This window comes from Ambystoma mexicanum, chromosome 2q (assembly GCF_040938575.1).
Source record: "Ambystoma mexicanum isolate Mex_15411 chromosome 2q, UKY_AmexF1_1, whole genome shotgun sequence".
Lineage (NCBI taxonomy): Eukaryota > Metazoa > Chordata > Amphibia > Caudata > Ambystomatidae > Ambystoma > Ambystoma mexicanum.
The window spans coordinates 1079057315-1079345672 of NC_090924.1; positions in this window are offsets into that span (position 1 = coordinate 1079057315).

Here is a 288358-nt window from a genome sequence, read left to right on the forward strand (position 1 = left end):
ATATACAGTCTAGTGTAGAAGAAGTGATATTCATCACATGTATATAGTGGCCAGGTATGTCTCCTTTGCAACATATATTATAGTTAGTCAGTATATCACACCAGGCCAAGCCTGTGTTGTCACTTCTATGTTCTTTGTAGAACAAATCATCCAATACCAAATGGTATACTCCATATTCTATCTAGGACCACAATTTAACATTGGTTAATAGGCATCTCAAGCAGTTTAGCATTAAGTCACCCATGACCATCACTGTTTATATTGCTACATATGTCAAGTTCCAATATTTATTGTTCTAATCCACAATGATTTTTGCATTTCAGGTGGATCATAGAGATTGAAATCAACACTAGAGCATGAGACAGGAGTATAGAGACTCCTTTGATTGTACCAGCCAATGCATACTCAGGACTCCTAGTGATGTCCATCTTTTGAATGCTATAGTAGCTTTGACACTGATTATCGATTCATGTTTTGGTCTCCCTTTGTTGCTAGTTGCTGTATGATAGTTCTACCATCAAAATCAATTTGCTCAGTTAACCAAGTTGCCTCCGTCATTCATATAATGATAATGTCCATGAGTGTTCCATAAGAACAAACTCATTGCATGACATAGGCTACGGTGTTGTTATTTGTTTGGGACGAAGTGCAGTTGGAAGACTGTTCCAGACACAATTTTCCAGAGTCTTATTGTGTCTATGCCATGCCGTTTTTCATATTGTGCCATCTACAAAAACAGAATTTAGCGAATGTGAAAAGGCATTATTGACCACTGTGTGGGCATTACAACATTTCCTCCCCATTATTCAGTGGGGTGGGTAATTTTTTAAACAAATCATCAGCCTCTGCAATTTTTGCAGAATAAAAAAATCAGATCAGGGAATCACATCATGGATATTGGCATTGCAGGGATTCCCAGTAGAAGTGAGATATGGACAGAATAAAAAGATCCCAGTTGCTCAATGGCATGCAGACTTACATGATTGTGCAGCTGTATGTGCCACTAATGACAGAGTTAGAAACAAATCTGACCGAATTTGAACAGTACCCACACAAGGCATTCAATGAAGATCACCAACCATGTATGTAGAATGGATGTACATACCACGTGGGGGGTAATTCTGAAAATAAATTGATGGCAGCAATAGGGTATGTGTGGATTAGAGGTAATCCCAAGAGTGAGCATGAGATTAGGTTCCAAAAGCAGTCAAATTGCAGAATTGGTTGTTCTATACACGGCAATATGCCCATCAATAAATTCAAATAAATTGTTTTAGTTATGGATTCTGATTATGCCCAAAATAGATTTATGGAATATTTACCTGGGTGGAAGTTGAGAGGAATGGTTGCATATTAGAAGGAACCACTCACACATGGTTAACTGAGTTAAGCCATAGATAAGCTTGTGTCAGAGAATGACATGATCATTCACTGGTGAAAAATACAAGGCCATCTGAAAACACCAGGGGAAGAAAAAGGGGGAGTGACAAGATAGATCAGTTAGCCAACACTGGTGAAGTGATGGGGGAATTATTTCCTATTGAACACCTAACTGGGGAAATCCAGGTGGATGCAATAACACACTCCAAATCTCAGGGAACCGTGACCAGCCTCTGGCACAATTGTGTTTTGATGCCCCTGATCAGGACTTGGTCAAGGCACAAAATAGGCTTTAGGTTTGTTCTACAACCATTTACTAGATGCAGAGCAAAATCCTCTGACAGAGGAGGACTGTAGAGGGAGAGAAGAACTGAGGGTGTTGAAGAACAGAAAGAGAATTAGATTACAAGATGTACAGATGGTTTAGGAGTCTGTGTCAGGCCAAATCTAGTGGGTGGTATCTTTATCATTCTGGGGGTTGATGCTACATCATGCCCATGATGTCATAACATGTCCCAAGATGTAGAGTTGTATACTCAGGGAAGTTTGGTGTGTGCACAATTTCTACCTACCTCTCCAACACATAGGGCACCATTAATGAAACAAAGTCTGACACTACACTGGTCAGACGTACAAAAACATTTAATTGGCCTGGTCCAACGATCAGCACAGGGATATTTTCTAGGTTTGATTTGCCTAAAAGAATAGAATCAGACAATGGAATTAATTTTACTAGTGCAGTGATGACTAAGATTTGGCGAATTTGTGAGTGATAAGTAAAATGGATATTTCCTATCAGCCATCTTCTTCTGGTGGTGCGTAACATTGCAATAGATCAATTATTGACATTTTGAAAAAGTTTTTAGATGAAGCAGTATCCAACTGGGATTTGCAACTCCCTTTGTTGGTGCTAATGGCTATTAGGTCAACAACATCGAATTCCACAAGTCACATCCCACACAAAATTATGACATACAGGAAAATGGTTTTGCCACAACATTTATTATACAGGACTAATGAGCAAGCACTAGTAAATGCATCTACGATTCAGGTGTATGTGGAGAATATGAAATAGCACTTGCAGCATGCATTTGCATTTGCACAGCGGAATCTGGAAAGAGCAGCTGACAGTGCCAAATCATACTATGATAAGAAAACATCTGTGAGGGAATATGAAAATAGGTGATCAAGTTTTTAAATTTAGTTTCACAAAATAGTAAACACAAGAATGTCAAGTTTCAAAAATTGTGGACACAGTTTCACCTGTGGTCTACAGGATTATGGTAAAGGAAGGAGATCTGGTTGTGGAACAATTTTTCCACGTGAACCAAATCAAGCCATTTCATCCGAAGCATGCGGTTAAAAGGCAGGAACAAGCTGGAGAAACAAATGGGGAATGAAAAGTATAGTGTTTCCACTATAATCAGTGACATAAAAGAAATGTAACATTTTGCTTTGAAAGTATTCACCGTAGAATATAAGTAGGTGTGCATGGGAGTATTAATATACATAGTAAAAAGGGGGGATAAAACAGGTGAGTAGGTGTGCATGAGAGTATGGATGTGAGGTTGGCAAAAAAAATCAATAAATAAGAGTGTAGACTTGGAATATTGTATTTGTAGGGTAATGATAGGTAGTATGCATTTTGGTTTCCAAATAGGTGGAACAAATGGGGTATGTCTTTCAATTGTGTGTTTTCATTATGTTTAATCCATACATTTGTTTTCAGAGGGTTACAAAGGGAGCTGTGGTTGGAATTTCTATATTTATATACTGCTAACACATATTGTGATGCCAGGTGGGGGCAAAGTAAAAGAGGGAGATGTTAAATGTTGTATTTGTATGTTGTATAATGCAATGTTGTATGTATTTTGCTTGATACTTAACCCTTGTGTTTCTCTTCCGATTGTGATTGCTAACTCTCTTCCTTTACCAGCGCACTTAGAGCTGGGTGTCCTCAGACAGGGCCCTTGGAGGAGTCTGCCGGATTGGAGGCCCTTGAACCAGAATTCCTGGGACTAAAAGGAAAAACTTGAGGGAGAGAAAGAGGAATCTAGATAATGGCACAGCATCCAATCCAGTGTGGGGGAAGACTTTGGGCCTCATCACGACCCTGGCGGTAAGTTACCGCCAGGGCCGTGACTTTACCGCCATGGCGCAAACTACGTTTACGCCATGGCGGTAAGGGGATTTACCGCCCCATTCCGACCTTGGCCGGGCGGTAAATCCCCAATCCCCATTTACCCTTCCCCATTCCCATTTTTGCCCCATAGGGCATAATGGGAGTGGGGAAGGCGTTAATTACGCCACCGTAAATTACGGTGGCGTAATTAACACCAAGTTCCCTTACCGCCATGGTTTTTTACACCCGCTAAAAGCAGGTGTAAAAACCGCCATGGCGGAAAGGGAACTCGTAATTGGCGGAAAGGGGTTGGCGCAGCTAACGCTGCCGCAAACCCCTTTCCGCCAGGGTCGTAATGAGGCCCTTTGTGTCATTTTCTTTACATTTTTCTTAACTATAGTGTTGATATTAACCTCGATATGTGAGGAACCAGTGATCAGTCAGGCTCTGGTAGAACCAGGGCCTGCTTCTGGGGATGCGGTTGAAGAATCCCAAGGGTTAACTCTCTTGAATAGAAGATTGTTATGTCAGGATGTGTACACCAGCGTGAATCCATAGTTGATCTTAAAGAAATGTCTTAATGCACCTGAGGTTAAATCTTCCCAGGTGAGAGAATGTGTGCAGATCCAGAAGGAAGGGACTCAAAGAGCAGTAACAGAAATCCTATTGCAGTTAGAGAAGACTTTTATGAACTCATTGCATTATAAGAAAAGGTGTCTACAGCAAATGCAATTTCTGTTAGTACTTTGGGTGGCAAGGCCAAAGAACTAGAGCAGGATTTGAAAGTTATTAATCAAAGGCTGGACAATCTCAAGTTCAAACAGAAAGAGGTGATTCAGTATATAAATCAAACTATTCTAGCTCTAAATGAGCATCCGAGGGTAATCGAACATAGCATAAATATTGTAATAAAACATGACAAACTGATAGAGGATATTTTGAATGTGGTGAATACTCTGGAGAGCGTATTGACACAATTTCTAAGAGAGGTTCAAAATGGAGTGTCTCAACTGATATGGCATGGATCAGACAGAGATAGGGGGAAACAATCTAAGAGAAAAGTGCATTTGAAATGGAGAGTGCAATTCCCTTATATATAATGGAATTAATGTGCGCTGAAATTGTCAGAGCAAGCGTGCGAATCGCAGTGCCAGTGCGAAAATCGCAGAGAAACCCGCCCACAGCGATTCATGGAAGTCTGTGCGCAAGGAAATTCCAGGATGTGCGCCAAAATTCTGTGTGGCGCACGCTGGCGCACACGTCTCCAAACAGCGTGCGCTAAGCGCACAGCGAAATCGCACATAGCGTGGCACACACAACAAAAGTAGGAGGAACAGGGGTGTGACACGCGGAATGGGGAACAACTCGTGAAAATGTGGGCGTCACGGGGGAAGTACAGGAGGCAAGTGCACGGAACGCCCACACGCACGTTCAAAACAAGTATTCATGGAATTGAACGGGGCTAACGCGTGCGCCAAAAAAGAGGCGATAATCCGGAAACAGGTACACCAGCAGGAATCAGGCGTACGTGGACCCGCGCAGCATAAATGTGAGCGCAAACAACAAACAAGCACAGACGCCAGGATGAATATACCGTTCCTAGCAGCAGTGGACGTGGGATACTGCAGGAGGAGGAGGAGGATAGTCAGGCCCAGAATTTTTACACCCAGAACCAGCCTTTTTGGGATGCCTGATGTCAAGATGTATGGGAGGTACAGGTTTCCACCTCACATAATACTTGAACTGGTCAGTGAGTGGGAGGATGACCTCACATCACCCACCCTGTGCTCCCAAGCACTCAGCCCCCTGCATAAGGTCCTCAATGTACTGCACTTCTTGGCCACTGGATCATTTCAACGGACAACTGCTATAGTGGGGGGGGTGTCACAGGCCACGCAGTCACGCTGCCTACACCAGGTCTTGGCCATCATGACTGCACGCCAATCAGTCCGCAGGCACATATACCTGCCCAGAACACCTGCAGAAAGGCAGGCTGTCGTCTAGGATTTTTACGGGGTGGCACACTTCCACAAAATGCTACGTGCCATTGACTGCACCCATGTGGCTCTACGTCCCCCCAGGGCATCAGAGCACATGTACAGAAACCGCAAGCACTGGCATTCCATCAACGTGCAGGTAGTATGTGATGCCAAGGGAATCATCACCTCAGTATATGCCAACTATCCAGGGTCCACCCACGACAGTTTTATTTACAGAATGTCAACCCTAAACCGGGACCTAGAAGCTGGGCGGCATGGCGATACATGGCTGCTCGGTGAGTATAAACGCCACAGCACATGCATGCATGTCAGATACTGAGTAATGTCACAACCCCACTAATGATACCCATCACCACCTCCCCAGGGGACAGTGCCTACCCTCTGAGAAACCACATGATGATGCCAATTCGGAACCCCACCACGCCACCCGAGGTAAGATACAACACAGCCCACATTGCAACCCGGGGCATAGTGGAGCGCACATTCAGAGTGCTCAAGTCACTCTTTCGCTCCCTTGACCGTTCTGGCGGGCAGCTGTTATACACTCCCCCAGTAGTGTGGAGGATCATAGTGGCAGCATGTGTCCTGCATAATGTTGCAACACGCCGGGGCCTGCCAGTGGACATGGTGGTGCCCCCACATCCCCAACCACATGCACGCCCGCTGCGCGTGGGAGGGGAAAGGGCACGGGGTGAGGCAGCTTGTACGCAGCTGGTGGCTAATTACTTCACCTAAAATCACACCCCTGTGGAGTGCACACAGCCCTGGCACATACCAGCTGACAATCAATGATGATGACATAAGGGACAGTCAACTGTCACAACCATACCAGCCTGAGATTGGTCACCTGGAAGTGTTACATTGTGTGCATCCGTACCTACACAAACACCACCAATGCTGTGTCATCAAAAGACACACTTCTATGCAGCAAAAATCACTACCCCCTTGCAAAATACAACATGACAACAGTGGCATGTCACCCAACCCCTCCCCAGCACCGCCACCCAACACACCATGGCATGTCATGCTATGTGAGAGCAAACAAAGCAATCCCCAAAACATCACACAAGTGTCAAAGTACAGTGTCCTCAATGGAAACTGGCCACACACAATATGCTCCCAGCAATATAGAACTAACAACACACATGACCAAATTCTTACCAACAATACAATGCAGCTACACAACCTCAAACATAGCATAAACATGACAGTACTAACCACATGCTCGCCCGCTGCGCATGGGAGGGGAAAGGGCACGGGGTGAGGCAGCCCGTACGCAGCTGGTGGCTAATTACTTCACCTAAAATCACACCCCTGTGGAGTGCACACAGCCCTGGCACATACCAGCTGACAATCAATGATGATGACATAAGGGACAGTCAACTGTCACAACCATACCAGCCTGATATTGGTCACCTGGAAGTGTTACATTGTGTGCATCCCTACCTACACAAACACCACCAATGCTGTGTCAACAAAAAACACACTTCTATACAGCAAAACTCATTACCCCCTTGCAAAATACATCATGACAACAGTGCCATGTCACCCAATCCCTCCCCAGCACCGCCACCCAACACACCATGGCATGTCATGCTATGTGAAAGCAAACAAAGCAATCCCCAAAACATCACACAAGTGTCAAAGTACAGTGTCCTCAGTGGAAACTGGCCACACACAAATACTTACCAACAATACAATGCAGCTACACAACCTCAAACATAGCATAAACATGACAGTACTAAGTTAAAGTAGTGGTAGTCTTACAACCTGATCATGCCAGCACAACGGCCACTTCCAACTGTACAGTGCTGCTGCCACGCAAATGTCCAAGTGCACTGCTTACAACATGAACTCCATCTCCAAAGTAGACGGCCTTGTGAAGACATGAGGAATTAACCTGCAAATTAGGCGAAAGACATGGATGCACAAGCACATAGCAATACACCATGCAGTGTACAATTCAACAACAATATCCACTAGGAATGTATACACAGTATTGACTACAGACTGCCCAACCAGCTCATGGGAGTCCTACGTCACCGTGTAAGTCAAGGTCACTTGGGCACACCCTTTGCAAGCCCATGGAAACGGGAAGCAGGAGGGGTGTGTGTCTCATGAACCCAAGCATCTAACCCTAACTCAGGACAAGCCTGCATGTGCCCAGCAGGAATACAGTGGATGCCCACGGGAGCCACACAAGGCAACACACTGCAAAAAAAAAAAAGAAGAAATCAAAAATCAAAAATGGCCATGTGGGGCTCAGGGGGGGGGGGCCACCCAGGAGGTCCGAGGACAGGGTGCGCACCAACACCCACCTGTGTGGATGTTGGGGAAAAAACACATCCATGGGCTCATGGCGTGCACGGCTATGCCAATGTGAGAGAACTGCTGCTGTCGCTATCATCACCCTCTGCTGCTGCCAGAGGAGGTGGTGCTGCCACAGGAGGTGGTGGTGCAATGGGTGGCAGCCCACGCAAAGCCCTGGTATGGTCCTCCATGGCAGCAAGCATGCAGGTGTGGAAGGTCTCGTTTTGGAGGATTATAGTGCGGAGATCCCCATGCAGCACCTGACGTGATGCACGGATCTCCTCCCGAGTTGCATGCATCTCAGCTGAGAGCGAATGTGTGAGCCGCTCCAGCTGCTGTTCTGTCCTCAACTTAGTGGAAGCCTCAAGGTCAACAAGAGTCTCCCTGAGGTGATGGAGTTCTACCCTCAGGGCTTCCCTGTGGCCCTGGGGCTCTATTGATATCGATTGGCATAGAGTCTCCAGTGCCACCCCTCTGTCCCTGTTGGGCGCCAACATGTCCTCCCTGTGTGATTGGCAAATGGAGTCTGTTGCCTGCTGTAGTAGCTCCATCTGCCTTTCAGGGGGGACAATGGAAGTGGCCACCCTCTCCATTGCTTGAGCCATCATCTCAACTGATACTGCCTGTTGGGTTGCCATACCGTAAATGGATTGTTCCCATGCGGTATTGCCTGGTGGCGTACGGCCACCGTGTCGGCGGGCACCACACTTGTTTGGGGCAAGGCGATCTGCGCCTTGCTGTGCCAGCACTGCCTGAGGCTGCAGGACTGCATTCCCCTTCTGATCTGCTGGCCCTGGAACAGGATCAGATGTTGTGGAGTGTGACCCTGCATCTGTAACCGCCAAAGGCAGACTTACCAATACTGACATCCCCATAGAGGGTTCTACCCCTGGTACAGGTGGGTTGGACAGAACAGAATCCCTGCCAAAAACACTTACCTGCGACGCCACATAGGTCTCATCATCCGAATCAGCACCTGAATAGAGGTCTGGGGAGGTGCACCCAGAGGCACCCCTAGACAGAATGTTCTGCAGCAAGATTGGGTTCTCACCCACCACTACACCACGTCCCCCACTGGTGCCCGGTCGTGGCTGAGATTCCACCTGGGTCTGCACCATCTGCTCAACCTCAACAGTATCAAGTGCGTCATCCCCTGCAAAAACATGAAAGACAAAAAATGTAAACAGGCATTAGCACCATAGCACACAAATAGGCCTGACAAGCTACATAACCAGTACATGATTTACACATGTCCCACATGACTATAACCCTCCCATGCATGCACTGTCACTGAGTTTGAAGGGGACGCAAAAGGCAGACACTGATGACACCTACATGGAAGAGCAACACATTTGCTGCATGCTGGGTAGCACTGCCATCACACATTGGGCTGTGAGTGGCATGTCCAATACACATACATGACACATGCCATCACACAGATGGCATGTAGCATAGCCATGGTACTTTCCACAAGTACATCCATATGTCAGTAAATGAATACTGTCAGCCATCCATGTGAGATGGACATGATGAGATGAAAAATGCTACATAGTGTTTCAAAATAGGCATGTGCCACACTCTGCAACACATCCAGTGTACAAAAATACAGTGATTGCAGGCCGATGTACACATCAATGGTTTGTCACTTCAACATGACAGGAAACAACTATCATGTTCCAGATTCAAACAGGCCCCAAAAATTCCTGTGATCAGGCCAATACTCAATTAGCCTGAATGGTCAAATCATTCATCTAACAAGGTAACACATGTGGTCCAATGTGGGGTTCATCAATGACAGAAGCATGTCACAAATGTGACAATAGGGCTGAGGAATGCGTAGCCAAACTGGGAGAATTGCAACAATCAGCCTGAACGAACACTGAAAAATACAAACAATGTTGTTGCAAGATGCCACTTCAAGGGCAACTGCCGTAATGTTGAGCCAAATTACTAATGTAATTACCCAAATCCAAGGCTGCTGAATGTTTTGGATGAAGCACATGGGTGACCCATACCACTCAGGCACACACACCCTCACCTGGCACTCAATCAGAACCCGTCACCCAAACAACATACACATGCATTACACACACATGGATGGGCACTCACCGGACAATGCTTCATAATCAGGTAGTCCTCCCACACCTTTGATATGTTCCTCTGTGACGAAGGCCCCAGCAACAGACTCATGTTCAGTGAGTTCGTTGTCCTCTTGTGGAGACCCACCGCCAGTCACCAGAGTAGCGGCATGATTTGAGGCCAGCTTGTTCTTTGCTCTGCGTTTCAGGTCATTCCACCGCTTGTAGCAATCATCAGCTGAGCGCCTCACAAATCCAAGGGCACTTATGCGGTCGGCGATGGTCTGCCAGTGTGCCTTACGTTGACCAGATGTGGTCTTGCACCCTGCAGTCACCAGCATTTCGTGGCTATGTGCCGACACATAGCCCACAAGTGCATCAAGTTCCGTATCATTGAAGCAAGGCTTCCTTGAGGTACCGGAGTGTGTAGCCATGTCTGGGGTCTCAGCCTGTCATGCCAGAGAACCCTTCTTCCTCTTCTTTAAAGGTGGAGCAGAGCCAGAGTGGCTTACGCTGCTCTGGTCAGTAGGGGCAGAATCACCGGTGGATTGGGTAGTAGGAGTGTGGGAATGCACAATGACCATAGGTCTTGATGCAGGCATTGGTTGCAGGGTAATGTTGGCAGGGGGAACGTCAGTTTGATGGACTGGGACTGACACTGTCCTGGCTGGGAGAGTCAGAGCTGGGGTGGATGGAGCTGCAGCTGCCCCTGCAGCCTCCCCACCCTGCATACTTGGGGCAGCAGATGACATAGCTGCCCCAGATCCACGTGGATTGGTGACAACTTGCACCGCCACACTTGGCCTAGACTTGCTGACCTGGAAGTCAGCCAGGAAGTCATCCTGTGCCGGTACAGTTGACAAAATGGGCCGGTCCAACAAGGGCTGAGCTGGGATGGTGTCAGCTACATTTCCCACAACCATTGGGGGGACATAGGTGGCCCTGATTGGTCCTCCACACACAGGGCTCTAAGGGCACCCTGCAAATCCTGGCCACTACCCTACAGCGCCCACCACGCCCAACTTTTGAGGGTCGGCCACCTTTGCCCCCCTTACCGCTTGGTCGGTAAGGGGGGCAAAGGTGGCCCCTTTGCCCCCCTTACCGAGCCATGGCACTGATGTTGTTGTGCCTATGGGAGTTGCAGTAAACTATTGTCCTGGGCAATTGGGGTTCAAAGGGGTAGGATACCAGATGGAATTCGTACCCTAGTGCTCTAACAAGGCTTCCTGGGACCCCTGGGGGAAGATGATGGGTCACGCAACGCACAGGCAGTCCAAAATCAAAAATAAATGTGCACGCAACCCCTCGTAGACCACGTGCGTGAAAAAATGAACCCGCACTATGCTGTGGCACCCAGAAACACAAAAATAAGCGTACGCGTAATACACGCAGCCTACAATGACCTCTGAAGGGGAACGCGACACACAGGGCAAGCACAGCTGCTAAGTACGTGCGGAACTCACCGTCTGCCTGGAAAAAGATTGTGAAAAATACGCACGTCTGCGCATTGGCAACACCCCCGCAAAAGAAGAATTGTATGCTGTCTGAGGAGACAGGACAAAAGGAGAAGTGAACTCTGTTTGAGGAAACAGGCCCAACAAAAAATCAGAAAAGAGCTGTCAGAGGTAACAGGGAGTACGAACTAGAAACGCTGTGAAGTAATCGCGTGTGAACCGACAAGAAGTACAGATTTCACTCACTCGCTCTCCACGAAAAGCACATACAAGTAAATGGCGACCTACAGGCAGCTTTTAAACCGGCCCACATGTACACGTAAGAGACGCGTGTATGCGGACGCTTTCATCCAATTACACGCAATGACACTCGGACATGCAGTTTTTCCACGTGTGCTCTGTCATCACGTGCTATGAAGGAAACGCCCGCGCGCGTAATGTAATTTACGCACCTACACGCTAAGGGCCTTTGGTCCAATGGAATCGTGTGCGTGTGCTGACGCGCTTACGCGCTAAGGCCCCTTCCTCTAATTACATGCTGACATGCAACATTTTCACGTGCCAAATCACTCCGTATCAAGCTGGCCACGCGAAAACACATGGAAGACCACGCTCCTGCCCTGAAGGCCATTTTCCTGCCCCACAGAGCCCCGAGCACGCTCCCACCTGCCATCTGCTGCTGCCTGACTGCCTGCTGCCCACGTGCCCTGCTATTTGGTGCCTGCACATCAGCCATCTGCAGGGGTCCAGTTGCTGTGTCCACCCCTACTGGAACAGAAGACTCCCGACTGGGATACCATCGCTCCACAGCCCAGGACACAGTTGCCCACCCACGCCTGCCTCGGGGGTCGCCATGTCGGGGCAAACACCATCTGAGACCACTGGCGAACCCCAGCCAGAGGGGCAGAGGGCCACCAGCCTCAGTCAGAAGGAAGTTGGTGTCCTGGTGGAGCATGTCCTGGGGCATTATGATGCCCTCTTCGGAACATCACGTGCCAACAAGGCAGGACAGGATAGGATCTGGGACGACTTTGTGGTTGCCATCAATGCGGAGGGGGTGGCAACCCGCAACATCAAGTAAGTCAAGAAGCGCTGGGAGGACTTGAGGTCCAGGACCCTCATAAAGGCCTGGCGCCTCGTGGAGGGGGGCCGGGGCAGCATGAGTACCATCCAGATGAGGGTCCTGGAACGCGTAGGCCCAGCGCTCCACGCCCATATCCTTCGGAGGCAGACCCGTCTGGAGTTGAGCGGTAAGTGGCCAAGCATTGCTGTGTGAGAAAGGGCATGTTGCAGGGTGCTGGTTGTCTGATACTTGCCTGTATGTGTGACATAGGCCATGTACGTATGTGTGTGTGCAGGGACATCATGGTCATGCATGTGAGACCAGTAATGTGTGAACCACATGGTTGGTGCATGTGTTACAATGCAACATGCGGAGCAGCATGCGGAATGCACACATTAATGCATGCCTGTCTCTGTTATTGGACATGGATGGGGTGTGAGAGATGGGTGCTGCTGTCATGGACATGTATGGTGTCCATGTCTGTGTGTCTGACTTGCGTGTCTGTGACTTGTAAATGCCATGGATGCATGACACATGTCTGTAACAATGTTCAGATCCACTGATGCAGACTACTCATCCTTGTATCCACTGTGTCTGGGGTGTACGAGGCCAGATGGATGAAACTACGGTGAAGTGTGTGCATGTGATAGGGTTGACCCATGATGCATGTGAGTTTCAAACCAGCATTGTATGTTTCAAGGGTCCCTTGGACATGTATGCTAATGTTCATAGCATGCGCCATGCCTGTTAATGCATGTGTTTTGCCTGCACTGACCCATGTGTTGTGGAGGAACATGATGGAAGTGATGCTTGACAGTGCCACTCATCTGCTATTGCTTTCTGTCTAGGGGACCATTGTACAGTACCCTAATGCTTGTGTTCTATGTCTCCATCTACACAGCAGCAAGTGATGAAGAGGGCGGAGATGGCGCTGTGGAGCAAAGCGGCGGGGATGCCCCCACCGGCCGGCGACACAAGGCCCAGTCACCCTCCCAGAATTTACCATTGTCCAGGAGTGAGGGGACTGGTGCTGCGTCTGCCACTACGGCTGCAGCGGAAGGGGTGGGTGAGCCCCCACAGGGGCTTGCAACAGCAGAAGACGGTGTGGAGCCATCCAGGTTGGTGGTTTCCACAGAGGAGGAGGAGGCCGCTACTGAGCCGCACATGGGGCCTGGTGGGGGTGGTACCACTGGTGCAAGTGGTGCAGTCCAGGGGCAGAGGCAGGAGGCAGCACAGGTCGCCATGGAGGGGCCTGTGCATGTTACTGTCCCTGACACTGTGACTGCACCACTATGCACCTGCAGGGATGCCCCATCCCAGGCCCGTCCGCAGGTAGGGGGGATGTCCATGTCATCTGACACTCCTCTACCTGTGGACAAGGGGACCCCTGGCCATATGGAGAAGGTCCTGATTGGTGTCGCGTTGCGCATGCGTGACATTCGTTATGACGTGCGTGCTTCCCGGGGGGGAGCATGCACATCATCATGAAGAGCAGCGTGCCAACGTGGCCCAGTTGGGAGTGTCCATGGTCGGGGGTTTTGTACATGTGTCGGCCACTCTGGCGGGCCCTCTCCTACTCTGTGGAGACTATGCACCAGTCGTTCTCCATGCCGTCTTCTGGCCCAGATGCCACCAGGGCCCCCTGTGGACCTGCCCTGACCATCCCTGCCACGCAGCCAGGTTGGTGGGGATGACCATCCCTGCCACAGTCGGGAGTCGGAGGTCCAGCAGGGGTGGACACCACAGCAACTGGACCCCAGCAGATGGAGGATGTGCCGGCATCATCGAGCAGGGCACGTGCACCATGGCGTTGGGTTGGTAGATTCCATCAGCCTTGAATGCCATCGTGCTGGCAGAGGCAGTTGCGTCGGAGGCAGCAGCAGGCTCAACGTGGGAGGCATCATGGCTCGGGGCCATCTACATCAGAGGGGCAGGCATCGGCCAGAGGGCAGGAGGACCCTGGAATGGGAGTGTCTTCCGTGTGGCAGCGGTTGGGCCAGCAGATAGGTGCAGGGCGGCGGCGGGCGGAGGAGGCACGGTTCACAATGGTCAGGGCGGAGAACTCCATGCACAGTGCGCTGAGGCGGGCTGAGTGCCTCGAGGGAATTCGCAGGGAGTTGGAGGTGGACATGGCATTATCCCTGCGGGACCTCGGGGCCAGAGAACAGGCCTGCCTCGAAGACATTGAACAGGAGTTCGATGATGCCCTGGCCCATGACATCAACAAGTGAGCCGTTGGACTTGCCCACCGCCATTGTATATAGTTCATTAGTGTTAAGTTTCATTTCTTTTTTCTTTCATTTGGGGCGCATGGACTATGCCCCACATTTTTGTATATGGTTAGTAATTAGGTAAGTTTCATTGTAGGTTTCATTTATGTCGTTGGGCTCATGGACCCTGGTTTTGCTATTTGTACATAGTTTTACAGTGGATTTTACTCCTTCATCTTTATTTTTCTTCACCATGGAGGAATGGATATTACGCTTTTCTTTCCCTTTGGATTTGCTTTGTTGGACGGTGACTTTGGACACATTTTCATTAGAATTAATTTGGATTCTCATTTTATTTTTTTATCATTTTTTGGGACATACTGCATTTTGATTATTATTGGCATTATTGTGTGTTTTTATTTCATTCCCTTCATTTTGACTTGAATACATTTTTCTTTCTTACTTCTATGTGTGGTCTTCTCTCATTGGTTTCATGCATGTTACAATGTGGGTTTTCTCAGTCATGTGTTGCCATTGTATGGGTCTGACAGACTTGTACTCATGCGCATACTGCTTATTTGTGATCTATCATGTAATGGGGATTTCAATTTGGAGTGGATGTAAAGCTTGGTTGGGTGTTTGGACTGGGGGGGCGTGGGGTGGGATTTGTGTGGCCATAAGAGCCAGGGATCTGGATTGTGATGACATGTTGGCTGGGGGACATGTGTCGGGCCTGCTGACAGGTGCCTGTCAATGATGGGGGGGTGGGAGGGCTGGGGGACATGTGTCGGGGCCTGCTGGCAGGTGCCCTGCACTGCTGGGGGGTGGGGGTGTAGGTGGTCATGAGAGGTGGCCTGCTGGCAGGTGCCCTGCACTGCTGGGGGTGGAAATGCAGGGTTCATGAGTGGGGGCCTGCTGGCAGGTGCCCTGCACTGCTGGGGGGTGGGGTTGCAGGGGGTCATGAGTGGGGGCCTGCTGGCAGGTGCCCTGCACTGTTGGGGGGTGGGGGTGCAGGGGGTCATGAGTGGGGGCCTGCTGGCAGGTGCCCTGCACTGCTGGGGGGGTGGGAGGGCTGGGGGTCATGAGTTAGTGATCATATTGCAACGTGACATGTGGCTTGGCTGGAGATCATGGCCATGGTGGATGGGCTGCCTGCGGGACACGACCAGGGTTGCAGGGTAGTTGCCTGTGGTGTTGTGGGCTGTCTGCAGGGGCTGTGGAGGGGGTAGAGGGGACACCTGGGAGGACCCACACTGCCAAATCACGTGTAGGACTCCCCTGCACCCCGGATGGTAATTCCTGGGAGGGTGGCTGGGCCTTGCGTCGCCGGCCAGTGGAGGCATCCCCGCCGCTTGGCTCCACAGCGCCGTCTCCGCCCTCTTCTTCACTTGACGCTGCATAGAGGGAGACATAGAACACAAGCATCAGGGTACAGTACAAAATACCCTAGACAGGAAGCAATAACACATGAGTGGCACTGTCAAATGTCACTTCCATCCTGTCATTTCACAACCCATGGGTCAATGCACACAGCACACATGCAGAAACAGTCCCGGCGCCTGCAATCAACATCAACATCTATGTAGAAGGGCCCCTGTAAACCAAGATTTTGCTTTCAAAGTCACATGCAGCCATGGCGTTTCAAAGTCACACACACACTTCTCTGGCATACACACACACATGCACCATACAAGTACATGACATCAGTACCCATTCCTCACCCCCCCTTCATGTCCAGGAACAGAGACAGCCATGCTTTCGTGTGTGCATTCCGCATAGAGCTCCCCATGTTGCATTTAAACACATGCACCAACCATGTGGTCCACACATAACTGGTCTCACATGCATGACCATGATGTCCCTGCACACACATATCCATACATGGCCTATGTCACACATACAGGCAAGCATCAGACTAGCAGCACACTGCAACATGCCCTATCTCACACAGCAATGCTTGGCCACTTACCGCTCAACTCCGGACAGGTCTGCCTCCGAAGGATCTGGGCGTGGAGCGCTGGGCATACGCATTCCAGGACCCTCATCTGGATGTTACTCATGCATGCCCGGCCCCCTCCGCGAGGTGCCGGACATTGTGGAGGGTCCTGGACCTGAAGTCGTCCCAGCGCTTCTTGACGTGCTTGATGTTGCGGGTTGCCACCCCCTCCGTGTTGATGGCAAAAACTATGTCGTCCCAGATCCTCTCCCGTCCTTCCTTGTTGGCACGTGATGTTCTGAAGAGGGCATCATAATGCCCCAGGACATGCTCCACCAGGACACCAACTTCGGTGGCAGTGAAGCTGGTGGCCCTCTGCCTCTCTGGCTGGGGGTTGCCAGTGGTGCCAGATGGAGATGTGCCCGACATGGCAACCCCAGAGGCAGGAGTGGGTGGGCAACTGGGTCCTGAGGCTGGGCTGTGGAGCGATGGTATCCCAGTCGGAAGTCTTCTGTTCCAGCAGGAGTGGACAGAGCAACTGGACCCCTGCAGATGAATGATGTGCAGGCACCAAATAGCAGGGCATGTGGGCAGCAGACAGTCAGGCAGAAGCAGATGGCAGGTGGGAGCGTGCTTGGGGCTCTGGGGGGCAGGAAAATGGCCTTCAGGGCAGGAGCATGGTCTTCCGTGTGTGTATGCGTGGCCAGCTTGATATGGAGTGATTTGGCACGTGAAAAATGTGCACATCAGCGTGTAATTCGAGGAAAAGCCCTTAGCGCGTAAGCGGGTCAGCACATGTATGCGATTTCATTGGACCAAAGGCCCGTTGCGCATAAGCGCGTCTGTGACGTGTCGCACACGGGCGTTGCCCTTTTGCGTGTCAAACTTCCCGCGAACCCCAGGAATACACGTACCCCACTCGCACAGGGACCTTTCGCGTGTAAAACTTCCTGTGAACCCCAGTTAAACACGTACCCTGCTGAAATGACATGTGAGACTTCCCGCGAACCCCATAATACACGTACCCCGCTCGCACATGGCCCTTTCGCGTGTCAAACTTCCCGCAAACCCCAATTATACACGTACCCTGCTGAAATCGTGTGTGAGACTTCCCACGAACCCCATAATACACATACCCTGCTGAAATCGTGTGTGAGACTTCCCGCGAACCCCGTAATACACGTACCCCGCTCGCACAGGGCCCTTTCGCATGTGAGACTTCCCGCAAACCCCATAATACACGTACCCCACTCGCACAGGGACCTTTCACGTGTGAGATTTCCCGCGAACCCCATAATACATGTACCCCGCTCGCACAGGGCCCTTTCACGTGTGAAACTTCACGGGCACCCCAGTAATACACGTTCCCCACTTGGCTTTGCTGTTTGGCAGCCCTGTAAACTGGTCCAGGGTTAGCGCAGCCCTTTGCGCTGAATTGAGGATTTTGATGGCTTCTCCTTGCACGAGGGCGTTCTTGGGGGCATAACTGGCGTTGCTGCATGGTCGCTGCGCCACTCTGCGCCACGGCTGGTTTTGGAGCCTAAACTCCATGAATACGCTGTGCGCGGAAATCGATTTTATCACACGTGGCTGGCGCAGACATTCGCACGCGCACACTGTGCGCCAGCCGCGTGCGCCAGTTTTGTGCAAAATTCTATGAATTATCCTGTTTATGTTATGTATCCCATATGTCACTCCAGAGTTGATCTGTCAGACTAAATTGGTGCATAATGTGGGTTTCTGGCAGGGGGACAAATACATCAAATTCCTTAAATGATGGCTTTTCAAGTTTGGGAGCCTGACTTGCATTTAGTGCCAGAATTGGATACACCTGATGCATCAATCACCATTTGTGGGTTGGAGAAGATCATGGTATAGCTGAAGGATGTGAAGTGACTATAAATAACCAACACATAAAAAGTTGGCATATGCCAAATTAATTATACACAGGTGGCTGGAAAGTACCTGAGCATCACATTTTATGGTGACCCACGTCCATCATGGTTCATTTCTTATCATGTATTTTTCTTGCCTGGTTTGTTTTTTGCAGAGTACACAAGCCCATACTTTTATAAACACCCAGGCTTGCCACTCGGGGGGCTGGGTTTTACGGGTATTCAGCAGCCCTTCCCATCTTTTGCCTTTTGCTGTTTCCCATTCAGAACTCGGAGAGCATCCAACAACTACATGGGCTCTCAATACACAATGGGACCCCTGTGATGCTCCACTCTGCCCAGCACTAAGCCTTTTTGTGACCGACAACCGAGTACTTGGGATACAACAGCACCAGCAGGTAAGACACCAGCCTGGTGCTGCGAGTACTAATTCATAATTACAGTGCCTATTAGTTGAAGGCACACAACAACCTCACTCACTGGTACTTTCTGCACTCCCTACAGGGTCGTCCACGTGGAGCCCTGAAGAAGGCGGACGCAGCTTTACTGCAACACCACCGAAACGTGAAGTCAACTGGGAACACGTGATTAATTCTGTTCCTGGCTCTACAGACTCTGTTTAATCAGTCTCTGCCACGTTGGCAAAGATATCTTTCATTCCATGGGCAAATATATCTTTCATTCCATGACCCTAGAACATTCATTGTTGTTCTATACAGAAAATGCACTGTTTAAATCCATTTTCTGGGTACCTGTGAAACTCGGCTAACTTACCAGAGTAGGTGGTAAAGTGTACCATTAACCTGCACCCTAGCGTTTAGAGTTAGGAAACCCTCTAGGGCGAGTTCATAGGCATCTGTTTCCTTTATTCCATGAACACACAGCACTCTCTGTATTTACTAAAGTATTTAAAACTACTTATGTCAATGAATTAATAATTTATGCTTACCTGTGCTTTTGCTGCATACTGTATTAAGTAGTTTCTGTTCTGCACAATTGTTAATTGTCTTTTTGTTATTACTAATTCATACATGTATACTTTAAGTTTCTATTATGTCTCATCTACGCACTACATGTTTCACATGAACAGAAAATAAATTACTGTGTCTTAAGATTTTACCACGTTTATACAGTGAGTGGTTATTACCTGTAGATTCACTCTTTGGATCTCGCACTAAGGAGACCAACTTTATAATAAGAAAAACTTTTTAGGACAGGCTGAATTATTGATCTCTGTCCCCTACAGTCACTAGACTGTATATAATATAATCCTTTATCAGTAAGGGTACAAACTTTTGTTCACTCATTTCTTATCAAGCCATTGCAGCACAAGGTATTTTATATGACTGTCCCTAAAGACACAGTAGTGATGGTGAGGGGTTAACATAGTTTTACATGGATGAGTACCTGTGGGAAGGCAAGATAGAGAATATTGAATTATTCCAGAAAGATACCCATTGATCCTATTTGTAGAGTATTTGTTGATCACATGATTAAAATTAATATGCAAAACAATATTATCATTAATAGTCATATGGGCTTGACAGAGAGTGCTGCTTACATGTGGGGAACATAGACAGAAAAGGGTTTGGTGATTGTAAATGTGTATATGATATCGATCTTGGAACGGCTAATAGTGCTTATGGTCAAGCTATATACATCATAATGTTCACTCTGTTGTCTGTTGAAAAAAGGAAAATTCAGTGAAATGGAGTGCATGTATTTTAAGGTCTATATTAGTTTAAATCTGTTTTACATTTGTCTTCTTATGTTTATGTTTCTGCAGAGGCCATTACAATGCTTAGGACCTTACAGAAACAAAGGGATACATGTAGGAACAGTTAGTGTGCATTTTAGCCAGGCAAGAATTTTAGCGGGACCTCAGACTCCTACATGAAATTGATGCCAGTGTACATATGATGATGGTATTGCAGCCGCTGTGTGTGGCTAAGCACTTATGTGAGACACTGATGAGAATCATACAAACCAAAGAAAAGCGTGAGCATAGTATAGCGTGAATTGATTGAATAGAAAAGCGTGGAATAGAATGACAGTATGATGTATTAAGGCAGGGACTAGCGATTAATGGTATTAACCTACCTAAAGTACTTAACTCACTAACTTTAACCAAACTAATCTAATTAGTGATTAGCATGGGATTAGCCTAGGCCATAGCCCACAGTGCAAATGTGGATGATGGCTTAGAAAATAAAATGTACAAATTGCAAACCAATCAACAGTGTGGACGTGAGGCTCAGAGTGCGATGAAACTGCGGAATTCAGTTTGCAAAGACAACTCATTGTTTGTCCAGGAAGCACAGGAAAGCTGCATATTCATCCGGGCCAGGAGGATCAATTCTGTACAAATGTGAACAGTAAAAAGATAAAAGACTTCTGGAAACGTACTGAAATTCTGGCCATATTAGAGGCACGAGGGTGGTGACATAATATACTTTCTGTATGGAGATATAAAATTGCGATGGCATGGAAAAGGCTTTAAAAGAAGTAGCGAGTAGGACATACAGGCCTTTTGCTGAGAGAGTGAGGGATCAAGAAGTGAGTTTTGGTGGTTGCTGGGGAAGGTGTGTGCAATAAACTGAATGTGAGCCAGGCTGCGGTGTGTGCTGAGAGTCTGCAGGAGAGAAAGGAGGTTGTCCGGTGTCGCTGAAATGCCAAGGTTGACGTGACACAGAACTGTGTGCTTCGGTGAAGGGATTTCGCTGTCAGCAGCACACACAGAGCACTTTTAAAGCTCTTGGTAAGCATAAGTTACAAATTAGAATATAACTAAAAAGAATGACCTCATGTTCTTTCATGCAGTAGAATAAAGACTTTTGTGTGAGTACTCTTTCACAATGTAAAGTGCTGGGTGTTCAGCTCTCCACTAAACCTGTTGGTTGTGCCCAAAGAGAACCCAGATAAAAGGACATAACAGCAAGCTAATTCCCCATGTTTTAGATGCATGCTTCAGCAAACGAAGGATAGGCACATTAAACGCTTTGTAGGTGGTGAAGGTTAACATAGATATAAAAATCCCTCAGTGCCTGCTTTTCAGCTATCATTGCTTTGGACAAATGTGCTCAGGAACATAAGTGTTTAAAGAGTTGGCTTTTATGTGTTATGACATAAATATGTGTGTAATAACCATTGTATGTGCAGTAATGCTTAAGTACCATGACATATGTGTGAATATTAGCACATTGAATGAGAATGTTGTGTCCATTAGTAAATAAACACATAGGAACAGGTGTGTGTGTTTGTGTGTGTGTAAGTATGTTTTCCAAATTTCTTCTTATACAGCAACATAGAGGGAAGAGATTCAACAACTTGAAATGATCATAGTTTATGTAAGAACCTGTGCCAAAGAAGGAAGTAGATTCAAAACCAGTGTTTCATTGTGTCAAATGTAAAAGAATACCATTTAAGTTTTGCTAAACTTGCAATACTTATGCCAGACTGCCCAGTGCCACCAGCTTGTGGTAGTGCATTCCGATATCTTTAATGTTGGTGTCCTAATGCTGCATGTTAGTGGCCAGCAGTAGTGGACTAAATCACATGGTGGAAAAACATGGTGAAAATAAAAGAAGTATGGATTCAAAGCCCTATGTCACTCCTCGACAAAGTGACAGAAGGGTAGCTTTTCTGTAGGTATGTTACTTATGTGAGACAGCACCACTGATTAGCCATGTGTGGTAGTACACTGTTGTAGCCATATGCTAGTTCCAGATTACATAGCATCACCAATTAACCTTGTACATCCAATGTTGGTGCTCACCCACACAAGGCTGAATATTATTGCCTGTGATAGTGCACTCCTGTACACCAGTTGTTGTTGCCTGATGCCACGGTGCTGCCCAATGCCATGGTAGATAGATTCAAATGGCAGCATATCCACTCACATCAGAATGACTCCCTCACCAAATACTGCATTATGGTTCAAATTGCTCCCTTTCAACAAGGATAAGAGTACATATTCATTTAGCACATAGGTGGAAAAAGGATCAATCCGCTGGACAGTATAGACTAAAGGGACTCTTACAGGCAACATTCTACAACGCTCATCCCCAACTTATACTGACTTCTACAATTGACTGATCCTATGCAACTCCAAGCCATTTTGCTCATTTTTCAGTGGGATTGTCTATTTCTTCTCTCTGATGCAAGTCCTCCTCTTTAACGTCATTATTTTTTCAAGCTTAGGGTAAAGGACGGGTAAACGTACAACGTGTTTGTGGCCACAAACAATATGTGTTAGTGTTTAGGCATGCATCACGAAGCAGCCTGCTCCCTTTAAAAAATAATTAGAATACAAATTAATATATATATATATCATTTGTATAGCACTCACAAACCCTCAGACATCAGGGCGCTAGAGAGAATCAGTTATATGATGCCCATAGGCACAGAGTGATATCATAGATAGCATTGTTACATTCAGCGGGTACTGATACATATGCAAACTCCCTTGAGCAGCTTAATTGAATAATCATGTTGTAAGCCCAATATGAGACCTCTATTCTTAAGTTGACTGGGAAGGAGTTCCATTGCTTTGCTGCTATAACTGGGAAGCTCGTTCCGCCCTCTTTAGTACGTTTCAATGCAGATCATTCTTAGCCACGTTTTTCACCTAGCCAAAAGTATCACCGGGGTAGCGTTTATGAAGGTACACTGCTTGTGCAAGACTTCACAGTTACATCTATTATCCATGCATGGTAGTGTTCTGCTGTAGGCATGTGTTAATGCCAGATTACATAATGTCACCCACTAGCAACCTGCCATATTGCAACATTCTACGCTTAATGATTAAAGCCAGTGATAGTACACACCTGTACACATATATTTGTGCCTATCTCGACAGTACTGCAAAATGACATGGTGCACAGATTCAAATGTTTGCATACCCACACACACCAGAATGCATCCTCTCTAAAAATGTGTCAGTGTTTAACCATGCATCATGGAGAATCCTGCGGTGGGAAAGAAAATTGGTGGAAAAGATATTGATGCACTAGGCAGGCTAGACTAAAGGAGCTCTTAAGGGTACTACAACCCCAATTTACAAAGTAATCATGGCTTCTTCAATATAGACTCATAAGCCGTTTGCTAATATTTTAGATAGTTTGCATGCTTCTCTCTGCTGTAGGTCTCTTTTTTAACTATTTTAACTGTTTCAACCTGGAATGGAGTGACACAAAGTGTATTTGTCAGTGTGTAGCCTTACACTACTTTGACCAGACTGCACAGCAACACACATGACCCACCTTTGGTAGGGCACTGTACAAGCAGCATGGAAACAAAACATGCACTTATAATAATCATTCAACAAAGCAGTTTCACTAGTGGCAAAAGTGAAGAAAAAAAAACATTGTACCAGGCAGAATTAAAACAACAGTTAAGCCCCTCAAAGAAACATGTTAGCCCTTACAAAATGATCACTGCTGTAAGAGAGGTTTTAGCAGGATGAATTTTGTAAGCCTGCCCAGGTAGCTGATTGACACCAGAGGCCCTTTCTTCTATGTGTCTTCTTTAGCTCTCCGTGGCAGTGAGCAAAGCTTTCTCCAGATAGATTTAAAAATCAGGCTTGGACTAAAACTCTGCCTGCCCATGCCTCCACCACTGTTGCAAAGCAGGTTGACAGGTACGTGGGTAGTAAACAAAAAAGACAAAGCGCATTATAGTATTACTGTCAAGTGCACATTACAGAATCTCCACACACTGCCAACTCAAGCAAGAAATAAAAGTTCAAAAACAACACACTACAGATTTATATGGACACACATTAATGCAGATACTTTTTAATGTAAGGTGGCCACACACAGCCATAGAGTGGAAGCACACAGATACCGTCAAAAATAAAAAGCTGCACATTTCAGAATCCGGAAAATGGAGAGCTGCACAGCCATTCCTTAATGTGTCATTCACACAAAATCACACTTGGCAAGTGCAGACCTGGATATTTCCAGCTGCACTTCCTCAGACACCACAAACCTGCACCCAGATACCTGAATACGAGAATCCACCAGTATTACCCTACCAGAGACCTCCGTTCAGGAGACACACTCCTGCTATGTGTCCCTTGGACAAAATACACTTCTAAAGGAGACAGGAGGTTCTCCGTATCGGCCCTAAACTGTGGCATCAACTGCCTGTTGGCATTTGTTCTTGTACCACACTGGCAAAGTTCAGAAAATAATTTAAAACATTCCTATTCAAATGAACCTAAGTAACTATGGTGACCTCAAGCCCCCACTACTAAATCTATAATATATAGTGAACATCTGCAATTGCTGCTTGGTGCGCGTTAGAAATGAATCAACATCAAATCAAAATCAAAGACAACCTCTAGACACCACATGGAAAGGAGCATAAGAGTAACATAGTTTAGAATGTAAGAACAGTTTGATCTCTGGCCCAGTGACACTTTACCAATCACCCACATATTTATATTTTATTTTTTGTATTTAAATGATTTAGTTTGATATCAAACTTTACATTGTGCAACTCAATTGAATAATACATGAGCTAAACAATTATACAGTCAGATATTTTGGCTTCCGAACCAAGCTCTTGCTGGCACTACCGTGACTATTAAATCAAGCACATTAAAAAACTGGCCAACAAATCAAAAGTTTAAAGGAGAAGAAACTACTTCATGCCCTTCATCTTCAAAAACGCTGACGGAGCCCGATATTGACGAAGAATTAATGAACTTAAGTGTCTTTTCGGTCTCAGAAGTGCAGGATGACTCCCCCTCATTAAGTACTCCTGAAGGAAATGAATCACAATTTCAGACCCTTGAAAATCGGTGCAAGAAGCTCATAGACAAATCCACCTTGGGCCCAGTGGAAAAGAGGAGCTCCCCGTATGAACACAGATGCTGCAACACTCAAGCTAGCAGAGAAGGTACATCGCGACCAATCGCGACATGCAAAAGAGGAGAGGAAGCAATAATGCGCTCCCCGTCTACTGTGCCTAAACCCAGTAAGACCAACTGGGTACGTGTTACTAGAGACCCTTCGGCACCAGGAACCGATGACGGACTTCAAAGACTCTGCGGATTACCTCTCAAAAAAAGCTACCCCACGGCAAAGACGAAATTCAGAGTCAAGATCTCGGAAATCACCCCTGCGAGCATAGTTGAACCACACATTCAAGATAGAACAACTTCTGGACAATAAAAAATATATCATTCTTAATCGCGGCTTTGTGCTCAACCTCTTCAAATGTATTCCATCTTTGAGCCATCTGAGGTCGGATGACATTACGTTGGTTGAACCAATTCACAAAGGCAAACAAGCTACCGCTTATCTTTATGTCTCTTCCACCTCAGGAGGAAATATGATTGCGGATGCTGCTGTATACCTTTTGGAATTAAGATATGACCTCTTTGAATTTGCTGCAAAAAGGGCTATCTCCACCTAAAACGAAGCACACAGATGTTGTCAGGCCTTCTAACGCCAGCAGAACGGTTCATTACGAGCCCGTCTCCTCAAAAGCATCCTCAAGGACGTTCAAGGAGTGCTTATCCAAGGATAACAACCTGAAAGAAGCAAGAGCTAACTCTTCTAGTGATCCGAGAATTAGCGGCCGCCTCAGTTCAAGTTCTACAAAACCTACTCATCTTGAGGCATTGGAAAAGTTGGCGAGCAACGCAAATTACAAAGATCCCTTGGACATAGGCCGCGTTCCGAAGGGTCCCATTGGCTTGATTCAGCAAATGATTTCACAAGTTCCAACTCCTGATGGAACCGCATCTCAAGAAAAAACAAAGCAGGCTCCTCTTGCGCAACTCTGATCTTGGATTTCCAAAGCCTTAATAACCACTAGGAAGCAATAGCAATGCGTCAGGCTCCCCCTAGACGCTCGAATATCCCGACTGACCACAGTGAAAGAGGAGCTAGTACTGGGGTCCTGGAACACAAGGGGCTTTCTCCACTTGACCCAAGAGGGCGATTTAAACCTAGGATTTTTTGACATCCTCTGTATACAGGAATCCGGGATGATGAAGAAACCAACAATGGATGGGTATGTCTTAGCCTTTGCCCTGTGGGATGGTTTTACCCATGCATCCAATCCCTACAATAAAACTGTGCAGTACTGGCATGGAAAACATCATGATGGCCAGAACTCCCCAGAGAGTGCACAGGGAAAACATGAAGAATAGGCTGCCACCCATTTTTGCCTATGTTATGAGCACAGGAGGGCACTGCCTAAAACCACCAGTGGGCTACACACACAGTAGCCTGAAACCATTGGGAATGGCAATGCTGATTGCCAAAAAAGCAACTCAGAACTGTGGGGAATTCATTTTCTTAATCCCAAAAATGGTTGCATTACCAGTACTCACCACTATCAGAAAGCCGGCGTTTTAAAACCACCAGACTTTTGTGGAAAACTGAACAAATGAAACAAAACCAGACCAAGGAAAGACTTGCTAAGAGGTGGAATGTAAAACCATATTCTGAAATGACTTGAAGGAAGTAATTATTTAATGTATAGGTACAAATTGTCAGTTTGATTTGAATGTAGAAAACTGGGAACAAAAAGTGACATTTAGCTGAAACCTGGCTTAATGAAACTGGATTCTGCCTGACAACTACCCCCGACAGGAGTTGAACCTTGCTCAGCCACTCCCCTTGCCAAAAGGAGTTGTCACCTCTCTGATTAGATTAGGGGTGGAGCAGCTGGGAACTACAGGGAGTTGAACAAAGGCCTGTCCTGGACTCAGGCAAATGTTATATTGGGGGCCGTAAAGTGGCTTCCTCTTAGGGGAAACTGGGAGGGGCAGTGCCTCTGCTAGCAGCTGAGCTTGGGGGAAGTGGATAAACCAGTTATTCCACCCTGTGATGTGGGAAGCCACACCCCTTGTTGACCAGGGCATAATTTTAAAAAGATAGATAACTCATAGTGCGGACTTGTCAGAATTATATAAGTAATACCATTATTTTTGTGATTTTTCTGTGAACATTTTAAGAGGCTTTAGGACCCTGTGGTGTATTCTGGGGGGGTTGCTAGCGGAAAATAGGGTCTCACTCCAAATGTATGCATGTTAAAAATCTGACACTTTATCATCTGTAACCCATATCCCTGGTGCACATTTGTGTAAAATCTGGAAAGGTTTAGAGGTCGTTATCTGGATGAAAAGGGGAGAATTCTGTCATCGGTGGACACGACATCGTACAAAGACAGGGATCGGATGGTTTGGTGCTACAGAAAATATGTTAACTGGACCTATAATATTAGAAAAATGGTGCATAGATAAATATGTATTTGGGTCAGAAATAGATTTGTGTGCAATCTGACAAGGGGAGGTTCCTCTGACCATAAAACCTACAGCATCACTCTGACTCACATTTCCTTCCCCCAATCATGGGAGAGGGGAGAATTGGGCCAATGACAAGTAGAGAGGGGCAGGCTTAGCTAGGCCCAGGCACACACCCATTTTCAAAACACATAAAAAGAGACTGCTGGGACAGGTAGAGACATTCAATTCCATTTGCTGCGGATCATGCTGACCGACGACTTCACATCCAGAGATCCAGACTTCAAATCCATCAATCTCCAAAGACCAGAACTTTACTTCAGAACTTAAAGCAAGGGCCTAAACCCACAAACTGAGAACTCTTCTCAGCAGGCCTCAGCAACCTTAAAATCATTTGCGAACTATTCCACAGCCGGGCGAGCTGTTTGAATTCTTTTGCCAAGAACAATTGCCAGAGACCAGACCAGAGATTCAGAGTGACCCAGACCGCTGTGAGCAGAACCAGAGAGCTGACCCAGATCACTGTGAAGTGCCGAGACCAGAACCGGAGTCCAGTCCAAAACCTGACCAGATCCGTGGCGAGGCCTATTTCAAATTTATATTGTGAGTACCTAGCAGAACTGTGCAGAACCAATCTCTTAGTTAAAATAATCTAATCCAAACTATTTTAACCTAAGTAGAACTGCCTCCTAGAAATCGTATCATCTGTCATTTTTAAAGCTGCACAACTGTCACCTGTCAATTCTGCAGCTGCAAGCTGTCACCTTTCATTTTGAGTTTACTTTAAATCCGAAAAACGACTTTTACAAAATCGTTCATATCTCTGGAACCGTTTGTCCTAGGAACTTGGTTTAACTTTCCTCTAAAAGCTTAGAATCTCAACAAACCGACTTATAGTTTTGCCGTAATCACGATTCACGCACTCGCAAATTTTGCTGCGATTTGGGATTTGGCCTGATTTCTTTACCTGTAAAAAGATAGCAGCTTTTTGCTTTCCTCTGCTAAAAATGTGTTTGCCTCTTAATAACCATCCCTGAATCATTGCTAAAGTGAGCCTGAGCTCATCCCAAGTATCTCTCACTCACCCTGAACCTCCTAAAGGGAATTAAAAGCATTTTCAGCATATTTCTCACTTCATTGCCACCACATTCAAAGCATTTGGGCCTGTGTTTTAAAACTCATACCGGTTTTCTCTAAGCTTGCTGGGGTGGGAATTGAATTTCGTATTGTATTTGATTGCATTCCTGAGAACTGTGTGTGTTACTTCCATCTCCTTCCATTTCTTACATTGCATAGGGGAGGGGGGTGAATTGCCAGAGAAAAAGTGATTACCTTATCTTTTGCTAAAATCATATCAAGTATTTCTGTACTGCATTTTATTCCTCATTGCTTTTCCCTTGAAATCATAAAAGTATTTTTGCTACTTTATCCATCCTATACTAACTCCTCATTGATTATAAAGAAGTGTGCTAGTGCCAGATTACCCATTGTTGATCAACATCATATGTCTAAGTGTACTATCAGATATTAATTTATTATAAAAGTGTGACATATATATATATTGTTTAATTTTTCAAATAAACCTTTTAATTTGCAAAACAAACCTACTTCTTGGCTCAGTGGGGTCAGGGGGATTCTAAGAGGGGGGTGTTATACAAGGGTTGTCATCCAGGGTACTGAACTGATTATAAAAATACATCAATAAGGGTTTTCCTCAGCATCCCAGGCATTGACTTAGCTGTAGTGTTGATTGAATATCGCTTACAAAATTGGGGGCTTGTAGCCGGGGATTCCGGATTAGATCTATCACTTGTGCAGATTAATACAGTGTGCTAACTGACAAGATACATACATCCGGTCGGATCACCACGCTGTGTTACGCTGTAAAGCACTCCTCAAAGGAACGCTCTAAGGAAACGGTCTGTTTTGCAAAAATAAAATACAAACTTCTGTAAGTCAGGAAGGAACTCAAATTCCAGAATGGCGACACTGGTAGACATCAAAATAGCCAGAGAGCACTTCTTACATAAGCTATTTGTGAGAGGTGAGTGGACTCATCAGGACCAAACGGTCTGGTTGCAGGCAATCGCGCAACAGGTCACTGAAACAGGGTCAGATACATGGGGAGATCAGGGTCCCCTACATGTGGCCCTGAGTGAACTATATATGGCCCCTAAAGCCAAAGATGAACATAATAAGATTGCCAGGATAGCGGCATATTTGTATCTATATATGGGAGCCACACAGGACAAATGTGCTGAAGGCCAAGATCTGGCAAATAGGCAACAGATGGCGTTAGAGAAGGCCCAATCTGATCTGGACTCTTCTGAGCAGAGGCTGCTCAGGAGCCAGGAGTCAGAAAAGGACAGCAGACAGTACATCACTAAAATAAAGCAGGATATGGATGTGCTGCAACAGGAAAAGGCGGACCAGGATACCAGATTTCTGGCCTTGCAGAAGGAGTACCAAGAAGGTTTGGACTCCCTACTGCAGAGCCAGAAGAAGCTGGAGCAACAATTATATTTCAATAGGGCATGTGCCGAGCAGGTAGTCACCCTGCAGGTAGTCACCCTGCAAAGCAACCTAGATAGGGAGAAGGCAGAGAGCAATAAACTGATTTTGAAAGACCTGGATACACAGGCAGAGTTTGACCAGGAGCGCCAGAAAGCTGGTGCCTTCCAAAGGCAAAGGGATGACCTGGCGGCACAGATGCAGGCTCTTAGTCAGGAAAGGGATACCTTAGGACAGGAAGTCTGCCACTTAAAAAGGAAAATGGAAGAAAATCACCTGGCCCTCCAGGGACTGGGTGACCTCCAAAAAGAACACCAGAACTTGTTAGAGCACACTAGGAGGGCAAGAAAGGAGCAGGCCAATAGGGACACAGCTCAGGAGGTAACCCTCCTGCAGCAGAGACTGGCCCAGTACTCCAGGACCAATCAGGAGGCACAGAGAGAAAATGAGGCTCTCTGTCAGCACAATGATAGGCTCCAGCAACAGGTAGCGATGCAGGAGAGACTGATAGAGTCTAGTAAGGCCTTAACTGAGGAACTGAAAGCGCAGGCTCTTGCATTGCAACAGGGAGGAGGGGCTGATAGAGACGAGGTGTGCTGGGAAAGGGAAACGCCTGAGCATAACCTCAGGAGCCCTGGTACCAGAGGCCTTCATCTCTCCCAGTCCCTGGACTCTGCCACCCCCATGTCCCCTCACGCACATGAGCCCAGAGCCACGGAGATGGCAGATTACTATCCAGCTAGAAGTATGGGGCTCATAGGCCAGTACCTCCCAGGAATGGATGGGCGGGCATCCGGGTATGGGCACCCACGCACAGTGCAATTTAGTGGGGAACCCCAGGAGAGTAGGCCCATTAAGGGCATCCTGAAAACCTCTGCCCAGTTAGGTCAGTGGGGGGGTACCCATCAAATCCTGGCAGCAAGGAGGGATCTGAAGACTCCTCTGAGCATTACAGGACACAGGAGACCAGGTCCCCACATTCTGCCAGCCATTCCCAGGCTCGCAGAATCCGGGAAAACCTGGAACATCAGACGGGCACCTCTGGGAGCAGTTCTTCTGAGTCGGAGGATGAATGGACCAGGGTTACCCGAACCAAAAAGGCCAATAAGGCAAAAAGGGCCTTGCTTAAGGACCCATTGAAACAAATAAAGGCAATCAGGAGTGTCATCACTCCTTATCATAAGAACGCCAAGTATTCCGTTTGGGAACACTTGGAGCTCTATGAGCAAATGATGGAGACTTTCCATTTGAAGGACAGCAGTAGCTGCATCCAGTACGTCAAATGGACATTCTCCCCAGAATACTCCAGTTTCTTTGCAGGGCTGGAGGACCAAAATCATTTAAGATGGTCCACCTACAGGGCGGCCATCTTGAAACATTTTTCCATGCACCGAAATCCTAAAGAGGCTCGCAAGGCAGCCTACAATTTGCAATGTGGGGAGGATCAGGCCCCACAAGAGTTTGTGCAAGAATTAAAATGTGCTTTTGCGCAGACCACCAGAAGGGTGCGCACGGATAGCAGAGAATTTATCAATACGTTTTTCCATGCCTTACCCAAATACATAATGACCCAGCTCGTGAGAGATTTTCATGAGAAAAGATCTTTAGACTGGGTCATTGAACAGGCTACCCGGATCTATGAGGTGCAGAAGCCTATCGAAAATAAAAATAACGTGCCGAAAAACCCCAAAACCAACAGCACCCCTGCTGCTGCCAAGGTGGCAGAGGTAAAGGTTGCCACCGTTTTAGATTTGGAGATGGGGGGACCTAAAAACCTGCAAGCACCAAATAATTCACAGCCCAGAAGGCCCTCGGGCCAGTCACAGATAGGGAGTCGAGGAGGTAGTCCCACAAATGGGGTCCCCCGCTCCCCTGACTATGTACGTCCCCGCTGCAAGGGAAACCGACACATCCTGGGTTATGTGTGGACTCCTCCAGCCCAAGGGGGGGGATCATGGCAAGCACCAAACCCGGGGAACTTCCCTCCTAACTTCCCCCAGGAGGGCAGAAATTCACCAAATCCTAGCCAGAACTTTTTTCCCAGGTATCCACCCAATTTCCAACCCCAAAACCATCCATCCTTCTTTCCCCAATTCCCTAATCCGGGAGAGGGGAGGCCAAGGGTGGAGGGGTACCCGAATCTTCCCAACCCAGGGTATTACCAAAGAAGGGATAGCTACCCTTCCCGGGATCAGCCCAGGGGACAAAATAAAGCCCCGTATCAGCCTGAGCGGGTTTCACAACTTGAGCGCCAGGTCCAAAATATGGCACGGGATCTGGGTCACATACTGAGGGCTCAACAGAACACTCAGATGAGCATGCCACCGCAGAATGCCCCAAACTCTGGACCTGGTGCTCCAGAATAATGACGGGGGCAGCACCCCGATAACCCACCGGTTCCCAGGGAGGAGGCACAAGGGGAAGGGGGGTGTAAAGCCTTGGAGGAAGCTTCCTTCCCAACTTGTAAACAGCCCCTGGAAAACCAGGAACCGGAAACAAAATCTCCTACCCCTGAAAGTCTGCCACCCAAGGAGCAGAGAGGAGGTAGGAGAAACAAAGGACCCAAACAGACCCACTTTGTGGAGGAGGTACAGGTCTTCCAATTTGAGGGAGAGGGATCCTCAGAAGATCCTGGGAAAAGGATCTTCTCCTTCAGAGATGGGGAACTCCTCCCAAGGAAAAATGGGTCCCAAGGGATGTCAATTCAGACTGGGAGATGTGGAGACTGAGCTACCGCCGCCCATCATCTCACCCCAGAACCGACAATACCGAAATCCCCTGGTTCAAACCCATCCTGGTGACTGCCTCGAAAAAGGGGGGGGGGCGGCCCAGAACTGGAACCAGGGGAACCCACAATGGCTCTGATCTCCAGTTGCCAACTTTTTCTTTTAGATTCCCAAGGCTCTCCACAGAATTCTGCCCAAATCTCTTCGCTAGCAATGTCCAAAACCAGAAGGTTAGCCCACCAGTTGTCCAAAAATGTGCATTATATGTGCCCCCTTGAGGAGAAGGAGGGAAGATACTATGCCCCGGTACAAGTACAGGGGCAGGGTACAATTTTGGCACTGGTGGACACTGGATCCCAAGCTACCCTTCTGTCCAAAAGGGCCTTTGAGGAACTAAATGCAGGAAGGGGGGAGAATTACCGAATTCCTCTCACCTCTCTTCCTGGACAACTGCAGAACTTTGACGGGAAGGAAATTCCCGTTGAGGGGACTGCAGACTTGGACATTAAAATTGGGCGACACAAGGTGAAACACCCGGTCATAGTAGTGACTCCAGAGGGCACCCCTTGTTTATTAGGGAACGACTTCCTGAGAAGGTTGTCACCCCTAATAGATTGTGTAAACAAGCTCCTCTGGACCCAGACTAGCCGACCAATAAAATTAAAACAGAGTGTCAACCATGTTAGTTTAAACGGCACCTGCCACATGGTTGAACAAAAATCTGACCAAGTAGAATTTCACTTCCAGAACAACCAAACTCCAGACGTGACAGTAATAGCAGTAGGACAACAGACTGGTGATGGGGGGTCCTCTCTATTTCTGAAAATCAACCTTCCTTCCAGTTTAAGATGGTATTCCACACTGGAAGGAAACACCCTGAAATTCTTTACTAATCCACAATCAGAAACTCCCACTCCTATAGTCCAGAAAGAGGTGAAATCAGCTCAGAGCCTGGCTGATATTCAGCAAATTGGAGAGCAGTTGTTCATCCCTGTTCAGTTAAATGATGGGAAGGACTCTGTTCTCGCTCGAGTGTGTGTGAACAACAGTAAGAGCTTCATCAGCGAAGCCATGTTCCGCCAACTCCCAAAAGATCCAGCCATTCCCACATTCAAACTGATAGACAAATGGGAAATGGACCTGGAAGCACCTAATTCCAAACATCGCCTGCCAAGCAGGTGTATGCTCAAAATCTCTATTGGCAACAAGAGCATAGTCCATAATTGTTGGGTCGTGCGAGACGTCACTGCCGCCTTTTACTTAGGCAGTGTCATTCTTAATCGCTTTGCCATTAGTTTGGACCTAATAAACTTCAAAGCTTGGTCCCGATTGGCGGATAGTCCCATGGGCTTTGATGATTCAGAAAAAGCATTTAGGTCAGCTCAATTGCTACCTTATGCAGTTGAAATTCAGATTAAAGAGGAAGTCATCATCCCAGAAAGGACCTGACAATTCTCCCTGGAAGTGAAAGTTAAAAGAGGACAAAAAATGAAAAACCCTGATGCTTATATTCATCTAAATGCTTCTCTCCAACAGCAAGGGTTGGGGGTAAACCCAACACCATTAGTCAACATAGAACATGACACCATTCCAATAGAGGTGGATAACAGTGACTTAAAGAGTATTACTCTAGCCGCAGGCCCCATTATTGGAATGGCGGTTGATGACCGACATTTCTCCATTGATTTAGGAAATGAACTGTTAGGACCGATCCCCAAGGACTGTTTTGACAGTGACAGTGAGGACAATACGACACCAGACAGGATTTTCACCCGGCATGGGGGGAACTTCTTGGTGTACACTTCTTGCCCTTATGGTAAGGAAGATGTGACTTGTGACTTCTGGAGGGATGAAGTGATTTTCCAGGTCCATGAGGGCTGCCTTTCCCACCTTAAGCCTCCATTCCAAATCAGCACTCTGACCAGGGACTTCTCCACCCAGCTGGAGGAGGCCGCTGAGATAGCCTAACCAGAAGTCTTTCCAGGCTTCAGGCAGATGGTGGAAGAGAGAGTCAACCTAGCTGATGCCTGTGTGACTCTGGAACAGAAGCAAAAGTTGAAACAAGTTTTCTTGGAATTCCAAGATCTCTTTGCGGTAGACTCATATGACTGTGCTCGCACCGACATCCACACCACAACAATTCCCACGGACCCTGGAATGACTCCAGTGTTTGTGAAGCAATATCGCTTGCCTCTCGCACCCATGGAGTCCCTTACTGAAATAATTAAGAACCTTGAGTCCCGGGGAATAATCCATCCAGTCCACAGCACTTTCAATAATCAGGTGCTGGGAATATTGAAGCCAAACGGCCAGTGGAGACTCTGCGCCGACCTTAGGGAGCTCAACAAACGGGTCCATACTTCCCGATGGCCTCTGCCCTACATTGACCAAGGGCTGGCCCAGATTCAGGGGTCGCAGGTATTCACAGCAATAGACCTGACCAATGGATACTGGACCGTGCCTGTCAGTAGGGAGGACAAATACAAACTGGCTTTTACCTTTGGGGGCCAGCAGTACACATGGACCCGGACTCCCTTTGGATACCTCAACTCCGGCAATGAATTCAACATTTTCCTACATAAGGCCATGCCCGACCTGGGTGCGAGGGGTAACCTGGCTTATGTAGATGATGTCCTCATCAAAAGTTCATCTGTGGAGGAACAAATAGCGGAGATCCGTTATGTTCTGACACAGTTGAGGGCCGCCGGAGCAAAACTTTCCTTTCAGAAAGCACAGTGGTGTAGAACCCCTGTTAATTTCTTGGGGCATGAGATTACTCCTCAGGGTCTCTGTCCCCAGGAAAAGGAAGTGGAAGCACTTCAGAAACTGAAAGACCCCACAACTCTGCGGGAACTAAGGAGCCTCCTTGGACTGACTAATTACAGCAGAAAGTTAATTGAAGGCTACGCAGAGATCACCAGACCCCTGATTCATCTCCTGAAGGGTGGGGGTCAAGTGGGAATGGGGTCCAGAACAATCCGAGGCGGTAAGACAACTCAAAAGAAGCCTCTCACAAGCGCCTTGCCTAGCTTACCCTGTCAGAAACAAGGAGTTCTTCCTGGAGACGGGGTTCTCTAATACGTGCTTGACGGCAGTATTATACCAAAAGCATGACAAGGTCAATAAAGTAATCTCCTATGCAAGCAAAACGTTATCCTCTGTGGAGGAAAAATTCAACGATTGTGAGAAGGCACTCCTGGCAACGGTGTGGGCATTGAAGAATTACCGCCCGTTTATCCAGGGGGGAACACATCATAGTGGAGACTCCACACCAGCCTCTGCAATATCTCCAAAGTGACGGAATCCGGGCCGGAAATGTGAGTAATTCCCGAATTACTTCCTGGATTCTGTCAATGCAAGGCTTTCCTGTGGAGGTCAGATATGGCCAAAACAAGAAGAGTCCCCTCGCGCAAGGTCTGGCTGACTTTCATGATTGTGCCAGAGGACGAAAGTCTAAAAATCAAGGACAACATGGAGGCATACCTTAATTCCCCACACAAAGTCTTTGAAAAAGACAAGTGTGAGGGAATGCCCTTTGTCTATGTGGATGGATGCTCGTACCATGTTGACGAAAACGGGGAGAAAGAACTGGTGGCCGGCGTAGGGAATGCATGGGTGAATGAGTCACCAGAACCCTCCGCTGGATACAAAACTGGTCCCCGAAGTAGTCAGGTGGCAGAATTGATGGCTGTGCATCAGGCCATCCTCACTGCTGTTCAACATCAACTCCAGGAACTGGTCATAATCACAGATTCGGATTATGTACGGAACGGGTTTGTGGAGCTACTGGTTAATTGGAAAACCAGAGGCATGTTATGTGCTAATAACAAACGCTTGAAACATGGGAAGTTATTCCAAAACATTGATGATCTGGTCACATCGAATGGGATGACCATCTACTGGAAAAAGATTAAGGGTCATTCCAAAGTAGAGGGACCAGACAAAACTGGAAATGACTTAGCTGATCAGCTGGCCAAAACCGGGGCCATCCAAGGGGATCTACTAGAAATAGAGTCCCTATTGGGGGAAATCCAGGTCACTGCTATCACTAGGTCCCAGACAAATGCTCACAATGATCTTTCAACTGCACAATGGAATAAGGAGACCCCTGATGCTGATTTAATTACAGCTCAGAAGGGGGATCCAATCATTGGTATGTTTTACCAACACCTTGAGGACCCTGAGAACTTTCCCCTGACAGATACCGATTACATTGGGAAAGAGGACCTAAGAGTGTTGATGAAATGTCCAAAAATGTTCCGAATCCAAGACGGTTTGCTGGTAAGGAAATCCAAAGCTGGCCACGATCAGTGGGTGGTTCCTACCTCATTCCGAAGCCTGATGTTAAGTCACGCCCATGATGCAGCCACCGCCGGTCATAGGGGGTTTCACACAACACTGGAAATCTTAAGAGAGGTTGCATACTGGCCACACATGGGGCAGGACCTCGACCAATGCTTGAAGGGGTGTCTTGTGTGTGCACAATTTCAGCCATCATCCCTCACACACCGTGCGCCTCTCCAAAAGAGGGGGATGACCCTGCCATGGTCAGATTTGCAAAACGACTTTGTAGGCCCTGTAATCCGCTCGTCTAGAGGAAACAAGTACATGTTGACCGTTACATGCTTGTTTACCAAGTGGGTGGAATGTCTCCCAGCCCCAAACTGCAAGGCAGAAACAGCAGCTGCCCTGATGATTAACCACATCTTTTCCTGTTTTGGTCTACCTCAAAGGATTGAGTCAGACAGAGGTAGCCACTTCACCAGTGAAGTAATGACAAAGATGTGGGAGATACTGGCGGTTAAAAGGAAGCTACACATTGCTTACAGGCCAGCTTCTTCTGGAGCAGTAGAGAGATATAACCGAACCATTGTGAGCATATTAAAAACATTTGTGGCAGATTCTGGGCCAAGTTGGGATATCCGATTACCTCTGGTCCTAATGGCCATCAGATCTACCCCTTCATCTGCAACCAAAATGTCACCATTTGAGTTGATGACGGGACGCAAGATGGTGCTCCCCCAGCATTTGCTTTACAGGACCCAAGAGCAGACACTGATAAATGCCTCCACAACTCATGAGTATGTGGAGAATTTAAGGAAACACCTTCAACATGCTTTTGCCTATGCTCAGCGGAATCTAGAAAGATCAGCTGAGAGCATGAAGACCCACTATGATTTAAAAACTACCCGAAAGGAATATAAGGTGGGTGATCGGGTCTATCTATACAATTTCCAAAGGAACCAGGCCAAACAGCGAAAATTCTTGCCTACATGGAAGGGACCGTTTGAAATTATAGACAAGATCTCCCCTGTTGCATACAAGATCCGCATCTCCAAAGGCAATTTGGCGGAAGGGGAAGACAAGTGGGTACATATAAATCAGCTAAAGTGTTGCCATCCCAGGCACACTTTGCAGCAACTGGAGGAGTCCTCTGCAATACCAGAGGGGACCGCTCCAGATTAATTCAGTTCCAACCCTAAAATATCCCACATATAGTCTCTAAAATATGATACTCTTGTAAGCCACTGTCTTTCAATGATAACTTGTATCTCAAAAGTAAAATGTTAGGTATGTTAAAGTATAAAATGTATATGCCTGCCACACCATTAGTAGTGATGGAAAAATGTCTACAAATAGGTATTGCCGCTTTTCCTTTGTCGTCCTAGGAGAAAGAAAACCTGGAGACTGGCCAAGGAGGACGATCCGGAGACCGGGAGCAGAGACCCAAGGGGCCCGGTGTACCGCCCAATCCTCCCATCAGGACCAGCAAGGAGAACTGATTGATCGACTGGAGGGAGGAAAAGATGCTGAACTGTGCCACCTATGGAATTGGAAGAAGAGGAGGCGAACATCCCAGATCTTGCGAGTTCCATCAGTGAAAGGACAGAATGGCCATCGCAAGAGGGGGGGCTTGTGGGATGGTTTTACCCATGCATCCAAGCCCTACAATAAAACTGTGCAGTACTGGCATGGAAACATCATGATGGCCAGAACTCCCCAGAGAGTGCACAGGGAAAACATGAAGAATAGGCTGCCACCCATTTTTGCCTATGTTGTGAGCACAGGAGGGCACTGACTAAAACCACCAGTGGGCTACACACACAGTAGCCTGAAACCATTGGGAATGGCAATGCTGATTGCCAAAAAAGCAACTCAGAACTGTGGGGAATTCATTTTCTTAATCCCAAAAATGGTTGCATTACCAGTACTCACCACTATCAGAAAGCCGGCGTTTTAAAACCACCAGACTTTTGTGGAAAACTGAACAAATGAAACAAAACCAGACCAAGGAAAGACTTGCTAAGAGGTAGAAGAATGTAAAACCATATTCTGAAATGACTTGAAGGAAGTAATTATTTAATGTATAGGTACAAATTGTCAGTTTGATTTGAATGTAGAAAACTGGGAACAAAACGTGACATTTAGCTGAAACCTGGCTTAATGAAACTGGATTCTGCCTGACAACTACCCCAGACAGGAGTTGAAACCTGCTCAGCCACTCCCCTTGCCAAAAGGAGTTGTCACCTCTCTTATTAGATTAGGGGTGGAGCAGCTGGGGACTACAGGGAGTTGAACAAAGACCTGTCCTGGACTCAGGCAAATGTTATATTGGGGGGCCGTAAAGTGGCTTCCTCTTAGGGGAAACTGGGAGGGGCAGTGCCTCTGCTAGCAGCTGAGCTTGGGGAAGTGGATAAACCAGTTATTCCACCGTGTGATGTGGGAAGCCACACCCCTTGTTGACCAGGGCATAATTTTAAAAAGATAGATAACTCATAGTGCGGACTTGTCAGAATTATATAAGTAATATCATTATTTTTGTGATTTTTCTGTGAACATTTTAAGAGGCGTTAGGACCCTGTGGTGTATTCTGGGGGGTTGCTAGCGGAAAATAGGGTCTCACTCCAAATGTATGCATGTTAAAAATCTGACACTTTATCATCTGTAACCCATATCCCTGGTGCACATTTGTGTAAAATCTGGAAAGTTTTAGAGGTCGTTATCTGGATTAAAAGGGGAGAATTCTGTCATTGGTGGACACGACATCGTACAAAGACAGGGATCGGATGGTTTGGTGCCACAGAAAATATGTTAACTGGACCTATAATATTAGAAAAATGGTGCATAGATAAATATGTATTTGGGTCAGAAATAGATTTGTGTGCAATCTGACAAGGGGAGGTTCCTCTGACCATAAAACCTACAGCATCACTCTGACTCACATTTCCTTCCCCCAATCATGGGAGAGGGGAGAATTGGGCCAATGACAAGTAGAAAGAGGCAGGCTTAGCTAGGCCCAGGCACACACCCATTTTCAAAACACATAAAAAGAGACTGCTGGGACAGGTAGAGACATTCAATTCCATTTGCTGCGGAGCATGCTGACCGACGACTTCACATCCAGAGATCCAGACTTCAAATCCATCAATCTCCAAAGACCAGAACTTTACTTCAGAACTTAAAGCAAGGGTCTAAACCCACAAACTGAGAACTCTTCTCAGCAGGCCTCAGCAACCTTAAAATCATTTGCAAACTATTCCACAGCCGGGCGAGCTGTTTGAATTCTTTTGCCAAGAACAATTGCCAGAGACCAGACCAGAGATCCAGAGTGACCCAGACCGCTGTGAGCAGAACCAGAGAGCTGACCCAGATCACTGTGAAGTGCCGAGACCAGAACCGGAGTCCAGTCCAAAACCTGACCAGATCTGTGGCGAGGCCTATTTAAAATTTATATTGTGGGTACCTAGCAGAACTGTGCAGAACCAATCTCTTAGTTAAAATAATCTAATCCAAACTATTTTAACCTAAGTAGAACTGCCTCCTAGAAATTGTATCATCTGTCATTTTTAAAGCTGCACAACTGTCACCTGTCAATTTTGCAGCTGCAAGCTCATTTTGAGCTTACTTTAAATCCGAAAAACGACCTTTTTACAAAATCGTTCATATCTCTGGAACCGTTTGTCCTAGGAACTTGGTTTAACTTTCCTCTGAAAGCTAGCTTAGAATCTCAGCTTTCCAACGAACCTAGAACCGACTTGCTATATACTTTTGCCGTAATCACGATTCACGCACTTGCGAAGTTTGCCGCGATTTGCGATTTGGCCTGATTTCTTTACCTGAAAAAAGATAGCAGCTTTTTGCTTTCCTCTGCTAAAAATGTGTTTGCCTCTTAATAACCATCCCTGAATCATTGCTAAAGTGAGCCTGAGCTCATCCCAAGTATCTCTCACTCACCCTGAACCTCCTAAAGGGAATTAAAAGCATTTTCAGCATATTTCTCACTTCATTGCCACCACATTCAAAGCACTTGGGCCTGTGTTTTAAAACTCATACCGGTTTTCTCTAAGCTTGCTGGGGTGGGAATTGAATTTCGTATTGTATTTGATTGCATTCCTGAGAACTGTGTGTGTTACTTCCATCTCCTTCCATTTCTTACATTGCATAGGTGAGGGGGGTGAATTGCCAGAGAAAAATTGATTATCTTATCTTTTGCTAAAATCATATCAAGTATTTCTGCATGCATTTTATTCCTCATTGCTTTTCCCTTGAAATCATAAAAGTATTTTTTCTACTTTATCCATCCTATACTAACTCCTCATTGATTATAAAGAAGTGTGCTAGTGCCAGATTACCCATTGTTGATCAACATCATATGTCTAAGTGTACTATCATATATTAATTTATTATAAAAGTGTGACATATATATATATATTGTTTAATTTTTCAAATAAACCTTTTAATTTGCAAAACAAACCTACTTCTTGGCTCAGTGGGTTCAGGGGGATTCTAAGAGGGGGGTGTTATACAAGGGTTGTCATCCAGGGTACTGAACTGAATATAAAAATACATCAATAAGGGTTTTCCTCAGCATCCCAGACTAGGCATTGACTTAGCTGTAGTGTTGATTGAATATCGCTTACAGCCCCGGCTAATAAAGGGGCCCTGGAACATCCTTCCTCAGGACTCCTAACTGCGATTTGTTCCGGCAGTGGGTTGCAACTGCAGGAAACGTTGTTGTCATCTAGGTACCTCTTTGCTACCTTATTACAATGGGAGCAACCTACAGACCAACTGACGGCACCTTGGACATCATTGGTGATTGTCATGAACGCGTATTGGAACCCTCTGATTATGGATGACAAATCTTTCCGTTTGATGATTGAACAAGCCATCGACGCAGCTCTTGTGGAGTAACCGGCACCAAGTGTGTTAATATGCGGCGACTTTAACGCTGTCTGCCGTCCACCGGATGACACAGGATTTCATCTAAAGTCTGTATTTTACTGAGAAGTCAGAGGAAACAAGTTGAATGCTCTGTCATCAAGAGGTCTTCTTAATGCAGGCAACCACTTTCCAAGAACAACTCGAGCTCCTACCTGGTCGCGAGGAAACTCCTTTGCGGATCTCGACCATATCTTTGTGAGCAGTTCTTTAGCCGCACTAGCTGCTTCCTTTGAAATCACCATCTCAAATGCCAGCAATCACAACCTACTGGCATTTAAGTGGAAATCATCTAAGGTCAAAAAGCTCTCCATGTTATATCAAGTGGAGTGTAACCAGCAAAGAAACCACCTTAAACTTTCCGCTATATCTGTGATGATGATAACATCTCAATATCTAAAGAGCTTGGCAGTACAACCTGTAAAGGATCCGCCTAGTGCCCCAGACTATCAGCCCCATTTGGTTCCTTTTACATCTTCAGTAAACAAGTTCCGATCCAGGCTTGTACCCCGTATCCACGCATACTGTAAGACCTTAGTGGACAAACGCCAAAAATTAAGGAAACTGAAGTGGATAGCCTGCTCACAGCCCTCACAAGCAAATTCTGACCTGTTCTACAAAGCACAATCTACCTATAAGTTCTGGGAAAAACAACATCGTTTGACACTGTACCAGCAGGATGCGGAACACATGCTAAAGCAAGTGTCCAGTCATAATCCCCGGGAATTCTGGACACTACTGAGATCAGTTGCTGAACCAGTGGAGGAATCCCCATCAAATAACATCGGCGAGGAGACCTGGATACATTTCTTTAGCAAACTTTTTAAACCTCCCTCAACATCTCTTGTCACTAAGGAAAATATCGACTCGGAACCATGGATAGACTTGAGTAACAAAGAGGACATTATTGAGGTCATACGCAGCCTGAAATCTTCCAGAGTCCCCGGCCCAGACGGCATTACAAATATCAACCTCAAAAACATCCGGAGGAATGGGCGCAGCTGATAAGTGCGATCTTCAAGCACTGCAAAGACACTAAGTTAATTCCATCTTCCTGGACCTCTTCCATCATGGTTCCAGTATTTAAGAAGGGCAATAAAGAAGAGCCTGGGAATTATCGCCCCATTGCACTCCTCAATGTAATCAGCAAGGTGTTTGGCACTCTTCTACTAAAATAATTCCAGCGATGGGCCAAAAATGCCGACTGTGCGGATCCCGTTCAAACCAGATTCACTAAAAATATTGGGACCACTGCTAACATCATGTTCATGAGTGCACTGAAAAGTAAAATTTTTGACGGGGCGCCCTGAGTATTCGTGGCCTTCATTGACCTTGCTCAAGCATTTGACCAGGTCAATAGAGTGACCTTATGGAGGAAACTTCAAGAGTGGAATTGCCCAGGCAACATTCTGCAGCCTATCCGCGCCCTTCACAAGAACACCAGGCTGCGAGTTAGGCTAAATCAAGCCGGTCACCTTTCCAAGGAAATCCTGTCAGGTAGAGGAGTCAAGCAGGGATGTCCTCTAGCCCCAGCCCTCTTCATAGCGTACATGGGGACTTTAAGGACACAGAAGTTACCATCCGATCATTTCTGCCCACAATGGGCTTTGAAAAAACTACACGTCTGCTGTATGCGGACGATATGATCTTGATGGACCTCACTCCCATTGGCCTCCAACGCCAACTTGAGGACCTGACAATATTTATACATGGGAACAACCTATAAATTAATGTGGCAAAAACTAAGATCTTAGTACTGGAAAAATCCAAAAGAAGCAAGGAACATCTGAGCTGGTTTCTCGAAGGAGTAGCCCTAGAAAAGGTTCAACAATTCAAATATCTAGGAGTGACATTGGAATGCTCCAGAACTAACGTGGCACTACAAGAATCCCTTTTGGCAAAAGTAAGAAAACCTTCCGCCCAAGCCTGTACGCTAGACAAGAAATATGGCCTCTTTTCCACGGTCCCGACAATAAGATTCTACCAAGCAAAGGTGGTGCCCTCTCTGACATACGCCGCTGAGGCCATGCCACAGACACCGGCAACGCTCTGGACTTGGCTGGAAGGTTACTTTTGGTGATCCGTTCTAGGTCTCCCAAAATGTATATCCATGTTTGTGATCCGAAGAGAACTAGGTCTCCTCTTGCTGGCGGCGAACACCAAAATCAACAGTATGATGCTATACAGGAAAATTCTGCTACCTAATTGCTCAACCATCTTAGACATAATCAGGAAAGAAACACAAGGCACGAGATGCACAATGCTGAAAAAGTGGGAAACAGCATGTAGATCAAAGCTGAATGAAATTTCAGTATCAGAAGTGGAGCTAATCCAGAATCCGATGAAAACAAAAAAGAAAATCGAGGAGCTCGACTGGATAAAGACTCTAGAGCGCGCTGCTGAGTTTAAACAACCAGCCATCTCCCCCTTCAGCTGAATAAACTGAATTCTATTCCAAACTACCTGGCTAAATTCCCAAGCAAGCCAATAAGAAATCGTTTCTTGAGGGCGTGATTAAATCTCCTTGAACCCACGAGATCCTGCCGGTAAGAGGCCAATCCAGCTCCAATAACTGTCCCTTCTGTAACAAAGATGAGGAGATAGAAACAATCCGGCATCTGCTCTTGAACTGCCCGGGAACCCATTCAATTAGCGGAAAATACCTGCTACCACACTTGTCGGCATCTTACATCCAAGAGGAAGAGCTGTAGTGAAGTAGATTAATCAGTGGAGAAAGGACCGCCTGGACCATTGCCACAGCACAGACTTTGAAACAGATGCTAGGGTCCCTCCCCCCGTCATCATCTTGTTCTTAACTTCCGGACTGGTCTGGTTTCCGATTTTCCGAGTCTTCTGATTTTCCTGAGTTTTCTGAGTTTCTTGGATGTTTTTGATTGACTTTTTCGATTGAATTCTTTTGATTGACTTTTTCGATTGAATTTTATGTATCCTTCTTCCTTGTAAAAATCATTAATTTTATTAAAACAAGTAAATAAAAGTAATAAATAAAGAAAATACAGTCAGATAGTTGATTCAGGTTAGGGTTTCCTTTCTTTTTAGGCGACAATTCATTGTTCTTCGCCTCAATAATAGAAATGCAATCAAGCGTCAATATCCGTTAACAGTGCTTCCTTCTGTTGTGAAGTATTTTCGAGTTTCATGATTGCATCCCAAAATTGAATTATTCTGTAGGTCATTATTTTGTCATTTCCTAGGACAATATATGTCCATCGTTCATTAAAGTCCATTGGCCTCGCATGTTGGGATATCATGTTAGCAAACATTTCTTGTTTCTCTTTCACAGTTGGGTATTCCATGATGAGGTGAATAAGAGTTTCTTTCTGATCTCGTTGCTTGCAGAATCTGCAAGAAGCTTGTTCTGTAGTTATTTGCTTGGTACTCATCAAATATTCTCGGGTCGGAAGAACATTTGATCTCTATTTTAGGAAAGTGTCTCAGTTATGCCGGTCTGGGAAAAGGGTTCAATACGAGGGAAGCTAATTCAGTTCTCTTGTTTCCACCTCAGGGTGTATGTCCAACTGATATTTAGCTTTTTCTGTTGATGTGCATATCCAGTTGTTGTGATGGATTTTCAGCTTTGCTGTGTAGGGGTGGTTAATTAGTAGTTCTGGATTTATTAATGCATTCTCCTTTAGTTGTTTGCAGGTTTTTCCCCATCTGGTTGTTGTAGTTTCATTTAAAGTAGATGGCTTTTCATCCAAAATGTCAATTATCGCAATCCTATCCGTAGTGATTGTTTTCCTGTATACGTTTAAGTGCTTCCAGATGACTATTGTTTCTAAAGATTGTAAGGCCAACTCATATCTTATTCGTGACATTGGGTAAGCCGCCAGTAGTGATAAGATTTTCGTCCAGAAGATGGCTTCCAATTGGGTCCAAATTTGGGGAGATATGTTGAGCGCTGTTTCGCTTCCATACGTTAAAATAGGTACAACTTTTTGACAATAGAATTTCAGCACAGGCTTAACTGAGTATTTCCGTTATTTCTTATGATTTGAAAGCACCTGACGTGCTATGGATAGAGCCTTTATTTTTAGGTGTTCTGCCCATCTTGTGTCAATTTCTGATTGATTCACCCATACGTGTAAGTATTTCACTGTGGTTACGGGGGTGATTTTTCCTCCTTTTATGAATATTGTCTAGAGGTTTCTTCCTTGGGTTGGATCGGTATGTTGGCACCATCACTTCTGTTTCTTTATTATTAATTCTCAGGTTGTTTCTTTCTTTGTATTGGACAAATGCTGTTACTCTCTACTGTAGGTCAATTTCCATCTTGTCTAGAAGGACAATATCATCCACAAATAGCATGTAAGGGATTTTGATGTTATTCAGTTTTGGAGGATCTCCAGTTATGGCTATGACACTTGTTCTTAGATATATGTACAGAATAAACAGCGTGGCTGCCAGAGGACACTCCTGTTTTAATCCATTGTTTGTCGTGATTTCTGTTGACATAGCCCCTTGTTGAGATGGGCGCACCTTTATAGTTGTTTGTGAATAGAGTGCAATTATGTGGTCTAGTATGTCTTTTGGGCAATTCCATGATCTCAATTTGTCCCATAGCTTATGCCGATGTACGGAGTCAAAAGGTTTTTGCAGGTCCACAAAGATCGTGTAGGAGTGGGTTTATAGTCTATATGCTTTGTGTTTTAGCATGTTCAATATTATCAAGTTTATATTTGTGCCGACATTCTTTGTAAATCCAGTTTGTCGTTGGTCAAAGAGATTATTCTTAGATGCCTAGCTAGTCAGCTTCTTTAGGATAGCTCCGGCAAATATTTTTCCTAATGGATCTAGCAAGACAATAGGTCAATAGCTTGAAGGTACATTTCTACTGCCTTGCCTGTGGATAGGAATCAATATTGCAATTTTCCATGTCTAGGTACATTCACATAAGTACTTCCAATTTTGTGGAAACAAATGTCTCCCGAATGTTCTGGGTTCTTTTTCATAATTTCATTGCTCAGGCAGTCTGGGGCTGGAGCTCTTGAACCGTTAAGATGTGTAATTTGGTTTAAGATGTCGTTTCGGTCCCAGTTTAGCTCCCATGACGATGAAGATGGTTGTTCATCTTCTTTCCTTGTTTCATTTAGGTTGCAGTACCAGGTTGAAAAATGAACTATCCATGCTTCTTCTGTTACCGCAGAAATCTATTTGGTAGTATGATCTTCACTGTTGTGGATTAGTTTCCAGAGGTTGTTGGTGTTCCATTGATTTAGTGCTTTAAGCATCTTCTCGTTGTCATTTTAAGTTATCTGTGCTTGATTGTTTTTAACCCAGTTTCTGTATTGTTGTTTTAAGTGGTGTATAGTTCTCAAGCGTTGTTCTAAGTTCGTGGTTCTGAGAACTTTGATGTTCATTCGCAGGTCTTTTTTCTTGCGTACAATCTCAGTGTTATATGCATGGGGGTGTTTTGCCTTGTGTGGTTGTGTGTCTCCCTTGTTACACCTAAATGGTATGAGTAACCATGGATAATCCAGTTTTTCTTTGTCAGCAATTTTTATGTCACAGAATGTGGCCTTTAATGATGTTACTTGTGAGTCAGAGATATGCAGTGTGTGGGAACCGTTGGCAGGTACCAAATGCAGCATTTGTATCATTTGGGATCTCTCATGTGTCAACTTCCATTGTATTGACACTTTGTGGTGATCACTTATTTGTGACGGAACCACTCTATCTTTTTTATTTTTGAAGTCATTTTCTCAGGTATGAAGATATAATCGAGGAGGGCAGCTATTCCATTGCCAATCCGTGTCAGTTTAATTTTCGTGTCTTGTATACTCAAACTATTGTCGAGTATCATGTTTCGTTTCTCCATTTCATTTTTCCATATTCGTGCTTTTGATGTTAATTCCCCTTTTGGTATTTTCAGTCCGTCTGCATAAAATAAGTGGATATTTAAATCACCACAATTCAAGATGGTTAGGGGTCATCTGTAGCTCGTCTATCTGTGTTTAAACTGTGTCGATAAAGGACATTTCTTGAAGCTGTACTCCAATATAGGTTTACTAGGGCTATTCCTTAGTCATTTCTTATTTGGTTAGAGCAAACGTTTTGTATGGTTTCTTTCAATGTTGGCTTCAATATGGTAATTTGGGTGAAGTGGTTTGGGTTATATGAGTCAACAATTTTTATGTTTGCTTCAGCTTTGATGAGTGTTAATAAGCCAGCTGAGGGGCGACCCTTTGGCCTTACAATTGTAGGATTAATCAATGTTATATATCCATCGCATGTGGGTTGAAATGTTAACCAAATCTCCTGTAAACATATTATTTCAAAAGTCTGTAAATCACAGTTATTGTTTTCAAAGAGGTGAGTTGAACCCCTCGTATTCCATGAGCAAAGCGATAATGAGCCCACATATTACGCACATATTATGTATCGGTTTCATACAGCATCCCAATGAAACTGGAGTTTTTAAGAACATGAAAAGACCACAGTAACTAAAAAGCCCTATCTGAACGCAGTCACATTGTAAGACTACAACTTAACGGCATGATGTGAAGTGGCAGGGCGAGATAGGAATAATAAATGGCTACAGTGATACTACTATGGTTTTTTCTCACCATAAAGTTCCTTTAGTTAAACAAAATATATTTATTTTTCAAATGTACTATCTGTCAATATATGAAGCAAATGAACAAATAGTAATGCATCATTTGTTCAAATACATTCTGTAGAGAATTACATTAGTCTATCCATTTAAATAACATACACTGTTCTGTTTCAGGGTCCAGTAAACCTAGCTTGGCGTGTTGGATATACATTTCCTTTCCTTCCCTGCACCACTTTGCCAGACAACTTCTTTGAAGCCGGAGTCCAACATCTTTGCACCCATGCCATAGTGTATCACAAAAAGCACAAGCACTTTAAGCGGCACTAAAGGTGAGGATATAATGCGTCAGAAGGTCATGGGAGGGTGGGGATGAGTTATGTTATGTTGATTTATGCCGTGCACCAATACCACCCAAGGGCATTCTCCAGGCACTTGCGTGGCTCCGCAAGAAAGAGGACAGGATTGGTTAGAGGGGGAAGAATGATAGGATAGGTACAGAATCAGGTGAAACTGGCATCTGTGTGTGTTAGCTTGCAGATGGATAGGTTGCGTGAACTGGTTTGTATCCGTACAGGTAAGGTCGAATGCCTGGGATGTTGTCTGTGTGACTGTTTGTTGTGTTGGTTATGTCTGTGTATTTTATGTGTACATTGCTGGTATTAAGGGTTGGGCGCACTTGCTTGTTGTATCCAAACGGGCATGGTCCAATGCCTGGGATGTTTCTATGTGACTCTTAGGTTTGGGTGTGTATGTGTGTTTCATGTATAGACTGGCAGTTGTTTCAAGAAGTGCGCACTGGCTTGTTGTGTCTAAATGGGTAAGGTCCAATATCCGGGTTTGTTTGTTATGTGTTTTGCTTGTGTTGTGTGTGTGTTAGCATAAAGGATGGCTAGCCCATTGGTCGTGTTTAGTGTTTGGGTGGTGTATTTTGGGAAGTAGACGCAGGGTGGTTAGTGTTTTGGCCACTTGCACAATTCTTCGATGTGGCTAATCTATACAGTCCTATATGTTGTGAGGGTTGACTAATCTCCACAATTCTATCTAAGTGTGACGCATGGTTCATCTTATAAGTTCTATTTGAAGGGGATGCATGGCTAATATTCACAATGCTGTCTAGGTCTGGCGCATGGCTATACTTCATAATTCTCTCTAAGTGTGATGTATGGTTAATCTTCATAGCTCTGTCTAGGAGTGATACATGTTTGAACTTACAGATCTCTCTGAGTTTAGCACAGGGTTAAACTTCACAATTCTCTCTGAGTGTGATGCATGGCTAACCTTCTAAATTCTACCTAAGTTTGACACATGGCTAAACTTCACATTTCTCTCTGAGTGTGAGGCACGGCTAATCCTAACAGTTCTATCTAAAGTGATGCATGGTTAACGTCACAATTCTATCTATGTGTGCTGCATAGATAAACTTCATAACTCTATCTTGGTCAAGATAGTGACTAAACTTCATAATTCTCTCTGAGTGTGATGCATGGTCAAAATGCACAGTTCTTTTGAAAGTGATGCGTGGTTAATCTTCACAAATCTATCTAAGTTTGACGCCCGGCTAAGCGCCACAATTCTAAGTGAGATGCGTGCATAATCTTCATGGTTCGCTTTCAATGTGACACATGGCTAATCTTCACAATTCTATCTAAGTCTGACGCATGGCTAAACGTCATCATTCTGTCTAGGTGTGACGCATGGCTGAACTTGACAACTCTATCTGCTGCATGGCTTAATGCCAGATATGGCTAACACAATGGGCCTAAATGGCAGATATGGCTAACTAACACAATAGGCCTAAATGCCAGATATTGTAGGCCTAAATGCCAGATATGGCTAACATAATAGGCCTAAATGACAGACATGTTGGAAAATGACTAGCTCAGGATTTATGAGATGCACTGCTACTATAGGGGCTATCGGGTAATGTAGCTCATAAAGTGTTTTAAAATACAAAACATTTGCTATCCATCTGGAAAGTGACATCGATGGCTTGGTAATGCACCATCGTCATCCTGAATAAATGCGCAATCTGGCGGCATGCGCACCAGACAGCATGCACCATGCCATGAGGTCTTTGTGCTTGCAGTCTGTTCCCTCCATGAGCGAGAGCACTCACTAGGAACCACCAGCATCCTCCTGGATACTGGACCTTCCGAGAGCTGAGGGACGCAAAGGGATCATCCAGAGGGGCTACCTACATTCCAATGCTGGCGTGACAGGCATAACAGGTGACAGGCATGTAGAGCCCCTATCATAGGATGAGCAGACACAGACCATGGACCACTGTGAGGTAGGATCTGGCAACTGGTGACAAAGGTGGAATGGGGGACTCCGGGGAAGAAAGCAGACCCTCCAAACCCTACCCACCTTTGGGACCTTCATATGTACCTATTGTTGTATTGGAGATCCTGGGCACACCATTGGCGATAGTCCCGAAATGTGAGCTTGGAGTTCAAAGGCTGGAGCTATACTTTGACATTATGAGAGGAAAAAGATGTAAAATCCCAACAATCTGTGATGCTGTTTTATGTGGAACTCGGAATACCCAACATTTCCATGATACTGATGCTGAATGACAACTCCTACACAACGGCAAAGATGGCCCTCGCCAGCTACTTTAACCCGCAAGTCAAAAATGGATTTTGAAAGTTGTCAGCTGTGTCAAGCATGGCAAATAACTCATGTAGTCATCGATGTGTTTCATGCAAAGGCTCTAACAGGTCGCTTCCACCTGCATCACAGCCAATGAAATGGATGAAGTACTCACACAACTGATCCAAGGGTGTTACTCAAACAAGTTGTGGAGACAGATACTGAGGGAATCTCTCCTGCTCTTGCAGAGTATCCTGCAGCCAGACGCTTGCATCAACTCACCGAGAGTAGAGCAGAAAAGAGGAAGGGAGCCTTCCAGCATGTGGCCATGACACTAGCCCAGGCAGTCTTGCACAACTACCTGCGCAAATACAAATGGAAGGCGGAAAGAAACCCTCAAAAGAGCCAAATGACACAAGCACTACAGACCTGACTATTGCAGAGGAAAGACGATTCACTCAGACTTGAAACCCCTGGCTTAAACAGGAAATGCTATAACAGCATTGAAGAACTGCCCCCCAAAGAATAAGACTAAATGGATTAAGAGATATAAAATGAGGCCGGTGGTGAGCACACGTTCATGGACCACCTCAATGAATGGGCCCAGAACTAGTGAGGGAAACCCCAACCATGAAGAAGAACAGAGTGAACTCTGATACCCGAAGACAAGAGATGTCAGATTGCGAGGAAAATTCAAAGACTATGGGCCCCTTTATAACCTTGCTGGTCCAGAAACAACGGTGGCGGTAAGCTTGCCGGCACCATTGTTTCCAGACTGGCAAAATACAAGTCTGGCAGGTGGGTGCCCTCCGGCCCGGCAGGTCTGACTTTCGGGGCGGAACAGCACCCGCCCGCAGAGTTTCACGGAAGCACTGGCACTGTCATTAACAGTGGCTGTGCTTCTGTGGTCCCCACTCCCATAGAGTCCTATGCGACTCTATGGGAATGGGGAACAATATTTTTCCAGCGTGTGACTTCACGGCCGCCGGGGTTGTAATCCCCTGGTGTTACCCGTAAGTCAGGCAGCGGTAAATATTTACGGATCCAGCGGCAACCTGCCGGTTTTACCGGCACGGTTACCGTCAGACCCATAATGAGACCCCATGTGATGGGGTAAAACATTTTCTATGTGCACTCTTTGAACTCATAGAAGAGGGGCGTAAGGAGCACTTTGCGCACTTCCCACATGCATTCAAGCACGTAAGCATGCAATAATGCAGTCACGCCCTGAATATATGCGCAAGCTGGCGGCATGAGCACCAGCCTGCATTTGTGTTTGCGGTGTGCACCCGCCATGAGCGAGGGCTCTCGCCAGAGGTCACCAGCCCCCATGCCCCTTGGATATGGACCGTCAGAGAGCTGGGGGACCCCATGGGATCATGCAGAGGTACTACCTACCTTCTGTTCTTGTGTTGCAGGCTTGGGCCTGCATATCGCTTATCATAGCTGCAGGCTGGGCAGATACACACCAGGGACCACCCTGAGGTAGGATCTCAGAGTGTTCATGACCATGAAGCCAGCTGCCTACAACGTCAGAGTGCTGACAACTTACCCCTTTGGGGATTCGCATTTTGTGAAATCAATGTAACATACGGGCGTGCAGGTTATGGGTATACATTACATGAAAGCCTGGAAAAACGAATCTGTGAATTGATCCGCGTTAGTTTTTTCCACTAAGTTGCATTGTTTAATGCATGTTAGACTTGCAGCCTTGTAATGTTATTTCTATGTGTAGATTGCAACGCTGACAATACTGCGTTTTTCTTTTTTCTCCGAGAGATACATGTGTCCGCAGTATGATGGGTCCCTGGTGTCCCATTTATGGGATGCACTATAAAAGGCAAATAATGAGAATGCTTATTTATCAATCTTCCCACGGGGTGCAGGGAGGATTACAAGGATGGCATTTCCCCTAGAACCTAGGTTATTTCAGTTCAGTACAGTATAATTTAAGAAGATGACCTAATTAAGTAAATCACCTCTGTAGACCTCAAGCAGAAAGCTCCTTGTGTTCTCACATATAGGATTGCACCAATGAATCCCAATACCGCCAGTGCCCGCCCCCTCAACCCCCCCCATGGGAAAGTTACCCATCTCAAGGTTGCTCAGTCTGCAGGTATGCACTGTTTTTATATAATTCGAAGCTAGTCAGCAAGCAACGGTAAGTACACACGGGTGTGCAGAGGAGTCATGGGTAGCTGAGGTCGTTTTGGGGGCTGTGAGGAGTGTCAATAATTTACCAGTGAGTGCCAACATTGTCATTCATGCTTTAGCTACCCGTTACATGGTGCCACAAGGAGGGGCTCGGGTTCTCTCTCGATGTGTGCCATGTACGCCTGGCGCAATTAAGACCCCCCAAAAAAGCTATACATTCTCTCACGCTTGAAGGAAACCTTCATTGGTTCCACAGTCTCAGTGGCAGACTCTTTCCCTATGCCAGTGTATGCTATGGATGACTTTCCATCAGGAGAATTAAACAATGGTCACCAGGAAACAAGGACTGGCTATGAAGACTAGGGGCCTGATTCACAGAAGCCTTTTATAATGGTGCAATCCCATTGTAAAACGATATGTGAATCGGCCCTACGTTTGTCCTGTTTGTGTCTGTTACACACTTAGTGGAGCTGAATACCAGGCAGGTTTTACACCTCATTATAGCATTTTAGTCCCCCAGCAAGGGCTTTAGCGGCCATAATTTGCCGGATGTGGCAAGCCCCCCTAATCCCCACTTCTATTCCCTCGCCTCTACTCGACCCTTGATTACCCTTAACTCTGTTTAAAATGATACCCTTACCCCACCCCAGCCCGAAATATGTTGTGAAAAAATTATGTAAAATGGCCATTCACCAAAATAAGTTGGGTAGGTACCTAAATGCCTTCCTCGTGATGTATAACAGCCAGTTTAGCATGATGTGGAGGGACTATACTTCTACTATAGCATTCCCACCGTTATGGATAGACATTTATGTTAAACACTGGAAGAGACAATAAAGGCATCATGGAATGTTGGGACAGAAGGATTATACCAGCAGCATAGCCGATTTGGATGAGTGGAACCAATCAACTAATAGTGCAGTCTGTGCTTACCAACAATGCCGGCACCGCATCTAGAGGATGCCCTCAGCCAGCTGCCTCTCCCCGCATGCACCGGCCGAGGCTTTGCTTTTCCCATGCCCCCTCTCCACCGCACCAACTATCTTCTTCTCAAGCTTCTGCTCGTCCTCTCTTAAGGCAACATAGAAATAGACAAGGAGTTTTTGTATCCCCTTTTTCCATTTTATATGGTGTCACCATGGATTGGATTGCCATAATTTCTAAAAGCACTATCACGTATAAGTTTTTTTAGAAAATAAAAAGTTTTCCATCAGTTACCCACCACGTGCCTCTAATCCTAATTGCAATAATGCATTCTGTGAGGAGCTGTACTGGGTGGGGCAGACTGCCACCGGTAATCAAGACCCTCAATTCAATGTGATCTATTATGTTAGGCAACCTGTAGTTAACTCCTGCTAGAGCTGCCATAGAAGGCTTATTTACCAAAATAATGCCTTTAATGATGGGCCATACATGGTGGTAGCCATCCACCTGAGTTAATGGCCCGAATAAAGACAAATACTCAAAATAGCCCCCCCACCCCTATTAGCCGGTATCACCCACCACTGATAATATTATTCCCTATAAAGCCCTGGGAAAATGACATGGGCACTAAGAGTTTTTTGAGAAAACATAATTTTCTGCTGGGAGTGCATCGCTACAAAAATAAAATTCACAAGATGTTGGCCAAGGAAATAGAAAAGGCAATATCCTTTTCTATTCCCTTTCTCAGCCATTCTATATTTTTTCTTAGAATTCATTTCGAAATAATATACCAGGTCCTCACAATGCATAGACAGAAAAACTCGTGTGGAAACACCCCTACCCTGGGTCACCTCCTTTACCAATACAGGATGCATATGTTCTTCGGAAAGTAAAAGAGATGTGCCTCTACATAAGAAATCCTTCTGTTACATCCTGGTACAGCAGGAGAGTTGTCATTTGGAACCCCCTACATTCGATTTTATTTGGTGAAATTCAAAAATGTAATCCTCACTAATAAACGTGGTCAAATATTGAACATCAAAAGCCAAATGGGACAATGTACAGATGAATAATCGAGCGATGGCCATAATATTTATTAAGAAAACATGTATTTAGAAATACCAAAGGCGATGAAAGCACAGAAATACCAAAGTGTCTACACCAGGTGCTTAGAAGATATATTGCAACGAAAGAACAAGCGGATTGGCAAATTGAGAAAATAACTATTTAATGGTGATTCTATTTGCATGAACACTTTTACTAAATAAAAATGGAAAATAGGATCTTGAAATAAAGCAAATTACGCTGTCATATTTAAGCGACCTGCATTACCAGGGAAAAACCACAGTTCTTAGAGGTGGATAGATAAGGCCGGTTCCCTTGGGTTGCCACCTTGGCCTCTAATGGAACCAGAGGACAGGTGCTGCCCCTGGCGTTTAGACCCAAATATATATGGGAAAAAAACTAAGGGGAAATCCTCTCTTGTACAGTGATGCTGGAGTAGCAAAACAGAAGCATCCAGGCAGAGTCAAAGGTCAGCAATTCACAAGGATAATGGCGGTCACAATTCGAGGGGTGAGTAGGCAAGGCAGGACACAAGGAGCAGCAGACAAGGAGATGACAAGGACTGGAGAATGGAAGTCAGACCAATAATAACAGGAGGGGTGCACGAAGGACCAGAAAGCCTGGAGCACAGAGGAAGAAGGACCTAGAACACAAACAGTATACCACAGTGCATGCATCGAGCAATTCTCTCAGGGTTTTAGAGTTTCCCATAAATTCCTCTCCCCGGTACCTCCCTGTTCCGCAAATATGTCTCTTTAGGTTAAGGTTTGGCATAAGGATCTGCCTTTAGTGTTAGGACCTCCGAGGTCAGGCCTTTTACAGCTGCCACTAATTCCTGTAGTTGGTCTATTCTTTCTTTTTGCAAGTGGTAATGCAATCTATTAGCGACCAACCTTACCTGGGAAGAGTCATTGTTCTTATAGGTGGGGAGATAAGGCTGGTCCTCTTAAGTAGCCACCTCTGCCTCTGATGGAAACAGAGGACAGGTCGAGACCCTGAGTTTCGGACCCAAATATAGAAGAAAAAAACAAAGTGGAAAACATCTCATCGCTGGAGTTGCGAGATGGAAGAATCCAGAGTCAGACGTCAGCAACTCATGAGAATATTGGCAGTCAAAATTCGAGGGTGAGTCAGCAATGCAGGACAGAAGGACCAGCAGACAAAGAGATGACAAGGACTGAAGAATGGAAGGCAGGAGGAATTCAGGACCAATAATAACAGGAGAGATGCAATAAGGACAAGAAAGCAGGGAGCTCGGAGGAAGGAAAAGGACCAATAGCACAATAATGGACAAAGAAATGGAGCACCAGTGCAACAAACCTGCGACACGTAGTCTTACCTGTCAGGTAGGCCTATATCTTTGTGGTCAGAAATTGATACATCATATGCACACCCATAACGTGCGTCCACCATCTTGGTTGTGGCATGCATCATCTCCACCGTTGCCACAAGAACCAGGAAGGAACCGCGCGGACGCGGCGGTGTGTTCTGACATTATATCACAGACATTCTGGATTTTAGACAAGAAAGAAATACTGGTATTACAAACGCACCCCACAACTGAGTGTGCCAACTCTCATATGTTTCATGGGTTGAATCTATATCTTTCTGAAATCTGAGCCTTGTTTTGCTTAACTGACCCAAAGATATTGAAATACAGTGATAAGTCTAGACTGCAAAAAAAAAGGCTTCTGCTGGGTGGGATGGCTTTTCCTTCAAAGATCTCTGATCTATTTTGGTTTACCTGAGCCATTCATTTTTAGCTGTATAAAATTGGTTGATATTAGCTCAAAACCACGAGTTTTGTGCAAATGTCCATGGGCCTCATTACCACTCTGGCGATAGCCGTGCCGTTTCTGCCGGAGTTACATTTTTTCTGGCACCCGCGAATGGGGAAGAGCCAGGTCATGCCATGCTCAGCGGACCCGGTAATAGCCCATTTGCGGGTGCCGGAATCAAGGGCCTCCTGATCGCCATTCTGCCCCATAGGGCTGAATGTGGATGGGGACGTCGGATGTGCCGATGCATCCAATGTGCTCTGCTCGCGGGTGCTGTTACACACACCAGAAAAACCTGGCGGGTGAGACGCACCCGCAAGCAGGGCTGATAGTATGGTGGTCCGGGAACTACGGTACCGGCATGCTTACCGGTACTGTAGTTGCAGGACTGCCATGCTCGTAATGAGGCCCCATATCTCTGAGGATTTCTATAAGAAGTTGGCCCCTTAAAATTAGAGTGTTCTTGATAGGCAAGCCAACTACCATTCACTTCCCTGAACTTGCTTTCTTGGAAGTGTACTCCAAGCTGAAAGCTTACTCACAAAAGGATGTGGGACATGCAAAGAGATTAAAAATATCAACATTTCACAGCATATAAAGGATTAACGAAATCACGGTACAAATAAGTTTAATTTAATGTAAACTCTTTTAATAGCTATTTAAAACACTTTTAGTAAAACCTGGACAAAAAATGAAAACGGATTAATCTTTAACCACTGAAGTAAAATAATCCAAAAACAGTACATTATTAGAGGGCACTGAGCGAGTAAAATCAGGAAGAAAAAGAAAAAATTTCTAAGTGGAACTGCAGAGGTCTTTTCCAATACCTACGTCAAAAAAGTTGGCACTGTACAAGCACTCAGTGTTGGATCAAGAGACTCAGTCAATATTCTACTTTCACACTTAGCAAAAATCATGCACCCCAAAACTCATGAGCAGCATGGACACATGGGCAATTGCCAGAAGAGTCCAAGAGGGTCAGATGGTCTGAGCAGGTTCACCCAGAGAGGTGCAAAACAGAGTTGAAAAGAATGACCAAGCCAGAAAATCTAAAAACAAATGACAAAGTCTGAATGTTAGAGTTCGGCCGAGCTAAAGTATGCAGCGGTCCTGTGCTGTCTTCATACGTTCTGACACCTCTGCGTGTTGGTCCCAATGTGCTGCAACCTTTCACAGAGAAAAGCTCCATGGGGTTCAAATGGTTTGATGTTGCTTTTCAAGGTTAGACACCCCTCCTGGTTGGGCCCAGCCTACCTCAACTTGAAATGAATTACGAAGTCCAAAAGCAGGGTCCCAGAAGTAGCTTAAGGTTGATGTTTCCAGTGGAGGGATCCACTAGGTTGGACACCTGAGCTGGTTGGCTGCTGTCAATCACAACATTTTTACAGAAAACTATTTCACACAGTTCAAGGTGCATGTAGAGGGGACCAAGGCCATGCCTTTCTGGGGTGGGGGAGGCACCCAGTTCCAGCTTTCCTATGGAGCATTTCCACAATATTTGTCAGGTTGTTCTAAATGTTCCCACACATTTAGGTCCCCTATGGGAAGACTGCTATGCACCTGGAAATAGCTAGAACATATCCCAGGATTACTCTGCTGCTCTCTCATACTATGCCAACACTGGCTATAGGCTTAGGGTTGCTTGAGAGCATTTTGACTTTCCTGAAACCTCTGGTCCATTGAATCCTCTGCCACTACAGAGTTGTTTTTTGGCAATGTCTTCACCAGCAGGCAGGCATTCTCTTCAGCTAAGTTAGACCCCACTTGGCCAAGAGGTCACCTGGGAAGTTGCCTTACCTACATCTGGGTATTGGATCCAGGAATAAGGCATAACTCAGCAGTCCTTCAGGACCATACAGGCTTCAGCTGAACAGTGGAAGAAGCAGTCCTGGTTACCTTTTCTTGCGTCATCAGATTTCAAGGACTGTACTCAAATGGTGGCTGCCAACACAGGCACATACACCCTACCTATCCAGCGCTAGTCTTAGGTAAACAGACTAGGATATGGAGCCCACTCACCTTCTGCAGAAAATGTCCCACCTCACAGTCTCCACCCTTCAAAATGTCACTTCACTCCATTATACTTCAAAGGCAGGTGATCTATTTGGCCTTCACATGAGGATGGAATCCCTGCTGTCCTAAGGATTATCCAAGTCTGGAGGGGTCACCGGAGTACAAAAGGCATTTCTCTATTCCCTGAAGAAGGTGTGACTCTCTCCGGATTTTCCAACCATGTTATCTCCTGGAAATTGAAGGTTCCACCAAAGGAGGTGTGATGGCACCTGGGAGATGTGAACTGCCTGTGGTTCACTTCCACAGAATGTAATTAACTCATTCACGTAAAGGATAAAATGGAATGAAGGCAAGTAAGTAAGCCTTATCAAAATCATACTTTGGAGTCAAATTAGGAAAATCCAGATTTTTATTTTCTATACAATATTGCATATTGAGGCTAAAAATCAAAATGATATCCACATGCCACCAGAAAATGATAGTTTAATTTTTGAATTTAGATAACGTTGTACAGGCTTAAACCAGATTAAACCAGCCCATGCTTTTCTTGTGATGACACGAGCAGCATTTTTCTGAGAAACATTTCACATGGTAGGTAGATACATCTCTCTATCCCCAACCACTTAGAAATTACTATAACTATACAGGGTCAGTAAACCTCAGTGCAAGTGATGTACATATAGTTTGCAGACACATAAAAGGGTACTTTAGAGGGACACTATATAGGCCTGTCTGGAAACAGGGCCCCCTTCATTAATTAAGCAGTAGCCATTACCACCCCATCCAGCCCACCAAATTGGTGATATTGCTATTGGCACCCTTGGTTTTAAATCCGGAAACCCGGGGTGCTTAGAGCCATGTATTATGTTTCAATGAATGGAATGCCTTACTTTAGGTGGCCACCATGGATGTGGAAGGCATCTTTCATTTCCATGAAAGCCCAGGAAGGTGGAGCCGCAGGGTTTGGCGGTTGCAAAGCAGCTGCGAAAGAAATCAGATGATTGGGCGTGGGAGGGGACTAGAGACCTGAGGGGAGGGTGGTGAGAAGATGGCAGGGTGGGGGAAGCAGCCTTAAGGTTGCTTGGAATGCAGGCTTGGATCGTTGGATTCAGCCCACGATCTGAGCAACCTGATTGGTTGGCTCCCCCACCCCGGGTGCTAATAGGGTGATAAATAAAACATGTGTAGTAATGGAGAAGAAATGTAACTGAGGCACAGCCTTTTCTGGGCTTCAGGGTCCAGGGAAGACCAAAATCAAAAAAGGTTTGCAGAATCCGACCCTAAAAAAAAAAGAAATTGGGGAGCCCAGGGTCACAGAAGGACACTGTCACAAGGTTCCATTAGAAAGGGGGACAACATAGGGTTTCCTCTTTGCCTTGAATTTTAACCTTGCACTAGAACTCGTGTTAATTAAGTTGTAAAGGTTTCCAGGAATTAAGGTTTTGGGGCAGGATTGCAAGCTATTGGTATACGCCAAGTAAGTACTACTCTCGTCATCACTGGATACGGCCCTTGGCCTATTGCTGCAGAATTTGTTCTGTTTCTTTATTGGGTATTTATAATGCACCTATGCAGCAAATGGTGTTTCAAGGCGTGGTTCTCTAGCAGGGTCCCGAGCTACAAGCTTAAATGGAGGCAAAGCCCAGTTCGTGAATATGTCATATAGGGACTGTGTATAGATGGCGTGGCAGGTAGAATTGGACAGGCCTAGTATAATATGAAGCCTATAATAGGGAGCATAATGTTCAGCAATCTGCATATGTGTTAGGCATTTGGATCGTTATCTATTTGAGGGTTTTGTGCCGTGCTAAATCATCACCTCAGGGTCACCTCAGAGCACTTGGTAATGCAGAACTAAAACAGAATCAGGAACAGTGTTAGACACAGGAAATTAGAGACCAACCAGGTGTGATGAAGGGATCCCCTTTGTAGTATTTTTCATTGCTTACCTATAAGAGTCCAGCTCTCATGTGAACACCAGTTTGAACTATTCGGTTTTGAACAGTTTCCAGAAGCATAGATGGCTGTCTTCTGCCATCTGATTAGGTTTCAGTTCATTCCGATGTTTAAGAAATTGGATCGCATATGACCTGCCTCCATGCCTCCGTGTTTAAGACTTTTATAAATGTGTTGACAAATCAGATTGGATTCCATAGGGATATGAACATAGCACAATGATTGGCCAGTGTCTACAGAGAGCATACATCCCTACACAAATAATCTTGGTGCATAATGCAACATTTACTAAACTTGATTTGCGAGTCCACTGGCCCAGAGTCAAGAGGTTTGAATGCATTCTGACTGCCTGCCTCTGAACTCTCTGCAGTCTGTCTATTAGTGTCTTCTAGAAGTGGAGTGTGTCATCCCTGCGCCTCAGCTTTCAATCTGTTTAAACTAATGTTTTCATCCAGTAATAGACATGATCTAAACCAGGGTTCACCAACTCCAGGCCTCATGGCCCGGAAACATGTCAGATTTTCAGGATAGCCCTCATTCATTTTCATGTGATACATCAGTATACAATGATTCTAAATATATGCACATTTAAATGATGAATATTAACAAGGGATATCCTGAAAATCTGGAGTTGGATGCCCCTGATCTAGAGAATTTGAAGCATTGCTCTGACTCCTGGGAAGATTACATGACAGTCCAAAGATAGTGTATATAACATGAGTACATTGATAGTGTGCCTAATCCTACCTATGAATATGTGCTGGTGAAAGCATTTGGTTATGGAACAGCAGGAGAGCAGAGGATGAAAAACAGCATCTTGTGGCTCATCAGCGATAGAAGTTCACATAAACTGTTGTCATTTCTGTTTACACGCGTTGTCTTCATTTAGTCAGGAAAGTGTTTCATCTCATTCACAAAGTCACTTCTGTACACTTGTCCACTTTGTGACAGTCTGAGTTTTCCTGCTCTCACAATCTTTATGTGACTTTGGTTCTAACAATCTGATTCTCGCAATGGAGCCTCCAAACTCCTCTTCCTGAATAGTTTTTCTTAGACACTTTGGTACTTGTACTACAATACCCACAATTCAATGTCTTTGCTTTCCTTCTCTTACAGTGTTTATTAGATTCAGTGGAACATAAACTGGGATGGAACATTATGTTTCCATCCCATAATTTAGTATCTTCACTTTTCCTTATATCACAGTCTTTCTTGGACACTTTGATATTTTGACTATGAAGTCAAGAATTCAGTGACTGAGCTCTCCTTGTATTGTTTGTTGGACACTTTCTTACTTGAGGTACAATTCCCAGAAATCAATGTACATGTTCTTCTTCTCTCACACTCTTTGCTTGATGCTTTAGTCAGTCCTGGTTCCATTGTGGACTTTCCCAAGTCAGTGACTTCTCTGGATTCTCCCAGCACAGCGCTCTGATATCCAGATATCAGTCATGTCTCCTCAGCTAGAACAGAACCTCTCACAGCTCTTGAGGTGCCATACCCAGCATCACCTTTTCCGCAGGCAATGCCCTGTCCTGGATTCTCTGCTGACCTCCTGCCATGGCTTGCAGGTTTCAGAACCCCTTGAACATCCTGTGTTCTCCAGCAGAATCTGGGACATGAGGCTTGCTCATAGAGATTTTTTTTCCATCTCTCTTGCAGGCTTCAGCAGTTACCATCTCTGTGTCACCCGTTCTAGGTCTCCAACAGCCCTTCCTTCTTTGTCGTGTAACTTCCCCTTTCCATACCTCTCATGTATTCACTCTATTGGTATGGTGACCTCTGACCATTTCTCACTGTTCTCACTGGTTTTCCAGTCTCTGGCTCCTCTTCACTACAAAAATGCTCGGTTTCTGGATTTAGTCACACAGTTTAGGAGCACAGGTAGCAAGAGCCCAGAGTGTCATGTTGGGTGTAATTTCCAAGTATTTCTGGAGCTTTGTCACAGTTCTCTGTTTTCCTAGGTTTTCAAGTGTGCCCAATTGTGTCTGTGCTCCCAAAGAACTTGCATGCAATAGATGAGTCTCTTTCAATATGTATCTGGGATGCTACTATGGATAAAGACACTTCATTGCAGACACTTTGCAATATGAAGAGGTTGTGGTTTCAAACCAAAGCTCTTAGCATTGATTGGAGAGAAAAATCAGGTTCAATCTGAGGCTGTCTAGAGATATCCCTGCACACTTTTTGAGCCTTTTGAGGGCGATACAGTGCTCAAAGGGATCAAAGGCAGTAGTGAGGTCGGAGCAACTTGCAGGCCTTCATCAAGTTTGATCAGGAATGTGTCTGTAATGAGTGCGAGGGTGGACTCTGTTCCTATATTGGCAATGTAATTGAGAAGGTAGATTAAGACATTGAACAGTGATCCCTATTAAACTAGGTCATCTTCATTATTCACAGACTCCCTCAATGTGCGCAAAGAAGAACAGGAACTTCCTGTATTTTGCTCCGCTACACTTTTTGTTGACGTCATGGCTCATCCTGATCCTCTACACAATGTGTTGTTTCTCCTCTGTTATCCTGCTCCTCGAGACTGTGCGTTATTCTCCCAATTCATCAGTGGATGCAATCTAGACCTCTGCACTCCATGCCCTCAGACAGTGGACCGAACCTCCTAATCTTTCAAAAGCAGAAGCTGAGCAGATACGGCTATCTCTTGCTTGGAATGTGCTGCTGAATGTGATATGGATGCACTCAACATACAATGCAGAACTCTGTCAATATATCCGAAGAACGCTTCTTCATAACTTGTGTTTTCTCCCATCTGTCACAACATCTTGTCACACCCACTCAGTATAACAGTGGAATGTACTCTCGTTAGATCCAGTGACGTTTATCCCCAGCTGCCTCCAAACAATTCTAAGACATTTTCTTTTGAGTTAGTCTTTTCTCCCAGTTGGTATGATCTCCTAGTGCCAACACATTCAAAGACTGTTTTCTCTCAACTATAATTGTCTCTCATCAAAACAACACTCAGTTACAGAAAATGAATGTCATCTCCAACTACACCAAACACTTTTGGACTTTCCCCTCACTCCGTAGTTACCAACAGGAAATGTCATGTGTGTTGCGTGTCACTGTGATTCTCTCCTCCCCTACTAGCAATAAGTAGTAGTCAGAAAAGGTTGGCCAATCCTATTTCAGTTTACACACTGTGTTAATGTTCTACCTCTTTCTCAACAATCTCCATACCATTTCTGCCCAGCCCCACCCCAATCTCTAAGTCCAAATCCCAGATAATGTTTGGTATAGTATGCTTGTACCAAAACACACAATATTTGAATGTTTCTGAAATCGGCCAAATAAATTCTCCCTGCTTACTTGTCATACTTGTATCATTGCCTCCATCACCTAATGAACACCTGTAAAATGTGGTAATTTGACCTGATGAGCCATGCCTTGATGGGCAAAAGTCCTGACAGGTGGACTTAACACATCACCCGAGCAAGCTTAAGTGCAGTTTGAAGTGGCTCTCAGCCTGCCAAACAACATACTACAAAGGGTGAAATGAGAACCGGGTGTATTCCAATAGCAGGAAGTCCTTTATCTGTACCACATATGTATGCCTCCCATAACCCTTAGACTTTTGCCACCTCACTCATCGGCCAGTTCGCAGATCCATAGTACACACTTTGTGCAAAATATCTATCTGATAGCATGCATGAGAGACAGAAAGAGCGAGAGAAAGAGTGTGAGAGAGATTGAGAAAGAGAGAGAGGAAGACAGAGGGGTGGGGATGACAGTGGCACAGTGTAAACGTGAACTGACAGCTGCCTGTAGAGGCCAGTGGCATATTTGGTATAGCCATCGTGGGCAAGGTACAGACATCGGATTATTATGAATCTCATAAATGGTGATTGGTGCCATGGAGAAGCAGCTTAATAGAGCATAAGGTAGCATGCATAGGACATACAAAGCTGTTAAAATGACCTTTGGGAGGTCCAAAAAGTAGTTATTTGCTATCAGCACAGTATGTTCACTAACAGCAGAGTATACCAGCGGGGAAAGATTTCTTAAAACTGGGGTTCAGTGAAGTTCACATTTACATTTAAAAGATGAGAAATGAAACGTAACATAAAGCGCACATAAAACTCTATAAGAAGATATTTTAAAGGTTCAAAGGGAGCCCCTGACTCTCAGATGATTATACTAGGGAGGAAGAAAGACATAAAAATGGAATTTGGTGAGTTTAAACAGAAAGATGTGTAGCATAACATAAACACTGCCTAAACCTCTATAAGATGACATTTTAAAGATCCCACTCTCGCCTCTCACACTCAGTCGTGATCACTGATTAAGAAGGATACCTGAACAGTGGAAGTTGTAGAAGTTCAAAGTTTTCATTAAAAGTAAATAACATAACACAGCATAAACAGTACATAATACTAGAAAATCATGTTCAAGAGGGTCAGAAGCAGCACCTTACAATCAGTTGTGTGTTTACTGATGACAAATACCTTAAAGTGTGAAACGCATGAATAATGAGGCGGCAGAGTTATTTAAAAAATAAATTATCAACTTCCTCTATAGGACTCAAACAAACTATTTTTCTACAAGGAGCTTGATGCTGAGTCCGAAAATACAACCCATATTCACATTGCATGTACATTCTACAATACATATGCTCATATAGATTGACTTAGAATCTAGAAAGATCTTAAATCCCTATTATTTTAGGGGAAAAGTGTCGGCCTAATTGGCGCGTGCCAAGACTCAAGGGATCAACAAGTCTCATGCCATCTCTTCGGTAGTGGCCACAGATGTCGTCTATGTATTGCACAACCTCTTATGCATGTTTCATGTATTTGACGACTTATTTGTACTTTGCACTCCATTGCATATCTTCGCCCCTGGGTGTCTGTTAGCATAGCATCATGTATATGTGCCAGACTTGCTTACATCTGGCATTCGGTCCATGGTAGTGGACGGTTACCAGTCAATTGGTCGAAAACATTTGGTCGACAGGACAATTGGTCGACACCATTTGGTCGAATGCCAAATGGTCGATTTTTTTTTTTTTTCTTTTACCCCTTTTTTGGTTTTTTTGGGGGGGTCCCCCCAACCCCCTTTTTTTCTTTTTTTTTTCTTTCCCCACACGAAAACCCACAAAAAAAATATATAAATAAAAAAAAAAATTTCGACCATTTGGCATTCGACCAAATGGTGTCGACCAAATTGCAGTCGACCAAATTGCAGTCGACCAATTGACAGGACACCGTAGTGGACTTGATTTCGTGCAGCGTTTAAATCTTGTAGATTTATAAGCTACACATATCCTAGAGTTTACATCAGTGAATTCCGACTCATGGAGGGGCACTGCACGTGGGGACCTTTTATGTCCCTCTTGCCTATCGTTTTTTACCCATTGTGGATTCCCACTGTCACCTAAACTATTTGCACAATATTTCCTTAGCTCAGTCCTTTCTAACAGTTTGCCTGGAATTCCAAGATGATGACTCTGAGATTTGCAGTAGGCGCCTAAAAAACACTACCTAATAATGCTGGCTTCCACCCTTCATGACTGTAGGTCATCGCACAACCATTCTTGCACTAACTGTAGTACTTCTTCTACGACGCCAAAAACCTCCATCAATGGAAAATGCTTGATGCCACGATTTGTCTAATTTTCCTTCTTTTTAGATAAGCATTGGGGCTGATTCACTGCCTACAATTACACATAGACCCCTACTCATACCATCATAATCCCTCGACCACGATCCCTTCGTATCTTCCCTGTTTGTTAGCTCTGTGTGTCCCTTTCATATCCCTGCCCCGATATTTTGTTGTGTTTTCCTTTCATCTTCCTCCACAGACTATAGACTGTCTACTCCATGCGGGGTCATAATATGTCCTTTTCTTGGGGAAGATACCAGGGGTAAAAGATGACTAAATAATGGTAATTGGTGCAAGGCCTTGGTCCAAACTATCTTCAGCTATCCCTCCGCAAATACCTCCCCTCTCGAGCTCTTCTCTCCTCTACGTCTAACTCCCTCAGGGTCAGTTGTTTCTCAAAGAAACAAGCTGGGGGTAGATCTCAGTCCTCGCCTACGGCCTCCCGCTGGAATAGCCTCCCTGCCACTCTAAAATTTGAGGAGAACCATCTCTGGTTCCGGAAGCACCTCAAGACCTTCCTCTTTGCTTCTGCCTTCGCTCCCCCTCTCCCCTGCTGATCTGCTCTCTCTTGGCACTGTGCACCTGGCCACCCTCTGTCTCCTGGGCCCAGGTACCTGCTCACCCTGCCACCCTCCTGCACTGCCTCCTGGCCAACCCTCACACTGGGGTCTGTATCTGTACCCATACAGTCGCCCAACTGCCCCCCCACATTTTCTTCTTTTTCTGCACTTATCAGACGTACCCAGTCTGCTGCCGTAAACACATAACTTGCCACTTGCTGGCTGCACTACCACTGTTTATTGCCTCAATTATCTATTTTTATTTATTTTTATTTATTTTTATTTATCTGTTTCTCCTCTGCTCCGCACTCTCCACTTTCCCCCTTCCATGCACTTTTCCCCTTTCCCATGCACTTGCGCGTTCTCAATGTCACTGGGCCTAGGAAGATCGTTGTTGTGTTCTCACCTGTTCCCCCCCTTGCTTTGTCGCGCTCTGAAACACTTGTGTATGAGCGCGATACAAATAAAATATCATATCATATATCTTATAACATATTCATAGCTTTGCATAACACTGATGTACTTTTCTCAGAAATATGCTTTCTTCTAGCAAATGAAAATTGATATTTTTAATTGTTTTACTGTTATAAAGAGTTTGGCTTTTCAACCGACTCCTAGGATTGTTTAATCTTTCTTGTGCTGCTTTTCAGTGTGTTTGAATTGGAAACGTGCAGAGTGGCCTAACGGTAACAGCCACACTGCACACCTTTGGCATGACAGTGTGCTAGCGGCAGGCTTTGCCCTTGACTTGCACTCCACAGGGGTATCTTGTGCCTGCATGCATGTCATGTAGAACAGAGCTTTAGTAAAAACATCAGATTATGGAAGCTATGGTATAGATTGTTCTAGCCTCCATCCCATGGTCATCGATAATGCATCCTTGAGGCACCATAACACATTCTTCACTGCAAATCTATGTCTAGTAAAGTTTCAACTTTTTTTATGAATCCACTTTATTAAATGACTAAACTACTTTAAAGCAGATTCTGTTGAGCTGCTGTAAAACATTTCCCTGATTCATATGAGACAAACCCCGTGCACATTCAAGAATGCACGGCACAGGGCAGTACACATGACTGCATACTATTTATAAAGTAGCTTCTAAACGTTACACGCATTATGAACGTCTCAATAATTGTCACGGGGGATTTTCTGAGAGTGAAACATTCCCATCTGGTCAACCGATAGGTCCCACAGCCATAAGAACTGTCAGTCAGGGAGGCAACTGTTTTAGTTCGGTAGTTCCACGCACATTATTCACTCAACTCTTTCAATTGCACACAGCTGAAAAGGAAGGAGCGCACCCATGTTTGTTTCTGTATGGGTTTTGGGCGAAGGAAAGGTCAGTGCGATACCCTGTGGCAAGCTGAGAAAGATGGCATATCCGCTCGAGTCCATTGAGGTGTGCCGCACCTTTGACGTGGCGTAGAAGCATAGACAGCCTCTCCATTTATGCTCAGCCATTCATCGAAAGCTCAGAACATTGCCTCCAATGGTCAAGTTCACCAGATAATTTCCCCCACAAATGACCGTCTGAATGAGCTCCATATTGATGCACCCATAGCCCCACGACCACCTGTCACTCAACGTGGACACCTCCCATTGGTAGTTTGGCATAAACTTATCTATCTGTGCAGTTGTTGAATCCTCCATGGGGAAAAGCAGTTTTTACACCATGGTCATTGACCACCACTGTATAGTTGACTCGGTTAACATTGCAGTTCCTGGACAAGAAATATATTGAGTTGCAGTACTTGTCTGGAGCCTCCTAGTCTCCATCGGGTCAGATGAGGCCTGGCTTATATCTTAGAAGAAGACTGTATAGTCCTGGTAAGGTCTTTGCATTGAGTCCAGTATCCACAAACCTTCCAGTTCCAAAGCATCAGGAAATGCCAGCTTGGGAAGCCATAAAGGTGTTTAGTTGGTAGAACGATGTGCTGGCCCCCTTCTGCCTTGAAGAACCAGGCCTACTGTTCGGGGAGGAAGAGCTCTGCTGTGAAGCCAGGCACGTATGTAGCCTCGGATGGGCCGCAGCACATCAAGAAGCTAATGCCCATACAGCCAGTGCCAAAAGAGCCACTTGGAGTAATAGGGGGGCTCAGAACCCTCCCCCCAACCCTCCAGTGCAGGAATGCCCCCAGCTTGGCCTCATTGTATGACATGGGAAGCTGGCACACCTCCAGTGATGGATAATCCAGGATGTAGCAGGCCGGCAGGGCGGCAAGGACAATAAGGTGTCTCCACCTTGGGAGCTGAAACATCAGGAGACTGAGTGAGAGCAGGGCGGGCCAGCAAGCAGCTGTAGACATTGGCCTTCAATTTCCATGTGCCATACCATAAAGAAAATGCATAAAGGCTTGTGTAAGTCGGGCGAGTATTACTACATTTGTGTTCAGTATGGTCAGTTTAGTCGAGGATAGTGGTTTTCTGATGGACAATTGAGTGCCCGAGTGTCATGAGGCACCGATTCCGCTGGTCACTTGGCACCGGTGGAAGCGCATTACCAGTGTTTATGCACCTCCTACTAACATGGTGTCTGCTAGTGTGTGTAACGTTGCAGTGTTCCATGGGTCTTGGGACTGCTTGGCTCCGCCCCCCACTCCGAGGAAGATTCTTCAGCCTGCGACTTCCGAGAATCTCTGAGTTGCTACTAGTCATAGTGGACGCTCCAGTTCTGCTGCCTTTCTGACCTACGATTGCCGCCCTTGCCAGCTCCACACTACTCCTTGGGCTTGGCAGAAAAGAACTGTTTCTATAGTTCTACATGAATCCCACGTCTGTGCAAAAAACCAACCACTAAGCACGTTGCATTGTGCGAAGACAGACATTCAGACGCTCTGCCTGTGCGAAGACAGACATTCAGACGCTCTGCCTGTGCGAAGATAGACATTCAGACGCTCTGCCTTTCTCTCTCCGAGCGGACAGAAGAGGAAGGATTCCGCTCTTCTCAAAGACCAACTGTCATCTCTCAGGGTAAAATAAGTAGACAGGATTGGTTCTGTTACACACAGTTACCCAAGGCTTTCCTTTAATCTAGTACACGTGTGTTTGTTTACTTAGGATTGACACGCCTCCAGTCTTCCGAACACACTGATTAGCGGGCTCTGGGTAAACAGCATTACTCTCTAGCATTTGCAGGTGCATATTCTTGATTCTATATCAGTACCAAAGATAGACTTCTATAGTTTACAATTTTTTTACAACTTACCTATTCTCTTGCTTACCACTAAAGCAACTCATATTCAGCTATCCACCTGCAGATCTCCCACATTAGAAAAGAAGACGCCTCCCAGTCGCATCCATGCCTGATTTCTTCTGGAAGTATTCGTATCAGTTCCAGGAGCAGGGTTTTCTTCCCCAGTGGGTTTCCCTGGGGGGCCTGCGTTACTGTAGCCATTTTTTGGCGCAGGGGCACAGGGCCCACAGGGGGACTCTTGCTGTCTCTAAGCCTGATGTTCCTGAAGGTGGGTCCTTTGGTACCGCACTACTTTACACAAGTATTTGAGAATTACTTATAATATTACCACCGAGTTTCACAGCATGTGAAGGCATTGGGGACCTGCAAATTGATTATTGATTTAGGGACAAATAAGAAAGCGTTGATAGTGTAAGTGATTTCAATCCGGCACACACCCAAGTCAACGCCTAGCATGTAGTGCACAATTGAAATCCTTATTTATTTTTGTCTAAAAATTCTTTATTATGAACGATATACTATTCATATGACACCCTTCTCCTGGAACCCACCCGGTCACACTGAACCAGTAATAAGGCTGGTTTGCAAAGGTAAATATTTATTTATGTATTTAAAAGTTAATCACAATATGTTTTCAAAGGTACACAACAATCAACAATGGGGTGATGTAACACTGAATAATCTCTTTAATTCACAAGTAGTAAGTAGTGAGCAAAACAATTCAGCACAGAAAATAATACTTTTGTGTTGGTTCAGAGCAGATAGCACTGTGGTCAGAGGTTCCCCCTGCCCCCTCCTCATCCCCCAATAGGCAATGTAAAGATATAGGAGGAGAGAACAGGTTTTCATGAATAGCAGTATTCAAACAGAATATCAATCCCACGTTCCCCCTTTCAAACACAAGAGAAAACAGAATTGACTGTCAAGCTGTCACAAGGTCTTTTAAATTTATCTTTAGAATGGACTGGGCAAAAACACCAAATATGATCAAAATTGCTGAAATTGTCATAAATTCTTATGAGAGCCGCTTTGGATAGTTCCACACAAACACAAGCAATTATTTAATGAAGAGCAAACATTTGAAATCTTAAAACTGAAGTCAGAAGCAATCAAAAGCTGTTTTACACGTGTAAGAATTACCCCAAAATGAAATTTTGCGGAACATTTTCACTGCATGATAATCGCAATAACAGGAGAATCGCATTGATTTGGAGTGCGATCGATAGATATGAATGTTAGCTACAGACAGAAGTTGAAATTTTGTTTCCAGCACGTTTTAGTAGAGGTCGTTTTTTTGAGATAGGCGCATGAATGGAAAACAGGAATGCACTTCTAAAATGACAAAAGGGTTTCTTACACTAAAGGATGACTATGAACAAAACGAATACCCCACAGGAACACAGTCACTTGATCAGGCTGACTGCCTGCTAAGGAACTCGCCCTCTTCAGATTAGATAAATATCAGCGCAGAGATAGTTTTAACAATACTGGTTATGGAGAAAAGATAGAATGGTTTGGAGAGAGGTTCAGACAATGCAAAGATACTCCTACAATACAGGTTCTGAATACAAGATAGGATTGGTCTAAGATAGGGCTAAGAAAATGTAAAGTACATATCCTAGTGACACAATTCCTCCTATTTATACTCACTGGATAATTTTTAAATGGAACCGTCAATTCTGGTCAGGGCATGGGATTTGGTTTAGGAAAGACGGCTGAGCACATCGGACGGGTAACATCAGCAAGGCGCTCTGGTCACAGTCCGGCACAGGACTGGATTGGATCTGTCCTTCTTGGTTCTGAGGATATTTATTTTCAGCAGGCAAGCAGCAACAGCACAGCCTGACTGTATTATGGTGCTTCCCCTTAGGCTTGTGGGGTTATGTTCTGAATTTAAGACATAGCTGAGAATGGTTCAGCTATGCAGTGAGCCTTTTGCTTTGCCAAGTTTCTGGAGTCTGCAGCAAGGAAGATGTAGAGTTCAGCAGCAGGATGCTCCGCCAGCATCCGGATAGTGAGTGAATCTGTCTTTGTTTATGTGTCATGGGCTGTCTCTATTTATGCTATGATAAAGGGGGACTGTGGGCCGTTTAGCCTAAGCTTGCCCCTTTGAAAGGGGATTGGGTCAGAGTCTACTCTCTGCCTTGATAGAAGGAGAGAAACAGAGAGTCATCTTTATGGTGTGATTTTATGAGGCTGAGAATCCACCCCTAGCCCCTGGAACACAAAATCTACTTTTGGCAAAATACATATTTCCACATGTGCAACCTCTCTAAAAATCACCTATACAGATTACATATTTTACCTAGCAGCTACTCCTCAAAACCCCTTAGCTGTGCGATCTTGACTCTGCTTTTCACAGAATTGTGCCCTTTTCACTCGGAACGCAATGCCCAATTTTTAAGAAAATGTCTGCAAGTGTGCATGTTTAACATGAGCATAAGTGTATAAAGTTTCACAGTTCTAGCGGAAATACATTTTGCGTAAAATCATATGTCTTGTGATTTCTGCCCAGAACATGTCACACGCTTCTGGAGCCTCTTCACCAGTGCCTCCAGAAATTACATTAACAATGCTGTTATTTTTATATTTTTCACAATTTTAAATAGTAAGCTATCAGTCTTTTTAAAATGTGTTCTTTGTCCTTCTTAAGCAACAAATGTTTGTTTAGCGCCACCCCTTTGGTCTCTCCCTGGAAGCCCAGGAGCCATCCCCCATGTTTGCTCCTTGCAGAGGCCATTCACGACTGTCTTCGCACTTCGCATTTCCTGAGCTGGAGCTGGTCATTGTTACCTTTTGCCTCTGTAGACCAGGTTCTTTCCTGCCCTGTAATTGACACTTCTCCGTGATTTCCTGCTGGGGGGAAAGACATTCCTTCCGTGAGAAAACCTGTTATTCAGGTTCTCTAGCTTTCAGCCAGGTTTCAATAATTGTTAATTCTGTTGAATTTTCCTTAGCACAAAACAACTTGTTGAATCAAATCACAGCTAGAATTCTCATTCAGGATTTTGAACCATGCGATCAAAACAATTACAATATGGGTTACTATCAGTAACAGGCCTCTTAGATTGCAAACATTTGATTTCAATTTATACATGTTAAAATGTAATCAGGCAGGCCCCTGACAACTGTCATCCCAGCAGCCCTCTGCTGCACAGAGATTGTTTTGACAGATCCACAGACAGACCGATTTTTGCTGTGGAAATCTCTTTATGTTTTCAGCTTTTCAGGGCTTTGTAATTTCACAATGATTTCTTAACCTAAGTGAATTGTAGCACCCAGCAAGAATTTTGAGTATTTGAAAGGTGTTCTGTACCATCATTCTGAAGTTTCAGCACAGAAAAAAGGTGATTTAAAGGATGATTTGGGGTTTCATTTAGCACAGCACTGCTTTTTCCTTCTGTACTCCACTTTCAATTGTTTTGGCGCCCAGTGACACATTCCGGTAGTGAGAGCTCTGTTCCACCACTGACAACATGCGTGGCAGATTGGGCAGCCATCTTTTGTGCGTTGCATAGCAGAGCAAAAGTGGGTCAAAACATCCCACAATACTGACCCAGTATTAATGAACTGACGAGGAAGACAATCGTATTTGTGAAAATTAGTACATCATTAGTGCAAGTGAATTGAAATCACAAGATGTCTACAGAGCATGAATATAGGTCCAACAGACTCTGAGGATTAATCGTGTTTTTTGATTCAACCTAGAGTTCAGGTGGTGTGAAGAAGGTCATACATGGAAGTCAAGAATAGCCATCGTTGATTGGGGTACCAAATTGATTTAGGGCTTCTCATATAATGTTTCCAATTTCAAGTGTATGATGGAGTCTTCATGCTTAGTTTTAGGAACCCCTGAGGGATGTCCAGCACGCGGCACTTACAGATGTAGGGGAATAAACATGTTGGGTTTGAGCAAATGATTAGCTCATGGTGCTGTGACTTTACCAGAATGGTGGGTTAGTACATGTGCAAATAATAAGGGAGTGATGTAGATGCACATGTCAATCTATTGAATGACAGCAGTAACACATTCAGTTTAGCTGTGAACAAGGTCAGACTGGGCCCTTGGCCCATCGGCCCGTGGCCGATCCGAAATCACTTGGGAGGCGGGCGAGGGGACGGTTTCTGAAGCACTCCTGGGCCAGTCTGGGTCTGCAGAGAGCCAGTTTGTGTATCTCTGCAGAGACAGCCAGGGCTGTCATGGGGGGGATAGAGGGGGCAAACTTCCCCAGGCCTTGCGCTCAGGGGTGGCCTTGGGGCTGCCTGGGTCATGGGGTGTCAGAATAGATTTTTTGCGAGGTGCCATTGATTTGCTAGCTGCAACGCCAGCCTGCAACAGAGAGAGACAAAGACGATGCAAAACAAAAGTTGCTTGCAAAACACAGCATGGGGGGGTGCAGGTGCCCGCCCCGCGCACTCAAGAATGTTGTCAATTTCACACTTCATCAACACAGGCTTGCCTGGCTCCCGAGTCCCGCCAACCCGGCACCAGGCCGCCAGTCATGCGCATTGGGTCTGGCTGGGTACGGTGCGTGTCACCAGCACAGGCTGCCTGGGAGGCTGGGGACTGGAGACACCAGTGTAACTGCAGCAGCAGGCCTGGCCAGCAATCTGCAGTGCAAGGGGAGTATGAGACAGGCACCGAGTGGCGTCGGCTCATTGAAGGATTCGAGCTTCAATTCGCGCCCTGCAAAGTAAGTAAGAACTAAAGTCAAGTGCTACCGCTGCTGTTGTCGTTTTTAATATTATGAAGACATATATGATTTGTGCTGCCGGTGTTGGTTTTCCAGCCCACATCCTGTGGTGTCCAGGGTAAGGGGAGATAAACTTCCCTTCAGGGGCATGTTTGGATAAAAAGATGTGCCCAAGAGAACACAATGGGGCTGATTCACAAAGCGTTTTGCAATGGGTATATCCCATTGAAAATGCGCTGTCAATCAGGCCCGATGTGTCATGCGTTGCACACCATCTTCGGCCAGGCATTGGCATGGGTCATCGTTAGAGGCCCACCAGGAGCCTGCCATTTTTGGAGGATTTAAGCCGCTATCCCGCTAACCTGCACCCCCCTGTGATTGTAGACGCTTTTGACGGGAAGGAAACAGCAATGATTTCATGCGCCAGTTATCCAGCCGAGGGATGTGTTTCATGTGGCTCGATAATGTCAGTCTTATTTAAAAAGAAAATGTGCATTAAGACGGAACGGGTGTGTATCCATGTTGGACCACTTTCCCGGTTTAATGCGGGACGGAGTGAACCAGTCTGGCTTTCACACCCATAATTGCAAAATAATTTTTCTCTGGGGCACAGCGGTGCAAACCAATTTTGCACAACGCACACAGTGGCAAACTGAATCTACTGCGTATATTTCGCAGCTTGGGAGGTCAACAATTTAGCTAAATGAATAGCCGCTTATGCTAGACTTTGTTGACCTAATAAGGAGCAAACCAGCGGCATTCACGCTTGGGTCGAGGGCGGCTTGCTGGAGCTTTTCTCCCCTAAGAATTAATCCTGCAAATGCAGGGAATCTTCTTCAAAACTCACTCCTAAACAGCGTGCATGATATCAATGAGCTGGTGTCCGCCAGTGCCATTGCCACCACACCTGGCACCTAGTTGGCAGTCTCAGCGGAGAGAGCCTCCGGGCATGCAGCCCTTACAGCTGCATCCCCAACACTCATGCAAGAATTATTGTATGCTGTTGTTCAATTTCTTGGGAATTCCATTTACTCGCCAGAATCCGCTATGATAAGCGTATGGGCAGACAGGAACTAGTGTGTGGGCATGGGCAGACAGGAACTCCGCTCGTAAGGGGCTTCAATAATGGTGCCACAATTTTTTGTGCTATGAGTGTTAAAATGCATTCTGCCACTAATTTACCCCAAAAGTGGATGGGAGGGGGCAGAGGGTGGAATGACACTATATGGAACCACGCGCACTGCAGGCTGCTTTCAATGTAAAGTTGGCCACCCTACCTCTGAAGCCTGAAAAGTAGATGCACGCATGGTTGACATGCGGCCAAATTTGCACCAGACCTGCAGATGAACTTAACTGGTCTGCTGTTAAATCTTAATTACCAGTTTAATGGAATCCAATGGATAATAATTGCTCATTTTACTATAGCTGATATGATAGCTCAGTGGGTTGAGCGCTTGCTGCTGCGATGTGTGTGTGATATGCAGGTTGCAGGTTCGAATCCCAGCAAATCCATCTCCGCCTTTTATCCTTCTGAGGTTGATAAATGAGTACCAACACAGGTTGGGTGATATTGTATGCATATTTGTTCTATCAAAAAAAAGAGCTTAAGCATAAGTGCTAGAGAATAACATATTATCATTTGGCCTTGGATGTCTGCTTCAATTCACAGTAATTTGACAATATGGATCTATACACACAGATATTAATGATACATATGGTAATCCATTCTTGTATGCAAAGTTATGTTATTTTATGAGTTGTGTTGTAATGTAACAGACACATGAACCCTCCATAAGTAGCATTTTTTGTAAAGTCCTGAATTGACACAATTCACGGATGATGGTTTCAGGGCCACTTTTTTGAGGTGAGGGGTGGCCCACTTTTTTGAGGCGAGGGGTGGGACACTTTTTTTCTGGGTGTTCGGGTCTATTTCTTGTCCCAGTCTGACCCTGGCTGTGAATAGATTTCTGTGTATTGTTTTTGGACATTTGTTTCCATATGCATGTCTATGTGTTTACATTTTTCTAAAAAGAGAAAACGTTTTTTAATGAGTGTTATATAATACAAATTTGTGTTTTTTACTTTAATGTTTTTGCAACCATTGCCCCTTGGATGTTGCCTTTTTTGAATACAGCTCATTTCATTCATGTGTATTTCATTCGCATGGCAGGCAGCATTTATAAATAAGTTAAAATGCTGCCTGCCATGCATGCATGGCAGGCAGTGTTTAATTGTAATTGTAAATGCTACCTACCCTGCCAGCATAGTAGGCAGCGCATAATTGTACATGCTGCCTGCCATGTAATCATGGCAGGCAGTGTGTACAATGTATCCCCATGGAGTCTTCCTAAAGCCAGCAGGCTTCATAAGGATCCCCAGCATTTGCACTGGGATGAAAATGCATGCCGCTGCAAATCCTGGGGCATTTGTATGGTGGAGACGAAGGGAGGTGGTGAAACGTAAGTTGCATTCCGCCCCTCCTCTCTGCAATACAAATGGATGAAAATGTGGCGTGGCACTGATTCATTTGAGCTCCGTTGGGTACACTGCTTACCATGCATGCATGGTAAGTGGTGTTAACAGTGAAATTGAAACCCCGCTTAGAGGGTTTTTATTTTATTTGTGAGTGCCGCTTGCCATGCGAGCATGGTCAGCAGTGCTCACAAACTAAAGTAAACGCCAGAATGCCAGGCTGCTTTTGCTCACTTTGCCCGGCAGAGTGCAACTGTGAAGGGCAACATTTGACGCGCACCCTTGTGTGCCACCTTATTCCCTTCATATTTGCAACCCACAGTGCAAAGGATGCAAATTTGGCCGGGGGAGCCTCTTACGTTGCTGTGCAAATTACTCATTTATGGAAAATGAGCTTCATTGTGTTCAATTTGAAAAAAAAAGTACATAGTACAATGGGGAACAGGTATATTTGCACTTGCATGCTATTCAGTCACTGCCATGCAATGCGCATCATGTGTACTACAGAGTGTAAATAAAGTGTTAAAAAAGGTAAAAGTACCTCAGCACCTTCCTTTTTCACTTCGTAGTTCAAAAAGTTGAAATGGATCCCACCATGTAAGCATGAGGACTGAATTTCACATTGATTCTCATGCAATCTGTCTGCCTTTAGCAGGTGTGTCCAGGTGGGTTCCATAGGAATGCAATGCATTTCAAGAGCATATAAATGACACAGGCCTAAATGCATATGGTTGTTGCGCAGCTCTACCTACAAAAACTAGGAGAATGCCCTGGAGCAGTATCTGAGGTGTAGAAACATCTGTGAACGCGTTCACGTTGATTTTATGCCCTACATAGCAACCCGGGGAGTTGGTAAATGAGTCCCAATTACTTTGTAACGCCTTATCTATGCAAACCCCCAGCTTCTGAATGATCCAAATACTACTAGATTTAAGAACTTCAGTCATAGGAGGACTTTGACGCAATTTGCCCAGGATCATACATATGACATTATGCTCCAGGGGAGAAGCCAGGATTAGAAACTATGGATCCAGGAACTGCGACAATGCACCTTAAGCTCTTCCCAATCTATGGGTTAACAGATAAGGCCAGGAGGAATTCTTTCAGCTTTGGCATTTTTCCTGGTAACCAGATATGTTTTCAAAGAAACCATTCTTTCCTGGCTCCCCTGCAATGACCTGGTCTTGAGCCGCAAGCACTGGCATTGAGGACACATCTCGAAATGTTAGTTAGGTGCCAGTATGTTTTTTCTGCTCTGTCTTATTTACAATTTGAAAGGTTTTTTGGAAAACAGGTAAGCAGCAGATAACAGGCGTAACGTTGGTTTTAGAAAATGAAAGTTAGTCCTCAAATTCGGAGCCACTTTGCTCGCCTCCACATTTCGACAGTAAGATGTGTTACATGCGCCCCATAAATGCGTGCCTTAATGCACCTCTTATCAAACCGCCGCACTCTTGCAGAGATTTTAATCAGAAAGCAGAGCGTTTCTGCACAGTATCTCCATTGAAAGAGCGCCAGCCAGTGTGATCCGTGCCAGTCTGCTACCTTATGAATCACTCCAAGAGCCACAAAAGGAGCATTCAGCACACCACAGCGTTGCGCAATAACCCCGGGTCAATTATAAATAAAACAGGTTCTCACACAATTCCTGGACGTGTGCCCGAAGAAAGAGAGAGCCGAGGAGAGTCAAACAAAAACATGTTGCGCGAGGAAACCTGTTCCCAGGATGCTTGCCTTGCCAAGCCTGCTGATTGGCGCGGACGGTTATGGATTTTCATCCTGGTTTGCTGTCTGCCTCCCTACGAGCGGGAAGCAGTAATTGGCATTATTTCTGACCGCTTCTATGACCCGCTTTCTTATTTCAATGTTCAAGACTGCAGTGAGAAACCCAGCATCACATGGCTTAATAGAGTGAGGCGTTTTTCGATTTGCTCTTGCGTTTATCACGTGACAGCTGCCTTAAAATATCTCCACTGGGTCCCAATTCAACCCAAGCTAAAATTAAAAAATCCTGTACCATATGTGTGGCTTTGTGAAGCTAAGGCGCAGCGTATCTGCAGAAACGGTGTTCTGATTACACACCTGCCGGGAATCTGTAGTCGGCAGAGGCAACCACAATCCGGCAACCGCCTTCCAAGCCACAAAAACATACAAAGGTTAAGCCCCCAGCGTCGAAAGTCGCAATCTATGGAATGCACAAAAGCAGAAGCAAACCACTCACAATTCCAATAACTAATGAAACTGGTCCAGCTGGCCTTCACCTGAGAATGTGGTAGTCCAGTCCAGCAATCTGAGTGACACCTGCGACTTCTTCCTGCATTCCACGGCATTGAAACTGCTAGGCTGCAAGTGCTTCTAGCAGCCTAGAGTGAACACAGTGTGACATTTCTAGCAGAATACATCTCCAAAGAGCCTGTGTAAATGCATTAAAGGAGGGTGTTTTGCTTCAGACAAAAATTGCAGGAAGAACATGCAAAGTGTTAATGCAAACTCAAAATCATGATCTGCCGAAGACTCCCCTTTCTACTTCGGAACAAGCAAACATCCAAATTTCCCCTCGAGCATTTCTTCGTATTCATATTTCCCATAACTTCTAAATCACTCATCTCTTGCCATTTCTCGTCTGTTGCTAGCCTATTTCATGTAGCCTAACATCAGATTAGTGAGTATTGGTTCTTGACAGTTGTCACAGCTAATTTGGGATTGAAGCCTGCACTCTGGTGCCCGCACACAATACAACTATTCATGTTCTAGGAACCGCAATGAACAAGTAACACAATATAAGGTGACGTCAGGACAACCTATGCGCGGGTCCTAATTCTTTCTTGTTTTCAGCCGATGCTCCCTCCCTAACAGAGACCAACAATCACCGTTGTCATTTGCCAATGTGGTTTGCGTGTTTGTTTTGCTTACGTTCTCCACTGACAACGAAGAATTTGCCTCATACTGCAAGCCTTGCAGAACTAGTTTGGGATTCACAGTTCAGTAACATCACCTTATAGAAGAACAGAGGGTAATTGTTATCCTGGGCTAATGAAGCATCTCTGGTCATACGTCGGGGAAGGGTGATTTTCCCAAGCAGGGAGGACCCATTGCGTCGGGGAAGGGTGATTATCCCAAGCAGGGAGGACCCATTGCGTCAGGGAAGGGTGATTATCCCAAGCAGGGAGGACCCCTTGAGAGATCTATAAGTCTGTTAGCACACAGAGGTTGTATCAATGCAGGTTTTGTACTTTTGGTGGTGAAGTTAAACATTTTCGTTTTACCGTAAAGTAAATGGACACATTCAGTCAGTAAAACAAATGTTGCTTTATTTTGTGTTTTTAAATAACAATAGTGTCTTTGTACGGTAGCATTTTAATTGTAACCTAGGCTAGTGCCTTATTGCAAGGAATTTGGCTGGGAAACTGCATGGATGTTTCTTGAATGCAAGGAAATGCTTTCTGTCCTTTGTGCTGCTGGAATCAGAATGCCATGCAGACGATAACAACAATCATTGACTGCATTTCGAGAATTCTGATTGGCTCAGAAGGGGCAAATTGTAACTTCCTTGTGCTTGATTCCAAATAACTTAGGATGATTGTACTAAAGATCATCTGATTTATTGATAGCTAATGTGCACATTAGCAAATAGACATATACAGTGCAAAACAAGGCAGGTTTTAGCAAGGAAATGATTACAGTGGCGGCATAAAATGCAGTTTTAACATGGACCACAATGGCAATAGAGACTCACAGAACGTTATCTCCCTGCCAGAACTGGTGGTAAAAGGGAATATTGATGCCAGCGTATCCATTGTACTCCAGTATTGCTTCTGCACATAAGAACTGATGGAAATCCTAACCCCCACTGATTAGTAGTTGAAAAGAGACGTCCCCATTACACATCTGCGCAGTGTCCCGCAACTACACTCTAGTAACACAACAACCTTGGTTGGCAGAAAATCATTGCACAGTGAAGCACACGCCAACCGAGAAAATTGGGTTTGGGTGCATTCCAATGTAAATTAGCCTTTCTGGCAGTTAGGGTGCCACCACAATAGAGATTGCAGAGTTAACAGAGGCTGGCAAGGCAATATTCATCATACTGTATACGTTCACAATGAAAGGTTGGGACCTCCACTGGTAGCATATGACTAACTACATGGTCCAATACTGCTTTTTATCATGATAGGGAGCCACATGGTTTTTTAGGGGACATATGATTCAGATTTTGCTATAAACTGAACATTCATGGAACTACCTATGGGAAAACTCTAGAATGTACAAGCACTGGGCTCTGTTGAGCTTTATCCTCCTTATAAAGTATGCTGAAAGTCACTTTCTAAAAGAAAGTTCTACATTCTTCTGAAAAATGTAACCTTACAGCATTGAAACAATGTAATGTATAGATCTCAACACATTAGGAAAACGGAGTCCATGAAATGCAGAGCAGCACTTGACCTTATATAGCATCATTTCCTGTCATTAATGGAAAGCAAAATGTAAGAACTGCCAAGGACTGGGCTTTGACCAACTTTAACTTAACAGCAAGAAATGCAGATAGTCCTTTTTATAAACGAGGTTTTCTGAATTTACTTGGAAAGTGTTGCTGTGAAACCTCAAACGAAGCATCATATTGTGAACGTTTTTGCTCTAACTTTGTTTTTTTGTTTTATTTTCTAGAACGTGGTACATAATGTTGATAATGTTGAATGTACATAGTGTGTACCTTTTTTACAAAAGTAGTCAAAACTGATGGACTACCCTTACAAGAATATATGTCAAAAAATACCATATTGCACTTATAAATGCTAATAGAAGCCCATTATACATGTTTTAAGTTTTTAAGTAAACAGGGAATACATGACTATTTAATTGGCATGGCCAGATGGGTGTTCTAATGTGGCTTTGCCAAAGCTGATTTTGCTGATTGTTCAATGAGGCTGGTATCACAGCGTGCCGATGGTCCTTATGGAACAATTGGAAGCATGGACACCGGCTGTTCCATCACGTTTCCCGACGTTCGTGATTCACACTCTAGTTTTTTCCAAGATGACTTCCTCCGGTCATCGGTAAATGCAAGGATCCTACTCTGGCTAGTTGCATTGCAACCCGTATTCTTTCCTGTTGGATTCGCGGGTTAGGCGATGTGTGTTCTCTCACTAGCTCTGATACTGGTCCTCTTCTGCAGCCCTCCTCCCTTTGTTACTGCATCCTTCATCATGTCCTTTACATGTTCTGCTTTCCTTTGCCTCTGTTCCCCGTCATTTCTGGACCTGCATCCTTCTGCTTCTAGGCGCTTCCCTGTGGAAACATTGTATTGTGCACTCGCTCTGACATCATCTGTTCAAGGAGTTCATTCATAAGCCGACCGTGCCAAATCACAAGGACATTTCCAGCAAACCTCCACAACAGAGGGTTTTTCAGCCAGTGTGGCATTTCCCTCTTCAGGGAATTGTACCCCTCCTTTCTGCCCCTTTGTCCTTTCCGATACTCTTTTGGAGGACAGTGTGGCGGTGGGCCGGGAATGTCCTTTTCTCCTCAAGGACAAACTATGTGACAAGACGCCAGAGAGGACGAGTAGCATGAAACTGTCACAGACAGAATCTGACTCTGAATCATCACGTGAGACCTTGACACAGGTTGGACTGCTGTTCAATCCTCTATATAGATGACCAGCAGGTGTAACCATGCTTCACACAGTAATTCCTACTTCAGTCCTAGTTTGAAGTTTTTTAAATGAACTTAAACAATGCTTCTTCGTAGACAATATTGCTAGTCTCTCCTATAGGAGCAAGTGTGAACAAATTGTCTTTGTTTCCAACTCTTGCAGCAAGCCATATAAACCTGACCATGAGAAAAGCAGGAATCCTGTAAATCGGTACCAGTGACTTTGAGTCGGAGCAGTGTGATTGGGCAGCAACATCACCAGTGTCCCAATATACAGCCGAGGAAGCAGCAACCACAACATAAGTGCTGTACATGTAGGGATGAAGTGTGTAATCTTGAAGTGATGTACCCATGTACGGCTGAAGCTTGTAAGCTTCATACTGTTCAGATGGCATACATTTATCAACTTCATTGGGAAATGAAGTTTCTCTAATTGTCATGAGAGATTTTCCATGATGTGATGGACAATGTCATTGCGGACCCTATTGAAGAGACATGCACCATTTCCTGTCAACCGCATTACTACAAAAGCACCGTTTTGTGTCACTCGCATGACTTCAAAAGTGAATGCTGCTAATAGCAACTAGAATGCAGAAAGTGTGGAAAGTTTAGGAACAATGAACTGCAGAAGTTTTCATGAACTGCTGAACTTTAGGAACAATGAACGTAGAACTATGGCAGAACTACAGCGCAAAGGGCCATATGGCAGGCATCAGCATTGCAGACAGCTTAAAAAATGAATACATCTGAAAAAGGTATATTTTATACGTGTTGCATTGTCTACACCATGGAACCTACACACACGCCAAGATTCAGGTTTATAGCATGTTGGTAAGTAGGCTGAACATTTCGAATAGGCACACACACACATATTCAAGCATTGCAGACTGCTTGAAAAAATGCGTAATTTATTTAAAAATTATATTTTAAACTTTTTACATTGTCTACACCATGGAACCTACCCACATGCCACATTTCAGGTTTGTAACATGTTGGAAAGTATGTTGAACATTTTGAACAGATACACTAACATATCCACAAATGTACCTTTTATATATGCCAGCAGTACCACCCGGCGTTGCACCGGTCTGTAGCTGACATGCATGTGGGGGTCTGCTATAGCCTTGTGTATGTTTTATTGTGTCATAACTTCCTATTTTTGAAAAATCACAAAATTAGCCATCTCCTGAAATCACCTATACTGATAGCACTCCCTGTGCTGGGTGAATGGGTGGGGTTAGTCAGATTACACTATTGCCAGTACACCCCAGACTTGTATGACAACCTCAGGCCAACATTTCAGCAAACCAACTGTTGTGGGGCAGGAGCTAACAAATGCAAAATCTGTAATCTCCTGAAATCACCTATACTGATAGCACAGGGCCGGTCACCACCCTGTGCAAGGCGAATGTGTGGGGTTGGTCGAATATCAATATCAGTACACACCAAACTGATATGCCGACCTTGGGCCAACATTTCAACTCACCAACTGTTATGTGGCTGGAGCCAATCCCAAACATACAAACACACTTTCACAAATATATATATAGATTGGGGAAGGGGGGAGGCCACATGAGATTAGCTTGGCCATCTGAAGACAAACAGATCTATTTATCGTTCATCAAAGTAACACAACATGTGTTCATGACTGAATAAAATATCTTACATATATATCTCTGTGTTCCAGTAGAACCAAATCTATGGTCTTCGAGTGGATATAAATCGAATTTGAGACCTGATAGTTCACCTTCAAACATCAATGGCTAGAATGCACTTAAGCTTTCACCGCTTGACATTAGCTCTACCCATAAAACCAAGCATCTGTAGTTAATATAAATTCATACAAAAGAGGCCTGCCATCTAACCAGATTAATCATTGACTGAAGGCTTTCCAATAGGGCCTTTGAGATCTGTTCACTGGACTTATTTTGCTAACATGAGGTTTTCATGTGCATTATTCTGACTATTTAAAATTAGCATTATTTGATGCATTTAAAATACAATGTTCAACATAAATCCACAACACAATGACTTAGAGCAAACATAAAAGATTTTCTGACATCATATGTTATAGGACTAAACATGATCTAGTATCCAATAATTTTGAAAATCATATAATTTAATAACGTCCTCATTTCATTTCGCACAATAATACTAACTATGTTTGAACTCAGATCAAACTTGCCAGTCTAGATATCCATATTTCATTGATGAGAAAACATCATGTAAAGAGATTTGGGTGAATGGATGATTGTCCAAAGTGTACATCCTGTTGGATATTTTGTGTAATTTTGGGGTCTCGCCGTATTTTCTTACTGCCAAAAGAAGAGAGGTAGTTTGATAATAACGTATCCTTGCATTTAGATTGGGTTTGGCCTCACATCATTCTAGTGACCATACCTTCTTATACTATATTGGAGAATTTAGTAATATGTACTACTGATGGTATTTTGTGGTAGTAAATTACTTAGTGGTGAGCATGATTTTCCTTCCCTATATTATAACCCCATCATACACAAAACCCTCCTTTTTCTATTAGAATACCTCCTAGTGATCTATAGGGAGCCTTGGACTTATTCACGCAAGGGGACCAGCAATTTTATGTAGAGTGCCACCTACAGCCTGTGGCCGGTATCACTGATTTATTTACACCAATGATCTATGCGCCCGTAGGCATCATTACTGGTTCATAGACCCCCAGTAATCTATATGTTATATTAGAATCCCCCAAACAACATGCAAGGGGAACACACACATACACCTATTTATTACCGCTTATACTGTTTGTTATTCTATCTGCATGGGCAAATTGGCAAATGTATTACCAAAGAACACTAATCTTCTGCATGTCACCATATGCAATTCCCAAAGCAATAAAAACTCTGAACCATTTGTTTATATATATATATATATATATATATATATATATATATATATTATATTGCAAACAATTACAATTTCATGATACAAATCTTACCATGTACATTTCAGCATTACCTGTAATAAAATAAGAAGAGAGAAAAAACAACAGATACAGTGCAAATAAACCCTTTTTAGAAATAGCCATCACTTTTTATGATTCTAAACATGACAAATGAAAATGCAGGGGATTTTCTTTTTGCTTTGCTACTCTAACTGCCTGGTATTTTTAGATTGCTATTGTTCATTCATACGAAAACACAAAGTGACCTCACTTAACTGTCTGCTTACCAAAGATTTATAGCTCTCTCCCACACGACCTTCCTTCACTCGCCTTGGAAGAACAGGCCCAGTCAGCATGAATTGCCTCTGTAATCTTGGTGTCTGATACACACAGAAAAACTTCCAAGCCATTGCCAACACCAAGATCATCTGTCTCCCGAGCCCAGCAAATACAAACTACCTCTCCCTCTGGCAGTCCTCCCCCAGCAGAGCTCTGCCCCTTCCCATTTTGCCTTTGTGATACATCTGCAGACTCTTTGCTCCAATCAAGTTGAAAGACAGCATCACCCTTCACTTCTGTACAATAGGCAATTTACAAAGGGATAAACTGTATCTAGCATCATTTCCTGGTATGCAGGCTCTCTGTTTGCTGCAAACAAAGAAAGAGAATGAAGAAAAAAAAACTCCAGTGCACGTTCGAAAAACGAATTTCAGAATATGTATTTTCACCTCATTTTGCACACAGAGATTACATTATAATGTTAATGAGTTAGCACTAGTGATTAGTAATTGTTAATTAAATCAGTCAGTTATATAAATAATGCAGTCTCCTATGTATGAGGTATTCCAAAGGAAAAAAATGGGTGCACTTTTAAACTTTGTAGCTTCACATTGAGCTTTTTGCTACATTATAAATCCTGTACCTTGCATGTCTCCAGCCACATACTCACATGTTTTACTGGCAACATAGACTGGCTATATGTGTGTGCCACATTATTGCTGGCAACAAAATGCCATCACATACAGTGAGGCGCTACACACTCCAAGGCGCTATAAGCGCAATATATTACTACAAGCCCTACCCTGTCATATGTGCAGAAATATGATCAACCTGTGAAAAGAAGGGGTGTATTCCAAGCCAAGCCAATTGAAAAACTTGAGCAGTTAAATAGTGTGATGTCACTATGTTATAGAGCAGGAATATTACATATTAGTTAACTAGAAACACACAGAGAGTTAGGAGAAACTCTGGGATTGTGAAGTCAGCAGTAAAGCATCAATAAAGTGACAACATTATAGCTCCCAGCCTTCCCCAAATAAAGTAATCAGAAGACAGTGACAGCAGAAAATGTTCATCGTAAGAGAAATGATGCTGGGTTATCCGCTTTATAATTTATGTTGATGAAGCCCAGTGCGGAGTAAAGGGCTGTGCTTTGAGTTTATTACCGCGCTGTTGAGCCGCTGTGGCTCTGGTCCCCATTTTCTATTGAGGACCTTGTGATCCTGTCTCCGCTCTGCTCCTCTAATACATCAACATTCCCCCAGTTAGGCCGTTTACTGGACGCAATTGGCCTGCTGCTTGCTGCATCGGGGGAAAAAGTTGTCTGTGCCTTTAAGGATTGTGGATAGTGGATCGCGGAACTTTGTCACACCCCTGGTCCTCGGAACCAGAAACAAAAGACAGGGCTCTGCACCCTTGCGGCGTGAAGCCCAGTGCAGAGTAAAGGGCTGTGCTTTAAGTTTATTACCGCGCTGTTGAGCCGCTGTTTGGCTCTGGTTGGCACTGGGGATGCTTAAATCACATTGCATTTCTCGCTTGCTGTAAGTTATTATTCCCCGAACCGTGTTGGATTATACCAGCAGCTGCAGAAGGTGATGCGTGTGTGGATGTTCTGGATTCATTCTCTCTTTTTTCAACGCTGCCTAGATGCTGAACTACCATTGAAGGTAATTGTTTGAAAAATCTGCTTCAGATAACTTTTCTGCAAAAACCTCTGAACGCTGTGCTGTTATTGAAAAAGGTTTGCTAGGCTCTTTACTTTCTTGAGTAATCGCTATACTCACGTGGCTCTAAAGAATTAGAGGCTGTTTGAGTGACCCAAGAAGAGTGTTTAGCAAGACTTAAGCAGTTTCCGGGAAAGGCACACTGAGAAAGTAATCAGGGAAGCAGGAGTGCAGTTAATTGGTTTCTCATCTGTTTTCCTCCACTCTTTATCTTAGAATCTAAAACTGGTATAACTATACTACCTTTCGAGTTTACCGAGTAGAATAAAAAGCACTTTAGACTCTTCCTTCCCCACCACTTCGTCTGCCCCTTATTACGGTAATTTTTACACGTGATAAAGCGGGGCACAAGAATGAGACTCCGAAGCACTCCTTCCTTGGAAAATGAGCTGGTTCAGGATGGATCATATTTAGATCAATCACAGAGGGCTGGGGAGGAATCCAGTGCTCCTATTGAATCATTTCCAGTTCTCCAACAGAATGCTCCTCAAACCATCCGCGCTTTAGACCATGCCCACTCCCCACAAACAGTTGGAGTTGATGAATCATTGACATCATTGAGAAAGGGGTGGAAGCAAGGTTTGGAATACACAATAACCACAAAAAAAATTATGAGTAAAATTCAAGGCCATTTCTTTAAGAAAAGAAATAACAGTGTAGGGAAGGGTAGGTCAATAGGACCCCCCCTCCCACTACATGTCCCACCCTGGTTAAGACCCATGACTCGTCGGCAGCCCCCCGGCCCCAGGCGGCTGGGCTGCTGCAGGCCGACACGTGGGGCTACACCACCACATTATGTGGCAGAGCATAGACGCCATCTTGTATTAAGCCATCCCCATCTTGCTAGAAATGTGCATATCTAACCCAAGGCAGAGACACTGAACGCTGCAGAGTGACCCCCACTTGACCGCGCTCACAGAGGCCCAGACATCCGCCACCTCCCACTGCATAGCAGATCCACGGAGAACACGTTCTCACGAGTCACCAGACGCGAGCAAACAACAAAATAAAACACTGTAGCTGTTAACCTACCGCAGTACATCACTGCCCCAGCCATGAACGGTAACATTAGGATGCAACTGAGACCAGCCCAAACCCTGCAGGCCCTGACCCCTGCACCAAGCCCCCCAACTATAGACGGCATGGCACCTCACACCCATACCCACCCCGAAAACCCTTGCAACATGTAGAAACCATTTATGTAATATGTGCCTTGTTGACTAATGTTCGCTGCTAATGTAAAGGAGAATGGGTAAAGAGAAAAATGTGCAACCGATATTGTATATAGTGAAGAGATGTACAAGGACTGAACAGGTGATAACAGTGAACAATAACCTGTGTTACTCTCTTTATACACTCTTTATACACACCTGCCTGACACTACCTCATGTTTGTATGTCAACTGTAGATGTGAAATGCTTCTTTAAGAAAAGAAATAAAAGCCTTAATGACGCAGAAGAGCTGTAGGACAGAGTATGGCAACCCACTGAACCCATGCAAGGGAGTGAAGAAGGGCTTACTCCTTTGGATTTAGATGTTGGAGACAATCTTATTCGGAGTCCATCCGATCAAAGTGAGCTGCCACCAAGCACGATGCATAACTGTCAAGCGAGACTTTGTATCGATCAACACAGTAATGTACAGCAAACAAGCAACAGTACTCTTTCAGAACTTAAAAATGGAAGTGCAAGCACAAGCAGGGGTGCTACTTGAACTAACAAACGAAACGGCAAAAAACAAATCAGCAATTGTGGGTTTGAGCACTGCTATGAGCAACATTCTGATCCCTACCCTCAAGGGAACACAACTTGAAGGGGTGAAACAAGGCCTAGACATGGCTCAAATCTTTCTCCTACTCAAGGCAGGGAAAAAAGACGGTGATGCTACCCACAAGCTGATTAAAGAACTGACAGGAAATATGCTACTCTCCTTGAACCTTAGGCAAAACTCAAATGTAGAAAATCCCTTATTCGATGACGCCCCCCTGTCGGAATTTGTTCTGCAGGAGTTCTGAAGGCTAGCAAATGTGGCTGTCGATGGTGAGAAGGGGGGGTCATTGACATCCCATCATTGTTGGAGGATAAAACCACCCAAGAACTAGTCATTGTTGAGGATACCTGGATCCCAGCCTCCTCCAAAAATTATAAAGGAAGAAGAAAGACAAAGTGGAAAAGAGTAAACAAAACCGAGTTAAGAACTCCTCTTCAACAAAAAAACAAGAATACAAAAAAAGACAAAAAATTGAAAAGGACAAAGTGTAAGGATCACAGGTGTGAACCAGTTTCTGAAAAACCTGACACTCCGAGTGGAAGAGGAACCTTCTCAGGTCTGTGTTCCAGTCTCTTCCACAGTGGAACTAGGTCTGGCGGTGACTGACACTCAAGTAAGATCGAGTGTTACTCCCTCCAAAAAGAAATTGGGGTCAGAGGCTCTCAAAGGAAAAAAAACAAAGGCCCAGTGGAAAAAAAGATCCAACTTTCAAGTATCGGTCTTCAGACGGATCCAGTGAGTTCTCCCCGAAGATAATAAATAAACATAGCTCCGGCAAAGATCAAGCAAACATTAAGATAGCCCCAATTTTTCTGAGAAAGAAAGAAACCAGATCTGGAAACAGCTGAGGTGCCTGCAAAGATACATCTGAAATTAGCACCAACATTTGTAAAGCGAACTGAAAAGAAGGTGCACAGTTCTGAATTAAGCACTCCTCATCAAATCATACAAGAGGGTGAGAGGCAGGTAATTTCAGTCCGTGCAGAGGACACAAGGAATGGTCTAGGGAAACATAGAAAACTGGAAAACCTCACTGGAAGCAGCACAAGAGAGGGGCTGAACCATTCCTCATTCAAGAATCTGTAGCGGCCGAGAGCATAAAAGAGGCAACCTATTCCATTCCAAATGTCTGGTTAAGGCAGGCCCCTAACAACAATAATAAATCTCTATGTAGATTGGCCATTCTCTCTTATCTGAACATGGTCCCAAACCTGTTCTTTTTTGCAAGCGATGACATTGAATATGTCAAATTTCCACTCAAAAATGATCATCATTTTGTTGAAATCGGCCTGAAATCTAGAAGAGCAAAACAAGCAATGGTAGACTATAAGGCCGATCTGGGTCGGGTGGGCCTTACGATCTTTAAAATGTTTGAAGAAAACAAACCAAGAGTCCACCCTAATATGGAAAGCTCAGGTGGGAGAGTAGGAGTGTTGACGGGGGCCCCGGGTGGGGTCCCACGCGATAAAATGTGAGTCATCCCCAGGGCCTAAATCAAAATGGAGAACTTTTGGCAAAGCTTCCTGAGATCATCTCCCAAATCACTTTAAAATTAGGAGTTGAGACAAACTGCCTTTAGGCAAAGCAACTTGAAGCTAGTCTGTTGGAACACGCCAGGGCCAGGTTTTCTGAAAAAGAAACAACTTAAAGAAGATCTTTGGGGGCTAAATGATATCCTGATATTACAGGAAACCTGGCTCGTCCACCAGCTCGAGCTTGAGGGCTTTACAACCCAAAATCTGTACACATCCCAAAAAGCCAAAGGCAGACCATCGGGGGGCCTTCTATTCGCCTTCAAAATTTCCACATTTAAACTTATTACTCCAGTGTGCAATAACCCTTTGGGAATTCAAGCTTGTAAAGTGGTGTTGAAAAATAATGGAACCCAATTTGAAATGGTGGTTATCAATATCTACTGAAATCCTGCCATCTCTAAACTTCAGCATTTTTTAGTGGATCTTGACGAGGTTCTAACTGAGGTGAAAGCCGAACAGGAAGGTATAAATATCCTCTTAGCCGGGGATTTTAACTCTGACTGTTCCACCAAATGCTGTGGTGAGCATCTACAAAAAGGGAGTACAATCTCAAGAAGAGGTAAAATGTGGTTAGACTTCCTTGCATCTTGGGACTTAGAGCAAATTCAGGAGAAGCCCGGTGAAGATGGAAGGGCAGAAATAACCTGAGTAGGGGCAACCTCACATCTACCTTGGAATTGTCTTGCCTCCAGCCAAGCTTGACTATATATCATGAAGGTAGGAGTGATCATTCCAGATTGGAACTGTTCTGTTGGATAGGTCCAACAGTGGGCCTTCAACGTCTCCTGAACAGGTTGGGGGAGTATGCCAGTACTAACGGGCTCAAAATTAACCCTGCAAAATCTAAAATACAAATCTTTAAACATCCAAAAAAGAAAGTTAGTTAAGGTAACTGGTTTCTGGTTGGTAAGGCCATCCCCCGTGTGGATGAATTGATATATCTGGGTTATAAGATTTCTTCATACCCCGCAAAAAATATGGTAAATTCATCAATGATGGAGAAAGTTGCCCAATTAATTCCTCAAATGAAAAATCTTAATGCAAAATATTGTAAATTCTCAATTTTACCACTTATTAGATTTTACACGGCTAAAGCAGTCCCAGTAATACTATATGGTTTAGACGCAAAACCTTTATTATGGCATATAAATTGGAACAGAATCAAGGGCTCAATCTGGAGAAAAAAAACATGTCTCTCCCTCTATGTATATCAATGAAGTGTTTACGATTTGAGCTTGGTTTGGTCTCATTAGGGTGTCGCGTAGACTGGAAACTTATTTAATAATTTCGGGAAATCATTATTGGTAAACAAGATTCCCTTTATTATGAGGTAAATGAGCACCTTACAAATTCAAGATCACGGATTCTCTCTTGTCTGGAGAAGAAAATAAAAGGAATTTTGAACAGACGGGAGATTAACCTGGAAATACTTGTTTCAAACCCTTGTAAAGTGAAAAGATCATTGGAAACCTGGGACTGGATTGACACAATTACCAAAGCAAGATCTAGTAAGCCCCCAAACCCATGTTTAAAGATGGAAAAAAAGCTGGGTCTTCTGCCTCGCTACCTACAAAGGTTCCCTTATAGAGCAATAAGAAAAAACTTCCTGAGGGAGGCTCAGACTTAATGTGGCACGGACTGGAGAAATATTAGCAAGACGTAACCAAGGGGATCACGCAAAAAAACTCTGTGAATATTGTGCACCTCCGGGCAAACAAACAATAAGACACTTACTATTGGAGTGTGAAGGTACCTGGGAAACCAGATTGTTGCTTGTTAGAAGATTTGTGGCCAAGGAGGAAAGTTTTTTTGGGACAGAATGATTGCTGGTCAAGAGATCATGTTAACAGCAGCAATAGTACAAGTATTGAAAATAAGTGCCATTAAAATCTAAAGGAACATTTTTTGGTACTAGGTAATGTTATGGTGGGGATTTCTGTTCCCGGTGATACCCTTGGTTAGCTTTTTATTGGTTTTTATTATCTCATCTTTTTCTTTCTTTTATTTTATTGTTTCATACTTTTTGCTTGGTTACTTTTCATGTACATTTTCATTTGCGATTGTTGTTATTTTGTAAAGGCTTTTCTATTATAAAACCAAAACAAATAAATAAAATAAAACATGTAAAAAATTATGTTTTTGGAGCCCTCTAGCACAGGCACTCAGACATAATATGCTCTTCCTATTTCATGACTGGTATTTGAACATTGGCCTTTACACAGATGATCTTATTATAAACAGAACATTTGTGCACTCACTTGAAGAAATGATTGTAGGAAATGTACATATTGAAGCACGCTTTAGAGTACACAGTGAATGAAGATAAAACTCAAGTAAGGTTGTGGCTTGTTATGCTCTAAGTGGCCAGTTCCTGTAAGAGATGCTTGGAAATATACTCAATGCACACATACATAGAACATTTGCAATATAACTTCTCTACTGCTGGATAGGCTTGGTGAATATAAGATTAGTAAATGAACATTCCTATGTGTATGTAGCTTCAATACTATCATGTTGTATTGTGACAGAATTCGGAGTTCGGCAGAGTGCAGTCTGCAGTCGAGGAGTGAGGAGAGAGGAGCTGCAGCAACTTTTCTGCTTGAACTTTCCTTTTCAAATTGTGTGGCGTGGCCCTTTAAGCTCAAAGGCTCCACCTGCCTACATAAACCCTGGGCGTGTGTGGAGCTGAGTTCAGCAGAGTTGAGTATGCAGTCTGCAGGAAGCAGGTGAGGTGAGGTGAGTAGGAGATGCAAGATATTGGGCCACAAACCCGCTTAAAAGTCAAAAACAATCGGGGCAAAGCCCAAGCGGGTGACTCAAACAGACACTTTACTAATGACATCCCTACCCCAAGATCACAGGGGTGATCCTCAAATGAGGCCCCCAATGTCAAATCCATTGTTAACTGTGCACGCGAAATCACTGGTCCTTCTACTTACGTCGCTAGCTAGGCAAACGCCTAATGGATGCCCAGATAACATGCAGCCGCCATTACCCTAGGCGAACCAAGCAAGCAGGGGAGGGGCGGCAAATGAGGCAAGGATATTGTGTCTGTCAGTGCTAGCGATCAAAATTATGAATAATTGAGCTGACTCGATTACAGCGAACACAGCGATTGTGTCATGTGCCCCGAAATTGAACATGAGTGCAAATATGCCGGGTCGCGACAACCCGAAGCAGATGTTGGTGAAGCCACCCCACGACCCAGACGAGGCCCAAGATAGCCATGGCGGTGTGCTGCATGGGACGGGCCTGGAGGTCCCATCAAGTCAAGTTCCGTCTGAATTAGAGGAACATGACCAGCCACTCCACCACCTGCAGACAGATATCTTCTAGAAGCCTCTGTTGCACTGTCCCCGTCGAGGCAACTGCATTTTGCCCGCCCCTTTTCAACATCACTTGCAGAGTCCAGCTTACCGGTGATCGGCAAGTCTTTCAATTACGGGCCGAACCTGCACGAAATAGGTCAATTCGAAGCGGCAGACCTGGCCCCAGCGAAAACAGGCGACAAAGAGCAAAATGTCCCTCGAGGAACACCGTTGAGTCTGACAAAGCCGGTACCCTCCTGAGCAACCACGGAACGGCTTGCCAAGTTGTCAGCGGCACAAACAAAATGGAGCTGGGACTACGAAGAGGGTCTAGTGTTCTGAGCTCACACAACATATGAAAGTGCTGTCGAATTGCATGAACACAACTCCAGTCTCCCGGCAAGAAAACAACTAATCCTTACACCAGCTGATGACATAGAGCGGAGACTAACGAGACCAGGCAGAGAAACTTCTAAGCAACCTGTCATCGAATCCACACAAGTTAATTTGGTGTGTAAAGCACACCTACTACAGAGACTAAAAGGAGATTTTGAACTCATGAAGGTGAAACTAACTGAAGCCCAACTAAAGTAAAAAAAAAAAGAAAGAAGTGCTAGCCTTGACGACTTGGAGCATCGGACCCCCCACAGTTCACACAATAGAGCATCAATACACCCCGCTCGAATGAGCTCACCACTCGTAATAACATCAAACGGGAGTGAGCCATCAAATAACACCAACACTATTCCAAGAATAAACTTAAGTTCAAGTGGCATGGAGAAAACCTTCAGGGAGGTCTCGCAAGAAAATAATCAGAGGGAGTCAAGTGGATCTAACACACCAGACTTAAAAACAAAAGATGGACCAACCAAATCTAATCTATCAACAGCAGCAGCGATTAAAATTCATAACAACGTACTAGCCGCTACCTCGCTCGCACTTATCCCCTTCACTAAGTTATACGAAATGCTCAGTGATGGATTAGTTACACAAGGCGCAATCATTAATAACGTCAATGAAAAAGTAATGAAAATGGAAACTCTAAATACTACACTGCTAAAACTCCTGGATAAGGAAGTGGACATTACAACAGCTTGGCAATCAAGGCTAAGCAACCTTGCGATGCGTGACAACCATGACAAGATTGCCTTAATGGAGACGGTGATGGAATGTATGAAATGGCTCCGTCACAGAGAACGGCCAGAATTTCCACCTATTGAGGCAACTAAATTGACACTGGCTTCGAACATTTTAGCGCCTTCCCCAAAAACATTAAGCAATCAAAAAAAAAGTACAGACGTCACCAACAAACAAGCGCCAATGGGAAATAGAGAATCAAACTCACGGAATGAATGTGCGCAACCTGCCGACGAAAAAGACCCTAAAACTACACCTGAGGAGACAAGCGAGTGTGCTAACCAACAAACCCAGAACGATTACAAAGCCGTATTGTCGGAACGACAGAATGTCTCCGTACCCCTCCAACAAAAGACAACAAAGTCGAACAATGTGGAGAAATGCGCAGGTACGACTGGCCTGCTGGTAAAAACGCGAATCCATCGTTTGATATTTTTAAAGGGTCGGCTAAGACCACTCAAATCACATTGAGCAAAGAATCCAAAGAAAAGACTGTAACAACTGTGAAGAACAAAGCTAACTACAAAAGAAAGATGCAAAAAGGCAAATTACTAGCACTAGGAAATTCATAAGAAACATAACAACGCCAACAGGGCCCAGTCTCTTTGTGGGTGGGTCAGTTGAGCCCATGGTGCAGTCAAAGAAGAAACCAAAAACAGACAAAGACATAAATGAGGCCGTTGAAGCCTGCAAAGACAACCCAAAAAAACATCTTCCCCGTGACTCTGGAGAAAGCTCAACACACTCTATAGCCTCATCGGTTGACCTCGCAGATCTCTCTACATACTCAGTCAGTTTTGAAGACGAATCCAGTACATCTATACCATCTAGTCACGGCTATAGGATGAGGGAAGGCGCGGAAGCAAAGACACATGGACTAGATGCTCAAGTCCGGAGCGGCCAAAAAAGGAAATTTGGCGATTGCCCTAACCCTAGTCCCGGGCATAGACCGACATCCCCAGAGCAACCAAAGCCAGCAACACCCGTCAAGTCCCAAAGAGTGGAAACCAAATCGGCTTTGAATCACTGGATCAACCACAAACCGAGGGTTGATCCCGTTCCACTTCCAAATAGAATGGGCTCCAACTTGAATCCCAAATTTACAACAGCACAAAGATCAAGAATAAACAAAAGAGGATACACAGACTCAACAGAGGTGCCTCACGACTAACTGTGTAAACTGCGAATTGAAAACTTGTTAGCAGATGAAGCCACAATGAAACTAAACCGAAGTAACATCATGAAGCTGCTCCAGAGCGTCCCGTCACTCTGGACAATAACCACAGAGGACATAGAGATCGTCGAATATGTGACTGAAGCTTGCACTGACATATTACTACTGCAAATCAAGCCACATGTGGTACGAAGGGCAATACTAGCGGCCACTGAGGAACTGTTGTTCTTTGGCTTTGAAGTAAAGATGGAAGTGTCAGCAGCTAGACCCCACTTAGAGCGTGACAACATAAAATCAGTCAAAGAAAAAGCCAAAGAAATAAACAGATTGAACCTAAGGAAAATCATGCAAATTCCAGCTAAATCCTCTAACATTAGTGGTAAAGATGATGGAACAAAAGATATGGGAACATTCGATCGAAGATTTGAAAGACAACCAAAGTAGCAATTAAATAATGAAAAGGAGGACCAGCTGACTCTTAAATCCTGGAACACAAGAGGAGTTCACCATCTCTTTAATGAATTTCCCATCGATCTCAAGTCCAACTTAATAATATGCTTGCAAGAGACCTGGCTACGTGAAACACCCACAAGAGATGGATATCTTATCTTGCTAAACCAGGCTGTCAAAAACACCCTAGGAAGACCATTCTCTGGGCTAATTACGATGATAAAACAAGGAAAAGGTTGGGACGCGATTGAAACATCCAACCCGAACCCATTTGTACAATGCACACTGCTACAGTTTAAACCACATGGAATCGTGAAAACAAAACACATGCTCGTGATCAATACGTATTGGAATCCGGCCAAGATCTCTACGAACCACTTCTTCAAGTCAATAACAACTATAATAGACCAAGGCCAATTGCAATACACGGACCTAAAGATCATACTATGTGGTGACCTAAATCTTGCCGAATTAATTGACACAATGCAGCAAACGAATGCCACCACTGGCACTAGTTCAAATTCATCATCTAGATATAAGCGTTGGATCCTAGCGATGGATATGCGCAACTGTGTAATGACAAATGGAAATGTAGCCGGAGACGCAGCACCACAACCAACGTGGCACAATGAAGGCTGCCATAAAATACTAGATTATATCTGGGTTTCCTCAAATTTATGGGGCCAAATTGCGAAGTTAACAGTAAATGCAATGGCAAGAAGCGACCACACGCACTGGTGCTACTTTGGTCAATTGATCAAAAAAACACGGAAAGAATGCTTGCAGGACAATTGGAGATAAACCAAGCGGGAAATCGGCTAAGACTAAACAGGAAACAGATTGCAAACATGACTAGCACATTGCGATCTAAAGAAGATTCCCTAGAGGCCCTGATAAACTATACCCCTCTGTTGCTGCAATTTCAAACTCTACAGGGTAGTTCAATAAGAAATAACAATCAATATAAACACACCTGGAGTAAAACATTATATAATGAAAAAAAGAAGTTACGTAAAGACATAAGAAAAATGAAGAAAAATCCTGGAACCCTGACATCTACCACGATTAAAAAAAGGGAGCAAAAATATCGTAATTGGCTCAAAACCTTTGCTTCGATGAGAGACCAAGAACGTGGAGAACAGATGTTGAAACTAATTGTGTCCCACAACTCGAGGGAAATATGGTCCATTTTGAACAACAAGGTGATATCTCAAAGCGCAATGCTAACAAATGGCATCTCGGAGGTCACCTGGACAAAACACTTTGGAAAGGTGTTTTTTACTGTCGACGGGTGCGAAACAAACCTAGATAAAGCCGCCCAAAAGGAGTGGGACACGATTGAATCGTTGGACGACATAAACTCCAAAATTTCCAAACTAAAAAATTCCCGAGCAGCAGGCCTGGATGGCATTAGTAACATCATGCTAAAAACCAACAGAATGGAATGGTCAACGTTCATTGAAATCTTTTTCAGGCACATTGCAAAGGCAAAAACGTTGCCTCAATCATGGACAACGGCAATAATAGTGCCAATCCATAAAAAGGGTAACTGTGAAGACCCTAACAACTACCGGCCAATCGCGCTGCTTGACACAATTGGGAAAATTATGGCATCCTTCCTCCAGCAGAAATTGGCAAATTGGGCCACAAAGACAAATCGACTGGATCTTGAACAAACCGGGTTCACCAAAGGAGTGGGGACTGAAGTGAATCTAGTGGCCTTGAACTTATTAAAGCTAGAAGCTCTGAGACAAAAAAGAAACTTATATTTGGCTTTTGTAGACATGCGCCAAGCATTCGACTCAATCAATCATGAGCTCCTATGGAAAAAACTAAGAAGCTGTGCATGCCCCGAAGAAATTCTACAGCCAATAATTGCATTCCATGCAAATACATCGATTCAAGTACGCTTGAATAAGAAGGGTGACCTATCAAAGCCAATCGATACAAACACAGGAGTAAAACAAGGCTGTCCCTTGGCCGCACTACTGTTCAAGTTGTTCATTGCAGACATCCCAGCTGCACTAAACTTTGCAAAATGCTTTCCGCCAATGATAAAAGGCCAACAAATAAGAGGAGTCACGTATGCTGATGACATTGTGCTCATCGACTCAACGCAGATAGGTCTTCAAAGGCTGTTATCTGCCCTAGACAACTATATGCTGGTAAACAAGCTACTCATCAACGTAGCAAAGACGAAAGTAATGACAATTGGGGCCTCCAAAGACAAAAGGAACAAATACTTTAAGTGGTCAATCAACTCTGAAATGATTGGGAAAACAATGGAAATACGATACCTATGTATCCTTTTCAATACTTCTATAAGAGAATGGGGATGGTCACAGGATATAATACACTGAACAATCACATTTGCTCTTCGAGCTGCAAAACTGCATAGACTGTATGGCAAGTTCACACTACTTCCTGTACGCGAGTTCTATCAATTGAAAGTCACACCAGCTTTAACTTATGGTGCGGAAGCAGCCTGGAACTTAAACCACAAAATTTGGCCTTATTTAGAAGGTCTACTTTGGAGAAAAGTGTTAAGGCTCCCAAGTACATCTCCATCATTAAGATCTGAAACGAACTTGCTCTGGATTCACTGCAAGGAACAGTGCTATGGAAGTCAATGTCACTGCTAAGGAAGATGGGTCTAAGTACTCCCGAGCCGGCGTACGAAATCTTCAGTAATTCCGGAACAGAGAAACAGAGTGTTTTGGCTAAAGATTGGGTAGCAAAACTCAAAGCCACACTAGTCTGTGCTGACATCAAAATGGATACACTGTTAAGATACCCACAAATTGCAAAGAAAAAAATGAAACAATGGCAATGGATTTTGAACCAATTTAGCTTCAGCGGTCTATCTGGGTCGGGTAGCGAATAGTCTAGACTTGCTCCCTTACTAAAACAATTTCCATCGAGATACCACCGAGACAGGTTTTTGAAACTGCGGCTGAATGCCTTGAGGAGCAAGGAGCTACTCCACATGATACATGCTAAAGACACGGATGATAACAAATGCAGATTCTGCAATGCTGAAGTAGAGTCAAGTAAACATCTAACAATTGAATGTGCGGAATTAACAAAGAACACTCTATCTAGGAAAATATGCCCCAAGAAACCTGAACTTGGAAGACTGGTGGTTCACAATCCTCGGAGGAAAAAATGTGATGTTGACTTGTGCAATACTTAACTATTTGGACATGATTTTCATTGACTAATCTTAGATGTAATTGGGCCGAGCCTGTGAGGAAGCTTCCTCCTGTGTTTTTTTGTCTTATTTTTCTGTTAATTTTCTTTGCAATCCGTATCATGAAAGAAAAAGTGTGTTTTTGTCTTTTTTAATGGAAACAAGAATGGGAAAAAAAACATTGGAATAAAAGTTTGTATGATCAAACTATTAAATTTACAATAAAAAAAAAATTGTGACAGAATGGACATCTGATGAGGGTGGGATAGCTCCAGCGTTTTTGAATATCATTAATATAAAATGATGCAGATAATTTTGTTTCTGAAAGGGAGACTGTATGGCAAGTTCACACTACTTCCTGTACGCGAGTTCTATCAATTGAAAGTCACACCAGCTTTAACTTATGGTGCGGAAGCAGCCTGGAACTTAAACCACAAAATTTGGCCTTATTTAGAAGGTCTACTTTGGAGAAAAGTGTTAAGGCTCCCAAGTACATCTCCATCATTAAGATCTGAAACGAACTTGCTCTGGATTCACTGCAAGGAACAGTGCTATGGAAGTCAATGTCACTGCTAAGGAAGATGAGTCTAAGTACTCCCGAGCCGGCGTACGAAATCTTCAGTAATTCCGGAACAGAGAAACAGAGTGTTTTGGCTAAAGATTGGGTAGCAAAACTCAAAGCCACACTAGTCTGTGCTGACATCAAAATGGATACACTGTTAAGATACCCACAAATTGCAAAGAAAAAAATGAAACAATGGCAATGGATTTTGAACCAATTTAGCTTCAGCGGTCTATCTGGGTCGGGTAGCGAATAGTCTAGACTTGCTCCCTTACTAAAACAATTTCCATCGAGATACCACCGAGACAGGTTTTTGAAACTGCGGCTGAATGCCTTGAGGAGCAAGGAGCTACTCCACATGATACATGCTAAAGACACGGATGATAACAAATGCAGATTCTGCAATGCTGAAGTAGAGTCAAGTAAACATCTAACAATTGAATGTGCGGAATTAACAAAGAACACTCTATCTAGGAAAATATGCCCCAAGAAACCTGAACTTGGAAGACTGGTGGTTCACAATCCTCGGAGGAAAAAATGTGATGTTGACTTGTGCAATACTTAACTATTTGGACATGATTTTCATTGACTAATCTTAGATGTAATTGGGCCGAGCCTGTGAGGAAGCTTCCTCCTGTGTTTTTTTGTCTTATTTTTCTGTTAATTTTCTTTGCAATCCGTATCATGAAAGAAAAAGTGTGTTTTTGTCTTTTGTAATGGAAACAAGAATGGGAAAAAAAACATTGGAATAAAAGTTTGTATGATCAAACTATTAAATTTACAATAAAAAAAAAATTGTGACAGAATGGACATCTGATGAGGGTGGGATAGCTCCAGCGTTTTTGAATATCATTAATATAAAATGATGCAGATAATTTTGTTTCTGAAAGGGAGACTGTATGGCAAGTTCACACTACTTCCTGTACGCGAGTTCTATCAATTGAAAGTCACACCAGCTTTAACTTATGGTGCGGAAGCAGCCTGGAACTTAAACCACAAAATTTGGCCTTATTTAGAAGGTCTACTTTGGAGAAAAGTGTTAAGGCTCCCAAGTACATCTCCATCATTAAGATCTGAAACGAACTTGCTCTGGATTCACTGCAAGGAACAGTGCTATGGAAGTCAATGTCACTGCTAAGGAAGATGAGTCTAAGTACTCCCGAGCCGGCGTACGAAATCTTCAGTAATTCCGGAACAGAGAAACAGAGTGTTTTGGCTAAAGATTGGGTAGCAAAACTCAAAGCCACACTAGTCTGTGCTGACATCAAAATGGATACACTGTTAAGATACCCACAAATTGCAAAGAAAAAAATGAAACAATGGCAATGGATTTTGAACCAATTTAGCTTCAGCGGTCTATCTGGGTCGGGTAGCGAATAGTCTAGACTTGCTCCCTTACTAAAACAATTTCCATCGAGATACCACCGAGACAGGTTTTTGAAACTGCGGCTGAATGCCTTGAGGAGCAAGGAGCTACTCCACATGATACATGCTAAAGACACGGATGATAACAAATGCAGATTCTGCAATGCTGAAGTAGAGTCAAGTAAACATCTAACAATTGAATGTGCGGAATTAACAAAGAACACTCTATCTAGGAAAATATGCCCCAAGAAACCTGAACTTGGAAGACTGGTGGTTCACAATCCTCGGAGGAAAAAATGTGATGTTGACTTGTGCAATACTTAACTATTTGGACATGATTTTCATTGACTAATCTTAGATGTAATTGGGCCGAGCCTGTGAGGAAGCTTCCTCCTGTGTTTTTTTGTCTTATTTTTCTGTTAATTTTCTTTGCAATCCGTATCATGAAAGAAAAAGTGTGTTTTTGTCTTTTTTAATGGAAACAAGAATGGGAAAAAAAAACATTGGAATAAAAGTTTGTATGATCAAACTATTAAATTTACAATAAAAAAAAAATTGTGACAGAATGGACATCTGATGAGGGTGGGATAGCTCCAGCGTTTTTGAATATCATTAATATAAAATGATGCAGATAATTTTGTTTCTGAAAGGGAGACTGTATGGCAAGTTCACACTACTTCCTGTACGCGAGTTCTATCAATTGAAAGTCACACCAGCTTTAACTTATGGTGCGGAAGCAGCCTGGAACTTAAACCACAAAATTTGGCCTTATTTAGAAGGTCTACTTTGGAGAAAAGTGTTAAGGCTCCCAAGTACATCTCCATCATTAAGATCTGAAACGAACTTGCTCTGGATTCACTGCAAGGAACAGTGCTATGGAAGTCAATGTCACTGCTAAGGAAGATGAGTCTAAGTACTACCGAGCCGGCGTACGAAATCTTCAGTAATTCCGGAACAGAGAAACAGAGTGTTTTGGCTAAAGATTGGGTAGCAAAACTCAAAGCCACACTAGTCTGTGCTGACATCAAAATGGATACACTGTTAAGATACCCACAAATTGCAAAGAAAAAAATGAAACAATGGCAATGGATTTTGAACCAATTTAGCTTCAGCGGTCTATCTGGGTCGGGTAGCGAATAGTCTAGACTTGCTCCCTTACTAAAACAATTTCCATCGAGATACCACCGAGACAGGTTTTTGAAACTGCGGCTGAATGCCTTGAGGAGCAAGGAGCTACTCCACATGATACATGCTAAAGACACGGATGATAACAAATGCAGATTCTGCAATGCTGAAGTAGAGTCAAGTAAACATCTAACAATTGAATGTGCGGAATTAACAAAGAACACTCTATCTAGGAAAATATGCCCCAAGAAACCTGAACTTGGAAGACTGGTGGTTCACAATCCTCGGAGGAAAAAATGTGATGTTGACTTGTGCAATACTTAACTATTTGGACATGATTTTCATTGACTAATCTTAGATGTAATTGGGCCGAGCCTGTGAGGAAGCTTCCTCCTGTGTTTTTTTGTCTTATTTTTCTGTTAATTTTCTTTGCAATCCGTATCATGAAAGAAAAAGTGTGTTTTTGTCTTTTTTAATGGAAACAAGAATGGGAAAAAAAACATTGGAATAAAAGTTTGTATGATCAAACTATTAAATTTACAATAAAAAAAAAATTGTGACAGAATGGACATCTGATGAGGGTGGGATAGCTCCAGCGTTTTTGAATATCATTAATATAAAATGATGCAGATAATTTTGTTTCTGAACGGGAGGTCTGATGACCAGACACCCCTTTTGTGAGGAATTGCCATCTGGAAGTGTGCAAAGCCCTGTTTTAAAAAAGAATTTAAATAGATAAAATGATGCTGTGATTTCTTCTCCAAAGAGTAATTTGCTAACCAGATCCCTCTTTATCAGAAAATTCATGCCAAAATCATAGTTTTTTAAACAAAAATTTTGTTGAATGTGTTTTGGTATATAACACTTTACTACACGTTCCCATACAAACAAGCTTATATAGAGTTAAACTAAAATCAGTGATAATAAAATAAATTACAACAAATCATCTCATCTCATTATTTAAAATGCATTACTTTAAATCTAAAGTTGTTAGCTCACCATGGACCAGCAGAAAATATTGTTACCCCATACTGAGGTCCATAAAAACGTCCCAAAGTATTGCAATTGGTCGATTAACTCATCTTGATATTCATATCATAGTGTCACTCCACTATGGTGTTATCGCTGATCCCGGTCTGACTATCTACCCGTACAATTGATCTGAAACTGTTACAAAGACTATATAAAGGTCTAAGTGCAGTCTTTTGCTTTGTGTGTTACAGCAGCTTCGCCAAAAGGCAGTAGTTTTGATAGTGTCAAGGCAATGAACATGATCTCCAAGATGTTTCATATATATATGGCTCAATGTCAGACACTTAGAACATATTTTTGAGTCTCCAGCACCTGAGGATCCCCAAAGGTCCGACATGCTCTTTCAGCTTTTTGTACCTTCAGTGATCTACATGTCACTGAATATTCAGGTAAACAATTTAAGCGTAGACAAAGTATAAAATGACAAAGATGCTTAGATGGGCAAATGACCAAGTACGGGTGATGTTTCCGATAGGTGTAAAGCATTTCAGATATTAAACCATAGCTACTTAGTCCAGACAAATGACAAATGTTTTGCCCCCAATCTCATAGATCATTTTCTTTGTAGAATTCCTTCTTCAATTTGTGGAACCCTTTATCCCAATTGGGAGACCAACCCAATAATGCAAACAATTCAATAATGCTAGATACATAGGCCATCGTCCATTTGCCATTATTGGCAGCACGCCCCACATTGTACAAAAAATGTGATTCAACACAAGTCTTCCTCTGCAAAAACGTAATGCCATCTTTTCAGAACCATTGATTCAAAGGAAGACAGCCCAAGTTCCAGTCTAATGATGGCCATCGGTACACTGGAAGGCAAATCCAACAACTTTTTCCAATATTTACCCTCAATGCAACGTATGCACTCAAGATCATTAATAGTCAAGGTTTCCAATCCGTCCATAAATAATTACAGGAACAAGGCATTCCTTGTTACTTTTATAGTAAACCCCCCTGTGCTTGTAGCTGACTTTGTCAGTTGCCTGATCTGCAGCACCTGCTCTACTCATGGCACAACGCAGGTTCAAAGGTCCCAAGATGCCCAATCGAACATTGCAGCAAAATCCAAGTCACTGTGCCTTAAGGACAACATTTAAGATATGCCCCTTGTACCTAAACTACAATAATCATGAGTACCCCATGCTGGTGGCAGGGTTATATAAAAAATAAGCTATTCCTGAGTTTAGACATAGTGCATGGCACCTCTCATGATCATGGCTGCCTCATCCAAACTGATATTGCACATGTATCAGCTCCTGTGAGTCAGCTCTGCTGTGGAAGGGAATATGCATTCAGATCAGATTTGCCGATACCGCAAAACAGCTGGACAGAAACCTGGAGGACACAGCCACTATTTGGTCCCCTTTGTGAGTGCCGGTAACATCTTTCCCCAGAGACAGCCACACAGAAGGAAGCAGTCCTGGGCCCAGGTATCAAATGAACACACTCATTCAGAAGGAGGGAGCCTCACACCAGGGTGCTGCATGTCTAAGGACCTTTGTTGTCCGTAAGGAGGGAAGGAGGCAGGAATAGGATATGCAGGAGGGCTACGGTCACTGAAAAAAGCCTTCCACTATCTTGTTTGTCACTGTCTCTCTTTCTCTTGCCTGTCCCCACCACTTCCTCTGGATCAAAGCACTTTTGGTGGACATTAACAGGGAAAAGCCCACTCTGGCCAGGAACAGGGAGTGGTCCCCTAAAACAAGATAGTTTTAGACCAATCACCTGAGTACTTATGCCTTTCAAAGAATAGGTCTTGCACCCCTTCAGCAGATTCCTCTCAGAGCCTCCCAGATCTGCTAAAGCTGAAGATTCATCTGAAGATCTCACTTGACTTCCTTTGGGACCGTTGTACTGTCCAAAGCCCTCAGTCTGAGGTAAAGAAGGAGCCATCCAAGACACAAGGAAGACCTATCCCCTAACCACTCCCAGAGCAAATCAGGAGTGACCAGTGCTATCGACGTAGACCAACCACTCTGCAAACACTCTGCAATGGATCTCCTAAGCTAGGGGAGAATACCCTGAAAGGAAGCATCCTGTCCTCGAGTCCTCTGTTGAGGTCTCACAGCAATCGGAGGACTAAACCAGCTGAAGCTTCTTGTTCTACGATACCAAACTGGTCACTTCGGGTTCACTGCCTCTTGATCAAGAGGGAAGGCACTGGTGCTAGTATCTGCATTTCTCCAACAAGCCACATTATCGCTTGCATCTAAACAAGTTTAAAACTGGATCGTGTTTTAGCAAAGCACATCTCCTGCTAGGCCCAAAGGGACTGTTCAAGGTCGACACCCAAACCGAATCAATGTAGAGTCAGTTGCCAACTCTAACCTGGGGTTACAACCAAGGCTCAGATGAGCTAGCCCTTGAACGGCCACCTCATTAAACACACATCGACACACCCCAGATCACCACTTCAATGACTGTCACCAGCCAACTCAAACCACTGGAACATCACTCATCGACCACTCCCAGAGGCTAAACCCTGACTCAGCCTGGCCAACTGTAAAGCATTAATGGGACCACCCCAACCTGCATCATTAAAGAACCATTGTTCTACCACAAGAGCACTGCATTCACTCCTACTCAATGCCTATTTGGTGCCAGGGCCTCTACGATCGTAAGTGCCAGAACTGAGCTTGATCAGCTTGCATCAACGTTCAACCCCAGGCCTGACTGGGTGAGCCCACCAAAAACGGAATCCAGGTACTGGTGACTCTGAACCGCCACCTCAGTCCACTTGGACCCTATAGACTTGTTAGATCAATATCCTTTTTATTGTAGTACATTATCTACCACTCCATGGAACTATGCTCAGAATGCTACTTTCTCCAGTCTGTGAATCTTCTCTGTTCTTCCTTTGGGGTGGTTTTTTTTGTAGTGATCTCTCTTCATTCAACATGCAGATGGTGAGTTTAATTAAAGTGTTTATATTTTATAGAAACTTGATTGGACATTCCCTTTATTTTGGACTGTGATACTGCATAGTTTGGGTCACTACTGGTCTACCTTCACACCCCTCTTAAGAGCCTAGCCTTCCCTTGGTCCACTTAACCACAAAAGGCGAGTAGGTATATCTCTCAGTTGTTCCTGTTTTACCTTTATGATTGCGTTGTGTTTTGTTTTGTAGAAGTGTGAGGGCTGAGTGGGCTATTTTTCCCTTACTCATCCTTGTAATCCTGCAGAGCAGAATCCAATTCTTGCATGAATGCTCAATGCCAAAGTTATATTGCACACTTGCGCGTCTGCTGAGGCACCCTGCTGGTGCCCTTAGCACCAGTGCAGCATTGGAATGGGCAGGTTCAAAGGTCAAATGTACACAAACTGCCTGCAGGCAGACTTGTGCTTTTTAGCTGTCTGCAAATCTGATAAAAATTATAATAATCCCTTCTCCTACACAAAACCAGTGGGTCACAGAACGGCCACCATCAAAGGTCCAGACCAAATCCCGAAGGTTTTCTCCTACGGGATCTTCAACCAGCAACAGACCGCACTTCACTTTGGTGCAAAGAAAAATCCAAAAAGGATTGTGACGTCACAATGCTCTCAATCAGTAAAGAAGAAAATCAAGCGGGTGGAACGAACCCAAGATCCAACAACTAAGTCACAAGTAGAAAATCCTACCTTGACGAACCATCAACCGATCACAATAAATTTAACAGGATCAGAGGAGCTATCGGACTCAGTAATGACTGTAGAAGATCAATCTGACTGGAGCTCGATAACGATTGACGAAATTGGCTTTGAACCAAGCAAGAAAAAAGCCTCAAAACGGAAAGCCACAGAAGCATGTACTTCACCAGACAAACGAGAACCACCAATTAAAGTTCTTCTGCACGATCGACCATCACCAGAACTGCGTGTAGCAAAAAAACATTCAAAAAAACAAAATGACTGTTCAGAAAATCCAAAGAACCGAACAGTCAACAAAAAAACCGATAATCACGCAGTGAGAACATCAAATCCCTCTAATCGAGGAATCAGATCTCGGTCTGTGAGTTTACGTCCCCGCGATTCTGTGAGGACATCCGATCACAAAACTTGCGCTCTCGAAACGCAATACGAACCCAGCAACAGATCTCAATTACTCTCTCAGAACCATCGTGCAGCAACAACTATCAAAAATTCGATAAAGCAGAAGAGAGAAAGGGACCCAAAGGTCCCAGTGAAGCAAATTGTAAGTGACTCCATCGTTAGGTTGAAAAAGATCAATCCAAACGGTGGAGAAACCACATTGAACAGAACCAATATTCTGAAAATACTGGCCCATATCCCAAGCCTAAGACAGATCAGAAACTACGACTTGTGGATGGTGGAACCAAGTACATCAGGAAGAAAGGACTATTCATATATTCACTTAAACTCGGAAATCATCAAGAACCAACTGATGAAGGAAACAGAATCGCTGTTGATCCTCGGTTACGAACTTACAGAAATTAAGCGGTCAAACAATCAAACTGAACCTTCATCTCGATCACTGACGGGCCTGAGAGAACCGATAATCTCACCAACAAAGCCCGGTCCCTCTCGCATTCATTATGTCAGCAGGATGGACCACTTACGTTCATCTGACAACAAGCGAATAAGCGAGAAACTAAGAAGATGCACAGATCCGGATGTGGACCCTGATTCTCTAATCAATCGTCATAGGGGACAGCTAGCGCCCGAACATCCCCAAGTACGATCGCAGAGAAGTTTACATCAGCCTCAGAAATTAGCACCATTGAATCAACTGGAAAAAACAGAGGAGAGAACTAAAAGGCCCTGGACCTGGCTCAAGGTAGAAGCACAACGTAACAAGAAAAATTAGCAACTACCATTAGAAGACGGAACTAACTCACCAGATGCAGGAAAAAAGGAAAATCGACCTAAAACAGACCTGAAGAACTCCCTAAAACTGGGAACTTGGAACACACATGGATTTGAGCACCTAACTAAAATAACGGATGTCAACTTAGGCACCTTCGATATCCTGTGTCTGCAGGAGACATGGCTGACTACTAAACCCCAATTGGACGGGTATGAAATAACTTTTTCAGCAGCAACAAAAGGGACCCTTGGGTCGACCGTCTGCAGGGCTAATTACGGCTCTTAGATCAGGATCGGGACTTAAAGTAATTGAAGTTCTGGCCACACCTAGATGGATCCAGGCGTTGATTCTAAACCAAACATTCAACCAGGAACTCTCTCAGACTTCGAACAAGGGGAAAACCCTCTTACTTAATATATACTGGAACCCAGATGTAACATCTAACGAGGAATTTGAATCCACCCTCTCAAATTTGTTCGACGAAGCCGACGAAAAAATCCAGCATCATAACATCATAGTAAACAGGGATTTCAACGCAGTATGCGAAGGGATCGGGCAAGATCACAAACATCAAATCACTTCGGCAAGAAGAAGAGTGAAACTGCTTGAGCATCTCATGAGAGCAAGGGATTTGCATAACCTTCACCTGATGCGCACCAACGCAAACCTGGAGATCCCCACGTGGGAAAGAGGGAACCAACATGCTTCGATTGATCATGTATTCGTCTCCAAGGATTTACTTCTGGTGATCCAATCCTTTGCGGTTAAGCGGACGATGTTCAGCGATCATAACCTTCTCATTACGGAGGGGAAGAACTGTAGACCCCATTCTCTCGCATACCCAATCCCCCTGGAAAAGTCGACTACGGGGAATCGGGTAAAGATATCGGAAAAAGGACTCCGAGATATCGATTCTCAATACTCCCATTTCCATGTTAATGGTGAGACCCTGGGAACAACTGTCAGAGACATCCTGGATTACACCCCTTTGCTGACCAAATTCTCGATATCAAAGTCAAAATCCCGTAACTCGGCAACTGCCCCCAACCACCTATATAACATCGATTTGGTGGAAAAAAGAAGGCTCCACAGACGCTTAAAGAAAGTCTACTTAAATAAACCCACCGCAGAAAACCTAATCCTGTGGAGGCTGGCTGTCCGCGAATACAAGAGTTGGCTTAGATACTACCGCCACAAACTCTATCAGTGTGACGCAGAACAAATGCTGTCAGCCATCTGCGGAAATAAACCCAAGGAATTTTGGAACCTGATTAAGGGAACTCTAAATAAAACATCTGGAGAAATCCAGAATAATGTAGGAGAGGCCAAGTGGATAACCCACTTTTCAAATCTGTTCGCACCGATATCTGACAACAACTTTTCGTTTGGTTCGGGTACCAGAACAACAGTCCATGACACCGAATTTTGGAATATCCCTGCTGATGAAGCAACGATCCTGCTAAAAATAAACAAATTGAACAACTCGAGGGCCCCCGGGCCGGACGGCCTCTGTAACGCCGAGCTTAAGTGCCACCCAGAACTATGGGCAACTGTAATGAGTAAGATCTTCAAAAACTGCAACCGCCTCCAGGATATCCCTCTGTCTTGGAAAAGAGGTATTATTGTACCTATTTTCAAGAGGGGTACCACAGACGACCCGGGTAATTATAGACCGATTGCCCTTTTGGACGTCATGGGCAAGGTGTTTGCATCTCTGGCCCTGGACGCTTTCCAAAAATGGATCATGGACTCGGACCAAGCGGATCCTTTTCAAAATGGCTTCGTAAAAAACTCTGGAACATCAACCAACATCTTTTTATTAAGCTCTCTGAAAGCCAGAGTACTGCAGGGAGGCCCTCCTATTTATATGGCTTTTATTGACCTGGTCCAAGCCTTCGACCAGGTCAATAGACAACGACTATGGGCCAAATTGGAAAGCTTAGATTGTCCAAGTGACATCTTGGAAGCCATAAAAGCCTTACATCACGGAACCTCAATACGGGTGCGACTAAGCGCCGAAGGCAGATTGTCAAGGGAAATAGTCACATCAAGGGGCGTAAAGCAGGGATGCCCGCTAGCACCAGCCCTGTATAATGCCTATATAGCAGACTACAAGAAATCATCTGAACTGATCAGAAGTTTCCCCCCATCCCTAGGAGGCTCAAAAATCGAGAGACTACTCTATGCAGATGACATCATTCTCATGGATTCAACCCCCATAGGCCTACAACGCCAATTAGACAATCTAACTCGCTATATGGCAGAAAACAACTTAAGATTGAATAAAGAAAAAACAAAAATCTTAATACTGGGAACAGCAGCTACAAGAAGGAAAAAATTCACTTGGTATGGAGAAGGGAAGACTCTGGAAACTGTCGAGGCCTTTAAATATCTGGGCATTATGATCAGCAACGACAAGGAAGAACAAGCCATGCAGGAGACCCTTTGGATAAAATTGAAGAAGCTTACGGCGCAGGCCAAAGCAGTGGACAGGAAATACGGAAGATTCTCCATCATTCCCGTTATAAGATTTTACAAAGCTAAAGTCGTTCCTGTCCTGATTTATGGCACGGATGCAATGCCACTGATCCCTGATTCAATCTGGCCAAAACTTGAAGGTTTCTTCTGGCGGGGCGTTCTAAATCTGGCCACCTCGACACCGATAACACTGATAAGAAGAGAATTGTGCTTATCCTCTCTTCAGGCCTTAAAAATGAGATCGACCATCATGCTATATCGTAAAGTCTTCGACTCTCCAAAAAATAAAGTTCTGGACCTTATTAGGAGAGAAACTAACTACGGGAACAACTCAATGTTGACCAAATGGGCCCAATACAACCTCTCCATTCTTCAAGAACTAAATATCAACCTGGAAACATTAATACAAAACCCCAACCAGGTATCAAAGAAACTTCTCGAAGCTGACTGGATAAATACCCAGGAAGTTGCAAACAACTACTCGATGACAGTCAATCTACCCACCACGCCGATGAAACTTGACGGGGTACGTGGATACCTATGCAAGTTCCCAGATAAACGGCTAAGCAGAACTTTCCTAAGGTTCAGACTGAACCAGTTGAAAACAAACCAAGTCCTAGCGATTCAAAATCAATCCAGCTCAAACAACTGCCGGTTTTGTGAAACATCGGACAATGTGGAAACTACTAAACATCTGATCCTCGAACGCCCTGGCCTAACAGGGAACAGACATCGATTTCTAGCCGACCCATTGAAGAACTACCGCACCCTCGATTTAGAAAACCTATGGGCCTTATTGGCTAGCGGTAACAACATAAGGTGCACTATCGGTCTGTCTCTGTTTCTGGAAAAACTGAATTTGTGAAATTGGCCTTCTCGGTTAAAAGACCCCACTCAGAACTAAGAATGAACAATTCAATAAATCATCACTGGTCGGATTTTTGTAAAAATTGTAACACAATTAAATCAAAAAATAAAAACAAAAAAATAAAATAATAATAATTGTTCAATCTGGTCAGCCTGGTGGCACATAAATCTGTAAATATAAGCCATGCCCATTGCAGTGTGACTAATAGGATTGCACCACTAAATAGCCATAGCAATTTGATATCACATTAGTGTCAGCTTTGTGATCATGGCCCATCTATGATAGTGAACTGTTAGGCCCTTTTAAATGAGGTAGCTTGTCATTAAATGGATGGGGATGCAGAATAACTCTTACATCAATAACAAGACCGACAGTGTTTTATTCTCAATTATCTAAAACAGGGAGTACAACGGACATCAACGGACGTCTCACAGAATAATCTCAACGCGTCATATAAAAAATAACACTTTTATAGTATAAACTTGTCATACATGACATCACACTATGTGGCAAACTAAGAAAACTTATTTAGGATTGTGGTTGGTCTGCGGGGAACATCAAAGTATACTTTCTGTAGGCGATTGGATTGTGATTGGGTCTCTATAATCAGGTGAACAACTTATGCCCACCACTTGTGCAAGTCATCCTCAACACTTGTTAGATACACAACACACCATTGGCTCTCAAACTATAGGGGTCTTCAATACATGGCCCTCTAGAATTGGTTATGATATGATTTTTTTCTAAGCGCGGACCTGGGTATCAAACCTGTGTTGCTCTGTGTGGTCTTGCTTTCAAAAGGTGATCACGTTGCCCCTGAGCTATCCTCCCAAGACACACGCTTGTACCCTTCTGGAACATTTGACTCACTAGCAGCACACAAGCTGGTACCCCAGGTGCTTGTATGTGGACTTGATCATGCCTCCCCACCCAATTAGTCCATCACCCATCATCACTCATGCCATCTGCCATTTGGATTGTCTTTGAACTTGGCCTTGCAAAGTGTCACTGCTCCTGAGAATAGAAGAGAGTGCGAGCACATTCTTATCTTCAATTCTCTCTGCTTGCCCACATTCTATTTCCATCTACCCCATGTGACAGGAGACCGTGTTTGAGCTCCTTCTTCACATTTAATGATATTAAATGAATACAACTTGGCACTCACAGTCTTTTTGGAGCACATTAACTGCAGCTCGCCTTGATTCTCATGTTCTTTGGATTTCCTTGAATAGATAACCAGTCTTGGATGCCCCAACCCTTGACACTGCGCTAGACAGCCTTATTGATCTTCTTGCAATCTGAGGTGAATCAAAGCCAACATTAGGTTGGAGACCATGCTCACTTCATCTATTAGTAGCAATTTCATTTGTTTTAACACTCTGCGTAGTTCCATTGCAGCTTCTGCAGAAAGTTTGTAATAGTCTAACTTGTTTTGGTGTTCTACTGGAAGGAGTAGTAATCGGCGTAAAGTGACACCGCCTATGTTGTAGGCAGCTAAACCTGTGGGGGTAGTTACAACAGCTGACAGTTTGTTGTTTATCAATTGTTGAAGGAACTTGCTGATGATTTTGATTAAGAATGTTTTTCCTGAACCAGCTTCACCACTGATGTACGGCAGTATAGGTTTGTAATTTTGGCAGGTACATTCTTTATTTTCGTGTTGTACACCATGTGCAATTTTTTTTGTTACTTCTTCAAAAATAGTGCGCTGATCTTTGTTAAGTTTTGATTGCAGTACAGTTAAGTCTTCTATATCTTCTTCATATTGACACATGGTGTTTTCCACTTCTGTCATAGCTAATTCTGCTTCATTTGCTATTAGTGGCTGTCCTAGTGGTTCTTGACTTCCTGTTACAGAAGGTTGACTACTCTCGGAAGTGTCCTTATCTAGTTGGGCCTGGAGTTCTTCTTCATGTTGCTGTTCATTGTGCAACATTGTTTTGTACTGCGTAAAGTTCACATCGGTGATAGCGTTTTAATTTGCTTTGAAAGAGTTTCATAGCAGTCATAGTTATCTAGTATCTCTTCCTCTTTTCTCCATGGTTTAAAAAGTTGTAGCAGAGACATGTAATATAGTTCTTTCTTTTGAGGAATTTTTAGTGACAATTTGACATGATTAATGAAGCTTTGTTTGGTAAGTTTCACTAAGCTGCCTTCACAATCTGTCACTCTATATCTACCTTTGCTTTCATCAGGTTTTATATTATTTTTGTATGCAAAGTTTTGGGCTATGTGGAATAGACACATGGTTTCCAAAGTGGTACTCCTGTTCGGGTAGTATGTGTCTAGTAAACTGTTTTTTAAAATTTCTTAGCTGTTGGGATCATTTTTGGCAATTGTTCCTATGTCCTCATATGATTTCAGAACTCTTTTTCTAGATTTAGCACAAACAAGACTTAGCCATACTATATTTTCAGATTTTCCATACAAAGCAGTACAGGTTAAACGATCTGCAGCTTCATAGGCGCCACATTCTCTATGAGAGAGCATTTTTATGCCTAGGCTGTTACATTTCTGAGATAGTGTTTTGTCTGATGATAGGTCATTCCAGAGGTCTTGAAGCTCTGTTTTTTCCGCTTTTGTTAAGTAGGCTGTAACATATCGTGCAACTGCAGTGGAATAGTCTGCAATCTACATACAGCACATTTATGTTTGCATTCCATAAGAGGGCAATGATTGCATTGTAATCATTGATATATTTTTCTTCTTCTGTTCTTTTTATGTAATATGTATTTTTAGGTGATTTACCTTTAAAACTATGTCGAACTGAAGACATGAAGTTGTTCACTTCACCTATTTCTGTAACTGTTCGAGGGAAACCAAAGCCGCATTTGGCGTAGTATTTCCATTTGCATTTGTATTTGCAACGACAATATTTGCCACATTCGTGTCTTTGAAATTGTACAATCTGTCCATGAAGGTCACTATGTGTCCTTTGTGAAGGGATTTCACAAGTGACATATTTTTGGATGAACTGCAAAACAGTGGCATCACTGTCCTGACCAAATTTAGGTGCACCTTTACTCCATGAAAGCATGTGGATATGTGGTGCTCCTCGCTTGGTATTCTTTTCTCCAAAAGAAGTGTTGCACTTCTCAGAGGGGAGGAACAGTTTTATTACAAATAAAGTGTAGCATGGCAATGAAACGATGGTGGAAATATCTTGAAACATTAACAGGATCTAGAGAGCAAAGTTCTCCAGGTGTTAGTATATCTATGTTGATTTTGTTGTTGTTTGATATGCGTAGGAAATCATGTAAATCTTCCCATGCATATTCTGCACAACTTAATGTAACCAACCAAGTGGGTGGTCCAAGGTTTCTGATCATACAACGTACATCTCCGTGCTGTCGGAACCAGTATCCTTTCGTACCATGCATGTTTGCAAACAGATTTGTTATGCTTGATTGTAAAACGTCATCTTTTTCTTGCACTTTTTGTATTAATTGTGTAGCTGACATATTTTGAAAGTGGGTTCCAGATTTCATGTGTGCAACTCCATAACATAGGGTTGCTAGTTCACTTTCAAAGAGTGGGTGGAATATGTATTCCACATTTTGTCTAAATCTGGGGTCCTCAGAATACATTTGTAATGAGCGGTATTCTGATGCTGTTATCTGAGTGGGTCTATCATTGTATCTTCCTCCTTTGCCAGTAGGAAATAGCAGTGAAAAGCATGTGCTTCTATATTTTTTACCATATGCTCATTGGTGACTCTTTGGTTTGTCGCATTTGGTAAGTTTCTAGTGCATCATCTATGCTCTCATTAGAGTGCAATGGATGAATTGTATAATGTTCCAAAAGAGTGGATACTGCAGCAGGACCCAGAAGTTCAAATTGACCAGTTTCTGATGACTCTTGAATTATTTCAGTTGTTTCCCCTAAGCTTTCTTCAATATTTATTTCTTTGTAATATTCATTATTGTCTTTCAGATATTGCAAGGCTTGTCTAACTTTATGCAAATCCACAAGGTGTTACCAAATGTGTTTGTCTTTTGTTGGTACACCATTTACTAAGACAATTAAAGAATGCTCTATTGGACGTTGCACTCCTAGAGTGTGCACATTTTCTGTGAGATCTAATGGCAAATAAACTACTTTGCCACAAATGCCTTTCACCAATTCAGAGGGAGGTAATTTTTCTGTTTTTGGTTAAAGGCGTATTATTGCTTGAAATGGGTGTACTGTTTGAATTATGATGCTTTCATACAAATTGAGTTGTTGCAGGGGTTTTGGTAGTGGGAATAATTCCAAATTATTTGTGATAGCACGTGAAGGAGTTTGGTTGTTGTCAAGTTTTGTAGTGCAGTAACTGCAACATATTAAGGGTTCACTTATTTCGTATTTGTTTTCTGCTAAAAGGTAGAGAGCTAATTCAAACCATTTTGAATCTTCATTGTCTTCTATTTTGTATGGTATGTCTATAGTTTTTGTGTTACTTTTGTAAAAAGTTCTGCGGCAACACACACACACATGGTTTGGTACTTCAGCGGATGTACTTCTTTTTTGTATGTGTGTAATAGAAGGTTGCCATGTGCAGAATTGTTGCTAGTCTGTTCTAAAACTATTGCATTTTGTAAGTGGCTTTCACTTCCAAAATATTTTCTTTTGTAGGATTCATTTTCTACGATAGGTTTTAAGGGTTGAGGATGATCTCGGTCTTCTTCTTATTAGATTCTGAAGACTCTGTGGCGGAACATTTTTGCTAAAATACTTTTTTTACTATGGCTTCTTGCTAGTGTATCAGGATTTATTGGAGTCTGCTGAAGAGTCTTTTGGTCGTGTTTGGGAGAGACTCTACAGAGTTTTTGTTCCAGTATCCAGTGAGGAATTGTAATCCCTCTTGTCCTCTTTCTACATCCACTAATTACTGCTTGAAAATACCCAGCAAGCCGCGGAGCAGCTGCAGAGTCTGCTGCAGAGTCTTTTGGTCGTGTTTGGGAGATACTCTACAGCGTTTTTGCTCCCGTATCCAGTGAGGAATTGTAATCCCTCTTGTCCTCTTTCTACATCCACTTATTACTGCTTGAAAATACCCAGCAAGCTGCGGAGCGGCCACGGAGTCTGCTGCAGAGTCTTTTGGTCGTGTTTGGGAGAGACTCTACAGCGTTTTTGCTCCAGTATCCAGTGAGGAATTGTAATCCCTCTTGTCCTCTTTCTACATCCACTAATTACTGCTTGAAAATAGCCAGAAAGCCGCGAGCGGCCGCAGAATCTGCTGCAGAGTCTTTTGGTTGTGTTTGGGAGAGACTCTACAGCGTTTTTGCTCCAGTATCCAGTGAGGAATTGTAATCCCTCTTGTCCTCTTTCTACATTCCCTAATTACTGCTTGAAAATACCTAGCAAGCCGCGGAGTATGCTGCAGAGTCTTTTGGTCATGTTTGGGAGAGACTCTACAGCGTTTTAGCTCCAGTATCCAGTGAGGAATTGTAATCCCTCTTGCCCTCTTTCTACATCCACTAATTACTGCTTGAAAATAGCCAGCAAGCCGCCGAGCGGCCGCGGAGTCTGTTGCTCAGTCTTTTGGAACTCAGGTAGAAACTCATTCTTGAACTAGAAACCACATTGAGTTTTGCATGACTCTATATATAAAAAATTACAAAGGTGCAGTAAATCTGTAACAGCACTCAGTGATTTCATGTACCGAAAGCTAAATCACTCTGTAACTTTACACAAAGGTATATTCAACCTTAGACAGCATGACTTGAATGCATGTTACCTAGGCATCCTATATCCATCAGGGCACTCTAATACTGGCAACCATCACATAAACTTTCCCTCCCAGCACTTTACATTAAAAAGGTGTTACTATATGGATACACAGGAAGATTCTTTAGTCATTGCACCTGAATGATCTATTCAATTTAAATAATGCACACTGATCGCACACAGCCATTTAATAAGTGTGCTATACACGGGGTAGATTCATCCCCCTGTTCTCTTTACCTTTGATCCACTTTCCCTTTCGGAAACTGAGGTATCACCAGGATCAGTTTGAAGATCCACAGAGGGAGGGAACCGATTGACAAGCATGTTTTGTCCTGAAGAAGATGACCCCAATCCTTATGGTTATCGAAACCGGTCGACCTAATCATGCATGAGTCTTTGCTTATGCAGATGACGATATCCAACTAATGAAATTTGTACACCTCGGCAAGAATGAACTTCATCGCTAGAGAACTACACAGTTTCTAGACTTTGCGCTCCATCCTTTCAGGAGCCTAATATTTTATATGATCAGAACAAGTCTTGAGATGACAGGATCCCTACTTTAACTGCTGATTAAAACCTAGAGAGGAATTCCATGTAGTAGTACTGTCCATGCAACTCAAGAAAAATACATAATATTATGTTTAATTTTTTAATTTTGCTACCTATGACTTGTGTCTGACTTTTATAAGTTTATGAGTATGTATGCTGGATAGGGAGAAACCTCTTGCTATCCCTTTCAGATAGGTGGTGCACCTTACAGTTCCTAGGGAGAGATCCATTGGGATAGGGACAGGGTGTCCTTCTTAATAGGGACAGTCTGTGTGTGTGTGTGTTTTACTTCATAAGGAAGAGGGTTGTACATACGTATGTTTCCTCAACTTATTTCTCCTATTACTGTTCCTTAGTGTTACCACATCAAAAATTTGGCAACACTGCAGATTCATCCCAACCTTTTTAGTGCCAGTTTTTCTGAAACACAAGGATGCATTTGCTAGAGGTACTATCTGAAAAGGTCCTCCTTTATCGTCGACCCATTTTTGCAACTTCACAATGTTCAGCCAATGATGCTTGCATTCATTCTGTGCATGCCACACAATTGCTTCAGGTCATCTGGCGCCTTGCATATAATCAGGCCTTCCGCCCACCCTTGTGGAGTCAGCACTGTTCCATTGATTTGCAGCTGACCTCTTTCCTGGCATCTTCATATCTCTTCAAGGTTCTTTCCTTGACAATTGAGCATTTTGTGTCCTACTTTTCTGATTCCAGCTTTAGTTATTCAGGGCTGTTCATATCTTATCACTTGATTTCTTGTCTCTGATTTCTCTCTTGTCTTTAAGTCTTGCGCATAGTCATCTTCTCTTGGATATGTCTTCTCAGTCACCCATAATAAGGATGCTGTTCGACCCTGGAACTGACCTCTCATCTGGCAGAGTGCAAGGTGTGTCAGACAATGAGCTTTCTGTACTGCTACTTCTATAGCTATGAATATCTTAGAAGTCCCCATGGCATATGGTATGAGAGCACAAACATAGGAAAGTCTCTTTGGACAAACTCTCTCCCACCTTTTTCATATGCTAATAGCACGTTATTACCCAAGTGTGCTGCACTGTCTAGATAATTATTTAACTCATTATCATCTTCCCTTGTGCTTCTCTTGTTGTCTCCCTTTCACAAAGTAAGTGCTTGCAAATAATCAAGAAGCATATCAGTAATAGTCCTCCCTTCAGGGAGAACCATAGAAACCTTTGTCTCAGCAATAGGCAACTCTACACGAGCTACTGGAAGGGGTGAAATCATAGCAGTCTCTAGCTCATTGGGCTAGCTTGTTTTCCAAAACTGTAACATTTTCAAAGTTCCTCATTGTGCCTGTATACTGCTCTAAGGGAGGAAAAACCCTTTTTAAACAGATAATTCTGCTAAATCAGGTAGCAGCAGAATCTGTTCAACTATTGCCACAAGCAGCCTCTGTATCGCAGAACATTTTTAGGATCATGCAGAAAAGTAGGGGTGTTGACACTACGCCCAACAAGAGCAGGATAAGCTCTAAGAATAAAAATGAAAACAGCCAGAAGGAGCCTATGGGCATCGTCGTTTGTCAGAACCATATGATTCAACCAAACAATTGCGTTGTATAAAAAGAATCAGCATATTGTTCACGCTTCCAATCTCTTATCAAATGTTGCCACTCAAACATATCCACAACATGTCAAAACCTTTGTAAAGTTCATTTTTCAAAGATTTCTGTGGCTCAAGAACTTAGTTTGCACTCCTGCTATAATATCTATAATATAATAAAGAATGTCCAGGGCGAGCCACAGTCCAAATGCACACTTTCATTTATTTAATCAGCCAATTTAGCGTCTTTCTTCCTCATCATTGATCATGTTTGCACACGCTGAACTTCTTCCTGTCTTGCTTCTGAATTGATCATTAGCGGTGCAATGGTCTCATCAGTGTATAGCTTCCCATCGTTCAAATGGATCCAAGCATATCTTCCTTGTACTTTTACTGCTGAGGGAGTAGCATACTCTACTATGTAAGGTCCACTAAATCACAGTTTGTGCTACTTTCTGGTAAAGTTCAGAATCAATATTTTGTCTCCAGCAAAAAGTCTAGGTACAGGTACAAGTTCAGAAATTCTGGTTGCTGAATGATCTTGATATGATAGTTTGATATGGGTTCTGAGACTGAGCCCCCAGGCGCTTGAGTTGATCTGAAATGACAGAGATACTAGCGGTCATACATTTCAAGTACGCACTTAACTCATTTCCTAACATTTCTGCAGTCTTCTGGGCAACACATCTGCTCCTCGATGGAGGAGACAAAGGCATTCTCATTCGCTTCCCTGTCAATTATTTGTGGGGTGTGAGGTGGTGGTCTGACCCAGGCTGGTTCCTTAATGCATATAATGCTATGGGTAGGTAATATTGCCATCCCTTCTTCAGTGTCAATTTGAGCTTTGTGATTCTCTCCTTAAGGAGACCATTGAGTCTCTCACATATGCCATTTGCTTTTGGGTGATAAGCGGAAGAAAACGTGTGCTTAATATTCAATAATAGACTGATCTGTTCAACTACTTCATTAACAAAATAGGGCCCATTATCGGCTCTCAGCACCTCACACACTCCCTATCTTGGAAAGAGATCTTGTACTAAAAACATCTCTGCACAAGTAGCATCAGGGTGTTTACAAGGACCTGCTTCGATCCACCTGGAAAAGGGACACACCACCACTATCATATACCTGTATCCACTACATACTTGTAACATATCAACATAGTCAATATGGAAATGATGAAAATTACCATTCGATCGATGAATCACTCCTCTAATCATTTTCAGTGTATGCCCAGTGTTAAACCTTTGACATATGATGCAATTTACTACATAAAATGCAACATGTTCTAACAGGTTCGGTATGAACCAGTCCTCCTCAATAGTTGCTGCTTGGCTTTCCTTAGTTACATGCGCAGGGTAGTGCAGCTGTTCAAGCGCCACCCTTAACAATGCTACTGGCATCACTGGCTTTCCACTTCTGTTTTGTTGCCATAATGCTTCAGAGGGGATAAAGAGCACCCCCTTCGTTCCCATAATTCTTGCTCTTTCTGTGGTGCACTGCCCTGAATTTCCATCACCTGTGTTCTCGGTAAATGATTGAACCCTTTGTTTAATCTACGTTAATCATGACTACTTTCTCCTTTACATCTGGAGTATAAAATCCCTTTTGGCCTTTACATCTGCGGCTTCATTCTTTAGGAAATAAAGTCAGTTTGCTTAGTATGTGCTGCGCCTTTAACTATTGCTATGGCAACTGGAAGATGTAGTGCCTTAATAAGCCTGTCCAATAATGCTGCGTGCTGCACTGGAGTGCCATCCGCTCAGAGGTAGGCCCTCCTTTTCCAATGTGCTAATCCTGCATGCACAGTTGATGTCACATAGGCGGATTTTCAAGCACCACAACAAGCGCTACCAATTCTGCCACTTGGGCTGAAAAGTAAGACGATAGTCTTGCACTTGCTACAACCTCAAATTTTCTGTTTGCTCTATGTCTCACCACAGCTGCACCAAAATGCCTTTCTCCACTAGATCAATTTTTGAAGAACCATCAAAAAATAGATTCCCCCCTCCCTGCTAGTGCATTTTCCTTTACGCACGGGATGTCATCATAAGAGTCCTCGTAGTTCACGCACTCATGTACATGCTCGACCTCTATTAGCTGCTCAGCTACAAATGTGGCAGGGTTCACTATTCTACATCTGACTATTTTAATCGTTGGGTTCAATAAGATCACCTCATATGCAAAAGCTCTCTGAGATGTCAATGTACCCTTAGGTTTCTCCAAAATGGCAAACGAAGCATGCTCCACAAAGAGCATTATAGGACACCCCATTACAATACTGGTAGACTTCTCAATTGGGAACGCGGCTGCTGCCAGCAACTGTTCGCAAGGAAAGTAACCCTTCATAACCTGATCTAGAATCCCACTGTAATATGCCAGAGGTTTGTACCCTAGTGTAGTCATCTGTGTAAGTACTGCTATCATAACTGTCCCATTTGTGTGTGAAAATAAAAAGAACTCCTCAGCATAATTGGGAATTCCCAAAACAGGAGCTGTACAAATTGCTTTCTTCAATTCTTCAAACCCTCCCTCCATTTCCTCAGTCCTGTGCTTTCTTCAGAGTTTGCAAAAGGGGTCTTGTGTATGGACTATAATCAAACACACATGCTCTAACAGAATTGCATAGTCCCAAAAACTGCTGCATTTGCTTCAACATGTGCGGTTTTGCTGTTTTCATGATCTCTTCAGCTCTCTCAGGTGTGACCCTCTTTCCCTCATGCGAGATCAACTGGCCTATCTACAACACCTCTTCTTGACAAAACTATAACTTCTCATTGTCTATCCTCTATCCCTTGTCTGCTTGGATAGTCATCAACTGGATCAAGTGTTGCCTTTACTCATCTTCTGTAGTGCTACAAATCAGAAGGTCATCTATGTACTGCATCACAATTCTCTTCAAAACAATATTGCCTAGGTCCATCTGAAGGACCCTATTAAAGATCGACTGGGACTCACAGTACCCTTGTGTTAAACTAGTGTGCTTCAGTCGGATTTGGCAGAACAAAAAGTAAGTCAAACCTTGTGAGTCCTTGTGCAACAGGATTGAGAAAAACGCCTTTTTCAAGTCAGTCACCGTAAAATATTGCACTTCCACTGGGATATTGCATAGTTTTGTCACTGGATTAGGAACTAAAGGAAACTGTACAATCTGGTTAATCGGTCTCATATCTTGTATGAATATCTACGACCCCCCCCTTTGATTTTTTGATGAGATACACCGCAGTATTGCATGATGATTCTGATGGTACGAGACTACCTTGTTCCATCAGTGCTGAAATTGTCATGACCACTGTGAGGGGGCACAAGTTGTGCCACAAGCAAGCTCCCACCAGAACCCTGAGGGCCTTAAAACCACTGCTAAATGGCTCCTGGGGCCATTCCTGGCACCTTTGACACCAGGCTCATATGTAGGAAGGAAGGGCTGTTCAAAATAGGTCCCATTTATGTACATGGGCCTTTAAATCCAACATGGAAGCACCCACACAGTCTAGTTCTAAGAACCAAGCCATGCGGTCTAGTGTTTTGGGTGTGGCAGGCCTAGAACTACTTTCCCTGGTACTACTTTACCTGGGCTATATAAACCACACCCTGACTGCAGAACACGCTTCGTGTTATTCTGCAACACACAGCGTGACGCTCACTGTGTCCAGCTCCTGGTCTTCAGCATCTTCCGGTAATCCTGCAAGAACAAGAGCAAGATTATACTGTTTTACTTGAGAAAACACCATCCAGCACTCAGCATCTCAACTGGTCTACAATCTGTGGAAACCGAGAGAAGAAGAAACATCACTCACCTGTGAGTACTAGCTTAAGGACTTCCGGCGAACTGCTACCACAGCTGCGGTTTGAACATTGCGACCGGCAATAACGAGAAAGGGAAAAACAATATTAGGAGGCGTGTTTCCAAAACATCGAATTCCATCAGTCTTACCTGAATTCCATCACCACACTTCCATCCGGAGCACCACAGCAACATATGCAAAGGAAAAGAGACATATTCAGGTTTGCTTTCAATATTAAACAACCGCACATCGCTCTACTTACCTTAAAAGATTCCGGGGACCTTTTTTTCATCGAGCTCTCATCCACTCGCAGCACCACAGTGGCCTGTGAGGAGAAGAAGAAGAAAACACAGGTTAGCTTTAAAAGACAATAAAGGCGATACGCTTCGCACTTTCTCTTACCTAGAAAATGTGCCTCTTCATCCGGCACGCAAGCATCAAGACCTTCGCTCCTGAAAAGAAGGAGATTAAGACATTAACGAATTCCCACCATAAACAAAACAAAGACTTACATTTAACAAACCTACCTGCCTACCAGCAGATTCGGGGTCACAGCAGGCCTGGGCCCAAGGAAGGCGTAGTGCACCAGTGAAGCAACTCGGGCAGCTTGCCAACAAATGTGAAGCACCCCTGCACAAGAAACGCAGGACGGATAGCTCACCCTACAAATAACTAAGATTCATTATTCAGCACTGGGCAACTACGCATCCAGGGTTCCAGATCTCAGAGCCTTCCAGACGCCCCCGGGGATATCAGGTGAGCGTAACAGAAATAGGGCCTCATCACGAGTTGGGCGGTAACGCCGGCACTATTAGCGCCGGCGTTAATAGCCGTACCGCCAAACCCCCCGGTGCAATTAGCACCAGATCACTGGTTTGGCAGAAGGGTTATTGCCCATTCCCCATTGGGCCCATTCGGGAATTCCTCATTCCCCATTGGGCCCAATTTTGCCGCAGATTTCCCCCCAGCTCAGAGCTGGGGGAAAATCCGCCACAGCCATGATCTGGCGGACCCTTAAATGCAGCGGTAATAGCTCTACCGCCGCATTTAAAGGTTACTGCCAGACTCGTGATGAGGCCCATAGTCTTAAAAATCCCATCATTCACCTCTCGACACATGGAGTACTGTCTTGCTTGAGGTAAAATTGCTCCTGGTTTCAACTTTATCTTAACCTCCCCCATCCCCTTCAATAGACCTACATCATAGGGGCCTGTAGTCCATAAAGGGCATGACACGTTTTCCAACTCTTCATCAAAAAACGCTGGATGCTGCCTCACTATCGCCATTCGCTACGGGATCACTCTTTTCTCTATTTGATTCCAATTTGTAATACTCATCTGGAATATTACTTCATCATCTATTGGATTATCACTAAACATGTCATCGTCAGTGACGTCGGTCAGTCTACACCCTTCCCCATTGGCAATCACTGTTCTCCATGGCCTGCCCTCGTCATCTGTTCCTTCGAGTATTGCCATTTCCCCTCGCACTATGGCTGCATTTAACTCTTTATCACTCCAACCCACTTGCAAAGAATGTGCCTGTTTGAAAATGGCCACCGCTTTCTGTGTTAAGCCCATCACAGCCAGCCTAACAGCTAATTGCCTAGTGCCTCTGTATTGGTTACTGTGCATTATTTCTACCAATCACGTGCGCCAGCAGGCGAACGTCGGCCCACCAAAGGAAGGCTCTGAAAAAAGGCTCCTGCCCTCAGCCTGTCTGGAGCCAACAGAGCTCAGGGCCAGAGGCAATGCCCATTTTACGACTGCCCACAACCGTGCCTGGACCTACCTGACCTAGCTTCCTGTGACCTCCAGGGAACTAGTAAGAAGCACACCTGCACACGTACTGTGCAATTGACTCAGTGACTTGCTTGCTACCCCTCCATTATGTCTCATCTGCCTCACCCTGCCAGCACAACCATCTCGTGCATGCATGACCAGTTAATGCAATCATATACCAGCCCTATACTGTACTGCTGCTCAATGCTCTAATGCACATACAGCATCCTCTCAAGAACTACATTTCCCCTCTTGATTTTGCATGTCTCAGAATAACTCGCTTTTCGTGCACATGTGCATATTGCTGCCGCATTGTGTGATCATTGTGCTCAGTTCCTGCACTATCTGCTCTCTCCTAGAGACATCTGTCAATGCATCATGGCTGGTTGCCAGCCCGTTGCCCTGCTAACCGATGCCTGTCTTGCACGTATTGATCAATGACTTTCTTGTGCTGCTGTAAACACTTACACGCCTGTTACGTATTTACTGTTGACAGTTGGTGCCTCCTTGCCTTTTTATTCCTACTCCTAACCTAGCCTGCCCACGGCCCTAACTACGTAACAGCGCTTATTGCCTTATTGTGCTACCGCCTCAGATTACTGTCTCTGTATTTTGCCTGCCGCCCAACCACCTGATTGTGCATAGTACATTTTGCCTCAGCTTGCTATATCTGTGCCTGCCACCCAACTACCTGATTTTGCACAGTACCTTTTGCCTCCACTTGCTGCCTCTGTATACTGCCTGCCACCCAACCACTTGATTGCGCATAGTACCTCACTGCCTCAGCTAGTTGTCACTGTATACCACCCTAACTATCTAATTTTACAGCTGCCGGATTGCTCCACCACACATTGCCGTTGGTGCTACAAATATACCCTGAACCTGCATTTACACGCTGTATCCATATTGTATACTCAACCTGCCTCACTATGTCTCTCCCATTGCTATCCCACCACTACACCTTTGCATAGACACCCCTCATCTGTCCTTACATCAAATGCTAAATTATTATTTAGCAACCCTAAGGGCAAATCATGCATTTGCCAATGATCTACACTATCCTATTGAGTACCATCCTACAGCTAATCAGCATACCAAACCTTGCAATGGCAAACACTTTGCCATCAGCAACTCCTGCAACCCTTTAAAACAAACTAATCTGATTACTAAACCATGCAGTCTCCTCCAGAGAAACCTTAAACTCTGTGCCAGACTCCACAAAATTTACGAACCCTTAGCTAAAACCTCTCACATTCCCATAAACAACACTATTAGAACCTTGAGTGGCCCTCAGCCGACTTCTACAACACCCACTCACAATGCCATCAATACCCAGCATCCTCTCCAGCTCAATAGCCAGATCACCCGAGATTTCAACATCCACCCAAAATACCTCCATAACACCCAGACACCACCTTTGGAATCCACTCAGACCAGCATAAAAAGGTGCACTAATAAATGCCTGCCCCATGGTGGCCCATGCCACAGAAATAGGAGATTTACTCGACACAGAAGAAATTGACTTCCTCGCCATTACCGTATCCTGGCTTCATGCAGCAGCAGGCCGAGCAATCATGCTAGCTATTCTAGAGGACTACACTCTCCTTAGACTAGATCGTACTAAATACTGAGGCGGAGGCCTTGATATAATTGTCAAAACTAGTCTAGCTTTGAGACTCACCATGCAACAAAATGTAGACTCCTGCGAATCCCTCACTGCCAAGTTGACCATCTCCGATATGCAGACCCCGTCCACCCACCTCATATACAGACCTCCTGGCCCCTTAGGCTCCTTCGAAGAAGACCTTATTAATATCTTATATGAAAACCTCAAAAAAATTTCACAATGCCTACTTTTAGGAGATCTCAATTTAGGCTATAGTGACCCATTAGATCATAATGCCACACATATTAACGACTCCCTCAAGGAACTAGATTTTACCCAAAAAGTGACAGGCGCAACCCACATTAAAGGCAGGACCCTCGATTGGATAGCAGAGTACAACTGCCAGACATCCAATATCTCCATAACATTACAGCCCTGGTCAGACCACCACTTGATCTCCTTCTACGCAGAGGCTACACCTCCCCTACCTGCTAATAATATAGCTCCTGCCATTCATACCAGAAATAAAAGAAACATCACAGCTGAAAAACTCACTCCCTGATTCTTCCCACTCTGAACTTGCTTCCTGACCACACAGATCCCTTTACCTTGGTAGAGGAGTACAATAAAATAATGTTATCTTCCTTAGATGCCATTGCACCACTTAAAATCAGAAAGTGTAAACCCAAAAAACATGTGAACACTTGGTTCGCCCCCCACTTGAAAGCAATTACACTAGAAAAACGCAAAAGTGAGCAAATCTGGAGACTAGATCCCTCTGACACCAACAAAAACAACCTTAGTAAAATAACCACCCTATACAAAAAAGAAATTATCCTCGCCAAATGATCATCATATAATCTGCGCATTACTCATGCCAATTTAAGCACCAAAGAATTGTTCACTATCCTCAAAGAGATAGAAACGCCCATACAAGCCCTGGACACCTGTCTCAAGGACAAAAGATGGTGCACTAGTATTCAGAGTGCCCTATCCATTAAGGTAGCGAACCTCCAAGCTAAGATCAACAACAAAAAAGAAGCTCTCCTCCTTGCCCCCAAGCCTATTAAAACTTCCGAGCCTCTGGCCTAGCCTACTCCGCTACCTAATCCACCTATACTGTGCTTCAATTTCAATAAAGATTCTATCCTAGAAGTAGAAAAAGTCATCCTTACCCTCAAACCTTCCAATTGCCACAGTGACCCCTGCCCAGCCAAAATCATAAAGGATGCTGCACGTGACCTTTCCCCATTCATCCCCAAACACATAAATGCCTCTTTCTCCTCCGGCACCATACCCAACAACTTGAAACAATCCTGGGTCTCCCATTACTTAAAAAACAAACACTTGACCCGTCCATTCCCACAAACTACCGCCCCATCACCTCAGTCCTGTTCCTGCTTAAAATTCTTGATAAAATGGCATACATCCAAATCCAACAATATCTGGAATCCAACCACCTCTTAGGAGTATGTTAGTCATGCTTCAGACCACAACACAGAACTAAAACTGCACTCATCGACCTTAAGGCAAAATAGACGCACTAAGAGACAATGGTAAAGCAGCATTACTGCTGCTGCTTGATCTCTCTGCTGCGTTCGACCTAGTGGACCATAAGATCCTATGCAACCACTTATACTCTGCCGTCCACTTCTCACAAGAAGCGATAGGACGGATCCAATCCTTCCTCGACTATAGAACAATGCGCGTCTTCTCACCCTCAGAAGCCGCTGACCCCATACCCATCACTTGTAGTGTGCCCGGGGGTTCCTGTGTGTCACCTACTCTTTACAACATTTTCACAAAGCCCCTTTTTGATGATCTAGATGGTCTAGGTATCACCTACACTAATTACATTGATGATACACAGATCCTCATCCCGTTGATGGGCGATTACAACAAGGATTTGGCCTTTGTGAATAGAGTGTATCTCATCATCCAGGCATGGATGGCCTCTCACGGTCTATGCCTGAATGTTGACAAAGCAGAACTCCTCATCCTCTGCACCCCTGCAAACCTTAACAAACTAGGACACAACTACTCTAATTTCAAAATAGATGGTAACAACATCACAGTAGCCAAGGAGGTCAAAACTTTAGGATTCTACCTTGACTCCACATTAACCTTCAATAAACAAGTCAATTCCATGGCCTCATCTACTGCTTACACCTGTAAGTTAATCAGAGCAGCCAAGCCCTTCCTATCCCCTAATAATTGTATCACCCTAGCAAGAGCATGTGTCTTGTCCAAACTGGATTATTGGAATGCCCTATATGTAGAGAGTAACAAATACATTACCAATAAGATTCAGATTTTACAAAACAATGCTTTGAGAGCAGCCCTAAGTATTCCCAAGAAAGCCCACATCTCTGACCTCAGAAGATCTAACAACTGGCTATCCATGAAAGACAAATTCCTCCTCAAAATAGCTTCCCTGACACACAAATATCTCCACTATGCTGCCCCACAATACCTTATAACTAGATTTACAAGACAACCCTCCAACCGTCCCACGAGATCTGCCAACACAAACCTTCTAACGGTGCCCAGGTTTACACATACGAAGACTGGTAGAAGCAGCTTCCCAGTCAAAGCTGCCCAATACTGGAACTCCCTCCCTCCGCCCCTACAGGAAGACTTACCTTACCACGCTTTAGGTCCAGCCTCATCCACTGGATCAAGGAAAACAACCTCTGACCTCCATACACACATGCATCTCCTGAACCGCCTATACATACTGTAAATACTGTCTTCGCTGCCCACTGCTGCATGTATCTTGTCTGTCTCATGCCTGTCTCATGCCTGTTTTCTGTAAACATTGTCTATAACTCTTTGTATATTATGTATGATGTTGTACAGCATTGTAACCTAAGATGAACAACCCTCTTAATACTTATTGCGCCCTGATACCCTCGGGTCTGGCACGCATTACAAATATTAAACTAAGCTATACTAAACTCCAGGGAAATAGTATGTCCCCCCGCTTCGTGCATTGGTATCTGTGGCCTGAACAAGAATTCATCAGGTACTCTCATAATCTTTCCCACTAAGCCAGGTAGCCATGCCAACAGAATGCATACCCCATAAAGAAAAACTTCTGGTTCCAGTGGCATTCCTCGCTGAGCCATCTGCCCTGTAAATGCCAATATAAATTCACCCACATTCATATAATGTATACCTGGAGTAGAGCACACTATGCCTTCATCAGTGAAAGAAATCGTCATGTTAAGCTTCATCATTAAATCTCCTCTTAAAATTTTATCTGGTGTATGCCATGAATAGAATAAGGGAACAGACATGTCACACTCACCTATGGAGACTGGTAATTTGTCAGTAAAAGGAACTCGACTCGTAGATCCAGAGAATCCCTGAGAATTCATGGCAATTCCCAACAATGGGTACTTTCCCTCTTGTATACATGAATGAGTTGCACCAGTGTGTACTAAAAAAGAAAAAGATTTGCCTCCTATTGTCACATCAACCTTTGGTTCCTCTTCGGGGTCTGATGTCACTGATAGCACTGAACACATCAAGTTGCCCTGTGTGCTGTCCTGTTGTGTACACATACATACCCCTGTACCTGTGAATGCCTGTTGCATTTGTGGTGCTTGTGCCTGGTGCACTGTCTGTTCTTGGGCGAACCCATCCCGAGCTTGTGAGCTATATGCTGGAAGATAAGCTGTCCCTCCTCTTGAGAATTACCCATTCTGTACATACCCTTGGCTCCCGCATATGCACGCAATGCGTCCTGTCATCCCACATCCCACGTGCCCAATGTGCCCTGTCATCCGCAATTAGAAACCTCAGGGTGTTAAGTGTGTTATAAATAAATAACCTATAAATAACCTATCATACATGCCCAACATACAGGAGGAGCCCTTCTGACCAGTCCCCCTTGGTCAAATCCCCCTTGCACATTCTGATTATCATTCTGCATATTCTAAAAAACACTTTGATTATTCTGAAAACCACCTCATGCTCTATTTCAGATTCCTCTGCCTCATTGCACAAATCCATTTCCTCCTTGGCCCATCTGGCGCTGATTATTCGCCTGTGATGTACCCGCTGCTTGCTGTATTCCCAGTCCTTCTCCACTTGTCAATACTGTCCCTTCTATTGCATATTTTTACAATTTTTTCCTCAAGTTTTCTAGCATCTTCCTCCTTCCTATTTTTCTCCTGTAACAGCTGGCAGTGATGTACTATAGTCAACTGTATCTCTGCCCATGGCTTCGCTTCCATTCCCACTTGTTTCTTGAGCTGCTTATGTACCTGTATGGGCAACCCCTGACATAAAATGTGGTAAAATACTGCCACTGTTTTTCCCCAAGGCTCACGAGTTTCAAGAGTCCAGCACTCCTGAATGTCCTGAATACAAGCAAGTGGATCTTCATCTTCTTTCATCATACGTGTCATAATTGCACCCATGTCTGACGTCTTAGGATACTGCACCATGAGAGCTCTCCGGACATCTACTATAAAATTATTAAATGGCGCTCCATCATGCATTGTGTTCTCTGCCATGACACTTGAATAGCCTGCTCTTCTCCAAATGTCTTCAGCTCTTTCCCCAAAAATGGCTGCTAGAATACCCTTACTGTCTCCTATGGCCAGAGTATTTCCCCCTGTCATTTTCTCTAATTCATAAATCCATTTTCCCGTACCCGCTGTTCAACTAGGGAGTTTGTGTCTTAAATTGTCCTTATCCATTTGTGGCCACGGAATATATTTCGATCTGGCCCCTCCTTTCTCCAATAAAGGGAACTGCATGTATCCTAATACGCAAACGGCCACCATTGTCTGCCTATCCATAATGGGGACAATGGTTCCTAATCGCTTTCTACCCGGCAATGACCTCAGCCTGCTCACATATGGCAGTGGCTCTCCCTTCTCGCTATATGGTCGTCCTCTAGGGCACTCTGGATATGCTACAGGATCTGGCGTCCTATCCTCATCCTATCCTATCTCTAAATCAGACCATCTTACTTCCTTGTCTGTCTGCAGACATCCCTCTGGGCCACATTCACTTCATCCCTCCTCCCCACGGAAGGTTTCTCTCTCTTTGTCTGACATGTCTAGCCCCAGCTAATGTGACTCTCATCCCCTAAACCCATGTCTATAGCCAGCCTGGCCTCTATGCTCTAGACTAAATCTGTCTCTTTCTTTGCATCGTGATTGGAAGACCAGGGATCAATCTCCCTTCCCTTCCTGATTTTCTACCTTCTCTTAAGTCTTGATAGGCCTGATCGATCCTTACTCCAATGCTCCTTATGTCACAATTCTCTTCTAGGGCTACTCTAGATGGCCCTGGCATTGCCTTCTTTGATGGAAGAAACTCCTCAATATTGTCACATGGTATTAATGAACTTGGTTCCATTAACTCCTTCTGAAATGCAATCAATATCGCGTTCTTGCTGTCTCCTTTTTCATTCCAATACTTTATCTAATTCTCTTTGCTTTCTCTCGTCCCATCTAACGCTTTCCTCTTCTTGTCTCTTCTCTGCTCTTCTTTCGTTCACTTAATTTCTGCGCTTCCTCCTCTTCCCTTTTCCATTCTTCAATTGCTCTCTGCCTGTTGTCATACTTTCTTTGCTCCTCCACCCTTTCTTCCTTCTTTTGCTGCTCTTCCTGATACATCTGTTCTCGCCTCTGACTGCTCTTTCTCTTGTGTTCATCCTCTTTCAATCTCTTTTCTCATTCTCTTTCTTTCCTGTCCTGTTTGTCTTGATTTTCCTTTTGCTTGACTTCCTCGATACTTTTCCCATCGAGCTTGAGTAATATCTGTCCTCCCATATATTTATTCCGTATGAACATTACCTCGTCAGCTTTACCCTTTTCTCCTTTCCATCTCTTAATCTCTTGTTCTATGTTTGCTGTTTTATTCGATTGCTCACTTTTCTCCTCATTATTCTGCACAACTTAAAAATCTCGTCCTTTCATTTAGTCTCTTCTGGACTATCGTCACGGCTATAAGCAGGTGGATTGTATATCTAGTTACTATACCCTGTCGCAGCTTTCAGTTAATTTAATGGATACAATCCTACATTGTCTGTACTTTCGCCATTCACTTCTGGTGAGGTAAAGGGAGAAGAAGGCTCAGCACCTTCCTCCCTACACTGAGTAAGCATCCACTCTTCAGGCGGTGGATCCTCTCTCTCCTCTTGGTACATCTCCCAAAGCTCTAAAATAGCTAACCTTTTTTCCAATTTCTTGCCTGTGTACACAGGGTGCAAGAATGTGGTCATGTGCTGTAATAACTCCTTTGACAGCGATCCCCCTTGCGGACATGGCATAAACATTTTATCTGCTGTGCGCTTTACCCACTCCACACTATACTTTTTGAGCTTGGGCATGTGCTTTGGCAGCATCTTGCATAGGTGCATCAGAGGAGTAGTATCTCCCATTGTGACAAGTCTCAATTGACTGTTAATACTCACCAGTGTATTTCACAGATAAGTTTATAAAAACAAAAAATGTGAGCATGCTCCAACACTTGCCGTTCAAAATCTCTGTTTCTCAATGACCTCAACCTACTTCTTGGTCGGCACCGACAATGACCTTAAAAATAGGCAGTAACTTTTTATCTCTACTTCAACTTTACACAACTTATTCTTGTCGCTCTTCGACGCCATAATTTAAAACAGGCACATAGACAGACAGACTACTTGACGCTTTTACATTTAAACCATGGTATTCCTCTTCATCATCTTGCTGCTGAAAAAACTCTGACTAGAGTTTAACTCCTCTCCTAACATGAAACCTGTTTATGCACCGCCTATTTTACCCTGCTTGGGGTTTGAGATGAGTTCTTCTAAAACTCCTTCAGTTAGGAATCCCGGGCCTGATCTTCTTAAAACGCTCTTCGTTACACTTTAAAATGCTCTTCATTACACCTTAGAAATGCTGTTCGTTACACTTCAAAAATGCTCTTCATTACTTTTATAATCAATAGTGTTACCATTTCTAACTACCCTGTTACTTTTCTAACAGTCATACGGGGAACATCTAAGTATACTTTCTGTAGGGGATTGGATTGTGATTGGTCTCTATAGTCAGGTGGACAACTTATGCCCACCTCTTGTGCAAGTCATCCTCCACATTTGTTAGCTACACGACACACCATTGGCGCTCAAAGTATAGGGCTCTTCAATACATGGCCTGCTATAATTGGTTGGCACGCTTGTACCCTTCTAGAACATTCGACTCGCTAGAGCACGCAAGCTGGCACTCCAGGTGCTTGTGGGTAAACTTGCTCATGACTCCCCACCCAATTAGCCCATCATTCATCATCACTCATGCCATCTGCCATTCTATTTGTCTTTGAACTTGGCCTTGCAAAGTATCACTGCTCCCGAGAATAGAAGGGAGTTCAAGCACATTCTTATCTTGAAGCCTCAGTGCTGCTTGCCCACATACTATTTCCATCTACCCCATGTGACAGGAGACTGTGTTTGAGCCCCTTCTTTGCATTTAATGATATTACATTAATTAAACTTGGTGCTCATAGTCGTTCCGTCGCACCTTAAAAGGAGCTTGCCTCGCTTCTCACGTTCTTTGTATCTCCTTGAATAGATAACCAGCCTTGGCTGCCCCAACCCTTGACAGAGGGCCAGACAGCCTTCTCGATCCTTCCTCGATTTTCAGATGTTTTTCTCTGCTGCTTCATCATTTCAGCCCTTCTCTTTCACGGGTCCTGGCTTACTAAATATATTTTTAAAAAAGCAGCAAATGGAAAGCACTCCAGAGAGCAGCTGGCGGGTACAAATGTTCTTTCAGCATTAAGAGGAAAAACACCCTTTGCATCCAGACAGCACAAAAATTTCTTCATCAGTGGATGTGCAGCAGGAAAAACGTGAGCACCTAAACAAAAACAACGCATTTCGCAGTATACCAACCACTTGATCGCGTAGGTTATAGTTGACACAGATGATGGACTACTCTCTTGTAATGTGTAGAGAGTACCTGCCTGCTGGTGACAGCTTTCTCCATGTTTTAACTATCGGCCATCTTATCACATTATAGTGTTGTGTAGTCCAGAAGTGTTAGTGCATACAGTTAACATTTACAATAGTTATAATGCATTTCTGAAACGAATTTCCAAGAATAAACTGTTTCAGAGCATATAAATGAAGGTTGAGCTGTCTCTATTAAAAGTAAAAATAAAACAGCACGCAAGAGAAAAGTGCACATGCATTTCGTGCTAAAACTGGGCATCAGTTTAAATTAGCCCCAGTGAATGCAAGGGCACGTCAGCTGAAATCAATCAACTTTATAGATATAAAGGCAGCTATAGCGAGATAGGTAGAACTCGAATGCTCAGTTTCAACAATGACAACGTTGTGCATGCCTTTGTTTATCATCTCCAGTGGATGAAATGCTTTTCCTCCATGTGTGATGCAACAATTGGAGTTTCATAATATACTAATGAAACATTCAGTTTGGGCAAACTTCAAATGAACATTATAATAATATTTCCCATAACAAGGCAGTGCAAATATGCAAGATCAGCAATATAAATACATGTGCAAAATACATCAAAGCAGCAATAGTTTACATAGCAGCCAAAAATATATAAAATGCATAGTGCTCTCCGTCCATGCGTGGAACTCAAAAAGTGATATAAAGCTCATTGATCTAATGTCCATGTGTGGCAATAAGTGCCCGCATAATATTAAATGGATGGGAAGGTATCCCTTTAACACATTTCTCACAGAGCTTTGAGTGCTTGCATGGGCTGTTATGAAAAGGAAGGTGAGCTACCTTTCATTAAAGTGCATAGTGCGTGCAAATATTGCTCTCCTCTAAAGTGCGTAGTGCATAAAGTATTTCTATTTATAAAATGTCTAATGTTCATATTTGTTAACTGCAAGCCTAACTTCGTACATCATTAAACTCAATGATAAAAATACAATTTTAAATCACTGTATGCAAAACCTCTATTTGGATACTCTAAGATATGGTAGAAAAAGCAGAGTAAAACATGTCCAAAAGTCTCTGTGTTCAAAGGGCTACTTAAATAAGACCCAAGACCTAAACAAACGTACATAATTCGATACATATCAAAAAACGCAATCTAAAAAAGAAGCAACTAGAACCACAATTTCATTTATGTTGACAACAAATTGAAGGATAAATGAGCCAATAATCAAAGGTACTACAGAGCAAAAAACATCCAGAACTCCACAGAATAATATAACAAAAATGATGCCCAAATAATTTAAAAGGTGGCATCCCTTAGATACTACAATCTGGTACACACAGTTCATGGGGGTAGTGTGCAAAGGACCTCATGTAACGAGGAGCGTGTATAACTACTCATCGAGGTTATGTCCCCTAGGTTTTTTTGTCTCAAGGTCCATAAAACATAATACATTTCATTTCCAATTGTCTCAATGCAAGCTCATGATTACCACCTGTGAGTGGTTTTGCAACTGTGTGTATTCCAAAGAACGAGAAGCCCTCTAGTTTTCCACCATGTTCATTCTTAACATGAAGGGCCATTGGATATGTCGGATCAGCATGTTTGTTTGCCCTAATATGATGTAGCACTCTCAATTTTAATTTACCTTTTGTGCTCCCGACATACCATTTGTTACATGGGCAGTTTAACACGTACACCACATACTCAGTTTCACATGTGATCCTGGACAAAATCAAAATGTTCTCTCCTAGAATGGGATGTAAATAGCTGGTGGTACTTGCAACATAAGTGCAAGCTTTACATTTTGAACACTTTTGGAAGCCCAGTTTTTTAATGTTCATCCAACTGGCCCCCAATTGGTCATTGAGAGGACTCATGAAACTGGGTATTAGGATATCTTTAAACGAAGTAGACCTACGGAATGTGATATTAACTTTTTCATCCAGAATATCGCTCAGGTGTTTATCCAGTTTAAGAACATGCCAATGTTTCTGTATTGCCTGGCGGATATTCTGGGCGCCATTACCATAGGTCAGAATAAGACATGTGTCTGTCTTGTCTGTGGTCTTGACTTGTACAGTATTGGAAACCAACAACAGAGAACAGTCTATGTTTCTAGTTTTTAAAAAGGCTCTCTCAAGTACTTTTTTAGGGTAGCCGTGATTTTTAAACATATGAGCCATCAAGGCATATTCGCTGTCAAAAGTGTCAATTTTGGAACAATTTCTCTGGATGCGAATAAATTCCCCATAGGGGATACTCCACTTGGGGGCTGTGGGATGGCTACTCTTCGCATGTAGTGGTATATTTGAGCTGTTTGGCTTCCTGTATAAGCTGGTGGTAAGTTCCCCTTGAGCCACAGTGACTGCAATGTCCAAAAATATGATGTCTGGCTTGCTATGGCTCTAAGTGAATTGCAAATTTAATTCATTAATGTTCAATACTTTAACAAAATCCAGCCATATATATTGGCGGCACTGCCTGCAGTCTATTCACTACATATAGCCAGCCTTCATGATTACTTAGTCTACTTGCGTTGCAGCATCTGTACAGTTATAAAGTGACTTATATTTTCTTCAGTGTTCTTCGCACATACAATTTTCATTTTGCACATGAAAGGTAACTCCATTCATTATTTCGTCATCAGATTCCATAAGGTCTATGCAGTCTCTTCTCGGATCATCCTTCTCAGTGTGTCACTCTCATCTCTTGTGACGTCACCAGCCTCTTTTGTTCACTGCTTCACACTTCTTCAGGGATTTCTCTCAGGAGACGGTGATCTCTCTGTGGGTACATCTTATAGGGCTTCCTCAATGGATACCTTGTTTTGAAGATCTTTCGCGGTGTAGGTATCATTATCAACGTTGTGCATGCCGCAATTTCCGGCTTCCAACATAGGCAGAATAGTGGCGGGACTTCTGGTAGTGGCATTTTTCTCCTCCTCTACAATAGGACTGATATGTGTTAGTGCCTCATCTGACTATCTCCACAGCTGCCACATCAGACAATAGCCAGGCTGCAGCCTTTTGATCCTCCTGCAGTAAGCTCTACAACTCCCCCCCATGGCATAGGAACCCTCATCAGGATATATACTGGGAATCAGTAATATACAGCCACCACTGACATAAAAAAAGCCATACTCACACCAGGTTGCTGTCCACTGGAGTGCCTTTGTAGTCAGCTGGAATGGGAACGGGGCAAAGTTAGAGTACCCCGACCAAAGAGGTGGTCTAGGGGAGAGATTTCACTATACTGTTTTCTGTTTGGGCTCTTTACCACTTTTTGCCTCCCCATTTCCTGAAGGCAAGTCACTCTGGGTGGGATTTCAGATGGCAAAGATCACTTACTACAACTGCTTACATAGGACCCCCTCACAGCAGCCTTGCTTGGGACCAAATCCCTGTGACATGTTGCAAATATAAGGGCAAGGCACCGCCTCCTTCATTGATTAATCTTTGCACTCGCAAGACAAGAAGAAGGATCCACTGAACCTCTGTTGGGGATACAGTCAAAGGACTCCTTGGAAATAGGGACACAGAAGCACTGGCACTGGCACTGTGGCTAACAGTGCTGATGCTTCTGTGACAACCATGCCGGTAGGGGCCTGTAAAACTGGGCAGATCAGATCTGCTGGGGGATCCGTGGCCCCTACCAGCATTGTTGTAGTATTGAGGTCTGGAAAGGGTGCTGGTACGTTTCTACCAGCATCCTTATTTTCTGGACCACCGTACTCGGACCATTGTTTTACCACCAACTCAACCACAGCCACAAAGCATTGGAAGCCATCATCTCACCATTTCGAACAATGTCTTAACCTATCAGGAATCCATTCCTTTCAACCAACTCAATGTTGACTGCCAGAGGAATCTCTTTGACTATACATGCATGATATTGACTCAGCCGCAGCCAAAGTACCGAAAAGCCTGGCTCCACGTTCTCAAGCACCGTAAACAAGCCTTGAAGCCATTGTAAAGAGGCCCTATACCACTAGTACAGCTGACAAGGAAAATTGCATTCATGGGGGCAAATACAATTCTCTATCCTGGTTGTCATATTATCTTTCTGTAGTAAAAGGGGCCACCAACCTTTCAGAAAATACTTCGCAGACAAGTGAAGCTATTGGGGTTTGTTATTAATGCTTAATTCTGTAGGCATTGATGTGCCACCTGCTCACATACCAGACTGGACACCTAGAACAATGATGCCACGTGTCTAAGGACAGATATAGCAGGTACTTGGTATCAACAACTGGTGCAGTTTGACAGATTGTGACGCCTCCCCCATCCTAGTGAATCAGAAAGGGAAGCACTGCAAAAACTCGCCACGCATTTTGTCTGGGGAGGACAGAGTCCCAGAATAAGCTGATCCAAACTATGCGAGAATTACGATACAGGCGGCCTGGCAGCCCTGGATTTGCAACTATGCTACTACTCGGCACAGGCACACTTCGCAAAATACTGGTCCAATACTGTAGAACAATTTGCGCACATACATGCAGAATAATTCGCTGCATCTCCCCTGGAACTCAAAAGCATGATGTTCGCCAAGGTACCAAGAGAAAAATCACTCGCCGATCCGATGGAATCGACAGTGTGAGCATGGTTGCAGATCCTTAGGAGAGTAGGATGCGAAACAGCATACTCGACACACTCACCCCTATGGCACTACCCAGGTCTGGAACCCACAATGGATCGCACCTTACAAACATTTTAGGACCCTGAAAAACAAGCCAAATTTGGAGACCTTTTTCCTGGAGGGTCGGTTCCTCACGTTGTCAGAAATCCAAAACAGGGCAGGGAAAGGCCTATCCACAACTCTACATTACCAATGACTAAAGGCTGCCTGCAAGAAGAAATGGCTGACCCGGAGGTTCCTTCAACCCACAAGTTCCTAACGGAAATCCTTACTGAAGAAGGCTTCACGGGCAATGTTTCCATGCTATACAGGATAACACAGTCCAACACACCATCCAAGAATGACATTAAAACCAAATGGGAAAAAGACTTGTGCATCCAGATAGAAGAGCAACAACGGACAAACTATTGCAGATATCCCTCTGCGCAAACTTCAGACTTATCCAATTTAAAATTCTGAACCACCTGCACATTACCTCCAAGCAAATCTCCAAGTTTGATCCCTCCAAACCACAGTCATACCCCAAATGTGGCACGCTTAATGCTACAGCCATACATATGTACTGGGAATGTCCAACAATCAAACAGTTCTGTAATGAAGTGGCAAAGACTGTGAACTTGATTTCAAACACGAATATGTGATTGAAATGCCTACTGGGAGACATAGGGAAGGCATCGGTCAAGACCCGCAGACTGTTTGCTGTGGGTGGAGCAGTGGCCAAACGGAACATCCTCAGGAAATGGAAATCAAAATAAATCCCCAACACACCAGGGCTGGATGCAAGACTTGATCAACAAATAAGCATGTGAAGAATCTTACGTTGGAGGGGTCCAGTCCACCTCGAGGCCCAAAGACATATGGTCCCCCCTCAGAACATACTTAATGTCGGAGGAAGACAAGACAAGGTCCATGAGGACTGGAACCCCTCCTACGTGATCCATTAGGTTCTGTCGTCTTGCCCTTCCCCCCTCTGTCCCCGACACTCCCCCTCACAAACCCTAATGTTGTACAAGCTTTTGCACTTTATACCTATGATATGCATGGATACTGTACTGTCTTAAGTGAAACATGATATTCCTGTAATGTTAACATGCCAGTATTAAAAAAAGTTTTAAAAAAATAAAGAAAGGGAAGCATTGCAAGAATTATGGAAGGAATTGCATGCACTCTGTGCTGGAGTGGCAGGGTTACAATCAGAAAATACCAAGCTGAAGGAATCTCCATCTGCTAAATCCACATTAGCACTTACCGAAAATGTGGTAGGCCAGTCTAGCACAATGGAATACAATGGTGACCTGTGTAAGCTAACCAAGGCTTGAAATCATTGTACCACTCAATCTATGCCCTTATCAACAGATTTCTGGGATAAAGATAAAGCCAAAATGTTTATATTTTGTTTATATTTTGAGCCATTTAACAGGTAACGCCCTTGTTTAGGATATTCCATACGTTTCATCCCGGAGCCCTCTGCTGAATAATTTTGCGGACTTCGTTAAAGTCTTTTTCAATGTGTTCCCGTCTCCCAACCAGGTGGCCGGCTGCACAAAATCTGCACATTCCGCAAATCTCCTGCCTTCGCTAGATCTCTGTTTGTTACATCAACTGTACTGCCTGCATCACTGCACTGTGATCCGCCTTCTGTCATTGTAATGTTCACCTGTCTGGCAGTAGGTTCTATGTAACCAAGAACCACAGACAGGTGCTCATGTATTTTTCTCTGTAACTGAGTAAGCACTGCTGTAACAGGGCCACAATGCCCCAGGGCCGCTTTATGCTCTTCATAAATTGAAACAAATAAATAAATTTCCAGCAGCAGCATCAATCCACCGGTATTAACGGCAGAAATGTGCCTGTAATAATGATACCAGCACCCACACTGGCGGAATTACCAGCACCGGAATACGAGTTACTGCTGGAACGGGAAATTCACCAGTGGCCATCTTTAAAACTCAATCCACTTTGTATCTCCCATTTCCTGCTGCCATCCACCATGACTCATACCTGGAAATATGTCTGGGAGCAAAAAGGCATGAGCCCCTGATGTCCGCCTGCAGAAACCCAAGCTCTTGGATGCAGAGCTATTTGTACAACACTGTGGTGCAGCAAGCCGATACACTCTTTTGGTCTGCCCACAGAAGGACCAGCCAGAAGATGAATATGACCATCTGGAATGAAGTAAAAGAAAGTGACACAGCCATTGCGACAGTCCCGCGCATGCAGATGGACTGCATAAGCGGTGGAATGACCTGCACCTGAGGTTCTGCAGCCTCATCGCAACACACAGGAGCAAATCTGCTGCCACAGGGGGAGGAACAGTGGCACCCCTGGGAGGAGAGTTGCAGCTCCATCCTACATATGGAAGTCATAGAGGGAGTCAAGACAGCCGAGGCAGGAGCTGGGACCCAAGGTGATGGTGATAAGTACAACAAACCCTCTGTAAAAGCAAATGTTGAGTTCAAATACATACATCTGCAGGCAGAGAAACACCAAATGGGCAAGGGAACAAGCCCAACACATGTCAGTCACAGCAAATGGCCAGATCACACAAAAACATGCCAAGGGATGCGGGTAGATGTAGTCATGCACAAGCACTATTGGCAAAATGTACAGTCCCACTCATGGATACATGATGAGCGCCCATGTGTGCCAAGGGAGCACAGGACCGAATCATGGGCCAACCACAACACACAACAAGCCACTTTGGAAGACCAACAGTCAATGTGCACTCCCACCCCCACCACTCACATGTAGAAGCACACCTCGAAGCAAAAAGGCCAAATAAGCCACATGACTAGAGAACGACACACACAATGTAGCATGAGTGCAATGCAAGTCTGCAGACATGACTCCCAGAAGACTAACAGCATACTCATCTCTCCCCAACAGGCACACAGTTCTCCGACAGCAACCCACCTTGACCGTCATCATCAGGCCCAGCAGCTGCAGTCAGACCTGTGAAGGTCACACCACTCATCGGCAGGCCCAGGCAGCAGGGCAGGGCTACTGGTCCATCACAGCCACCCTCAGCCACACCAACTCCATCTCCCGCAGCCCCACAACCTCCAGCTGAGGCGGCCCCACCACCATCATTGCCACATTGACATCCATTGCTGGAAGTGGCGCAGCAGCAGCGGTGCATGTGGGTGCTGCCATCACCACACATGTGGTCAGTGGCCCCACTGTCCCTCCTGTGCCCTCCACACCACCATAGGCACAGCAGCCACTAAGCCATCGTGGCATGGACACCACTGATAAGAAGGAGGAGGTGGCGGATGACGACCTGTCCTACCCAACTGCATGTTTCAGCCCCACGACACCACACAGCTCCCCTCCACTGCCTTTGGCCAGCATCTGTGAAATTGAGAATCGACACACTGAAGTCACTGGAACTGCACACCAGCAGCTGTAGGAGATGAGCTGACTGAATGACAGGTCTCGAGTCCATAATAATAATAATAATAATAATAGTAATAATAATAATAATTATTATTATTATTTAGCATTTATATAGCGCTACAAACCCTCAGGTATCTGAGCCCTGCTTATTATTATCCACGGTGTGTGGTGCTCATTTATCGACCTCGGAAGGATGAAAGGCTTAGTGTTGCCCTGCCGGCATTTGAACCTGTATGAGAAGTCTCTGCACGGATACCAAAGCGAGCGCTCTTCTCGCTGTGCTATTTGACACTGCCACCTCCTCGCCCTTGACTAAAGAGTGCAAGAGTGCATGAGGACAACAAGATTGTCTCTGCCACAGCTGAGGCCATAAACCATGCTATCCAATTGACCCTGGAGCACATGTGGGGCCAGGGGTCTGACCCAACAACATCGGTCACTACTACAGTGAGCTCCCAGAATGTTAGCCCAAAGTGCGTCTCACAGCGACTCAGGTCCCCAATGGAGTCTGCTAACAGCCCCATGCAAAAGAGGGGCAGCAAGTGACACTGAACACTGACTGGGTGCTCCACTGGGGGTGCTTGGGGAGCAGGGAGTAGGGTATTTAGGGAGAGGTGAGAGACATTTTTTGGGAGGGGATATTTCAGGAAGGGTGATGAGGTGTTTTGGGAGGTGGAGCGGGTGTAGGGCTTGTGTGCAGTCACATTAGTAATAAATACATCATTTTCACCTGAATGACTCGACAGAACAGTTTTGTACTTTACTTACCTTTAAACACCAGATTGACATTCTCAGCCCTACGCTGTACTACCAATTTGTACCTGCCAATTTGACGTAGCCCCCATGACCATGAGAGAGGCTTTCCCAATTTGTGCACCCATCTTAATGTTGCATTTTACCTATGTGTACCTACATATGTGATATAGCCCCCTTACAACGAGGTGAGGCTTTTCCATTTTGTGCATCCATCCTAATGTTGCATTTTACTTATTTGTACCTACATATTTGATGTAGCCCCCGTACCATGGTGCGAGGCTCTGCCAAAGCATGCTTCCTTTAACTTGTAAATTTGCACTTAATGTAACTAGAGCTGTGATATTTCAGGGTCTTGGGTGCTGCTATAAATGCTAAAATAAATAAATAAATAGCATAAACACATTCCGTTCTGACCGGCACTTACCCCCATCTCCGCCACTCCCTTGTATTTCCTGTTACCGCACTTGCATGATCGGAATGTCACAAGGCCTAGTAGGACTGTTTTTGTTACTCTTCATCCCTGCCCCCCCGCCTTTGTCTTGTAGCACCTTGAAAAACTATTTGCTGCATAGGCGCATTATAAATACCCAAAAAATAAAATCAGTAAATATATCGTCATCCTCTGGTGGAGGACCATCCGTGCAACATGCACAGGCCAAGACTATCTGTCCCACCTTTTCTGGCCTGTACATGAGCACACTCCCAGAGCAGTGTAGGTATTGGAAATGTGCCTTCAAGAGCCAGAAGGCCCGCTCGATGGTCACCCTCTTCCACACATGGCCCCAGTTTTATGCCACTTCCAGTGGCATTTGAGGATTTCTCAATGGGGTCATCAGCCACGGAGGTAGTGAGTATCCAGAGTCACCACCAACAAGGGGCAAGGACACAAGTGTGAGTCATGATGCTCGGCAGTGGTGTTGCCTGTGATGGTGGCATCTCAATGGCCAGTCTGTGCATGCATTTCCCATGTCTCATTGTGCCACACTGTTTCATGTTCCAGTCCTTGCATGTGCATTGCACTGCTCAGGTGTGGGGGTCGGGGGCAGCGCTGGGGGTGAAGTCTGACGAGATACCACCTATACAGGGCTCATGGTCAATGCTCATTGCAATTTGGCATCTGACTGTGAGGGCGAATGCCATGGGGGATGGTCTGAGATTTTGCATTTCTAGCAAGCATGGTACCTGGCAGGTGTCTGGGTTGCATGTGTAAATGGTCTGGGTGGCATGCATGATGGTGTATCTCATTATATGTGGACAGAGTACATTCCAGGTCTGATGCAGGGTAGTGTACCTCAGTAGTTGTTTGGCAGTCTCCCATCCTATGAATGGGTGTGTGTGTGGATGCCTTATCTAACAGCAATGCCATCGGCCACATTGTTGTTTGTGAGCCATACACCTTACCTTAGCCTGAGCCCCAGGGCTTACACCAAGTGTGTGTTGGCCTGGGCCGCCTTTTCCACTTATGGACGTATCACTGGATAGACATGGCTAATTGTGCATCAATGGACTGTGTTGTTCTCTATGATTGTTCCTCAGCCTAGGTCTTTGTTGTTTCCGCTCTCATCTGCAGGCTTCCAGAGGGCTTTTGGGGTGCCCCAGGATATAGGTGGCCATGTCTGCCAATTCACTGTCATAGAATGGGAGGGTGTTGCATTCTGGTACCTGTAGTGCATTGCGTGTGGATGTCCTGTTGGGTCTGAAATGAGCTGGTCAGTGACTCCTACATCTCCAGTCATGTACTACTCCTGTGTGTTGTGGCCTGTCGATTGCAGGGTGCGCGGGTGGGTCCTGCATGTGCAGGGTGCTTTGCGGACCTGCATTTGTGACACTGTTGCACATCCCCTTTGCCTGTCACTCATGCTGATAGTTAGATGGTATTGTACATGTACTCACTCAACATCCAGGTACTTTTTCCCCGGTGATGCTCCCTGTGGGCTGGCAGTGTGCTGTTTCGCAGGACCATTGCGTTGTGGGTTGATCCTGGGAATTGGGTACACCAGTGAGTGATGGTAAGCTTGTCATCACAGACGACCTGGACCTTCAGGGAATGGAGCTGCTTCCAGTTCCTTTAGACCTCCTCTGAGGCATAGGGGGGCACCAGCTCAGCATGCTTGCAGTCCAATGCAGCCAACACATTGGGCATGCTCTGAACTGCATAGAAGCGTGCCTTGGTGTTGAACTGTGGCTGGTGGTGGGGAGAATGATGTGCTGTTTCACATGGCACAGGAGGGCTTCCAGAACCTGCGCCAGCACTCAGAAGAAAGTAGGCTTTTGAATTGTTGTGCGGCTGGCTCACAGAGTGTTTGAACATGCCACTGGCCAGGAAGTGCAGGACGGACACCAGTTTTACCAGAGGTGGTATGGCTGACTTGATGCGTATCCTGCTCCCAATATCCTCGTGGATGTGTGTCAGGAGATCAAGTATGGTCTCCCTGTTTTGGCAGTACATGATTAGTATCTGCCAGTCAGTGAGGGCCCAGGGTGTATCCTTGTGTGAGGGATCACTGCACGCCTCTGCCTTGCCACCTACATCCCCATCATCCTCCTCCTCCCTCTCCCCTTTGTCTCCTGTTGCCTCTGCTGTTAATCCAGCCCCTGCAGCTCTAGATTGTCATGCAGTGCACTGAGCTCCAGGTTTTCAGCAATGACAGGCAGCATGGTTGTGTTGTGATGTGTTTATGGGCAAGGTGTTGCCCTTTTGTACTGTTCCTGTGTGCATAGAGTGCACATTGGTGGATTGGGTGCACTTGTGGCCTAATTTTCTTCACCTGTGTCCATTTACTGGCTGCTTTGAGGTGTTGTTATCTCTGCCTTGGTTTTTCCAGTATTACTGGCAAGTATCTGCCGGTAATTCCGGTAACTCCAATCTCATGAAATTCCAATGACATCATTGTGCCGGTATTACCGGTGCAGGTTTTCCAGCCAATCCAGTATTTTCTTGCCTGGTATTACAAATTCCAGTGATTCCATATGAGGAGATACTGTTTCCTGTAACTCTGGCAACTGTGTTCCAGCAAGCTCGTGCTTGGCCGGAATTGTAAACGTGCAGTAAATAATATTACCGGCACGTTTACTGTGTACTGGCCAACACATAATGATGCCCAAAGTGTCAATTTTTTCAATTACAGAATGTAAAGGTTGTGGCAAAGACACACCTGGGAACGAGGTTGCTGACAGGCTCTTGTTCAGCTAAGTGGTCATTTAGTTAATATTGTGGCAGTGAACATCTGGGACAAGTTTAGAGTTTCTTTCCTTGGGTAGAGTAAGTTAAGTAGAAATTGCAGTTGGTGCCACACTACCCGCAGACTCATTTAAACATGTGTTGTCATGTAATGTACATTGACATGATTACCAACTAGGTGGAGTGTTTACATTTTGTTTTTAACCACATAACAAGGTGCCCCATGCCTTGCTTTTGCTTTTATTCCTAGAGATTGTAGGTTTCTAATAAATATTGTTCTTTGGAACACCTCATTTGACATCAGGTTTTAACAGGAGGTAAGTTCTGTATCGAGATACAACCTCCACTTGCTAGATATGGTGTACCGATTGTCAGCCTTTTGGTGTAGCCTAGAGTACAGGTAATTTCTGGAGAACTTTGTACATTTAGATGACCTTGTCTTATGCACGCTTCTTCAGGTACTTTTAGAAAGGCAGCATACCATCGCTCTCTTCTCTGGCAAGCCCTTTCTCCAGTTCTTTCTGCCCTGATTATGACGATATAAATGTAATTAAGAAATCGAGGCACACAAACTGATTTTACACTTATGTTTCTGTTTATACAATGAGGAATTAAAAAGATAGTTGCTCTAATTTACCAAAGTGAAGGATTTTAGCTTGAGGCAAAATGTGTTTCTTTTTATGTCCAGTAGCAAACATAGTACAAAAATCAAACTGCTTCATTTGTGCCCTGGTGCAAAATTCTGTATCTGATATAAATTGAGAGAAAACTGGCCTTTGGGCTCAACTGCACAAAACACCCAAGACTCTCATTATGTGGAAAAGGTTGCTTTAATGTGACAGGCTCCATCTTACAAACATTTGCTAAACGGTCTCCACTGCCTTAAAGACTAACCAAAGACCTAACATAGATAGGCACCCACCCATCCTCCCACTGCCCTATTCCCTAACTTCAAAATATTCCCTCCACTTTCTAATCCCCAGCATGTTTTTAACTTTTGCCCTATCCTCTTCCCAGGCCAATGCCCATCCTTTCTTACTATCTCATGCCCTTTCCTATACTTTATCTAGCCTGTCCATATGACAGCACCAACCACCCTCCTTAACAACATAACAACTAAGCTTCACTCAATGATTATTTTAACTGGCTAGTCCACCTGTGAGGGGTCAGAAAAGTGAGGCGGACAGCTTTTGGATGATTTCTCAAATTGTTCAATTTTATTAAATCATAGGTTTCATCAAACACCTCACTATCCCCACTCAGACGAGGATTTCCCTGGCTATCAAAACTAAAGGAAAACACTCTAACATAGGATATCTGACCCTCACTCTTAAACATAACATACAAAAAGAAGATATGGCTATTCACAACAATATCAACAAGTGCACTTCTGATATATTCGCAGTCTCTCTTGGCAACCTGGGTGAACTCCCCTTCCCCAGATTTCAAGTTAGATTCAGTTCCAATATTCAACAAAACGAAAAAAGGAAATCCGGGTTTTAAACAAAGTCTCAATTCAGTTGTTGGCTACTTCAAGATGTCAAAAGAAAGGTTCCACTTCTTCCATGAACAATGAATTTCCACTTGATCAATTATCATCAATGTCATTTCAGGCCCCCGATGCTTTGTCACAACTCATAAATGTCAAAGAAGAAACAAAGTTCCTTATTAGGTTTTGATAAACACAACTTCTGGTTAGGTTAATGAAAGACAGATTATACCTTTGTCAGGATGACTTCAAAGCACTTCTTCTTCGCCTGAACATCTTCCCTATCAGGTTAACTTCTGTAAGACTTTGCTATGCAGGTTTACTTGCCTGCCCCATAATGTTCCACATTCTACAGTGCTTCTGAAGTTGTAAATCCATTGGCAATCAAAAGTAATAACCTTTTCAACAATGTGTTTCTTTATGACTTTAAATAGATAACACAAGATTCACTTTAGTGCCCCTAAACACCTTCAAGTAAGCAAGGCACTGTTCTTCTGACATTCACTTTCCAGAAGTGCAGCCTCTTTTTGCCATTCTTGTCTGTCTGCAACAACAACAACCAAAATGCCTTTAGGATACAATTCTCTCTTTCACCTCTTGGTTTTGGCAATGTGAGTTATATAAACTTGTAGAAAACAATCACAAGCAGTAACCTTCCCTCTTCCCAACCTTGTCTTTGCCTCTTGGTAACTTGTCAACCAGAGTATTCTGGTCATAGAACTTTTTGTCAGTCTCTTTTGGTTTTAGGCAATGCTGGTACACCCTTGGCTTGAGCAGTGATTGTATCATTAACCTAGGACAATGCTTGCACCACTCTGTGTCTTTGGAAAAGGTTTAATTCACTCTTGTGCTGGGCAATGATTGTATCCCTTTTGGCTTGGACAATGGTTGTCCTCCTCAACTCACTAATTCATGTTTTAGTCACTTGGTTTCAAAGTAACATTGTATTCAACCACTTCATAATTGACCCAGAGGCTAACCTTTGCCTCAGAATCACTTTTATGTACATGCAACCAGTCTTTCATCTGTTTTCCAACATTTAAACATTCAATTAAAGTGTCTCTTCACATTATGCTTTTATGTGAGAAAAGGGGATAAAGATTTACTCCATGTGAGTGCTAATTTTAACTTTTTGCCAATGTTCAGTCATCAACGGTCGTGTTATAACAGCTTTCACTCATATGCAAGTAATCTTCCCGGTTACTGTTGCGTGCCTCTATTCGTGTAAGGGTTCAGAATGCTCAGTTTCGCTCACCGGCTTCTGTGTTACTCCCTTAGCTTTGGGCAGGATTCAGACTGCTTCATGCTTCTCTGGGGCATACACTCTTCTTCTATAAAGATGCCTCCGACCCCTTCATGCAGTCGTAAATCTTATCTTTTACTCTCATGACCCTCAACTGGAAAACACTTCTCAGCCAAGGTCTCCTGCATGCCTTCCACTGTGCAATCTCTGCAATCAGGTTCACATGTATAAAAGCAGTCCTCCTTCATGACTCCCACGGAGCAACATCTGCACCTCAGAGTTTGGGGGAACAAGACCCTCTTGAAACAGGCAGTTGAAATCTGCTTGTTTAAAGTACCGGCATCTATTCTGTTCACCCACTTCTTCGAGGATTGCCAACACTGTACTCTCTTAGTTCTGCAAAATATTCCAGCTGCATTGCCTCCAGCTACAGCTCCATCTTCCTCTACAACTAATGACCTGTACCTGAGTGGGCTTTTTTAGCCTCCCTGCTTCCCTCAGGTGTGGATCATTAAACTTAACAGGCTGATCTGCACTGCAAAATTGCTCTTTAACCCTCTTCCTCATCCAAGTACTCATGGGATTCTGGGACTTGTAGTCCCAATTAATAACATTAGGATTTTTTTTTTATTAACGTCTTAGTTTTAAATGCAGATCTAGTTCTCTTAAATTTATTTAAAGATGGATCATTAAGATGTAATTAGAAAGACAGAGGCAGTGTGTTCTGATCATTATTTATAAGTTTCCTTTCAGTGTAGTTTTGGACGAAAGGTGGATTTTCACTCTTAGAGCCATTAAACAGTTTTCCTTTCCTTGTGGTATCTATAAGTGTCACACTTTGTTTGTTTGTTTGTTTGTCTTTTGTTTGTTTGTTTGTTTTATTCATTTGGAGTGCACGCCAGACCCAAGGGTATCAGGGCGCATGAGCAGCAAGGATATTCTCAGCTTGGTTACATTGCTGTACATTATTTACAGATATATACAGGTATTACAGGTACAAGTACATGGCAGGTAGAATCACTACTATTTACATAATGTACATAAGGAAGCATGGAATGAGTAGTTACCAGTCATTTTCCTTTATCCAGTGGATACAATTACGCCTGAAGTGAGGGAAGTTTTGGGCTGTCCTTAAGGTAGGTGGCAAGGAGTTCCAATGTTGGGCCACTTTCACCTGGAAGCTATTCCAACCAGTTCTGGAGCATTTGAATCTGGGCACCGTGAGGAGGTTAGAGTTTGCTGTTCTGGTCGAACGGTTGTCGGTATGCCTCTTAAATCTGTCTGCGAGGTAGCGTGGGGCTCCATTGTTGAGACATTTGTGCATCAGTGAGGCTACCTTCAGCATTATTTTGTCAGTCGTGGTGAGGCAGTTGTTGGCTCTCCTGGTGTTAGAGATATGGGCCCTCATTAGGACTCCGGCGCTAATGAAGAAAGGGGGAATTACCACCCCATTCCAAGGTTGGCGGGGCGGTAATTCCCCCTTTCTCCATGGCCCTTCCCCATTCCCATTTTGCCCCATAGTGCTCAATGGGAATAGGGAAGGCGGCAATTACAGTACCACAAATTGCGGTACCGTAATTGCCATCAAGGTCCCTTTGCGGGTCCCTACATTAACGGCTGGTCCAGACCAGCTGTTAAGGTCGGGAGCCACAAAGGGACCTCGTAGTAAGGCGTTAACCCCTTAATGCTGGTGTCGTAATGACCCCCATGGTCTTTTTTGGAACGGCTCAAAGCTGCTCTGAGAGTGTTATTGTGCAGGATTTGGATTTTATTTGTAATATATTTGTTGGCTCCAACATATAAGGCATTACAATAATCCAGTTTGGATAGGATTAAGGCTCTGGCCAGCGTGATGCAGCTAGGGGCCAATTAGAAGGGTTTGGCTGCTATAATTAATTTGCAGGTGTAGGCTGCGGATGAAGCCAAGGAGCTGACCTGTTTCTTTTTAATTTTTTTATTTGGTTTCGATAATACAATCATCCTTTCAAATATTTAAAACAAATATACAATACATACAGCAAGAACATCAAATTACAACACTATTAGTAAAATAATTTGTCATTTTTAACACATTAAACATAGTTTGATCAAAACAAAATGGATGTTTAGGTATAATGAAAATAATGCTCATTGGGATCAGGGATTACATTTTTCAAAAACTTTCATTCAGATTCCACATTATTGTGATTGCTTTTTAGGAAAAATTGAATTCAAGAACTGAACTATTTCTATACGCATTCCCAATTTGGGTTGTTAGATATTGCTTGCCAGATATTATTCATTTCCACATTGTCATATGTATTTACCAGGTGTTTTTTAAAGTGATTTTGTCTTTGCATAGACAACATGGGCAATACATTATACAATGTTCTAATTTCTCCTTCTCTTCCTTATTTAAGCAGAATCAACAATAATTGAGTTCATTTGGAATCAGTTTTCGCCTGGCCAAAATATCTCTTGTTGGCCAAAGATTTAGTCGAAACCCTAGATATTGTTTGCGAATATGAGACGATGGACATCTTAGCAAGTAGTCAGCCGTCTCACGGAGTGCTTTATGTCCAAACACTCGAATGTAAAAATCCTTATATTTTTTGGCACAACCTACGATTTTCTATCCAGTCATACTGGTATAATTTTTGTTCTGCTCGCTCAGGATTGTATATTAGCAAGTCAAGCGTAACTGTGACATCAGCTAATGTGTCTAATGTGTAATTACAACACCGCTTACTGAAGGCATGTTCTCGAGCCAGTAAGTGCTGGGCCATAATGCCCAAAATACCAGGAGTGGTAATTCCCATTATAGATTTTCTGAATAGTGCAGATATTCTCCATTTAATTTGAGAATTCAACGAAAGTAGACCCAATTCATGTCGAATTAGAGGTAGCGTAGTGCTCTTGGGAAAGTGTAACAACTGAGTCCAGAATCGAGATTCAAGAATGCTCCACCACCTGGATTCCTTTGGGCAGTAAGTTTTCTACGCCATAAATGATTGTCGGAATCACTTTTTGTTGATAAAACTGCAAAATATGCTTCAATGTGAATTTCCCATATTTTTCTCTAAGTACTTTTGCTTGGGAAATTAACATTTGAAGTTTAGTCTGTATCACATCCTCTATAATATGGTTAGATGCCGATGCCTGTATCATTATACCCAAATATTTGTACTGTTCGACTTTCAAGATGATTTCATTCTGTAGGTGCCACTTGTGCATTTTTACTTTAACTTTATTATGAGGTTTACACACCAAAATTTATGTTTTTGAGTATTGATTGTGAGATTGTTAACAGATACATACAAGGTTACCTATTAAGGAGTTTTTGTAGGCCCATTGGTGTTTGCGAAATAAGTATTAAATCCTCTGCATAAAGTAGATGACAGATGGAATGAAGACCTCATTTAGGAGAATCACATTCAATTGATCGTAGTGCTATGCCCAAATCAAACAAGAAAAGGTTGAAAACGGAAGACGCCAAAATACATCCTTGTTTCAGACCTTGACAGGTTTTAATGATTGATGAGCGTTTACCTGCCAATGTCAGTCTCACTTGTATTGTCGTATTGGTGTGTAGTAACATGATTAATGTTAATAACGAAGGTGGACAATTATAATGAACTAATTTGTGATACATAATGGTGCGATCAATGAAATCAAAGGCGGCTTTAAAGTCAATAAGGGCTAAATACAATAATTGATTTTTAGCCACATATTTAGATTTTAGCATATTTACAACCATAAGATTAGGATTTGTTCCAAGGCCAGCAACAAAACCGGTTTGGTATGGGTCCCTTAGATTGCTTTGATTGGTCCATTGATTTAAATCCCTCAATATAATTCTTGAAAAGATTTTACCAGGGGCATCTAGTAATGCTATAGGTCTATATCTCGATGGTGAGGAGCGAGCACCCTTTTTGTATATGGGGACTATAATAGAATGAGTCCCAATTCTGGTATGGACTGATTTGCATTAACAGAAGAAAATATCTTATATAAGATGGCTGCCATAAGTCTGGATGTTGTTTAAATATACGATTCGAGAGGCCATCGGGACCACAAGCACCCGATGTGCTGATTTTATTTATATAAAACCCAATATCATCCAAGTCGAAGTCCAAGTCGAAGTCGAGATGAAAATGCTTGTGGTAATTTTTAGGATGTGCAGTTATAGAATTTTGAAGCAAAGCATATAGATTGGAGAAATGAGTGATCCAATCCAATTCTGGTACATTATTGGCCTGAGAGACTGATTGAGACTGGTGTGTGACCTTATACAATAAGTACCAGGAGCCTGGAACATTCTTAGGATGTAATGACATTAACATTGCGCTCTTTGGAGAATGAGAGGATTGAAACAACTGTATCAAATCCGATTAGTTAATGGTCTGATTATCTGAGGTCGGGTTATGATATGATATGATATGGTATTTGTAAAGCGCCTATACACAGGTGTTTCAAGGCGCGACGAGGCAGGGAGGGGAGGAACAAGGGGAGACAGACAACGATCCTACTAGGCCAGGTGTCATTCAGATCGCGCAAGTGCAGGGGTGGGGGAGGGGGAAAAGTGCAAGGGGAAGGGGAGGGGGGGAAGTGCAGTACAGGTAAGTGGCGTAAAGTAATAAATAAATAGGGCCAGCTGGTGGCAAGTGCAAGGTAAGTGCAGAACAAGTGCTGGGGAAGGGGGGGGCTGTAGGGATACAGAGACAGTCCCGCAGTGCAGAGGGGTTCCAGGGCATCAGTGCAAGTGGAGAGTGGCTGGGCCACAGGACCGAGGCCGTTTAGAGTGGTCCAGTTGCAGGATTAGTGCAGTTTCAGTGAAGAATTAAATTGCTGTTCAGCAGGGGAGAGGGAGAGAGAAAGCAGAAGCAAAGAGGAAGGTTTTGAGGTGCTTCCGGAACCGGAGATGGTTCTCCTCAAGTTTCAGGGAGGCAGGAAGGCTGTTCCAGAGGGAGGCCCCTGCCGCGGAGAGAGATCTACCCCCAGCTCGTTGCTTCGAGAAGCGGCTGACCCTGAGGGAGTTGGAGGCGGATGAGCGAAGGGCTCGGGAAGGAAGTTATTTGGGAAGAGAGAGTTGAAGGTATTTAGGACCCAGGCCCCAGAAGGCCTTGTGGACAATGCAGAGGGTTTTGAACTTTATCCTCGCAGCCACTGGGAGCCAGTGTAGAGATTTCAGTCCTGGAGAGATACGGTCCCTGGGCTTGAGGCCAAGGACAAGTCTCGCAGTTCTGTTCTGGATGAGTTGCAGAGGGCGGAGAGTGGAGGCAGGCAGATTAAGATAGAGGCTGTTACAGTAATCCAGCTTCGAGAGAACCAGGGCTCGGGAGACAGTGAGCTTCTGGGGGAAGGAGAGGAAGGGAAGAATACCTCTGAGGAGGTGCAGCTGGTGGTGTGACCTCTTGGCGACGTCAGAAATATGAGGAGAGAAGGAGAGTGTGGAGTCGAAGATGACCCCAAGGTTTTTTGCCTTGCAGGTAGGAGCAGGGAGGGGGCCAAGGGAGGCAGGCCAGAGAGCTGCAGGGAAGGAGGGAGTGGGAGTACCGATGAGTAGAATCTCAGTCTTACTGGCATTAAGGCAGAGGTCATTGGCGGCACACCATTCTTGGATAGCAGACAGACAGTCAGAGATGAGGGAAGGAGAGGGGGAGGCTGAGGGTAGCCTGAAAATGAGCTGGGTATCGTCCGCATAGCACTGGAAATTAGGGCAGAGAGCGGCGATGCGGTGGGCAAGGAGTGCCAGATACTGGTTGAACAGCCAGGGAGAGAGATTAGATCCCTGGGGGACACCATAGGTGGAGAAAAAGATGTCGGAGAGGAAGGACCCCAGTTGGACCTGGGAGGGTCGATTTGAAAGGAAAGAGGTCAGCCACGCCAGAGCCTGACCAGTGATACCCAGGTTTTCCCGGAGACGGTTGAGCAGGATGGCATGGTTGACAGTGTCAAAGGCAGAGGAGAGATCGAGCAGAATGAGAACACACGGAGTGTTGGAATCGAGGTTCAAGAGCAGGTCTTCACGGATGTTCAGGAGAGCAGTTTCCGTGCTTCTGGCAGCTCTGAAGCCAGATTGATGGTCATGAAGACTACCAACAGATTCAGCATGGAGGTTAAGCTGGGAGATGGCCAGTTTCTCCAGGAGCTTGCCCAGGAAGGGAGTGATGGAGATAGGGCGATAGTTAGCCGGGCAGGAGGGGTCGGAAGTGGGTTTCTTGAGAAGAGGGTGCACAAGGGAGTGCTTGAGGGGGGAAGGGAAGACTCCAGAGGCGAAGGAGTGGTTGCAAAAATCAGCCAGGGCAGGAGCCAGGGAGTCGATGTGGTCCTTGATAGTTTTGGAGGAACAGGGGTGAACCTGTTTAGACGAGACTTTCATTGATCGGACTTGTCTGGAAACCTCGTCAGCAGAGAAAGGTGGAAAGGCAGAGAAAGAGGGAGGAGGGGTGACCGCAGAAGGGCCAGAGGAAGAGCCGGGTAGGGAGGGGGGGAGGTGAAAGGAGGAGAGCGAGGACAGGATGTCCTGAGTTTTAGAGATGAAGTGAGAGGCCAGTGCAGTGCAGAGGGCCTGGGAGCGGACAGGAGAGGTAGAGACTGCAGCAGGGTTGGCCAGCTCCTTGCAGATTTTAAAGAGTTCGGCGGAGTTGTTTGATGCCGCAGAGATGCGGGCTTGGATAAGGGCTCTCTTCTTGGTGAGAACGGAGAGCCGGTACTGCCTTTGGAGCAGGCGGCAGGCCAGTTTGTCAAAGGATGAACATGAAGCACGCCATTTCCTCTCTGCAACCCTGCACTTGCGTTTTAGGGTGACGAGATCCGAGTCATACCAGGAGTTACATTTGGCTTTGGGCTTCAGGCGGATTCTCATGACGGGGGCAAGGATATCAAGAGTAACAGATATAGCAGAGTGGAGCATGGAGAGGGCTGTGTCAGGGTGGGAGTCAGCCGAAGGGGCAGGGGGGGGCGAGAAGGTAGCAGCGAAAGCCTCAACTGACACACGCTTCATGGGTCGGATGACCGAGAAGGTGGGTGGCAGTGAAGAGGGTGGCTTTGCCTGTGGGGTAGGGAGGGTGAGGTGGGAGGATAGGAGAAAGTGATCACTCCAGGAGAGAGGAGTGGAGAGAGGGACGGAGAGGGGAAGGTCAGAAGAGATCAGAGCATCAAGAGTGTGCCCAGCAGAGTGAGTAGGCCCAGACGGGAGAATAGAGAGTGAGAGAGAGTCGCAGAGGTCACGAAAGAGACCAGTGGGGGGACTGGAGGCATCAAGGTGGATGTTGAAGTCGCCAAGAAAGAGGAGTTGAGTGGTTGAGGACAGGGGTGAGGAGGAGAGGTCAGCCCACTCAGAGAGGAAGGAGGAAATATGACCAGGTGGCCGATAGATAGTAGCCACGGTAAGGGAATGGCTGGGGTAGAGAGAGAGTCGGCAGACAAGACATTCAAAAGAGGAGTAGGTCTGCGTAGGAGTGACAGTGGCAGGAATCCACTTAAAGAATTGTTTGTCTATACATCTAATGAACTCACTCAAGGATCTCGGCAAACATCATAGACGGTTACCTCCATTGTTAAGAATGACACACTCTTCCGGATATACCTTATGATTCGTTGTGATGGGATTGTGTGTCGTCCATTGGGCTACTAATTGATTGTGATCACTGTTCGAATTTTCAAGTATGTAAAAATCAACTATGCATGAAAAGAACTGTAAGTTAACATAAACAAAATCAATTATAGAAGAGCAGGAGCCTCTTTTCCAAGTTGGATGTGGAGGAATATCTGATGTGAAATCTCCATTGAGCTTAATGAGGCTATAATATGAAGCAAAGGCCAACCATTTTGTTAGTCTGGCTTTATTATTGGTTGTGCGTTGAGAAAAACAATCAAGATTCAAATCGCCTGCAATGATGATATTGGACACAGATGTGTCTAAAGCGAATTTAGCAGTTCACTTAAATCTCTAAGAAAACATTCATCAGACATTCCTGCAGGATTCCAATAAACATTGATTAAGGCATAAGCAATGTTATGAATGCACAATTGTATCATTTGAATATATTTGTTGGGACACTTCCATTCTTGTGCCATGATTCCTTGATATATTTTAATATCTATTAACAGTCCAGAGGTTGGTCTGCCAGAGGTCGCTTGAATTTCTGAATTGAGGAAGACATCATAATTGTCCCAAAGAGGAACAGAGGTCATCCACGTTTCCTGAAACATGAGAATGTTATAGTGCAAAAGTGAGTTTTGGTTTTATTGATAAAATGGGAAAAACCTCCGGTGTTCCAACTAATAAGTGAGATATTTTGAGCTTTTGTGGGATGTGTTAAGTTAGCTACTTTGATTGGGCCGCTACATGACACAAATATTCTACTGGTTTACACAATACTTTATTTTGATGAGTTGAAGAGTGGTTGAAATTAGTTGTTTGAATTTGCGCTTTCTATCTAGGGGCATTAACTTCAGCAGCATCAGTGGAAAGGACAAATCCCAGGGCTAATACTTTGTTTTTATCCATCCATATGGTATTTTGAATGACCCTGGAATTCATCCATATCCTGATGGAGCTAAGATTCGGCTTGTGAGGGAATTCTATTAGTGCAACATCAGCACTATTAATGTCTTCAAGCGAGGTAAGATCAGAGAAGATTGCCAAGAGAGAGTGCCTATTCAAGTCATAATGGGCAGAGGGTCTCGGTTTACAAGTCAATTTCAAGGAGAAATTTGCTGGTAATTTTCTATTAGGGTTTCTCAGTGTAGGATTGAGCACTATTCCGGGTTCTTTGTTAATTTGAGAGGAGCCCGCCACAATTGGTTATTTTGTGTTCATGGCTAGTTGCAGCAGTTGCTTTATTTCAGAAGAGATATGACCCAGAATGGCATGTGAGTCGTTGAAGATGCCTGTATCAATTTTATCAGACTGAGACATGCCTTTGCCGTCCATGGACTTTAAATTAACTGTCAGACCATCGTTATGGTTTGTTCAGAACAGTTAGGAGTAGATTTTTGAGATATGCTACTCATGTAGGCATCAACTGCCTTCCTAATTTCTTGTTGATGGAAAGTATCGGAATTCACTGGTGGACCAGTAGTTGCTTTCTTTTTAGATAGTTGATTTTCATTGAGATCAGGCAGGATCACATGCTATTATTAGTATTTGATTGTCCTATAGCTGCCTTGACCAGCTCATCAAGTGGAGCTATAAGGCAAAGGGACAAGCAGGCCGCACTGTCCACTGCTAGATTTCGACCCTAGACAGGACACACACTGCACCTTACCCCCTCACACAATGTTCCTCCCGGCCCTTTACTCTATACTACTGAGAACCATTCTCCACTTCACCAATTCCGCATGCCTGCACAGCTCACCCCTTAACTTGACCAGCCTAGGCACCGCATCACCCACCCTCACAGAGCCCAGCACCACAATCATGCTTACCCTACTCGCTCCCCCATGCCTTTCGGACAGGCTGACCAGATTACGAGGCAGACTTCCCAAAATACACGAGCCTAGAGCAAGGGACTCCACACAATCCATACTCACACACCGAACATCCATTAGCTCCTGCGCTAACCTTACACTAAAAAAACCCGAACCTAAACCCGTCAACTCCACTACAACCAACAATAGAGCGCTCAGCACAGCTACCACCCCCACCCCTGCCAAAGCCAAAACCCTACCTATAAAAGGTGCCCTCATCAACGCACGCTCCATGATTGCCCATGCCACGGACATCGCTGATCTCATTTTAGCTGAAGATCTAGACTTCCTAGCCATAACAGAGTCCTGGCTTCATGCAGCCGCAGGCCCAGCCCTTTCGCTAGCCATCCCCACTGACTACACCATCATCCGAGCGGACAGAACTGAAGCTAAAGGCGGTGGTTTGGCCATCATTGCCAAGACCCACCTTAACATCAGACTCAACTCCGCCACACACCTCCCATCATGTGAATCACTTACAGCCAAGCTACCCATCGCTAACTCCCAAACAATATCCATTCACTTACTATACAGACCGCCCGGACCCCCGGGATCTTTCGAGGAAGACCTCAATGCCATCCTTACCGACAACCTAAAAAACTCCTCACAATGCCTTCTCTTAGGAGACTTCAATTTAGGCTACAAAGACCCCAAAGACAATCAAGCCACTCTCATCAGTAACACCCTGTCTGAACTAGGCTTCACACAAAAAGTAACCAGCCCCACCCATAACAAAGGGAGAACCCTTGATTGGATAGCAGACTATAACTGTGCCGTATCGATCACTAACAACACTCCCCAATCCTGGACCACCTCCTCTCCTTCTCACTTGAGGCCTCAAGCCCTACAACCAACATGGCACTAGCCCCAGCCATCCACACGAGAAGCAAAAAAAATATTACAGTAGAAAAACTGATCCCGCTCATTCTTCCTACACTAAGCCAACTCCAAGACTCTAGTCCCTATGACCTCGTAGAAGGCTATAACAACACCATGCGCATAGCCTTAGACGCCATTGCACCATTGAAACTTAGAAAATCCAAACCAAAAAAGCACCTCAACCAATGGTTCTCCAGCCATCTTAAAACCCTTAGATTGGAAAAGAGTAAACTGGAACAAGTCTGGAGACAATCTCCGACTGACCACAACAAACTATTGCTTAACAAAATAACGGCCAACTATAAAAAAAGAAATCATAGCGGCCAAACAAGAATCCTATAACCAGAGAATCTCCCGATCCAACTCCAGCTCCAGAGAATTATTTACTATCCTGAAAGAATTGGAAACCCCGGTAACAATCCCAGATACTTGCGTTAAAAACAAACAATGGTGCACCAGTGTCCAAAATGCACTAAACAACAAAGTCACTGGCCTTCAAACAAAAATTAAAAATAAGAAAGACTCCCTCACCAATCTTACCAACCCCATCAACGCCCACTCGAGCCCTCCACCCTCACACCACACACCTAACACTGCTCGCTTCAGCTTTTCCAAAGTCTCTTCTCTCGAAGTAGAAAAAATAATTCTTGGCCTTAAACCCTCCAACTGCAAAGGTGACCTCTGCCCCCCACAAATCATTAAAGACGCGGCACGAGACCTCTCGCCATTCATCACCAGACTCATCAATGCCTCTTTTTCCTCAGGAACAGTCCCCAGTAACCTTAAAGAGTCCTGGGTCCTCCCTCTCCTCAAAAAACCCTCCCTTGACCCGTCCATCCCAACCAACTACAGACCGATTACCACCGTCCCATTCCTGCTCAAGATACTAGACAAGACAGCATACCAACAAATCCAAAAGTATCTTGAAACAAACCACCTTCTAGGAATAAGACAATCCGGCTTCAGACCCCAACATGGAACTGAAACAGCCCTGATAGATCTGAAAGCCCAAATAGACGTCCTTAGAGATAACGGGAAAACTGCATTACTACTCCTGCTAGACCTCTCTGCGGCGTTTGACCTAGTTGACCATAAAATCCTATGTAATCATTTAGACTCAGCTGCCCACTTCTCACAAGAAGCCATCAGTTGGATTGAGTCATTCCTCAACAACAGATCCATGCGAGTCTTCTCCTCCTCTGCCGCCGCCGAACCCATCCCCATTACATGTGGAGTCCCACAGGGCTCGTGCGTCTCCCCCACTCTGTACAACGTGTTCACAAAGCCCCTGTTTGATGATCTAGATGGCCTGGGTATCACCTACACTAACTACGCCGATGATACACAAATCCTCATCCCGTTGACGGGAGATTACAACCAGGATTTGGCCTTGGTGAACAGGGTGTATCTCATCATCCAGGCATGGATGGCTTCGCACAGTCTATGCCTGAATGATGACAAAACTGAACTCATCATCCTTGGTTCCACGTCCAACCTAACCAAACTCGACCACAATTATGCCAACTTCATCATAGATGGGAACCTAATCAAGGTTTCGAAAGAAGTAAAAACCCTAGGAATATACCTTGACTCCTCCCTAACCTTCCACAAACAGGTTAGCTCGATGGCATCCTCTACGGCCTACACATGTAAGCTCATAAGAGCAGCCAAACCCTTCCTCTCCACTCACAGCTGCACTACACTAGCCAGTGCATTGGTATTATCCAAACTGGACTATTGTAACGCCCTCTACATAGGAGCCACCAAGCAAATCACCAACAAAATTCAGACACTTCAAAACAACGCCCTTAGGGCAGCACTCAATATTCCCAGGAGGGAACACATTTCCAATATCAGGAAATCCCATAACTGGCTCAGCACAACAGACAAAATCCTGCTTAAAGTAGCATCGCTCACCCACAAATGCCTGAATAATGCTGCCCCACGCTATCTGGCAGACAGAATATGCAAACACACCCCCATCAGACCCACCAGAACCTCCAATGCTAATCTGCTCACCGTCCCCAGGTTTAAACGCACCAAAATGGGTGGCAACAGCTTCCAGGTGAAAGCACCTCAACACTGGAACTCCCTACCACCATCGCTCAGAACTCCCCAACCTTACTCACTTTTTAGACGCAACTACATCCATTGGTTAAAGAACACGAACCACTAACACCTCTAACACCACACGGCTGCTCTCCGCGTTGCATGCTTTAAGTGAATCTGTAAATTTGTAATACTAAACTTGTATATATTTGTAATTCTTTAAATACATTTACTGCATTCTCTCCTGCCAAACTGTACACATGTTCCTTCATCGTCACACTGTAATTATGTAATGTAAAGTACAATTATGTAATGTAAAGTATAAGCAACCTGTAACCAAGCTTTGAAACACCTTGCTGCTCATGCGCCCTCATACCCTCGGGTCTGGTGCGCAATACAAATGAATAAACTAAACTAAACTAAACATCAACTTCTTTGCAAATTTGTTTTGCTGTTTTGTCCTGCATTAGTTGTTGATATTTTTTTGTCACTGTGCGCGCAGCCACAATTGCATTTTTATTTGAAGGTTTCAATCTTTTAATACATTGTTTCGTTTTGGCAGTATTGATGTTCTTTTCCTTAGGTTGATTCTTAGTTAATTTGGATTTAGGCAGAGCTACAACATTTCGTTGTTTTTAGAGAAAATGGTATATGCCGTTCTAAAGGATGCCTTGTGCTGTTCTTTAGTGGGATCAGTACTCATTTGTGACATAGGCGATTTCACTGATGTACCTTTTTTTGAGGCTGTAAGGTTATCACTAGACCCTTTAGGTACTTCGCATATTTCAGTATTTACACCCGTTTCAAGGCACACAAGCTCAACATTTCAATTAAGGGCACATATAATTTTATCAATATGCGGACGTTTTGCATACGTTAATTCTGTTACGGATGTTTGACTAGCTACCACATGGGTAGCTGGTGTGGCTGCATGAGACTCAGGCTTGACGCCTGTATGGGCTAGATTCAATTTAGTTTTGGTACATAAGATACAATTCTGTGGAATCCTATTGGTAAATTCCTTTTGCCATGCTAACATCTTTTCCCCCTCACTAAAATATTCACCTCTGTTGCCTCCACATCCTGAAAAAGTGTTTCCCAAAACTTGCCCAATCTTCCCCCAATTCTGCCAACTCCTTATGCAATACCCCAAGAAACTGCCCCACTACCACTTGCCCACCTCTTTATGTTTGCAAACCAATCCAAGCCCTGCCCACAAAATGTCCTTCTACCCTGAACGGCCATACTCTGCCTCCCGCTTGACCAAAAGAAGCCACTCCCCTCTCACCCGCTGATCCACTTTTTACCAAGATGTCTAACCCTTTGTCTACTAATGTCACATCCACCCAGACCAACCCTTTCTTCCCCTTCACTGAGATCAATTCTGATACCCTGAAAGCCAGACCAAACATACATGTGATACATGCCCTAAACATTACCACCTCCCAAGTCGACCAACAAACTTTCTCTAACACCCTAAGCAGCAGCTCTGCTAAAACTGCTTTCCTCATGAACCCCCGCTGTACCGTCTCTCTATTTCCACTCCTTCCTTGCGCGACCAATACAAGTACCCTCAATATCCCAGATGCCATATGTCTTCTGGGGTTTGCCAGATCACCTAGTCCATTTCCAGTGCCAACCCACAGAGCCTCTGCCACGAGAAACAAGACAAGGCATTGGCAATACCATTACTCGTTCCTGGTACATGTTTAGATCTAAGGAAAATGTAATTTTCCAAACACCTTAGCACAAACAAATGCAATAGTCTGTATACCCTCTAAACCTTGTTGACTGCATGTTAATCACCTCAACCACACATTTGCTGTCCATGTTGAAGTAAACTTTCTTGTCTGCTAACTCCGACCCCAAAAACTCAAAGCCACCACCAACAGTAAAAATATCAAAAGTACTATGCAGTACCCCTCTTCCCGTCAGCCATCCCTCTTTGTGCATATTCCCTTCCTGTACACATCAAATCCTCTGCTTGCCGACGCATCTGGATATATCGGCACCTCACAACTCTTAAGATGGCCCATGAGCAACATTGACACCCTGTTGTGCCTCTCCAGAAATGACAGATAAACCTTGAAATCCTCCCTTACCGCTCTCGACAATCTCACTCTGTGATGGGGCATCACTTCCCCAGACTTGGAATGAACCATCTTCCTAGAGAAGATAGGCCTGATGCGATCACCTTACACAAGAATTTTAAATGTCCCAACAGCTTTGTATCACCTGAGTTCCATCTTTCATTCTGTTGTTGCACCATGCAGCATGCCCACTAGCTTCCAAACCTTCTCCCATGGCAACCCAGACGACATCGTCGTTGATTGCAAATAAATGCCTAGGAGGGTCAAAACAGTAGCTGGGCCCTTCATTTCTCAAACTCTCATAACCTTCTCTCGAACTCCCAATGCTCTGCCCAAAAAACAGAAAATCATCCAGGTAATGCCAGACATGCTGTGATCCCGTCTTAAAGGGCTAAAGCACTCAAATTGCACACATGCCATTGCACAGCCCATTGTCAACACTTTGCCCACAAAAATCTCATCCTGGAACTGCATCCCAACAGCCAAAAGCCTTCCTGGTGCATGGGCAACAATCTGAATGCAGACTTGATATCACACTTTGCTAATATAGCCCATGGCCTATGTTCTCTGAGACTATGTGATCAATTCTACTGCCTTCCAGCCCTTGCCTAGGACACCGTACATTCCTTTTCCACAATGAAATCATTCACAGACACCCCCTCTGACCATGATTAATGGTGGATGCGGCTGAACTCACCTTCTACTTTCTGAACCAACCTTAGTGATACCACCAGATCTCCGTCTCACTACTCTCCCCTCTGCCACTTCCTTCTCCAACTTTACTTCCACTACCTCATGCATTTCTCTAGCTGACCTGAGGTTCTCCACCAACCTTCTCACCAGAGGTCCCCAGTAACACAACGTAAACCTCACCTGAAACCACTTCACCAAAACCTGCTCTCCTGCTCTGGAAAACATTCTAGAAATCTCAGCAAAGGACTGGTCTGTATGGTAGCAGAACATCAAAGTGTCCCAACACTGCTTAGTGGCTCCTTGACTCGAATGTGCCCAGGAAAAGATTGTTCCCCTCCTGTCAGATAGCAGGCTGATTCAACAATGTATGATTACTCCTCTAGTCCAGCCTTTACGGTAATGGGGCTTGACACAGTTTCTGCTCCTCTTTAACAGGCTTTGAGGTCTGGGTATTAAAACAGGTGGGCGGGGATAAGCCAGGGGAAATGCTGTACGTTACCGTACTTCGTTGGCCGCTTCAACGCCCAGGAGGGCGGAGCGGCTTGTGTGAGAACAGCAATTCACTAGTCCGGCCGAGTCCCAGGCTCAATATGTGGGCGCAGCGCTCCCGCTCCTGCGCGTCACTGTCGGCCCCCTGTCGCAATGGGGCACCCATCAATAAAGTTGCTCAAAATGCATGGCGGGCCCGCTGTACGACTCATAGCTTCGTCACCAATGAAAAGAGGTAAAGACTCCGGTAATGAAAGTAGTGTAAGTTTATTAACGCGTGAAACTGGAATGCGGCATGATGCAACAATAAAGACAAACACAGATCATTACATCTCCACCAATAGACTGGGTGCCCGAACCCCTAGCACTTCTTCCTGGCCTGCAGCCAGCACCCCTCCTTCCCGCCGCCTGCCCTCTGCACCTTTGCCCTGCACACTCCTTTGTCCAGTTACTCATCTTGTTCCATTTTCTGACACAGCCCCCACTCTACCCCCTTTAATCTCCAATGCACTCTTTCAGTCCTTTTATCGGTATCGACCTTCTGATGACCCCCTGCTCACCAAACCCCTTTTGCCACTCCCTCCTTCTCTGACTGTCCTCCCTCTGCATATGGCTAACAGGTCACCACCGTGGTGAGGGACCCATTTGAGGCAGACCCTCTGTGTTCTTTCCACTCTCCCACTCGCCGTCTCAATGTCCACCACCATCTTTGCCAACTGTCCCCTTCCCACTCTTCTGATCAAGCTTAGGGCTTTCCTGTGGACATCCGGATCCACAGCAACCCTTTTGATTCTCTTTCTCCCCTCCCGCTTGCTAAGATCCCCTGGGTATGCCCTATGTTATCCCACTGCCTATCTGGTGCTGCCCATAAGCATAGAACTCCCTAGCAGTCACCAGTTGACATCTACCTATGCCTTTACACACTCCACCCACACTAGAGCACCCCCAAGAGCTAGGTGCTTGCTAAGATCCCCTAGGTATGCCCCCTGTTATCCCAATGCCTATCTGCTGCTGCCCATCCCCAAGAGCAAGGTGCTCGCTAACTGTCAGTACATTCACTGGCCTAGCCCTAGCTGCACGAGCAGCCTTCTAATGCACCTACCCCTCTCCCGGGATTCAAGAGCTGTGCAATGCCTACTTCACCCCTCCTCCCTACACATGGCACAGGCAGTCTTCTCCTGGTGTCACCATGGGCTGACCCGCCAGTGCTCCCACCAGCTATCTGCTAGTCTCCCTATTTCCTGCCAGTCCTGTCTGCTCTCCCACCTGTGCTAGAGGACCAGCCCGGACTAACAGCCAGAGGCCACACCCCGCTCTCTATTGCCAGGCACGCAGCCCTGACCGATTCCGCCTAGAGGTAGCCTTCCCCGACCTGCACCGCTCAGGTGCGTGATCCCACCTACACCTTTTCCCTATAATCTATGCCCGGGCCCATCCTGTCTCCACGAGGACCCCACTCCCCAACCAACAGCACCCTCACTCACGACCCCAACCAACTCACCTATCCACCCAGGAATCAATGTGCTCCACCTCACGAGCACCTCCACCTGACCCTGGAAGACCCACCTCTTCCTCGCCCACTGCTATGGAAACCTTGGCCATGACAACCACACAAGCGCCCATATATCACTGCTGCATTGCATCATCAACGGGGTCCCGGCCGTCCTCTGCCACCATAGACCTGTGATGTGGCGACCTCCTTCCCAAACCCGCAGAGTTTCGGGCGACATGTTTGACTGCAAAAAGTGACTGTTCCGGAACCTTGGCTGTCACCTCTTTAAATAGCATGGGGGCACACTGTCCCCCAGCTAAAGCAGCTCACTGGCAGTATGCAGCACTTAAACCTGCCACGGGGGCAACACATCTTGCGTGCCACCCCCCTCCCACACCCACCTCTTCCCTTTTAAAATTTTAAACATGCGTGCGAAAGTGAGTTAAGTTGCCCTGTGGTGTATCATGGCTGGATGGCAGGTATCACATGTTCTTTGGGGCTAGATCACTGTTCCCAGGACATTCCTTGAATGAGGTACACTCGAAAGGCAAGTGGAGTTGAGGTTTTAGTGCATCGGAGTAGCAATGGTGCGCAGTGTAACCCTTGGGCTACCTTGAGGTGGTTTCCGGGTCCTGGGACTGTGTTTTCTCTTGTTAAAGAGATTTTGCGGATTATATGTCTTTACCTCAAAATGTTTGCTTGGCTTTTTCCAGGAAATATTTTCATCAGTTTTCCGCTGTGTGGGCGAGGGGGGGTCACATTCATTTTGGGAGCGGTGCAGCAGCCGTGTAGGCAATCATGTTTTTGCCAAGGCTTATGTGCAGGAACTCACACCTCTGCTCTGAAGTCAAACGTGGCAGCAGATAACTAAAGGGAGTACCGTTCCCTTCTAAAGTGTGTGGAAACTCTAACGGGGTCAGTTATGACAATATGAGATTACGATTTCATGCCAGAATCCTACCACTTCTTTGGGCCTCATTACGACCCAGGCAGTAAGTTACCGCCTGGGTCGTACCTTTACCACCATGGCGTAAACTACGTTTACGCCATGGTGGTTGGCGGACTTACCGCCCCATTCCGAGGTTGGCGGGGCGGTAAATCCCCAATCCCCATTTACCCTTCCCCATTCCCATTTTTGCCCCATAGGGCATAATGGGAGTGGGGAAGGCGTTAATTACGCCACCGTAAATTACGGTGCCGTAATTAACAACAAGGTCCCTTAGCGCCATGGATTTTAACACCTGCTAAAAGCAGGTGTTAAATCCTCCATGGCGCTAAGGGACCTCGGAATCAGGCGGTAAGGGTCGGCGCTGTTTATGCCGCCGTAAACCCCTTACCGCCTGGGTCCTAATGAGGCCCTTTGTGTTTTTGTAGTGATTGATATTATTAACCAATATAGTCAGACTCAATTTACCCATCTTGGAAGGATTTGGGCGGAAGCACACAGCTGGAGCTCAACTGGTTATTAAAGTGGTCTTATCTATGTATCTATTTCTGAATGACCCTCCAGCATGTCGTTGATAGTGTGCCATTTGAATGAATGGGGATACTCAGTTGGCGGACTATCCAATATTCTTGCATTAAGTGTACATGTGAGCTCAGTCCTGGATTGCCTCGAGTGTGATTGAAGTTTATAGCTCTCAGCTGTTCATAAGGTTAGATGTACAGTGCCACTAGGATGCATTAACTATCCTATCTACAGACACCAGTAGTTCACAGCACGGTTGCTCCAGAGCTGTTTATCTAATTTCTCATTGCCCATAAAATGTATTTAGCGTAAGGGACTATTGATTTATTAGATGCCGGGCGATTATGCAGTGAAGTGTACATATGCTAAAGGCGGAGGACAGAGCGCTGACTTAAACCCTTTAAATTGGAGCCAGCAAAATAAACCTGTATTCTGAAAAAATAACATAGAGCTAATAGGACTCTAATTTGGAAAAATCAATGTTCTGAGTTAGCCAACATATGCAATGAAAAGGGTCCTTTCATTTAGTCGGCTCTGTGCATGCATGCAAACGGCATTGAACTGCTCTTATCCTTCCCCATCACAGCGCCCAGGGGGGCATGGTGAATGTCTCTTCATGGTGTCACTGATCAATTAGATGAGGGGCTTCCAAGCTAACTATTCATGTAGTGTTCATTTAGGGCTGTCCAATTCCAATTCAGTGGTACAATCTGAAGAGACCAATCTGATATTGTACTTCTTGTCGTTCTTGGTTTGAATTGTATCATAGGAAAGAAAATATCTCTTTGAACCCTGGCTGTATTTACATGCTAATCCTGATGACCACTGAGAGGGTAAATACTAGGGCAAACACTGATCGACTATAGATGTATTCTAATCCCATATTCCCTGTACAGAATTGTCACGTGATGACATTTCCAGATGGGGGTGCTGCATGCAATGCTGAGTACATTGGATTGAAGAGGGGAGGGTGAGGAATTATCCCCACTATTTACATCCACATTAAAATGTTGGTCAGATAGCTCAGCACATTTAGCCATCACCTTTGGACATGTGTGTGCAACCTACAGTCACAGGTATGAATCCTATACACAGCAAACACTTATGGATGGAAGTATTTGAACCATTGGAAAATCTTCTGAGCAGAATCCATTACATTGGTTATTTGAACTTCTTTGCCATTACAGCGAGAGAACACACATTTAAAATCAGCCTTGACACTGGCCTGAATGGGAACAGTGCAGTGTGAACTGCTAGGCCTCTTCCACTCTGCAAGGGAACACAATCTACCGCAACCATTGTATAGCCTTGTTGGATGTCATCTCGTAGGTGCTGTTTGATATGTACTATTTGCACCTTAGCCAAAACAGCATACCCCTTGCTTAAATATGGATAGCAGTGGTCAAACCGTTAATTCTAGCTTTGTGCCATTCCTGGTGGGGTGTATGGCCACAGAACAGCCTTATTAACTAGGAACCAGCATGTGTGCATATGCCACCACTTCCACAGTCTCTATAAGTACCAAAACATTATTGGTGGAAAGTATTTTCAGGTAATCATTACTACAGGATATTCCTCTAAGAGCCTTCATTCCATTAGTCTGTCTGGGCCATTACCAAAGACTGAGGCAGAACTTGCTCCTGACATTAATATTGGTACCAGTCCATTAAAAGGCTCAGACATGCAAATCCGTAGCACCAGTACATATGATTACCATTTCAAGGCAATTAACCAATCACAAGGAGTCCCATGATAAGGTGGGCTGCAGTGAACTGGATAGCTTTTAGAGGGGCCAAGGTTGCAATTGGGACTCCTGCGAGTGGGAGGGTAGTATGTTGCACTAGACAAGCAACAACCATCTTGACAAGAGTACAACTTGTGTGAATCATACTTCTGTGTTGCGTGTTCCAGCGTGTTCCATTGATGTGGTACTCTAAACTCACTATACACACTGAGTGAATAATGCAAAACCTTGAAGCAATCATTACTAGTCGGAATTCCTCTGCCAAGCTTCTGTTTCATTATTGTTTAGCTCACCGGCACCTATTGCAGAAGAACCCAACAATATGCAAATGCTAATTGTTCCTGCCTCGAATGGGAGCAGTCCAGCCTGAACTGTTAGATCACCTTTCCTCTGCCAAGAAATTAAACAACCCCAGATCATAGTTAGACCTCTTGAGCTTCATTTGTGAGTCACCGCCTGATCCCTAGGCACAGCTTGAAAGGGGGCCATGTCTGGGAATAACCACCCTCTCATATCAAGAAGAGAGTCAGGACCTGCACCAAGAAATACAGGAGTCTGCCTGACTAAAGAAGAACAACATCCCAAATCTAAGAAGACAGCGGGCCTCATTACGAGTCCAGCGATAGCCATGCCGGAAAAACTGTCAGGCTGCCGCCGGACCCGAAATACCATTCTGCCTCCGTGATTGCGGAATCACCGGGGCATTACAACCAATGGTGGAATTCCATAAAATCCCATTCCCATGGAGTCCCATAGGACAATGTAAACACCGGTTCCATCTATGCCTGCAGGCGGATGGAGTCAGCCGGTCCAGAAACAACGGTGGCGGCGGATTTACCGTCACCGTTGTTTCCGGACCGGCAGGTCATAATGAGGCCCAGTGACTTCTTATCCACAGGAGGCATGGGGGTCATGACCAATGAAGGGTGTGCTGTGGCTGGACATGCTGTCCCTATGGTGCACGTCTGAAATGCTGCTAATGGGCAGTGCCGGCAGATGGTGGGCATTGAGCTAATCTCAAAGGGATGTGATTATCATATATTTCTTTTTTCTAGATCCACCTTTGCGATGGATTGTTTTTAATCAGTTCTATTGCTTCCTTTAAAAGTTTAAAAAATCAAAAATAATCAGATTGGTCGTGGGGAAAGTTTGTATATCCCACTTCCTATTGTTAATCAATTTTGGTATGTTTTTTAGTAATTGTTATACGCTTGAATGTCACTGACTGTTGTGTATGGTTTGCATGTTGCACTATGAATGCCTATTGTGGTTGAGTATTTTTAGCCATTTTTTATATGTATATCCTTGCTTTCCTGTCATGTTATATAATAATGAAGTGTATAATAACATGTCATTAATTGACTTTTTTGAATTTTTGTATCATGTCGAATACATTTTGATACACCATTGTGGTAAATAAATTCGCCCTCTGGACAATTTTTCCAGATCTGTGCATGCAAACAATAGCATTCCAGCTCTTGGTGGCCAGCTTTGTCAGTGCTTGGGTAGTTGATCCAGCCTGGCAAGGTTGTCTACTTGTGATTCTGAACATAGAATGGACCAAAGGTTCTGCTTGGGGCTCTCTTTGTCATTGCAACAATGGAGCACACCACGAAAAGAGCAGAAGAATCACTGACCAGCTCTTGTCACCCATGCATCTTAGAGGGGTACTTGCATTCAACCAGGCATCTCAGGGGGGCAAAAGACCTGCCAACGAAGACAAAAGACCTACCAACTGTAAAAACGAGAGGACTCACACCGTGCTTCATGAGAACTGCATGCAATGGATCCGCACATCTGAAACATGGACAAGGCTCATCCGTGGGTATACAAGGTCACAAAAGTGACTGTACAAGCCCTGAATGAGTACAGCTGCATTGTGCACAGCCACAGTGTATGAAAGTCTTTTTCGCAATGAAGGAACATTAGGTCTTTGGCATCAGAGTGGCAAGCCCCAGAGCAAGCCACTGTTCTCGCAGGATAGGTTTATATGAGCAGATGTCCTGATTATATTAATAGGGATGCAAATATATAAAAACGACAAATTAGAATGTCACGTTATACATGGAAATGTTTCAGTGAGCAAAAGAACTGACTATCCACCGGTTTGGCCAGCTTCCATTCTATAATGGTATGACCTGCCTGCACCGTTGCAAGCGCACCACAGGCAAATCAGTCTTGGTCCTACCAATAAATAGGACAAGCGAGGCAATAATGCTAGTCGTCACCATCAGTGCCTAGAACACAAAAACAAACCATAACATGGGGTGCTCTTCTTGGGCCTCATCAGATAAGTGCAGCTTGGCACCAGGTCACAGAGAGCAAGAAGCAAGCATCAATGGCTCAATATGAACACCAAAAAGCAATAGCTGGACAATTCGTTGGACAAGTTTTATTGCACCTGCCCCCTCACAGAAAGAGAGCAAGCATATGCAGACCAGTCGTGGTCCTACCCACAATAGTGGCAGTCCCACCCGAACTGCTAGGCCACAGGTTTGAATCCTGGCAGAGCCGACACAGCAATTTATCCTTTCATCTTTCTGAGACCAATAAAAGATCACTTAATTCATAATAATAACACGTATTATTACAACACGTATAAGTAGGAGGAGTCTGGCATGAAGTGCTATTTAAAAACCTGGTATAATTATAACCAAAGAACCAGGTTTTAAATCTATGAAAGGCCAGCAGCCAAACTGATCTTGAACATACAGGTGTTGTGAGGAATTGCCTTTGCTTCAAACCATGTTTAACAATATTTTTTAAACCTGCCATGGGGTGGTGTGGGAGCTGCGATTTAAATTTCCCTTTTGTACCCAGTCTCAGAGTACAGCACTTTCCATATCAACGTCTGACGTTACTGTCGTTTTAAGGCATACATTCAGTTTGTTACCTCAACCATCAAAACATCAAAGGTCCAGGGATAGACTGACCAGTGATAATGCTAATAATTGGGTTGTTTTGTGACCTATTTACTTATATTTACCTGTTTTTATCTAAAGCATGTATAAAGCATGAATGTAGCCGTGAGGCCAACAGAGTTTTGATTATGATTATAACAATACCAGAACTGAGAAAAGAGATTCATACCAACGCGAAAGGATAGGGGAAGGCAGTGTAGGAGTGCATTACGACATAGGGGTGCAGTCCTATCATTATGAACTAGCCTTTACAGCTTCTATGTCATGCTGAGTGTGGCGGCTCAGGAGCTCTCTTCATGGGAAGGAATGGGAAAGGTTTGTTGTGGAGGATGGTTCATAACTTACACTTGTTGATCAATATTGTAGAGGCAGAGTTCCCAGTAGTCCCCAATACCACCACCATCCTTTGCAATATCCCCACTTCAGTGACCCAATTTACAGTAATAGACCTCAAGAATATGTTTTTCTCTATCCCATTGCACCCGGACTCCCAGTATCTCACAGCATTCATCCACAGAGGACAGAGGTTCCAATACACTATTTTGCCACAGGGGTATTGTGAGTCCCCAAGCATTTTCAATAAGGTAGTACAAATGGACCTAAGAAACCTAAAGGTACTGAGCACAGTCATTCAGTATGTAGATGACCTAGTATGTAGTACAGCAGAAGACCAGTGTAGAAATGACTCAGTTGCACTTTTGTCATTTTCTTTTTACAGAGACGTCTTACAAGGTTGACAAAGAGAAATTGCGATACTGCCAGTCAGACGTTGTATACCTAGGGCAGAAAATATCAGCAACAGTGAGGAGAGTGGCCCCAGAAATAGTAGCAGAAGTACAGCACACCCTGCAGCCGACTACAGTGAAACAGGTGCAGCAATTCTGAGGATTATGGAACTATTGTCTGGCCTGGATATTTGATTATTCCACCTACACCAAACCTCTATTGCAGGGGTTAAATGTAGTGCAGAATGTTAAGGGATGCCTTGTCTGGACAGATGAGATGGTCCAGTCTTTTCAGGAACTCAAAAATGCAATGAGTGTTGCACCTGTTTTAGCAACACTAGACTACAAAAATAATTCTTCCTGTTCTCACATTCAAATGGTCAAGTGTTGACGGCTGTAACCAATGCATTAGATTTGTGAGTTAGATTCACGGATCGTCGACGATTGATCGTGGCGCTGGGATCAGGCACACAGGGGCAGCAGTGGTGAGGATTGAAGAAGGTGAGGACAAAGTGATATCTAAGGTGTGACTACCCTCGCACTTCTCAGTTCAAACAGCAGAGCCTGCAACACTAATAACAGCATTAGAAATATCCAAAGGGTGGTTGCTACCATTTACTCTGATTTAGCTTATGTCACATTCAGGCCTTTCCAGATGGCGGAGGCAAGGGTTCACAAAATCATATGCCACACCCATGGAACACATTGCCCTACGTTCTAGATTGATTGATGTATTAATACTTCCCACAGCAGACACAGTAGTAAAGTGTGCACCCCAGAATACAGATCAGATTGCTTATGGTAATGATTTAGTAGATCAGCAACAAAAGAAGTAGCATATCTGGAAGTGACAAACCCCACAGCGTCCCCAGAGGGGATATTACACCAGGTAGAACTAGAGATTCCTTATAATGCAATACCAGTGACTCAGGTACAGGTTCCACAGCAAGAGAAGGAGTTATGGATCAAAATAGGGTGTTCCTTATCCCCTACAGATTTAATTTGGAGACAGAATATTTCAGGAAATGTAGTCATGCCCTAGGAACTACTTACAGTTGCGCTCGAGCATTTGCACTGCCCTGCACACGTATCCAAGCAGTACATTGCAGCTGACTTACAGGAAAAATGGTTTATTCCCAACCTCCAAGACCATCTATATAATTTCATACTTAATTGTACAACATGTCAAATGTACACTACAGGTTGCACCTTTAGGATGTTGAAAGCGACATTGCTCTGTCTCTCAGGGCCATTGCAACACCTCCACATTGACTACATGGACATGGTAAACAGGTGCAGTAACTTCTGTTATCTAATTGTTGTGGTGTGCCCCTTCTCGCATTGGCTTGAAGCAGGTCCCTGTGTTGAGCCTGATGACAAATCAGCAGCCACATTTCTAGTACGTGAAGTATTTCCCCTTTGAGGAATGTGTGAAGTCCTCGGATCTGACAATGAGACTCACTTCTTTAATAAAGTTAATATTGTTAATATTAGAAACAATATTAATCTCACACAGGTTAGCCTTGGTGTGACTGTTGTTGGGCACAGCCAACCAGCTAACTCTGGCTGGGCTACCTTCCCTGTATTCTCTGATGAAGCCGTATTGAAGGACATTACTCACCTGAACTCTGCAGCCGCATCCGACCCTATTCCTCTATTTATTCTTAAAGGTCTCTTGCCTGAGATTATTCTGCTGGTGACCAAGGAGGTAAACCATTCTTGTTGCTCTGGTATGATCTCTAAAGAATTTAAACAGGCTATTGTGGCCCCTCTTTTAAACAAGCCGTCACTGGATGCCTCTGTTCTGTCCAGCTTCCAACCTATCTAGCCAGTCCGATAGCGCAGTGAGAAGAGTGCTTGCTTTGACATCTGTGCAAAGCCTGCTGATGCAGGTTCGAATCCCGGCAGGGCCAAACTCAGCCTTTCATCATTCTGAGGTCAATAAACGAGCACCACACACCGTGGGTAATAATAAGCAGCCCTCAGATACCTGAGGGTTTGTAGCGCTATATAAATGCTAAATTATTATTATCTCTCTACTTCCCTTCCTTATGAAGCTTCTTGAGGCCTTGATAACTTCACTTCTTTCCGGGTTTCTTGAGTCCTCCTCTGTGCTTGACCCCTTTCAGCTGGGAATCCCCCGCGGGAGAGGTACCAAAGGTGTCCTAGTTTTAGTAATAGATGATTTGCCCAGGCTGGTCGATGGAGGTGGTGGGGGTGCTGAATCTTTCAGTGGCCTTTGACACTGTTGACCACCCCATACCCCTATCCCACCTGGCTTCTATCAGCATCTCAGCTCCTGTCTTGGTGTGGTTTACCTCTTTTTTGACCGATCAGAGCCAATCAGTATCTTTGCCTCCTTTTCTCTCTTCTCTCTATTATCTTTCCTGTGGTATCCCCCAGGGCTCTGCCTTGTCCCGATGTTATATGACATCAATGTGCAGCCTTTAGTTGACCTCATCCACTCTCACGGCTTCAGGAGCTACTCATACGCGGATGACATGCAGATCCTGGTCTGTTTAGATCAAGACCGGGATGAGGTGTTGTCCAGTCTGTGTGACTGCCTGGCAGCCGTGGGGGAGTGGATGGGTGCATAATTGCCTCAAACTTAATGGGGATAAGACTGAGGTACTGCTGTTTGGTGCCTCCTCCGAATCCTGTTCTTGGTTCTCGGCCTTTGGGCTATCCTCACTGGGGGACTTTCCTATTCCTGTGATGGTAGTTAAAAATCTTGTAGTCTATCTTTCTGCTCCTCTGTCCATGGCTTTGCGGGTGAGTCCACTGTGCCAGACTCGCCACTTCTTACTGAGGGTCTTTCGGAAGATCCTGCCCTTTCGTCCTCCTTCTCTTCACCCTTCAGTTGTGCCTTATCTTATTTCCAGCAGGCTGGACTATTGTAATGCTCTACCTGGCCCAGCCCTTGGGCCTAATCCATTGCCTGCAACTGCTGCAGATCCTGGCTGCTCGGACAGCCACAGCCACCCTTTATGGTTCCCACATTAGCCCAGTGCTACGTTCTTTGCACTAGCTCCCAGTGAAACAAAGAATAGTCTTTAAATCTCTTTGTCTTGTTCACCGGGAATACTATCAGACTGGTGGCGATTTCTTGTGGGATAAATTCACTTCTTATATTCCTGGCCACCCTCTACTGTCAAGCAGTGACTGTCTGGTCGTTGTCCCCCTATTTAATCTTCAAAGATTAGGCAGTCAAGCCTTTTTGGTGGCCACTAGTAACTTATGGAATGGTCTCCCTTTAACTTTGAGGCTGACCACTTCTGTCGCTTGTTAAAAACTCTGCTCTTTCATTATTTATTTTATTTATTTATTCACATTTGTATAGCGCACTTGCAGCCCGTAGGCATCGAGGCGCAAAAAACGGGCGACCAGAGGTCTCATGTTTACAGGTAGACACTATATGCAGTACCGCAATGGTAGGGGATGCATACATAAAGTTGATTACAGTTACATCATAATACAGGCAATCATTGACATTTTACTTTCAGACAAAAATATTAGTTTTGATTGCTTTACGAAATGCTTGGTGAGACTCTATCATACGTAGGTGAGTGGGGAGTGCATTCCAATGGGTAGCGGCTAATGTGGGAAAGCTGGAGCCCCCCACGCAGACTTTACGAGTCCTTGGGGTGAGAATCATGTTGCAGTATCCCTTCCTCAGAGGTCTTGTGGCGGTGTGCATGGTGATTCTTTTAGCCAGGTAAGGGGGTGCCAGTTCATGGAGGCATTTGTGAGTGAGTGCAAGGGTTTTGAACACAATTCGCTCTTTGACCGGGAGCCAGTGGGCCTGCATGACCCCTATTAGTCCCCTAGATTGATGTTCTAATACTGTGACTATCCTCGCGCTAAAATGCCTTCGGTTGTACGTGCACGTTATAAATCTGAGTAACATAACATAACATAACAATGAGCTCTTCAAACAAATGTCCCTCTTATTGGGTATAAAGCACAGATTGTGCTTAATTTATCACCAGCAAGCCAAAGGGGTTGTGGAAGGCTTAATGGCCTTTTGAAACAATGAGCCTCATTACGGGTCTGGCGGTATCCCTGCTGTTGCTACCGGCGGGTTGCTGCCGGAACCGTAATAATTTACCAGCACTTGACTTGCCGATGCCACCGGCTCATTACGAGTCCGGCGGCCCGGGAAGTCAGGCGCCAGTACATTTCAAGTCCCTATTCCCATAAAGTCCTATTGGACTCTATGGGAGTGGGGACATGGAGGCACCGTTGCTAACGGTGCTGGTACTTTCGTGAGCAGTCTGACTATCATGGCGGCTGCTCCCCGCAGGGTCGGACCTGTTGGGCACAGCGGCCACGGCAGGCAGATTCAGAGTCTGCTGATCCGGAAACAAGGGTGCCGATGAGTTTACCGGCACCCTTATTTCCGGACCTGCAAACTCATAATGAAGCCCAATGTCTTGCTAGGATTTTTAACGCATTGAAAAATAGTCGGCTTTATTGTCTGCAATTAGCATTGTTTGCTCTTTATAACCAGCCAGGGTTTGATCATCATCTTACTCATGGAGAGATTGTAACAGTCAGAAGGCTGCACACTCCACTCACACCCACAGCCTCGGATGCACAACATTCTGCACACATTCGAGGTGATGAATTTCAGGGATATCATAGGGGGTTAACCAAATCTGTCATACGTATCTCCAGCCAGATTCGGCCCGTCCAAGGTAGCTACCTTCACCAGCACAACAGGATTCAGTGCTTCTACGACAGCAACAGTTCTTCCCCAGTTATACCATATTTTTCAGAGATTTCTTGCAGAAGTGGAATCAACCAAGATTTGAAGGACCCTACGACATCATCTACACCAAGACCACAGTGGTTAAAGTTGCTGGTCGAAAGACATGGACCTCATTACAAGTTGGTCAGTACATAGTAAATGTGCCAGTGATATAATTTACCACCACTTTTATTGGACTGGCCAACTACAACTTTGCCAATAGTGGAGAAGGATTTACCTCCAGCTAGGAGCTGGAGGTAAATTTGACCCTTACCGGCTAAAAATTTTCTGTATTACCGGCACAGTAATACTGTTGCCAGTAATAGCTACAGAATCCCCCCATGGAGTCCTGTCATACTCCAGGGAATGGGGATTTACCACCCTTACTGGCACTTGTTATCTGCCAGTAATGGCAATTCCATTTGCCAGTATCCTGGTGATAATACCACCAGGATACCGGCAAACTCGTAATGATGCCCACAGATCCACAAAACAGACATCCGGAAGAACAACAGATCCAACACTCCTCTCCAAAAACAAGAGGGGAAAAAGGGGGGAGAATAAGATGATAAGATGAGTGATATTGATATTTCTTTAACTTTTTTGAACTCAATGCGTCCCTTTGGGCGGACGGATCCTGCCAGTTTTCTACAGCCTTCACGAACAACGGACAATGTTAATAAGATTATGCCTTGTATCATTTTTCTTTTATTTTCTTTTATTTTATTTTATTCTTTCTCTCTCTCTCTCTCTCTCTCACTCCCCCTCTCTCTTCCTTCTTATGATTGAATGTATGTGGTTGTTTTCTAGGGTTGGGTCCAGTAACGGTATTAACATTGCATGTACACCAGTGAATAGTAGTGTATCTGTGACCAGAATTAGAAGGGATATTTCAAACCCAGGAGTTTATTTAGGTAGTGTTAAAGGTGTAACCACATGAAGGTGGCGTGAAGAGGGAATTCAAGCAATTCTTGCTATCTGTGTTCTTTAATCCGCCATGCAGCAGGCACACCCAGACTGTTTATACCAAAAGAAGTGCCACCAGAAGTAGTCCGATGTTTAGTGCATCTTGCCTTATGTAGAGTCCGTGCATTGATTCAGGGACACAGGGTCCAAGCACAATGGATAGAAGTTGATCCTACAGCATACCCAGATAACTACATAAATATAAAGTAAAAATAGTGTTTATGGGCAGTGTATTATACCCACAATCACTTATCGTCTGGATGTATTTTAACAGCTGAGGCTCAAAGGCATTGATAGATTGGAGGGTAAAATATGGAGGTGTATTTTTGGATTGACCCAGTGCATCCCTATCCAGGTAGTACACCTGGAGCTGGGGATAACTTCCATCCTGGGCCTGGTTTACCTGAAATGTGGCCTACTAGTCATAAAGGCCATCAAGGGGCCTAATTGTCCTCTAGTGTCTGTTCTAGGGAACTCTATGAATAAAGGGTCGGTGGTTGATTTGATGAAATTTAAGAACTACTCTATGTAGCTCTTTCAGTGTGTAGTATAGACGCCAGCGTGGAAGAAGAATGACATCACCCTGAAGAAACAGTTCACAGATAAACCTAAGGTCTGGGATTGGGGCTGGAATCATTTGCACCTCGCTGGACAATGTTCCTATAAGAATTATGTTGAATGGCAAACTACTTATCTGAGGCATCAAGTGTATTCGATGAGATCATCTGCCACGGCACTCAGAAGATTTGTGACACTTTTCTGTTTTAACCAGCTGAACACTTTGAGTTAATAGGACCCTGGGTCGGGAAGAGTCAGGAAGAAAGGGGTTGTAGACTGTGCAGATGCCATAGCCAGCTTGAGACTCCGCGCCATGTACTAACTCGTTGCTGCACCTTGAGAAATATATATATATCCATCCTGGGGGCTTTTTTTACTGACCTGAATAATATCAAAAGTAAACCGTTCTGGATTAAATGTCTTGTGACTAGTAATACACATTTCAATATGGCCTTTCATATAAACATTGAGAAAGGATTGGGCCGCTAATTGGAACTGTGCAATAATACTGTAATTCATTAGGATGCATTTTGTTCATTGAAATGCAGCTGGAATTTATGGGTTTGTGATTTTATTGAATTGACTAACATTTTGCAATGAATGGTTTTATGGTATTGGTTTTATCATAATGTAAATGAAAGTATTGTAAATTATCTATCTTCTTATTTTTTACATTTTCTGTGTGAAAAGTTCATTGAACTAAAACACAATAAAAATAAATAAAGATAAAAAGATGGCAGCGAGGAGAAGTCGAAGAATCTTATCCTGAACTAGCAGACAATAAAGCAGGGGAAAGGCAAAGCTGTCTTTATGGTACCGCCCCTTATTAGGTGTCCTGATGAAGCAGGGAAGTGCAAAACAAGACTTCAATTGCAGATGGAAGGTTCTGTTTATTGTAGAGATGAGTGGGTCAAAGGACTGATGGGGTGCCAAGCAGGAGGGATGTTTGGACTATCAGAGAGTGCATTATCGCAAATAAATGAGACTTGTTTTGCTGTTTGGGAGAAGTACGTTCATAAATTGTCTTGGATCGACCAGCATGAGAAGCCTTTCCAAGTACTGAGGCTCACATGATTCGCTTTGTATTTCAAAGGCAATGGCAGTATGCATGTGGGGACTAACACATAGGGTAGCATGACCATCGATCTCCCAGACATCAGAGGGGGAACAGCAGCTCTCATGGATGTATTTTAGATTTGTGGGGGTTTGGCCTACATTCAATTGCTGCCACTATGGAAAGGTGTGTGTTCCTCAAAAACCCTGCAGTCTCCCATCCGCATTGTCACAGATGTCAATCTCACCACAATCCGCGAGCACCCCATGTCCAAACCAGTGCATCTCATGCAACAGCAGGTGCAGCATTCCTGGGCTTGCAAAGCCATCGACATAAAAAGTATTTCCAGGGATGTCATTTCACCAAAATGCCAGAGGAAGTGTAAGTGATATCAGACAACCATTCACCTAAAATGACATAACAGGAAGTGATGTAATTCGACCCCACCCTGGAGTCACATCACAGGAAGCGGTGGAACATGACCTTTCACCCATTGACCAAACAGGAATTGGCATCACAAAGCATTTTTCCTAAATACACTATGACACATAAGGTTACGATATCACTGTAATGTGATATACATTTCATACAAGACTGGATCACCATATGTATCATTAATATCAGTGTGAACAGGCCCATATTATCAAATTACTGTAAATGCAAACAGACGTCTAAGGCCAAATGATAATGATGTGTTCTTATATAGCATTTACGCCTAAGCGCTTTATATAGAACACATACAAAGGCCAAGAATCAATTAATCATGCTTGGAGAGCTGAACTTTTGGGCTGATTATCCTTCCGAGAGACAAGCCTCCTCTCTCATGAAGGCCCTCCACATTATTGGCTACTCACAATGGTTCAAAACACCTGCACATATAGGAGAACATACACTTGACGGGGCCCGAACACATCTTCTTTCTCTCTCTGATCTCGAAGACAGCAATTGTCCCTGGTCAGAAATTATCTAGTGATTATATATGTTTCCTTACCAGCGTCTCCTGCCCAGAGATGAAAAGAAATCTAGGAATTTCAAAAATACCTCTTCTAAATTCTCAGCACTTCTGGCGACCATGCTATGGACCCTTGACAGTTTTAGAGATTCATCCAACCTGGTGATACATCTTATAGTCTCCATCAACTCTGACACTAAATCCCTTGCTCCCATGAAAGTTAAAAAAATTAAAGATGAGATTCACAAGAACACTTGGTACAACAATAGCATTATCAGTCTTAGACACACTAAAAGATCTCTTGAAAGGGGGTGGCGGAAGAATGCCAGCCCCAATTATCTTTCCCAGTATAGAAATTCGAACTGTTAAGATACTTTCAGAATTTGAGGACGCACTAGCTGTCAGCCAGGTTTTCTCTTAAGTCTCTACCTAATGCCAGGACATTCATAATGAATTTTCTGCCAAGATACTTGGCCATAGGCAGACCATTAGGGACCTTCAAGAATGTTCCGCTGGGCACAGAGAGCCTTCGCCTTCAGTGCTTCCACCACAGGGTGACATTCACCCCCAGACCAACAATGATGACACCTTCAACTTTACCCATGGTTCTGAGGTTGAAATCCTTGAGACTGTCCTTGCCGTGAAAACCACATCTTGTCTAGGTGACAGCTGCTCGGTAAAAATCCTAAGGGGATCCCTTGAGTTACTTGTTCCCTGGATAACCAAACTCATGAATCTCTCCTTTAGTGAAGGGACGGTTCCCACATCTCCTAAAGAGGCCTAGAGTATGCCTCTGATTAAGATGAGTAGCCTGGATCCAGCAATGGCAGAAAACTACCAACCCATCACTAATGTACATTTCCTCCTTAAAATCATGGATAAAGTTGCCGGCTTACAGCTGCAGGGCTATATTGAAGATTGGGGACCGCATGTCAGGATTTAGCACTAAGCTCAGGACAGAAACCACTATGCTGGACTTTAAATCCAATTTGGCCAGCATAGTGTATCAGGATCACCCTGCCCTGCTGATGCTATTAGATCTCTCTGAGGCCTTCAACCTGTACGATCACTCTTTGTTGGTCACTAGACTAAGGGATTTGGCCCAGTGCTCTGACCCTGGATCTCTTCCTTTCTTGGACCACGCACAGTTAGAGAGGGGAGCTCTCTGCCCACTCTCTGGACCTTTTTATGTTTTTCAAATCTGTGGCCTATGCCCGAGATAGCACAATGGACTAGAAATGCTGCTTCGAATAAAATTCTACTGGAGGCTGTTAGCCATTGGAGGGACATGAGAATAGGGGTGATATGATCCCACCTAGTCAGAACATATTAGAGACTGTGTGTTCTGAATCTGCAGAATTTTTAAATCGGATGTCTTAGGAAGGCCCAGGTACACACCACTGCATTACTTTAGTCTAGATCATTTAAATACATGAAACATAAAACTGCAATGTGACAAGGCAAACCGATAAATGAACCTCCTCATCATTCTCAGCTGAAAAATGCATCTCTTTTTGACATCCTTGATTTGTGTTACCAGCAATAGGTAGTATCCGGCTATACTCCAGGATTGTGAACATCCCTAACCAAAGGCAGCATCATTCCTAACCTAAGGCAGCCACATTTTGGCCTACTACGGGGGCAGTCGCCTAAGAGGCCAAACTGTGATGATGCATAGATTTTTCTGTCTTCAACAGAGCATGTTCACTGTTTTAGAAAATTGTTGTCCACCCAATGGCTTACTTCAAGCATGCATTCTTAAAAAACAGGAAGCCGCTGTCCTGGTCTGACTATCAAGCTTCAGCCAAATCTGTGTATGATATAGAACTTTGGTTGACACATAAGTACTGCCTGTGGGTCATGCTACAAATAAAATATTACTGGTCATAAGGCTGACCCCCTGGATCACTCTACACATCAATGTAAGAGGACAGAATTCCTGAGCTGACACGCAGACCATTGGTTTACTATTAGTCAAAAAAGATCTGAGATGTCATGTCTCTAATTCCTGATGTCTGCTGATAGGCTAGCAGGGTGTCATGGACTGTTGAAGGATCTAACAGTTTTAAGGCATTAAACCCATCCTTGTCCATGAGTCTTCATTCACCATGGAGGCCACAAATGCTTCTTAATCTGGGCTGGATGAAGGTCTGTCTGTTCAGAATCAAAAGGATTGTTTCCAGAAGACAAATTCAGTATTTGTATCCAATTCCATGACTTCCAAAATGTTCATCAGAAAGGGAATCGAGGATATTGTGCCCAGTCTTCAGGGTCTAGAATAGACTTCTTTATCAGAGGTGTTTCCATAGCCAATTTCATTTCTCCAGCATCAGGTCAGACTGCTTGAAAAGATCTATTATGGTTACAATGTCTGGATTGAGTCAGCAGCAGTTGTGTATGACTCTGGCTAGTCAATGGCTACCTCTGGTCTTGAGTGCCCTTAAATGGTCTAAGTGCAGAATAAGGTAGGGGATCTTCCTTTCTGTTACCTGAACCCCACAGGGTGCCTAGATTATAGGGATACCCATATCATAGTCACTTCACTAGCAACATGATTACGTAATAATTCACTCAAGGCAGATGATGATGGTATATGATTATCAGTTGACTTGAGTTCCTTTAGACTTGAACACGTAGCAAACAATTGTTTCAGGGTATTGTCCCTTCAAAATACCTATTTTTGATAAAACCCTGTTTGTAACCCTTATTCACTTTTGTGGTTCAAAAGGGCCGGATTCCCAAAAGTAAAAAAAAAGTGGGCAAATCTGTGATGCACCACAAATGCGCCAGAAGAAGATGCACTTGCACCTCATTCAAAGAACTGTGCATCTCAGAGATCTGCCTCCTTAGAAAAGAAGCGCCAAACGTGTGCAAAAGATGCTAACGTGGGTGGAAAGCATGTAAATACTCCAAATTAATCATGTAAAGGTGGAGTGACCAGAGAAGGGGGACAAAGATGCACCAAAACCCTGATTCAAATAACCTGGCCACTGGCCTTCAACATCTGTTCCTTTCTCAATGTGAAACAAGTGACCCAGAATTGAGTGTATTTGATGTTTGCATCCAAAGAAGCACAAAGTGCACCCCATTCACAATCAGCAACACAGTATAAAAGCGCAGCACAGAGAAGCAACTACACATTCCCTTAATGGCCAATCCATTCCCCATTAGCTGCTGAGGTGTGAAATGACATATAGGAGGAGGATTGCCAAATTTCAACTGGCTGATGGAGAGGTCACCCAGAGGTAGTGCTTTCCAACTCATAGCATACTGAAGATAGTGGTTCAGTGAGAGGGGGCCCTTACCACACCTGCAGTGTGAGACCATGCATACCGCTACTATTCAAGCTTCTATCAGCCCTCTATTTCTGGTAAGGCTGCTTCTAGATCATCCGTGGCATCACTGTGGTGATATAATAATTCACACAGTCACAGGGCCTATGCAAGGTCTTCAACATGGTCATTACACCTGCTAGTGTATCTATAGGCATGCCTCATTATACATGTACCAGGGTAAGAATAGGGATGGTATTTTATGACATTGCTGGGTCTGTGGGTTTGTGTTTACCATTGATTGCACCCCTGCGGACATAGAATACTTCTACACGAATGAGGGGACGTTCGGAAGTACTGTGTTTCCAACGTGGCGGTCTAGAAATCACACTACCAGATTCAACTCAATGATATGGATTAAATGCATAATCCTACTTTACATCAGCACAGTCATAGACATCACTCTACGACATTCCTGATTAACAAGTCAACACTTCCACATAAGACATTTAAAAAATGGTATACACTTGCTCTCATGGGAATGGATGTACTTTATAAAGTGAACTCACCACACAGCTGAAGTTAAAAAATATACATTCTTGACTTGTTATACACATACTTATTATGCACAAAAGGAAAAAGGAGACTGAACATTAAATAAATTGTCTGAAATACTTTGCTTGAGTTTTTTATAGGGTAAATGCACTCGTGTTAGGGGCATCTGATAACATGCACATGTATTTGGTGCAAAGTGCTGTCTGTGGCAGCGTTTGCACATAAGAAAGTGTGCAGCAGACAGATGCACCCAAAACATTTTCATCTCATCAGATGCGCCATTAAATGGCCACTTATGTGTGCCTCTATCATGCAACAATTTGTGCACTCCTGCGCACTGAGCATTTTTGGGTGTTTTCTCCTCCAGTGAGATGCGCAACGGTGCAGGTGCATCTTTGTACCATTGCCCAACTAATTGAGCTGCACTTGTTTTTGAGCATATGGCCCAAAGTCTATGGGCCTCATTCCGAGGTTGGTGCTAGTCATGGCGCTATTAGCGCCATGCCTAGCACCATTACCGGTACCATGTCTGCCCTGGTTCAATGGGGACTTACCGGTCTAGTCCGACCTTTGAAGGACCGGTAAGTCCCCATTGAAAATGTCAATCCCCATTCCCATTTGAGCCCCCATAGGGCTCAATGGGAATGGGGATGGTGCTAATAACGGTACCATAAATTACGGTACCGTTACTAGCTCTGAAGTCCCTTTGCGGGTCCCATCCTTAACGCCTGCTAAAACCAGGCGTTAAGGAAGGACCCGCAAAGGGACCTCGGAATAGGGCGCAAAGGGATTACCGGCACCGGTGTCATTACCGGTGTCCGGTATCCCATTACGCCCGGGTCGTAATGACCCCCTATATTTGTAAAGGTTTATTGATTCCTCATAGTAGGTTTCATGACAGTCACCTTCTAAACTGTCTAGATCATTTTTAGAAACTGTTAAACGAGGTATAATGTTTTTTTTTTTCCAAATTGTGAGTTTACTTTTCTTAAGGGCACTAGGGGTAGAGCGGATTAAATCTGCAATTTTGTGACTAATGAAAATATACACTTTAAAGCATGTCCCTTAGAGGGTGTAGCTACTACAATAGATTGTTCCAGGCCCATACTTTACAACCGATCCAGACATTCTTTAGTATCATTGCAGGACAGATTGACCAATCAACAATTGAAATTATCATCAGAATTAATCTGGCATGGGGGTGGCGCTGTTGAGCAGCCCAAGATGGCTGCCTAGTCTTTGAGCTCTGTGGTGCTCCGGTCGAAATCCGCCATCAACTGCGGTATTAAATATCCTCGCAACCTAATACTTCTTGGATCCACTTGGGTGACCTTTCTGGATGTGCCACAGCGATCCCGGTCTGAAACGGTCCCGGGAACCAGACGAATCGGGCGTCTCCGCCGGCTGGCGGCCTCGTGACTGGGCCTCCGCACGCGCCGGGCTCCCGCCTCCTCCTTCCTGTCAGATCTCGTGGAGGCCGGCGGTGAATTCTGGGCGCGAGACTCGCGGCCCCTGATCACTGCCCGGGGGCTCCGGCTCGCAGCCTACACCAATCCAACATCGCCTGCGGCCTCCCTCCTGGAGTACGCTGTAACACGGGCGGCCACTGCAGGGGCCTGCGCTGGAGCGCGCCCCCACTCTTCATTGACACACCAGCTCCGCGGCGCCTGCCTTGCGCCCCCCCTGTGAGGGGGACTCTGCCATCGGCTCTGGCCGCCCCTCCCTGGGGCACACCACCGCACCGGCGATCACCGTGGGGGGCCTGCGCTGGTGCGCGCCCCCACCCCTCTTCCCCACAATGGTGCCGCAGCGCTCGCGCCATAACCCCCGGGATAACTCCGCTGCTCTCCCTCGTGGCGGCACTGGGGCCCTGTCCTCACTGAGCTGCGGGGTGACTGGGCAGGAGCCTGGTTGCACACCCGATATCTGCAGCTCCCGATCCGGACACCGACGCCCAGGCGAGGCGCGGGGGGCGGGCCCGAGCTGAGTCACTTGTGGCCTACATCACCTAGTCTTGCCGCCTAAGAGGCCCGGAGCCCAGGCCTGCGCTCTGGAAAGGGGCGCCGCGCCCAGATCCCCTACGCTGGAGGGGGCCTCTGTAGACCCTGGCTGCTGGACACGCCGGCGCCTCCTTGCTTGGAGCTCCTGACCGTACCTGGGTTTCCCCCAGGGACCAGCTGAGTGTTTGGCCTCCATTAACATTCCACTGCCACAGGCGCATGCCTCATCGGAAATTCTACTGGGTATGCTCAACAAATCCAGAGGGAATTCGAAAGGGGGAGCCAAGGACAAATTTACCAAATCTGTCCCGAGGTCGGAATCCGCCCATACATCATCCTTACAGGAGGAACCAGATCCGGTCCCTCACCCCCTTGCAACTGCCCCCGATCTAACTACACTCATGGAAACCATGGCTAAAAACTTTGCCTCGTTCCACGAGAAACTGGATGACATTAACGTCAATGTGGCCTCCCTGAAGACACGCGTGGACCAAGCGGCCACCAGAATCTCCGACGCGGAAAGCAGAATTTCGACAAAGATGACATTTTAGCCTTGCAGAACACGGTCACCTCCCTATCCCGTGACATGAAAAGTGTGAAAGCTAAGTGCGATGACTTGGAATCGCGCTCTCGCAGAAATAACCTGCGAATCATAGGTGTTCCCGAAAACACCCTGAAAGGGCGCATGGAAGACGCCATTGAAACATTGCTCAAAGATCTCCTCGACAATCCGGCCCTCTCGCCCTACTTTACGGTGGAGCGCGCCCATCGGGCCCTCTCACCACGCCCCAAACCAGGGGACATTCCAAGGCCCATCATCGCCAGAATTTCAAACTACCGCTAGAGACCTTATCCTGCGCCTGGCACATGAGAAGGGCGAGCTATGCTTTGAGGCCAATACCATTAGGATTTTCCCTGACTTTTCAATAGCTGTACAGCAGGAGAGGCGCCAATTCCTCGGGGTCAAGAAGTTGCTCAGGGAGCGCAATGTCCCATACGCCATTTTGTTCCCCGCTCGTCTTAAAATCACATACAGTGGCAAATTATATTTCTTCACTGTGCCTGACGAGGCGGTGAAATTTATTGAAGCACACATCCCTCTCCATGATCCAGATGGTGGACACGCGGAAGGAGACTGACCCAACATGCCGTGTCCTAATGGGACCTAATTAACCTATCCAGCAAAAACCCCTTTTCCTCGTCAGTGTACATGTGTAACTAGCAATAATCTAACGCAAGCTCACCATGCTTGGCCCCATCTATGGCCCTCTGGCCCCTGGCTAACTGCTGATACTTTGGACACTGATCTCTGTGCACCTTCAGTGCTTGGAACTGAACATGACTACTTAGTACGCCTCGGTTCCCATCCTACGTTCAATGGCCAGCTGACCCTGGGACCTGACACAACATCCGCTTACCGCAGAACCTACACTAGAAGGCTGTTGCTGTCCTACATGATGCTTAAGCGGCCGTCCTTACGGCAACAGCACACCCCACTGCAATGGCAATGTTAATGTTTGATTGGGTGTTTTCGATGGCTGGCCCCAGTTGGGCCATGGTGGGGGCACATCCCCGTACGATGTTGTCCCTCGTCATCTTCTGTTTCACCAGATTTGGGGGGAGGGGGGACTGCACTGCAAGTTGGGGGTGGGCAGTGAGGGTGGGGGGGATTTGTTGGGGAATGGAAAAGTGTTATGGTAAAAGGTGGAGGCGAATTGGCAGACCGCATCGCATTGGGGCATCCGCATCGGAGGGGACTTTGTCTCACATCTGGTTTACGACAACAGTGGTGGGATGTACATTAGACTTCTGTGCTGCCTATAACTGCGATGTCTAGCGACCCGCAGGGATTGAGCAACCTTGTTGGGGTTCCGGAGGTTGTGGCACATGTCGATAGGCATGGGCGCAAATGCTACCTGTGCAAGAAACGCACCCTATAGGCTCTCCAGTTAAGTGTATCTTATTTAGATCATTAGAATGCCTGTAACTATAATGTCCTGGAATGTTCGGGGCCTAAGCAACTATACCAAGGGTCGCAAGACTATGGCATATGCCAGCAGTCACGGATGCAAAATTCTGCTCCTACAGGAGACACACTCCACGGGCCCACTGGCTAGGAGCATTGCGCCAACCTGGGGGCCTCACAGATATTTCACTTCATACTCCACTCGTGCCAGGGGAGTGGTGACATTGATCCATAAGTCACTCAAGTTTGTTCTCCGCAAGAGCTACATAGACCCGGAGGGGAGATACATAGTGTTGTACTGCGCCATTGCCAACAGTGATTATTTGCTGGTGAATACCTATGGCCCCAATGTTGACTCTCCCGAGTTTGTTGATCAGGTGGTATCCATATTACTAGGGTACGTGGGGGTGCAGATCATCTGGGGTGGGGATATGAACTTCATCCTTGATGATGATGGACAGGACTAACACAGTCCCCAGGCCCATGCCAGGCGCAGCGCGTAGACTCATTGCGCGACACTCGACATTCATGATATATGGAGGGCATTACATCCGCAAGCGCGGGAGTACACCTACTACTCATCAGTACACTACAGTTCTTCCAGGATCGATCTGTTCCTACTGTCCGGCCCTTTGCTGGGCAGGGTGGCGGAAACATGCATACTTGCACGCACACTGTCTGATCACTCGCCGATTGCGTTATCCCTAGAACTAGGAATTCCGGCTCGCACCATCAATACATGGTGCTTCAAATCGCCCGCTCTGCAAGTCATTGTGTTTAGGGCGGACATCCTTGCTGACATTCAGTCGTACTTTGAGCACAATCTACCACAGTCCACCACCCTGGGGGTCCGCTGGGACACCTTCAAGGCCTTCATCAGGGGGCGTCCATCTCTAGGGAATCAGGAGTCCTTAAAACCATAAGAGCTACTCTATCCCGCACTGAAACTAAATTAAGGAACCTGGAGCGAGCCCACCTGGCTGATCAGCGAGGAGCACAAGACCTTCAACGAGCAGGCCAATAGGGAAGTCCAGTACTTCAGCCGCCCACAGGCGGCACGGAAATATGGCGAGGGTGACAGACCAGGCAAAACACTGGCCGCTCTATCGAGGGGGGAGTGGGGTCAATCCCAAATTACTTGTGTTAAGGACAGCCAGGGGGCGATACAGTGGTCTGATCAGCATATCCTGGAGGTATTCACAGGCTTCTACTCTGATTTATACTCTCAGCCCCCCGAACATGGTGATCCCAGATGCGGGAACTCCTGGAAAAGATTCCCACCACCATTGTTTCCCCCGCTACAAGAGACCAGCTAGACTCCCCCGTTACACTGGATGAGATAGTGGAGGCTATCTCTAGTCTCCCAAAAGGAAAGGCGCCGGGCCCCGATGGGCTGACGGCGGAGTTCTAAAAGGAACATGTGGCTATACTAGCCCCCTAATTGCTCGGGGTGTGGAACAAGTCTCTCCGGCTGGGATCCCTTCCCCCGACATTACGCGAGGCCGTTATTACGGTTCTGCTCAAGCCTGGCAAACCTGCTGATGAGTGTGGATCATATCGGCCCCTTTCACTTATGAACCTGGATACAAAAATCTTTGCCAAGGTGATCGCTTATCGCTTCCTACCTGTTATGCCATATATGGTGCACGACAACCAGTGGGGTTTTGTGCCCGGGAGATCCACATCACATAATATCAGGAGGCTCCTTAACGTCCTGGCACTCAGGACGTGAGTGCAGTTGCAGTCACCCTGGATGCCCAGAAAGCCTTTGATATGGTGTCTTGGAGGTACATGTGGTTGGTCCTGGAAACCATGGGCATTGGGACTAGGATGATTGCATATATCAAACTGCTGCACACCTCTCCGGTTGCCAGGGTCCGAGTCAACTCTCAAACGTCTGCCTTGTTCCCTCTCTTCAGAGGCACCCGCCAGGGATGCCCGTTCTCCCCGATCCTGTACGCACTGGCCATTGAGCCTATGGCGGACTTTGTCAGGGAGAGCCACTCATGCAAAGGGATACGGCTCCAGGGTACCCCCAAAATTATTTCACTTTATGCAGACAACGTACTACTGTTCGTCAGAAACCCAGACCTCCACCTCGACCCTATTCTGCGCAACATCACTCGTATCGGTACATACTCTGGATTCGAATTAAATATCTGGGAGTCCAGGTGTCCTTGACCAAAGAAGCTCTCTTAACTGACAACTACCTGGCCACGGCAGAACTGGCGGAGTCCAAGATACTGCGCTGGCGCTCTCTCCCATTGTCCTTGGCGGGTAGATTATCACTGGTTAAAATGATTTTACTCCCCAAACTGCTGTACACATTCACGAATGTCCCCATATGGCCCGGCAAGAAGTACTTTGCTGATCTACACAAGCTGTGCGCTCAGTTCCTGTGGCATTCCAGTGCGGTGAGGAAAAAATGGGCTGCCATGACTCTTCCCTACGAGAAAGGCGGGTTTACTGCTTCTGACCTGATGCGGTACGGGATCGCCGCGCAAGCACAGTTTGCCACCTACTGGTACCCTGGGCCTCCCCCTCGCCCGCATGTCAAGCTAGAGGCCCTTGCAGCTTCTGGCACCAATATAATGACCCAGTCCAAAACACCATATCGGCTTGGAGGCGGATATTTGCAGCGGGTGTGGAGGAACGCCCATACTACAAGTGGCTCACCACCTGGCAGTTCCCCGGATTAGAACCTACAAACGACATGGCCTTGGCACGACATTGGTGGCCCCTGGGGTACCTGGCCCTAACCGACTTTTACCCGGATGGACTATTCATTACACCACAGACCTGGAAACCGGGTCACTCGGGATCACCAAGGGAACTGCTGCAATATTACAGGCTCCGCGCTGCATTCCGCGACACGTGGCCTGAGTTTCCCCACGAGCCCCCTGACTCCCCTGGGATTTTGTACATCGCCAACTCGGTGGGGCCTGCGGGGTGGTATCATCACTATACAAACTCCTTCTCACAACTGCTACACCGCAACTCTCTAGGGTGCGGATGACTGGGCCTCCGAACTGGAGGTAGAACTCACGGACCAGCTGTGGGGGAAAATGTGCTCTCACACTAATAGGGTCTCCCTGAATTTCCGATACCGCACCATACAGTATAAACTATTGAACAGGCTCTACTACACCCCGCGCAGGCTCTCCAAGTTCGTCCGCTCCGACCCACGGCTATGTCCTCGCTGTGGCACGGAAGATGCAGGCCACTTACAAATGTTCTGGGACTGCCCACGGCTAACCCCATTCTGGGAGGGAATCCTGAAAACTTTGTCTGAAATTTGTGATACTGTCATCGAGCCTGACCCGCTGGGTGTACTGTTTGGGGTTTGGGGGGATGAGGGAGCCAGAGGGGCTGCTAAATTCTTAAATGTGTGCCGTGTAATTGCCAAAAAATGGATCTTACAGGACTGGAAGCGCTCTGCCCCTCCTACCTTCCGGAAATGGCTGAACTTGTTGCCTGGTCTCGGAACTGCAAGGAGGAATACATTAGCACCCTCCTGGCACGGTCCGGCCTTAAAACATTTGGACTGCCTTTAATAGTTACCTGAATGGCCTTGATGCCGGCACCTCGATGGATAATTCACCGTAATTATTGCTACTGCATGCCTTGTTACTTGATACTCTATAGTGCTGCGATCTCAATGTTATTACTTCTCACTATTCATATGTGCCACTGAACTCTGTTAAAATATCCAGATTGTCTCTGTATAGCTGCTCCGATGTGTGTGTATGTCATCTGCCTCTGCCAACAAAAATAAAAGTTAAGAAAAAAGAATTAATCTGGCATATCCTGAAATAGTTGATGATCTCCGTATTGTTGGTATGCATGCGAGAATTACATTCCAGTTCTCGACTGCAGAGAAGTGAGCATCCAACTGAACTTTTGACATCCTTATGTTTGCGCTATATATGAAGGCTTCTCACCCTATCTCGTTTACTTTGTCTGGTAGCACAAAATACTCAGAAACCTGCTGGGGATACATAATTTAGCACTGTTGTATTGTTCTCCTGCCAACATGTTTCTGTAAGGCATACAATCGCTGCCTCACATGTTGTGATCAGGTCAAGGATGCAATGCCACCGTTTCCCTGCACACTGAGCATTAGCCAACATTGCTTTACGACTCATGCGCACAATATATTTAGCTCGCTTTGCTGTTGCCTTTTTCTAAGACAGCCGTTGCTCTCAAAAAGTCTTTCTACAATCCAACTCAAAGAATTTCTCTCCAAAGGAAGTCTGCAGAAGCTGTTTCCAGACACAGGGGTCTTCCCACCTATCCAATGCTTTCAGATTGTCACTAGGGAAGTTTATGCCTTATTGGGCAGTATGTTCAGCCCAATCCTGGGAGCAGCATGGACCGGCACAGGTAGGCTTGTCTTTGATGTGCACCTGGCGTGCACACAGTGTGTGTCTGCTGCACCCCCAAGTCTGCTAGATTGACCAGTGTGGGACAAATGTGGCAGCTATCTGAGTAGGATTGAGGCTAAGGTCTCTTCAATATGGCCACCAATGGGTTAGGGTATCTAATGCTATGGCATGCTAATTTTTCCACAAGTAAATTCCACAAACTGTCAACTACTTTCAACTCACTAAGTTATATTTATGAAGAGGTACTAGAAAGCCTAGGCTACTTCAATAGTTTTGTAAATGCTGCTATAGGTCTGTGTGGACTCAATCTAAAACAACAACTAACAAGTATTCCCAGTAAAAGTGTGCTTCATAATGGCAATACTGGCATATATTGTGGCATCAGTCATGAAAGTGTGTTTTACAGTGGCAATGATAGCATATGTTGTAGCCTTGGAATCATGTGTCTTAAATTAACAGTTTTGCATGTATTGTGGACACAGCCAAAAGCACTGTGTTCCACTTTATTACAGTAGCAATACTTACATAAAGTGTGTGCACCAGACCATGAAAGAGTTTTAAGTTGCTGGAATATAATATGGGAACAGACATCATGATCATATGTTTTACAGTGGCAGTGCTGGCAAACATTTTGGCCACACGCATCATGAACACACATGTGATTTACAATGTTTATTTGTTATGCTTCTATAGTGATTCACACCAAAATGCTTTACAAAATTAATGAATTGGTACAGTAATAGAAATTATGGCAATAATCATAAGGAAAGAAAATAAGAAGAAACAAGACAAATAATTCAATAAAAATAGAAATGAGATAATTAGACCATAAAAATTGTCCAAAATTAGTGTTTTGAAAATATGAGAACATATTTCTAAATGAAACAGACCATCCATAGCTATCATATATATAAAAATGCATGGGTAGTGGGCCAGTATCTTAAAACAACTATAGTAAAAACAAGAAAGGATGGAAGGAGCATGGCTGTTGGACATAGCAATAGAAAAAGTCCAGCGGGAGACATGTTCCTGTAGATTTAGCAAATCTACAAACTGAAATGGTCATGACGCTTATACAAAACAGGGCTGTGGAGAAAACACAAGGGCATGTTCATAAACCACAGTGCACATTGGCGGTTTCCAAGGCTGGGACACCACCCATGTCACCAACCAAAGCGATCCACCATAGCGCAGGGACCACACATTTATGAACAGCACACCCAATGAGACTAACTCCCATGTCTTCACACTGTGTGCTGTGGGATGAAGAAGGCAAATGGAAAGAACGGATGCACGAAACTGGGAGAATGCCGCACTGTACGTCCCCAATGTGGCAAAGAAATAAAACAAGTCTAAAACAAAATAGAGAAGTAAGCTGCAAGGAACTTTGCAGCTAAACTATAAGTGCCTAAAATAAATGGACACCACAAAAGCCTTTCTGAAAGAGCAAGAGCAGTGCAATTCACAAACGTATGCTTCTGATTGCATTGCACATCTTGTTCGCTGCCATGATAAGAAAGGTGCCTCTGTAGAATGCTAAATGTAACTAGATGCGCCCCACCCAAGAACATTTTTCAACAAAGTAAAAGTGTATCTACAAACTGCGACCATTGCTAGGGCCTTTTTAATTGCATTTAGAGACTGGGTGGTTGATAGTAAGGACAGACCGGGAACCAGACAGTAACGGTAGCCATAACCTTGGAGTGCAGCCATATCAAAAATAATGTAATAAGCTGCATAACATTTAATGGAGAACCTAACAGAAATGCAAAGGTCTGGGATTTCAGCAAGCCATATCCTGGGTCCTAAGTACATAGAAAAGAAATTGCATGTGGGTATTAAAAGAACTTGATTCGTGTTCAATGACTATTTTGTTTAAATAAAGTATTACGAAATGGAATGAAGAAAGAGAAAGCTGCATTTAAAGTCTCCCTGTATTCTGCCATGCACGTACTTCACTTTGAATCACACTGTAGATTATTTAACTCAAAATGCAACATATCTGAACAAGAACCTAAATGCACCTCACTCCAGCAGCCCCATACTAATGAATGCAGTCATGAGTAAAACATTTATTTTGTGTCCATGTAAGATTTCCCTGCATGCATCCTGTTTAAATCAGCATCAAAGCTAACGAAAGTCATAGGACTGTTTACTCCAAGGAAAAAAACATATTTGACTTTTCATTGTCAGTAAAATAGTTATTTTAATTATGATTCTTGTCAAATTAAAGAAAAGGTATTTTTTGTGTCTTTGAAATCCTTTGAAAAAATCACATATTTAGAAAGGAAGCTTCTTTCAACTTAAAAACAAATTGCAGTGCATAGCTAGATATTAAAACTTCCAACCCATATAAAATTCACATAGGGCATAATGGAAAAATGTTGAGATGACTGGGAAAAATAATTCACTCTGAAAATATTTAGCGCATCCTGACTTTACATGCCTGGGATTATGCACACTTATCTACAGAGTCTGATGATATTGATTGTATTAATCTCACACATTCACATCCAGAGTTATTTAATATAAACCAAATGTCACTTCCTAAGTTTATGAATGACTCTTCCTCCCCCATCTGTGTCATGAGACGAATGGAAACCACACCTAGTCACAAGGCTGGGGAAGAGCCGAAGATTATAAAATAGCAGGCATGCAGACTTGATTAGATAATATTGGGCAAGTAATATTTAAGAATATTTCTGGAAAGAGATGGGCAAGGGGAACAAACAGATCCCATCTGGATGATTGATCCACATGCAGGCTGCAGACAGAATCCATTGAGACAGAGATTACCAGCCATGTTGGAAATTGGTTTCCAGACATCCAGCTGAAAGGAGAGTTTGATGATTGTGTAGCTCCATACTGATTGGGAACCTGTTGGTTCTCGAAAAACTAAAAATTGCATTTCAAAAGTAAATACAACACTTCAAATGGTCCTTATATAGAGAGTTTGTGATGAAACCCCAGGATTCAAAAGGGTAAGGAATTAGAGGGGATCCTAATGACACAAAGGACCAAGTGCAGTGTTAGATAATATGCCATGTGTCTCCAATTTACATCAAGTATAAAGTGACGCATAATTTCCTTAAAGCCCAATGCATTTTTGTGAGGCACAATTTAAAACTGAATGCAGTTTTGGTGCAACTTAAATGCATTTTGTTTTATAAAATTAAGTACCATTTAAAACAGAATCCATGGCTCAAGCCAGTGTAGAGTTATCTGTACTATAGGTTTTCATGGCACACTATTGTCTATGAGATGTCATGAATTAAAGCAGGCAGGGGGCCTAACCATAAATTAGGCATTTACACAACATACATGAGTATAGGGAATTAGTTCTATTCTATTCATTGAAAACCATTCTAAATAGTAAACCTCTGCAGTCCTGTCTCTTGAAATGCATTGCATAAGCAGATGTGTGTGTAATGTAATAGTGCAAGGATGCTATAAAACTGGACCTCTACTGGAGAATATTACATCTCCAACCAAAATTGTATAGTATTGTATTCTATGCAAATGAATAGGAGTAGATTGAAAGCTGTGCACACACAAATGTGTATATAAAGCGGCACACACATGTGTTTTAAAGCAGCACACACATAGATTAAAGCTGTTCACTGTGTTGACTCACAATATCTTGTCACTTTTCCTCAGAGGGGAGCCCTTCTCTATGAGGCTGGGGGTTGGGGGGTGAGGCAGCTACACAATAGTCCCCCTAGGGGTTATAAAAGCAGGAGGACCTCATAGGGAGAAACTCCTCTCACAGGGATAAGGTCTCCCATCCGGTGAAAGATCTCCCTGAACCCTTGTGCTCAGAAGCCATGGCCCTATTAACTCCTTCTCCCTCCCAACCTGAAACTTCTATTGTGTCTTATTGTGAAGTCCCTACTATTGCATCTGTAAGATCAGACAGGGCTGAGACGAGGAAGAACCAAAGAAACATACAGAACAACAGCAGAAGAGATTATGCAAGAACTGTGACGAGGTGGCCACTAAAAGGGATGAAGATAACTTCAAAGGCATTGACGACAAACATTAACGCTACGCTGGGGCGGGCCCCGCAATATAAAGACAGAGGAAGGACTAAGGGTGTTCTGGAGCACAAAGAGCAGTGAGCGACACTGGCGTCCATCCTGCAGGCACTGGTAAATTCAAACCCGTGCTGCTCGAATCATCGAGAGAACTGATCTCTGAAGAAGAAGCCAAGAGGAATGATGTGTGCCGAAGTAACCCTGACTCGCTGCGGAGACAGGAAGATTCCAGAGGTGGCATGGCCTCTCCGAGGTGTACCGCATGGTCCATAAAATGTGCCAAGACTGCTGCAGCTAGAGCTTCGTGGAGCCACACAAACCAGAGAGGAGGAAAGCAGGAAGACACGCTGAATGAGTGCACAACCAACAGTGGTCTGAGATGCCAAGAACAACCAGTAGCACTCCCCCAGTGAATACACAGGTAAGTATTCCTCAAGAGTGATCTGCCACATCACAGTAGTGATACTCAAAGAACCAAGAGTTAAGTATTCCTCGGGAGTGAACTCCCTCATCATAGTAGTGATACCAAACGTACCAAGAGTCAAGGACTTCTCGGGGGTTGATCTCCCTCATTATAGCAGTGATGCCAGGAGAACCAAGAGTCAAGTATTCCTCTGGAGTGATCTCCCTTATCACAGTAGTGATACCCAAAGAACCAAGAGTCAAGTATTCCTCAGGAGTGATCTCCATCGTCACATTGGTGACGCAAGAATGCATAAATCTCAAGAGTGCCTCAGGAGTGAGCTCTCTTGTCACATTGGGAAATCCAACACATGTGAAAGATACCAAAAGGACCAAGAACGGTCAGGGAGTAATCTCTCCAATAGTCAAGATAAAAGAAGACATGACAAAGTATCAACAATAAGAAGAGTTGATAAAACCCTAACCCTGTTGTTCACAAATCCTAAGGGACAAATTAAAGAAACCTCTGAAGACTTGTGTAAAGGACTAGCCAGGGACAGTCTCCAAAACTCTTTCAGATAGACCAGAAGAAGGGAGTCATTCTCCTGGTCTAAATATATTTGGTAAAGCAGACCCTATAGCAAGACACTGCTGTTAAGTCAGCCTAAGACTAGATTGTTTCACCAGGAGAAGGGAGCCATTCTCCTAGTGGCTGTGATACATTCAATGAACCTTTTTCTTCTTGGCTTATTTCTTAGTGGTAGGGATAGAGTACTTTGTCTGGGCAGAGGGCAATATTTTTTTGTCTAATATCCTGACGAGCACCCGAGTTATTTTAAGCACACACACACACATGTACATTGAAAGCTCTGCAAACATATTCTAAGAAGAATGCGCACACATGTGTTACAAGAAGAGCACAGTGGGTTCCATGTAATAATGTCGCCACAAAAATCGCAACCCCCAAAGCCCCTGTCCCCATATATATGGTCACCCAAATAATATCGCCACAACATTTTCCCGGCAATATTATTTACGGCGACCATATATATGGCGATATTATTACCTGCACAGTGCTCTGGAAGTGTTATGTTTCCAATCCAAACATGCAAGAGTGATTGGTTCTTGTCTACATTTAAATGACCAACAAATAGCAAATACATTCACAAACCCACACGTAATTAATTAAGTTGAATGAATATATTACTTGTTACTAGCAAAATGTACCTGTTCTCCAAACGTGTTCTGTGAACAGACATGACAACACTCTCATGAATTGTTGAAAATCAATGATCCTGTAGGTCGCTGGTCCGATTCGCTTATCGCTTGATGTGCTTTGCACTCTGAAGTAAACTGCACTGAGAATGGGCGTGTGTGGCTCGCTGACATACCCCGGAGCAGGTGCAGGCAGAACGTGTGAGTTGGTGTGCTGCTGCATACTGGGACCTACTGTTCTCTCTCCCCACCCGTTGCCTCACCCTGGCATGGTGTAGTTCATTGCAGTGCATTGCTGGGCAAATGTCCCAGAAACCGTGCATTCTAGGATTGAGGACTGGTCCTTCGATGACCACATTGATGTTTCGCCGATTTCAGGCAACCATCTCATGTGTGATGGTGCTGAAATCCGCAGAAAGGGGTGGGGTGTCCACATGTTCAGTAGCCAGTAATGTCTGGAGGGTCTTAACCGGTAATTGCAAAATTTGGTGCAGATTGGTGAAACAGTGTGGAATTGTATAAGGAACACCGCTTAGCCAAGCCACACACAAATGTGGACTTCCCTGAAATCCGAGGAATGGGGTGAGATGTCCAAATGTCACATAGCCAGTATTGTCCAGAGGATACTAAAAAGTAACTATGCACAATTTGGAGCAGATTGGTGAAACGGTTTGGAATTGTATAAGGAACAACGGTTTGCCAAGCCACAAACCCAGCCACAAGCCTACACATTTTCATTATTATAAATATAGATTTGTTTAAGTAACTTTTATCCGATTACATACTTGTCATTTGGAGAAAAACAAGTATTCTGAAGAGTTTGAGATTGTTATATATATCAATAAATGCAGACAATGGCTGAAAAGCACCAATGTTGTTATTGAAGTAAACTGTGTTGTTTAGATAGAAGCAATCATAGAAGATGTGTATTTAAAATGCCTATCAACTTTTAGAGTATAATATATATTCTGCAAATGAATGCTTGTTTGAGAACCAGTGGTGAGATTCATGTTAATGTTAATGTTAATGTTAATGTTAAAGGATATTTGTACCGTGCACTATCACCACTGGAGTGGGCCCCTGGCCCTCTGGCGGCTCTGAAAGAAAGGGAGGGTGGGGGGGAGTTAGTGGGGATGAGCTGGAGTAGTGCAAGAGAGCAGCGATGTGCTGTTGGCGGCCACAGCCCATAATTCCGTTGGCTGGGCTTGGGGTGTTATGCTGTCGGAAGACGTTGTGTGCTGTTGTGCGTGTCTATGTGTGCTTTGTTTTGCTGTTGCAGTGTAGTGAAGTTTGTGCGGATTGTTATGTTGTAGCTTTGTGGTTGTGTTTGGTTAGAGTTTGAGAGGTGCATGCAGAGGGTGAAGTTGTTAGTAGGTTGGATAATTGGTATTGCTGTCTGAAAGTGAGGCGCTTAATTTTCGTATTTATAATCAGTTGGGGTGTGTGGGCGTCTCTGTGTCTACGTCCAGATCAGGGGCTGTACGACACTCATGGTCCCTTTCCCATATGGCATCCGTTCACATGCATAACCTTGCCCAAGTTGGCCACCAGCCGCCTACGTGACCCCTGTTTGTATGCAGAGCGGGCAGGCGTTTGAGCGTCCCTTGAATCTAGCCCAGAAAGCATACCCAATCTAGTAGGAGGGCGGCATTGGTCAGCCCAGGTTTACTCCTTCCATGTGTTGGGGCTGCTCGGCATTCATCATCTTATTCGGTTGCTTATTCATGTTACTGCTCCCACCCACTTTGAAACGTGGCAATGCTAACACTTGCTATTATGTCCAGGGGCGGCGTCTGCCTTCCTTCACAACTCTCTTCAGTCCATGCCCCTGCCAATATCCACAGCTTAGTTAGTGTGGCAAGTAGGAAGGGAGCATTTTGTTTGGTTGACTACGTGTTTATGAATATATAACATTGTAGTGATTTCCGTGGTGCAAAGTTGAAGACCGCTTTTTTTAAATTTGAGTCATCTCTTTACATTTCGAGGTTTAAGTAATCACTGTCAGTTTATTGCCCAGAATTGTGGGCTGAGATTCTATATCGGGAAAATGAAATCAATTGCCTTTGCTTAACTTAACCTTTATACCATGTAAACACATACAGAAACATTTCTACAAGGCTGGCAGATCTCGTCACACAGGCAGCCACACGTGTGTAGGGGATTGAAAGACCACCTAACATGAAAAGGGAAGGTTCAAATGTGTTTTATTCAACAATAAGATCTGGTATGGGTCAACACATCTATGGGCTGGGGGCTTCTATACCAAAAAAAGGATTCCATTTTCGGGGCTGACCTCAATCAACAGTGTAAGTATGGGGAAACTAGTGTCCTACAGGCTCTCTACAATCTAGCACAGTCTCAAGTATAGAAAAGCCCAGCTGCTTCTCTGCTCAGTCTAAGGGGTATAGTGTCCAAGGGATTATTTGCACCAGGTCTTCTCCACAAGGCAATAGTGCCCTGCTTGCTATTTGTCATCTGCACCAGAACTATGGTGTCTGGCACACTGCCTCCTGATCCAAAGTTGCCATACCCCAGTTAAGGGCTCACTTCTGCCTATCTAAGGCATCCCTTACCTCTACATCTTTATTTTTCTTAATGGATAGATTGCCCTTTTCAAAAGGGGTTGGTTTTCCCATATCTCCTCTCTTTCAGGGCTCAGCTACCAAAATCTATTCTCACATTCTGTTAGTCTCGGTGTTTACCTCCATAAGGCCACAGGGAACTCCAAGTCCTTTATCCCCCTTTGTCTCATATGCTTCTGCATGGACCTTGCAAGTCTCCCAGGGGGTTGGGTCTATATAAGGCATCTGTCTTCTCTCCACCTTAATTACGTATAAGGGATAGAGTGCCATTGCAACGGTGAGTTTATTCTCCCCTGTATTTCTCTCTTTAAGGATATGGTGTGGATATGATATGAGGACATGAGGCCTTGGTCACTGTAGCGTATTCTTGTTTCACTCTGGGCTCTGCTATGGAAACTCTTCTCATGGTAAGTTATATTCTTAGAGCTTACCTCCGCAGGACCCTCAGAAACTCCAAGCACCTTTTCTATTAATGTCTCAGGTGCTGTGGCTTGATCCATGGCAGTCTCCTAAAGGTGTTGTTCTCTCCCTTCCCATGAATGGATGATTCTTCTAGCTTTGTCTCTCCTGCGGTAGACTTTGCTTCTTTTGGTTGCGTCCCTACTGCCTCTCCCGGTGCCCCTGGTCTACTATTTTTCTCATACTTTCATAGGCCATTTCCCTTCTCTTCCTGTCTATGGCTCTCTTGGATTTATGTATTTTACTTGTGGGTAGTACTGGGTTCTCACGTTGGTTGTCTTCCCTAATTACATTCCCCCTCGTCCCCATTGTGGGTGTACAGCAATAGACCACAGTCAATTGGAATCAGGTGGAAGTGTCACTACGATGCCACATCTATATTTGTCTGTAGGGTCTGTCTGATTCCCTGTGTTGGTTATCTGCCTCAATTTCATATAATTCCAGGCTGATTTCTATGGACTTTTGTGGACTCTTACTTGCAAACTGCTGGCTATCTGTGGCCAGTGCTCAAAGGAGATCCCCACTCACAGAAAGTGACCAGTGAATGCGCGTAGTTGCTGCAACCACTTCGACTCTCTTTGACTGAAGTTGATGTATGCTTTAATACCAAAGGCGCGGATCCCCTCTGACACATGGGGACTCTTGGTATCCAGGGGGTGGCAACACTTTTTTAAACCATAGCTTTAGGTATGCATGGTAATCTCTTGGCTCCTTAACCCAACAACGTCCTATGCTTCCATACTCTCTGATTCAAGTATTGCTCAGGCCTACATAGCCAGCACCGAGGGTGTTCCTCTCTCTCTCTCTCCTTCATCCAGGCTCTGACTAGTTACAAGGTAATAGGTCTAGGGCCGAAGCAAAAACCCAAAGTGGTGGTGTGGGCCAGTTTTTTTGGTGGTGTGGCCCAGTTTTGTGGCCAATGTAAGCCAGCTTGATGAATTAATTCACTATGCGGCTAGTAGTTTTGACTAGTGTTGCTGAAGAAATATTCTTTAAAATGCATCATTTGGATCACACTTTATCAAAAGAAACTCCCCCTTGGTTTCTATTCAAACAGTGTCACAAAAGGAATGAATAGCCATTTGCAACGATGGGACACTTTTTCATTGGTGCCCAAGACAATTCTATGGCCCAGTCTGACGCAGCCTTTATCTTAGAGTTAGATACCAAGTTTTGACAATGCAAAAGGGGTATATTTATGTCATCTTTCTCCCCTGGTTCGAAGGTCATGACGCTCACGTCAGTACATGGCCTTGGACAGGGACGGGGCTCCACAGAGCATTGTGGTATCTCACAGCACTGGAAATGGACTGGTAGGTCAGTTTTGCTGGGCTGCAGACTAATCTCTTTGCCTTGTGTTCTGAATAGAATCATTAGCAATTTGGAGAAATACGGCAGACAGGAGCAGGAGAGATATGATGCATCACAGAGGTGCACAATGTTGAGCAAATCTTGAAATTGCCTCCTTTGCAGTTTCTATTTTCTTAGTCTGAGGGACGTTAAGAGTGAATTGTAAAGAAGCTGTTTCCACGCTTGCTAGATTGCTTCTTATTAAGTTTATATCCAGTTCTTATGTTACAAGTTACAAGACACTAAGACATCAGGTATAAGACATATAACACTGGCACCCAACACCCAGGGACGGAGGGACCAACTGACTCTATACAGAACACTCAGCACAGCATTCTCTCACTCATTCATCAACATTCCACTTGACACTCACTTGACATCACCAAGCACATGACAAGTTACAGCAGACGCAGACAAGCACTTCACAACACATCTCCCTCCTTACCGAAACACCCACACAAATCACAGGCACTTCACATACAGGCACGTCACAACACATCTCCCTCCTTAACACACACATACACAGCATGTACTCACACAAATACCTCCACGCTTCGCAAACCAGTCTACAGCACCTGCTAATTTCACAAGATACCCCAACAGCTGTGCAATTCCAAAACTTCACCTACGCTTATCCAGATCACCATCAATAAAAAAAAAACAAACCTCGTTCTGTCTGTCCCTGCCACGGACAAACTCTAGTCTCTCACTCTAGACACCTACCGGCCCAGATCCAAGGCTAAACCAAACCTATAAACCAATCAGCCACTGAAATAACTTTTATCCTTCCGCCCACCCCCGCTGCAGGCGAGCCTTCAGGCTGCAACCCTGAAGCACAGCTTGCCATCCTGACGCCTTACTAGACATCCAGAATGACAACCGAATCACCACAACTAGAAAGAGACACTCGGCGAAACCCTACAACCACGACTAGGAAATATCAATCAATATGCATGCCTCACAGACACACACACAAATACATAAATGGACGAAGCCAATCGAGCACTCCCAACTACACCAAGATATACAAATCCTCCAAAAACTAGAAAATGCTGGCCAGCCATCTCCAAGACCACCAACAGACATGAAGTTGTCCTAACTACTCATCTCAATGGCAGCACTAACAAGTCCCATAATCGAACCCTGACCTCAAAACACAATGGCCAGGATTAATTTAAAAAAACACACCAAGACAAACAATTCACCAGACGACTCATCATCTTGGACAGCTTCTTTTCCTTTCGCCATTATGTACACTGGAGGGCGTCCCCAACCAGTACAACAACTTCATCTACATAGACCACCTGTCCCTTAAAATAAGATAAGAGTCGACTTCTCCTAAAAGTGCACTACTACCACACCTAAAGGACCTAAGGAAGAGAAGTACCAGATATACAACTCCCATTCTCCTTACTGCACATCTCACATACCACTTACTCATACTCCTGACAGGAGCGCTCCCTCCAGCACTCACCTCACTCACCAATATAACCAAAGAGGCGCTAGCTATCAATGGTTACTTACACAGAAGCGCTACCTCCATAACAAAATAGTACCTACCATGCTTAAAGCTAAAACTACTATAGGAGGCGTGACCACCTAGCTACACTTATCCACCATCACGGAGGCGCTACCTCCCGTTAACTTCAACAGAGATACTACTACCTTAATTTCAGTAATGCAAAACAACACATAAATCCCAACCGTTGCTTGAGGAGGCGCTACCATCCAGCAAACACTATCAATGAAAACAGAGGAGTCTATAATAGACACATACTACACGCAAGCTCTCCTCACACCACACACTGAAACGGAGTACATATTCCCTTCATAGGCCCATACCTAACTACATGAAGAAAATCTTGCTCACCCATCTCCCATACTTGACATCAACATAGCATATTATTTCCTCCATACTTCTTGAACTATGTGAATATACATACATATTTCTATACCGTTTTCATCCACATAACAGCTCATTTCCTTGTCCATGGCCTATCAGAGAACTAAATGCCTAAAAGTCCATGTTGTTACTTAAAAATCCTCAATATCTTAAGCTAACTCAATTACATTGCAGTAGTATCCACACCTGAAAACTTTCCACACCACTACATTTCATTGCATTTAGCTATATACGTCTAGGTATATTGTCCAATAAGTCCATAAACCTGTAAATCCTTAAAATTATGTTAAGTTCCTACCAAATAGAAATATTTATTCAACATTCACGCCATACAGAATACCTATCAAACCTTCACCCAGGCAATAAGTAAAAGCATCTATCACTTTGCCCGCTCACTCATGCTAGAATAAACCTCTGATACATCTGTGCCCCTTTTAAATCCAATGGGCATTCTACAAAACATATTTGTACATAACTTCCAGATTAGGGCTTGATGCTCGGGAAAACCCAACATTTTTAAACCAATTATACAGTACACTAATAGTGCCACGCAGTGCGGACCATCACTATACACAGCGTCACCTTAAAACAAAATGCTCAGAGACCACATAAGGACTTCACAACGGCCTCACAGTTCCTCGACGATGCGCCCCATCACCTTGGGACGAAACAGCATCCAATCCTGCCATGCCCTACACATCGCCACCGTTGGCCGCTACCATTCACCTCTTTTAGGCAAGTGGCATTGCTGCACCTCGCAGCATTAAGAAAAGGCAGGGTGGACACCTTCCTTACGCAGGTTCCTTCCCTCCTCTCCATAGCACACACTTCCATTTAGGCAGTAACTTCCGGATGATGCAACGTTGCGTTGTGCGAAAACAACAAGGTCCTTTACTCAATCGCAACTGCTCCTCTCGTTGCTCCTTTCACTACGAATGGGAAACTTCTCTCCGGAACATTGAGACACAACGTTCCACAGCTTCGCTGAATCCCTGTGTTGGCAACCAACGTCATCACAATTTATGTTGCAGCAGAGAACACAAGTACTCCTGCGCTGACCATTGACCCAACGGTCGTTTCACCAGCATTTTCATAGCGCAGACAATTTTTACAATCTGATAAAGTCTTGACACAGGGCTGCTTAAATGAAATTATGGTGCTAAGTCTCCAGCAGCACCGGTTATTTCATAAGCCTTACACCCTGGGATTAACTGCACACTGTTCACGGTAGAACCAGTTCCACAATCGGCCACTTAACAGCAGAACCCTACTTTCCTCTTGGAGTCCTTGCGCCCGGCGCCTCCAATAAACTACAGGCTAATCCTCCCAAAGCCCACCCCCGCCCCTGGAATCAGCACTCTCAACGACCAACCGGCTATTGATCCGATCAGCAATGGGGATTTCTATCTCCTCACGGTCCCCCCCCCATACCTGCCCTGGATGACGGGTATTCTTACTTGGGGGGCGGTATTTTCCTTTTCTTTACTTGTGTTCCTGATGCCTCCTGCACCCCCCACAGCAAGGCTGTTCCATCCCGGCTTCTTCTCCACTTTTCTCGCAGCAGGGGTCCATCATTGCAGAAATCCCACCTTAAATGGCAATGTAAAGAAGCTGTTTCCACGCTTGCTGGATTGCTTCTTATTAAGTTTATTTACAGTTCTTATGTTACAAGTTACAAGACACTAAAACATCAGGTACAAGACATATAATACCGACACCCATCACCCAGTGAGGGAGAGACCAACTGACTGTATACAGAACACTCAGCACAGCATTCTCTCACTCATACATCACCATTCCACTTGACACTCACATGACATCACCAAGCACATGACAAGCTACAGCAGACTTAGACAAGCACTTCACAACATGAATATCAGTAGGTTGTCTTGAGGATATGATGGTTGTCTGTGGTGGGTGGTCTTGTATGTGGGTGGTCTTCACACGCCCTGCTTTACAAGACCGCTACCCCCTTTCACACTTACTTGTAACCCCCAATGTACAGTGCTATCTTGCTTCCCAGCTAGGTTCATGTTTTATAAATCCAAATATCTATATACATGCATCATGAAAGCCATAGACGTGTAGTGGTAAGCAAGCATGGGCCAATAAGGATGAGCCCGAAGTGATCCACTTGCTTTATTCCAGCACTCATGCAGCACGGAAATAACGTTATAAACAGAATCAAGGATTTAGGAAGCCCAATAAGGATGGCACTGACAGTGTTTGTGTGAGATACCAAAAGTCTTGTGACATTGTATAGACGTCTTCGGGGGCCAAAAACGTCTCTGCTTAAGAGAAAAGGTTGTTTTGGTATGGAACGTTCTGGTAGAATTCGTCAATGTAAGCTTGCATGCATTGCTTCAGTTAACTCCTAATTAGACATGTTTTAAGTCCAGGAAACGCCACAAAATAGGAGGTAGGAAGTCCACGGCTTGCGTAGATTTGTCTTTGTTGAGTTTATGACTTCAATTTGCCGAGCCTCGAACTGCTTGCTCTCTTCACACTAATTTTAATGCATATTTAAGAGCGGTAAAATATGCACACATGTGACAACGCCCTAGTGCAAATACCATGCAAAATTACACGTGCGCAGTGCGCAGTTTCTATAATACGGCCCCGGATGAAACGCAATTAACTGGAGTGGACAAACTCTATGCCAGAATATAATGTTTCCCCTGATTTTGGTTGTATTTTCTGCACATAGTTAGGGGACAGAGCTTTTAAAGACTGCTCTCTTTTCAAATGATACTCCAAGCAGATAATACGTCTACGTCTCCACCTGAATCAAATTTCCAGTCCATAGCGATTCATTGTACTGTCTGCTGCCATGCACGTACAAGGTTGCCAGCATTACCTCGTGTTTTCACTCAGAGATTTAAAAAGGCAGAGAAAGCATCCCGGAATTCCCAGTATCCATGAATATTTGCATAAAATTCAACAGGAATTGCGGAGAGAGGGCTGTAGACACACAATAATGAATCTGAAAGGCGGACCTCTTCATGGGCCTTTTAAGTAGAGCTCCTCACTCTGGACAACATCAAGCATTCTAGTTTGCTGTGCATGAGATGGCTTGTTTGTAGGACTCTTTCATAGCTGAATAGTGATTGGCTGGAAGGAGACATGGCTCTCCCTCAAAACAGAAGTTCTGGCATGCATCAGTACAATGCTAAATTACACAGAGCCCGTGGCAGCCATGTTGAAAAATCGCCACATTGAATGAGAACCCAAGCATCCATGAACAGCACGTAGAGAAACACATTCTCCTTTTTTCAAGTGCATGAATAAGTGCGCCCACAAGTAATCCAAACAGAAGCACCGCCAAAATGGGTAGCACGACTTCCAAAATAAATGTTAGCAAAATTACATAGTACTTACTTGTACAGGAAAAGAATGAATAGATTTTTTTTTTCGATGTTACCTTGGCACGTACATTATTTCTATGGGAGGTCATACAACGTGCATGCATTTTTTTACAGATCTGTGAGAACTAATTTCTCAGGCTGATGAAGCCTGCTTTGAAGTCTGAAAGCCATAAGTGTGTCCACAACCTAAAGGAAAATCTGAAAAAAGTCTAAAGTTATGTTATTGTCCATAGCAGAAGGAACATGAGCAGTAAAGTAATATGCAGAGCTATTTTACGCAGTTAAAATAAGGCACAATTTCCATCACTTTGAATTTAATTCCATCTGTATAATGTGTCCATCAATCTAGAAGTGAGCTCTAAGGTCAAGCAAAATGTGGGAACAATATTTACCTTTATTCGTTTCAACGAAAAATGATTCGTCTTCCTAAATTTCATGACCCAAAAATCATGCCATTTCACTAATACTTCTCTCTAAATGCATATATTCACTTGAGTTTTTGTAAAGCGCCACCTGCCAGAGAGAACCGCAGCCATGCGCTTTTAAGAGAAGCTTGCCAGACAGAACATAGAAGCGTCTGTCTAGTGGCCACAGTGGTGGTTGGGCTTGAGAGAAGACGTGAAGACACATTTGTTGATCTTTCCTGCTGATCTTAGTGGAGGGTGAAGGATGAGCCTTCTTGTGAAGAACCACCTTTGCATGTGGGCTAGGTCAGCATTAGGTGTATGACCTGCTTATCTTTAGGGCAGAACAAATAAACATGAATGTTTGAATCTTTTGCCTCACAGCTGTTTTGTAAGAGGCAATGCTTCAAGCATCTTTAGAAGTTGCAGACTTGTTCCTTGAGTCTCAGGTAAGAAGCTTATGGTAAGCTGAGTATTTTTTGGCAGTTTAGGTGAGATGATCTTAGAGAAGAACAGCTGTGTTGAAATGCATAGAGTCTTGACTTCTGATACCTCTTTAATTGATAGCTTGTGGAGGGCCTTTCAGGCTGGTATAATATCATCAAAGCATCCTATGCCAAGAACGAACCTTTGCTGCTTGATTTTTGGCCCTGTACAGCTTGTTCAAACATTTTCCCGGCCGGTCTCCATGTAGGATGTCGCAGTGCTCTTCCGCCAAGCTCAGTGCAATGTCCCTGCTCACCTGACCAATTACATCTCCTCTGACCCATCCCACATAACGTGGCTAATAAAGGCAGTCCTCTTCAACCATTCAAAACAATGTACTGTGACTAACTTTGCTTTCATATTTTTCTTACTGCACGTTTCACATCTCTATGCATGCCAACCCAATGAGACTGAGTGCAGAATAAATACACTGAGCCTAAATTACCTTTTCGATTTATTATGATTTATCAGAAACTAGAAATATGCAAGTTACACAGTATGACATGTGCATCCACGTTGTTATTCAAATATATGTAAAGCTTTTTCCTTCAATGGATTTCAATGCTCTATCTGCGATAATATCCAAAGTTCTGCCTGTAATTAGCCTTGAACTTCACAAGAAAACTGGCAGCGCCGTTGTCACTCTGAATTTTATTGCAGCAAAACTTGGAGAAATATAAACACAATTTTACATGCACATTTAAATTGTTATTATTATGCAGCACCTAAAAAGGAACTGAATTATTTAACCTATGCTACATAGTCTCAAACATTCACTTTAACACGCTCCTCAATTATATCATAATTACCTAGGTTAAGCTGGCGATATTCCCCGATTCAGCCCTTCTGCTTGCCACGCTTAGGGTCAACCGAGATAAGGGTTCTCGAGACTGCAGCTCTTCTAAGGACTGCCAACCCAGGAGAGAGACAGACAGCCCACAAGACAGTCAGCAAGAACACAGGAGACTCAGCCTCTCAGGAACCAGCCATCTCATTCAGCACTTCTGCCTCCTTCGTCAGTGAGTGAGTGAATGACCTAGCCCTCGCTGCCTCAACCCTTTTTCTAATACCCATGTGTCACTCAAAAATAACCTCCCCTTGACAAATCAGCCCATTAAAATAGCATGCCTTTATCCAAGATACAAACTGCATTGCTGCAGAGAAAGTGTTACATTCCTCCAGCACTTCCTGCCCTGAGACAATGCAATCTCTTTGGCAGAACGGATCTCACATGCAACACTTTAAAACACAGCGCAGCTTTAAGCCCACACATTTAATTTATTTTTATTTTCCAGACCACCATGCATTTCCATCAATCTGCACCGGGTTTATATCATGGACTGGTTTGTACCAAATGTTATTATGGGAGTCTGTTATATATTAAATGGGTAAGGTAAAATAGTATGTTAGTTTCATGTTAGTTTTATTTTGGTGCAACTCAGCCCACAATTGTGGCATCTTGGAGCAAAGTGATTATTTTCTAGCATGTGTTCTGAGCATTGGCATCTATTTAGATTCAGCCTGAGTCTCATAACCTTGGCCCTAGTTAAAATTGAAACCTTTGCTCAAATGTGGAGGATGAAATGAGGAGCTACCTTGTATTTTCCTACAGGCCTTTTCAAGATGTTTGACGCATAGTGATTTCAGGCTCTGCAGTACTGGCTCTGTGTAGATTCCTAGAAGCTAGAGCATGACGCAGTTTGACAGAAACTGGGCATATCGTGGTTGGATGACCTGGGAGCCCATTGATGGTGGTTATTCGCTACAGACCTGGTTATTTACTCTTTCAAGACTATTCCAATTTCCTGGAGCAATCATTTTGCTCTAGATTCCCATGTTTTCCAGACACCAATATGGAAGAACGTATTTCCTCATTACCCCCATGTAGTGAAGTCACTCCTTATGAGGAGTTCTATGATCCATGTCATGCCAATTTCTCAGACTATGGAAGATGGCTATACCCCCCTTGTGAGTTCATGATTAAAAAAACAGACTCTCAGGGTAAGGCTGGCTGTGCAAATACTTAGTTTCCAGTGCAAATTAATTTCAAAAGAATTAGATTTAAGGGTCTGTCTTGATCTTGTGTCAGTTATGCCAAGCCACCTCATGCAACTACAGATCACATTATTAATGTATACATATGTTGTGTCTAATGTTCAAGCCAGATATTAAAAAATAATTATTGAAACACTTCACAAAACACATTTATATCATGTAAGGCTTGATGTTTTCCAGATTTTCCAGATTTATAATAGTATATGTGTTGTGTTTTAATTTGTTAGGCAAATTAAAAAGAGCATGTCAATGAGCAATTCTGTAGAATTGTGAGCAGAGCAATCCCTTTTGTTGGAGTTTCATGATTAGCCCATGGTTTCTGGAAAAGCCTGAAATCTGATCTATTTGTTTAATTCTCCTCTTTAGCTGCTCCCTTTTTATCTTGCTATCATTAACTTTTCTTCTGTGCCCAGATCCAGTGATACTTTGCGGTACCTGTCGAAATTACACGCTATAAAAATCCTCAATTGATTTCAAATACTTCTATGGCACTATCGTGCTTCCTTGATAAGTTTGCACTATATACAACCAAATACAAATACAAAAACTATGGCTATGTTAAGTTTAGATTTGAGAGGAAGCAGGATCCCATACCATTGCCAGGGCAGATAAAATTTGTTTTTAGTGACTTTATTTACCTGTTGGGTAAAAGCAACATTGCTGTGTCAGAATACCCCAACATTGCATATCAACTCTATTGCTATTGAAGGTGGTCCAAGTTAGATGAATCAAGGTGTAGAGGAACAGGATTCACATGTTCTATTTTCACGATCTGTCTTCCAACCATTTAAGTAGAGCACGTGTTTGTGCATCTATTGTTGTGCATGAGTTGGCTAGTCAATAACTTAATTATGGTCTCCAGATCCCTCTTCGAATTTAAAATGAAGCTGGTACACCCTAACCATTCATGGAAATGAACGTTGTGTTTTTATATGATGGAATCTAATAAGGCTCATTAAATGTTGAAGAAGTTTAGTGATAGTGTTAATTAAGTGGTATTTAAGAAACTGGACATACTTCAACTAACACTCGTTTTTACTGTTACCCCCATACCTGTAAAGTGACCCTTAATCTTTTCTGACAATTAGCAGTGACTATTGCTAGTAATGAATTTGAGTAACTACTTAATACTTAAACTTCTTTTAAATGTGAAAGCAGGTGAACTGACATGATATGAGTCGGTTTCCCTGAAAACATTATGGGAGCTGGCATCATGTTAAAGTCCGTGTGCTTAAGATGTCGCCAAAGTTAGATGTATTAGCTATTTTATGATACCTTTCAGGGGAAGGAGGATCCCATGAAGTTAGCTGAGGAGATAGAATACATATTTAGTGACTTTATTTATCCATAGGGTGAAATTAAGGTGGCTGTCAAAGTGTACCCCAAGTGTAATATAATGTCAGCATGTACAGCTGACAGTGGCATGTAACACAGTTATGGGTCATGTGACCGCAGTTGGTGAAGCTACGCCTGGTGCGGAAATAAAGCAGCTACTGGTTGACTTTCATAGTGTGGGGTTTACTTTCTTCCAGTGTATGAGTGTGTGTTGGTGCTCGCTGCCCAGGCCAAGACCCAACATTGGTGACGGTGGAGCCTTTAATCCCACTCGAGTGGCTCCCTGACGAGCTGTGTTCTATTGTGCACTGCCCTGATGCAGAAATGACAGCCACCCGCCACATCAGTGCCCTGCAGCCCTCTATGCTGTTGGCCCCTGGTAAACACGTACGTCATTGGAAGGCGAGTTGCTCAGTCAACAAGCAGAGCTCATCCCTACTGCAGCAGAACCTCCGGTGACTGAGGCCCAGTGATGGACCCCAACGCACATGAAGTGAGTGCTGCCCTGACCTCAATCCCCCAGCGGCAACCAATGCTGCATGCACAGCATCCCAAGGTGGGCAATGTGAGCTACTAATTAATCTTGCACTCTGGCAGTGTGTATGCCTGGCCACAAATAGCACCAACGAGGTAGCTGCTCCAGACACATGCACTGCAGCTGCCTACCTGTAGGATTATGCAGTAGACGAAAAATAAGGACAAATAATAATAATAATTTAAACCATAACTGTGAGAGGAAAACACGGGGGTTACAGGTGGCCAGCTGACAAGTGACTGAACGATCACTATGCCACATCTCCAAGAAAGAAGATGGGGGATCTAGCGCCTGACCCAGCCCCAGTCACACTGGCATAGCAAGGGAGGGATGCATTGCCCATAGCTACACTGCTCCCGTTCGACATGACCGACACCTCCAACCTGGGCCCCAGGTGGTCCTGATGAATGAAAGAGTTTCATGTCTATCTAAATGCCCTATGCCCACAAGACGATAAACGCATCAGCAGCATACTAACGCTCACTGGCCCAGAGAAGTGTGAGGCATCATCTTTGAGCTCCCAGAGGACGTTGAGTGTACGCACCCAGACCTGAAACACATACTGAATGAACACTTTGCTGTCCACAAAAGTGTCGATTATGAACGCCACATTTTCCATGCCATGATGCAACACCCAGGTGAAACCATGGATGCATTTGTGACATGCCACAGATGCAAGGTGAAACACTGCAACGTCCACCTGTGCACCAATGAGGAAGCCAAGTCACTGTGGGCTGCATATCAATGGAGCCTCAAGAGAAATCTGCTTCAGAAGCCCCACACTCTACCGAAATACTGCTCCTAGCAAGGATGACCACGGCACTCAAACTTCAAGTATCTACCATGAGCAAGTTTCTCATCTTGCCAGCAGCAACGATCAAAGAAGGGTCTCTCAACAAAGTAGTGGCTCAGCCAACCATAGGGAGGGATAGTCAGAGAATGGTCAGTGTTTCCGGTGCAGCTAGGAGTTCACCCATGAGGGCACGTGACCGGCAACCGTCCAGGAATGTTCAGCCTACTGAGGCGAGGACCATTTATTTTCGATCCATGTACCACTACCTCAATTCTCCAAATCAAGTAAGGCAGAAGCCAGGACCCACAAATACAAATCACCCCCTTAACAACCTAGAGAGGAGAAGCACCGGTACTCGGAGAAGTGATACAACAGGGAGCAACTCAGTGCCAGATATAAATGCTCCCCCTCTCCAGATGCTCGCCAGAAAGGAAGGTGTTCAGTTCACCACCTGTGCACAGCTACACCATCCACAAGTGGGTATGAGTCCTAATCAAGCACAAAACTACAGAAAAGAGGGTGCCTGTATGTCCTGGGAAAACCCTCCACCTCAGAACACAGCCTCACATTGCCTATCACCTTGCAAGGAAAAACATTCAACTTCCTCAGGAGGTACAATTAAGATGATGCCAGATTGTGAATACAAGAATCTAGCACAAGTGCCATGACTGTAGAATGCCTGAGTGGACATATACACATATGGAGCCAAGCACAAAGACAAACATGGCTGCATACTCATCCATGTTATTGAGGCAGAAGCATCTGGTGGGTGCATACTGAGCTTCAAATTGGCAATCCAGATAGAGCTCATCCACATTCTTTAACCGTCATGGCCGGCAAATATATCACACCAGCCACCAGGATTGAAGAAGCCTTCCCAACTCAGTTCAAAGGGATAGGAAAGCTGAAAGGGTGGCAAAATCCAACTGCACATCAGACATCAGTGAAGCCCATCGCACAACACTGCCAAGGGATACCCTTCAACATCCAACAGCAAGTTCAGAAAGAATTGCTTGCCTTCATTGATGCAGACGTGATTGAACACACTACCGGCCACACCACCTGGGTCTCACCAGTCGTACCTGTGCCAAAGAAAGGCAAGAAAGGACACATATGGGTGTGCATGGACATGCATATGCCCAACCAGGTAATATTGAGGAAGCTTCACCAATCCCCACACATCACCGACATGTTGCATCTGCTAAATGGAGCCTGGGTCTTCTCCAGGCTAGACCAGAACAAGGGTTTCCACCAGGTGGAGCTGAGCATAGAGTCCCGCTACATCATAATGTTCACAACACATCTTTGGCTATTTTGCTACAAGTGATTGAACTTCAGGATCTCGTCGGCTGCAGAAATATTCTGGGAAGAAATACGAAAGTTCTATGCCACATAGTACACTGCATTAACTACAGCAACAATATTCTTATCTTTGGAAAGCCACAGGAGACCCATGATGCAATGGTCATGAAAGTATGAAAAGCCCTCAGTTATGCAAATCTAACTCTCAACAACGAGAAATGTGCATTCAACAAGGTCACCCTCAAATTCTTCAGGCACATATTCTCAGAAAAGGGCATTGAACCAGACCTGACAAGATCAAGCCCTTGCCCAACAAATGACACCCAAGTGAGGTTGTTCCTAGGACTGGTGATCTATTTCACATGCTACAACCCAGACTTCACCTCCCTGAGTGCCCCACTGCAAGCACTGACAAAGAAAGATCACATGTTCTCATGGGAGCCAGCACAACAAACAGACTTTGACAAAATCAGGAAAGACATTGCTGCAGCAGTCTGCATGTCGTATGTCGACTCCAATCTGCACACAGAAGTGACCGTAGACTCAAACCCAGTCGCACTAGGAGCCACCCTAGCTCAGGACCCCGGCAGTGAACATGCGAAAAGGTGAATTGCGTCGTAGGCTAGCAAGAGCCTCATGAACAGCTGAAGAACTGCCGTAGTGTGGGCCTGCAAGCACTTCCACCTGTTTCTAAATGGCATAATCGCTCACCGTTGTCATGGACCATCATGCCCTTAGCATAATGTACGGCAAACCCACAGCTCAAATACTACCCCCATCACTCGCTGGGGACTACGCTTGCAGGAATATCATTTTAAGATTGTGCATAAGCCGGGTAAGGAAGAGAATCCGGTTGATTTCCTGTCACATCACTCACTACCCGGACCACAACCATCAAGAAACAGAGCAGATGTATATGTCAACTACATAGTGCATCGGGCCAAACTACAGGCCATCCCCATGGAAGAAATGGTGAGGTGCATGGCTGAGTACATGACCCTGGAACCGGCCTGCATCCACAGTGGATGATGGAGGTCGACAGAGGTCTATAGAATAAGACACTACAGTGGATGGAATTCTCATCAGGATGCTCGTGCGATCAAGAGATGAACTTTTCATATGCCCATCCGGCTGATCCTCAAGGGAGACAGAATCGTAATTACAGCACCCTTACACCAGAGAGCGCTGGACATATAGCATGAAGGACACCGAGGGACAGCATTGACCTGCTTCAGAGAAAGGTGTGGTTCCCCTGAATGGACAGAACCATTGAGAGCACCGTCCATGCATGCCACATATGCCTCAGCCTGCAAATACAGACATCCCCTGAACCTCTGCAAAAGATGTTACTCCCAGACAGGGTGTGGGAAGAAGTGGCCATCATCCTCTTTGGTCCACTCAGGTCAGGAGATGACTGTAGAGAAGTAGACGTATACGTCATTGGAATAACCCGCCCCCTCACCTCCGTTATACTGGATGAAAAACCAGAATACACTGTGCATTTCCAATACCGCATCAACTGTATGAGAGACATTATACACTCAGACAACCATAATGAATGTACCCTCTTACTGAAGTGGTGGCAGGAGATCTACAAGTATTGCTAAATTTCAAGGAGCTGTAAAGAGAACCTGACAGGTACAAAATGACATCAGGAGGAGACGAGATGGTGACGCACTGAAACAATATGAAAATACTTAAATAATGAAGATGTAACTGAAGAAACGAAGTGAACATATATGCGAGTGAGAAGAAACCATATATACGAAGAAGATAAGTAACCAGATGAGTAGTGAGTGTATATACGCAGAAACGCAAGGTAGATGAGTTACATAGAAGCTTGCTGCAGTAGAAAATATAACATGGGTAAAGCAGCTGTGTTGGAAAGATGGACACTGGCTTTGAATAGTAGTATGCAAAAAGCTTTAAGGAGCGAGACCAGGACTGCACAAAGGCTGGAAATACAAATATGTGCATGAACAAAAAATAGCAGTTGGCCAGAGATTAAGGATGCCACAGCGAAAAGCTACTGATTACTGAAGAGAACAAAGGGAGTCAACGAGGATAATCAATGTACACAGGACATATTTCTCTTAGATTAAGTAAATGTACGAACATTTGTGAATGCCAAGTATTGATGATTAAAGAAGCAGAAAAGCATATGTGAGACAGAGCAACCAAGTCTCCAGAGGCCGGAAAGAGTCATGACACTTGACATAATTGAATCAAATAGCACTAAATAAAAGGTGAAATGGATAAAATCGTGGTCTCTTCACACGTTGTGTAACACCAGATAAAAAAGGCCTATTCATAAGCTTCATGGCGAAGATAAAGTTCCAGAGAAGAAAACATCTAGCGAGGTCAAGTACAATGGAGAATCTTTGGCTGATAGCTTGGCCGATGAGAGATGGTAGACTAATTGAGCACGTGGGCAGCAGCCTGATGTTCTCTGCACCTGGGTTTCGTTTTGCCTACATGCTGCTAACGAGTCGAGTGTCCAAGGTTGGGAGAGAATGTCAACCAATCAGAGGGCCTTTGCAATGGTGAGCATACACTGCAGCAATGGCCAATCCGCTGCTATTATGCTGCTGTAATCTGTATCATATGTAGTTAGAGGGAAGGTCAAGGCATGTCTACTAGATGTGGGGCAGCCAATTATGTTACTAGTACTTATAGAGACTATGGGCCTCATTCCGAGGTTGGCGGTAAGGGGTTAACGGCGCTAATAATGGTGCCGGAGATGTCAACCCCTTACCACCGCATTACGAGGTCCTTTAGCGGGTCCCGCTAAGGGCTCTTGGTTTTACCACATGCCCTTAGCGGGGCCCGCTAAGGGACCAGCATGCTAACAATGGGCCTTTCATTAACGGGCCTGTTGTTAGCATGGTCCCCATTCCCATTGAGCCCTATGGGGGCTCGAATGGGAATGGGGATGTGTTCCCTGAATGGGGTAAAACCGGGTCTTCCAAGATTGGAATGGCCGGCATTTCCCCATTCAGGGAGCCCGGACCCGGTATGCAGTATGGGAGTAGCCATGCCGTAAATATCAGCATGGCTACCTCCAACCTTGTAATGACCAGCTGTAGGTATATATGTTCCCTTAACCAATCTCTCCACCCGATAGGTTTTCCTATTTGCCACATAGGATGATGTCATAGCTGACACGCATCAGGTATAAAGCCTTTGTGTATCTGAAATGTATCTGAGAGTGTGTGGACTACTATTTGTTGATTGCCAGTTTTCCCCACTTTATTTGGACTGATAATAAAGTAGTATTTTGCCATATTCTTGGAGTTGGTCTGCTTATTTGGGTCCAAGAACTTTTTGCTAGGGTAATTCCATTCTGCACATAGAAATGCCCAAAAAGTGCTGCTGCACACTACATACTTGTGGTCATGAACAAATATTCCAGGTTCCCTGAAATCAAAATCCTACAGTCCACTGCCGCCACGGCTGTGATCCCAGCATTAGATTGGATCTTCTCATCATACGCCATTCCGAAAGTAGTGAAGTCGGACAATGGATCCCATTTGACCAGTCACAACTTTCAAGACTTTGTACGCTATATGGACTTCCACCACAGAAAGGTCTCCCCGCTGTGGCCCCAGGCGAATGGGACAGTCAAACGATTCATGGCTAAAATCAATAGATCCTTAAGGATATCCACCATCACGGACATACTCATAGAACAGACACTGTATCAACTGATGCCCCACAGACCAAATCTCTGGATGTCCTGTTCGCATGAGAATGCCCCATGACTGCAGGAATGAGGACCACAGTGTGAGCGACCAAGAGGTGAGGAGAAAGGACGGAGAGGCGAAAGACTGAATGAAGACATACGCTGACCGCATGCGCAGAGCATGGAATCGCACCTACACCTGGGTGGCCGTGACCTCGTGAAGCAGACTGCCTCCTACAAAGGAATGGCGCCATTTGACCCTCAACCCCTCGCCATCACCAGCAGGAATGGCTCTATGGTCACTGAAGAAGCAGCCAACAAATGTGTGACGAGGAATGCTGCTTTCTCCAGGAAAATGCACAGAGAGCACCAGGAAGAGGGACAAGAGTGGAGGGAGTGGAAGGGGGATGAGAGCATCACTCAGGAAGAGTCTGTGTACATGGGAGACGAGGAGGTGTCAGAAATGGAGAGAAATACTGACCCGTAAGAGGGACAGATGGAGGAGTCCCTACGTCCCAGAGCCAACGGTTGACCGTAGAGAATTATCTGGCGACCAAGGCGGTGGATCGAAGAGATAGGGTAGGACACTGTTATTTTAGGGGCGATGCAATGTAGTGCCAGCATGTCAGGTGACAGTAGCACGTAGCACAGTTATGGGTCATGTGACCACAGTTGTGGAAGTCGCGCCCGAAGTCTGTGAAGTGACAGGAAGTGTTTCCTGTGTGGTCACTCTGTTGGTCTTGGGCGTGCTTTACCGCCTCCGGTCTGCCTGGATATCACTGCTACTTTAAATAACACTGGATAAAGACTCCACGCATTTGCAAAGTGACATGAAGTGCTTCTGTGTTTCGGAGTGGCGAAGTGAAAGAAGCAGGCCACGCTCCGGTCACCCCTTGTGTGCAGAGTTTGCTACTGAGGACCTGGGGATGAGAGCGGGCAGCTGTGGTTGATGGGCTTACCGGTGCCCGTATATTTTCTGTTTCCAGTGAGCTCAATATTCGACACCGCGCATGGCAGTATTTATGTGGAGATCACTACTGACTTAGTATTGGTGAGTACCACTGACTTAACTACTTATATGAAATCATTTAATCGCTGAGCGCTCTGCTGTTCTTACAATTATGAAGGCGACAGGGGCCAGAAATCAGGCTTGCGTAACGCAAGAATATTTGCTGGCAAAAGAATCAGAAGCCCTCCTGTGTGCAACATTTTGCCCCTTTAGAGCACTCTGCCCCAAAAAGAGAAACATGAAGCCAATCCAGTGGCACAAAGTAAGATCACAGGTTATTTTTTTGGCAACACCGCTGGCTGTAACTACGGTCCTTCCACTTGCAAAACCTTTGATTAACATCTCCATTGAAGCAGTGATTGAGCAATCAGCGGTGCTGTCCCCACCCATTGACAGTGTCTCTGATGGAGCACTACTGGTGGAATCCTTATGTCTTCCCAGTGTCTGTAATAAAATGGTGGACAAAGTACAGCCCACTTAAATGCGGTTGCTGCATCAATTGAGTCTCTCCTTATCTTATGCACAAATATGGGCAAGGAACAATGTGAATTGAAAGCTATTCTTGCCAGGGTGGACATCATTTTGGATTTTTGTAGTGAGTCAGAGGACCAATTTGAGGCTGACCAATGTTACACAGGAATTGTGTAAAGACCTGGTGATGACCTGGTACTGGGAGCACCAGCTCCCTTTACTTCTATCCCTATTCCTTTGTGTACTGGTCAGGTTTTGGAAACCACCTGTTCTATTATTGACTTAACCTCACAAGGCACAAATGCAGCTATCACTTAGAACATTTCTGCTCATGGCTGTGTTCTGATGACAGATGGAAGTGAGGAATGCTGTGTGCGTCATGGCAATATATGTACTTCAGCCCCTTCTATCCTCAAAACATTTCTTACGAAAAGAAAGCAGAGAGGCTGCCATCTGTCGTACGACCTCCAGGAAAATGGCTACAATGGAGTACCCACCCTACCAGAGTGGGACACCCATAACTTCAATCACTAATACACTGGGGGATGGCTCGATTTGCCAAGTTGAACTATGTGGGCCCCTTGAAAAGTGGTTGCAGCCTGGGCCGGAAAACAAACTAACAAGTAACCAGACAGAGCCCCTTGTACAACATTTAACTGAGTCTTTAAACCCTCTGACCTCTCTACAGCCAATTTCTATTGTGTTTCCCAGTTAACCGGACGGGACATCATTTGAAACTATATCTCAGCAATCTCAGGTGCATCCATCAAGATCTAATGCGCATGCTAGTAGGTTAGTAGAGGCAGCTGACCTGTCAGCTGTTTAGTATCTAGGAAATGAGTTACTATTGGTTAAGGGGTCAAAACTGGAATAGCTTCTTCCCTTAGCTTCCAGCCCATTTATGAAAAGCGGTTTCCTAATGATATTGTTTCAAGGTATTCCGTCCCTCAGAAACATCAATAGTGAGGACATTATATGGATTGTTGTTCCTGAGATCCATAGCCCTACTAATTGTGCTGTAATGAAGTTTGTTTCCCTTGCCATTACTGCACTGATGAGTGTGCACCACATGGCGTTAAGGAAGTTGGGTTATAAGCTGACGGTTTGTCGTAAATATGTACTGACTGTGCCTGATCGGGAACAGGCCTCCCAGTCTAAAAACCATTGTCATCTGCTCTTAATACATTTTAGGATGCACCATCTACAGAACACTTAAGTTTACTTGCTACGGTTCCTAAATTACTCGCTCCTGGAGACAATTGCAGGTGAATGAGTCAATGGGTTATGGATTCCATTAACTGCACCACACCGTGAATTTCTGAGATACCTCTGCAGGTTAGCTTGAGCTCGTGGAATTCACAAGGATTCAATTCTTTCCTGCACAATATATTGGGCCTTGCAATCTTAATGTCTCATGATGTATCCCTGCTTCAAGAGACTTGGTCATTTTTTGTGGATGGCTACAGTATCATCTATAATCCATCCAAACTAAATTTTATGGCCTGCCCAATGGGGGATTGATGATAGGGGTAAGAGCCTATTACTCTATCACCTCTTTCATAGTTGGCACCGACTCACCACATGTTCTATCAGCTAACCTTTGTGATCCGACTCATCCTCATCTACGTATTTTGATAATTAATGTATACGATCCACCAGTAGCAAAACACTCCACTTTAATAAAGGTGAATGTAGAGTTATTTATCCACTGGTATAGCCGATATCCGTCTGGTAAGGTGGTCATTGCTGGGGACTTCAATGAACATATCTCCCCCAAAATTCTGATAGGAATTGGTCTTTAGCAAAGTTCACTCTAATAACCAATTGCTGAGTTGCCCCATTGGAGTTTGTAAAGATGATGGATGGAGTGTGGGATGTTTTTACCCATGCATCCAAGCCCTACCATAAAACTGTGCAGTACTGGCATGGAAAACATCATGATGGCCAGAACTCCCCAGAGAGTGCACAAGGAAAACATGAAGAATAGGCTGCCACCCATTTTTGCCTAAGTTATGAGCACAGGAGGGCACTGCCTAAAACCACCATTGGGCTACACACACAGTAGCCTGAAACCATTGGGAATGGCAATGCTGATTGCCAAAAAGCAACTCAGAACTGTGGGGAATTCATTTTCTTAATCCCAAAAATGGTTGCATTACCAGTACTCACCACTATCAGAAAGCCGGTGTTTTAAAACCACCAGACTTTTGTGTAAAACTGAACAAATGAAACAAAACCAGACCAAGGAAAGACTTGCTAAGGGGTGGATACAATGTAAAACTATATTCTGAAATGACTTGAAGGAAGTAATTATTTAATGTATAGGTAAAAATTGTCAGTTTGATTTGAATGTAGAAAACTGGGAACAAAAAGTGACATTTAGCTGAAACCTGGCTTAATGAAACTGAATTCTGCCTGACAACTACCCCCGACAGGAGTTGAAACTGGATCAACAGCCACTCTTCCCAGGCATAGCTGCATCCTGCTGCCCCTTGCCAAAAGGAGTTAACACCTCTCTGATTAGATTAGGGGTGGAGCACCTGGGAACTGGAAGGGACAGAACAATGCAACTTCCTTGACTCAGGCAAATGTTATATTGGGGGCATCGTAAAATAGCTTCCTCTTTGGAGAAACTGGGGGGCAGCTGTGCCTCTGTGAACAAGCTGTCTTGGGGGAAGTGGATACACCAGTTATTCCACCATGTGATGTGGGAAGCCACACCCCTTTTTGACCAGGGCATAATTTAAAAAAAGATGGATAATTCATAGTACGGACTTGTCAGAATTATATAAGTAATACCATTATTCTTGTGATTTTCCGGTGCACATTTTAAGAGGCGTTAGGACCCTGTGGTGTATTCTGGGGGGTTGCTAGCAGAAAATAGGGTCTTACTCCAAATGTCTGCATGTTAAAAATCTGACACTTTATCATCTGTAACCCATATCCCTGGTGCACATTTGTGTAAAATCTTGAAAGGTTTAGAGGTCGTTATCTGGATGAAAAGAGGAGTATTCTGTCATCAGTGGACACGACATCGTACAAAGACAGGGATTGGATGGTTTGGTGCTACAGAAAATATGTTAACTGGACCTATAATATTAGAAAAATGGTACATAGATAAATATGTATTTAGGTCAGAAATAGATTTGTGTGCAATCTGACAAGGGGAGGTTCCTCCGACCATAAAACCTACAGCATCACTCTGACTCACATTTCCTTCCCCCAATCAAGGGAGAGAGGAGGAATTGGCCAATGATAAGTGAGAGGGGCAGGTTTAGTTATGACCAACGCACACACCCACTTTCCAAAACACATAAAAAGAGACTGCTGGGACAGGTAGAGACATTCAATTCCATTTGCTGCGGAGCATGCTGACCGCCGACTTCACATCCAGAGATCCAGACTTCAAATCCATCAATCTCCAGAACCTGTAGCAGAAATTAAGTCCAGAATTTGTAGCAGAGAGGCCTGAATCCACCGGCTGAATCCTCTTCAGCAGGCCTCAAAACTAACCAAACTATTCAACAGCCGGGCGAGCTGTTTGAAGTTTTCCCGAGAATTTTTGCAAGAACCTGTAGCAGTACCCAGAAAGCATTGTTAGATCCAGAATCCAGAGAGGCTAGACCAGCAGAGCAGAGCTGACCCAGATCGCTGTGAGCAGAACCGGTGCCTGATTGACCCGCCGAGCAGACAGAACCACAGCCGGACGTGTTGACCTGATCCGTGACGAGGCCTAGTTCAAATTTATATTGTGAGTACCTAGCAGAACTGTGCAGAACCCAATCTCTTAGTTAAAATAATCTAATTCAAGCTATTTTAACCTAATTAGAACAGCCTCCTAGAAATCGTGTCATCTGTCATTTTTAAAGCTGCACAACTGTCACCTGTCAATTCTGCAGCTGCAAGCTGTCACCTGTCATTTTGAGTTTTACTTTAAATCCAAAAATCTACCTTTATTAAATCGTCCGTATCTCTTGACGCGTTTGGGCTAGGAACGAAATTTAACTTTCATCTGAAAGCTTAGAATCTAGGCTTTCCAACGAACCGACTTCCTACTCCTTATACTTTTTCCGCAATCACGATTTACGCACTCGCGAAATTTACCCCGATTAGCGATTTTGGCTCAATTTCTCCACTTGTCAAAATAGCAGCTCCATTCTTTCTTTTGTTAAAATCCGTTTGCAACTTGGTAATAACTCATAGAGCATCGCTAAAATGAGCCTGAACTAATACCAACACGCATCTCCCACTCACCCTGAACCTCTAGAGGGAATTAAAATCAGTTGGCACATTTTCCCATCCATTGCCATCACATTTAAAAAGCATTTTGGGCCTGTGTTTCTAACTCCTACCTGTTTCCTCAAAGCTTGCTGGGGGGGAACTGAATTTCGTATTGTATTTGATTGCATTCCTGAGAACTGTGTGCTCCTATTTCCATCTCCTTCCATTTCTTACATTGCATAGGGGAGGGTTGTGAATTGCCAGAGAAAAAGTGATTATCTTATCTTTTGCTAAAATCATATCAAGTATTTCTGTACTGCATTTTATTCCTCATTGCATTTCCTTGAAACCATAAAGCATTCTCAGCTACCTCATCCTCTATACTACTCCTAAGTAATCAAGTGTACCACTGTAACATTACCCATTGTGGATCCACATCATATGTCTCAGTGTACTATCAGATATTAATATATTATAAAAGTGTGATAGATATATATGGTTGAATTGTCCAAATAAACCTTTTAATTTGCAAAACAAACCTACTTCTTGGCTCAGTGGGGTCAGGGGGATTCTAAGAGGGGGGTGTTATACAAGGGTTGTCATCCAGAGTACTGAACTGGATATAAAAATACATCAATGAGGGTTTTCCTCAGCATCCCAGACTAGGCATTGACTTAGCTGTGGTGTTGATTGAATATCGCTTACAGGAGCCAGCGCTTGAGTGCCCATGATTTAATTTGCCTCAATACCAAAGTAAGAAAGGGTTCATCTTTGATGAACACATGGACAAATGGAAAGTTTTCTTCATGCCTGTACTATGAATCTTCATCCCAATCTAGTCCCATCAAGGTTATCCAGACTACTCTTAGTGATCACTGTCCGCTAGTTTGGACATGCTCCTGGGGAGTTACTGGGAAACCTAAAACCAAACACTTTTGTCCTAATGTGATGACAAATAATCAAGACCAATTGAATCAGCTAGTCCAAAATGAATATGTTGAAACTCATCTATTTGTTTGCAACAATCATATATGGATTGAGAAATGGCTGAATTATTTTGACTGGTATATGAGCACTATCATTATGACACTTTCTGAAACACTGAAGATACAAAGTGTGAACGTTGGGCAACAGCAGCATGTGAGGAATTCCTTTGAGGTAAATATTCACCAAAGAAAAAAAAGAGTATCGCAGAGACAGGACAGCTATTGTAAAACCATCGGATTGTCCTGTACTGCCTGTTCTGCACTACTCACTTCACTTGCGACCTCACTTGCGACCAAATACAATAACTGCCTCCACCAGCAAAAAAGCTCACTGAATAGTGCCAACTGGAGGTTTATGTTTAGACTATTACATGCTAATGATATTAGAACATTTTGGCCATACTATAAGTGTTACTTGGCCGGACTCTAAGTACAGGAGTTGAATCCCATCTCAGAGATAACCTGGACTTCCCATTCTGAATCCCATTTTAATGACGCAAGTATAGATTGTTAACCTGTTTTGAGGCAGATTACATCTTTGCAGTGATTAAAAGTCCACAATATTCTAGAGCTCCAGGCCCAGACATTATTCCTAATGTGGTGTTCAAAGCTAACCCACTATTCGGGTTTTGGACTCTGGCCTCTTGGTTTCAGAGATGCAAATAAGCTAACTTCAGGATGCAGCAAAGCTAGGTTGAGCAAATACTAGCCAGACAAGGCAGGTCACAAAGGATTCTTGATCTGTAAGGAAAAAAACTTTAATTAATATTAGACAGACATCTAAATGATGTAGGCCTATAACTAAACATGAGGCCATAAAACATAGACATAAACCAAAAAGGGAAAAGGTACAATTACACAATTAGCTACACATTGTTGTGAGGACTAGTAGTAGCAGAATTATTTGTGCATTTTCATGTACTACTCAACAGTAGTTGTATGCAATTGTTGTCGACACATTAGAGACTGGGTGTTTCTGGTTCGGACAAAAAAGTGGCCGGCAGATGTTGCAGAGTGGAAACCAGTTGTCTGAAGGGGCCGAACTGTCATCAGGACAGGATTGATGAAAAACAGGTGTTGTAGCACCTTAGGGGTGTCGTCTCATGAATGGATTGAATGGGGATACACAGTCCAGTGGTACTGGTGAGCTTGATAGGTGATCCTGCTGTAGCTAGGATCTTAGGACCAAGGTACGTAAAACCAGGATACGTTGGTGCTGGTTGTCCATGATGCTGTGAAGTAAATCACATGCTGTTAATTGCAGTAGGGGTGGTGGCTAGGGCCACATTAGTAAGGATTTTTCGATACCTGTTTGAGAGAGCTGTAGTTGTAACTGCTCGGGGACATTCTGGGTACAAGATTGCACAGGGAATTCTTGAGAAAGCTTTATTTCCCCATTTTGAGGAAGAGATAGAGCCTGAGGAAACTGAGATAGGTAACTTAGGTTTTGGGGAGGCCGATGAGAAACATAAAATCAGAGCCAAAGTGGAAGTTGAACCCACCATCCTTCCAGACCTTGCCTTAGCCGAACGAAACAATCAAATGCTGGCAGATACTTTCTTACAAATAATTCCTGAGGGAGAAGGCAGAGAACAAAGAAATCAATTTTTCTTTCTGAAAAACAGACTACTATATTGAAGAGAAACCTCAGGGGAAGGCATAAGTAAAAGCCAATTAGTAATACCCAAAACCCATCAGAAAATTGTGTTGGAAATTGCACGTTCTCACTTGACAGGAGGACATGTAGGACAATCGAAGACCCAAGCTCGATTTAGTGGAAAATTGTATTGGCCGGGGATAAATGTTGATGCAAAAAACTTTGTTCATACATGTGAAATATGTCAAATGACCAGCTTGCATATTCCTCTACCTGCCCCTTTAAATCCACTAACAATAATTGAAGTTCCCGTCTTCTGAATAGGGATGGGTATCGCAGAAGGTGAGGTGTCCCTCGGGGCCCATATAAAGCCTTCGCAGTCGCTTGCCTTAACTTAGTTGTTTTTAAAACTGCATTTTAGTGCTTTTAGATTTGCATGTAAAACTTGTTCTGTACTCAGACTCTTGATACGTTGTTGCATCTATATGTTGCCTGATTACTACTGATCTGTGTGTGTTTTACAGCCAGCCAGTCCTGCAGTCCTCTTTCTTTGACTGTGGGGCCGAGCTTCCTCAGCTCCCACGTGACACTCCCCAGGCACGCTTAAGGCAAGCCCGTCTGTGCCCATTTGTGCACGGAATGGGCACACCAAACTGGATGGAAAAACCACCAATACTGGTATGCTGCAGAGAACAAGGGATACGACCTATACCTTGTTAATTTCTCTAAAGCCCCCTGACACATCCTGGCCACTAGGGTTCTTATCTTGTCCCCAGATCTTAACCACTTTTACTCTAGCACTAAGTGCTGCATGCTGAACACATGCTCGCTGGTAGTGCATGCTGCGCACTGCAATGATCTTGTGTCCACTCATCAGTTTGACTTCCTTCTGCTTACGGAAACCTGGCTTCAGGAATGCTTGGGCCCTTCCATTATCCAGACTCTACCATCGGGCTACAGTTTGATCCATGGTGACGTAACTCCGCTCACCCTGGCGGAGGGGTCGCCATTATGTACAAAGATATTTATACTACCCGTTGTACTGCTCCCGCTCACTCATTGGGGATGGAATGTCTTTTTGCACATATTACCATCTCTCCTAAGTCTACTCAGACCATCTTAGTAGTATATCAACCTGCTGGTGCAGATGCTATTTTTTAACTGCTTTTCCAGAACCCATATCGGAACTTATAACTGAGTAGCCCAATCTCTGTGTCACCGGCAATTTTAACCTGTTACTTAATACTTTCAATCCTAACCAGGTTTCATCTTTCCTGTTATCCATGGATGACCTAGGACTCCCGCAACTGATTGGCGACTTTATATGTGCCCCCTCGTCCTCCATTATGATTTTCTCACTCTGCCCTCTCTTATGGTCAGATCACTTTTTTTTCCGGTTCTCTCTCCCTTAATACCTTTTTATGCCTTCAGTCCACAAATCAGCCGCTCTCAGACGTGACTGATGAAAAATACCTAAATCAGAGGTTACTACATCCCTACTTAAACGACACACATCTGACAGCTCCCCTACTCTCACTATAAGCGAGAACGCCTTCCTGGAAGTGGCCGATCTTATGGCCCCACTTAGACTGTCCAAAGTCATTAAGCATAGGTCAGAGCCATGGTTCTCTGAAGAACTTAAGCTAAAAAAAACTGGCCTGCAGACAAGCTGTAAGGAACTGGAGAATATGCTATTCACCTTCCGCTAAGCTTACTTTTCGCAGCCTGCTGTCTGACTATCACCAGGCTATTGTCCATGCGAAAAAGGCCTTTTTTGGGTCTAAGGTAGAAGCAGCCATAAACAATCCCAAGGCCCTCTTTGAATTGGTTAGCTCTCTCTCTACTCCTATCAAAACAGGCTTGGCGATTATTCTGTCACAAGCTCTGTGTGACTCTCTCGCATACTTCTTCTCCTCTAAAATTGAAACCATCAAAGCAACCCCTGTCACTACTGATCACCCCTGCTTTCCCTTGCTCTCTGTTCCAGTGGTCTCATGGTGCTCCTTCCCTGTATTCTCTGATCTCGAGATACTGATTGCCATTCATGGCCTTAAATCTGCCTCTCCGCCATATGCTATTCCGCTCACCTTGCTATCAATAATTCATTTCAGACTGGCAGTATTCCTAGCCAATTTAAACACGGGCTAGTGCTTCCTCTGTTGAAGAAGCCCACTCTCGACCCTAAGGTTATGGCCAATGTTAGACCTATCTCTTTACTACCTTTGAATATGAAGCTGCTCGAGACCCTGGTCGCCCCTCTTCTTTACTCTTTTCTTGAATCCTATTGCTTCTTTGATCCCTCCCAGTCTGGCTTTCGTCCTGGAAAGGGAACAGAGTCTGTTCTTAACTCTGTTATGGATGATCTTGCCCGGTTGGTTGACCAAGGCGGGGTGGGAGCGGTACTATCATTGTTCCTGTCTGCCGCGTTTGACATGGTGGACCATTCCATTCTTCTGGCCAGGCTGTCTGATGTTGGCATCTCAGGTCAGGTCCTTGACTGGTTTCAAGCCCTTCTCTCCAATCGGACCCAGTCGGTGTCCCTGCGCCCTTTCTGCTCCCTCCCGGGATTGCTCTCTTGTGGCATCCCCCGGGGATCAGCGATTTCCCCCATTCTTTTCAATATGTACATCCGACCCCTCCTTCTTCTTATCTTGTCGCATGGGTTCAGATATTACTCCTACACTGGCGATACACAGATCCTGGTTCGGCTGGACCTCACCAGGGCTGACACTGCGTCTCGACTACAGAGCTGCTTGTAAAGCCTGGATGATGGCGAACTGGTTAAAGCTTAATGGATCCAAGACTGAGGTGCTGGTGGTGGGCACCTACAGTTCCCACTCTTTTTGGACCCTTGAGTTCTGGCCTATCTCATTAGGTACCTGCCCTACAACAGCGACCTCAGTTAAAAACTTGGGTCTCATGCTTTCGTCATCTCTCTTCATGTAACCCAAAGTAGCCTCTGTATGCAAGTCTGGGTACTTTAAATTGTGGATCTCGCATAAAGTCCTCCCTTTCATTCCGGCCTAACATTGTGTCCCAATGGTTGCTGCTTTAGTCCTAATCACCACAGATTACTGTAACTCCCTATATCTGGGTCAGATGAGCGATCTCACCAAGTGCCTTCAACTGCTCCAAAACTCCACTGCTCGGTCGGTGATTCATCCCCCCCTGTGCTCTCATGACCCCGCTCCTCAGGCAACTTCATTGGTTGCCAATTGAGAAGCGCATTCTCTTTAAATCTTTGTGCCTGGAACACTGTGCCTTCTATAAACAGGGTGCTGAATACATACAGGTAACATTTTCCTGCAATGTGCCATCTCGGCCTCTGCGCTCTCAGTCAGCTCTACTGATCTCTGTTCCTCGAGTCAGACTCTTCCGGATTGGCGGCACGCTTTTTCTGTGATGGCCGCAAAAACTTGGAATAGTCTTCCATTTCCTCTCCGAGCTGTTGACAATCATCTGTCATTCCGCCATGCTCTAAAGACACATCTGTATTAGGTGCCCGTGCTGGTGCACCTTCTGCTCCACTCAGCGCCAAGATACCTCCGGGTGAACGCGCACTTTAGAAATGTATCTAACATAACATAACAACAGGGATGGGTATTATGGGACCATTAGAAACTTCTAACTTGGGCAACACATTTGTTCCTGCGATCGTTGATCACACCACCAGGTGCCTAGAAGCTTTTCCCATGAGAAATAACTCCACCCAGAAAATCCTAGAGCATTTGCTACTGTTCTTTTCTACGGTTGGTTTCCCCAAAGAAATTCTAACTGACCAGAGGACACGTTTAATGAGTAAGCTTATGGGTGAAATAAATGAATTGCAAATATTACAACCTTAAGGAACCTGGTTTACCATCCCCAAACCGACGGATTGATAGAAAGATTTAATAAGACCCTCAAGATGATTCTAAGAAAGTTTGTAGATGAGGGTGCGAAAGATTGGGACCACATGGTCCCACAGGCCCTGTCTGCAGTGAGAAAGACCCTTCAAGCATCTACTGGATTCTCCCCCTTTGAATTATTGTATGGTAGGAAACCAAGAGATGTCTTAGATATGCTCAGGGAAACCTGAGAAGAAAGGGAAGAAGCACCAATACCTCTCCCACAGACATCCAACCGGTTATGAGAGCACATGAATCTAGTCACAACTCCAGTTCATACTCATGTGGAAAAAGCTCAAACACAACAGAAGCTTGCCCTTGATAAAATGGTAAATCTTAGATGGTTTTCAGTAGGTCCAAAAGTTCTGGTTCTTTTAACGTCCTCTGAAAATAAGCTGGTTTCAAAATGGCACAGGACCTATGAAATATTAGAGCAAACTGGAACAGGTACCTATAGGGTGGCCCAACCTAGTAGAACACTAAAGTCCCACCACTACCACATACATCTCCTATGCTGAAGGCTAATATTATGAAGCCCATGGTCTTCCTTTATCGTGTTGATAACCAAACCAGACCAATCTTGGAGATTTCGCATAGATTTTAGGAAAGTTAACGCCATCTCCACCTTTGATGCATATCATATGCCACACATCAATTACTTGATAGATAAACTGGGAAATTCAGTGTTCCTGACAATTCTAGATTTAACTAAAGGGTATTTGAAAGTCCCTGTACACAGACCTGATAAGGAAAATAAAGCCATCTCAACACCAATAGGGCTATTCCAATTTAAAGTACTCCCTTTTGGTCTGCATGGGGCCCCAGCAACTTTTGAATGACTTATGGACAGAATACTACAACCCTATCCTGATTTCTGTGGGGCCTTCATTGACAATATAGTTATCTACAGCAAAACGTGGGAGGACCACCTTTACTATCTTTACACTCTTATGGGAGCTCTCTGAGAGGCTGGATTGCCTGCCAACCCGAGGAAGTGTAAGTTGGCTCAATCGGCAGTAAAATATCTGGGGTTCGTCATGGGGAATGGTAGTGTACAGGCTCAGCAAGAAAAAGTGAAAACCGTCCTAGATGCCCCCACACCCAAGACTAAAAGATATCTTAAAGCGTTCTTGGGCTTCATTGAGTATTATCACAGGTTTATCCCAAAATGTTCAAACAATACATCATGGTTGTCAGATAAATTATGAAATGCAGAATCCCAGAAAATGTGTTGGACCAAATAGGATGATGTTTGTTCTAACAACCTCAACCAAATTGTGTCAGAACCCCATATTGAAAGTGGCAGACTTCTTGAAAGAATTTGTTTACAGACTGATGGCTCCCTGACTGGGTTAGAAGCTGTACTATCTCAAATACATGATGACTTAGAACATCTTATATTATTTACCAGTCGCAAACTATTTCCCAGAGAGGAAACGACTATGTGTTAGAACAGGAAGCCCTTGACATCAATTGGGTGATCCTCCATCTCAGGTACTACTTACTGGGAAGGAACTTTACCCCTCATACTGATCATTCACACTTTGTTTGGATAAGTCAGAGGAAAGAAACTAACCCTCGAGTCGTACAATGCTTCATGGACTTGCAACCATACTGTTTCGCAGTGGAACGTTGAAAGGGTAAAGACCAGGGGAACGTTCACTTCCTTTCCTGGTTCCCTTGCGATATAGATCAATCCACATCACATATGGGAAGGATATGTGAAAAACCAGAGGGTGTTTCACTGCCCAGACCCCGGGGATCCTTTACTCAGGTGGCCAGGGCACAGCCATCGCCTTTGGATCCACACCCTAGGGGTAGACAAGTGTGGGAGGATCACCTGGGTGAGGGGTCCTCAGGGAGTGGGGGGAGAGACTCCCGATGGCGAGATGCAGTATACCCTCTTTCTGAATACCCCTATCCAATTCTATTTTATGGGATATTCAAACTTCCCAGACCCCCCTCTTTCTTACACAAACACTGAGTCGAGGAAGAGGACGTCAAAGGCTGAAAGGATTATCACCCATGCAATACCCATTGGACATGTTGTCAGGGGGAAATTCTGCCGGGGTCGGCCGGGCCGTCCGCAGACCTCCGGGCAGGGAGGCCCCAACTCCTCCCGTATATCCCAAAAGAGATAGAGTATCAGACACACGCAAGAAGCAAGGTGACTCTGCTGTTTATTAGACAAAACGGCAGGGATGGGTCAAGGAGCGTACGCGTCCGTCCTGACACACACACAATCGTGGGGCTCGCAGGCCCTTTTTACCTTAGTATGACGCGCTACTTGTGTCACTTTGGAAAGTTTAACAAAAAACCTATCTCCACTCTGGATTGGTTACTCGAGTGGTAGGGTTAGCATACCATACATATAGAGAACAGTGTTAGTGGTTGAGGGTTAGTCAGGTGGTATACCTGGGCTGTCCCTTCAATTTGATACATGAAAATTGTTACATGAAGACCTCTGAGGATTGGTCAATGTTAATGGCATCAGTGATAAAAACCCCATGTTCTGATTTGTCCGCTCGCGAGCCTCCCAGTCTGGCACTATCGCTGTTCCCAGCTCGCGGTGCACCTGTCATTTGCAACAATGTTTTACTATGGGTAGGTATAAACAATGTGAGGATTCATTCATATGTCGGGAGGTCGACTACTCCCACTGCTGCAGATGTCCAATTAGTCTTTTAATTGTATCTGCCTGTGTCTTGAAACGTGGGATTCAGGCGTCTCCTTGCTCCTGGGCTTGGTATCCCGTCAAGTTTGGCTTTGTCACGTGAGGTGGGACCGTGTTTGAGGCAAAATTCAACACAATTAATGTTGTTTTTCCTACTGTGTGTCTGGTTTATCTTGCAGGTGCGACCTTGGCGTCGGATTGCGGCGTGCGAGATTGCAACATCGTGCCCTTGGCGGTGTGCTTTCGCCGGGCTCATTTTGCAGGGTCAGCAACCCAGCTCTTGCTCATTCAATGTTCATGGAAGCTTTTGCTTGCGGCCTACTTGGGCCTGGTGCATAGGTGGAACCATTTGATGCAGAGCGCTTTAGGTTACGGTATCATATTGCTCTATCCTCAGTATCGTGTCTCCGTTATACTCTTCATTATGGTACATGGTTCTTAGAAGAAGCGTGAGCAAGCCTTTTTAGATAAGTTCATTATGCGTCTTGCGTTTCTGCATTTTGAGAGCCTATGTGGAAAATAATAAAGATGCACGTCCGTGGGTATGTCTGTCGCCTACGTCATAGCACTGAGTATGTTCTTCGTGTGGATTGGTGTGGGAGTGTCCGGTGTGCATGTTTGCACAGGTGTGCTGACCGTTGGCTAGGTCGTCATGGCATCTCTAACGACTTGTAGGTTTAGTCGAGTTGATCTGTGCCGCAGGTGTCGGCATGGACAGGGTGGGCACATCCGTATGTTCCTGTACCAGGGTATTTGGTCGTCTGGTAGATAGGCAAACTCCTCTCGTGGCGGGTGTCTAGGCCGTGATCCTCTAGGCCAAGCACGAGAGGGGAAGGGTGGGAGCCTGTTCTTCCATTCTCCCACTTCAGTCCCCCCTCTGGTTGACTTGTCGACCACAAACATATCCTTCTCTTTATCTCCTCTTACTCTCCATATTTTAGTTATTCCTCCCAAATGTCCATAGTGGTTAACATGGTCTCAAATGACCAATACATATATTCACAGGTTCCTCCAGGAGTGCAGTATACCCATTTCCCTATGTAGCTCCTTGGGTTTCTTGGGTTTTCGAGCTTCACAGATGGTGGGTCCAGGTGGTTGGTGATGATCTGGTTGCGCAACTTCTCTCTCTCTTTTATGATTGTGCCTGTGTGTTGGCCGTCGTCTGTTGGCATCAAGAGGTGTATACCAACCATTTCGATCATCTCGTCTGTGGTGCATGCCTTCCGGGCTTTCCAAAATCTTATTATGATCAGTGTAGCTCCAGCCAAAATAGTACATCCAACTATAATCTTCAGTCCATCTGACAGCCAAGATGGCATCCATGACCATAATATTGAAAACCAGCTCTCATCCTTTTTTACACCTTTACTTTCATCCATCATTTTGAGTGCATCTGGGCCAATTGTGATACTGCTTCCGTGAGTGTACAATTGTCAGCATCGTTAGCAGGAATGAATGTGCAGCATGATTGTCCTATCTTTGCGCAAACTCCTCCTTCCATTGCTGTGAGGAGGTCCAGTACATATCTGTTCTGTAGTGCAACCATTCTTACTGCTCGCAATTCCTCTTTTATTGCGTTGAATCCATTTACTGTAGAGTTAATTGTCATTAATTCCCACCTAGTTATCTGGAGCCATTTTGCGTTTGCGTAGGCCTGCAGTCCAGGATGTATTATTGAGGAGAAGAACATAGCTGCTCTGTTGAATAGTCTGTGTTCCGGCGGAATTGAGGTGAGTGCTGTTTCCGACCTTCCCCACAGGTAATTTCCTGTCAGAGGTTCTCCTTGTCTTTTCCTTCTGTTGAGGACAGTGTTGTTGCCGTTGCGTCGGTTCTCTGGCCCTTTCCGAGGCTGTGCAGATCTCTTCTTCCTTTTGTTCCCTTCATCCATCTTGGGGAAATTTGCTATATTCACATGCTTCTGGGGTACCACTAGTGATGGTACATTACGTGTACTATAGTGCATACACCATTCCACAAAGGGGGCAGTGTGTGGTACGCCTTGTCTCCACAGGCCCAGTAATGGTCCATTACTACTGCTGTTCCTGCTCCCCCCTCAGGTAACTCCATCACGCTTTCACAGTTGGTGTTGTATCCTACGTGCACCTCTCCTTTATGTTGGTAGCATACCTTAGGCGCAGTTAGCAGCAGTATTGTTATTGGGTCTTCATCCTTCTCCATCCACGTGAGCATGGGTACGTACTTGATCCAAGTCATCCAACATCTATGGTTGTGTCCCTCAGTAGTTGAAATATTTTCTCTTGTTACCATGTGTCTGCCAACCACTCCTATGTCCCATTTGTTTTTCATGTACACCTTCCCTGTTATTATCATCAGTGGTCTTTCCCAACATCCGTTTTACCAGGGGCTTCAGTGGCGTACCAATCACATGGTAGGTACTGTAGTGTTACTTTCTTTGTTTCTCCTTTTTCAGGACCATTTGTTATGTATCTGAATCCTTCAGCATATAAACTGCTCTTGTGGTAACTCAAATAAGTCTTGAGGAAGTTGTTTTCATATGGATATGTATCTTGTGTTTTCCACACCAGTTGCACCACTGTCCCTTGAAATCTTCCTTTCGTCTGGAACAGTGCCAGGTATATTATACATCGTGCTATTTTTTCATCAATCTCCGTGGCAACAAATGTTCGAGAAGCGCTCATGGCGTATGGGATCAATGAGCAAACGTAGCAGCTGTCTTCTGTTGTCTGCTTACCTATGTGGGTCATGTGTTGGTACCATATGTTGTTTGAGATGTGTGCTGAATCTTGTATGTAGTTGTCAATGCCTTTATTATCTGAGTATGTGCTGCGTTTAACTCTATTTCCCTTGTGTGGGATTTTACTAGTACCACCTGACATAACACCTGTTGCAGCTGGGGGTGGGGGTGTATTAGGTTTGGGTACAGCAATAATATTGATAGCATAGCTGTACTGCCATACAGAGGCAGCCAAGAACCCGGTGATCATTAAAATCCCTATCAATTTTATTACAAATGCTAATTTCACCGGCATTTTGCTCTTACCTTGCTGCAGTCCGGCAGCTTATTCTTGCGATGTTACAGTTGCCCGCCTGAAAATTCTTAATATGCTTGTTATTGGTGTTAGTTGTTGTTTTTAAGCTCTCCCTATCAGGTAGTCATTCAGTGCCCAGGCGAAGAGCTGTTCCCACGCCAATCTAAGTGATCTATCTCTTAGGGCAGGCAAGTATGGTTGGAGGTGGGGCATTGAATGTTCTATGGCCAAGAGGAATGCTGTGTAGTAGACACGTACCCTCCTTCTTTTCAGGTACGTTGGCCTTTTTATTTCATATACAAATTGGTGTGACAATTCTTCCAGGTAATTATCGTCTGAGGGTACCATCTACTCCTGGGCAGTGAATTGGTTAGTTATCTACTTTCTTAACAGTACAATAATACGCTGTACCTGCATGTGCGAGAGAAAAGAAAGAGAACATTCAGGTGTTTACATGTGTATATGTGCAAAACAATGTCCTTCAGTTCAGTTATTACTACAGTGGGTAGGGGGTCAATGGGCAGAGGGTTTGGGGCTCAACTGGCGGAAGTCTCTTTACCCTTTGATCGTGTAACCATGGGGTGGGTGGTATGGGGATCACCCCTTTCTTTTCTAGTAGTTGTCTCTGGGGAATCTGGGGGGTGGCAGGGTATGGGGACACTTAGGCCGTTAGTTGTGGTAGAAGTCTCTTCCTCCGTTGGTGATGCTGTTGTTGTTCTTCCAGTGGCCCTGTCGGTGGCGCTGGGGCGGGTCTGGAGTTTGTAGATCTTTACGTCGTGTAGGTGGTTGCAGGCACGTTTGTCCTGTAGCTTTACTGCTCTCGTTGATACCTCCTCTACCAGATGGGGGCCAGTGAATCGTGGACTGTTCCACTTTCTGTTGAAATTGCGAAGTAGTACGTGGTCACCTTTAGCAACTTTGCACAGTCTTTCCTTTTCCAATTCTTTATCCACATCTTCTTGTTGATCGCTGTTAGACCCGCCCCGCGTGCGCTCGAGCTGTTGAGACACAAACACTACACTAGTAATCAAAGAAGACACATATTGGTACATTTCATCACCAAGGACATTTTCAGTACTCTCGTGGTCGGTAAATGCTCTTGATGTTGGCGTTAGGGGAAGGCGCATTTGACGTCCGGTAACCACCTCGTGAGGGGTGAGGTGGTGGTCGGAACCTGGTCTATTCCTTAGCTCAAATAGGGCTAGTGGAAGGCAATACAACCAACTCTTCTTTGTTGTTTGCTGTATTTTTGCAATTGCCTCCTTTAATAGGCCATTCAGGCGTTCACATACACCGTTGGCCTGTGGGTGGTATGCACATGCAAATTTATGCTTGATGTTCAGCAAGGATGTGATGTGCTGGAACATTTTCGTTTGCGAAATGTGGGCCATTGTCTGACCTCAGTACCTCGCACACTCCCCACCTGGGGAAGACCTCCCTCACTAGGAATTTAGCTGCTCTGAATGCATCTGGGTGTGAACAGGGCCCTGCTTCAATCCACCTCGAGAATGGGCATACTACTACAATCATATACCTATTTCCTTGACATACGTTGATCATATCAACATAGTCAATATGGAGATGTCGGAAAGGTCCCTCTGGCCGGGGTATAGTACCTCTTATCACCTTCAGAGTGTGACCGGCCGTAAACTGTTGGCATGTGAGACAATTGCTGATAAAATTTGACACATGAGAATTTAACTCGGGGCAGAACCAGTCTTCCCTAATTCGTGCTGCAATTACCTCCTTGCCTGTGTGGGCTGGGTGATGTAGTTGGCTCAGGGCGGTGTTCAATAGTGCCAGTGGTATTACAATCTTTCCAGTGTTACCCTGGCGCCATAGTGCATCAGTTGGTGACATTGTGCATCCTCTTTTTACCCATATTTCTTTTTCTGCCATTGGTGCAGCCGCTTGTAGCTCCATTATCTGTGTGGCTGGGAGATGGGTGTACCCTTCTCTTATCAACATCTCCTTAGCCATTCCCCTCCCTCTCCCGCTCTGTGACTCTGGGGGGTTCCATATCTCACCAAAATATGCAGCATACTTCGCATGTGCGTCCGCTGCTGTATTCCCTTTTGAGATATGGTCTTCACCATTGGTGTGTGCGGTGCATTTGACCAAAGCTAATTCTTGGGGGTCATTTATTGCTTCAATTAATTCAGCCAATAGGAGGGCATGTTGCACTGGAGTGCCATCAGCTCTCCTAAACCCTCTTCTTCTCCATTTCGAGAGCCCTGAGTGGACAGTGGACGTAACATATGCGCTGTCAGAATATATGGTCACTCGTTTGCCAAAGCTTTCCTTCAACGCCAAGATCAGTGCAATTAATTCTGCTGCTTGAGCGGAATAATGCTGTGGTAGTTGTACACACCTCATTGCCACACACACCTGTACCTCCATCATTTTTACCATTGCTGCCCCAGTCCTCCTTATACCATCCCTTTGGTCGATAGTTGATGACCCATCAATGAACAGGAGCTCACCTCCCTCTAGTGCGTTCTCTTCAACCTTTCTAGTACATGAGTACATTTCAGTTATTTGCGTACAGTCGTGGGCATAATCTCCTTCCTCAATTACTTCTGCTAGGAACCTTGCAGGGTTGACCGTGCTGCATCTAACAATTGATAGTTCAGCTCTGGATAAGATGATCTCATAACCTGATGCCCTTTGCGTGGTTAGGGTGGACTTAGGTTTATTCAATATCGCAAATAGTGCATGTTCCACAAACAGTGTAGTTGGGCACCCCATGGTGATTGCTGATGCTTTCTCCACGGCAAAAGCAGCTGCGGCGAGACCTTGTTCGCAAGGGAAATGACCTAACATCAAAGGATCTAAGTGGCCGCTGTAAAATGCTACTGGTTTGTAGCCCATGCTTGTTTTTGAGCCAACACTGCTTTCATTACCGCTGAGTCGCAATGTGAAAATATAAAGAATTGTCGCTCATAGTCTGGGGATGCCAGTACCGGAGCAGTTGATATCGCGTCTTTCAATTCATCAAAAGCCTCTTTCATTTCCATTGTCCACCCCAACTTTTTCTCCTTTTTATTAGCTTCCTTTAACGCCTCAAGCAGGGGTCCTATGTATGAACTGTAATCAAATACCCATGCTCTACAGTAGTTGCACAGACCCAGGAACTGCTGCAATTCCCTCACTGTTTGTGGCACTGGTGTGTTTGAAATGGCCTGTGCTCTTTGTGGTGCAATCTTTCTTCCATGTTGGGATATGAGCTGACCAATGTAAAGTACCTGTTCTTGACAGTACTGTAACTTGTCCATGTCTACCTTGTAACCTTTTTCAGCCAATATTGTCAGCATCTTTAATGAGTCCTCTCTGCATGTTCTTTCGTTTGTACTGCAAATTATTATGTCGTCGACATACTGCAACACTGTGCTTTCCACTTCAATGTTACCCAAATCCATCTGTATTAGTCTGTTGAAAATTGAGGGTGATTCGCAATACCCTTGTGGCAATCTGGTGTGTTTCCACTTTGTGTTTCTGTAAGTGAAGCTTGTCAGATCTTGTGAGTCTGGGTGCAATGGTATTGAGAAGAAAGCATTTTTAAGGTCGATCACTGTAAATCGTGATGCTTCTGCTGGAATGCCACACAATATTGTGGCCGGGTTTGCGGCTATGGGGTATTCTGTTTCTACTATGTTGTTCAAGGGCCTGAGATCCTGTATGAAGCGCCAAGACCCCCCCTTTAGCCTTGCGCACTGGGTATACAGCCGTGTTACATGGTGATTCTGAGGGGACCAATATGCCATTATCTATAAGGGCTGTTATGGTTTCATATATGCCCTCATCTGCCTCTTTTGATAGTGGGTACTGTTTCACTCTGGGGAGTATTACACCTTTTTTCAATTTTATCCTTACTCCCCCTATACTTTTTATGCACCCCACGTCATAGGGGCTAGTAGTCCACAATGATGTGGGTACCTTTGTCATGTCCTCCTTAAAGAAGGGAACTGGGGTGGACGTGGGTGCCTCAAGTGCCATTGCAATTTTCTGTGCTACTTGTTTGTACGCCACTCTTAGCCATATTTCCACACTCATCATAAACACCATTTCACCTTCCTCCTTTTCTTCTGAGAACAGCTCCTCATCTGACACCTGGGTGAGTCTACATCCTTCTGCTAGTGCTATCACTGCCCTCCATGCTCTTCCTTCTCTGTCTTGGGCATGTACAGCAATGTAATCAGCTGTTGCTATAATGCTCTCAATGTCCACTGGAACCACCTTTCCTTCTGGTTCATTGACTGGTGTTTCTGGTCTGAACAAATAGGCTGCTGGCCTCCTCCAGATCTTTCCCTCTATCCCTGGCATCCATGCAAATGCCATGTCTGTCCCGTACTGGAAGAGTTCGCCATCTACTGGCTCAGCTCTAATCGCTGTCTGTCCGCAGTATGCTTGCATAATCTGTCGTGCTGTGAGCATGTTAATCCCTGGAGTAGAGCAAATTATGCCGTACTCCGTAAAGGAGATCGTCATATTCAACCTGTTCATTATGTCTCTCCCCAGTATATTTACTGGCGAGGCACTATAATATAAAAGTGGAACTGACATGTCATAATCTCCTATAGATAAGGGAATGTTATCAGTAAAAGGAACCAACCCTCTAGCCCCAGAGAATCCTTGGGTGTTCATGGCTTCGCCCGACATCTTAAATTTACCTTCCCTTATGCAAGACCGGGTCGCCCCGGTGTCAACAAGGAATGATAATTTTTTGTCGCCTATCGTTGCCTCTATGCGTGGTTCCTCCGCACTATTAGGTGTTACTGACAGGATGGGACACACCAATGCCGTCTGTGGGCTGTCCTATTGAGGGTACAATGATTGACCATTTCCTGTGTAAGGGTTGTGTCCCAGGACCGTCACCCTACCCAGTTGTGTTTGTTGTGCTTGGGGTTGTTGTGTTATCGCTACCTGTTGTTGTGGCAGTGAATATGTCTGTGGCTGTTCTTGTGTTATTAGTTGTTGCTGTTCATTTCCCTGTTGCAACGTCTGCTGTTGCTGTATGCCCTGCTGTTCCTGTGTGTACCTTGGTTGTCCCTGTTCGCTCCATGATGGTGTTCCTGGTCTTACTCTACACGTGCGTGACATGTGCCCTAATAATCCACAACTCCAACACACCGGTGGTTCCCTGCTCTGCCATGGAAAGCTCCCTGTGTTGTCCTGGTATACTGGTTGCCCTGTGGGGTAGGAATTTCTAAGTCCTCCCACCTGCTGTTGTGTGTTATATCCGTATCCTCTCCCTCTCATAATTCCTCCTCTTCCCCTGTTGTAATTATAATACCCAGCTCCTGGCTTTGAGTATCCTCCTCCCATGTTGGTCGTGTATGGTTGGAGTTGCGGCACCTGTTGTGTTATAGTCTGTGAGGGTGGTATTTGGGAGGGATCTTGTGCAGCCACTACTTGTGTGGGGCTTTGGGTCATTGTTGTAGGTGTAGTTATTAGTGCCCCTTCCATTGTGTATTTAGTAAGTTTTTTTCTGTACTAGTTTAGCCTCTTCCGTTTTCCTGTCCTCTTCCTTTTGTTTCATTTTTCCTTGCCATGTCCTGCAATGATGCACTATTGTCAGTTGTATTTCTGGCCATGCTTTTGCTTCCATTCCCACTACTTTCTTCAGTTGTTTCTGAACTCCTTCTGGGAGCCCTTGTACTAGCATATGATAAAATATTGCCGGTGTTTTGTCCCATTGGTCTCTAGTTTCCATGCGCCACTTCTCTTGGATTTCCTCGATATAATCAACAGGATCTTCGTTCTCACGCATCTTGCGTGAGGTAATTGCTCCTATGTCTGATGTGTCAGGGTACTGCACCCTCAGTGCCTGCCATAGTGCATGTCTGCAGTTTGCGAATGGTGCCCCATCGTGCGATGTGTTTACTATTGTTACCCCAGGGAATCCCGCTCTCTTCCAAATGTCATTCGCTGCATCCCCTAATATCGATATTAGAAGGCCCTTTACATCTCCCACTGCCAGTTTCTGTCCTGCGGTGTGTTTTTCCATATCATATATCCATTTACCCGCACCTCCACTTAATGATGGGAGCCTGCACTTTATATTTTCTTTGTCTGTATGCTTCCAAGGTACGTACTGTGGTCTAACCCCTCCCCTCTCTAGAAGCGGCATTAAGTTGTATCTCGTTTCACCCTTTGGGTTCCATAAAATCGAGTCCTCACACCCCTCCTCTTCTTCCCTCTCTCCTACATCGTCCGTATTTCCCCTGCTCGTAACTCCTTCTTCTCCATCTTTTCCCCTTCTTCCATCATTTCCTGTATTTAATGTGGGCATGTGTATTTGTCCCTCCTGCCTGCGTCTAGGGAGGTCTCTAAGCCGACCTACATAGGGTGTCAGTTCGTCTGTGAAGGGCGCAAGTTTGATTGTACGTAATGAGCGTGAGGTGGATGAGCATGTAGGGTGGGATGGGAGAGGGCGTGATGGGGACGGTGTGGCCTCATGTGTCTGTCTTTCCGCTATTCCTTCCTCTTCCTCCTCACTTCTCTCTAATTCATCCTTTCTCCTACGGATCCATGGTGAGTCTGTGTTGGTCCGGGTGATGTATAGTTTATCTAGGCTTTCCCTTTCACTGTTTCTTCCTTCCTTCCCCATTCCTTCTTCTTCCTCACTACAAAAGTCATTCGTAAACGGCACCACCCACTCCGTCTTTTTTCCCTTGATTGTTACTGTTTTTAAGTCTATTAGGTCCGGTTCTCCCTTTTCTCCTTTACCAACCACTCCCCTTTGCGCTGATGTTGTTGCTACTTCTGTGTCTCTATATACATACCCCCTTACTTCATCCTCCCTTTTCCTATCTTCTCTTTCCCCTTCATTTCTCTCCTCCATCTCCCTACCATTTTCCTCCCTTTTCCTTTTTAATTCCTCCATTACTTCACTACTCACCTTTTCCAATATCCTTTCATCCTCTTTCTTCCTTTCCCATCTCACCCTTTCCCTTTCTAATATACTCTCTATCACCCTCCCTTCTTCATATTTCTTAGTCGTTTCTGATAGTAATCTCTTCTTCCACATTGCCATTTCTCTTTCTTTCTCTTCTACTTCCCTTTTCCTCTCTCGTAGCACTGCTCTTGATACCCTTTCTGCTGCTGCTTTTACCCTTTCAGCTTCTCTCCTTTGCTCCTCAGTTTGTTCCCTTATTTTTTCCAATTCGTTCTTACCTTCTTTCCTTTCCCTCGCTCTCTCTCTTTCCTCGCTCTCGAGCTGTTTGATCAGTTCATTCTGCTCATCCCTTAACTCTGCTAGTCGTTCCTCCAAAATCTCTTCCTTTTGTCGTAACAGCTCTTCCCCTCTCATTCCACTGTCCCTGGTATTATCCTCATCTGTTTTCCTTACTACCTCCTTCTCTTCTCCTGTTAATGAACCTCGTAATTTTAATAGTATCTGTGCAGCTACCCACTCATCATGTCCTATTTCCACAGTTTGTTCTTCTCCAGTCCTCCCCTCCCCTGCTGGCATCTTCCTATGAGCCACATATGGTGGAGGGCTGTATGCCGGGTTCGAGTACCCCTCAGCCGCCCTTTACTGTCCTCTTTCTATTTCTCCTAATTCTCTTAAGGGGTACAACCCCCCTCCCTCTGTTTTCACCACCTTTTCTAGGGGTATATTGTTGCTCGGTTCCTGTTTTATTTAATTTTCTTTTGAGTTATTATTCTTTTCTCCTCCTCTTGTCCGTTCCCCGTGTTCTTTGGGTCTCCACTCCCCTTTTTCCCATCCTCTCCTTCCTCCTTAATCTCTTTTTCTTCCGGTATTTCCCCCACAGTGAACATTCCATTCGGTCCTGGTCGGGACCCTTGGAACATCCTCCATAAGTTAAACACCTCCACGTGGTTTGCCAACTTCTTCCCCTTGTATGTATTATGCAGATGGTTTAATAGTGAATGTTGGGCATATGGATCGAAGCTACCATTAGGCGGCCATGGTGTTATCATTTTGTTGTCCGTCCCCTGTGTCCATTCTATGCTATACTTGATCAGTTTCTCCCTATGGGGTGACAGTGTCGTACATATGCGTTGTAGTGGGGTAGTGAGGGTGTTCCCCCACCCTCCCGATCCTGTCCCGTATGACATAGTAGCGCTTCACTTGTTAGCCTTCCCCTATTTGGTAGCTATTATCTTACTAACACTTACCATACACAGCCTTATACCTTTACCTGGCCCCGTAAGTTTGGGGACTTGCGATAGTCCGCTAAGAAAAAGTATTAAAATATAGTATTTACATTTGTATATTTTCTTCTTTCTTTCTTCCTTTACACAGCACCCTTACGGCCCCCTGCGGCCGAGGCGCGCGCATCCCCCTGCGGCTGCGTACCCCTTGTGACATTCTTATACAGTCGTCCTATTTTCATTTGCTCCTCCTCCTTCTTCTACACTTGCGGTGGCCGCCGTTCTCCGTGCGCAGCCACGTCCCCCGATTCGCCTTTCCCTGATCAACTCATTACCCTTTATCTCCGTTTCCACTCCCTTACCACAGTTCTCTTCCCCACCACTCTCAGAAAGAAAAATGCCTTGTGCTCGTGATATCCTATGAAAGGCCCTACTAGTAACGTCACTGATCGCTTCAAACTACTGGTAAGTTCTTTATATATTCTTTAAGTCCAAAATACACTTGCAATCTACCCCCGTTAACCTCACAGCTGTCTTCCTGCCACTCCTGGAACAAGGTAATCAATAATATAATCGGACTGCGCACACTGCGTCACATCGCATGTGATACGCCCCTCGACAGGAGGGCTTAACCAGCCAATTATCTTCCGTATTGGGCAACTAACTAGCTACCGCCTACAGGGAAACATCATCTACCTATCGAGTTTCTTGCTCGAACAATAGGGATCCTCATCTACTCATTGATCAATACATGCCAACTCGTAGGAAAACACACACACACACCCTTACACGTAGTCGTGACCTAGGCCAACCAGTGTCTAAAAGCCGCACGTGATGTTTACGTGCTCCGCCCCCCTCTCTCGCGTAACGTAGCCGACTGCTCTCGCACTCGTTCGGCTACCATTCATTTCATTGCCTACATTAAATTGTCAAACCTTCGCCGCGCACCTGTGCAACACCTCCCACCTCCCGTATTTAATTCCTCCCCCCTCCCTCACAATTTCACATTGCTTGTTGTGCGTGGCATGCTCACCAAGTTCTCTTGATGCGGGGCCGCTCGACTGCGTGCACCCCTCCAAGCGGCTCGCCACCTCCCCTCGTCTGGACCACGTCTGGACACTCGCCAACCGCGGGCGGGATACTTCTCAACCGGCTCCCGAAGGCCAATATCCGGATTGCGCTGTCCGGTCTTCTCGCAGTTCCGCGATAGTCCTGTAGTCCTCAGAAGGGGGCAACGGCAGAGGGGGCCGCGCCGCCGGGCCTCCTTGCACCGGGAGTACCTGGGAAAAAAAATAAATAAATAAAAATGCAGATCTTAAACAGATCTCAGCAGTGCCTCCAACTTGTCGGGGGGAAATTCTGCCGGGGTCGGCCGGGCCGTCCGCAGACCTCCGGGCAGGGAGGCCCCAACTCCTCCCGTATATCCCAAAAGAGATAGAGTATGAGACAAACGCAGGAAGCAAGGTGACTCTGCTGTTTATTAGACAAAACGGCAGGGATGGGTCAAGGAGCGTACGCGTCCGTCCTGAAACACACACAATCGTGGGGCTCGCAGGCCCTTTTTACCTTAGTATGACGCGCTACTTGCGTCACTTTGGAAAGTTTAACAAAAAACCTATCTCCACTCTGGATTGGTTACTCGAGTGGTAGGGTTAGTATAGCATACATATAGAGAACGGTGTTAGTGGTCGAGGGTTAGTCAGGTGGTATACCTGGGCTGTCCCTTCAATTTGATACATGAAAATTGTTACATGAAGACCTCTGAGGATTGGTCAATGTTAATGGCGTCAGTGATAAAAACCCCATGTTCTGATTGGTCCGCTCCCGAGCCTCCCAGTCTGGGACTATCGCTGTTCCCAACTCGCGGTGCACCTGTCATTTGCAACAATGTTTTACTATGGGTAGGTATAAACAATGTGAGGATTCATTCATATGTTGGGAGGTCGACTACTCCCACTGCTGCAGATGTCCAATTAGTCTTTTAATTGTATCTGCCTGTGTCTTGAAACGTGGGATTCAGGCGTCTCCTTCCTCCTGGGCTTGGTATCCCGTCAAGTTTGGCTTTGTCACGTGAGGTGGGACCGTGTTTGAGGCAAAATTCAACACAATTAATGTTGTTTTTCCTACTGTGTGTCTGGTTTATCTTGCAGGTGCGACCTTGGCGTCGGATTGCGGCGTGCGAGATTGCAACATCGTGCCCTTGGTGGTGTGCTTTCGCCTGGGCTCATTTTGCAGGGTCAGCAACCCAGCTCTTGCTCATTCAATGTTCATGGAAGCTTTTGCTTGCGGCCTACTTGGGCCTGGTGCATAGGTGGAACCGTTTGATGCAGAGCGCTTTAGGTTACGGTATCATATTGCTCTATCCTCAGTATCGTGTCTCCGTTATATTCTTCATTATGGTGCATGGTTCTTAGAAGAAGCGTGAGCAAGCCTTTTTAGATAAGTTCATTATGCGTCTTGCGTTTCTGCATTTTGAGAGCCTATGTGGAAAATAATAAAGATGCACGTCCATGGGTATGTCTGTAGCCTACGTCATAGCACTGAGTATGTTCTTCGTGTGGATTGGTGTGGGAGTGTCCGGTGTGCATGTTTGCACAGGTGTGCTGACCGTTGGCTAGGTCGTCATGGCATCTCTAACGACGTGTAGGTTTAGTCGAGTTGATCCGTGCCGCAGGTGTCGGCATGGACAGGGCGGGCTGCTGGGCAAGTAGATGGGCACATCCGTATGTTCCTGTACCAGGGTATTTGGTCGTCTGGTAGATAGGCAAACTCCTCTCGTGGCGGGTGTCTAGGCCGTGATCCTCTAGGCCAAGCACGAGAGGGGAAGGTTGGGAGCCTGTTCTTCCATTCTCCCACTTCAATGTCCCCCTAACGAGATCAGGCAGGGTCAGTTACTTCACTTTATTGATGCACACCTAGGACCTATTAACTCTACCATGGTTAAAAGGTGGAACAGTGAGTCATACTTTGAGCAAGATGGTGCACGAGAAGGAACAGTTCCTCCAGGGCTATGGCGAACCAGGCGAGAGATCATTATTTCAGAAAGGCAGTGAGGATTGCACACGTCAGCCCAGTTGGAAGGGAGAAAAGTCTTCTGAGTGCTACACGGTTACCAGCCACCCTGTGGGTGAACAGCAGAGTTGGAGAGGCACAGAAGCGGCAGTGGTAACAACCTTGACTCCTACATCAAAGGCACAAAATGACGGAAAGCATCTTGACATGCCCAGTGAGTTGAGGTAAGCCAAGAAAGCCTGGTCTGTGTTTAATTGAAATGCTTGCGACAGTATCAAAGGGATGAAGGTTACGTGAGCACCAATAAGCTATGCGAGAAAATGAATCCATTGTTAAGAACTGTGAATACAAAATACAGAGTAGCAGAGTGGTCCAGCGAAGTGTGATTGCTCAATTGAAAGTCTCTGTGAAGTGTTTAAAGCTGCAGAGGCAGTGGGAAGCGAGCGAAAGAAAGTATCCATAAAAATTCATGAAAGAAAAGTTTGAAAGACTTGATCTAGGAGCAATTGATATGAAAGCAAGTCATGCGTAGCAAGTACATTTTCCAAGAGTCATTGGAACTGAGGGAAATATGTAAAGTAGAAGCAAAGAATGAAAGGAGGGTCAGAGTGGTCATGTGGCGGAGAGAGCAATAATTCTCCCAGTTTTAAAAGTCTTTGTCAGCGAAATCAAAACAAGAAAGGTGACTCGAACCCGATGGCGGGAAACCCATAAGTGGAATGTAAAGAAAGCTTGGGGAAGGGAACCCCACCCAGGAGAAAAGGTTTGAACCTGATTAAGGGGAACATATAGCGAACTGCGACTAAATACTATACTTAGAAACTTTTTGTTGAAACTGTGTAGAAGCTTGAAGGGCGACCCCAACTTGGTTTATGGGAACCCAATAGGTTAATCCCATGAACTTGTGACTCGGACGTGAATGGCCAAGAAAGCTCTGGAGGGCATAGCCAGCCACCTAACTGTGTTTGCAAGCCAACTTGTGTTCATCCATCAAGTGTTCCATCTAACCCCATGATATACAATGTGGGGACGAGAATTAATACTAATTTATATTGCAATTCTGACTTTTTGTTTCACCACAGATTTTTCCCTTTTTTAAATACATATTCCTATGTCACATTAATTTGTATTAGAATGAGGGCAGGCATTAGGTTTTTTTGTTAGTATAGGTATTTACTGTTTAACTAAGACTGAGTAGGACTGTTTCTTTATTATTTGATGGTCGAGATTACTCCGTTATAGGGCCATACAGAAGCTTTTCCAATCCCCTTGAATCAAACAATAAATGTTTTGAAACTTGCAACTCTTGTGTCAGTGTCTAGATATGATACCATGCCTCTCTTACATAACTGAAAGCTCTATCTGTTTCTTAGACTTCTCTAAAGCATTCGAGGTTATGACGTTCTTTGCTGCGTCATTGGCACAATGAAAACAAATTGTACCTTCATTCAGAGGATCGCCATCTTTTGGATCTGGTAGTGCACGTACACATACTTAAGCACAACTCTCTTTCTTAGAATTGTGTTTTGCATTTTGTGCTGCGCTGCTATGCGTCTTTCTTATCTATGCTGATTTTATGAATATTGTATGTTATTTTCATGTGTATATTGATCTTCTAAATGTTGTACTCTATTTTACTGACTTTAATCTCAAGCTGTATTGTAAATTGTGTGTTTTAAGAATGCAAGTTTGATCTCGGAATTGTTGCTTTTATTGCAAATGTATTAAATTGGGTTTACGGTTGTTTGTTAACCAAATGCACTGTAACATAAAAAATAAATAAACAAAGAAGTCACGCATGGCACAGAATTAAAGCAGTTACTGGTTGACATTCATAGTGCGTGGGTGTACTTTCGTCCAGTGTATGAGTGTGTGTTGGTGTGCACTGCCCCGGGCCAAGACCTGACACCGAGGTCGAAGATTTACTCCACTGGTATCGACAGTGGTCCCAGTAAGTCAAAAGCTACAGGAATAGGGTTCACTGGTCCCGTGATGATCATCTGTCTTCCAACCATTGAAGCAGTGCTGGAAAGTATAATGTGGGGTCAATAACCCATGTTCACCACATGCAGTGATTCCAGAGTACCCCATGAAATCCAAGAACATAATTAGGGGGTATTTAAATATCACTTGTTTATACGATTACCATCATATCTGCCGTGAGGCCTTCAACACTGTCGAATTTGGAAAACACTGATACTATATAATCATTCCTGTCATCAGGCATGCAGCTTCTAATCTATAGCTTAACCTCATTCAACTGAATGATTGATGCATTGCAGGGTCTCTTCGTGATATGCTGTGAGTAAAGTCTGAGAAATACTGGTTGTTGTTCGGAGATGAAACCGGTACAGTATGCTACCTTGTAATCCCCTCCAATAATTAAATATGGCTAGACTGGACCAGCCCAAAATAATGTAATACGATAATAGTGGTAATAAATAACTGGACCCTGTGTGAGCAATGACTGTTGCTGGGGGGAAAAAGAATCCCCCACCTTCAACAGCCACTACGTAACAGTGGAAAATAGGGCAAAGAGAGAGGGGGTTGTATCAAGGGGAACCTGTGCACATACCGCCCGCTAATATGCATGAGAACCGACCTCTCAATTCTATGTTGCGGAAGTTAATGGAACATTATTGGTACTCTGTAGCTGAACTGCCAAGCTAAATTCTACCAGGGCACTGCATTGGCCCCACATTGGCACCCTAATCCCGCTTGTAATTATTAATTTCTTTTCAGAATTCTGTCCTAAAGTGTATTTACAGAAAAGTTTAATCACCCCTTTCATTTTTACATTTTTCTATACAATAAGTTTGTCATATGTTATTTAAATAAAACAAGAGATCATTTTTACTCTGATGGGCAGTTTCCCGTGATCTTATCTGTGATGTCATCAATGTTCTTTACTTTCCAATGATGTCATCCACTATGTAATAAGTGTTGTCACATGTGATGTCATTTGTGATGGCATCACTGTGCGCATGTGCTGCGCAACAGGGAGAAGGGACCCAGTGTTAAGGTGGCAAAGCTTCCAACACTTTCCAAATTTCAAGGGTTTTGCTGCATTAAACCGTCACGTTAATGTCACTTCAACTGAAGTTTTTTTATCACTAAACTTCAAGTGTTTGTAATTCTATAGCTCATACCACATGCACTTGTAAACATTTTTGTTTTCATATCATCACAGATGTCACATTCAATATTAGCACCCTCAGCAGGTGCATTAACCAATCAGGCTGTTCAAAACCCGGGCTTAATCTAGCGATCCAAGCCCCGGTTCTGAGCAACCAGGAAAGTAGAGTCCCCAGCCAGCCATCTTCCCTCCCACTCCCTGCTCTCCACCACTCTGTTCCCCGCCACCTCCCACACCGATCCTGCCATCCCCCACCCCAATCCCACCATCCCCCACTCACATGTTGCGTTACCTCTGTACCTTACCTTACCTTACCTGACTGCATCCATGGTGGCCCGCCTTCCAGTTCCATGGTGGTCATCTTAGATGAGGAATGGATGCCTTTGTATACATCAACGTGTTGCACGCTCACCCCGCTCCTTCGATTCATACTCATGTATTGCTGCTGGCACCCCAAGGGTTAGCCTCGCGGTGCAAATAGCAATAAGAACCCATTCTGGGGTCTTAACTGGATGGTAACGGCTCCGGGCCTGGCACTAACTTTGGACCCCAGACCAAAACCGCCCAGTCAAGCCCCCAGAAGGGGGGCTTATTTCGATATTATGAGTATGTTTATCAGCTGTACACCATAGGATTTTTTTACCCATGAAATGAATAACCGGGCCTATAATCAGTGCAATATTTGGTGTTTTAGAATTCATATTTTTTGTCACCAGCCATCTAGTGCTTGCAGGATTTTTGTGTGACAATGTACAATGAAAATGTACTGTTATAACTTACAGTGAAGCCTTGCGAGAATGCTAAAAAAGGAATCCCACCCACACACAAGGTCATAGTTGAGTGACGCACTTCCAAAAGCAAACCATACTCTCAGAAGAACATCGCCATTCTCACCAAAAGATGAACATGAATCAATAAGAAATATTCTTCCTAGCCCACCAGTCAGAATATCCACAAACAGTACCAGTTCAACACTGTATAAATGCTGTAGGAGGATCATATTGAAGTCTTGAGGAATGAACTGTTGACTTTGTTTTTTAGGGAGGTCCAAGAGAGGAGACTGTTACAATAGTGCAGTTTACACGGAATCAACACCTTTACCTATTATATCTCCTAGTTCATCACCAGTGCTTGCAGAATTCTGTGCAGCATATTAGTGTTAAGCGTCATCTCTTCTTCATAACATAACAGAGATATGACTGTTGAAAGAGATGGTTTCCTCAAATATCGAGGACATATTTTGAACTGTATTTGCAGATGTTTTGTCTGGACTTAGATCACTGGGCCAGTTTGGGGATGACCATGGCTTACGTCTGTTCACAGAACAGAATTTCTGTTTTGCCAGAATATAGACAGAGATGGTCCTCACACATGCAGCCAACATTCATAGATTGTGGATGCTCAGTGGTGAAAGGTTGTGTCCAGGTGGATCCTTATTTGGGTGTCATCAGTTGAAATCTTCCTTGAAATTATCAATGATGTTTGTAAGTGGGCTGGTGTAGCCATTAAACAGCCACAGGTTGATGGCTGATCATTGTGGGCCCCAGCATTGCAAGGCAATGCATTTTGACATGAACTGGCCCCATCTAAACCTGACTGATTGATCCGCCAGGAAGCAAAATAGCCTTTCAGTACTGGCACCAACCTAGCAAGTAGGACAGATGAGAGATTTAAGAGGCGTATACCCCAATTAAGTTTGATGTCAAGATGCTTCACAGTGTCCTCTCTTGTGTCCAGGATCATTGTTCTTTTGCTTTTCCCAGATTTGGATCCTGATTGCTAGGAAATGGAGAAGGGCATTTGCCTACCTTTATTCCTGAAATTGCTAAGTAGATGCACTTTCAAGAGTTTGGCTTCCAGTGTAGTTTTGAGGATATACAGCAGTGTTCTAGGTCATTGAGTCCAAGTCCTGTTAATTCAAGAGTGCCATCGGCATACATTGTTATATGCAAGGAGATCATTTGTGTGTTTCGCCGTGTGGCTTCTACTGTGGCCGCTAGTGACTCCCCTGTAACTTCTGGCACTGCCTCAGCACCCCTGGTTAAGGATTGCAGAAGCAGTGTGCAAACGAAAATGAAGAGCGTTCTTAGACCCCTCTTTAATTTCGGAAAATACCCTGTGAAGTTTAGCTTTCTCTAAAATGCTATGTATTTGCAAAGGTGCAGCTGGAGATTAATGCGTGTCTACGTAAGCTAGGCAGACTGGCTGCCCTGGACTCAGAGCTTCTTATTTACAGTTAATTTGAATGTTTTATGTTTCCGAAGCCACAACACTCCTCATTTTGATGCTACCGTGCCCTAGATTCTCCCGTATCCAGGTAAAATAGTTGGTATTATATTATACTTGTATGTATAGTGCTTCATGTCTCCTCTTGCTTGTAAACGCTGAACACATAGGTGTTATTACTGGGAAATGAAATACTACTTTATTTATCAGAAGGCTGAAGGGCTGACTCAGTTTTGCTGAAATATGAACTTGGAAAGTGCAGCCTGGAACTTGTCAGAGTTGAGTGTTTAACTCACTGAGCTATCCAACACCTCTCCTGTAAACTCCATTCCCTTTTAAACCAAATATAACACCACTATCATCAGGCATACCAGAGTGCCATGACATATTTCTCCTGCTTCTAAGCACTAGAATCATAAGTATTATGTTAATAAGAAATGTAACACCCATAGCCAATACATTACTAAATGCTGTGGTATGCACACTTAAGGAGAAATAGCTGGTAAAATAGATCATTGGTTACATCCTCACTGCTGGCATCTGTGTGTATTCTGTAGGTCACAGGTTTGAATCCTAGCAAGGAATCCCACCCAACGTTTCTTCCTCTGAGGTGGACAAATTAATATGTATTTCACTTGAAAAGTAACAATAATTGTTATATAAAAGTGGTTATGCAAAGTGCTTTGGCAAAAGTGCAATATAAGTAATGAATTATATACATTCCTAAGTGTTACCATCACTTAATTGTTTTTTGTTTGTTTGTTTTTTATTGATATGGTTGACAAGATACAAAAACCTGTTAAATTCAACCTTTCAATACACTAAAATAATCACAATTTCATAACAATTTAAATTCCACAATTGATTAAATTTACAATGAACAATAAATAACACAACAATTAAAAAAAGGGAAGAAATAGGGAAAAAAAGAAACATTCAGATGAAATCAATACACAATGTTGCTCTCATTTAAAATTAAAATTAAAAAACTTTACACATTTGACTCAATGCATAGAGACTTCAAAAATGTCATTGCTGCTAAAATGACAGTTGTCCGTTGACTATTAAAAATCAAATTCCACAATATATCAGGGGATAAATCTCTGTAATCTTTAAACAAGTGCTGTAAAAACAATTTTCTCTGAGATAACAGGGCCGGCAGACAGTCAACAAATGTTTCAATGTCTCAAGTTCCAAAAGATGTTCACAATACCGACAGGCTTTATTGGCCCACAATACCGACAGGCTTTATTGGCCCCTGTAGCCTTTCACCTCATCCACAAAACGTCCCTGATGGGCCAAAGATTGAGTCAGAATCGAAGGAACATATTTCTATGCATAGGCGCTGGAAATTTCATCAAATACAGGTCAGGTTCATTAAAACGTTTGAATTTAAAATGCGCGTTCTTAAAATTGTTATATTGCATGCATTGGTGCCATGTCATACGTCAGTCATACAGCCACAACTTCATTTTAGCTTGATCCGGAATAGTTATCAACAAATCTACAGGGATAACAGCTGCTATCAGTATAGCAATAACTTGCTTATTCCAGGATAACAACGATTCATCAACAGATGAATTCAACAAGAAGGCTATAGATGACAGCAAGGAATCTGACACAGGGGCCATAACACACTTCCTATACAAACTTAATATTGTCCACATGCATATGATGTTGAGAGACAGCAAACCCAGTTCATACCATACAATGCTCGTCGGTTGACTATTTGGAAGAGAAAGCACCCTTTTCCAAAATTGGCTCTCAAGCCTGATTCAAAACAGCATACCCTTGTACACCCTGGTCTCAGCACCATATGTTATAATAGGTACCAGTTTCTTCTTCTAAAAGATCAAAAGCCGCTTATTTGTACATTTTTCATATTTCTTATGCATTACACAGGCGTGAGAAACTGATGTCTGTACTTTCCGTTTCAATTTTGAATGATATGGAAGATCCGTGAGACTATTAGTATTCAACCCCAAATAGCGATATTTATTTACACGTCAACTGTGTGCCGAGTGTCTCATGTGGTTGGGACTTCTTGGCTTTGAGTGCTTTGGTGTATCAAGTCAATTACTGCTGGCGACGCATTTGGGCCCTTGCTCCTGATTTCGCTGCTCTGCTGCTTTTGCCTGGGAGCTATCATTCTTGCAGCGATTTGGTAGCAGTGCCTGGACTTGGCGGCAAACCCTTTCATCAGCAATTAAAAATGCAACCCGAGTGCATCAGCATGTGCGTCGAGTGTGTGCTGAGTGTCTCATGTGGCTGGGACTTCTTGTCTTTAAGTGTTTTGGTGTGTCAAGTCAATTACTGCTGGTGACGCTTTTGGACCATAGCTCCTGATTTTGCAGCTCTGCTGCTTTTGCCTGGAAGCTATCATTCTTGCAGCGATTTGCTAGCAGGGCCTGGACTGGCGGCAAACCCTTTCCTCAGCAAATAAAAACACAACTCGAGCGCGTCAGCGCACGCGTCGAGTATGTGCTGAGTGTCTTGTGTCTGGTTGTCTGTGTGTGAAGGGTGAGGGGGTTCCTGCATTGCCTCCTTCCTCCCCTTCATAAAGCACTCTGTGTAACAACTCATGGCATCTAAAGGTAAGAGCACTTAATTTATTTTTTTATCTGCAAAAGAAATGATGTGCAAAGCAACCTTGGTAGTGCTGCTATACACAATAAACATCGTACTACAATAGGCCAAACTAAACATGACTTGGCAAAAAATACCATGCACACCTTACATTCACAAGCAGAAATCACAGCCTTTTTTGGGTCTAAACTTTCTTCCTCGCCTCGCCACTCATCTATATCACTGGACGAGGAACACGATCATTCCCTCTCACATGCAATTGAAATAACAGCTCATTGCTGAAGCTCGTTGTGAACCTGAAACGGGCATCCATGAGTGGTGAACAGACGTTGTCAAGGATAAATAATTCGGAGGACGTTATAGTCATCAACCTTTCTAACACACCAGACATGGCGGTTTTTGCATCACAGTCCAACTCAGCTAGTACTGACGAGTCTGTGAAAGTAAGTGAGAGTACTAATCATAGTGACATCTCTAAGTGTGAACAGAGAGACTTTAAAGCCTCTTTTTTCTTACTAGCGACCAAGATGGATGCTCAGTCCACTACATTGGCCTTGATACTGGAGGAACAGCGTGTTGGCAAAGAACTCACGCTTAAATTAGTCAACCTTTTCTCTTCCTCTACAGAAAATACAGAGCAGCAACTAGCAACTAGTGACAGGGCTAGTCCGCAGGGAATTATCAACAGTCCATCACGTTGCTCAGCAAAGAAATTGACTGAGAAGAAAGGAAAAAATATACCATTCATTCCTGATAAGAGTAAGAAAACAAATTTGGTAGGTTGGAATTTTGAGGAGGTGCATATCCCCCCAGCGACGGAACTAAAAAATGTCCTTAAAAATAAGCATCAACCACAGTCACTACAACCTTTAGCTACACATCCTAAGTTGGTGAATGCAACAATTAAGACAAAACATATTGAAACCTCAGGTATAAAGAGTGGCTGTTGTTGTAAGGGGACATTAATTCATAGATTTGCCCCATGACGGCACTATACGTCAGGCATATTTGCAGGCCCCATTGAAAATTGGGGGGATAAGAACCCCAGGAAATTTCCTTACAATGAAAGTGACCTCCAAAAAGAGCAGACAACTAGAGCTGCAGATGCTCTTTCTTCTGATTTGGCCACTATTAAAGACCCGACTGCTCAGAGTGAGCGGGTGAATACGCAAACAATCACACGCCTCCAGAATCTACCGTAACCAAGATCGCACTACCTATTATACACCCCAATGCTCTAAAAGATAAGGGAACACGTATCATTTTGGAGGAGAATGCACCAACAACCTGTAGCCCCTTTTGAAACAGGTTGACCCTCCTGGAGGTAATCCAATCTAGGGATATTTACCTCTATGGAACAGCATTACAAACTGGGTATTGGTGGAGTTTGCATCCACTTTAATGGTGGCCCTCTTGAAAACCCATGGTGAGCTGCTGATGCATGCAGGTTACACCTTGATTGCCTGTAGGAAAATGCAAGGTCCTATTCAATGAGAAGATAAACAAGTATCCGTTGGGGTCAGTCATATTAACACGCAAACCTCTGAGCGTGCTGTGTTGAAAGCCATAAAGACCCAAATCTCTCAGGCACGTGAAAATGCATCAATGACCAAATACTGGATACCAACATGCCCCTATAATGGGGCAAATTGACCATCGACCATCAGGATTAACATCTTCCTTACGCTGGTTATCCTGGAACACACAGGGTTTTTGATCCTTTTTGGTTCACTCAGAGGGACAAAGAATGTTGGACAATGCAGACATATTTTTCCTCCAAGAAATATTCTTTCATTGATGGCTTCCAAATATTATCAAATCATGCTACTCCCTCTAAGAAGAGTAAGGGGAGTGGTGAATGAGCTATAGGTCTAAAATCAAATATCAAATTGACCTTGCTTCCAAATGCAAATAAATCTGCAAACATTCTAATGGGAATACTGCAATATTCTCCAGCTCATGCAGAAGAAATTCTCTGATTATAAACATCTATGACCCTCCAGGCATGTTCAAACCAGCACAATACAGAATATTTTGTTAGATGCCATCTGTTATTGGTTTGAGAGAACACCAAAGGATCATATTGTATTTGCGGGAAATCTTAATAAAAAGAGATCTACCCTTGCTATATAATCCCTCTACAAGGAGTTCTAACTTCTGGTTAAAAAACATAGATTTCTTTGACCTTAGGTTCCTGGAATTGCCACATTTTTGCCAACATAAATTGCAATACACCTGGTCCAATGGTATGTAAAATCATTCATTGATTGCGTGACAACCGATCCAGAGCAAGTACGATCTTCAGTTTAGTTTCCGTTACTCATAATAGGCTAAGTGATCATGGAGTACTAAGCTGGAATATGAGGGTCAAAACAAGTTTCTCATTGGTGGGTAAATGCTCCAGGGTTACGACAAACCATGCAGGTAATAGACTCCAATGGGAACCTAGAAATATCAAAATTGTAAATGGTATTATTAACCACAAATTATCTGATCTGGAGGTGGCTTTGACTACAGCTGAGTGGGACCTGGGAAATATGGTTATATCCGTGATGCAATTGCTCAAAAATGCAAAGTGTAAAATCAGAATGAATGTCACCACAAGTAATTCAAACCACTTTGATCACGTTATCTTGGAAAGAAAGAAGATATATTGCAGAGAATGAAAGGGTATTAGATCTAAAGTCAGTATTGATCCTCAACAGAGTTTAAAAATTCTAAAAAATGTGTCCACTAAATATCAAAACTGGCACAAATTACACAAATCATCAATAAGAGGGTTTAACTGGCTGAAACTATTTCAGTGGTTAGAAACGCATAATACAGGCATATTTTGGCAATGCTATAATAATTTCTGCCTGTCCTTCTCACCATTAGAAATGAATGCTATATCTCAGGAGGCTTGGTTGATATATATTCAATGCCTTTATTTCACGTTGGTTAATTCTTCTGGGAGACCGGACGTTTTAATCTTCTTGAGTCCATGATAAGTGAGGAAGAGAAACAGGGACTACTGGCAGAAGATGTTATGGAGGAAATTATAGCGCGTCTATTTGGAAAGCTGAATTCCAAACCTGGCATTTAAGGTTGACCCCATATTGTGGGCTAAGGTATTGGAGGTCCTCTTTAAGCACATAGTACAGACAGGTAAATTACCAGACAGTTGGCGGGATCCATTTTGGTCCTGATCTTTAAGAAAGGTAGTAGATTAGAACCATCGAACTATCTCCTTTTGGCCATGGTGGACTCTGGCCAGAAACTGTTTGCCAATATTCGATTTGAGCGGCTAACTAGCTGGTTGGAAGAAAAGAACATCCTAAGCATATTCCAAATGGGTTTCAGAAAGAGATATAAAACCATCACAAACATCGCCACTTTACAGTTTGTTATTGGTGAAGGCACTAAGGGTAAAGGAGGACTTCATTGTTGCAATGTGGACTTCTCCAAAGCTTTCGATTTGGTCTCCAGACTTAAATTATGGCCAAACTACAAAAATGGGGCATTGATCCTCAATTGCTATATTTCATACAATCATTATACACAAACACATCAATTGACCAATTGCTATTCGCCTCAGCTCTGAGGGACATCACTCTGAATTTACATCACCAAATCAGGGTCTGAAGCAGGGCTGTGCACTTGGTCCAGTTTTGTACAATGCTTATACAGGGGATATGGAATCTGCCCTTAAGTCCATACATAACTTCCCACCAAGGATTAATGGCATTAAAGCAGTCAGCATGTTACACGCTGATGATATTATCCTTTTTGATCAAACACAAATTGGCTTGCAGCGAACATTAAATGCACTATCGGCCTATGCCAGGGAAAATGAAATGGTCCTAAACAAAATAAAGACCAGAACGATGATCTGAGGGGGGTCCCATAGAGTTGCTGAGAAATGTGAGTGGCAGACGGAGAACACTGTACTGGAAAATGCTCAGGAAGTTTTGTATTTGGGTTTTCCCATTCATAACAACCAGACCATCCACACTTTATCATGAGGTTTTCGTACATGCAAACATATTGAAACAATGGCTGGTCATAAAAAACTATGTAGAGCACTGCGGCAGATGCAACATATAGGGATTTGTGGAGATGTATAAGATAAGTATTCTTCCCTCACTATCATACGCCCTGGAAGTTTTACCACTGGCCCACGTAAATTGGCTGGAAAAACGTGAGGCTAAATTTTTACGACTGATTGAAAACCTTCGCAAAGGAGTACCAGTTGAAGCGTTGAGACTTGAATATGGTCTCCAATCCCTGCACTCAATGTGGTCAGTCAAAAACGGGCTACATTTTAAAACATTTTTTTTTATTAGACTTGTTTTAATTGTTCATATAAAATGTTCAAAAGTAAATAAAAAAATCACAATCTTACAGAGGAGGGAGCAGAAATGCTGCTAGAAGAGGGCTAGTTACATGCCCCTGTCTAATGGGTTTAACGCTTTGTAGTGTGAGTCAGGGTGGTTGGGCTACTCCCCCACTGTTTTTTCTTTCCAGGTTGCTTGTATAGTTGCACCGTCATGTTTTTTTTTTTATGGGAGGTTCAGTTCGATACTCTCAAAAAATTTGGTAACAGCGATGACCCACAAAGTTCTTTCAGCACTCAGCAGACACAACCACCATTCGTTCTCGTCATAAAAATGTGGGCCTGCAAAAATATGGCCTAAATAAGTTTGTCCCTCTCTATCTAAGGCTTGGCAATTCAGCAAAAGGTGTCTCAGTGTTTCAATTGTTGCAGCAGTTTTACAAAATCGGCAATTATTTTCACTCACTTTGCTCCTTATGGCAAGTACCTCTTTGGTTTTCAGCAGGTTTAGTCTTATCCACATCCTCAAGATTTTTTTCGAGATTTTTTGGAGGTACTTTGCCACGGGTTTATTTTGTTTATCAATGGAGGAATATGTTTTGTCAATTTGTTTTTGTCAGCCCTTTCCTGTGTAGTTATCCAGTCCTGCACGGGAAGATTTTTTTAAATTTTATTTGGGTTGCTTACCAGGTCTTCCTTTGTGCATCCTATCACTTCCAATGACTGGTGAATACGGGAAACCCATCTCATCATGGTTTTAGTGCTGTTTCCATCAATCTCTTTTTTCATCGGGCCAAAGATTGTGGGACTATTTGGATCAATTACTTTCTTGTATAGCATGATCGTGTTTCGCGTCACCACCAAAGCCATTGATTGAAGGCTTAGCTCCTGCCGGATAGAGGCTATTGGAGTGGAATGCAGAAAAGCTAAGACCTTGCGCCAAAACATACCTTCCAACATGGCCCACAGGAGTTCTGGTAAGTTGGGCATTGCTTCTACCCCTTGTGTAAAGCTGGGTAGAACTTTGGCCTTGCAAAAGTTCAGCAGAGGTATAAATGAAAATCTGCCAATGTTCGATTTACTGCCTTAGTCTGTGTAATTAGTAGTTTTATCTTGATGTATAGGGCTTCTTGCATTGAAAGCTCCCTTGGGCTTGAGCTTAATACCAGTCCTAGGTATTTAAAGCTCCTGACTCTTTCCAATGGAACATTGTCAACAAACCACTTTAGATGTTGGTTCTTCTTTTGAGTTGCCTTGAAGCACATTTTCTTTGTTTTAGAGTTATTAATCTCTAAGTCGTGCTCCTTGATAAACAGGGAAAAGTTGTTTAGTTTCCTCTATAGACCAACTTGCGTCTGATCAATAATGATAATGTCGTCCGCAAAGATTATCCACGACAGGGGTTCCAACAAAAGTCGGGAGGGAAAGCTTTGACTTTTTGATCACTGATCTTGTAGTTTGCAATGTAGGCATTAGACAGCACCGGGGCCAATGGGCAGCCCTGTTTTACTCCTTGAGCTGTGCCAATAGATTTGGTCAATTCTCCAGCTATACTCAAATGTACATGGATTGAAGTTTCAGTATACAGTGCCTTTATTGGTGCTAATATCATCCGAGGGCTGTTCCAGGTGGTCAATTTGTGCCATAGTTTGTTGCAAATTGACATGGTCAAAGTCTTGTATCAGGTCAACGAAGCCCATAAAGACTCTCGGTTTGCCTTCGAGCACTTTGTTTTTGAGTATGCTCAGCAATAGAATGTTTGCAGTTGTCCCCATAGATTTAACAAAGCCAGTCTGGAAAGAGTTGTTCACTTTGGTGGTAGACCTCCATTCTTCGAATTTTTCCATGGTGAGGGAGGCAAAGATTTTTCCTATTGTATCAAGCAGAGCAAATGGACAGTAATGTTTCGGATTATCCCTTGCGCACTTCTTAAATATCGGGAGTATGTTAGCACATTTCCACGAGAGAGGGGCCAATCTAGTTCTCTGACCAGGCCACAGGCTGCTTCTTCAAATTGAAGTTAGTCACCCTATCTGGGCCTGGAGCTCTCGAAAGATTTAGCTTCTTTATTTTGGACAAGATTTGTTCTGGATTGTATGGTATATCCCACGGTTCCTTGTATTTTTACGGCAACGTTGAATGGGCTTTCCTTTGGTTCCCTGTACAGTGTTTGAAAGTGGTCAATCCATTTAAATTCACCCTCACTGTTCTGTAGTACTTCATTTGTTGCTTTCGTGATCGGTTTTATTAAGGACCAGAAAGTGCTTGTATTTCTGCCGCAGATTGCTCATAGCATTTCTTGGGAATCTTATTGATACATGTTAAATCTGTGATTTCTTACCCATGTTTTATATTCTTTCTCAGCTTTGCTAGCTTCGATCTTTGTCTCAAGGGAATTCAAGTTTTTTGCAAGTCTTTTCAATTTACATACCATTCTTCTTTTATTGACAAGCAGGTGATCATACTTGTGAGTGTTTGGCTTTTTGGTTCGCATGATTTTACATCCGTTATTTCAAATGCCAGGAGAAGAGGATGATAGTCTATGGCGTGATTGACTTCTGATGTTTCTTTACTTCCCAAGTTCAGATATCTTCTTGTAAATTGGGCAATTGCGGCTTCTGTCAATTTTAGGCGAATTGCATCATTAATGGCCTCTACATCACAATGTATATTCTGAGTCAGTGGTTTTGGCAATTTCCATTCAGCCATCAACAAGTTATGATCACTATGAATTGTTCTAATTACCTTGAAGGTCTTAATTTCCACAAGGAGATTTCTTGAGACATACATATGGTTGATGGTTCCAATTTGTTTGTCTCTTTCCCAAGTTGGTACGTAATTGGTTGTTTCATCAAGTGTGCGGTGGAGGTTATGCAGGCCTTTACTCTTCATGAGCGAATCCCATAGCAGACCTCTTTTTTATGAGTTTGTGTGTTTTTGGTGTTTGGTTGTAGGGTTGCCAGTATCCTTGCAGGTTATGTTTCAATCTCCACTAATAAAAATGTGATCTACATCGTGATTCAGATTAGCCTCATCAATCAAAATATCCAATTTGTTTAGAAAATGGTTATCACTAATGGATTTTGAGTTCCACTATGAGTTTATGAACATCAATTTTCTTCTTAGTACTAGTGAGCTAGACGCTGGGACTCAATGCTACAAAACTAGTGAGGCTTGTATGAAGTTTGCTGAGAATAGTGGTGTGACCAAGTAGAAACCACTGCTGGAACGAAAGGCTGTTAACAGCCCTGACATCGGACAGCCTGTTAGACCTCTATAAGCGGGTGAGAAATGTATATCGAATCTGTCTAAAGATGGTTTGTTTAGAAGCCATGTCTCTTTTAACATGATCACGTCATAATCTCCCAGGTTCACGGCACTTTCCTTTGTCAAATGGACAAACCCCCTGGTATTCCAGGAGACGACTGATAAGTAGTCTTGCATGGGTTTTCTCGTTACCTCAGGCAGTCGGAGCGTTGAGGTCGTATCTTTTAGTGGCTAAACAGGTTTGTTTACTAAAGCAGTCAAGGCCCAAGACCATTTCTCGCCCTCCGGTCCTCTCTTTGATTCAGGTTCGATCGTTGTTTTAGTTCCATTCTTAGACTTTGTGACGTTTTGGTCGAATGTGATTTTTATGGTCGAAATAGGGTCTTTTGGGAAGCGGCCCGCATCTCGGTCTTCTATTGAAAGATCTAGATTTGTAATAGTTCAACCATGTACAGTGTTCTTTTTTCCAATGGGAGAAGAATTTTGCAAATTATTTTCGAGTAATTTCAAAGTGTTGGAGAAGGGAAGAATTTCCTTGTGTTTATATTTTCAAGCCCTGTAGACCTATCGCTTTGAGCTTTAGAAGGATGGGTGTTTTCACAAGGTAAAGACCTTCCCTTTCATGTTCCTTGGAACATGAATGCAGTCTTGGTTGTCTCCGGGTTGACCTCCCATCATTGTCGTGTGAAGTGGACCAGGCAGATTTTTATTTACTTGCCTCCTGTTCGTATCCCCAAGTTTGAAAGTCATCAGCGGCCTTTCTTAGCCATTCTTTTACCGTAGATGATTCGATATACAAAAAGGCTGTGTTGTTTTGCCCATTAAAACCACGTTCTACAATTATTAGGTCTTCTGATCTCTTGTGTTTCAAACCTGGGATGTGCGAGAACAGCTGCAAGATTGTCCTTTGATTTAGGATCAGACTATCCCTTTTTTCAGTCACTCATTCCAGTTTGAAGGTTCTGTCGATCTCAGATCTTTTCGCTTTTGGAGATGGTCGAAGGTTTTTTGATTTGTGGTCATGTGTATGAGAATTCTTTGAGAGGGGAGTCCTATCCTGAGGTCCTCGGTTCATTCTGGTGTCCTTTAGTGGACTCAATCTTCGATCGATTCTTTTATGCAAATGTGGGTCGTAGTTATTTTCAAATATTGACTTTGAGTTTTTATTCATGTTTTCTTGCTGCCTTATTGATTTGTAGTCTGTATTTTGTCTTGATGATTTGTGTAAGTCTGACCCCCTAATGTTTTCCCTTGATCTGTTTATCAATAGTATTTTTCTTTTTTCCTCCATCGGGAGGAATGCTGGGGCCAGAGATTCCATTGTTGCTTTCTTTTTTGTTTGTGACAGTTCCATTTCAGCTTCTTCAGCAGAGACCAATTTTCTTTTCTGGCTCCCTACCGCAAGGGGTTCTGGCTCAAAATCTTTGTCCACATGAAGGGTCGTGTTCATTAAATCAACCGAGACTTCATGGTCGTTTTTTCCCAGCGATATCTGAGAATTTCCTTGGCTTGTTATTGATTCCTGATGATGCTCTGTATACAGGGGGGCTTTTGAACGTTGAGCACCACAACTCTCCTTGCGCTGGTCCCAGAGGCTTTGTTACTGGCATGATGATCTATTAACGACTCTGTCACAGGAAGTTTTACCGGTGCAGTGTCCATGATCGTCAAGGCCTTTTTTTTAGAAGATGCCATAAAAGGCCACTTCTCCAGACTGCCTCTTTGTGTGGTTACTTGTCATGTCTGGTGGGTTTAGCAATATGTGATTAGGTTGAATGAGAAGTTTGTGTGTTTGATTTCATTAGGAGTTCAGGTTTTGATTAAAGAGTGGAGAGTATCTGGTTGTTGTGATAGGGTTAAAAGTTTATTCTAATATTTATTATTCTTAACTACTATTCTTCAGAATGAGAGGTTCCCAAGTCAAAATGGTGGAGGTAGTGCTGAATCTTGATTGGTGGATTTGAGAGCTTCAGACCTCCACCAGAATTCTAAACTGCCTTTCATTGTTCTCCTCATGTGGGAAGGTCCTGTTTTGCTCGGCTCCCGTAAAGACCTTCTGAGAGAGAGTTTTTGGTTATGAAAACTTTGAATATTCACTGTTAAAGAGTGCCGATCTTCGTGGGACAAGCTCAGCTGATGATTTGGTGGGAGCGCAGCGTTTTTGAGCTGAGAAACTTCATTACTTATTTTGAAAATTCTAATTGTAGGTATTTAGTTAGCTAGGTATTTAGGATAAAACTTTGAGACTTCCAGATATAAGACTTTCTGGCTTACTAAGACTTTAACTATTATTATCAAATCGTTACAACTGCTGGGAAGAGATTGTTTATGTTCTTGTGAATACATTTAAGATTGAGGTTGCTTAACTTCCATGTTTGAGAAGCAGATGTTAACTGTGCAGCAAATTACTAAGAAACGCTAAATTAATATTTGATTTCATTGCGCAATTGATGAAGATAAAAATCTAAGTGACGTTCTTAATGAACAGCTAAATGTTCAGCCAGCGGCAGCGCATTAGTTCAAACGTTCGCCTCAAAAAGAGTTATTAGGAGTTTCAGTAAGCTTGTCAAGTGGTAGTGTTTCAGTTATTCTATCTTGGCTAATTCAAGACTGCTGTGCATGTGTCAGGGAGTTGTGTTGACACTTGAAAAGACTTTTAACAGCGGCGCAGGTTTTTATGATTAGTGGCGCAGTTATTTTTTCAACGCGCATGTGAGAAGAGAGTCTCGTTCATATTGTGAGCATGCGTATTGCAGAGAAAGTCCAACGAAGATTCTTTCTAGCCGCCGCCACGTATTAGATTGAAAACTTTATTGATCGGTATTGAAGTGTGGCGAGTGGGTAGAAATTCTGAACTGTTTAAATGTATGAACTGGAAAACGATTTTAAATGCTGGTCCTGACAGATCGAATTTATGCTGGGCAACAAAACTAAGAATCCATGAACACTGTCAGTTGGGTAAATGTGTACTAGCGTAAAAGAGTATAAGAACATTTCTAGAGTGTTATGAATTTAAGTTGAGAACAAATAATTTCTAGACATCTACATTGATTCAATGATGTTACTGGAAGTTCCTAACCTTTAACCTCCAAGTTATAAAACAGAGGTTGACAGGTATGGTTAATAGAAATTACTAAAATTAGAGAATTGAACTAATTAATGTCATTCCTGTCTAACCAAGTTGTTTTCTTCTAAAGATTGCGGTCGATCAGAAGCAGGCGTCTGTCTTTTATTATTTTCTCCAAATTCTCCTTTCCCCCGGGAGAGTTGAGTCTTCAGCTGAATATCTCATCAGTTGTTGGCTCAACATTCTTGAGGGATCTGTGGGGCTCAGCATCTTACGCAGACGGAGAAGACAGGACCGGACATTACTTGAGGGACGGTCTCTTCCCAGATGGAGCTCAGGTATTATATTTAAATTTCTAGGCTGAAATACACATCCATTTCTGACCGGTGCCACATTTCGGATTTTGTTTAGTGGGGGACTTAGCTCAATGTCATCAGAGGATGTCATTGTTAATGGAACAACTAGATTTTTTGTCTTTACTTGAGAGTCTCTATCTCTGTCGTCCCTGGTGAGATTAATTTGTTGCTCATCAGTAGCTGGATTTGAAAAATTCAGTCTTTTTTCTTTTTTACTAGTCTGAGTTCCAAGTGAAGTTGATGATTTCACCAATGGAATTTTGTTGCTCTCTGGAGTAGCTTTAGCAGAAGACGACTGGGGGTTCTCAAATGTTGTTTCTGTAGATTGATCTTTCGAGCTCGAAGTTTCCTTAGTTTTTGCCAAAAGAAAGCCCTCAATGAATGCAAGTTTGGTATTCATTGCAGCTGTTATGTTTGTATGATCTTTTAGCGTTTCAACAACTGCTTCATACAACTTGCAGAATGGAGCCAGCGCAATTGTGACTGAGGACATTGTTGTGAAGAGATCAGGATTTTCCCTGGTGAGTCTTTGTGCTTTTGATGCTGGAGTTCCGACAGACGGCTACTTTGTGGAGGGCTGATGAAAAACAAGTCTTTCCTTGGGGTTGACTCAAAAGACTTTCGGGGTTCGACAGCTGTTAGGGAACTTGGTTACGGTCTTATTCATGTCGCAAATCCTCAGGTGAGATTCTGAGGATGTCAAGGATTCCTCCTATAACTCTGAGGAGAACAGGTCCGTGTTTACTGGTGTCTTTCATTGTTTCAAAATTGCCTGTCAACAGAGTGTCTGTGGGTTTCTGGTGCTCTGGGTCAATGTGAAATGTTTGAGTCATAGTTGGTAGAGGAAGTCAGTTGCTCCACAGATGATATGTGGGCATGATTTTGAAGGGGACTTTTTTGAGAGCGAAGTGCCATCTTACAGGTTGTGTTGGTTTGTCCACCAACTTTGAAATTGGGACAGCTGGTAGCCCATTTTTAGGCAGCTCAAGTGGGCGATTAGCCACTGCTTGGTCCACTAAGTCCTCAGTTCCTTCTAAGATTTCTACGTCAGAGATTTCGCCTGAGGGTGTATTTGGCGTTTGACCTTTTTTTAAGTAGCTTAGCACTGTTTTGGCAAGCACAGGTTCCTTTTTTTGAGTCGAACGTAATGCATCTTTGGTTTGTTTCTTCTTTGTTTTTGTCACTTTTGTTTTCTTATTGACATGGAGTCTTCGCCTCGGGAGGGATTTCGGGCGATGAAACCCTGACGTTGCTATTGAAGGGGTCTCAAAAGCCCCACAGTCAGACTCACACGTGTCCGATGCATGGGGTTCTGGTGGATCGAGTGGTAGACTATCAATCAGCTCCTCAAGGATCCACTGCGCAAAGGACATTATATCAAAATCGAAGTCGGTATCCAGCGGACCTAATGGCAAGTCTTCACCGGACCTGTCAGGAGGTAATAGCCTTTCCCTTCATTCGAGTTGGGGACTAACCAGGTCTACTGTTTCAGCAGTTTGATGAATTTCAATTTGTGTTGTCCCTTGAGGGGTATGCATTTCGAGTCCTGGTTTCTGGTGTTTCAGCAAAATTGAAGCGTCTGCCTCTATCTCCTTAAGAGAAAGGGTTTTGGTCCTACTAGCTTTTGAGGTTAGTTTTTCTACTTCCTGACAAATGTCTATTTGTGAAGAGGAGTTTGTGAGTCCTAAAACCCTTTATGGCTCCATCAAGCTCAGTATTTCGGTCAGTGGTTTTCTTCTGTTATATGAGGAGTCACAGCCAGTTCAGGGGTTGTCGGCTTAGAAGCCAGATCCATGATAGATGGATCCAGTAGAAGTTCAGCATTACACGATGTTGGCGCACTTGGTTGGGGTGTATGGGAGCAGCTGGGTAGCTCCAGAGTCAGTAATGCTGTAATGCGGTAAGTAACAGTTCATTTATTGTACATGATCGAGTTGGTGCATGAATGGAACCTACTGATTTCATTAAATGCTCCGGTTGTAGTAAAGGTGGATTTGCTGTTGAAGTTGCTGAATATGAGTTAAAGCATGCTCTCCTACCTGCAGTTGGTGATTCCGTGGATTGTTTGGCCACGCCTCCTCCTTTGCTCGAGTCACGAGCGTGACTTGCACTCAAACTGGGGCGCCGCAGGGTTGCACTTCTTAAGAGAGGCCCCGTGATCTTTTCAGCCAGACTTTTGGTCAGCGCCTCTACCTCCGCTGCCACAGGCTGCCCCAGACTGCAGTCGTCTCCGCAGTGAACTCCGTGTCGGCTCCGCGGAGGGTAGCAGTTTATCAAAGGGGGAACGCCCAGCAAAACAATCAGCACTGTAGAGAGACTCGCATAATAGTCAGCCTCTGCCTCAGACTGCAGTCGTCTCCGCAGTCAACTCCGCCTCTGGAAAAACGTGCTACTATTTGCCAAATAACGTACAACTGATCAGTCCTCTAATGATTTACTGAAGCTGTTGGGTCAAAAGATGCATATCGACTGCCAAAATAACTTCATTGGAGAACTTCAAACCTTTACTAAAAGATATTTGTCAGACCCGGGTTTTAATTTGGAGGTGTTTGAAAGTCTTCCTGACTACAAAATAATTATTAAAAGTAAGGCAGAGCAAATGGACCAGGCTGGTAGCATTGACAGACTGCATAAACTTAAAAGATACAGGGAATATTCGCCCCAAAGTTGTAAGGGTCGGGTGCCGCATAGTTATCTAATTAAATGCTCCACAGAGTTGAGGCATTTTACAATGAAACTTCGCCTCAATATCCTGCAGACTAAAGAATCTATTAGCCGCTGGAAAAATGTCACAATACAGGATGCGCTATGCAGGTGTTGAAAACTGGAGCAAGAGACCTGTCGACATATACAGACCTCCTGTCCGGTATTAAGGACCTATTATAAAGAGGGGCATGGTAGAATTGTCTGCGCATTGGAAAAGATCAGGGGGATCAATGTTGGGCCACATTTGTTGAGGCACAATCAGTGGTGATAAATGCAGCAGCCTTTTTTTTACTTGGAAACAGGTTTTGAACTTAAAAACTGATGAATAAGTATATGACGCATTTTAGTTGTATTTTATAAAAATGATGAAATGCTATCATTGATTTTGACTTGCATTAGAGTGCACAATTTCAAACAACGTGTCAAGGGTTTATGGAGCATTGTAAATGTATTTGTCTTTTATTGATACGTTTTATATTATGTGATGCTTACTCATAGCATGAGAATATGTGATGTCTTTTTTAAATGTGCTTAAAGTTTAAAATAAAACAAATGCACAATAAATTACATTTTTTTTAAAAAAATGTACTACATCAAGGTGTGTCTCGTGAAGAGACCATATGCAAGAACACGTCTTTATGTGACTTTAGGAGTACAAATAGGAACCTTAATTTTGTTCAAATCTATGGACAACTGGTTCTTGATTACATAGGATTTTAGTGCTCTTAGCTAATTTTGGAGTCCCTTAGGTTTTTTGGAGAGGAGAATTAAATCATCAGCATACAAAAGCCAAGGCAATGCACAAGTTCCAAATTTTGGTGAATCAGAGGTTACACCTCTAAAATATTTCCTAATATCTGCTATGAAGAAATTGAAGAGGGCTGAGACCAAAATACAGCCCTGTTTAAGCCCCCTGTAAATTGAAATAGGCTGAGTTCATCTCCCATCGAGGGATAAACGAATCTGAAAGGAAGTATTAGTTTAACATTGCGAGACCAGGGCCTGCAGGTACGGTGGGCATGCTGCCTCTTCCATCTTAGAAAATAAAAGATCTCTCGCGACAGCTACAAATGCTGTCTTGAAATCTACAAAAGCCATATAAATGGGCTGTTTTGCCTGCTGACCACGAATTTTGATTAAAGAAAGATGTAATAAATGTATTGAAGTCCCTAAACCAGTAACAAAACCTTTTTGGAAGTTATCTATTAATGCTCTTGACTATTCCCAACGAGTAAAGGCTCTTAGAAGTAGCCGTGCAGATATCTTGGCTGGAGCATCCAAAAGTGCAATTGGGCAATAGTTCTCAGGACACCCACAAGCTCCTTTTTTTAAAACTTAGATTATAACTGACTTCTTCCAAGTGGGAGGAATTTCCCAAGAACGTAAAATCTGAGAAAAAATGGAAAAGAGTATTGAAGCCCATGATTCCACGTGGGCTTTTAACATAAAATTGGTGAGGCTATCAGGGCCTGCCGCTCTAGAACTACTGAGTTTAGATATCTGATCTAAGATGTAATCTTTATCAAACTCCACAGCAAATGTGTATATATATATACATATATATATATATATACATATATATATATATATATATGTGTGTCCTTTGTCCTGTTAGTTAAACAGTCGTTGGAGGAGCACTCCTCAATCCAAACAAAATCCAGGAAACCAAATTCGAAAAATCTTCCACTTTATTTTAGTTCAGTAAAATCCTTGCACATTCTCATGGCGAATCAGCATCAAAACCCACACACATTGTGGTTCTCCCAAAGTGACTGGCACAGTTAACGCGTTTCGCAGGCTTCCGTCCGCTTGTTCACAACAAATGACCCGAACACAATCGTGAGTTAAAATACCCCATGTGACTTACTATCAACAATAGAAAGAGGACTGCTTTTTTGTGTCTATGTCAAATGGTGTCGGCCATTTTGGAACGGGTTTGTAAACATATACACTTTATCAGACCTGTACTCCCACATAGTATCATATGTCAGTGCTAATCTCCAAATTAATGATAATGGCGTATATTGACAACAGCAACAGTGGGCCTCATTACGACCCAGGGGGTAAGGGGTTAACGGTGCCGTAAACGGTGTTGGCGCCGTTAAACCCTTACTGCTTAATTACGAGGTCCCTTTGCGGGTCCCGACCTTAATGGCTGGTTTTACCAGCCGTTAAGGAAGGAATGTGCAAAGGGACTTTCGAGGTAATTACAGTACCGCAATTTGCGGTACCGTAATTACCACCTTCATCATTCCCATTGAGCCCTATGGGTGCAGAAATGAGAATGGGGAAGGGCCAATGGTGAATGGGGAATTACCGCCCCGCCAACCTTGTAATGGGGCGGTAATTCCACCATTCACCATAGCGGAGTTGGTAAAATACCGGTGGCTACTAGCGCCAGGGTTACCGCCTGGGTCGTAATAAGGCCCAGTGTGTTGTCGTCAATAGATATAACGTTTGTGTATTGTTCACACATAGTGCTCACCGCCATTGTATACATCTGGATGCAGAGTATTGAATATGTTAATGCATATACTATTATAGGAGCATATTAGGGAGTTTGATCTATCATTAAAGTGCATAGTGGTGCTCATATTGAATGTTACTTATTCAGATCTAAAGTGCATAGTGTTTGGCAATCTGTAGATAAAATGCATAGTGCGCATAGTATTACCACTAACGATAGTATAATACTATCTGGCAGAGCTAAAGTGCACGTTTAAAGCAGCCAAATTCAATAGTGTATAAAGCATCTAATGTTTATTCCAAAATGACACTCACCAAGTTGAAGATCATCAAATTCAATTAAATTAACCAACTGATATTCTCAAAAGACTCCAATTGATCTCCAACTAGCATATGTATGGTACTTGAAATTGAATTTTAAAGTGCAAAGATACACATTACATGGCCTGCGGTAGAGGCCCTGAAGTTATGGTTAGGTTGCTCAACCAATAGGAAGAGCACTTTTTGGAGGATTATAACTTTGGCCCCCCTGGACAGATCCTCACCAAAGTTTCCAGAAGAAGTATATGGCCGGCCTGGAGTGATCCTGTGGAGATTGGGGCAGTTTTGTCAAGGGGGGCAAAGTTATCGTGGGGTCCCAAAACATGTGTAAATCCTCATAGACACAATGAAAAAAATATTTTGTTCATGTCTACAGCACAAACCACTGGATGGATTTTCACCAAATTTGCGGCAGAAGTAGCTGCTTGGTCACAAAACTACGATTTTGTAAATTAAGTGTAAATCAGTCCAGTAGTTTTGAAAGTAAACAGCCAAAAAGAAAGTACAAACAAATTAGTGATATCTGGGTCTGGGTCTGGGTCTCACTTCCCTATTTGTTCCGCAGATCACCCGCCCTGGACCAATCAGGGGCTGGTATGATGCCCGCAGACATTGGACACGCCCGCTGATTGGATGGTGAAATGTGTGAGTTGTGTCATATTTCTGGAAATAGTTGCCGTGTTGGATCCGTGGACAGCCTCAAGTGTCTGTGGATAGCGTGGTTGGGAAAAGTCTGGAAAACACATTTGGGATTATTTGGTGGTCAAAGGAGGGGCAGGAAGGTGTGGGGGGGTGGAATAAAGATGCTATTGAGCTGTTTTTCTAGGTGAACAAGGGGTGTGCAGAATCTGAAGCTACCTCTTACTATCCGCTGACATAATTATATTGGTAATAACTATTGATTCGAGTAACGGATTTGACTGAAACTTCAAAAGTGATTAGGAACTTGGGCTGTTAACACATAGCAACCACATTATTTTTTTGTTTTAACTATGCTACTGTCAGTCTTTTAAAGTTTTGCACTCAGAAACATTTTTTTTTACCTTTTGCTGAATTGCATTCTGGTATTTGTAGTCTCCCAGTCAATAATAAAAACATTTAATAGATATGTTTACAGCAACAGTGTTTCCCATCTGTGCAGTGACTGGGATGAACCTTGCTTAGCTTCAAAGCTCAGAAGGGGTCAGCCCCCTAAGGCCATGTTGCCTAATGTATGAGCCCACCTTACTCGACCACTTAGAGAAATATGGCCTAAGGGGGCTGATTCCTTCCTTTCTTTGAAACTAAGCAGAGTCGGTGCCAGGCACTGCAGGGATGGGAGACAGTCCCCAGTCCCGAATGCTGTGTGTTTTCTTAGTTTTATATATCTGATAACACATAGCAACTGCATATTTTTTTTAACTATGTTACTGTCAGTATTTGAGAATTTTGCACACAGAGACAATTTTTTTATCTTTTGCTGAATTGCATTCTGGTATTTGTAGTCTCAGAGTCAAGAGGATGGGAATAATGCCACACGTTTTTGCCTAACATATTTCTATAAGGATTTATATATTTTAGTGACACTTTGGTATGTGTGCTTTTCAAGTTAGCTTTATGAAGCAAAGTATTATTGAAAGCCAGACATAGCGGTGAGGAGGGGAAATGATGAGTGGGCAAGTCATGAGTATTTGCCCACAATGTGGCAAGAGAGTTTGCAATCCTGGACACTGGTGCAGTTATTTTCTCGATTGTGGCTGCTTTTCAGGGCACCAGTAAAGGACACATGTGGGTGAAGAGTTTTACTTTTTTTTTAGAGGGTGGACGCAACACCTGGCTTTTTTGAGAATGGCTAGCTTGCTTCAATATTTGACTACCAGGATTATACTCAGGTTATTTTTTGGGTGTTCATTAATTAAAGTCCAATGATATTTTGTCTTGCGCACTTTCTTCTAAAGGGAAGGTCAAATTGACTACATTTGTATATTTCACTTTAAGATATATGTTCACTTACTGTGCATCTATTCATGGGTGCCAGCTTATGATTTTCACTTTGGGTGCTGAAAGTACCCATCCATATGTTATTGTTGTAGGCAGTCATTTTTTTACCATTTTTGTGCTACTTAAACGTGGTTAGTTGGGGTTGTGCAATGTATCACAACAGAAACCAAGAGACCGGCCATAAAACAAAGGGCTTGGAGCACGATGCTCAACCAAAGTGTGTGTTCCATAGCAAATAATGTAATCTCACTGTTTATTGCCTAAAAACATTGTGCGTCCTCAAAGCCTGCAATCTTTTATACATACCAATATCACTGTCAAAACAGGACAAAATCGTTTGTGATTGATGAACGTCTTTGAGCGATGGGTGGCAAGGGTTTTAAAATATACAGTGGCCGTGCCCACCGGCCAGTGGTCTGGTAGCATTTTAAAATGGACAGTGGGCGAAGGCCAAGCTAGTGGTCGGGAAGCAGTCTAAAAATCAATGGAATAAAAAGAACCTTGAAATTCAAGGAAAAAACGTTAGTATCAGGGACGTTAAGGTGAGCAATGCATTGTACGAAAACCTTTGAAAGTCAAGACAAAAACTTTAGTTGCAGGGGCGTTAATGTGAGAACTTAACGTACAAAAACCCCTGAAATTCAGCTAAAGTCACCTTAACTTTGCGCACCCCTGGTTCGGCAGCCCATGACCACAATGATGACATCACAGATCACATCACTGATGACATCACTAATCACATCACTGATGTCATCAATGATGACAACACTAATTACGTTGTATATAACTGATTACATCAATAATGGAATTAGTCATAAGATCATTTATAGGTTAGCTCATGAAAGCTTTGTTTACTTTAATAACAATTTAGGGTGTGGGCTTGGCCATGACAAAGGCTGGGGTCACTGGCCAGCACCAAAGTCCATAGCTAGTGGTAATTTATTGTTCAAAAATACCAATGTGCATGGTTAAAAGCTATTGCTAGTAGCCCATCACTGTTTTAAAATATACAGTGGGCAACATTGAAAGCTGTAATTAGTGGCCATGGCTAAAGGCCATAACCAGTGCCCATTAATATGTTAGAATGTACAGTCGGCAAAGCCAAATGCATGGCCACTGCCTATTATTGTGTTGAAGACCATGGCTAGTGGCTGGTTAGTGAATATAATATACAGTGGGCACGGCCGAAGGGCATAGCTAGAGGCTAGTTTGTGTTGTACAATACACAGTGGGCAGGGCACGGCTGAAGGCCATCGCTCATTGCATTCTATTATTTTAAAATATACAGTGGACATGGCCAAAAGATGTACAAACTGCTCAAGGTCAAAGGTCATAGCTAGTGGTCCAGTTATATGTTAGAATACATAGTGGGCACAGTCATAGATGGTGGCCACTAGTCAGTATTGTGCTAAAGTCCATGGCTAGTGCCTGTTCAGTGTATATAATATACCGCGAACACTGTTGAAAGCTGCATCCACTGATAAAGGCCACAATCTATCGTTGGTAGCTTGTTAGTGTGTTAAAATATTCTGTGCACATGTGTGAAAATTGTGACCACTGTCCATAACTGAAGGCCATGACAAGTACCCATTCATGTGATAAAATATATTTGGCCATGCACACTGACCATGGCTGAAGGCCATGCTTAAAGCCAGTTACTGTTGTAATGTAATAAGTGATGTCATCAGTGATGTCATCTGTGATGTCATCAATGTGGTCATAGGCCGTGCAACAGGGAGCACAAATTTCAGTTGGTTTTTGCTGAATTTCAGAGGTTTTGTTGCGTTAAATTCTCACCTTAATGTCCCTGCAAATAAAGTTTTTTCCTTGAATTTCAAAGGTTTTGTTACAATGTATTGCTCACCTCAACATCCGTGCAACTCAAGTTTTTTCCTTGAATATATATATACATATTTCCCACCTCAGTCCTAGTTTGAAGTTCATTCAATGAACGAATTAAGATGAAGATGTTGCATGTAGTTTACATTACATATGTTCAGTGAAAAAAAACATTGCTAAAGAGAGAGTTAAGGTGATCAGATGTAATGCAACAAAACCTCTGAAATTCAGCACTTGCATTTCAATCATGTCTACCATAACTGTGTCATCTATGATTTCATCCTTGTGGTCATACGCTGCGCTACATGGGATGCATAGTTAAGGTGGACTTGCTCGGAATGGGATTGCCGAATTTCAGAGCAGTTTATTTCGCATTAAATCTGATCACCTCAACTCTCTCCAAACTAACATTTTTTCGCTGAATTTCAAGGGTTTTGTAATACTATAGTTTCTTTGGGGGCCAACAGTCATGGCCTTTGGCCACTTGTACATGTTGCACCATTAGGTTACTTTGTGACCCACTGGCCATGGCCTTGGCCCGTGGCCACTGTACATGTTGCACCAATAGGTTTCTTTGGGGCCCCTATCCATGGCCTCGGCTTTCAGCTGTGGCCACTGTACATGTTGCACCAATAAGTGTCTTCAGGAAAACTAGCCATGGCTATGGCCTTTGACCGTGGACACAGTACATGTTTTACCAATAGGTTTATTCAGGGCGACTAGCCATGGCCTCCAGCCGTGGCCACTCTACATCTTGCACCAGAAGGTTTCTTTGGGACCCACTAGCATTGCCCTTTGGCCGTGGCCTCTGTACATGTTGCATAAATAGGTTGCTTTGGATCCCACTGAAAATGACATTCGACACAGAGAACCATTACCTAGGGGCCTAGGAGATGTGATCACTGCAGATGTAAAAATAAATATGTTTCACTCTCTCCCCATTCCCATGGGATTCCCCTGATATTCCCCCAATAATGGCAGCAAACTACACATACAGTGGCAGTGCATGCCATGCCTATGGGATTCCCCCAGTATTCTCCTGATAACGCTTGAAAATCCCAAACTCTTCCCTCTGTCCTCACAGACAATCATCAAGTTCCTGCTCCTCTTTCCATGGTCCCCCACTACCGTCAATTGCCGTTTTCCTTGCTGGCCCTCTCCCAATACCCCATGTAACTGATTGTTTCATCTGATGCATTTTCTTCTCCTAACGCCTTTTCTCCCGGTATTCCTCCAATAAGGCAAAAAAGTCCAAATTGTAACTGGGTCTCCAGACCCCCCTGCCAACTCCACAACTTCACATGGTGTCCTCTATCCCCCTCCCCACCTCTAGCCTGATGCGATTTTATAATTTTCCCACCTGAAAATTGCTTTTTTGGCACTTTTTGTTTTTACATTCCCCAGGTAATACCGCAGGCATCACTTGCATCAAGCAAAAATATAATTTAAAAAAGTTTTTCATTTCTGAAAAGCACCATGGAAAATATAGCTATATTTTTGGTAGCAGGGGGCACCACCTTCCCCGGCAGAAAATGTTAGAACTCCAGGATGGATTTACCACAAACCTGCCCCAGAGTCAACGCTTCATGCCCAAGTTGTTTCTTATTTGGTGCCAATCCACCCAGCGGTTTTTGCGCTTCGGCTTTACCAACATTTTTCTCTGTGGGGAAATGAATGGGAGTCGGCTCAAAACAGCATGTTGTTACTTTCTTAATTACTTTTTTTATCTTTCCCAAAATGTCCAATCTGCGTGGGTTCATGAAAAACATTCTGTTTGGAAAATGTATCCATGTCCATCCACCAAGTCGAACATCACTGTAGCTATAGGTTGTATATGTATTATATAGGGTGGCGGTCGCTGCCCTATAGTTAAGGTAAAACTGAGTTACATAGGAAATCTACAAAATTAATTGCTAATAACTTTTGACTAGTGCGACGGATTTGGGTGAGATTTTGCAAAAAAAGAAGCTTGTCACGCCCCTTCCCCCCATGACATCACCTGCAGAAGCCCCCAAAAGGAAAGTTTTGGAAAGATTCTTTGAAAAATAAAAAAATGTATTAAGAAAATAAAAAAGTGCAGTTTCGGCCTAGTACCCATTCATTTTTTTGCCAGACCACAGAGCTGCAACCACTGGACCGATTTGGATCAGGTCCAAAACAAATTGGCAAATTGGGCACACAGCATTGACTCGCTGCCCTTTTGTGGTTTGGGGTTATTCTGTCCAGTACATGTTTTAGTATTTGACGGAGGAGGAGGTGCCTCCTTCTCCAAAATAGGTCTATACCCAGGGTAAATTGTCTAGAAACAGGATGTTTATAAATGAAACAGCCACCATCTTTTTTTCTCAATGCATGAGATAGCCACGGCTATACCCTTGGTTAGCTGAAAACGAAAAAGCAGGAACATTTCCAGGTGAAAAATCAGGTGAAATGCCTTTAGGGTACAAGTGGGGAGAGGTGTTAGGCCACCAAGTTAAATTTGGGAGTTGGAGGAGGTGAAGGGACTACAAAATAATATCCAAGGGTATTTCTAGTTCACAGCCGTGGTTACAGAAAAAAAGTGAAAAATACTACGGGGCCTGCAGTAGCGGCCCTTTAGTTATGGTTAAGTTTCTCAACCCTTAGGAAGAGCACTTTTTGGACGGCTAATAACTTCGCCCCCCTGGATGAATACTCACAAAACTTTGCAAAAAAAAGTATATGGCCCCGCCAGATTGATCTTGCGAAGTTTGTTTTGTTGAGGGGGGCAAAGTTATAGAGGGGTCCCAAAATGTGTGGTTTTTCTCATAGACGCAATGGGAAAAAAACTTTGCTCACACCTACAGCCCATACCGCTGGATGGATTTTCACCAAATGTGCAGCAGGAGCAGTAGCTGCAGGAGCAGTAGCTCGGTCCCGAAAACATGCTTTTGTAAATGTAGTGTGGTGTAAATCTGTCCAGTAGTTTTTTTGAAAATGACCAAAATGTAGGTAAAAATAAATGAGTGAGCACTGGGTTCGGTCTGCAAACTCACTTCCCTGTTCAGTCCGCGTACGGGCCTCCGATTGGTCTAGAGGCCGACATGATGTCCACTGATTGGTTGGTGATGAGTGTGAGGTGCGTCATATTTTTGGAAACACCTGCCATGCTGAATCCGTGGACAGCCACTGCTGACCGCGGACAGCGTGGTGGGGAAAAAGTCTGGAAAACACATTTTGGGTCATTTGGTGGTGGAAAGAGAGGCTGGGGGAGTGGAACAAATATGATATTGGGATGTTTTTGTAGGTTGGAAAAGGCAGGCAGGTGTCGTAGCTGTCCATGGACACTGCGGTAGTTCGCAGACAGCCCTTTGGATCGATGGCTTGGAAAATAAATTTGGTGTTTTTTGATGGCTAAAAGAGGGTGTAGAAATGGTTGGGAAGTTGAATGGTAATGTGGAGCTGTTTTTATAGGTGAAAAATGGGTTTGGAAATACTGCTGAGTCTGAGGTCAATTTTTGTGTCCACAGACATTGGGCCTCATTACAACCCAGGCGGTAAGTTACCGCCTGGGTCGTACCTTTACCACCATGGCGTAAACTATGTTTACGCCATGGTGGTTGGCGGACTTACCGCCCCATTCCGAGGTTGGCGGGGCGGTAAGTCCCCAATCCCCATTTACCCTTCCCCATTCCCATTTTTGCCCCATAGGGCATAATGGGAGTGGGGAAGGCGTTAATTATGCCACCGTAAATTACGGTGGCGTAATTAACAACAAGGTCCCTTAGCGTCATGGATTTTAACACCTGCTAAAAGCAGGTGTTAAATCCTCCATGGCGCTAAGGGACCACGGAATCAGGCGGTAAGGGTCGGCGGTGTTTACGCCGCCATAAACCCCTTACCGCCTGGGTCCTAATGAGGCCCATTATTTCGATTACAGGGGGGTCAGGGTGAGTTGTGTTAGTTGATGGTGTATGGTACGTACTTCTTATGTGGTTAATTGTATTGTGGTGATTGAGGCCAATGGCCATAATCTGGGGGGCATGGCCGCAGGCCATAGACCCAAGGTTATGTGCACTGGGCACAACCATCAAAGCAGTTACATGTCTATAGTAATTATAGGTAATATAGTAGGAGTATGGCCGGAATTACATTAGTAGCAATATGTTTCAACAAAAGGGAACGTGATTTCTTCTCTCCCAAAGGGGATAGCACTCCAAAACGTGAAATAGCCGCCAGCAAAATGCTTCATCCATTGTAGATACCAAAAACAAACAAAGTATCCTTTAAAATGTCCAGTTTATTACGGCATCAGCCAACAGTTAAGTAAAACAAGGTGTATACTAATTATAGGTAATGTAGTGGGAGTACAATGTGTTTGTAATATGGAGGAATTATTTAATTGAACTGCAGATGGCACTTATGTTTGTAGTATAATTGAGGATAATTGCTGTGGTTACTTAGTGTTGAAGCGTTATGGAGCTGCAATCTCTGGTTTATTTTCTGTGGAAAAAAACTGCACAATTGATTAAGCAGGCTAGTTCTAAAGCTGTAGTTGTATTCTCATGGAAATATACATTTTCTTTTTCAGACCCTCCTAAACAGTAGATTCTAAGTACTATGTTTGGTACAACATTAGTATATGACACACTGCTGTTGTACTGGCATTAAATAATCATTGGGCCATTGGGAAAAGAAATATGTACTGGATTTAAAAAAACCTGAATACAGTTATGTGAGTGTAAGGGTGGTAGTATGTGTGTTTGAAGTATGTTGTGCTTAAGGGAATGCTTGAAGTAGTTAGATACTTGCTGGTGTATTCTGACTCCATTAGAGGTTAGAAGATGTTTTGTGTTTTGTCATATAAAAAATGAGATGGCATATTTGAAGTGCTTTAAATGAAGGGTATTTTTCACGTAGTTAAGATTCCTGTTGGCGTATTCTAACTAGATTGACTTTCAAAAGTGCTATTGTAGTATTATGGTTGTAGGTAGATGGCGTATTCTAACTGTTATTTTTGCTATAGTTTAATGACTACATTTGGGTTGTAGGAATAGTAAGTAGGCATTTGTTACATTTGCTGGTAACCTATGTTTTGGAGTAACAGAGGTACAGTTACATTCAAATCAACCACTTCTTTTTTGACATATGCAGTGTAGTGCCCTCAAGTGGTTGTGGCACCAGTGTGGTATACTATTCCTACCGTTGTGAAGGTTTTCTTTCCAAGAGATACTTGGCCGTGTGTGAAGCCTGTAAGCTTACAGTTATTTTTGGTACCATCTGCATTGTACCTTAGAAGCATTAGTATGACATATTGGCTACGTGAATTTATTTGTATGATGGAATGATTGCAATTGCAAAAAGGGCATCATTTGCCATGATTTGCATTCTGCCGAAGATGGTGAAATGGAATGGATTCAGAATATGGTATGGATACACATACAAAGTGTCTTGTGAAACATGGTTGCAGAGAGTGCATGAATGTTTCCACATGTATGAAATCTGGATGATTTCATTTATAGGCATGTTCTTGGTTTCTAGTACTTGCAGTAAGCACATTAGTAATTACATTAGGAATTATTGTGGATCTTCCTGTGTGTTTATGGTATATCTTTCAAAAATGGCAATCTGCTCTACGTTGCCACGCTTAACTCTGGCTCTGCAGTCAAGCACTCCTCCAACATATGCCACCTCCTTGAACACCGGGACCTTAATATTCTTGCTTTCACTGAGACCTGGTTTAAGGACAGCACTGTCATGAGTTTTGACACACTTCTCCCTGAAGGCTACAAGATGCACTCTGGGTCCAGGCTCAACAGGCCAGGAGGGGGAGTTGCTCTGATCTTTCCATAGTGGAGGCCTGTTTCACCATTCCCACTCAGGCCTATACCTCCTTCATATGCCTGGTCTGCGGCTCTCTCTCTCTCCTGTCTCTGGCCACCGTCTATCAGCCGCCGGGCTAGTCCACCCTCTTCCTCTGGGAATGGGCTGAGTTGGCATCTTCTCTCCTTTCCTCCTCCTCCCAACGCCTCCTGTTGCGGGATCTTAACATCCACCTTGACTCTCTGGAATCTTCAGGAGCTTTCTGCAACCTATGTGACTCTCTCTCTCTCTCTCTCCCTCTCTCTCTCTCTCTTTCTCTCCCTCTCTCTCTCTATCTCTCTCTCTCACTCTCTCTCGCCTTTCCACCCTCTGGTCTGTCGCACACTGCTGGCCATACCATGGATGCTCTCTCCACATACATCCTTCTATCTATCCATCTCACTACCTCACTCTCATGGACTGATCATTCTCTTCTCTCCTCTCACTTGAAGCGTTCTTCTCCGTTAGCACTGGGACACCCTGCACTGCCTCCCACCTTCAAGGTCACTCGACCCATGAAAAAAGTGTCAGTGGCTGCCTTTGCCTCCACCTACTCTCCTCCTCCTACTCTTGTGGCTGACTCCCACCCTGGCACAGCCCTCTCTAACTTTCACCTATCCAGCTCCAATAGTCTCGACATCCTTGCCCCTGTCATGAGGGTCCAACTGAAGCCTGCCGAAAAGTGCAACTCTTGGTACGACTCTGACGTAGCTGACCATAAGTTCAGGGCAGCGTAATGGAAATTAGGATCTTCAGGAACACCCCCTGACAAGCTGGCCTGCCGCCTTCTGCAAAGGCAATATAGACTGTGTATCCGGTCCAAGAAAAGAGTCCATGTTCAAGCCTGCATTTCCACACCATCCAACAACACATCCGAACTTTCCATATTCTGCAAGAAACTAGCCAACCCTACTGCAGCCTCATCCTCTATTGCACTCATTGCGGCCCTTTGCGGGGCCCTGGCTGCACACTTCACCACCAAAACATCCTGTCATCTCTCTCCTCTGCACACAGCCCTGGACCATCATCTCTTGAGCCCCCCTCGTCCACCCCACTACACACCCAGTTCTCTCTTCCCTCTCCCCTGTCACACCTGAGAAGGTATCTAGACAAGTCCGGTCTATGAAAGCCTCTTCAAGTAGGTGGACCCATGCCCCTCCAAAACCCTCAATGACAACATTGACTGTCTAGCTCCTGCCTTGGCAGACCTCTGCAACCTCTCCTTCAGCACTGGAGTTTTCCCCACTTCTCTCTAGCATTCTCTTGTGCACCCTCTGCTCAAAAAACCCTCTGCGGAACGTTCTATTTTGGAAAACGATTGCCAGATCTCTATCACTCCTTTCTTGGGCAAACTCCTGGAGAAGTTAACCCTGCACACTGAATATGTTGGTTGTCTCCATGACCATCAGTCTGGCTTTAGAGCATCCAGAGGCATGGAAACTGCTCGTCTGAACACCCGTGAAGACCTACTCTCAAACCTGCTCTCAAACCTTGACTCTAACTCTCCATCTTTCCTCATTCTTCTTGACCCTACTCTGCTTTTGATATGGTAAAACCACAATCCTGATCTCCCATCTCCATGATAACCTGGACATCACAGATCAGGCCCTAGCGTGGCTAGTATCCTTTCTCTTTGACCGTCCTTCCCAGGTAGAAATTGGGTCCTTTCTCTCTGCTATCACTCTCTCTACTTGTGGTGTCCCCCCGGGATCTGATCTGATCTATCCCTCTGGTTTTTCTCTGCCTTCACCTCCAACTTTCAGTGTTATGCAGATGACCCACAGCTCTCTTTCAGGCAACCCTCAGCCTCGTCCTCCTCCTCGCACATTCCTGACTGTCTGTCTGCAATTCAGTCCAGGTGTGCTGCTAATTAGGATTATCGGCCCTATTGTTTAGGGTGTATGTTTAAAAGCTTGTCTCCTAGGAGGCTCCTGAGAGAGGTGTCCCCCAACCTTACAAAGGGTGTAAAGAAAGGAACAGTCTTCCTGGCCATTTTCCTACTGGACAAGACAGGAAGTCTGCCTAGAATACATACAACCCTTCCATAGCTGACCTGGGCTCACAGTTTGACATGTGTAGGCTACAAATCAGATGTCACTTTAACAATTATGTGAACTATCAGCCACCATACAACAACCCAGGTAAGGCTTAGATTTTAACATTACCGTGCCACCAGGTGATAGTTTACAATATTTATTATGGTTTGGGATAAGAAGCACTGATTTAAACGCAACCTCTGCCTGAAGTGAATTTGCTGTCACGGCTGCTATCAAACAGGGCACCTGTAGACTTTGAAACTGTTCTGTGTCACTGAAGGGCAAGAGCTGCAGATCAGGGAGACAGATGCAGTAGGGCACAGGTGTATACTATTTTTTTGGCATGGAGCTTCCTGAGAGGAAGGTCTGATTAGCAGACATTCCTTTCTGAGATGGAAATACCCACATCATTTTGACATTCAGCAACGATGAAAGAATCTAGTGCTTCTACACCCTTACCAAATGTTAATTCCTCCCAGGAAAGCTTTATGAAATTGAAACATGCATGCTAAGGGTCAAAAGTATTACATTGTCCACTGCTCTCGGAGGCTTGGACATGTCGCACTGCTTAGGTATTAGTGAATAGGGTTACAGAAACAATGATGTGGTGCTCCTGCCATTCAAGAAGGAAAAGCAAAGGTCAGTTCCCATGGAATATAAAATGTTCCAATTCTAAAAAGAAAACAGCGACAGCTTTCCATAGCAGCTCCCAGATTATTTAGGGATTTTGAAGCACCACAGGAATGGAAACATCAACTATGCAGAGATGCTGGGTAACATGGAACATAATATTGGTGGTTTGTTGGGGAAGTAAACCATACACCCTGCTGCAAGTAATCCTCTTGATATCCTAACAATACAAAATAAAATATACTGACGAATTCCTAACATGCTTCCTAACTTCATTACTTTTGCAATGATGTTGTTCTTGGACTATTCTTGACTCTCCTAATATCAGACTGAAAGACTGCCATGCACATGTCAAGCAATGAGTAGTCACGTGGGAGGGAGACAGCAATGATGTGCCAATAACACTAAGCCAAATAAATACCAGCTAAGTGAAGTAGGACGTTGGCTTCTCTCCATGCCGAGATTGTGTGCAAATGTGATTGCTTTTCCAGCCAAGGGATCAGGTCATTCCCAGTCACGACAGAAATATGCAGTGGTCTGTGTCTATGATTGTATTGGCAGGTGGTTTCACGTAATAGATGTGAAGGCATGTTCCTGTTAGATATGTGCATGACGCGTCCAAGTGATCTCCCAGTTGAGCTGTTTTGATCTCATATCTGTTTGGTGATGAAGCATAAAGAAAACACGGAACAAATGAAATAACTGTTAACAAGTTAATTTACACATTGCCAATACAGCATGCCTCTCAAATAACTCTCAAAGCAGATTACAGATCCCTGTGTCATCTCTGCTCAATTGGGCCACATCCTTCCAAGAGAAGATTCCCTTAACCTCTTGTTCCAAACACACACATTTTTGTGTCTCCCAGAGCTGGCAATACACAATAATGTACTCCTTTAATTAAGCAATAACCCCAGTGATGAGGGGCTTGGTAATCCCATGGCGGCCAAAGTTACAGGCAGAAGCAAAGAGAGGCCATTAACGCGGACCCCAGTGCAATTATCAAGTGGAAATGCCACCCACCGAGTGGGTTATAGCTATTCGCTCCCTGGCATGTTGTCTGGGATGCTACTAGCTTTTTTTGTTATTGTGAAAGAGCACGGCTGTCCTTTCACAAGTTAAAAAAAATATGAAAGAAAATGACTGCCATGGAAAAAAGAAGAAAGGAACTACTTGGAGTCCCTTGTTCTTTTCAAGCAACCATCAGTGTGCGGATGGGGCTGACTCGTAGTGAAGCCTGCAGCAATGCAACGGTGGTGGTGGAAGGGTATTGTGATTCTGAGTTGTGGCGGTGGATGTGGGAAGGTGGGGAGTGGAGAGAGGACAAGGGAGTTTGGGGAAGAATTTAGAAGGTATCTGGAAGGGAAAATGGCAGCGTCTGTGGTGTCCGGCAGATTGGGGATTTGGAAAGGTGGCCAAGACCATGAGGTAATTCCCACCTTTCAAGAATTTCAATTGGCTGTAATGCCAAGAGAGGTCAAAAGC